This window comes from Ammospiza caudacuta, chromosome Z (assembly GCF_027887145.1).
Source record: "Ammospiza caudacuta isolate bAmmCau1 chromosome Z, bAmmCau1.pri, whole genome shotgun sequence".
Lineage (NCBI taxonomy): Eukaryota > Metazoa > Chordata > Aves > Passeriformes > Passerellidae > Ammospiza > Ammospiza caudacuta.
In genome coordinates, this window is record NC_080632.1 from 44,693,002 (window position 1) to 44,981,359 (window position 288,358).

At 40.9% G+C, this 288,358-nt stretch overlaps 7 protein-coding genes and 1 non-coding gene across 11 annotated transcripts; 6 read left to right on the plus strand and 2 right to left on the minus strand.

Moving 5' to 3' along the window:
• The first annotated feature begins 3,814 nt into the window (after window positions 1-3,814).
• Window positions 3,815-127,341, plus strand: IQGAP2 (IQ motif containing GTPase activating protein 2). Of its 3 annotated transcripts, XM_058824301.1 has the most exons (38): window positions 3,815-3,851; window positions 25,293-25,392; window positions 68,071-68,227; window positions 69,362-69,439; window positions 71,176-71,252; window positions 75,796-75,863; window positions 76,197-76,310; window positions 80,497-80,675; window positions 81,262-81,349; window positions 81,909-82,072; window positions 82,604-82,691; window positions 85,106-85,269; window positions 85,807-85,967; window positions 88,251-88,375; window positions 90,390-90,553; window positions 98,823-98,913; window positions 102,878-103,039; window positions 104,203-104,345; window positions 105,274-105,444; window positions 108,196-108,279; window positions 108,979-109,050; window positions 109,207-109,276; window positions 109,575-109,783; window positions 110,449-110,598; window positions 111,390-111,553; window positions 112,172-112,396; window positions 113,016-113,156; window positions 113,499-113,583; window positions 115,035-115,267; window positions 117,386-117,518; window positions 118,921-119,023; window positions 119,910-120,051; window positions 121,755-121,842; window positions 122,739-122,951; window positions 123,807-123,967; window positions 124,804-124,947; window positions 125,958-126,066; window positions 126,532-127,341. In XM_058824301.1, exons 2-38 carry the CDS (start codon window positions 25,328-25,330, stop codon window positions 126,643-126,645), a joined length of 4,899 nt encoding a protein of 1,632 aa, XP_058680284.1. In that variant the 5' UTR covers window positions 3,815-3,851; window positions 25,293-25,327; the 3' UTR covers window positions 126,646-127,341. The 3 variants fall into 3 exon arrangements, with proteins under 3 accessions (XP_058680284.1, XP_058680285.1, XP_058680286.1); XM_058824302.1 differs by lacking the exons at window positions 85,106-85,269; window positions 85,807-85,967; window positions 88,251-88,375 and having other exon boundaries at window positions 3,817-3,851; XM_058824303.1 differs by lacking the exons at window positions 3,815-3,851; window positions 25,293-25,392; window positions 68,071-68,227; ... (7 more) ...; window positions 85,106-85,269; window positions 85,807-85,967 and having other exon boundaries at window positions 82,576-82,691; window positions 88,283-88,375.
• F2RL2 (coagulation factor II thrombin receptor like 2) lies at window positions 92,974-96,809 on the minus strand. The gene is made up of 2 exons (XM_058824304.1): window positions 96,645-96,809; window positions 92,974-94,931 (listed from the first exon to the last, which is right to left on the minus strand). The coding sequence occupies exons 1-2, from the start codon at window positions 96,700-96,702 to the stop codon at window positions 93,844-93,846; spliced, it is 1,146 nt and encodes a 381-aa protein (XP_058680287.1). The 5' UTR covers window positions 96,703-96,809; the 3' UTR covers window positions 92,974-93,843.
• A 4,097-nt stretch (window positions 127,342-131,438) lies between the features above and the next one.
• Window positions 131,439-139,294, plus strand: F2R (coagulation factor II thrombin receptor). 2 transcript variants are annotated; one of them, XM_058824013.1, is made up of 2 exons: window positions 131,439-131,611; window positions 137,890-139,294. In XM_058824013.1, the coding sequence occupies exons 1-2, from the start codon at window positions 131,551-131,553 to the stop codon at window positions 139,092-139,094; spliced, it is 1,266 nt and encodes a 421-aa protein (XP_058679996.1). In that variant the 5' UTR covers window positions 131,439-131,550; the 3' UTR covers window positions 139,095-139,294. The 2 variants fall into 2 exon arrangements, with proteins under 2 accessions (XP_058679996.1, XP_058679997.1); XM_058824014.1 differs by lacking the exon at window positions 131,439-131,611 and adding an exon at window positions 131,915-132,111.
• Window positions 139,295-167,634: 28,340 nt separating this feature from the next.
• On the plus strand, window positions 167,635-174,454 carry F2RL1 (F2R like trypsin receptor 1). The gene is made up of 2 exons (XM_058823938.1): window positions 167,635-167,851; window positions 171,848-174,454. The coding sequence occupies exons 1-2, from the start codon at window positions 167,779-167,781 to the stop codon at window positions 172,948-172,950; spliced, it is 1,176 nt and encodes a 391-aa protein (XP_058679921.1). The 5' UTR covers window positions 167,635-167,778; the 3' UTR covers window positions 172,951-174,454.
• A 6,826-nt stretch (window positions 174,455-181,280) lies between these two features.
• S100Z (S100 calcium binding protein Z) lies at window positions 181,281-195,657 on the plus strand. The gene is made up of 4 exons (XM_058824401.1): window positions 181,281-181,484; window positions 193,291-193,393; window positions 194,191-194,348; window positions 195,499-195,657. The coding sequence occupies exons 1-4, from the start codon at window positions 181,281-181,283 to the stop codon at window positions 195,655-195,657; spliced, it is 624 nt and encodes a 207-aa protein (XP_058680384.1).
• Window positions 195,658-207,174: 11,517 nt separating this feature from the next.
• Window positions 207,175-215,968, plus strand: CRHBP (corticotropin releasing hormone binding protein). Its single transcript, XM_058824071.1, has 7 exons — window positions 207,175-207,306; window positions 207,744-207,837; window positions 208,450-208,607; window positions 210,470-210,680; window positions 212,306-212,454; window positions 213,771-213,888; window positions 215,262-215,968. The coding sequence occupies exons 1-7, from the start codon at window positions 207,226-207,228 to the stop codon at window positions 215,417-215,419; spliced, it is 969 nt and encodes a 322-aa protein (XP_058680054.1). The 5' UTR covers window positions 207,175-207,225; the 3' UTR covers window positions 215,420-215,968.
• Window positions 215,969-249,872: 33,904 nt separating this feature from the next.
• AGGF1 (angiogenic factor with G-patch and FHA domains 1) lies at window positions 249,873-274,713 on the plus strand. Its single transcript, XM_058823670.1, has 15 exons — window positions 249,873-250,071; window positions 251,061-251,157; window positions 251,605-251,778; window positions 252,097-252,108; window positions 252,429-252,604; window positions 254,851-255,039; window positions 264,521-264,872; window positions 266,408-266,519; window positions 267,738-267,789; window positions 269,770-269,871; window positions 270,222-270,387; window positions 270,632-270,714; window positions 271,719-271,846; window positions 272,701-272,800; window positions 273,619-274,713. Exons 1-15 carry the CDS (start codon window positions 249,892-249,894, stop codon window positions 273,817-273,819), a joined length of 2,124 nt encoding a protein of 707 aa, XP_058679653.1. The 5' UTR covers window positions 249,873-249,891; the 3' UTR covers window positions 273,820-274,713.
• Window positions 274,714-278,119: 3,406 nt separating this feature from the next.
• Window positions 278,120-278,248, minus strand: LOC131571734 (small nucleolar RNA SNORA47). Its single transcript, XR_009275965.1, has one exon. It is a non-coding gene; the product is annotated as a small nucleolar RNA SNORA47 (small nucleolar RNA).
• Window positions 278,249-288,358: the final 10,110 nt, after the last annotated feature.

Below are 288,358 nucleotides of genomic sequence, written 5' to 3' on the forward strand. Positions count from 1 at the left end.
TTTTTCAGCTTATTCTCCTCTGGATTTGAGCAGTCCTGAGCTGCCTCTGAACACAGATTTGTTGTATTTAAATACAGACTATTCATTCCTAGCTGGCTCTCACATTCTGTCCCTACTGGGGCACAGTGTCCCTCACAGGCAGGTGTGGAAGTTGGAGCTGGATTGTTAGTATGAATGCAGTGGAAAGCATGTTATCCACAGTACAGTGTCCTTGATAATATGGTGAGGACATTGACCTTAAGGTCCATTAAAGGACCCAGAATATGAACAGGAAATGTTCACATTCAAACATTTACTCTAGATAGCTGACTACACTGATTTCTTTAGTGCATACTCCTTTGTAACATATAGAAGTAGTGCTTGTGTATGCTCATAAAAGAGAATGTAGTGTGTCCATAGTGTTAGCTCTGGTGTAGGCTGCCTAAAATCTGTGGTTCACTTTAAATCTTCTACTGCACTTGAGTTCCCATAAGAAAGTGGGAGAATGCACAGCCTGCCTGGAAAGGTTCTTGCAGGGAACCTTTCCAGGCAGTCACAGCTGCAGTAGGGCTTTGGAAGGCCAAGAAGGAAGAGGGAGAGGAGGGAGGTGCAGAGGGGCTGCTCCCCCACCCCATGCAGAGCACCCAGCAGTTCTCAGGGGCAGGCTGCAACTTCTCTGCCTGCTCCCTGCCAGAGGTGTTTAAATCTTCATACCACAAACAGCTGATGGAATTTGTCTTTAAACTCAGAAAAGCGGGGATTAACAAACCTAATGCAGAATGTCATGAGCAGGCCTGTGTGGCTGCTGCTTGTTACTCCAATATTCTTTTACCTGTCTCAGTTCCCACTGAGAGCAGTTGGTTTCTGTCATGCCTATTGTTCTGCAAGCATTACAGAGGTACTGCTGCCAAAAAAACATTCTCACTTCTCCCTACCCTGGTGTTTCATTTCTTACCCTGGTCTGCCCCCTGCTCTAAGCTGGCACTTGCATTCAAGAGGCAACTGTGTGAAAGCAACAAACCAACTGCTGGCCTAAAAAATAACCCTACTAAGAGAAAAAAAGTTATTTTTCAATCCGGGACAACTATCTGAGTCCCCATGCAGTGACAAAAGTGCTGGTGCCAACCTAGACCAAGGACACCCATGGATGAGGGGGAGGGTGGGGACACATTGCAGGCACAGAGGCTGAGAGACAGGGAGGAACATTTTCTCAGCAAAGGTGTCAATGCATGTGTGTGTGACACCATGCCTGCACACACCCTTGTCTTTTCAGCAGGTAGGGGAATAAGAAAACTCACCAGAGACTGGCAATATCACACAGAGACCCTCTGGGGCTTTGGCAGATTGTTCCTTCAGGACAGAGATCCCTCCGTTACTGTATCACACCACATTTACACAACCTGCAGACCAGGCCAAGCATTTCTCAGAGAGAAGTGTTATCATTTGAAGCATGATGCAGTTGTGCCAAAATGAATCTTTTCAGGGGGAAAAGGTCCCTTGATTTTAGTCAGAAAATATATTTTTAAGAAAACTTTGAATTATCTTTCTTTGACTAATGGATAAAAGAGATGGAGAAAGTGTTCTACAGTACATTCTTGACTTTGGCTATGTAGCAGTGTAAAAGGCTGTAGAAATTTGTAGCACGTGCAAGATTTTCAATAAACTCTTTAAACTGCAGAAGCAAATTTATTCTTTTTCATGTCGGGTTTGTTCACCCACTTTTTTATATAAGAGAAGAAGCAAGTAAATGGGTATTTGTTTAAAACTCAGGAAAGCATTCAGAAAGCCAAGTGCGAACTCCAGCTCTACTGGTGCTTGCATCACACACCTCTGCTGCAGGTCATCCTCCCTGATCTCTGGGGACGGTGGAAAAGGTAGCAGAGGAAATCAAAAGCACCTCAAGAAAAAGAACAGTGTTTCCTCTTAGGTGTTGTTTTTTCCTGTACTCTGTCAATCTTTTCTTCCTCAACAATCCATGCGTTAAGCACTATGAGGATTGTCTTTTCCTACCCCAGTGAGCTGTGCCCAACCACAGAGGAGACTCTACAGATCCAGCAGTGTTTTATTTTGAAACACAAATGACTAAAATCTTCCAGACAACCTGCAAACACACGTAAGAGTCACCTGGTACATGTCATTAAAATACAAGCTTCAGGTTCAGGTGCATTTTGTCCCACGGGCAGGCTGTGGCTGTGCAGAGACACTACCTCATCCTGTCTTCTATAAAACTTCATGCTATGGGCACAGTGGCTTTTGAGAGGATATAGTCCTGCCCTATAATACACTGCAATTTGAGAAACCATCTTCAGGTGCATTTCATAGTGACCTGGGAGCCTGTGGCCCCAAAGCATGAATCATAGAATCGTGGACTTGCTGCTCAGCTGTCCAAAATCAAGCCCTCTCTGACAGAGACACCCTGGAGAGGAGTCTCAAATCGAGGAACATGCCTAGTTCCCTCATAAAACTCCTTGGAAAGGAGCAGCAACATGGGACAGGTCCACACAAGTACACCCAACTCCAAAAGTGCCCTGCAGGTCATGGTGATGGCTTTGTGGTTTGTCAAAAAAGCTGCTTGTGGGGAGTGAGAATTTTTTGAAACAGCAAAACTACAGGAGGGAGTCTTAGGCTTGGTTCTTCACCTCTCTTCAAAGTCCACCCTGCCAAAACACCACAGGGGAGATTCCTTGGCCTTCTACACTGTGGAATTTGGTTTATTTAAATTGTTTGGTGGTTTGGGGTGGTGTTTTTTGGTTTGTTTCCCTTTTATTCAGAGGATTTGCATGGATTGCTGATTTGGGGTTCTTTCCTGCATTTGGGAGGGAAGGGTTTCCGCTTTTTGATTTTAGGACTCTTTTTGTACTCGTTTTGTTTTATTCTGTTATATTTTTTGAGAGGGGGGTTGTTCTGCTTTTGTTGTTTGTTTTGTTTGCATTTTTTCCCCCCTTGTTTCACCGGCTCTTGGGGGGAGTGGATTTAATTTCTTTCCACTTTACTTTTTGGTTTGCTGGTTGGGTATGTTTCATTGCATTGCGTTTTTACTTGTTTTCATTTTTCTTGGTTTTTTTTTTTTTTTTTTTTTTTTTTTTTTTTTTTTTTTTTTTTTTTTTCTCTGGGCCTTGCCTTTTGGTTGTGTTTTTTCGGGGGTTTTAGTTTGTTGTGTTGTTGTTGTTTGGCGGCCTTTTGGGGTGGTTTTTTTTTGTGGTTTTGGGGGTCTTTGGTTGACTTTTTTTTTTTTCCCTTTGCTTTGGGGCTTGGGTTCTTGTTGTTTTTTAGGTTTTTGCTTGTGGGATTTTTTGGGTCTTTTTTTTTGGTTTTTTTTTTTTTTTTTTTTTTTTTTTTTGGTTTTTGGGGGGGGGGTTTTGTTTTTTTGGTTTTTGTTTTTTTGTTTTTTTTGTTTAGTTTTGTTTTGGTGTTTTTTTTTTTTTTTTTTTTTTTTTGGTTGCGTTCCGATTTATTCTCCCTTCTTTTTCTACTTTGTGACTTGGCGCTTTTCTACTTTTGTGTTGATGTTGTTGTTTATTTGGGGCTGTTTTTTGTTCTGTTCTGTTCTGTTCTTCCCCTCGCCTCTCACTTTCCTTCTCCCCTTTCCCCCGCTGTTCCGCGCCTCCCCCGCCCGCCGGGCTCGCTCTCGCTCGCTCGCTCGCTCCCTCCCTCCCTCGCTCGCTCCCTCCCTCCCGCGCTGCTGCCGCGGCCCCGCCGGCCCGCCCAGGGTGGTCCCGGCGCGGCGCGGGGCGGGCGCGGCCGGGGCGCAGCGAATCAGCGGGGCCCGGGCCGCGCATAAGAAGGGCGGGCGGGGGCCGGCGCCGTCCCTCGCCGCGGCGGCAGGATGCACCATGAGGAGCTGGCGTCCCTGCAGCGGCCCCGCTACGGCTGTGAGTGGGGTCCTGGGGGGCGTTTCGGGACCTCTTCTTGGGGCTTTTTTTTTGGGGGGGGGTTTGTTTTGTTTGGGGGGTTTTTCGGTTTGGGGCTGTTTTTATTTTATTTATTTTTTTTTTTTTAATTTTTATTTCTCACTCCCTTGCTGCTTTTTCGGTTTAAAAGAGCGAGTTGAAGGCAAAATAAAACCCGCCCTGCAGACTGTGGCAGCGCGCAGCGCTCCGGCTCCTTTTAGGTTAGCCCGCAGCCGGCTCCGGCTGGGGTTTGAACAGGTTTTCACGGGGCTGCGTTTTGTTCTGTAACTTTGTGAATGGATTATAGCTGTAATTCCGCATTGCAGCTCGGGAGTTTCAGATTAGAGGTCGAGCTTCGGGTTTTAGTGCTGTAACTTGGTGTTACAGGTATGGGTTTGGGTTTTAACTTCGTAACTTGAGTTATGATTGCCGTTTCGGCTTGTAACTTGGTAACCTTTGGATTATCGCTGCGGAATTTCGGATTATAAAATTAAACCTTTGCTTTCTAGTTTTATAACTTTGTCTTAGACCTTTGCACCTCTGAAGTACTTGGGGATGTGGGGAGAGACCGTGCAGGTACCAGGCATTTCTTTTCGGAGGGGTTGTATTTACTTCCCAAACGTGTGTTTAAGGAAAACCCTTGAAGCACCTTGCCTCCTCCTGCTGCTGGGCTCTGCTGTGCTGGGATCTTGCACCAGCCCGTGCTTTTCCTGGCTCTTGTGGGGCAGAGCAGCGCAAGCCCGTGGCTGTGCCATTCCTACAAGAAATGCCTCTGATACTTCAGGCATTGTAAAATGGGAACACACAAATGATCTGCAAAGTTCTCAACAACCCTGGCATCCTGTTGTCTAATGAGCAACTACGCAGTTCTTATCGTAGTGGCTTTGTCTAAAACCGGTTTTGAAACCTCCCTTTAGAAAGAAACACAAAACTCCTTAACGGCGTTAAGGGCCACCTAGATTCCACCTAAGACAAGCAGAAAAAGCTTGGCAGTAAGACCTTCAGCTCGCAGGATGCCACGCTCTTCTGGGCATTTCTCCTCCTTGATGACCGATTCACCCTGTTGATGCCCTCTATTGGGGCCGCTTGTGGAACCCGCCTGTAGGTTTTATTTTTCCTTTTAACCCAGTAGGTGAATTACATCCTTGGGATGGTGTGTGTTCAGGCATAGTCTGAGTGCCCGTGGTGTTGTGTTAGCAAGGGTGACTACTTTGCTTGTGAAACCAGTCCTCCCAGGTGCTTGTGCCATTGTACGTGTAGCTGGGCAGTGTCCAGGTGTGCAGCATCGTGCTCCAGCCTCAGCTTGAATACTGCCCATCTTGTAGAGATGGGGAAATGTTTGTCGTATGCCCATCAGGACTCCAGCAGCAGGGGCTTTCCTGTGTAGATTTGGCGTGGCTGGTCTCAGGATATCTGGGTCTGGACAGGTATAAGTCTGTGTGCCATGACTTCTGATAAAGGCAAATATTAGGCTTTGACTTAAAGCAAAGGGCTCATCCTTTGAGTCTTGTTCCTGCCTGGGCGCTGAAATTGACATTACCTTATTGCCAGAGCTGCTCAGAGTATTTTAAGGATTGTAGTCCTCAATTATTATGGGAAAGAATGACTGTGTTAAGGACACTAAATACAGTTTTGAAGATATGGTCTATCTTCTCAGTGCTTATGCTTTGCTAAGGTAGTTGAGAGCATTTTGTTCTAGTTACCATGGGGACATTCATGTTCTGAGTCGTAGCCAGTCTTGGTGTCAGGTCTGTCTGCCCCAGGTACAAGAATGGATGAGAGTACATTTGTCTTTTCTAATGGTGCCTCCCCTCTGACCAGTAACTTCTGCTTGCTTGGGATCGGGTAGTAATTCTGTCCTTCCCGGACTGAGAAGCTGTGGCTGCTGTGCCACGCTGCATCCACTTCTTTTTGGAGTGCAATTTTTGCTGCAGGAACCTTTGAAATTATATTCCTTTCAAGAGAGTAGGCAAAGGCTCTTGAAATGTGCCAGGCTGATGGCAATATTTAAAAAAAATACACCAAAAAACTCCATGGAGATTTCCATACTTTAAAGAGCAAGCCATAGCTTTGTCTGTAGTGACAAGTTGAGGTGCATGTTTGGGTTTTTTAGCCTGTGTTTAGAGAAATACATATGTTTTAGCTGCATTGCATTTGGCTGCCATTTTGAGACGCAAAGAGACCCAGCACCTAAAAAAAAAAACCCAAACCAAGAAAAGAAAAGGCTCCCTAACTAGAAAACTAACACTGGTGTTATGTGAGCTCTTATGAAAGCCCATCATAAGTTGCAGGTTCCCTACGTAACTAAAACTTCACTTTGGATTACTGACAAACAGTTCCCTTTGTTGAGAACACCACATGTATGCTGGATTTCCTAATAATAATAAGTTGTCGAAGTTAGGCTATCAAATTTCTAAGACTGCTTGCTTTAGTGACCTAGAACTGTTTTAAACATTTAACTTAACTTGGACTTTTGACTTTGGCTTCAAGTTCCTAGCAGAGTTTGTATATTGCTCTGAAGAATGCTAGCATTTTACTATCATAACTTTCTGCCAGGTACTATATAAACTGGTGCGTGATTATGAGTAGCGTTTCACTGGGAGACATTTCCTGAACTTGAAAGAAGTTGTACCTCACAAGCTTTGCTGATATAGTGACACAAAAAACATCTAGAAAAAGAAATCTTAGAGCTGATCATTTCCATATTTAAAGTCAGGAAATTGATGAATGAAATCAAACAAGACAGTCCCTTTCTGGGCTGGTGCTAATTCAGGATGAGCATGGTTCATGGGAGAATCAGGGCTCAGAGCAAACTCCTGGAGCCTTCCCTTGGAGTATTAGGGCAAAAGTTTTGTGGCTTCCTGGACCACTTGTTGAAAGGTGCCTCCAGCTCTGCTTGCTGCCGATAGCTTAAAAGAGATGCAGAAGTGATTTCTGTTGTTGCTTCACTGAGCCCTTCAGACAGATATCTATCTCCAGTACCAATTCAAGTGAGAATGTCAAATTACAAGGAAGCCAGCATATCCAGCTGAAACTGTGTTAACAGGCACTGCAACTGAATTTACGTAGTGGTTTCCAGTCTGGCTACAGCTGTTGCCTGGTTTATTTCTCAATCCCAGCACAATCAGAAGCAGAGGTTCACAAAACTGCAGAGAATTGCGACTTCTATTACAACTAGAGGTATGAGCCATTTTTATAACTGTGGAAGATTATGAAGATGAAAAAAGTATAAATCTCAGACGCACCTCAGACTGAACATGGGAAGACATCAAATCAGGCAATGGTGTATCTTTGAGAATACTAATTTCCTGACATTCTCCGCTCCTTTATAGCTAGTTTTCCCTGGAATCTGTGTGCAGAAACAAATGTTTAAGGTTTTGTGAACTATCTGAAAGGCTTCACTGCACTTCCAGGAATGTGGTGAAGCTACAGAGAGTGAGTGTCTGGATTTGAAAAGGATTTTAGGCATTAACATGCTCAGAGTAGCTGAATTAATATTGAATGCCCTGAGTCCCTGTCTACTGAACTAGGTGGTCCAACATCAGCAGATGCTTCTGTTGGAGGCACAAGTAAGTCTTCACCTCTGCTGCTGAGGTCAGAAAGCTAGCTTCATGGGACATGGATGATGGGTTAAAATGGGAAAACAGATTTTGGTGTCCAGTGCTGAGTGCGTTGCTTGTGCTTCTGGTGCTGGCTCCCGGAATTGCTACCGTTTGGCACTAGGAGTTTGGAGATGAGACATAACCAGCATGAAGCTTCATGAGGGAGTGCTGCTCTGCCTGTGGAGACAGGCAGGGCAAACCTGAAGTGAAACACAGCCTACGCCTCTCTATGAAACGATACCTAGCTTCTTTGCTCAGCAGGATGTGAAAGTTTGCAAACCAGTGGCTTTTTGAAAAGCTTTTAACATAAAACACTATAAATTTGTCTGCATGTCTAGTAAGTGCAGCGAAACAAATGACTCTTTTTCAGTCTAAAAAGGGGGAAAGGTCTTTTGGTAAAAGTTCCATAGGATTTTCCTAAGTGAAAACAGATGGGATTTTGTTTTTTTGAGAAGTTTTTTGAAACATAAAAAAAAAGTTTTGCTGTGTCCTATGCATATATATTCTTTTGGGTGTATGCTTTCTTGTAGTGCCTGTGACTTATGAAAACCCTTTTCTCCTTTTTTTATTGATGGGTGTTATTTGGCAACCAAATACACTGTTTATCTCTTCCACTCTTTTTGTAGGTTGCTAATAATTAAACTGCTGAATGAGAACTCAAAAAGTTTAACTGCTTTGTTTAACCAAGTGCACATAAGTCACTTGGTAGGAGTGGTTCTCTTTTAGTGTGCTTTTTGTACAAAGCAGGTTCATCTCCCCTGAAGTCTGCCGGTAAAGAAAGGACAGAGCTATGTTAGAGCATGCTTAAAGCTGCTTGAATGCTGTTGAAACAGGAAATATTAATATTGCACTGGAAACAGGATTTATAGCGCATGTGAGCGTGCTACATCAAGTCCGATACTCGAGACAGGGAGTAGGAAGCATATAGGGTTTTAGCTCACCTCTTCTGTCAAGTGGGGCTTGTTACATAATTTTTGCAGCTCAAAGTTTGCTCGATACTGTTGCTGGTTCAAGCGGACTATGTTTTACGAGGAATAACCCTACCTTAGAAAAAGAAAAAAAAGCCTGTCAGTGACAGGCAGGACTGGTGGGTCATGTTCCAGTGCAATGATAAGCAAGTGTGCTCTCCTGTGCCTGCTCCTTGCAGGAAATTATTAACCTGCTGTGTTTGCTTCACTTGTTCAGGCTGTTTCGTTGTTTTTCTGGAACAGGGATCCTTGAACTACTGCATGTTGTGGAATGAAAGTGCAGGTACTGGACAGGGGAGGAGATGTGCCCACCCTGGCCTGGGGACCATGCCTGGGGGTGCAGGGGCCAGGTGCCCCCATCCTGTGGAGGGATGCCTGCTGTACACGCCTCATTTGCTGATCCCTGATAAGAGAGGCTGATACGAGGGCTGCGTCCTGCACAGCTCATTCTTGGGCCAGCACTTCCTGCACCTTGGCACTCAGGTTCACCTTCAGAAGACAGCAATGTTCCCTTCAGAGTGGCACCAGCTGGGCTTTGAAGAGGTTTGCTGAGCATGTACTGCCTTATTTTTACTGCTGGGAGGTGAAGTGGGCTGCTGAGTATCTGACACAAGGATGGCGCTGTGCTGGAGACCAACATGTTGCCCTGGCACTACTCCAGTTGAGTTTTGCCAGTTGCTGTGACGCAGGACAAGAGTGCCCCGGCCCATGGTGGTGAGGGGCTGGTGGGGCAGGCAGTGCCTGCAATGTGCTCTCTGCTGGCCAACAGCCTTGGCAAGGTGGCAGGGGACGGAGGGAATGGGACACTAAACCAGATAGTTGTCCTACAAACTCTGTGCAGTGAAACACTTAGCTTCTAAATATGTTTTGAAATGTGTAAGCAAATAAACAGCCATTAAGAACCTGTGCTGATGGCTGATTTCAGTGCTGAAATTACAAATTACTGTTTCGCTGAAATGAATATGCGCTAGCAAGAAGTGCTTATCCAGAGGGATTATGTTAATTCTTTGTTATCACTTATTAACCAAGCTGAGGTCGTCTAGATAGAAATTTTTCAGGAATCAGATTCAAGGAGCACTTCAGAGCTCTGACTCACAGCAGCTGGCAAACTGCTGCCAACCCATAAAGACTTTCTGCCTCCAGGTGTGGTCCTGTCTGCCAGCCAGGCTCCAAAGCTGTTAGAAACTACTGTCCTCATCTCAGATGCTTATCTTGGCCTTGTGTATAAGGCTAAGCAGTCCGTGGCTTCTGCTAAAGTGAGTGATGAAGGATGTGGTCTCTGCCAGTCCTCTCTTGTGGACTCTGACCTGCTTCTTTGAAAGTGCAGTAAAAGCTTTTGTGGCATCTAGCAAGGTATTTAAAGCAACTCTTACCAGGCTCAAAGTGTGTAGAGGAACTTGTAGTCATGCATCCTATCAATCCTCTACTGTCTGTTCCTCCTGAAATGAATGATAACTTCCTGCATTTGTGCTTGATTTATAAAACTGCTCTGTAAACTGATTATATTTGTGGGATTGGACTCTCCTTTCCTGGGAGGAGAGCACAGATTAATCCAGAGGCAGCTGGAATGGGAAGTGCCCACACTCTGTACAGAAGTGTGCTTCATGAAGGCAACTGCTTTTCCACAGGGTTGTAGGATTGAACTATAGGCCAGTAAATGTTTCACTTGTGTTTTAAGGGCATTGCTTCAAAGATGTTTTGAGGAATCATAGCTGAGTACTGGGGCTACCTGTGCCTGATACTCTGGCTGAAGTATTAGAAACAAGTATTAGAAAAAAACCTTGAACTAATCAAGGACACAGATTTTTTGAGAATATTATCCTGCATCTAGGGTCAAGATCATTGATAAGGATTTGTTTTTAATTGGTGTTATTTGCACTGGATTCCCCTCGCCTGCTTTGCTGCAGCTGGTGAGCTTTCAGCAGCATGAACTTGTCTTCAGCTACTCTGTTATGCTGCTGAAGACAACTTCACCTCTTGCCAGCATGAATACCCAACCTGTCAGGAAGCTAATCTCTCCTAGCAGAGCTGATTTGCATTGCTGGATTTGCAGTCACCTCTGGTCTGTGCAGGGGGTGACAGCAGGTCTCACAGCTTCACTTGCTGGCCAAGGCAGGGGGACGTTGTGGCCAGGTGGGGCTGTGGCAGACAGAGTTCAGAGGTGTTAAAATTGCCCTGGAACCGCACCCTGAAACTGTGGTTTTGAGTGTGCTTTCAGTCAACTCTGCTGGTGGAACAAGTGACCTTGACTCCTCCTATGGAATTATTTTTGGCTGGATTAGGTCCCCAGTCTGGTTTGCAGCCTGCAAGGAGGTGTGCCAGCATGACGGAGCAGCTTGAGTAGAGATGAGCACCAGCACCTGGAAGAACGGCAGATCAAGTTCAAGTTGTGCTACTGCTGCTCCTAGAGATCTGGAAAGTGGGGCAGGAAAACGTGCAGAACTCAAAGGTGGACTGGGGCACACAGGAAGGAGTGTCACATGCACAGCCCTGGTGTCCCCAGCTGCCTCTGCTGTGGTGCTGCTGGCAGCCTTGTGTCCTGTCCACCTGATGCAGCTGGGGCTGCTTTCAGCTCTCTGTTGCCGAGGGAGTTTTGAATTGCAGAAATATTTTAAGGTAATCTTGTCTTTAGTGCTGTAATTTCACCAATTCATGTCAGTAAAGGCATGGCAGTGTTTGCCAGGCAATGCTGCAGCGTTAAGAAAATTTGAAGAAACTGAGTTCCAAACTACCCAACGAAGAAAGAAAAAGAAATGCTTTTTTTACATGAAGTGAAATTCAAGATGCTTTTTCAACCTCTTTTTTTCTTGTAGCTGATAAAATTACTCTTGACTTGCAGGGCCTCAAAACTGGGGATGAGATGTAACTTGTAGTATGCACTGCTTATTTCTGAGATTTTTATTGTTTTCAAGACTGATTTACTCAAGCTACAACTGAATGGATGGTATCTGTTCAGTGGTAAACAGTTTTAAAATTTCATCTCTTTTCAATACAGTGTAGCAGAATAAATATCAGCATGAGTAGGTTGTGGTGTAACTGAAAAGGAACAAGAGGGAGGGTAGAGCAGGGATTATGTTTAGAGAAATCTGGGGCAAAGATTTAACCAAGGAAAAATGTCAGCTGTTTTAAAATGAGGCACACAGTAAACATGATTTCACTACATCTGAGCTAAGAAGTTGTTCTGAATACTGCTTTTCACAGCAGAGCACAGATTTCTTCGCTGTGATTTAGTGGATGCTGGGAGAAGAATCAGCCTTGGCTTGGCATTCGAAGATGCATGGCAGCTGATTATTGAAGGTGGATAGATAACTAACCTTCAAGGACTGGATGTGACTGCCTGCTAATTTGTATCACCTCCGACTATGGCAGTGATGTTTAACAAATGGCTTAGAGGAGTCCAGAAAATACACAACTTTTTATCACTTGTAAAACCAGCCCCTTGTGCACTGATGTATATCTACACACAGAAAATGAGAAGTAAGACCACATGGTTTTGCTGAAGATTACACAGATATGAGCTGTCCTAGAACAAAATGAATCAACTTTCTTAGTACTGTGGTTAGTAACAGGCAAAACAAGGGCTGGCGTTTCCTATAACACTGAACCATGGCAATAACACTTAGTATTTCCTCTTTTTTGGGGGGAAGGGGGGTGAGGGAAGAGGAGTAGGGGGGAGGTCTGTTTTATTATGTTGCTGCCAAACAAAATTGAGTAGCTTCATAAATGTTTGCAGAAGTTTCTGATAAAAACAGAGGTGGATTTCTGTGATGTTCATCTGTGTTCTTTTTCCTGGAACTGTGTCAGGAAGCTGCTGATGGGTGGGCTGCTTCTGTCCAGGCTGAAAATGCTGCCCATTGACAGGCCTGGACTTCCCAAAAGGACAAAGAAACGAGCAGTTAAGAATTTTGGGTTCCTATAGAAGTAGTAGAAGTTGTCTCTGTAGCTTCTCAGGCACATTTCCGATGCAAATTTACATGTGATCAAGTTTTTTAATATAATTTCCTCAAGTTATAAAGTATAGACTTCCTTGAAAGTTGGCCATTTGTATGAAAACTGTTACAAATTAGGTAGAAGGTATTTCAGGTGTGCTCACACTTCACAGCCTTTAGTGTGGAAGCCAAGAAGAAGAGGAATACTTGTGATGAACAAGGCTTCTTGTGACAGTGGATCTATCTATACAGAAATAGTTACTATACAGAATAGGAATGGTAGAAACTCACTTGGGCAAGGTACTGCTGATGAAGCATATTTCTACACTGCTCCACTCTCTCTAGCAGAAGTAAATGCCTCATTTTATGGAAGCTGTCCATAGAGTGTGAGCTGGAAACCAGGGCAAAACTTGGAAGAACTGCTAGAAGCTGAGCAACAGTCTTGATTTTGTGAAAAAGTGCTTCAAGAAAAGAAACAAACTGCAGCTATACAAAGATTATATAATTCTGTGCCCAGCCCTTATGCATTGCACAGGGGCCCAAATTTCTTTTTTGGACAGAGACTTCAAAAATTGCAAACACATAACTTGGTTTGGTCTTAAGTTTGTGTTGCTTGTACTGCTGTTACCATAACAGCGATTGAATGCTAGTTATGCTTCCTTTATTTTGGAGGTCTTAATATTGCTGTTTCAAGCAAAATACTTGGTTTGGGTGTTTACATAATGCTTCTGATATGCTCCTGATATTTTTATGCAATTGATATTTAGCATTGTCACTGTGATACCTTCATTAGAGGAAAGCACTCAAGGTAATGAGGAGGCCTTCTTGAGGTCAGTACTTGCTCCATTAACCCCAAAATTACGTTGAGTTATAAGACAGACATAAGGAAATAACGTGAAAAATTAAGTTATTCAAGATACTGTGAACAAAGTTTCAATTTAGAGGAAATTTAGTAGAACAAACACTCACAAGTTTTTAGTATATGGTTTAGGTAAAAATTTGTCTTTTGGGTGCAGCTGTCAAAGACTTGTCCTGGAAATGGAAGTACTTGGTTTATTGATAAGTTAGGAGCAATATCTAGCTCACTCTGTATCTGATTTTGCAGTGATATATGCAATGATAGATGTGTCATTGTCACTCAGAACAGCTTAGAGTTTCAGTAAATATGTACTGGATGTACTGACTTAAAAGGTCAAGATTTGTCTGTTCTTTTCAAGTCTTGCTCAAAGGTCTGTTATTCGAGGCTCAAACACTTTGTGATTTATGTTCTCACCTATGGTTCGAACTCCTGATGATGAAGGAAAAAAATAATTCATATTACTGGTTATGTATGCAAATGAGAAATAAGGGTCAGAGTTGTCCAGAAGCTCTGTGGGCAAGTGCCCTACAAGCAATGCCTGCCTGCGCACTGTGCACCTGAAGTGACCTACCAGGGACTCCTGGGAGGAGGTTACCCTGGAGCCAGCAGTATCAGCTCGAATACTTTAGCAAACACTTGCTTATTACGCAGTGAAAGCAGCCAGGCAGGCCTCAAGTGATAGCTGAGGTCATTGCTGGCCTGGCACTGCCCCTGAGCTGAGCACCTGCACAGGCACACTGCATTTGCCTTCTTCCTGCAAGAATTTATCATTTCACCACGAAGCAGGAGCAAAGGAGGTACATCTCCATCCTCTGTGCCTTTCTGCCTCTGTGTGGACCAGCACAGTCAACAAAGCTGAGGCGTTTTGGAGCAAGATTCTAACTTGTGAGCCCGATCTTGTGCCTCCACCCTTTATTTTGTGGCTCCTGCTTGTGCTGGGTCATATCAGCTGTTGAAACAGTACTGAATGCACAGCAGTTTTGGGACTTGTTCAACAAGCAGCTCAGCTGCCTTCCCAGGGGAGTCAGGAGTGCTGGGGAGAGGACAGGAATTGCCATGGCTTTGTTCTTCTCTGCTGTGGAGAGCCCAAGGGTCCTGCTCATCACCTAAACTTACCATATCTATATATAACATATGGCATTTCTTTATGTTCTTGTGAATTTTAAGTAATTTTTGTGTTTAAACTGTTCAATCTCATTGTCTGGGTCTGTAGCTGCAAACTGAATTTTCAGTTCTATTTTCCCGAATACATAATTTTTTTTTCTCCCCGCTAAGATTAAATAAAAAAATAAAAAAAAATCATTGTGCCTTTAAGCCAAAGAATTTTGAATTACAAACTTTGAAGATATTGTGACTGTAAGAATTACTTAGGAATTAAAACCCAGCCAGGCAGAGGTAGATGGGCTCTTGTAGTTTAACCTGATGGTATATTCACATACTTATATTTGTGTCTTGAAGGAAAAATGTGCTGCAACGTTTCAGGTGTTTTCTGGAGCTCCTTTCAGAATGTGGAAAAAGTGAACAGATGGTTCATTCAGATCTTGGTAGAAGGACCCTGCAAAAGACTGGCTGTGAAAGAACCAGAAGATGATGAATTGTCAACAGAAGAATAAAGACCACATGTCAAGGCTGAGGGTTTCTACACGGCAGTCTTTTTCATGGTGATTTCCAGTTTACTCAGTGATTAAGTGGTGCTCTTGCTCTATGGCTTTTCCTAGGCAGGTGTTTCAGTCCTCTGGAGTCTCATGGCCCAGACCAAGACTCCTAAAGCTCTACAGTATGAGTTATTTAGTGACCCAGACACAGCTTTCTCTGCAGATTCTCTTTTATTCCAGAATTCCTGCCTGTCATCCTTATTTTCTGTTTTTTAAGCTACACATTACCACATTTCTTTCAGTTGGTTACTGTACTGAGAGTTTGGTGATAGGAAGTTTTTTGGTTTCAGCTGTCCAATGATGTGAATATTGAATCCATTGGGTAACTCCTTCCTCTCAAACTTCTTTCAGGAGGTATACGTTGTTCACCCCTTCCCCTCTCTTTCACTTCTCCTGTCCCTGTTCTTGTCTTCCTCTTTTCTTGCATTCAAGTGTAGCCTTTCCTAAACAGCTCCTGGGTAGAAGAGTTTTGCTACAAGTGTATTTATGAATCACTGTTCTCAAGTAGCAATCACTGGCCTCAAGTTGTAATGCAGATCAGGTTTTTTTGCATTTTCAAGATTGAAACAGAAATTGACCAAGGTCTTGACTTAGCCAGAAAACATGCAGGATTTGCAGGGCATTATCTTAATTAGCTATTGTTTAAATGGCTGTCTGTCGTTTGAATTTCTACCAAGTAGTAGCAACAGATGCAGCAAACATTTGTGTTATGCTCTTCATTTCAAGTAATTTGCATTTGGTGAAGCTTCAGTAGCTCTTGTCAAACATGCCTACCTTCCTCAGGTAGGGTCCTTCTTTGCCACAGTAAGCCTTGTGATTCTTTCTTTATTTGGCCCTGTGTGTTGGCTGAGGTGTCTTTAACAACACAATTAGGGTGATCTTACTGTTGCTAGGTCAGAGGTTTTGCTGTGCAAACAGCTAAGAGGTGTGCCACAGAGGTGTAGGTAGCCATGTGTGTGAACACACGCTGGGCAGACAAGCCTGAATTTGGACTTGCCACTGCCACCGTAGAGAGTTCTGTCTGTGCCCTACCCTTCCTACTGATGGTCTCCAGCCCCGCTTTCCTGTTCTTCTACTCCTCTTCTGCAGTGGCTTTCTGCCCTGCCACCAATGCTGATGGGTGCGGTTGTGGCCTCAGGCAGTGGTGTGATGTGATTACACACAATGAAAGCTGCCTTTGGGGCTCTGCACAAGGCTGCATGCGCAGTCACCTTTCCTGTTAACTTGTTCAGACTCTTGATTCCAACTGCTTGCATAGGGATGAATGCCTTCTGCATTAGTTGTTTTTGTTTTTTTAGTATCATCATCACAGTATTTTAGCGATCACAAGTTACTTGTCCTTTAAAGTAGGTATGTGTATACATCTGACTTACTGACATATGTGCAATTCTCTTAGGAGAAAAAATGAAATATAAACTGCCTAATACTAGAAATAAATTTGGTGGCATTTTTAGGCAAAAGACTTGCATTTGTCTTCTGTCTGAATCTAATTACAGGGTTCATACCAAGGCACATTATAGACACTAGCATTTTTCTGTCTTTCATAGTTGCATAGTGCATTTTACTACCCTGGCAAGATTAAACTGTCTTTCTCGTTATTTTGTTTACAGTCTGCTTGTGTTAAGTTGATTTGAGGTCACAGTAGGTAAAATGCAAGGAAATGGGACCTGTATGGTAAAATTTTGGCTATTTAGGATTTTTATGTATATTACTATTAAAAAGCAAACGGGTAATTCCAGTGAAATGAGAAAGCAATTCCAGTGAAATGAGAAAGCAAAAGGTGTGTCAAAATGCACAGAATTCAAGTTACAAGTTCCTTCTTTAAGAAAACAGTAAATTGCTAAAGGTGGTAAAGTAACCCTTGGCTCTTTGTTTCCTTAGGAACTAATCTCTGGAGAAGCAAAGCTTCTGAAAGCCGCCTTGAAGTTTGGCCATGCTAATGTATTTGGACTAAGCATGTGGAGATAGTATGGCCTGTGAGTGAGGGAAGTAGCTTGTAATTGGCGTTCACTGCCTCCTCAGGGTCCATCAGTGTGAGTGCTTCCTTAGACTTGTGCCTTTTTTGGTAACCTAGACTGAGGGTTTATTAGTAAATAGCGAGTATGAGTAAAGAGTGTTTAAAAAAAAAAAAAGTGAGTGAAGAGTGCTAAGGTCAATTGTCTAAGTTGACCTAAAAGTTTAAGGTCACAGAAAGGAGCTAGAGTTTTAATGGTGTTTTGTGAGCACCTCAGTCTTGGAAAAACCTGTTGTGCCTTGAACTGACCAGCTAGTAAGGTATGCAAAGATAAACAGTTACAATTTTATTAAGCAATTACATCCAGCAGTTAAATGTTGGTGGAAGTGGTTGAGCAACAAGCTGATACATTGCATTCCACATTTGTAATCGTAGATGGCAACACTTTCAGCTAAATTAAAATGGTTGGGTTTTCACCTGCTTCCTCAATTCCATTACTTTATCTCCTTGTTCTTCCAAACATACTGAACAATTATAATGAAGTTAAGAAAAAGTGAAACGTTTTATTTCTGCACAGGGTTAAATTACTGTACTAAGAAAGAGATGTCCATGCTCTAGTATCATCACACAGCAAGGTTATGTCAGAGCTACTTAGTGTCTTTTAATATTTACCTCTACTGAAGTCTCATGTGATGATACTGTAAAAAGCTCGAGGTTTAAAAGCAGAGTAGAGGATGTGATACCCGTAAGCAGAAAATTGAATGTTAAACTCTATTGCAGCATATGTAGTCACTTGCTCAATGCCAAAGCCAACTTGTGTCTGTGGTTAAATGACACTTTTTCTAAACTTTGTGGGGATTGAAGTATCTTGAGACGTGTCTGAGGAGCCCTACAGATTTTTGTCAGTGTCTGGCTGAAATGAGGTGGCTTTGACACTTGGGTTCAGGAGCATGGAATGCAGTTGCTGTTGCATCACTGTCCCCTTGTATGATAGTCCCAAGGTCCATGTATTGCAATAGCACTCAGTATCTGTAAATGGATGTGGCTGGCCTGTGGTAGCAGATACACATGATTGAAATAAGACCTTTATCAAGGAAATGGAGGAAGGAGGAGGACTTGGGAAAGTAAATGCACAGGAATGAGGCTCTCTGGGAAAGCTCAGGGGAAAGACTGGTTTAGCAAACATTTTAAATTTTATATCAGGATGTCTTTTACTGGATATCTGTGTTCAACACTCCCATGCTAATGGTGTGTGTTTGCTTTCCCTGTTTGTGCAGTCTCTGGCAGACATAGTCCAGAACAGTGGCCCTGGAGATCCTGTGTGACACATAGTTTGCAAGAGTGGATAATATCTATCTGCTGGCCAAAAGATGCATTTATATTTTTGTTTGAAAATACATGCATGCTTTCACAATGAAATAATTAGATTAGGAGAGATACAGCCATTTTTAAGGGAGAGAGTAGTTCAATGTTGGAAACATTTGACAAGTTACATATTGAAGACCCCCACTCTTTAATTTAGTGTATTAGTCTACTCTCTCATGTGAATCTGCCCTCCAAGTTCACAGCTGCCATAGGTTTTTCAGTACTTGCAGTGTCTGCCTTTGTCTACAGACCTTCCTGTGAGCAAATTTTAGGGAATGGACTGAATGCCCCTAACTGGAGACACAGAAAAATGTTCAGGCCATCTGGTCTCATTGCTGCGAGACACATGCTAGTTTCTTGCAATTGTACTTTTTGACAGAAGACGTCTATAGAAAGTTGTTTTCATCAGAGCCTTAAATTATTCATCCAAAGATAAACAACTTCCAGCATAAAATAGACCTAGACTTTTGTAGGTATGAAATACCGTAATAATGGAACATTTGTAATAGATGTTTGTAAAGCCATTTTTTCTTAGTAGCCTGTTGAATTATCTCTGTTCACATTGTTCTGGTTGACACACTTTCTTCTGCATATTTAATAAATCATTACATTGGATACCTGCAAGTTGATATGGGAGTGGAGGCTCGGAGGGAAACTCCATCTGCTTGTAGCTTTGAGAATAGTTTTTCTGATATCTGTACATGAATCCTTCCCCTGTATTTTGCAGCTTCCTAGCAGTGATCTGAGCTCCTGTCCTGCTGCAATGAGGACAGCTCAGGTAGCAGTGAGCCTGCCTCAGAGCATTGCCAGCTCAACCTGCTCCATGTATGGGGCTTGGCTGGTGCAGCACATGAACTGCCAAACTAGGAGCAGCCATGGAGTTGAACTGCCCAAGGCAGGCACTCATGGGATGCTAAGTACCTGAGAGTATGAATTTTACTAGGAATAAAAAGAAGGCACAAAAGATGAGTTTATTGGTCTCTTTCAAACTACAACAAGATAGTTATATATTCTCTCATTACATAAGGTTTTAAGTCACTATGACCATCTAAAATGCAGCTAGCTTCTTCTTAAAGCTACAGCATTGAATTGTGATGACAGATGCCTAAGGTCCTCTCACTACAGGGAGACATAAATGGGATGCTGCCTAGATCCTGTTGTACTGGGCTCAGCTATTACTGGGACTGGCTGTGGCCAGCAAACAGTCAGTCAGAAGTTTTTGTGCAAGAAAGGCTCCCTGGCTTTTGTTTTTGTTATAGAGTGGCTCCGTTGAGTACTTTTGACTGTACTAATACTGGATTGGGGGTATGAGCTTGGGACGAGGAGGCAGCAAGATGTAAGGTGGGCATATACAAAATTTGCAGAACTTCTTTCCAGTGGACTGAAACGCTGCCTTGCCTTGCTTACTGTGCGGCTGCAGACAGCTGAGACTGTGAAATGTGCTTTAGCTAATGTTTAATTCAAACACTTGTGAAAAACTTTTATCCCAGCATTTTATAGTATGTACTCCTGTATCTTTTCTCTTTTTCCCCCCCCCTCACCCCAACTCTGACTTCACAAATTCTATTCTATCACCGTAAGAGGATTTTGTTCTCTCTGTAGTCTGTTATGTCTTGTTTGTTGAGCTTCCCGGTTGTGGTGCCAAAAGAGCCCTCCTCCTTATTGCTCATGTCTTGCTTTCCATGGGAAAAAGTCTCTGGTGGCAGGAAATTGAGGGGGATTGGTCCTGGGAAATAAAAGCCTCTGTTACTTTCTTTGCCTTCAGCGTAAGAAGTCCTTTGATATGTCTGTGGCAAATGCCTTATTAAAGGGTCTGCCTGCTAGGAGCAGCCACGTGCTGTTCCTGAACTGCTGCAGATAGTCTTATGTGTGAGAGAAAATGAATGACCAGGAAGCCTTAAGTGCTGTTGTAAGTTTTGCAGGGGTTTTTTTCCAGCTTCAGTTCTTCCAGGATAACAAAACCTATTTAGTAAATGGTTAATACTTAAGGATTATGCTTCAAAAAGTGCTCCATAAATTTGTATTTAGAAATTGTAATTTAGAAATATTACTTTTCCTTGCATGCTTTTTTGTTACATTGTATTTTAAGTTTAGCACCCTTTAGAAGTACAGTCCATGGACTAATTTGGAAACTCTGTTGCAAGTTAGATCTGTGAAACATCTCTTAGTTAATGCAAATTCAAACCTAAACTACTGTGACCTGCAGGTCAGTGGAGGTGATTATAGCTGCTCCGCTCCAGCCACATAAGAGCCCATCTGGAGTTCTGCATCCAGCTGGGGGGCCCCAAGCATAGGAAGGATGCTGATCTGTAAAACAGGTCTGGAGGAGGAGGCCACAAAAATGATCAGAAGGCTGAAACATCTGTCCTGTGAGGAAAGACTGAGAAAATTGGGGTTGTTCTGCCTGGGGAAGAGAAGGTTCTGGGAGAGCTTATTGTGGCCTATAAGGAAGATGGAGAGGCCCTTTTTGTAAGGGTATGTAGTGATAGGACAATTGGGAATGGCTTCAGACTGAAAGAGGATTGATTTAGACTAGACACTAGGAAGAAACACTAGGAAGAAATTCTCTAAGGGTGGTGAGGTACTGAAACAGTGATTAGATTTCCAGTAAACTCAGTATCAATTAGATTATCTCTGTGGTCTTGGGACCCCCAAAATCCTTGTCATGGATGTAATATGAAGATGAACTTGGAACTGGATGATGTTTAGAGAGACAACACTTGTTTTTAAAATTCCTCTGTAAAGTGACCACATCTCTGTGAACCTGAAGTTTTGATTCTCTTTCTGGATTCTGCTAGTAAGGTCGTGGCTCCAGTGGCTCTTGTGCACCTGGGCTAATTGCTGGTTTCAGTAATAATATTGCATCTTCAGATGTAGTAGCTCTATTTCTGAAAACTTGCTCAAATCCAGAAATTTGAAATGTTTTCATGTTGTCTACTAACCCTGGTCTGAATTAGTAGGTCCTGCAGGCACCATGTTGACTGTAGGTCATGGAGTGCCTTGGGTTGAGTTCTCAGCTCTGTGGTCAGCAACTGGCATAGCTTCAAAAATTTGCCAACAACTGGAGTGGCTGTCTTGGATCAGGGCACATCAGAAAGTTATTGCAATTCACAATCAGACCTCAAACATTAATTAGTCCTAGATACTGTCTACACAGGGCAATTTTAGGATGAGGAGGGTGCGTATAAGTACGATGTGTCAGTTGATGGAAGATGACCAAGTCTTCAATTTAGGAAAACTCCTTGGTAAGCGCTTACTTTTGTGCTAAATATGTAGAATATGCATACATAGGAAGGTGTCAGTAGAATGTTCCTTTATTTCTGTTTAATCAGTTGTGGGAAGAATTGGAAAGTTGGTGTCCTGTACTGAGTACCAGAATAAATCTCCCATGTGTGACAATTTACTAAGTTTTAGTACTGCTCACTGTGCTATGTGTTTCATACACACTCTTTCTTTAGTGGTTTTTTTCATGAAGAAGTGTCTATGAGTGAACTTGGTGTCTTAGCACATGTTTTATGTCTACTGACTCTTGGCTAACCCAGAGTCAACATCTAAAATGAATTGAAATAGCTTTAAGGCTAGCATTTTTATTAGATCTTGTTGGTTGTCTAGATGCCCTCCTAATGTTCCCTCTTCAAGAGAATTCCTCTAAATTTGAAGTTAAGTCACATAGTTAATGAATTTAATCATAAGATGTTGTTTACATGGCTTTTCCCCTCAGTAGAACTTTCATGGAGAATGTGCCTTGTTCTATGGCATTTGGATTTTCTCAGCTGGAAGATTTTGTGTCAGGATCCTGCTTGGTAGAGATCTTCAGGTGAAGCCCAGCCCTGATTTCTCTGCCACATAACACCCTTTATTGCAGTACTCTCTTCCATTGTGAGCTGAGCATTATCAAAGTGTTACTGATATAGCAGAAATATGTTTATTCTTTCATCAATCTTTCTAGTCTTCTGACTAATACTTGCTCTGTTAAGCAGAAAGAGTGAGCTTTGTCTCCAAACCAAACTTGTTTGCCTGTTGAACTTGGTGTGGCTGGCTTGATGGATGCTCTCAGGATGTTTGAAGGAAGAGGTACACAGGACTCTAGTCAAAAGCTGAAGCCCTTGCCAAAATATATTATTATAGACTAGACTTTAGGAACCCAAGTCTTCAAAGTAATTGCCTCTGCAGCTCAGTCCTGAGGCTACCTGCAGGTTGTCATTTCTGTTTCTAAAGTTGTGTCTGCAACCACTCTTGATGTGATAGCACAGTTGCTTTGAAGCCAGTATATGCTGGAGGGTAAGTGTGTAATCAGACTTATTGGAAGTTGGTGTTGTAAGAGACTCCTCCCAGGATTAGCACTGTAGGTGTTGACATTCCCTGTGCTCTGTATTTCCAGTGCTCAGATATCCAGCCCAGAAACTTTAGCTGCTTTGGCCCTAACAGAAAAGTCTGATTTCCAGCTTGTGGGCTGCTGATACCCCCTCCAGAAGGGAGCTGGGTTTTCCACTTCCCAGAGTGCACAAATTACTTCTTTTTGAATCTTGCTCTTATTGTTGCAGTGTTTGCTAAGTAGAGCAACTATTACAATTCCACAATATCTGTTGGTGCCTTTATCCACTCTCTGAATCAATCTTTGCAAATAATTTTAATGAGGGATTTGAGTTTGGCCAGGGCTGCTTGATCTAGGATACCTTTGTTGGGTATGGGAGGCACCCAAGGACGTGCAGATCCAGAACTGAATTGCAAAACATTAGTGTTATTCAGGTTAATTCCTAGACTGATACTTATCACATGGGTCATGTTGTTTCCTTCGCCTATATTCAGACAGGCTTCCTTTTTTCTGATTTGCTTATGGCTGTGTTGAGTTGTCTTTGGAGGGCAGGAGTAAACAACAGTTTAACAAGTTACGAGGACCAGGGCATGGGAATTGTCACGGGGGGATGAAGGCTTGACATGCTATCAGCTGTCCCACTCTAGCTGACAGGACCACAGCCAAGCAGGACTGGGCCCTTCTGACAGCACTTGTCTCCACTTGTGAGCACTCATAGTTGGGAGAGCTTTTGGAAAGGGGCCTTTGATCTCAGTGTTGCAAACAATAAAATTATATATTATGTTTCAGTGCGGTGGCTCGTCAGTTTTTTTCCCTTGCTCTGGGAAGTCAGGAGCCCTCTGCAGCAGAGGAGCTCTGCTGTGGAGTCAGAGCAGCCTGTCTGGTTGTGCTGACGGTGGTGAGGGCAAGAGCAGTATTAGAGCAGCCTCCATGGCCAGTTTGCCAGGCACAGTGCTTCACCATCTGCATCCATGTTTGCCTCCAAACTAATGTTTTGGTTCATGGCAAGTGATATCCTGATTACAGTATCTGAGAGCTCATTTTAGAGTGAGTCATGCTTATTGGAGCTACCAGACTTAAAAGAAACTTCGAGCAAGACATGTATTTGTTTGATTGGTGTATGAAGCATCTGGGTAATTAGGAAGCACAATTTTAAAAGCAAAGGGAGATGAGAGATATCAACTGCCATATGGTCATTAAAACTTCAACTACAAAGCTTGAAGCAGCTATACAAGACCTTAACAAATGTATGGTAGCATCAGTCCAAAATGTGGATGTGTAGTGTAATTTCTTTTGTGTCCTCAGTAAATGCATGTGAGATAATTTCTCTGGCTCTTTTTTTTTTTTTTTTTTGAGGTGCAGGTTTCAAGGTATGCAAGTATTTGCAAAACTCGGAGGGGTCCTGCTGTTTTGAAGTGCCTTTTGTGTTGCCTGTATCCATTACCTGAAACTGTTTATCCCCCACTTGAAGCAATTGTCAGGGAAAAGCTGAAAACTTGCTTGTGCCATGCACGAGTCTGTGTGGGAATGGAACTAGCCAAGCACATCACAGTGCATTTCAGGAGGACCAGGGGCTGTGGTTTTTAACTGAGGATGTGTCATGATGTTCTCAGCTAACCACCTTGTGAGATGCCACAGAAAGCAGCTAGTCCAGCCGTGCGTTTCCGTCCCCTCCCTTGTGCCTGCACCACGCTGCCTGCAAGTACGCAGTGGCTCAGATCAGGGAGCCAACCCTCCCACAAACAGGTCTCTTTAGCAAGAGCTGCCCCTTGTTCTGGCTCACTCCAGCTATGGCGTGAGAGGTGATGTGAGCATGTGACTGAAAACATGAAAGAATGTAGGAACACATTTTTCATAGAATGATCAAGATTGGAAGATATCTTCAAGATGATCTAGTCCAACACCCAGCTTAGTACAAATAGGGTGTAATTTTGGTAACTGGTATATGAAGGCTGTTAACAAAAGTCTCACTGCTATGGCTGAAATTCATCTAGAAGTCAGCACGACAGTATGCTCCTTCAGACTCACTGCTAGAAACATTTGGAAGAATTGAAGAGCTGCTCACAGAGGACCCCTCTGTACTCTACAAGTAGAGAAAGACCACTCACTGGGTAGTAGATATAAATAATTGGAGTTATTTGCAGCTGGAAATGTGCACAGACACCTATCCTTAATAGGCTGGGAGAGTGTTTTTTATGGGAGGTGATGAGGTTGCAGCAGTAAGTAGGAGAAACCACAGATGGTTCATTTGATTACAGCTGTCGTCACCTCCATCAGTGGGAGGCAGCTCAGCGTGCTGCAGTCTCACGGGTTCCTGAAGCGGCAGCCAATTCCCATGCTGTCCCTGAGATACCTTTGCAGTGTGGCGTCTTTGTCTCTGGTGTTGAGGATCTGCTTAGCATGGGGCTGCTCCACCTGCTTCTTGCCTTGAGCTTCATCATGAGAGTCCTCAAACTCTTCTGAGGATGTGTAAGCTGAAACTCTGCTGGCTCCCAGCCTCAGACCCCTGTGTGTGAGTGATCCATCAGCCCCACCATGAGGGCTCCATCCTGCCCCCAAACCAGGCAATGGCCTCAGAGCAATACATGCTTGAAGAAGTGAAACTTGAGGAATTCTCTGTAGAAAGAACAGAATACTCTTGGTGACCTAGGCATCTTTGTGCACCCTACTATAAAAGGCCTCTTTTAAAGAGAAGTGATTCACCCAGGTTCTAAGTAAAATTGCTCTAAAAATCACCCAGACTCGTGTATAACTTGATATGGGTTTCTGTTTGCAGCTATTGTGGACGATGAAAGGCTTTCTGCAGAGGAAATGGATGAGAGGAGGCGGCAGAATATTGCTTATGAGTATCTGTGCCACTTAGAAGAAGCAAAAAGGTGAGTAAAAGAAAGCACACTTATTCTGGCCTTTAAATGTGGACATTCAGGCCTGTTGTGTTCTTGAGCATCATAATTTTTGATTCAACATCTTGAATTACTTGGATTAACTGAATGTTGGAGTATCATAGCACTCAGCATGAGAAATTAATGCCCAGTATGAAAAGTCTGATCCAAAGAAAGATTTAGAAATAATCAAGACATCATCCTGAAACTGGCTGTGGTGTCCATTTTCACTGAAAATTGGGGCTGCATACTAAAACACAAGGCTGTAGTTTTGTGAGAAGCTGAGTCAGCCTTATGTGACTCACTGGAGAAAGTATTTTTCTTCTGGCTCTGTGGCTATGCTCCCTCCTTGGTGCTATTTGTCGTGGAGTGACTCAGGTCACTAAGATGGCAGAAAATCACCTAGGCTCTTACAGGTTTAATAATTGAATCATGCTTGTGTTACAGTGGTATGTGCAGGCAGGGCAATAAGAGAAGATGGACTCTGCTCCTGCTTCAGTTCCTACTGGTCAGCAATCCTCATCTCTTAAAGCAACAGCAACAGTGATGAAACACTGATTTGAAAGTGCAGAGTTTTGATCACCTTTGTGCAAATGTACTGTGCTATGTTCACTTCATTCTCAAAACAAATATTCAACAACATTTTCATAATTAGAGAGCAGGGAAACAGGGTACAATATCCTTGTGCTTTTGAAGTAGCTTCAAGTACTGCAATTATTATATATGTAAAAGCCTATTTTGTATTCTGTCTGATCAGACTTTTTCAAAGATGCCTCTTGTACTCACATTATTGCTATTGGCACCACTGGTAGCGTCTTGCTTCTGCTATGTGTTTGTTGATGATGGTGTTTTTACTTATAAACTGTATTTGGATGACTTTCCTATGAATTTCTATTGAGAAAAGAAACTTGAACGGTGATTAGTAGTGTGAGCTGTGAAACCTTAGCGTGAAGATGAAGCTTCTTTGTAATGCTTTAAACGAATGTATTTCAGTCAGTAATCTACTATTAAATTGTGCTCTGGGCCTTGAATCCACAGTGTTTCCCTTTCAGTAGCTGCCAATGGTTTTGTCCTAGGGGTATTGTTATAAAAATCAGCCATTCTTACTTCCTCTTCACTACATTGTTCCATTTGGTGTAGCAAGCATTGCCTCCTTTGCCCTTTCTTCCTCTTTCTCCTGCAGTGGTTCCCTGTTCAGATATTTAAGATGGCAAGTGTTGTCCTGCTGCCAGGGAGAACTGGCCTGCTCCACATGCTCCTGCTGCCCCCATTGCGCAGTGGGAGAGATTGCCCTCAGTCAGATGAGTCAGCTTGCTATGCTGGCTATGTGAAGGTCTTTTGCTGAGTTAGTTTTCTGTGGTTTAGTGAGCTGACTGGTCTGACCAAGGGGTCAGAGGAGAACCTGAGCAGGCAAGAGGAAGAGGATGGGGTGCAGCTGCACACTGGAGAGAGGGAAGAGGGAGCAGGTTTCACTTGTGGAGGTGTTAGATCAGGTCCACCGTATCAGCTAACCTCAGTGAGTCAAGGTTTTATTTCACTCAAGGTTTCTCCTTGGTATGTTGCAACTTACCTATATGCTGCCTTATGGCATCTAGTCTCCAAATTCAACCTTTTCTCTTCTGCTGCTATTATGACTACTTTTTCTTCCTGGCTCTCTTCAACCTTCCCCTTTCCCAGGCTATTTGTCATTTTGAAATTGAGTCCTGTAGCTAATTTGAAGTAGCTCCCTTGATATTTCACAAGGAGATGTGAAATTATTTTTACAACTAATGACTTAAAATAGCATCTGCTGTGAGTAACCTCCTCCCCTTCCTTGTATTTATTTTCATAGAGATTCTTGCCACTAGCAGTTCTCTAGAGGAAGCATTGTTTTAGTCCATGATGGGACTTCCTATCCAGGACGATTACTTCCAGGGTTGTTAGATACCTGGAAGCTTTTCTGCATCTCTGTTTGGAAAATCAGAATCTACTAGTACTGTTCAATGGTGATTACTTTATAAGGTGGGGATGAGTTGTGCAGTGTAAGGAGCATTGTACTTCCCTTACTAAGGGATTGGGCTGTCATGGAAGGAGCTGAAGTGGCAGTATGATGCTGCTGCATGTCCTCCTCTGCCTCAGTGCGCTGGTCCCAGTGCTCATTAGGAAGGAAGGGTGACCATGCAGGGCATGGTGGTGGTCCTGGGAGTGATTTTGGGTAGACAGAGCTGCTGTGAGAAAAAAGAGAGTGAGGGGAATCTTCTCCCTTCACAGAGAACCATTGAGGTAATTTTGTTGTACCATGAGACTTTGCCTCAAGACACTCTTGCTACTGTGAAAACAACCCAGCAACAAACAGCTTCAAAAAAGTTTGTAGAAACAAGTAGAAATGCCTGAGTCTCATGGCTGTGTAGCCCCTAGCCCTGCTTTCCCAGGAGGCGACCCATGTTGTCCAGGGAAGCTGAGCTAGTGCCAGCCCCAGGCTCGGATGTCAAAGGTGCGTGACCACGCTTTTCCCAGCATCAATCTGGAGAAATGGGAAACATGAGAAAGTTTTGTATCTCTTCTCACTGCATGGTTATTCACCCTGTGAGCTTGATTAGGGGTGAAACTTGTTCATTTGCAACCCTTGTCTGTACCTGCATGGTTATAGCATTTTCGCTGTCACTATAGAGCCTGAACAAAACTGGGGACTCTGGAAAGTGAGATGGACAGCAACAGGGTCACAATTCAAATGAGACCAGCTGGGGAGGCTGGAGTGTGAGCTTCTTCCACAACACGTGGTGGGTCCTGCCCTTCAGCTGCGCTGGGAGACTGCTTTCACAGGAAACATTCCTGAGTGATGGGCATCTGCAGCTTTGGCTGCTGCTGGATGGAGGGGTCCCAGCTGGGTGCTGCCCAGCTCTGCAGCAGCACCCATGGGATGTGCAGGCCCTGTTGCCCTGCTGTGTGCTTGTGGCAGTGGGTCTGACTGAGAGCAGGCAGGCTGGTGCCTTCAGCCCCGGGTGCAGCAGCTGGCTGTGAAACCACCCGGAGCGCTGCCTGCGTGCTCACAGCAGTGCCCTCCTGGGTGAATCTGGGGAGTGGGAACTGCCTTCAGGGCATATTTAATCTTTGTCCTGAGTGCTTGGAGAGGACTTCTTAGTATTCATAACGCTGTGGATATCAATGACAATAAATAGATTGAATGAGTAAGTCAAGGTGAGTTTTTCCAGTTGGCAGCTGCTGAAATGACGGTAAATACTATTTTACATAATCAACTGTGTGCAAATACAGTGCTTTGTCCATATTGGAGAGTAATAAATACTGAAATAAACAATAAATAGCAAAAGATCAAGCAGAACATGACTGGGGCTGTGTCAGGAGGCATATTTTGCTTCTCACCATGTTTGTAATGAAAACATTACTTTGTAGCGGCTCTGCACTTTAAAATTCCAGAATTACTTAAACAGGTAAAGAATGTATGCTTTCAGCTGCTTTTCAGATCACTGTTTGCATATTTAATTATGGCAGCCCAGCTTTAATAAAAACTTGGCTGAAAGTTCAACATGAAAAAAGAATCATGTCACTGGTAGCTGATGCTTCTGCAAATACCTTATGAGCTAGGCAGAGTATCTGTTACACCTATACAACATAGGAAATTGGTTTTTAAATACAATGAGCAGGCTTGTAATATCTGCAGAGGTCAGTAAAGTTTGATAGAGTGTTATATTTGATATTGAGAAAAGAATCTTTTTTTTTTTTTTTTGTTAGATTGCTGGGCCCCTTTCTTCCTGAGATTGCACATCTGATAAAATGAGGGTTTGGTTGCTTATATGTATTTTACCTTTAAGCAAAGTCTCTTGCATATTAAACAAAAAACCAAAAGAGCAAAAAATTGATAGTATCCCATTTCCTTGAGCTTCTGAGAAGAGAAAAAATAATCAAGAATATACAATTAGGAGTAGGGATTTTTGCACTTCAAGCAATTTAGCCATGGATGCCACTAATAGAAGTTCTCCATATGTTACCCTGACATATATCCAGTATAATTTGGACAATCATACTAGTAAATAGCAAAAGTCTAAGTGGGCATAAACAGCTGTGTTACAAGCCCTCAGGTTGTCTTGTATTATGTGAATTTTAACAGGTGCATGCCCGCGTTTTTCCCAGCCCCAGTCTGGCAAAGGTAATATTGACAACAGCATCCTCCTTTCCAAAGGAAATTACCCAGCACACCAAACTCTGGCTTGGGTTTGGCTTTTGCTGTTGCTTGTCTTTGCTGATATGTAATTACTGCACTGCAAAGATAATACAGATTTGAAGGATTTAAATTGTGATTGAAGCTTTGGCATATAAAGCAAAGCAAATTTTCACTAAATGTGTTGTGGCTGGTTAGGCTTATAATCATCCACATTGAAGTAGATACTGTTTCTCTTGGTTTTTAGAAATTATACCTTCTTATCATAAGATTGAATTTGAGCCATGGAACTTCTCATTTTACTAGCCTTGACTCTCCCTGCTTGAAATGGAATATACTTTGTTTCATAAAGCATATTTTGCAATTTCATAAACAGAGCTGCCAGAACATTTTTTTTCTTGCTCAGCTGTTCAGCAAGGCAGTAACTTGTATAAAATACTGAAGTTTTAGCTTCAATATTAGGACAATAAGGACAATGTAAAAGAAATCTAGCCAGGAAACTTCTTTTTGAGAAGTTTTTTTTTTTATGTTGAATAAGTAAATTCTCATTCTTCTGCAACTTATTTTCAATAGAAAAACAAATTGTCCTGTTTTGTTTCTAAAACCTGCCTCTTTCATAATGTTGGTATTGTTAATTGGTTTGCAATGGCTAGTTGCAGTATTGGTTGATGATATGATAGTTATGACTTGCTGAACAAAAATGTACCTACAGTTTAATGTACTTATAAGGTCAAACCCTGAAGTGTTTGCTTGGCTTTTGTTAAAGCCAAAAGCTTTGCAGTACCTTAGCAAAACAGAAACCTCAAGTTGCCAGGACTGTGGGACCGTGGAGGGTGGCTAAGGGGGTCTCCCTTTCTGGGGAAGGTACCAGAGTCCTACAAAGACTTGGTGTACTATGAGTGAAGTCTGCCAGGTTTTATGTTGCTGTTTCTCCAGGAATAAAATTAGGGCAACCATTCAGCCCTGGCAGGCCATGAGTGAATTAATATTACTCAAGTACTTTCAGACTACAGGAAATATTTAAAGACCTGTGCCCTTAGTAAATATAAAATATTGTAATCCAGTTGTAAAACTACCTAATTTTAGGCAGAAAATATTAAAATATTTCTTAGTAACAAGTTTCGTAGGGGTTTGTCAGGAAATTATTTTGGTATTGATAGTCTACTACCATGTTGTAAATGATGAACTTTGTCTCCCCACCTCTGCTTGCTTTTAGCCAAACAAATTACTAGTGAATGTGGCTGGCAGCACCTCTGTAAAGGTAAAATGTTTGAAATTAGGGTGTGTCATGATGTGAAATTCCTTGAAGAAAACCTACTTAGCTGTGTTATACCTGTTGCTGAAGTGTCCTGGTCCACACAGAAGTACTGATCAACAAGTGTACTTGCTGTTTCACATCTTGGTCCTCAGCACGCTTACCTAGACTGCCAGATATTGGTAGAACAGCATCTTATTTTGGAGAGTTATACAATCGTGCTGATAAGCCAGAATTTTTGTGTGCAAGTGTGATGTCAGTGGTATCAATCAATCCAATAATTGCTTGGATAGTTATATTTGCATATGAAAAGTCTCGATGGTGAGATCTAAAGGCGAGAGAAACCTTTTGTGCTAGTTTCTGTGCAGGATGCATTGACCTGCTTGCTGGCATGTTGAGGTAACGTGTAACGGGTCATTGCTCAGTGTGTGTACTTGTGGAATAATGATGCCCAGTAATGATGGATGTGACCTTTGTTTTTTAGACTGAACCATATGGCACTTGTCCCATAGCATGCACTGGAGCTAACAGTACAGTCGCTTCAGAGCCAGTTAGTTCTCTTTCTTAAAGTCTTCCACCTTTCTTTTAGGCACTACTGTCTTGTAAAAGGAATTGTAATTTGTTGTTTTGGTTTTTTTTTAATGGAAGACTGACAAATTTGGAGCTAGTTCATGCTCTGCTGCCCATGTATTGATGTTTGTAGGCTAAGTTTCACCAAGAGAGCACACAGCATTTTCATTTCTCCTTCACTTTCTCCTCTACATCTTGGATTATCTGAGGTGCAACTAGAAAGCTTCCATGACTTTTTACCCCACTCACAAGTCTACCCAATAGCCAGGTCAAAGCAGTGGCTCCATTCTGCACCCTGGGTAGCTCCTGGTTAATATTAAGCATGACCTGAGGTGGCCTTGCCAAGGTATCAGTAGTGGCTGAGTTGTTACATTACCATGGGGAGCACAAGAAGGAGTAGGGATGCTGGGGGTGCTTGTACATCACCAACCCAAAAGTCCTCATCTGGAAGGTTGCTAAAGGAAAGCTTGGGGCTGAGATGTGTAGAGAGGAACAGAGATGTGGGGATTAGACGTACTTAGGGCTTGTACCTTGCTTAAGAGAGTCATGCTGTTGGAAGGATCTGTGACAGTAGGAAGGACATCGGGGGAAGGAAGGACATCTTTTGCTTAGTGTTGAAGGGTTTAAGTGTTGCTCTTGACCTTTGGGTAAGTCCTTCTGCACCTGTTTCATATTTACCTGAGAGCAGCCAAGGCCTTTGCTTCTCTGTTAATGACAGAATAAGTGACAGCATGTCATGGCAGCGCTTGTGTGCTTTGCCCATGCCACCCACTCTGGACTGCAGGCTGCGGTGGCTGCATGCCATGCTGCTGGAGCAGCTGACCAGAGAGTGGTGCATTCTCCCTGGCACACGTCCCCTTGGACTATATCCCTAGTGTAGCACTCACTGCTTTGTGCTTAATCTCCTCCTCTGGTCCAAGGCACGCAGTCATCATCTGCCTGTTTGCCTTGGACCAGAGGAGGAGATTACCTGGACTGAAGGAATTTGCTTCTTAACAGCCCCTTTGCAGGAGTGTACTTTTCACATGTTGAGATCCTTCTTTCTCAGCTTACTGTGTCCTGGAGAGCTGTTGATCTTTGGAAGAAGTGTTTATTCAGGCTCTGTCAGAAAGCACTGTGGGGAGGTATGAATAGCTCTTCACAGGTCAGCAGCTCTATAGCACTACTTTGTACTGACCACTGATGCTAGGGAGGTGCGCACAGGTGTGTAGGGGATCTTACTGTGTATTGGATATAAGAAATGGCTGTTCACAAGAAACATGCTGCTAGAGCAGGAGGCTTTTGCAATTACTTCATGGATGCTAGAAATCCACATCTTTGTGACTTAGCTACTGTTTTGAGACAGAAGTCCTAAAATTGGTCTAATGAATGTTCAGATTTGCAAAACAAAACAAAAAAAACCCCAACAAACCAATGTGCTGCTGTAGCCCCAGCCCTGGGTGGGAAAAGCAGCTCAAGGACTGGAGGGGTCAGTGCTCACTGAATGTGCAGGCATGGCGTTGCACCCAGCTTTTGCCCTCTAGGTACTTGAAGTGAACACTTTATAGAATAAGACAATTTCTGAGGCATGTGGTCTGGGTTCCTTTGAAAATCACTTCTGTTGCAAGTGTCCCACCTGTTCACTGTCCAGAGAAGGAGCACTCTGGCAGTTTGTATCTCATATTTAAGAATGGAGTAATGCTGGAAACTGCTTTGGCTGTGGACATTGCTGGCCACAGACCGTGTGAATCCTGTGTGAATCCTGTGTTGGTAGATAGAGCAGTTGCACGACCAGCGCTCCCCATCATGACATGGGTGGCGCTCCTCTGCAAGGGGTGTGGCTGCTTTCTAAAGCCACATGCGGTCAGATTTGCTGCTGGGCTGTTTGGGTTGTGAGGTTGTGTGGCTCAGCTATGTGCACTGCGTGGTGCTTTTGATTGCTGTTAGTCTCCAATAATTCATGTGCTTTTATAAAGATGACTTTGTATTCACCTGTATTTAAATCCAAGGGTCTCTTAAGAGGAATAGTAGTGTCCCAGAGGAGATAAGAGTCTGTATGGACTTTGTAGGAGCTTGGACATTTGTCAGAATGCACTTCTTGATGTTCTGGAATCACTGTCATTTGAGGGTGATAATTTGGCAGCCTCCCGTAATTGCTTTTGCTATTTTTGTTGCTAGATTTAGATAGGCATGTGCAGACCTCTGTGTGTGGCTATGTAAACCTCTCAAATTCTTTCCACCTCACTCAAATTACGGAGAGTTGTGAAAATGCCTCTGTTTGTGGTTTCTGTTTTCCAGCTCTCCATGTTTCTTTGAATTAATTATGCACTTTCTGTAATGCACAGGAAAACAGGTTCCAGGGTAATCTCTTCAATCCCAGATTTAACACCAAAAGGGGGAAAGATTCTTTAAGCCAAACCATCCCCTGGAAAATTTAAGTGATGTATTTGTTTTTCAGCTGAGGTATGGAACTGGCAGGCATTCTTGAATTAGTACAACTTAAAGTAATTCAGTTGAATGTTTTCTTTAAAACACAAGGAAAAAATTTCCTGACAAGATTTTTATTTTACTGTTTCAAATTGAATGAACTTGTTGGTGTCTCATGTGAAGTGGTTGGTGCTATTAGATATCAACTCACAAATAGATGAAAGACATTGTGGAGTTACCTCTTCTGTGAAAAGAGAAATGGTAGCGCAAATATTGCTGTAATCTGGTGCATGCGTTCAGAATTAGCCTTGTGTTAGGCACACAAAAGAGGAGAAGTTCTGGTTGTCTGTTTCAGCAGTGGTAGCAGGACATGGCCTTGAACATTTAATGTACTGCACTGTTTCTACTGTACATTAGCACCATTCCTGACGACTAAGGCCTGAAATTATTCTGGTAGGATGATGGCTAATGGCATGTGTAATTTCCCAGCTATCCAGAGGGCAAACAGCTTGACTGCCCTAGGATGAGAGTCCATGGTTTGCCATTGTGAAGATGTGTAATTCCTGCAAGGCAGGAGTACATTACTCACTTTGCAAGGCAGCAAACATGAGAGACTGTATTCTCACCCTGGCTTTTATTGCTCCCATATGGGCTATTGGTGATGCATTCACCTCACAAGAGAAGTGATAAAGCTAGTCTGACAACTGGAGCCCTTCTGTCAACTATAGCTTGTTAACTATTCCTAAAACTGTTTGCCGTCAAAGCAGGTAGATGCATTTTAAAGTTCGATGCCATAAGGGTGTTAAGAGGAGCTCTTCTAATGGATGAAATTGACTTAAACTCAATTCTTTTCATTACCCCTGCCATTCTGTTCTCTAAGTCTGCTTATTGTAGGTCCAAAAGCAGAATTTGTCCACTGAGCCAATTAAAAAACCACAGATTCCTGCAGGCATCCATATCCCACTGCACAGAAATTGCCCTGCTGTGTTGTAGCTATGCTCAGGTCACTCATGTGTTTTGTTTGACAGTGGATAGAATAGAAGAAGCTGTGGGAGCAAGGAAAGACAGGGGAATGGCTCACTTGAAATGTGCAGAAAACCCCAAATAGGAGGCTTAACATGGGAAGAATCTGTGGAGGGCCATTGCATGCAGGTTATGGACCCTGGCTGCTGTTCCTGGGGTGTGAGGCTGGGCGGGGTTATGGGGGATGCGGCTGCATGCCAGCCAAATTTGCCCATAGGGCAGCTTGTCACTGGCCTTGGAGAAAGGTTCAAAGCATCAATTGCATCATAAGTTGCACTCTGTGGAAGGACTGTCTTTAAAGCTTGGGTGTCAAACAGGCTGCTCTAAAATGGGTAAAAATCAAATATCTGTTTACACATTGTGCCAAACTCTTTTTCTCTGTTCAAGAAACAAAGCAGTGAAATGATGTCACATCAGTAGATGTTAAAAGCTGGAATGTATTTCTTTCCTGACAGTTTCCAAGTCGCAGATTGCATCCCCTCCCTTGCTGTGATCCAAGGAAAGCACAGTGTGCTTCATTCACATACATCTGCATTTGCCTGATGTGCAGACCCGGTCATGTGGGATTTACTTTGCAGCATGTTTGGGGGAGTGCCAGGCCTTGGTCTGGCAGTCTCTTTGCTGGAACAGAGTTCAATGGGATTCATGACTGAAATTGGTTTCTAGGGCTTCCCATTTTTCTGTTTAACATCTACAGAATAGGGAAGTGTTGACTTGTTCCACCCAGTAACTTTGGAGGCACACTATCTTCAACTGTTTTAAACAACAAAAATCAAAATTCCACTTAATGTTGAACATAAGCTATTGGGAGAGGAGAAAAAATTGTGGTTTGCTTTTTGGTTTTTCTCTATGAAGTACTGATGGCATTGAAGGAGATGTGTGTTTGCAGGTTTTTGAATTTTTAACAGCATGCTTTTACAGTATTTTCAGATCCTTTGTTCATGTTTCTTTTCCTTTTTTCTTTCCATGAGCCCTGATCTTACCTTGTGATTAGTATAATACTTAATACTGGGATGTCTGCTGTCTATTTTGGGGAGAGCTTACACTTAGTCTTGGTAAATGTGAAGTAAAGTATTGAATGGTATTGGCATTTTTTCTTTTATTTGTGTGTATAAAGCCACAGATAATTTTTAATGCTCCTGCTGCTTTCTGTCTCAAAAGAGACCTTGATCTGTCTTTCCTAAGTAAATATACTTCTGTTGTGATTCCAATTTCAACATTTTCTCCACTTCCTCAGGGTCAAAGTGATATCACATGACAGTTAGTAAGTTAGTAGCACATACTCTTTTTCTAATTGAGAAGCAATAGAAGAGAAGAGAATTTATCCCAGAAGTATTGGTATGTAGTATGGTATTTTCAATGTCAACAGCAATTATTTTGCTTCTTGGGAAATCATAGAGTATCCTGAGTTGGAAGGGACCCACAAAAAACATCAAAGTCCAACTCCTGCCCCTGCACAGGATAAGCCCAAAAATCACCATGTGCCTAAGAGTGTCATTCAAATGCTTCTTGACCTCTGTCAGGCTTGGTGTTGTGACCAATATCCTGGGGAACTTCTTCCAGTGCCCAACTACCCTGTGGGTGAAGAACCTTATAATTATTAAAATGATGATGATAACAAGAAAGTTGATAGCAATAATGACCATAATAAATAAAAAACCGCTTGTTAAACAACCTTTTCAGACCTTTGTAGAAGTCTCTAACAAATGTTTGAATTTTGCATTACACTGCAAAAAAAAGATTAGGAAAGCTGGGGTAACTGGAGGATTTAACAAGATTGACCTTTAATAACCTGAGGTGCCAAGGAAGAGGCAACAGAGTGCAGCTGCTGAATTGAGACCTCCTCTGAAATCTGCAAAGGGTTCCTTATGTACTGAATATTCACTGGGGTCAGCAAAACTGTTATTTGTATTTGTTCTGCTTTCAGCAGATAAAGTCAAAATCTGTATCTGTATTCTGCCAATCTGTAATTGGTAAGAGATTATATTCCATGCATTTTTTGTTTGGATTCATCCTTAGTGCAGAAAGAATATGTTCTGATCATCTCTGAGCACTTTCACCTTCGTGTGGCTTGTCTTTAGATTTCAAAACAAAGGGCTGAACTCTGCCATTGCTTTACAGGCTTCATAAAAGCCTTGATACCTACACTGCCGTGCAGAATTTTCAGCAATCCACTAGTTTCCAGCAAGTTCCAAGAGAAAACATGCATGCAGTGCTTCTGAATTGCATCAGTGCCACGATCCCGTGTTTCAAAAGAAGGACTGTCTCAGGGCAGAGTTCAAAAGGCTCTCTAGTTATTGTGTTCCTGTGCTGTCCGAACTGGGTGTCACCAGAGGAATTGTATCTTCTCTGAAGATCCTGCTTAGCTGGTACTTTGATAACATGATTAGATTAATGATTAATGCTGAGTGTGCTGTGTGGCTTTTCATGTGATGCAAGGTGTGAGTAAGCAGGTGATGGTAGTGAAAAACTTCCTCCAATCTACAAAAGGCTTATGGTTCATCACCAACAAACAGGGCATAATAAGAAATTTGTAGAATGTTTTGATTTTGAGTGTTTTTCTCTTGTTTACAGGAATGGCAAGCATTGGGAGTGAGAGGGAGTGTGAGGTTCATTTGGGAGTTTTCAAGAATAAGCAAATTCCTTTTAACACTTTCTCCTCTCCCCCACTCCAACCAATTGGTGAAAATAAAACTGTTATGAAAATGTTTTTCTGGCCTTTCAGAAAGACAGTGCACCAAAATGGCCCCTTTTTGAGTTTTTTCTTTTTGAGTTTTTTCTTTTTGAGTTTTTTCTTTTTGAGTTTTTTCTTTTTGAGTTTTTTCTTTTTGAGTTTTTTCTTTTTGAGTTTTTTCTTTTTGAGTTTTTTCTTTTTGAGTTTTTTCTTTTTGAGTTTTTTCTTTTTGAGTTTTTTCTTTTTGAGTTTTTTCTTTTTGAGTTTTTTCTTTTTGAGTTTTTTCTTTTTGAGTTTTTTCTTTTTGAGTTTTTTCTTTTTGAGTTTTTTCTTTTTGAGTTTTTTCTTTTTGAGTTTTTTCTTTTTGAGTTTTTTCTTTTTGAGTTTTTTCTTTTTGAGTTTTTTCTTTTTGAGTTTTTTCTTTTTGAGTTTTTTCTTTTTGAGTTTTTTCTTTTTGAGTTTTTTCTTTTTGAGTTTTTTCTTTTTGAGTTTTTTCTTTTTGAGTTTTTTCTTTTTGAGTTTTTTCTTTTTGAGTTTTTTCTTTTTGAGTTTTTTCTTTTTGAGTTTTTTCTTTTTGAGTTTTTTCTTTTTGAGTTTTTTCTTTTTGAGTTTTTTCTTTTTGAGTTTTTTCTTTTTGAGTTTTTTCTTTTTGAGTTTTTTCTTTTTGAGTTTTTTTCTTTTTGAGTTTTTTTCTTTTTGAGTTTTTTTCTTTTTGAGTTTTTTCTTTTTGAGTTTTTTTCTTTTTTCAAGAAGAGACTCACAGAATAAGGTGGAAGAAACAGTTCTTGTAAACGAAATGCTATGACAGTTTGTGCTTTTCCGTGCATGGGAAACAGTCCTTCAGTCCTTTTCTTTTTTGGGGAAAAAAAAAAAAGTGCTCTTGGCTGATGTCTGTGCTTAAGAGGTGCTGAAGGAATTACTTGCTCTTGTTGTTTTTCAGGTGTTCCACTTCTCAGATTCATATAAAGAACAAAGCCCCTTACCTTTCTCTGTGGTCACTTTCTCTTAGCCATTTTTTCCAGGTCAGATAATTGTGCTGATCCGTGCAGTGCTGGGACAGGGCAAGGAGCGATAGCCTGGGTTTGCTTGAGCATCTGTAGCTGCAGAAGCAGGAACAGAAGAATAATCTGTAGCTGGGGTTTTCCCCCTGCTACAGAAGAGAATACTAAATTTCTCATGACTGGTGGTGCAAGGATTTGGGAAGAGTGTGTGCAAATTTGTTACCTGAACTAGGTCTAAAAATATTTGATGTGAAGCATTCAGCTTTTTGAGTGTTGCTGTTAAAATAAGAATGTGTCTAGTGTAAAATGGGATATATCACCTCAAGGCAATGAATCCTTTCACATGGCTGCCTACTAGTAAAAATTCTGTCTGGCAAGCATTAGAGTGTGCAAGTAAAACAAGAAAACTGCTTTGTTTAGAAGTACAGCTTTGGTAATGCCTGATAAAGCACTTTCTAAAATAAGTTGTTAGTGCTTTTGCACAATAATGCTTTCATCAAATTTTGACATTTAAACATTGAAATACTATGGTGTTAGTGTTTGCAGAATGTTTTCATGATGACCATATTACTCCAAGAAGTCTGATCAAGGAGCCAAAAAACTGAATAACCTCAGGCATCTTTTCTCTTGCTGCATCATCTGTTGGAATGTTTCTCTCAAGGCACCCATTCAGAAATGATGATGAAGTACCTTGACATAATATGTCCTTAATGAGTTTAGAGTACAATTCTGCCTTGAATAGAGGTCATGTTTTAAAGGTCAAAAGTGCTTAATCTGGTGATAAAAATGAGCCTTTTTCATTATTCATTTCTGTTAGCTATGCTGGTTTATGGTGCTATCAGTGAACTGTACTGGATTTTCCTAGAGGTAAGACTTCTAACTACAATTTATTAATTGATGTGAACCTGTCAAGACACATCAGAGGCTTATGACTTGATCTGCAGAAGTTTCCTAACAGCTTGTTAAATAGCTTATTGTCCCATGGTAGATTTTCAAGGTTGGAGACGGGAAGAAGTGTTTTGGATTATAATGTGAGTGTAGATGGACTCTTGTATGTGATTTGAAGATGGATTCCTGCCACTTTACTGAGAAAAACAGTGTAAGAAACAGTCAGTAGGTGCTTTATAGTGATCCAGACCTTTTCTTCTTTCACTGGGAAAGTGCTGTGATACAGAGAGGAGACTCACAGCTTTGTTTCATTTGACTTGCTTCAGGTTTGACAATTTTCCATTATGTGAATAGTAAAGAACCATGCACCCAGGTTTCTAAGGAGCCTGTTAATTCCTTTTCCTCTGACTTGAAAAATGCAGTCTCTAAGATTTAACTTTTTTGTGTCAATTTCTGGGCCTGCCTCATTAAAGTCAGCAGTAGCTCTGTTCTTCTGGTGTGCAAGGATTACAGATTGCAAGTCTTCACCACTGATTGAGTGTGTTGGAGGACAAATCTGATGCTAGCTGCTGAAATCATAGAATGGTTTGGGTTAAAAGGGACATTAGAGACCACCAATTTCCAAACCCTGACTTGGGCAGGGACACCTTTCACTAGACCAGATTTTCAAAGCTCCTCTGCATCTGGTCTTGAATGGTTCCAGGGATGGGATATCCAGAGCTTCTTTGGGTGACCTGTTCTGGTGCCTCACCACCCCCACAGTAAAGAAATTTTCCCCAATATCAAATGTAAACCTGTTCTTTCAGTTTTTCCTCCCCTGTCACATCCATCTTTCCATCAAAAGTCTCTCTCCATCTTTCTTGTAGGCTCCTTACAGGTATTGGAATGCCACATTTGTGTTACCCATAAGCCTTCTCTTTTTAAGGCTGAACAAACCCAAGTCTCCCTGTAGGAGAGGTGCTCAGTTCCTCTAATCAGCTTGATGTTCCTCCTCTGGGCTTGCTCCAACAGGTCAATGTCCTTCCTGTCCTGGGGGCTGCCCAGAGCTGAATGCAGCGCTCCAGACTCTGGGATTTCACCAGAGCAGAGGGGTCCAATATCTTTTTTCTGTCACTTCTCTCCCTTCACTCCCACTAGGTCTCATTTTGGAAGTGATTTATTAGCAACTGAAGATCTACTTCTGCAGATAAGGGGATATCAAGGTTCTGACTTTGTCAAATTATTGCTCTGATTAAATCTGGATTTTTTGATAGGTAGTTGCATTGATTGAGGTCTGTGTTTGGCATGCTTTTTCAGAGTATTTGAGGAAATACTGTTTTCCAGATACTCTATGTCGGTGGTGTGTGCTACACTGAACTCTGAGTGACCCACTTGAACAGATTAAGGTTGAATACAGTGAATATCCTGTCTCGGTATATATAAAAGGCATTGCACAGCAAGTATGGCACTGCTGCAGCACATATGGCTTTCTGGTAGGCAGGCAGAGAATGAAAACTTTTGAACATGGTGCAGTGCAGATGCTTTATTACTGTCACTGAATGTGCCAAAGAATGAGGTTTGGATGAGGAAATAGCAATACTTAGAGATGTGCACTGGTAAAAAAACAGGTAAGATGATGTTCAGATGCTCCCTCTGATTATACATAACCAAATGGTTTCATCAACAGAGAAAGAGGGAAGGGAAAGATAAAAAACTATTCTGAGTGTGAGATTTGAATGGTCACTTCTGTTCCATCTGAGTGTTGGGGACAGATTTGGGGTTGCAGTTCCCTGGATACTGCTGATAAAGTCTGTTCCTGAATTTGAAGAGACTTTGTCTTGCTGCTCATCTGCTTTAGTCTCCGAGTATGTCCTGGGAAAAGCAGCTGGCAAAGTCATGAATAGTCTTTATGACAGAAATTAGACTAGGATGACATCAAAAGAATTCAAGTGTGAGCTTGAAGGAAAGGAACCAGATGAAGGGCAGAAGCAAACATGTGGTGATGGTGTGGGGGAGCAGGGGTGAGCCATGCAGGGAGAGGAGGAACAGCCACAGCCGACTCTGCAAACTTCTCCCAGGAGCCTGCCCCAGCAGGCCGCAGTCAAGCAGTGGAGGAGGAGAGGAGGAACTGAGGGGAGCTTTTCAGATGAGCGGGGAAGATTGATTCTTCAGAGGATGAAAAACTGTTCTTTGCCTCAGGCATGCAGGCAAGAGGTGGATAGACAGATGGAATTGAAAGGCAGTGAACTTGTGGAGTGGGAAGAAAGGGTTGGAGTTCAGTCAGGTTGGAGCTGTGGTGAAAGGGATGGGTGAAAATCCAGGTGGTGACATGTTGTGCAGGAAGTTGACAGCCTGCAGGACCATCAGGTAATGTAGGCTTGCCCCATGGTGGGCTTCTGATAGTTGCCAGGACATAGTTTTGTTGTAACCTCTCTTAGTTTAGCAGATACAGTGCTAATACTTCCTGTATGTGCTATGAACAGCTAAATTAGTCATGATTATGGTTTTTTTTTTTTTTATTAATTCTTTTCAATTTTTGAAATTTTGAATCAGTACAATTTAAACATTGATCTTCCCTCAGAGCAAGTGCTGAGTGTTCACTTCTGTAAGGATAAGATCTTTGTTCTGGTCCATCCAAATGTTGAACTGTAAGCTCTGTATACTCATGGGGTAAACAGTGATTTGCATCTAATAGTGAACTACAAAAGCACACTGTGTTCTTTGCTCTTTTGAGTAGCTTAGAAGTGCTATAACTTCTATAACATTTTTGCTAGCTATGTGGTGATTTTTAGATCACAGCTCTGTACTTGGTGGGGGACTCAGCTACAGGGATGGGGACAGGGTCTGCCTATCCTTGGTGGTACATTCCTTGGAGTGCCTAAGACCTGATAGTCACTGATCCCTAGATTAAACGACTTCTGATCATGTCAGATTATATGACCAAGGTATTTGACAATCAAGGGGTAATTTGCTACAGTAATTTTGACTGTTAAAAACATGTTGTTAAACACATTAAGTGTGTTACAGTGGAGTTTTTGTTTTGAAGATGGGCATTATAGTCAAGGACTGAATACCCAAAAAACTTTAAAGTAAACAGGACAAGACAAATCAAATAGTGTTTGAAAAACAGAGACCCATACTGTATATAGCAGCACAAATTAAAAAAAAATCAAACCAATGAAATAGTTTGGGAATGGGGAAAGATCACAAAACTTAAGGAACCATCCAGACTTGGTATGAGGCTAATTCTTGGGATGAATTGAGTCTTATTGGTGAATATTTTGTGTTGATCTGGTAAAATCTGTGACCTGTGAACTATCCAAAAAGAAAATTCATCCACACAACAGTTCATGAGACGTATTCTCTAGGTCAGTTTTACATGATCATTCATTGCTTCCTGATTAACTTTGAATCAGCTCCTGGTTTGCTGTTTGTCATCTGTGAGAAGTGAATGTGAAACTTAAGTTCTAATTATTGTCCTCTCTTTCTGTCCTTTCTTCTTTTGACTTTGTATGGGAAGAAAACTTCAAACATTTGGCTTACTGGACATGTATCCTGTGCAAACCTGAGCAGTGTTTCCTGAGCTAAACATAGGACCTGTAATTTGATTTATACCAGTTATTCTTAACAGAAAGAGAAATATAATCTGTGCAGGAATACTGAGCATTTCTTTATGCAGTTTATATTTTTCTATGATTTCATTTAATAAATACTAAAATCCCAGAGATTTGTTTCTTGCTTGCTGTTTACTAACTGATGCACTTTTACTCATATGTACAGTGCTGCCTGCTGTGTCCCTGCATCAAAGGCTTTCTCTTGTACTCTCACATCTGTTTCAAATGGGTGTGTGCCTGGTCTAAAGCAAGCTGAAAATCCTTGACTATTTGTGTAGCCTGAGCAATATTTTAAAAGCTGCTTGTTAGCTAATGGCAAGCATGAACATTAAAGCATGGTCAGGGAAGGATTTTTTTAAAAAGAAGGAAAGTGGCTGTGGGGATAAGATCTTGTATTTTTCAGCAGATCTTGTTGCCAACCCTAGATGAAGCCTAATTAGTGTCTTTCTATTTTTTGAAGGGGAGGAGGGGGAAACCAAAAACTACAAAAGTCCAAACCTCATTATATGTTCCACCTCTTGTTCTGCCTCCTTACTTTGGTTTAAAAAAAGTGAAGTTTACTTCTGGTTCCCTTTTTGCAATTCTGTTACAGTCAATCTGATTTCTTCCCACTACTGCATCTTCCTCTGTCTTTGCCTTTGGGATGCTTGGGAGACTTGCTTCCTGCTTATGACTGCCAAATGGGCTCCCACCATTTACTGGCATCCCCTTCTTTGCCCCAGAGAGGTGTGCATCTTTCTTTATCTTGAACATCAGAAGCAATTATTTAGAATCATCTCCCTGGTTTTGCAAAGTCAATAAATTATAATTAAAATACTGTACCAATTAATCTGCATGCTCAGCAAGTAGGTGATACTTTTATGTTACATTCACATCATAAATTTTTGCTGCAATGAGAAACCCTAACTGTGTGTTTTAATGAGATCTTAAATTCTATAGAATTTCATCCCCCCAGGTCAAACTTCTTCTTTGCAAGTGATGGAAGTTTGCCAGTATGCTGTTCTTGAAAAGAATCATTGTGTAATATTTGTCCTTTTAAACTATCCTACCCCATAACAGAATGCTATCAGCTCAAGAATGCTGCTTTTTACATAAGAACATAAGCATAATGACATGGAAAACAGATATGCATCTGTTGATTCTTATTGAATGTTCAGACTTGGGCTTAAGAGGTGCAAAATTTGTCAAAGTAAGTCACCTAAACATTTGGGTTGCTTATTAATAAGCATGTGTCTACATCTTGGTGTAGTCTTGTTTCTGGAAGGTTTCTTTTTCATGCAAATCATGATTGCTACAAACTAAGCCTCCCTGACCTTCATAGCTTTCATCCTCTTTCAGAGCAAACCCTGGCAGGTGTGATGTAACCTGCAAGAGATTTTCTCCTCTTGCCTTCAGCAACTGGGCACTGGTAGAGAAAGTGGCTGCTGTGCTGTGCTCCTTGCTGGCTGACACTTTTTTTCCTGGGAAAGACACTTGGTTTGGCTTCAGAACAGCTGTTTGTTATTATGTGCAGTGCAGATACTTTTTCTGGCAAGGATTTCTCCATTTGGTGTGCATGAAGGTAGAAATACTAGATACTTTTGGTTCAGCTAATGCTCTTCTCTGATGCTCAAAGAATGATTTGATGGTAGCCAGATGTTCATCATTGTTAATCTTCATTCCACAATTTCCAGGCATTGGAGATGATTGTCTTTTATCATTGAATTTGGAAGCCCTTGCAATTTACTTGGTATTTCATTTTAGCATTTGATGTAAGGAAGGAAAGTGACAATACAGCCAGTGTATTGGGCAGTGTAGACAAATTGTGCTGGCTGTGGCTTTTATTGCATGTAGAAATCAAATTAGCATACAGTTCTTCTAGGTTGTGGTCTCATCTCATTCTCCCCATAGGAGCACACTTGCATAAGTCAATATACCCATCACTGACTTGCTGATTAGGCATCACACAATTAAGTACAAAATGTGTACATCCAGTACTCACGGCCTGATTAGTCTTATTTGTAAGTGTTATTTATCAGAATTATAAAATATGTGGAGTTGGGGATCTGCTGGATTCCTAAAAATTTATGGAGCCTGTAGGATCCACCCAAGAATCCTCAAAGAGCTGGATGAGTTCATTACAAAACCTCTCCTGATGACTGAGTGGCCTTGGAAGTCCAGAGAGGTCCCAGCTGACTGGAAGCTGATCAAGTTGTCCCAGATCTCAGAGGAGGCAAGGAGGACAACTCTGGTAACTAGAGGTCTGTCAGTCTCAGTTCAATGCCTGGTAAATTTATGGATAAGATCATTCTGGGATGTTTTGAGAAACACCTGAAAGACAATGCAGTCACATGTCACAGCCAGCATGGTTTCATGAGAGGAAAGTATGGCTTATCAAACCCCATCTCCTTTCATGACAAGGTAACCCACCTAGCTGATCAGGGGAAGCCATTTGATGTGATCTTTTTGGATTTCAGTAAAGCTTTTGATACTGTCTCTCACAGGATCCTTCTGGACAAAATATTCGGCACACAGCTGGATAAACATTTCATGTGATGGGTGAGCAACTGACTCCTGGGTCAGGCCAAGGGGTTAGCTCAAAAAACTAAAGGGGATGTTTGGCTTTCCCTTTGCTGGGGAGCCCTGATATAGTGGACATCAGTGGAGATTACCAGTCAGTAGTGAGGCAGAGGTGATTATAACACACAGAAGAACTCTAATGAAACTATGGAAACAGCTTTCTGCTGTATGCCAATGTTGCTGTCTGGGCACTAACCACTTGTTTGAGGTTATTGCGGCTTCCGTCAAGGTACTTGTGGAGATCTGGAGAAATTCCAGCAGTTATAGTAGTAGCCTGTTCTGGGTCAGAATGAATTAGGCTTCGTTGTTTTACTTTGGTTCAAGAAGCACTCTTGGTTAGAAACAGTTGCCAAGTTCCTCTCTGTGCAAGATTTATTTCCTTTGAAATGGATATATCAAAGAAGACTTCTGTGTGAGCACTACTGACCAGATGAAAATTTTTCACGAAGATGTAATGTCAGAGCTGTTAAAGTCAGCCAAAAAGCCACCCATATTCTCCTTTTAAATCATAAATTATTTAAAAGCATCAACTTAGGGTTCTTAAAAAATAACTCTGTTGTTTTGAAATTATCTCCATCCAGAATGTAATTAAATACTACTTGGATTAAAAAAAAAAAGAGGTTTAAATAGAGATTGAGTATGAAAAGAACAATGTATTTGTTTAATGAGAGTGTTGAACCATTCTACTGGAAAGCAACCGTTGCACATCAGTGTGTTTGTCACTTAAAAGCGTAGTGATAAAGACACACAGCCCTTCTGCCCTTGCTCTCAATGCTAAAGGTGGAGAGGTCATACATACTTCTGTAGCATCTAACCTGCTGTGTCTGATGGTCAGCTTCAGACACTCTGTACATGATGCCATTTTTTTTTGTTAGTGATGCAGATATGGCCCACAAAACCTAGGCTAAGAATTCAGGCCAGAAGGCAAACTTAGCTTCAGCTGCACAATAACATAGCAGCTTTGGTGATCTCTGCCTTGGAAGCAGAGTAAAGAGTTTTTAGAAGGTAATGAGTACCACTGTCCTCAGACCCACGTCATTGCCTCAGTTTGTAGAGGAGATGCATAGACGACCATACATATAGCAAGTATTCAAATCAGGCAGAACAGACCTACACCTCATAACAAAACACACCGATCTCTCTGGCAAAGAGCAGGCATGTACATCTTTAAGATGCTGGGGTAATGACCCATAATTTAGTGACAGCCTTTGATCTCCACAAAGCTCTCATTTGTAGATTAGTAAAAAAAATTGAGCAGCAGCTTAGCTCTACTAAAGACAATTAGACTAGTCCCTCTTAGTCCTTCATACATTTCATGTAAATGCACAGAAAAATGTCTAGATTCATTACTAAAATGAGTATTAATAGGATTTCAGCCTGACATTATTCCAAGTGCTGCGTTTCGATGCCTTTTGAAGGAACCAAGTAACTTTGAGCCTTCATTCCTCGGGAATGCTGCTTTTCTTGTGCTCCATCTGCACACACCTGTGCTTTCCCACAGTGCAGCTGCTGGAATAAATGACTGTGCTCTGTAACAGCCACTTGAATAGTGCCCAGTGCTGTTTGTGTGCAAAGAAGCATGATGTCTTGTTCCTAAACTTTAGGTTTAATGGTACTCAGAACAGAAGCTCATTATGAACCTGTCACATTTCTTCCTGCTCTGCTTTTGTCCTCTGAAGTAGGTAGTACAGAGAAATTACATGTTTAAGATAATTTTTAACTTGTGAGAAACTGAGCCTCAATGAAACCTCAGAGTATTATGAGATTAATTAATAAACATATTTGTACTTAGTTGCATATGCTGGGAAGTAAAGTATGGAGCTATGATTCTCTTGTCCTGCCTGTGTAACTGTCACTCCAGTTTATGTTCTCTGGTATGTTTCTCATATTTAGGTCAACTTTTAGATGCACGACTGAAATTGTCATAAACTATTTGCTTGGAGTCTTCTGAGGGCAAGAAGAAACTTACGCTTGCTCTGTAAAGCTCAACACACTGATGATGGCAAACATTCCTCAGGGAGTGGTTTAAAAGGAGTATGACATTAAGACACTTACTCACATAAATGGATGAACCTGGTACTAAAAATAACAATTTTAGATGTAGTTGATAAAAAGTGCTTTTGTAAGTATTTGGAGAATATTTTACAAAGCAGGCAACAGATCTGGCTAGTCCAGCAGTTTGACTTGAGATATTGGCTTTTGAGAGTAAGCGTAGATAGTGCATACAAACCTGCAATATTTTATTCTGATTGATAAAACCAAAATGGTGCTGCTGACTAACTTGTTTAGAAATCCAATTTTCCCATCAGACATACTGTGCTTTTCCTTTGTGGTTTCAATTTGCTTGTGAGTGAGTATGATAGATTTGACTGATTTGACTTGAGTCACCCAGGCAAACCTTGGTTACTGCTCCTTCTCCAGACAGCCATGTCCTGGGGAAATTTGTCTTTAATCAAAGAGCTGTGCTGCATAATAAGAGCAGGAGTGATTGTTGCATCCAAATTCACTGAGCACAGGTATTAGAGGCATTCTTCCACTGCTTTGAAAGCCTTGCTCTCCCCTTGTTTTCATGGGTGCAGAGAAGACACATTTTCCCATCTTTTTTGAGATGATAAGGTCTATCTAAACTACTTTTAGCTCACCATGCAATTTTATCATATTGTGGTATAGACACAGGTATGGTCTTTTATTTTAGAAAAGCAGATAAAAAACAAATACTGATTTTCTGTCTTGAAGCATTCTGCTTTGAATAATTTGATATAGAATTCAAGAACCTGTAGGATTTCCTGGCATTAAAATCATCACTATTCAGAAATCCTCATAGACTTCTCTGCTAAAAGACAAACTGTATATTGCTAAGTCTGTTTCATTTCTGCATGAAAGTTGACCGTCATGGTTGGATGGAATATTTTTTTATAACATTTAAAAACAGAGCTTTAAAATTAGCCAAGTGCATAATAGCTTAGCTTGGAGAGCTTTCTTTGTGACTACTTTTTAATGCTAATGTAGCTTACCATATGTAGAGCAAAAAAAGGGGTAAAGCTGAGGAATTGTTTTGGTAGCTGAACTCAATACAAAACCCAAAGCATTGTGAAAATCTGTGCTTTCACTGACAGGGCAGAGCTGGCTTAACGACAGCTTTGCTCTGTGTCTTTGTACTACTGAAAATTTCTTGGCTTATGGAGGCCAACTGAAACCTGTGTCTGAAAATTCATCCAGTGCTGGGAGAAGTTAGCATCCTCCACAGCTGGAGTGCAAAGTACTTCAGGATGCTATGGTCACTGCTAGAGTTCAAAGAACATAGTGTATCATTGGCCTTTCCATGACTAGAGGTCAGAAAACTGAAGTCAAAGATGACCAAAAAAATATATATATTATACAATACTCTAACATGAGGGTGGCTTTTTAATGGTTATTGTGTTAGTTTTTTAATGTCATGAAATGCAGAAACAAATGTACTTGTTGGATATAAATCATCAAATTATGGTTACTTTTAAACTTTTAAAATTACTTTAGAGACCAGGGGTAGAAAAATCTGGAAAAAAGTCTGTTTTCAGTGTCACATGAAGGAGATGTACACATATCACAAACTCAGCCACAGCATTTTGGGTATTTTTAGCTAACACCATTATCTGGGAGGGGACAAATGGTTGTGTCTGAACCAAAGAAACATTGGTACAAACCTGTATCTTGCTCCTGTATGCACCACTGCCTTCAATGAGCAGTGCTTGTTCTCTCTTGGAGTACATATCTCTTTAAGCAATTAATTAATCTGTCATTTGGTGTGCAGACAGCCCTTCTGGTGGGCAAACACTTGAAATTAGACTCTCCAGTTGTGGTAGATGAAATGCTTCCAATACACCTTGAAAAGAGTTATTAGTGTTAGATCTTACCCAAGCTACAAAATAAAAGCTAAAATGAAAGTAGTGTATGTTAATGCGTGCCATGCTTTTGACTGTGGACAATATTTCTACTGTCTCTGTCAGCTGTAGATAGTCATTTAAGTCTTCTGGCCCTAAAGCAACCTTGTTCCCAAACTGTGACAGACTTAGAAACAAAGATTGGCTTTAGAAACAAGATCCAATTAGTGACTAAAGAGGAAACATTCTTCTTGGGGTGGATAAGTGTCTGGATTCAGTGAAAAACTGGAAACACTTCCATGATAATTAGCATTATTCCTCAAGACAGTCTGTAATGAGAAATTGTTTCCATAGTCTTCTATGTGTCTTTCCATCTATTTCCCAGATAAATTAATTGGAGGGTTGGGCAGTGTTGAGTAGAGAAGCCTTGTTGTAGTCCCGTAGCCTTGCCTTGTGAACAGGGCTAGTGAAACTGCTGCTTACAGCTGTGGAAATGTTCAGCTGGAAAAAGCAGATAAAGTAACTTGTACCTCAGTGTGTGTTTGCATACCTGCCATTAATAAAACAATCCGTGCAAGCATGTGATGGTGTAACTGTGGTGTTTGGGGCTGTGGAATTGTATTCTCCTGATCTTTCCTCTAAGGTGCTGCCTTTCATTTATAGCTGCTTTTTCTGTACTGAGCGTTGGCTGAACTTGTCTGGACCCCATGGTCCACTAGAACAATAGAAACCTTTGAATCGTGTGCTTCCCTAGCTAGGCTCTCCCCACATTTTGCAAAGTGACTCACAGGCTAGGCTTGCCAGAGTTGCCAGAAAATGATGTCATCTGGATACTGTAGTATCCCACGTACAAACCAAAGGCTATTTAGAAATTAGGCTGACAACTACAAAAAGGAAATAGCTGCATTTCAGATGCGTATCTCAGTTTTAAATCTGTATAATTGTGTGTGTGCTTATTAAATACAGGAGTCGTGCAAAAGGCAAAAAGAAAAAAGTGCAGAAGAAAAATTTCAGTGTTTCTTGAACTGTGTTTTCTGATGACTGCAGAGTGGGTAATCCTGTTCTGCTGTTTGTCTTGTGCCAGCAATAGTTGATGCAGTCGAGCTGTGTCAGATCAGGGAATTGATTTGGTCAAACACTAACATATGTATCTTGTGTTGCTGCATTAGTTCTCAGCATGATCAGTTCCCTGATTCTACTCTCCCCACTATCCCTGGGGCACTGATGTGGCCAAAATTGAAGGGAAAATGCAGACAAGAGTACAGTAGAGAATGGGAAGCAGGAGAAGCATGCTAACTTGTCCAGTGGCTATCTACCTGTACCATAAAGCAAGCTTGAAATGATATCCTTAGCCTCACTTAAACAGTTTGGCGGAATTTCAGGTGTAAACATCTTATGTATTGACATGAGATGCTTCTTTTCGTCCTCTTCACCCCCCTCTACATGGTCCAAATAAAACAGCATTTGCTGTTTGTGGTCACTGTGCTATACTGGGACCTGGAGAAGCGCTGCCCTGGGAAGCAACTTGCCATCCTCAGGAGTCCTTTGTCACAGCAACTTGGGGCACTCTGATGCTGGAACACAGTGATGGAGCTCCTGGCCAGTGGCCTGCACAGGCAGATTAAACGCGCATTAAGTAAGACTAGAGTCAAAGGCTTCTCCTTTGTCAAATGTCAAAGGCAAAAGAGACGAACAGATATGATTTTGTGGGAAAATTAATGGTCTTCTAACACTACTTTTTTGTTCTGTTCCTCTCGTGTTTCTGGCAGATGCATCAATTTGAGTTCTGCTGGTTTGGGAATGTATGTGGAATTTCACTTGCTACTAACCGTCATGTTTTGAGATGTCTGACCCTGGCCTGGAATATGGTACACAGTGTATTCCCAAGATAAATGAACTGAGCAGCATGTTTCTTATGACTTCATTTCTGTCTCTGTGTTCTGTGTTAAAACCAAAGAGTGAATGAAAGCTGGCATGTAAACTGATCCACCTGTACTAAAGCACAGCACTAAGCAAGATAAGTCTAGATGTTCAGCCTGTGCAATTCATTTCCCTATGTGATATAGTACTGGTTCTGCCCCTTGGAGCTGTGTGCTTTACTGCTTCTTCTGCTCCTGATTATTGCAGCCAGAATAGCAACAGATGTTCCTGGTAAGACCATTAAATACAGCATTTAAGTAAAATTTTTCATAATTTAAAACTCATTCAGAAAGATCTTTGCCCTTCAATTGTCCCTAACCTGTATCATATCTTGGACCTGTAACTTTAAAGGAGTTAGAAGGGCTCATTATTTGGCTGCCTTCCACTTATGGAGTGGGATTTCCCATTCAGGCATTGAGGTGACAGGTACTATCAAAAGAGATTATGTTCCCACCAGCCTATAACTGAAGAGCATTTAACATCAGATATTGTTCATCTTGGTTCAAATAATTGTTCTTCATATGTCATAAATGCTTTACCAAAGAGAAAACCATGGTATTAGGAGAGCTAAGTACAGACCTGATAATATGTATGCAAAATGAAAAGGGGTTGCAATGCATTCCTCTTGTTGTTTAAGTATTTCAAGCCCCCACCCAGACTTGGATCCACATTGCTTCAATATTTCTAGATGCTTTTGAGCATTCTGCTTTCCCTTGACATGGACATTCTGCTCTTGAAAAACTCTGACCATGCAAACTCACATGCATAAACAGAACTGAAACAATCCCAGTGCTTAGGAGGGAGTATTGTGGTGACAAGATTTATGAAATCAAAACTGAGCAACTGCAGGACTGCTGGGCAGCCTGATGCACATTCCTGTAAGCCTACATACTAATAATAAAAGTTGTTACAATAATATAAATTTACTTTTAGTCATGTTAAAGTAGAATACACTGAGTCAAGATTTTTGTAGAAAAAACAAACCAAAGCAACAAACAATCACCTCCTCTAGCATTTTGAAAAGGCAAGATGAAGGCACTGGCTATTGCTGAAAATTAGAATTAAGTTTTCTTGTGCAGGTATTTTGTCATGGAAAATTAGGTCACTTTGACAAAGGACTTGAGAGACTGAAAGTTCTTCCTCAAACAGAAGAACTACAGCTGTGTACAGGTGAATTTTTTGTTCTTACATAGAGTATTGCTATTTCATCTATATAAGAGAAATTGATATAGCACAAAGGCAGCTTTTGAGATCTTGCCACTGTTGAATGGTGGTAATTGGCAATATAAATACAGTGTTTAAATTTTTGCCCATCATCATTTTCTGGTTAAACTCCTAAAAGTAAAGGCAGAAGTGTGATTACTGCTATATAGCAAATACTCTAATGTATGGTGCTGTCTCTCAAGTAAGTAATTATCTTAATTTAAATTTTTAAAATTCCATGTAAAGTTTGTGTTTGACTTAAAACCCCAAACAATCTAAAAATTTGCATGTAGGAAAATCTAATTAACCTTAATGCCCAGCATGAGATTGGGAGTTTACCATTTGCATGTAAGCACAATCAGTAATTGAATACATGCATACTGAAATCAGTTTAAAAATGCAATGCATGAAAAAAAACCTGAAAACCTTCTGAAAAAAATCTAAGTTTACTCTCCCTCTTAATCTAGAGTTTTCTTGATTCTCTTGCTTCACACTGTTGGTGTTTCTCTATTTGGTTGTTGCAAATACTTTACCCTGAGATGTGGTATGCTGTAGTGGTAGGAGGGGCTTTTTTCCAAAGCAAACCAGAATGGAGCAGAGAGGCAGTGTTTATGGAAAGTAAGCAGTGTCAAAGGAGTGTGCTATAATTCAGGAATAACATATACATTTATAAATGTAGAATTAAGTTGCTCAGGATTTTGTTAACAAGTTGTTTGTATTTTAGAACTATATCTGCCCGAGTGATATTGAAAAGACAGCTTATCTTTCACTTACCATGTTTGTAAACCAATTGGCCAGGAGAAAAACCCTTTATTTCTGAAAAAAAATGCTTACACTCTTTCTCTGGCCAGCCATAGTGAAGACAAAGTAATTTTGCGCTGATATATAGAAGAGAATAATTTCCAGCTCTTTGTCTGAGAAAAGGGAATATCTTTCAATTAGGACTTTATGCCATCTGCATGCTGGCATATTCCACTATTTTTCATAGGAATAAGAGAAGTAAAGATTATGTACTTGCCATGATCAGTTGATGGGTAGAAGAATTAGTCTAGTGTTTCTTTCAAAGACTACACTGTCTGTTACTGTGCACGAATATAATATGTTTTTCTTGAATATTCAAAGTAACATGTAAGACGATTAGTGGAAAAGCAGTTGCTGTTAAATCTTTTTATTTCCAGTAGCTACAAAATGGGCTGATCAAACTTGCTGCTCAGGTAGGGTCTGTGCATCCCATTTGGCTCATTAGGCTGGATGTATGTTTTTTGTTTTTTTGTTTTTTAAACTTTCAAACTTTCATATGATTCCCCAGCCCACATCTTAGTGTCACCTTAATGTGCTTGCATACAGTGCCCCATAGCAATAAGGAGAGAGGTTGGTCGGATGTTGGGTCACTGGGTGGGCAACACTGGGGTTTGCTCAGCTCTTGAATGCCCTTCTGCACTTCCTTTTCCAGGCTGCCATCACCAGGTACTTTTATGCTGGCATCAAAATTCTTTAAATATCTTTATGTGCGTATCTATAAACATTCTTCCCATTTAGATACTGGATTTACAGGTTATATTATAGAATTCATTAGTACTGTGTTTGTTTTCTTCACTATAAAGGACTGTCCATCCCCTCTATGAGAAGCCTACTTCTGCCAGACACATAACAGCTGAAATGTGGTTTTGATTACTTTTACTTTCTTTTTTAAACGAAGCATTTAGCGTGCCATTGCTTAGTCTCAATCGGGCTTACCCTATGTGCAGTGTTGTGGCAGCATTGCAAGGAAGGATTGCAGGTATCTCCTGAACACAGTTTTTGAATTTTAAGGGACTGGACATTTGACACTTGGATAAACCTCCAGCCTCTTGATAAACAAATATGTTGAAAGTAGCTGAATGCTAAAGTTGCAAAGATTTGGCCTGTTTGAGAACTTGATGCTATGGAAGATGGGACAAGGTATTACTTGGCAGCTAGGTGGAATTCTGCTTTTCCGCTTTGGAGAAACTCCCTTATTGTAGTGTGGTGATGAAAACATGCTACCATTCTGGGGAACTTGGAAAAAGCTGTCTGCACAAATGCCTCCTGTTGTACTAGAAGCTGGTACTAGAAGCAGATGAAGTTCTAGAGGCTGACAATGTTATGAGTGAACAAAAAGGACAAGAGGACTGTTCTTGTTCCCTTTTTTCCCGTCTGAAGTAGATGAAAGTTGTTGAGAGGGTCTTTGGGTATTTTTGCAGCCCAGTGAGAGAAAAACAACTTGCTCTTCTGCACAGGAAATATCTGCTTTGGTGAGCATGGAACTTCTGCTGGGATTTTCACTTCATTGCAAGAACCTTTGCACTCGTGAAATCAGAGCATAACTCATGTGTTCAAAATTAAGAGCAATTCAGCTGTTAAGTTTCTTTGAATATATATATTAGTTCTCCTGAGGAAGAAGAGTATGGAGACATTTTGATGATATTGAATTTCATATGAAAAGGTGAAGCAAATATTTAGTAGCTGTTTTAGTATTTGGCTGGATTTCAAAGTAAATGTGCAGAAGTTCTGCAAGACATACTTTAAAATCTTTCGTGAAGGGGGAGATCTAGGAGCAAAGGTGCTCAGTGTCAGAACTTTGTGTTCGTTTAGTTTCAACTTGCATCTGTTGCAATATGGGCATAGTTATACTAACACTCTCTTTTGGGGTCTTCCTTCTTTTCGTAAGTTTCTCGTGAACAATTTTAGATTCACTATTTCTGACAAATCTGCTGTGTCACCAGGCAATTTTCTGCCCCCGGTTAAACATCTTTTCCAGTGCTCGTGTTCAGATGTCTGATAATTGAGTTGATGGGAGGGTGTATTCCTTAGAGTTTGGAAAGTCTTATTTTTGCATCTATTTTTTGACCTGGGCTAAGGTACAGCAACCTCCATATCCCTTTAAAACCTCAGTCATCATTGTCTATCAGGCTTTTTCTTTCCTACTGTAGATCTTTTTGTCCTGGTGTTCATCCTGTGGTTCTTCCTTATCTAGTTTCTACTGTGGCTGGCTCTTCCTGTCCCTTTCTCTTGTTGACAGGAACTGTTTGGCACGGCGACGGTTGCATTTCTCTTCCTCTCCCCTGTGGCGGTTGTTTTCCCAGCACTGGTGATAGGCTGGTGTCCTCACCCCCTGCACTGCTGCCTTGCTTGCCACAGTGGAGGCTGGCCAATGGATGCTGCAGGAGAGGCTGCCATAAGAGCCAGGAGCACCACTGCCCTCTTGCATGAGGCTTCACACTGCCCGTGATGGTCAGGCTCTGCAGGCTGCAGCTGCCAGTAGCTCAGGATACCTGAGTCCTACTGAAAACACACAAAAACATGCTCTATGAGTTGTAGGGGAAAGTGAGGATCCAGTTTTTGTGGTGGCTTCTGGATGTTACTGCAGCAGTATCTTCCTATAGTGCATGAACGCCACTGTGCAGGTGCTGTACTTGATTGGGATGAACTGTAGAGGAAAGGGCAGAGGAAGAAAGCGAGCAAATTCACAGGTCAAAATAGCAACCTAAGTCGCTTAGGTCTCAGTGGAGGGCTGAGAGTTAACAAGTTGTGATGGTTTGCTGATTAACTTGATCAAAGTAACTAGGTCATGAATAGGCTTGGCAGCAAGGTAAATTGACTTAAAATACTTTTTGGTTCAAGTTCACAGGTACAAGGGGGGTTTTTTTGCCCTTGTTAAATTGTTAGCTAACTGCAAATTAGAGGCCCTGAGATTAGTGCTGTTTATGAAGAAAAGTAGGAAAGTGCTCCTGTAAACCATTTTGATGTTTCTTCTTTCTTGTTGCCTTTTTGTGACAATTATACAGTGAGCAATACCAGCCTAAAAATTAGTTTCCTAATGAAAGAGGAAAGTGCTGATAAGGATGCCTGGGTGTCTGCCCTGTGGTTCACTTTGATTAAAAAAAAAAAAAAAGAAAAAAAGATGGTAGTTACTCCCATATTCTAATACGGAAGTTTTTAAGTTAATTTCTGTGTTGGAGGTAGTACAGGAGTATTTCCAAATAGGGCATTGTAATGGTTGAAAAAGTCTCTATTGAGCTTCTCTGCAGGAGTTTTTATTTTTCAGAAATGACTTCTACAGAAATTGATGGGTGAGCCTTTGTGTGGCTAACAATTGGCTAGAGGGTTAGAGCATGCTGAAACCTCACTGGAAACAGAGATATAGTACATAAGATCCATGAATGGTTTGAAACAGTCTCTAAAACTTGTCAGTTTTTCCTTCGGATTTTAAAATTCTTGCATTTTTATTTCCTCTTTGTGCATGAACAAGAAAACAAAGAAGAACTTTGTTTTGCATTTACCACTCTGCATAAAACACTGTGGTTCCTCATAAGTAGTCTCAAACACCCAAAATAGGGTTTAAGAAGACTTTTCTTGCATATTGCATCTTGTGATTAAACAATGTGACCAGTAATGGTGATAGCATTCTGGCTGGGGTTGTGTGGCTGCTATGTGCTCCACTTGGCTTGGGCTGCCACTGGCAAGGATTTGCCTGTCTCTTTGCTTTTCTGCTGCTGGTTGACACAGTGACACTGAATATCCAGAGGCATTCAAGGCTTGCCTGACTGGCAGCTGCAGTGGCAATGGTGTTACAGAGCCTGGGTCAGCCATGGACGTGTGGTTCTTGTGTTACTGGGTCAGCTAGCCAGGCAATGAGGGCTGCCTGGGGAGGCAAGCCACTCAGCAGTGTGGATGCTGATAGATGATTTACCCATTCAAAACACTGAAATACTTTTTTTTTTTTTCTTTTTGACAGGATAGAAAGATTGCATATTCTGGTACTTGAAGTCAAGGTGATGGTAGGGGAGGGTGTTCTCAACTGGTTCTAGATTCTACAAGACAGACTTGATACACCATTGACAGGTCTGTGGCCTTTGAACCAAGTGGTGTCCCAGTAGCCTGCTTTTGTCAGTCCTTAATACCTTGTCTGGTAACTTGAAGGCTCTTAGCTGATTAAGTATTTCTTGTACGTCTCTTACAGTCTCGAGTAACTTGAATACTAGGGCATAAATGGTAGATTCTTATCACTTGGTGAGTACTCTGATAGGGGTGTATCACTGTTTGTTCTTGGAGAAGAGATTGTCTTGTGTACACAGATGTTGGGGATGGTGAGCTCAAAACCCTTAAACTGAAGTTCTGTCACTAGACACTGGGTATTTGTTGCATGACATGATTAATTGAACTGTTTAATTTTTACCATGCTGATTACAATCAACTTTCTTTTCTTCCTAGCCTAACCTAGTCTTTGGACTACAGTTTAGCTTTCACACTGTCCTATTTCTACCTTAATACATTAATATAATTTCTTAGTACATTCCTCATTCCAAGTGACTATTTTAGAATTCTGCAGTTAAAACCTCTTGTTTTACCACTTAATTCCTCCAGTTAATTTTCTTAAAGAATGACTATATTACTGTATCTTAAATGCTATCTAGAAAGATGTGTTTGAGTTACTATTTTATGTAGCATTTGGTTATATGTTCTCAAGAAAAACTCCAACTTACACTGGGAAAATTACAGCCAGTTCTTCACCAAGAGCCAATGTCTACATATCATATAGAAATTCTGATTATGACCCTTAGTGTAAATATAAAGCCGTGCTAACTCTCTACCTCACGTGTGTGAATAAAACACTATGCAGTTCTGAAACTGGCAAAAAGATATGGTCCTGGAGGATCCAAAGCTTTGTTCAGCAGTTATTAGCCTATGTTCTGATGAAAAAAGTGAGGCTGCAGGGCACTCGTGAATATTTTTCCTGTTTTCTCCTATAGAGTGGCTGCTTTTCTTCACCAGTGTGAAGTCACACAATTCCTTTCTTCAGTTTTCATTTCTTTATGGATTATCAAATGCTATTATACTGCTGCCTGCATTTTCCTCCTCTATAGCAGACTTAATTTGTGTGCATGTGCTTTCAGAATTTTAGAGATTGTTGTTAAGTGGGTAGGGAGCCATGGAAGGTGGAGGAGAGCATTTCTTGCATTATCATGGGAAGAAGTAAACAGGAACAGGTAACTGTAGGTGTTGTGCATGTTGTGTCTCACCTAAATGCCTTGGTTTTAGCTTTGTTCCTCAATCTTGTGTTTCTTTTTGACATGGGACCAAGTTGAAACTGCTTGTTGCAGTTTTGTAGAGTTTACGTAACAGTGAATGCCTTGAACAACAGTTCAGCCTTTCACAAGCTGGCTCTTTCAGTCTTTTCACTCTTTTAACATCTTGTTCTCTCATGCATGGCTTTTAATTCTGATTTGGCTGCTGTCCTGCACCTTTCTCTAAAAGTTTCAGCTGCCTGTCTAGTGGATGTATGTCTTGGGTTGTTTTATGGCTCCTGTACCTGCAGACTTGCTGCTAGCTGCTTTCATGAAACTAACCTTTGTTAGATATTAGACAGGAAAATATAAATGTCCACATCTGAGCCAGTGGACTTCAACTGTTCAAGGAGTCAGAACAGCACTCTGTATCCTGCCAGGCTCAAGTTTGGTTTCCTCCTCTACCACAGTTCATCTGTGTGGCCTTAATGCAATATTCAGTCGGCGCCCATCTCCTTTTGGAGTTTCTGCTGATCCAGCTGCTTTAGTTGCCAAAAAGCAGGTCTGCAGGCAGAACTGTCTCCAGTTGCTGATCTGGAATCGTAGCCTTGGCTTTAACACTTGCACACTATAAAAGATTCCGTGTTGAACCTACACGGGAGGTATTTCCCTGGGTCACTTTTCTTCCCTAGAAAGGTGTGATGATTGTAGGCATGGTGGGAATGTGTATGCCTGTCCTCTCACCTGCAAATAAAGGTAATAGCACATCCCTTGGACACCTGAGGACTAATACTTGCATGGAAGGCACTTTTTAGTGGTAAGGGGCAAACACACAGAATACTAGATCTTGATGTAAGAATTACTGTATTACTTTGGTGGTGTTTTTAGATGTTCTTCCGTGTGTGGCTAGTTTGACAGCTGCTAGAAACAGCACATCTGATGATACAGTGGATTTTGGGAGGGGGTTAGCATATTTTCTAATGGACATGTTAGCATGTTTCCTAATGGACAGCTGTGATTTAGTTTCAGTAGAAGCTTCATCAAAATGACTGTTAGATCACTTAATGGAGACTGCAGCTATGTTTTCTGTGGATTTGGATAGAAATTACTGCCATGACAAGGTGTGGGCCTTCAGTAAAGACTATGATTTAAGATTAGTGGGACTACTGTGTGAAGAAAGTGTGAAGATTGTCTCCAGGACTCATTGGTTATTTTACTGCCACATTTCTGAGACTTGCCAAGGGCATCCATCTTCTGCTGAAGTGGATTGCTTGGAAGACTATGAGATTATTCCAGGCCAGAACCTTTTAAATTGGTAAGTCTAAAATACCATATGCTGTTTTAAGAGGGTGCCCTAAACTGTATTACCATAGTGTAGGTATAGAAGACACAATGGGGCAAAGCAAACTGCTGTAGCATGTAGCAAGACATTATAATGTGAAAGTCTAAACTACAATCTGCAGTGCTTTCCTAAAGCAAACATGGTGTGTTTGGGGGGAAGAACGTGTTTTGCAGCATTTCCACATATACAAATGCTATACTCTATAAGTGCTTTTATTGCTGTGTCTGCTTCTGTTTATCAAATCAGTGTCTTACAGATTTGTGAAAAACTAAGTTTAGATTAATTCACATGCCAAATTCATCTTCTTTTCAGAGAAAAGTGATGTTTTATTTGCAGGGAGACCATTTATGTTTGTATATGGGACTTGTTACAGAGCTTGTGTCTGCACTACCTAAAATTGCATTAGTGATTTGAGTCTGTCATCTGTCTGAAATTATGCTATCCAGGGGCCACTGGGCCACCACTGCCAGACTAACACAGGAAATACTTGTGTTTCTGCTGTTGTGTCTCTGCTGCCTGTTGGAAGAGAAGGCTGTTAAAACTGGTCTAGACACTGCAGCTGGGTGATGCATGTCAGTCTGAGTTGTGTTAACTTAGTTGCACAGGTTTTGCAAGATTTTTGGCACTATTCTGTTCCATCCTTTTTTCCCCATTTCATTCAAATGAAGATCCAGTTCTTCGCATAAAAAGGCTACTTCACACCATACAATCAGCAGATGCTTTCCCTCTCCTGAGACCTTTGAACACAGGCTTAATAATTCCACCTCATTTGCTCAGGTAACCTGTTGAGTGCTGTTGTTTCTGCTTAGAAGAACTAGGTGAGGTTTCTTAAGGACACATATTTGCTGTGCTTGATCAGTCTCTGCCACCATGGTGAGCTCCCTTTCTGGCACTGCTCTTTCTACTGCCTCTTCAGCTTTCTTCTCCAGACCTTGGCACCTTGGAGCTTGGCCAAGGGCAGGGGGAAAAGATGAGGCATCCCTGTGGCCATCAGCCTGGGCTTTGTTGGCCCCCCCCACTCAAGCACCATTATCTCAAATAGCAGCCCTGGAGTTTGTGGTTGATACCCAGTGCTAAATCTTAATGTCTCTGCAAACAGACAAGGCAGCAAAACAAAGCCTTGCTGTTTGCTAAGGCTGAGGACTGTCCTGAAATACAGGCACGGTGTGTTGCTGTTGTCAGCTGTGGTGTTGGTTGAGAGTCTTTATAACTTTTCTCCACCAAAGGACTACAGAGTCAACAGGACTTTGCTGCTGGGTGCAATGGCAGTGGGGCCAGGTCATGGCTCCAGATCCAGCTTCCCAAGCAGCACCTTGCCTTGTGGACTTTAATCACTGATTAACCCACATAAAGGGTGGCTGGAACAAAACAGATTAAACCAGCACATAGTATCTGTGCTGCCATCTTGTGCACCAGAATTTTATAACACCTTTAAGACTATTTTGTAAACATGGCAGTGTTGTCATGGCAGCAGAAATCTGGTGTTGAAAAATGTTGCTGATATGATTTATTGCTGGTTTAGTGTGCTGTGCAGGTCAGGCAAGGCGTCACTGCTCCTAGCTTCTGCTTAATTGAATTGAATATGAAATGCATCAGAAGGGCTTTGATCAGGGAAATGAATGTCGCAACAAACTTCAGGCTGGCATGCACGGCTCAACTAAATGCAAAAATGTGCAGCGAGATCTGTATTGTTTTAACATTTATACATTAAGAATCCACGCATGAATATTTCATAGTTTTCAGTGTAGCTTTTGCTGAAAGTCAGTGTCCTCCTTGGTGAAATCATGATTGTAGAAAGTTGAGATGCCGTTAAATCTAACACTAGCTGGAGATTCAAAAATATGCAGCTTTGAATTTGAACCCAGTCATGGAAGTATAAAAAAATTGACATCTGCGATTTTACCCAAAATCTCTTACTGAAGGTTTTGACATTTTCTTTATGCGCTGAAGTTCTGAGACCTTGTGTAGCCAAGTGCTTCATGGTGCCCTCCATGTTGCTGCTTTCACATTACTTCTTGTATGTAACATGAGAGAACCTGTGACTGGGGTGGCCTATATCACACCTTCCTTCACCCTGCTGCTGTGGGGATCCACAATCACAGTTTGATTTCTTTCAGACAAGGTAAGTTCTTAGGATGGATAAAACTTTAGGTGTTAGTTCTTAGGATAGATAAAACTTTAGACTGTCTCTGGAGTATGAATCTAGAGCCTCAAGTTTAGAAGCTGATGTTTCCAGGGTGTCTGGCTCCAGGAGTAAGTTGGCATCAGAGAACTGTAGCTCTGACTTGAGCTAAGGCTCTCATCTGCAAGAAAGGTTTGGGGCTGAATGTACTAAAACATGAAGGGGGGGAAAGGGTGTGAAGAAAGTAGTTTTTTCAGCTACTCACTCTACTCTCCACAGCCTCAAAATCAAGACTCCAAGGCTGTGCACTTTTTTATACAACTAATAGGTTTTTCTGTGATGGTATTCAAATTTGATGTATCTATTTTCCTGGAATGGCTGGAAGTTTTGCCTGCTTTTCCCCTGGAAGTAGCCTGTGGCTGTTTGTGAAATAACTTTTCCTAAGTTTTCTGGTTTAGGATATGTATCATACTAAAGCTTGCAGTATAATGAGAACAAATTCCAAAGTAAACATACAGGTTTTCATTATAAACAAATCAACAGTACTACCACCCCCCTACTCAGCCAAGGAACACACCTGGGTTGCTTTGGCTGCTGCCACCATCCTTTATAAAACAAATAATATTTAAGGGAATGTTGGCAGCTAAAAGAAATTTATATTTTTTTAAAGCAAATGGAAATTTAGGAGCTGAGATCTTTTAACAAATCTGTAGAGTCAGAAACTAGAGACATAATAGTGTGGAATTTTAAATTATGAGTTCATGTGCTTCAGATAGTTCTATAATTTTGCATATCTCCAAGTAAAACTTTTGACTTAAACCACTTCCACCACTTCACAGACATTTAAAGCTAGAGTCTAACATTTTGCTTTGGGTCTGATTGTGGTTACTATTATTTTCTAGAAAAAAGATATTTTTCTTTGGAACAAGTTGGCCGCATTGTACTCTCTAGGTCAGCAGTCTGTTTCACTTGTGCTGAACTAGGTTGAAAGGCTGTGGTTGTGAGCAATGGAGGTAATAAATGAGTCGTAACTTACATTTATCTTGTCTTCACTATACCTTTTCCACAGCAGCATGCAGCAAAGCTCTGAGCTTTGGCTCTGAAGTCCCATATTTTCTTTTTTGAAGGTTTGCTTCCCACAGGGTACAAACCTGGTGCCCTTGGATCCACATCTTGCCACAAAAATCTGAAAGGGCAGGGCAGCAAAAGTATAAATTTTACTGCGTGATTTTGTGCTGAATGTGGTGGGCTTTGGGTGGGTTGTGCAATGTATCCTCTCTTCTCTGCTGAACATTGACTCCAGCATTTCCAGTCTCTTGACCTGTGTGTCTGCTTTGCTGACCACACAGACTGTCAGTGACAACTTCATAACTGGTTAAGTTCATAGTGCAGCACTGTTGCTTCCAGTTCCCTTGACCTTGCCTTGAATGAGATTCAGCAAGGGGGTTTTGTTTTAAAATGCAGTCCGAGATAATTCTACTGCTGCTGCTTTCACACAATGGCAAAATGGTTAAAGTTGGGAGGGACCACAGTCAGTCATGGCCCAACTTCCCTGCTTGTGCAGGGTCATCCAAGAGCAGTTGCATAGTATTGAGTCCAGCCAGTGCTTGAGTCTTTTCAGTGAGGGAGACTCAACAACTTCTCTGAGCAATCTGTTCTCTTACATAGCCAAATGTGGAAACTGGATCTCCTGGTCAGTGGCATGCTCTTTGTTGTTCGTGAGTCTGGCATTGAAGTCGTCACACGTTTTCCTGCCAGAAATTCACTGCTGAACTGCTCTGCCATGGATTGTCAAGAGTTAAAACAGAACTGAACAAAGCAAATACTCACGCAATACTCATGCCTGGCTGACTCTCTACTACTATGTATTGGAACTGAAGTTTTGGAGATATATTTTCATTTATCAGATCTAGATTTGCTTTTGTCTAAGGCAAATCCTTTGTTTCTGTGTTGGCAAGTACTGCAGTATTACGAAAATCAAAGTGGGCTCTACTTATGCATTCCCAAGAATCTGTCTTTAGGAAAACACCTCCTTATGCATGTTTTATCCAGACAGTAGGACTATAACTGGCATGGGTAACTCTGTAGGCCTGTTTGAATTATTTTCAATTTTAGATAGTACTACCCTGAACTTCAGTGATGCTGTATGCTTTACTCTGCTCCCTGAAGCTGACTTTTGTCTATCCACCATGGAGTCAGGTTTGGGTTTAGCTTAAATGAGAGACCAAATAAACCATCATGTTCACCAATTTGTAAATTTTTCATGGCCTACCTCAGTCTTTAACTTGAAGCTGTTAAAAGTACAGTTATGGGATTATATTGTTTAAAAGGGATGGTAGAAATGCCTGTGCATATTTGATAGCTATAACAGCCTTATTCTACAAGCTTCATACTGAAGGAAAACATATTAAGACTGAGTTATAGACCCCTCATCATGCGTATCAACAATATTAACTACTTTTTTTGGGCAACAGTTTCTGCAACAGATTTAAAGGTGATGCTGATGCTGCAGTTCTGTGTGCTCAGGAAAACAGTAGGTGAGCCAAAAGCAATGCTGCTTCTTTAGCATTGAAGCAAAATAAATTGCTCCAAAGGTGTCTATAAATCCTTTCTGTCATGTGGATATTCTCGATTTCACTTAATGAAATGAAAGTAGAAGCATTTCTGGTTTTCTCAGTGCAGTCTGCTCCTGCTGACTCTACCATGTCATATAATAACCTTCATAAACTCACCAAACTACGTCTTAAAAAGCAGAACCTCACAAGGTTGGAAGTAATGTTCTTTGTGTTTAAAACCACAATTGCCTTTCAACTGAATCAGTGTAAAGGGAACAAAACTTCTGTTATTGCAAGAAGCTTTGGGGAGAAAAGTACTACAGATATGCTGGTTGACAGAAAGTTCACCATGCCCCAGCCACGGGTACTGCCAGCCCAGAGAGCCACACGTGTCCTGGGCTGCATCCAGAGCAGGGTGGGCAGCAGGGCAGGGAGGGGATTCTGCCCCTCTGCTCTGCTCTGCTGAGACCCCACCTGCAGGGCTGCATCAGCTCTGGGCTCCCAGCACAGGAAAGATGTGACCTAGTCCAGGAGGTCCCAGGGGAGAGTTGCAAAATTGATCAGGGGGCTGGAACACCTCCTCTGTGGGGACAGGCTGAGAGAGTCGGGGTTGTTCAGCCTGGACAAGAGAAGACTCTTCTCTTGGAATAGCACCTTATTCTTCAGAATAGTTTATAGCACCTATTCTCTTTGGAATACTTGTAGCACCTTCCAGCTGTTTGCATAACTAATTTACAAAGTTGTTTGTATGCCAGCAGGATTTAATTAAAATCCTGAGGTTTTTCCTTCCTCCGGTTAAACATGTGCAAAACACAGTAAATCCTTTCACAGTAGATCTTGTTGTAGCTGAGTTCTGCAACTTCCAGGCATTGGTAAAACATATCTTACATGTAATACAGATAGAGCTGTGTTCTCAGTCTTGGACACTGATTACCAAATGCTGTTAGTTGCCCTATTGCAGACCCCTAATTTTTTCTAGAGTAGATGTAACTTACAGATTTTTGGCCATAAATTGAAAAGAAAGTTTGCATCTTTCAAGCCTGCACCACTTAGTTCTGTCTAGTTTTTCCCCTCTTTTTTTTCCACTCAGTTACTAACATTCTCATTCTCAAAAGATATTTATTCCCTTGTATACTTATTTGGATTTGTTTGTTTGATAGTTGTATTCTGTGTTACCTTTTTTCTTCTTTCTGCTTTCTTTGCATCCTCATACTGTTTTCCTGTTTGTTCCTCAGGCTACTGCATTTATGTGTTAGACACGGTAGCCTCCCTAACTAGAACAGGAGGGTTCCAGATTAATTTTAAAGGCTTATCACTGTGCTGGAGAAAAACCCACAACAATTTTACTGTTATTGAATTACAAGAGGTTTGACAAGACGAGGAGTAGCTTTCACTTTGGATTAGCATCTCATTTAGAGCTCGGGGAACGACTCAGTTTTATATAAAAGTAGTAAATTTTTGTACTGTAAGGGAGAAAAGAAATTCCATGTGGGCACATGTGTGCATCTTCTTCAAAAACAGTTCCAGTGCAGTACCTTGTTGGTGCCCTGAACTTAAGATGTTAGAAAAACTCTTTCACAAGAAAACTGAGAATTAGAAGTGCAAAGAATCCAGTGTAAGGTACAAAATGCTGCTCTGAGCACACAGTTCATATCTCTGGAGATGGTCCATTGAGCAGCAGAGTCAGCTGTGGCTCATAGTGAATACCCGCTGTGGTTCAGCAAGCTTCTGATGCTTACCTCTACAATTCTTTTTCTAGAAGTCACATTCTAGGAAATAAATTCTACAGCAAAAGTTAACTAGTGCAGATAAAAATCATATTTGCCTAGAAGTACACCTATGTGTATTTTTCCTTGTCTTTTTTGGAGATGCCAAGTATGATGCTTTAGTATATAAATCTATTTAGTTTCTAAAATGCTGTTTTGGCATGGTTCCATAACACGCTAACATGTAGTGCAGGATAAAGCTGGGAAACTCATCAGGAATATAATTCTCCTCACTAAAGCAGCTTTTTTACTGCAGAATACAGTTCTCCTAATGACACTTGCTTAGTGCAGTTCTGTGTGATGTTGTGTTGGATTTATGGGTGTTGTTTTCCTAAAGAGCTATTTGGGTAGTCTGTGCTTCAGTGAAACAACTTTTGTATGTCCTGTAACACATCCAAAAGTGGAATGGAGTAGAACATTTTCTAGAGTTTTAGTGTAAAACAAAATGATGTAGTGAGCTTTCTTCTTCTACATGGCGGAGTGAAAACTGGCTCATTTCTAACCTGGCTCCAAGATTTCTGGTTTCTGAAGTCACCCCTATGGAGGTGACGTTAGATTTGTAATGCTGTCCCACTTACAGTGATGCTGCCTTAGTGAAAGTAGGCAAAGTGAACTAACGTCTTCAACTTAATTCTTGTCCTTCAGCTTTCTTATTTGTATTGATATTAATGTCCTAAAAGCATGAGAGTTTGACTAAGCAAATAAAAAACAACACTGTGAAGAACTAAGCATATTTAAGGCTCTTGTAATGGGATTTAGCTGCTGGAAATAAGAATAATATCACAGGGCCAAGCACTTAGACCACCAATGTAAGGAACTTCTGGTTCAGTGATTAAGAGACTAATCTTTCTTGGAAATGCTTTGGAAGCAATTTTTCTTGGCTACTCAATATAAACATGCTGGATAATATGGTTTCATGTCTGTTATTCGCCTTCTGAACTGGTTATGTATTCAATTAATACTGTTTTCTCTCTGGCTGTATGTCTATCACATCTTAAGTCTCAAACACATAACTAGTTTAGTTAAACTCAGAGTTTAGAGTTTAGTTAATCCTCCGACCTCAGAGGGTTTAGTCACTGTCACTAACAAGAAGCCATGTTTCAACCTGCTTACTACCAGGCAGACCTCAAGTGTGTAAATTACCTTGGGCTTTTCCACAGCACCCTTACTCATCCCTCCAGCACCAGTACTGCATTTCATGGGTGAGAGTTGGAGAGCTCCCGTGCAGGAGGGGGAGGATTATCTGCAGGAATGCTCTGTACTGAGCTGGGCATTGCTCGAGGTTGTGTTGCACAGCACATTGGCTGCAGGAGCCTGCCTTGCCCAGAACTCTGCTCTCTTTGACTCTGCTCTCTTTTGACTGCTCATGAGGCTCAGCACTGGCATAGAAATCACAGAGGTTTTTTGGAATGCAAATGCCATTAATACACTCCATGCTTTCTTCTAGTTTTCAGCTTTAATTACTGTTAATTCAAAAGCCTAGTACTGTTCAAAATATTTGAGTTAGACTCCCTGGGGTGTGAATACTTCAGAGCATGCTGTTTCCTTATTGATGGCTTAGAGTCACAGATAGGATCCTCTAATAATCATTTTGATATGCCATGTGAATGAATGTGAGAAATTTCTCCTTAGCCCTTGTCCTTTTCTGTTATAATAACATTGTGGTGGTGACATTTAAAGTGTGATAGCTGTAGGCAAAATCTGTAACTCATATTAAAACCCAAATAACAATGTTTCTCAAATGTCTCTGTAGATGGATGGAGGTCTGCTTGGATGAAGAGCTGCCCCCAACTACGGAACTTGAAGAAGGCTTAAGAAATGGTGTTTACCTTGCCAAGCTTGCAAAATTCTTTGCACCTAATGTGGTGTCAGACAAAAAGATCTATGATGTGGAGCAGGCACGCTACAAGGTAATAACTTTCTCAGTTCTCTCACCAGGATGACAAAACCCAGCAAAGTTTGTCTTCAAGCTCTTAAAGATTCCCAAGCAAGGCTGGTTAGCTTTCTGTATCTTTTTTTAAAGGCTGTAGGGACTAGATAGAAGATGCACAGCTGCAGGAAGCCTGCATGATAAGTTAGAAATATTCTACCCTTAGAAAAAATGTTTTGGTGTTGTTTCAAGTTTTTAAAGCTGCACAAATTACATTTCTGCCTCCATGGAAATCATGAGCTTTTCAACTGATAAAGTTATTTCTTATTAGGAATAGAAGTCAAAAGCAATTTGACAACTATTTCAAACTTTCTTCATTTTGTATGTTGAAATTCACTGCATTTGATCTCTGTGTTTGTTTTATCAACTTTAACAACACGAAGCCAAAACCAAGCCACCAGTAAGAGCTTAGCTTGTTCCCTGTGCAGGCTTTTGCTAACTCCAAGAACCCTGATAATACAAAGATACGTACATTCACGCACAGTAGTCCCACTATAGAATGCATTATCTCAATATGTAGAGGGGGCAGAAAAAATTCATTGTTAAGAATTCCAGTTACATTTAAATATGTCTCTTGAAAATCTCAAAAACCTGAGAGATTCCTTTTTCCCTTTACCCTAAAAGTTAACATTGAAAATAAAATAAAAAATACATTCCCACTGTATTCTTATGCTGCTTGTATACGCTTTAGGGAGGGTCAGGTCAGGTATTCAGGTAGAACTGAAGACTTTTAAGATTTCCTTATCTCTTCTTCATGGTAGTGCTAAGCAGTGTTACAGCTTCTGTGTTTTGGTTTCTTGTCTTTGACATCCAACCTCTACTCCCAAAGAATACTGAAGGACTGTACAAATTTCTACTTCAATCACAGTCCACCCTGATGCGTACAAATTTGGCTTATGTAACATGAAAGAATGAGCTGAACTCAGCGTGGAGCTGTTTATGTGTTAGGATGCTTCATTAGCAAAATGAAGCTGTTACACTTTGGTCTCTGGGTTCAAATAAGGGAAAATTCTGTGAACTTGGCTTCAGGATATGAAACTGGGAAACAACAGGAGGATCAATAAATAGATAATTTTATTAATGTGATTTTCATAATTTTCTATGTTTCCAATAGAGATCTGGCCTTCATTTTCGACACACTGACAACACTGTGCAGTGGTTAAGAGCAATGGAGTCCATTGGTCTGCCTAAGGTAAGCCTTTAAATTTCAGCAAGGAAATTTAAATAAAATCATTGACTCAAATCATTGGGTCACAGAGATCCTTTTTCATTTGCTTGACCATAAACAGTTCCTTATAGTAAGTCTACAGGGAAGGGGTAATTCAAAAAACAAATCTGAGGAGAAGGTAATGTGGAAAGCAGTGGGAGTGTCAGTGCTTTGTTGCTGCTGAGTGTGTGTGGGCCGAGGCAGGGACACGAGCAGTGCTTGAGCTAGCTCAAACACTTGATATCTTACTGCTAATGCAGTCTCTGGGGGGGGCCTAGAAGGAACATGGTTTAAAACAGAAAACTTAAATATTTGCTTCCTTTAGGTTACCTCTTCGCATCGTGCCTCTTGCTGCCTCCTCCTCTTACTGTACGTGCCAGTTTCTCTGCTTCTACCCTGTTTCCAGACTGTTCTTGCACCCTTCAGTGCATCTGCGTGACTGTGCTGCTGCTCTTCTTCCTCCACCTGCTTTCTTGGGTCACCTCTTATATTTACCTTCCTCCTTGTGGGTCTTCACTTGTCATCTCCCCCCTCTGCTGCTGTTTCTGGGCACCAGTGAGTCTGTTTTGGATGAAAATCCTTTAAGAAAGGGCTGTGTGCAAACACCTATGCTGCTTGTTAGTGCGTTCTGGCAGCCACACACAGGCCAAGGTGAGCAGTTCCCCACCCCAGGGTGGCCACAGCCTGAGTGCTGCCTGAGGCTCTGTGGTCAGGCACAGTGGGGATGCTCAGGCAGTTCTTTGAAGGGCTGAATGGACCAAGAGTCAGCTGCTGTAGGCAAACTTTCTGCAGGTGCCCATAACAAAAAGGGCACTCATGACTGCCGTCAGAAATGCCAGAGAGTCGGGAAGGTGTCCTGCCCTTTCCAGGTCAGGCGTTTTTTTTCCAGTTGAGTCCTTCAGCCCTCTGTTCAGCTGGCTGATTTCCACCCTGCCAACTCTCCTCTGAAAGATTGTGTTTCTGTCGCAAAGGATGATCATGGCCAAAAGCTTTCCCAATTCTCCCTCACAAAGCTGTTTGGAGCAAATGATGAAGAGGGCACTGTGCTCCTGACTTACTCAGTCTGGTCCTATTAACCATGGGACAGTGCAGCCCCGAGTGACCAGCCGGGGCTAGAAGCATGCTGCCAACTCTCACGGTTAACTAAGTCTTTTTATTATATTTCTGTGGAGAAACAGTGTTTAGTGACTGGGACCAAGGCCAGGAACAAATTAGTGGTACAACCAGAACTGGAACTTATGATGTGACTTCTTGGCTAAATTGCTTAATATTCCTCTCTCTAAATATCTTCCTTTGCAAATGATGTATTCACAAAATTAAGGGTGCTGGCATTTAGAATTATGCATTTTTAAACCATACTTGATAGGTTTGGTTTGTAATGAGTCTTTGCAAATTGTAACTGCATTCCAGATTTTGCGTGTCTGTAGAGGACAAGCACTACTGGCTGGGCTTATGCCAAAGAACATTTTCTAAAAATCTTATTGAAATGCTGCCTGCTCATCTTCCTTTTTTCCCCTCTTATTAAGTAGCTTTTATGCTTTATTTAGCTGCTCGTTATGAAAACTACTGATTAAGTTAAAATAACATCAGAAGAGATGTGACTCATGGCTGTATAAAAGTGACAGCTGAAATTCTGTAAATTTAAGGCATGGTTCTGCAGAGTAAATGTTTCTGCTCAGTCATAACTCTTCTCTTTTAAGTGTGTGCTCTTTGCTTTTTAGATCTTTTATCCAGAGACTACGGATGTCTATGATCGGAAAAACATCCCTAGGATGATATACTGCATTCACGCTCTAAGGTAACTGCTGACACCTATAAAAGTCAGAGTAACTGCCAAAGTTTGGAGTGTCAGTCTTGAAATGGTTTCAGCATAACCAGTGTATCAAAATCTGTCTGAATTTTCAAGTTCATTAGTTATAAGTTGGAGATGGAAGTTGAATTTTGTCAGGTCTATTGGACAAATAACTTTCAAAACAGAAATTAAGGACTACTGAACTTAGCACATACATCCCTCTCTCAATAGTACGCCCCCTTGCAAAATTAACATACAATTTCAAAACACATACTTCGACAGAAATCAAACAACTTAAGAGAAACTTAGCAAAACATTAGTAAAACCATGGAGCAGACAGGCTGATCAGAGTGAAAATAATGATGAACTGACGTATTTCTGTCCCACAACTGAAGCAACTAATTATTGTATTCTGTGGTAATTAATGTAAAAATGATACATTCTCAAAGACTTCAAAATTCTGAGCAACTTGACTTTTAATGTAAAATCAGAGAGGCCTTGACTACACCATTGAAAGTAGTGATTAAAGTGTTTTTGTGCTCTGCCTTAAGGATTTTCTTTATGTTTAGCACAAAAACATATGCCCTGTGCTGTCTCTGCTGTGAGGGGCAGTGTTTTTGGCAGACAGCTCCACTGTGCCTTTTCTAGTTAATTTCTTGCACATAGAGACCTTTCCCTTTAAATATTTTGGGCACTTTAATATTTCAAAGAACAGAATTAACTTGCATTCCAAACTTTTTTCTCTGTTTCTAATGTTGTTCAAAGGCGCATCTGCTGCTCCAGGGCTGTAAGGTAGAAACTATTCAATACGTGCTTTATTGAAGCTTCTTTAGCATTAATCCTTGAAATGATGTGCCCACTCTTGCAGTCTGGGATGTGCACTCATTCCCAGTAAACAGGACTTACTGTTTACTCTAATGCTCACTGTATTTGCTTAACGTGTCAGGTGTTCATACTTGACAGCCCAGTATATTTTTGCCATCTTTGACAAGAGTTGCCCCTTGAAATTATTGTACTTGGTGTACTATTAACTGGGAAATTATACCAGGACTATTTGAGAGTGTTCTTGCCTGTAACTCGGTAGTGCAGTCTGTTCTGACAGCAGGTGTCTTGTGCAAGCTTGAAGTGATTTCCTAAAGAGAATATGTGGGGCTACAACCAAGCCAGGTCAGAGCTGACTCAGGGGCTGTGTGCCCCCCTCTCCCCAGCTGTGTTATGGGCCAGCTCAAATGTTTTGCAGGAGGTGCAAGAATACATTTAATTTTAATATTTGCTCTCTCATGTATATCGGACATTATTAACTCTGGATTTGAATGCTATGTAAACAACAGCTCATCAAATATTTTCTTAATATCTGCTTTATCATTGCAATGGCAATACCTCTTATCCTGAACTGAGGTTTACAGTGGATTGACCTATGGTAAAAATTTTCCTTTCTCCATCTTGGCATGCCCCAGGATTTATGCAGTACCAGAATTAGTCTGTTTGTCTCAGCTTTCACTTCCAAGTTTGTCCTGTTTAAATTACTTTTTCTTGATGCATATCAACACAAAGCTCCAGCTCTGTATCTATGTACTTACTATGTTTTTGGGGTTTTAGTGCTATTATTTCAGAAATGGACTTTATATCAAATGTGTCATACCATACTGAAGGGGAATGGGCCTGGAATGCTTTTATTTATTATGCTTTCCCAAGAGATTGTAGGCCCCTGTGCCTGTATCCTGTGCAGGATGTAAGAACAGAAGAAGCAATGATTGAGCTTTATTTCCATACCTTAAATGGTAAAATGCGTGCCAGAAGTCCTTCACTTTAATCTTTCAAATCAAATTTCAATCTCAGTCACACAATGTCACGCAAGCTACATTGGAAGCTGTTTGGGAAAGAAGAGAATTAAGCACAGCATGCTTTGCTTGGCCATCAGTGCTCCCAGGTGAATTGGCACAGAGGAATGCTGAGCTGTATCCGAAACCTATGTTTGACATCTGAATTAATAGTATTTTGCAGGAAAAGTCATTGGCTGTTTATTGTTTTGCTGATCTTTTGCTGCTAGAAGGCCTGAAGATAGATGGGTACTCTAAGCATGATGTTTTAAATATAGTTTTAGGATATGTCCTGATTCAAGACTGAAATTAAGACCATTGCACTTAAAGCATGTGGGATGACTTGAGCTGTCAAATACAACACTGCTCTGGCCAGGAAGGAGCTAACAATTTCTTGTTATTGTCTTTCTTAGCAAACAATTTCTTATTATATTCCTGTTGAATGTAACAACCTTATGCTTTTCTCTCACTGAAATATCAATACTTGAAGTATTGACTGGGCTAAAGGCCAGGAAAAATTAGTGGTAGAACTAGAACTTCTGCTTCTGACCTGAAAAATACAAAGGCATAGATTCCATTTCTTGCACCATTTTTTTGCTGAAAGGAGACTTGTGTTTATTCGTGCACTAAATGATGTTAAGAACAGTTTAATTTAAATTAAGATGCTAAGTGATTCTTCTTCATAATTAGCAGTGCTTGGAGATATTTTTTCACCAAAAAATTTAGTTTTCAAATTATCTTTTTGAGAAGATCAGTGCTATATCTACAGAAACTATCTCTCTAGAAGCTGGACTGCTTCAAAGTATTGTTTTCCTAGGAAGCAGCAGAATAACAAGCATGCTGTAAAAGAAAAAACATGCTATTTTCATATCTATTTTTCACAGCATGTTATACATGATCTAATCATAAAACAAGTCCTGGGAACATCTGCCTGATATGAGATGCAGTTCTGTGTGGGTGATGCTTCCTATTGAAAGGAGTTTCACCTAGGAACTCCTCTTTCTCCTTTGTTTTCCCCTTGCTCCTGATGAATTCAGTTTTCTTAACCACGGGGATCCCTGCTTTTGACTTAGTGTGTTTTCTGAGGTTCAAGCTACACAACAAAAGCATTAAGCAAGCTGTTTCAAGTGAAATTATAGGTTAATTCAGGGAAGTGTCTTTGTGTTCTCTGCAAGACTTGAAGAACATTTTCAGCACCATCTGGTGGTTAATAAGTTTATCCAAACAAAGGAGTATAGGAAATACCACACATGGCTCAACATCCTTCTGGAAGTGCTGAACAGCAAAAGAAATATTCTTTAATGTTCATAGCGCTCTTTTCTTGTATCTTTTTATTGTGGTGAAAGAGTCAGCACCATCAACTGCTGATTTCCATAACTGTTTGTATGATGCCCAGCATTTCAGACAGGATTGTGTCCCTGTCTCAAACTTGGAGCAAAATCCTTCTTCACTCAGAAAGACTGGAAGGCAGACCTGGGTAACAGAGGAACCTGGTTCCTAACTATAGCCTTCTAAAGTCTGTGTGCTTTTCCTTCCCCACGAAACAGCTAATTTACATTTTTGCCAGATTTGAAATATAAGAATGGTATCAGCAATGTTTTTGAGAAGCTGCAAAGGCAGATTGACCTACCCGAGATCCTTGGTTGTGTTCATCCAGATGGGGGCAGGACAGAGGAGTAGCTGTGGCAGCATGGAAGATAAATGAGGACTCCATGTGCTCCTAAATACGTACAACAGCTACAAACTACGTGCTTTGAAATGTCATCCCATAATTTGCTAGTAGCAAAAAATCCCCTCTACAACAAAACACAGAAGGAATATATGCTTCTCTAGAAACAAAACCCCTAAAACACAAAGCACATTTGCAATGAATGATGTTGGGGTGAAGTAAGTTTCAAAAGAGGTGAAAAACAATCCTTTTGGAAGAATGTGTTATTTAAGTAACATAGATTTTTACAGCCTATCTTTTTTCATTCTTTCTTGCTTAACTCACTTGTTTATTGAATTTCACTGATAAATTATAGAAACATCGGTCCTATGTAGATAAGTACATGCCTTGTGTTTCGAAGCTACTGACAAAATATGTATGTATTCAGCTGTTTTATTTCCAATATCATCCCAGAGCTCTAGGAATGAGTGAAGATATTTTTCATGCTATATTGAATTGAAAGCATTCTTGGATAGTACATTAAATCAAGCTTCTTCATTTTCCAAGAGTAAAATAGCTAATGACACAAATATATTGAGGTGGTGTTGGGTGGACTTACAGGTCATTGTTCCTGTACCCTTAGTAAGAAGGGTATCAGTGATTTATGTCTTCTTCTGTTAGTAATTACAGGGATGTAATTAATGCAAGTTAAACTAGAACATAGATCCAAAGATAGCTGTGCTAAAATGCTTTCAGATCTTGATTTTCCCCCAGCACTAGCTTTTGTGTATCTTTACCTATCTTTCACTGAGGCTTTCTTCTTGTTTATACATCCCCTGTGATGTGAGATACACAGACAGTGCCTCTCTCTCAGAGCTGCTTCTTGGAAATAAAAGATTTCTCTTTCTGTAAGACTTAAAAAATACAGCATAAAGAAAACTAAAGTGTCAATTTATTCTGTATTGCCACATGCAAGTCAAGGGTTAAAGGACAAACTTCCATAAAAGTGCTTTTCTCTTGTACAAAAAGCAAACTTCTCAACTACATGCAGAACTTTAAAGCCTAATTTTCTTCTTTGCAGTTTATATCTCTTCAAACTAGGACTAGCTCCACAGATCCAGGACCTTCTGGGAAAAGTAGACTTCACAGGTAAAAAATTGCTTATCAAATCATATATTAAATGGCTTTTTACACTGAAAATCTGCTAACATTGTACATATTTTCTATTTTGGCCTCTCTCCTCTGACAACATTGTTATAAACACTGTTACAAATTAAACAGGCGGGAGGCTGCACAGGAGGGAGGGAGTTTTCATTGAATGCTTGTCATGTCTTAAGAGTCCTTCAAAACGGGGAGGAAAACTGCTCAGAAGCCCTGGTCAGAAGCACTTTCAGAAAAAATTTTTTAGGTATGGTTATTCACAGTGAAATTGGCATGCTTCTGTTCTGACAATATTTCCTTTTTGTTTTTTCGTCTGAATAGAGGAAGAAATCAGCAACATGCGAAAGGAGCTAGAGAAATATGGTATCCAGATGCCGTCTTTCAGTAAAATTGGTGGGATTCTGGCCAGTGAATTATCAGTGGATGAAGCTGCCTGTAAGTGTCACTCCTGTTCTCTACCAAATGCTTTGACAGAATGCTAAGGTATTTTCTGTGCTCTCATTCACTTAGTTGCCACCTCTTAAGATCTAGAAAGGAAAGCAAACAAGTTTTCACTACCACATTGCTTCATTGTTACAAGGCCTCTTCAAAATTTGCAGTCTGAGGTTTTTTGGTATCTCCATTGACCCATAGGAAGTGCTACCAAAAGCAAAGATTTCTCGCAATATTTTGATGATTTTGTTTTTTTTATGTTTCATGTTTTCTGGTAGGTAGCACTCCTTTAGAATAATGAATCGGCCTCTGTGAGTGCCTCTGCACCATATGAACATGGTGCCTTCTCTGTCCCTCCTCTTTTTATTTTTTGCCTTTTGCAGTTTTCCTACAACACCCAAGCAGGTTGCTGTGAGCACAAGTCACTGTTCCAGACAGAGAACTCTCTCACATATGGTGTTGTATGTTTGGAACTTGCCTCCCTGGGCAGCTCTCAGTCTGTCTGACCATGAGGTGTGACCCACTGCGTGGCAGAACCCTGCTGGAGGGTAGGCTCTGCTGGACAATTAGGGCTCTTTTGAGCCTATCTTGAGCAGCTTCCATTCAAAAACAGACTTTTTCCTGCTGCTCATGCCTATTCATGTGTAAGTCTTGGTGGTTTTCTCTATATCACTTTTTTTTGTGTGTGAAATGAAGTGATACATTACCAAAAAAAATTGCTTGAGTTTAAATTATATTAAATCAAGTGCATTCCCTTAAATCAACACTTGAGCTCTAGTTATTTTAAGATCCTAGTCTTTTCAGAAGAGTAAACTGAGGAACAGAAGGGTTGTCTTTGCTACTTTATTCACTCCTGCAAAGTGGCAAGCTGATTCATGATATTACTTAGTGTGCTGAAATTTTCAGAGCCTAACTTAAAACACACTTGATGTTGATTCACATTGTCTGCGTTGTATATTTTGAAACCTGCTTAATGTGTGCATGCTTCACCAAAGCTAGATATTAAAATGCTGCTTTTTAAAGTGGCAGAAGTTTTTTAGCAGTTTTTTAGGTATTTAGTGACTACCAAGCACTTTTTCAGGGAGCTCCCTCTACTGAAGATGAAAGGGCTTCCTCCCCTGAAGATGAAACATCCTTCACTGAAAGCCTTATTATATTGTAGAGGGCTTCCTTGAACTTGTGAAGTGTTTTCAATCTTAGAAAAGCAGGGTTTCCTGATGCTGGTTCAGTCCCTCTGAGCAAGGATTGTTAACATAACAATAACATGCTCTGCCCCATGACAGGAAACATCTGCTATGGGAACCCTCACACACTAGGGAGGCTGGATAATGGAGATCCTGCCAGAGGAAGGGGTCTACCATCCTTCTTCCTAAGTGGAGTATGCAAAAGGAGATAGAAAAGTGGAACAACTGCTGATGACTCCTGCTCTGCTGCCAGCAATAGTATAAATCAGCATGGGAAGAATAAGTTGAGGTGCTTTCACAGAGAGCTCATTCTGCAAGGAAACCTCTCTCTTATTCCAAGCTTCCAGCCTGCTCTTTCAAGTCCAGTCAGGCTTCTCATTGTTTCTCCTGGTAGGTGGTTCACATCTACCAACATCTGTTTGATTCTCTCCTAATCTTGAACGTATCTTTTGACTGTTTTTTGCTAGTTCCATTTAGGTTACTGATGTTTGGGTCATATATTTGTCTAAGGACAGTTTTCTTAGTCCCTGGAGTGCATTTGGATGTACACAGAATCACAGAATGCCTCAAGCAGGGAGGGACTCGTGGACAATTGAGTCCAAGTTTCTGATCTGCACAGGATTACCTGAAACTAAACCATACAGCTAAGAGCATTGTCTGGATGCTCCTTGGACTCTGTCAGGTTTGATGCCGTGACCGTTTCCCTGGAGAGCCTGTTCCAGTGATTACTGCCGCCCCGATGACAAACCTTTTCCTCCTGTTCAATGTGAACTTTGTCTTTTCACAAAGTTCAGTGACAAATGACAAAGTTGAGTGACAGTGACAAATGACAAATGAAACCAGTGTGCTTCTCTGCTTGTATCTCCTCCACCATACTAGCTGCTAAGTCAGCACTAAGAAATGGATTATCCACCAACAGCTATGCAAGTTCCAGTAGCTGCCATCTCTGAGGGTGTATAGCTTCACTTCATCCTTCATTTGCCCCTGTTGAGTGTTCAGTGATATGATCTTTTGTCTGATCATCTTCCCTAAATTTGTACAGTCTTTTTTTTCTTAAAACCTCAAATTTGAAGCATCTCTGCTTTCCTTCATAAAGTGAGAGAAATTAAAGTCTTTTGGACTCAGATATTTAGACCTACAGTTAAACTTAATCCAAATAAGCTCTTTTTATGGTATGCTTTTCTCCACTTTAGCAGCACAATGCAGAGCCAAGTAGAAAGTAAGTATTGACAAAGTAAGGAAAGACAGTCATTGTGTTTTCCCTTCACACATCTCCTTGGTGGCATGTAAGTAAATCCTATGCAAGCTGCTGTGCTGATAAATGGGGAGCTGCAATGTTCCTCCTTTGGGATATGATCTAGATACACAGTTTTCAGAAATTTTCCATTTTGTGTAGTAAAGTCTGTAAAATATTTGAGATTAATGTGCCACCAGACAGGCACTGGGGTCTCTTTATATCTGGGCCTTCATGCCACAAAGTGCAGCTCTAGTGCAAGTCCTTCATACAGACTGATCTTAGGGCCAAATGTGTTCAGGGAGTAACTGGGAGGGGTATGTTAGCTACTACTCTACATCTAATTCAGCTATAAGTGGTTTTGAATTTGTACACTCACGCAAATTTACTGTGTGAAAAACCGTGAGATTTTGTGACTCTTAAATTCTTGGAGTCAACTATTTGTTTAGTAGATGAAGTTTTTCATTTCTCAAAGGAAAGGCTTAACATTTAAGCTGATCAGTGTCTGTGATGGCACTCTTTTCCCTTTTTCCTGTGTTTTGAGGACCCTGCAAAGCCTGCTGGATGTTTTTTTGCCTCTGTTTGAGCTCTGCTGTCTTGTGGCTTTGCAAGTGACAGGAGGAGGGACCATTACATCAGAGTGTCTCATGTGCCAAGGGGGTCATGGAGATCTTGATGTGCAAAGATCCATCTCAGGGAGGCTCAAATGTGATGTGCAGGGCTGCATCCTGCCTGTGAGGGAAGGGTCTTTAATGTGTTTTTCCAGAGGATAAGTTTAACGGAGCTTCAATTTCCTTATTCTTGTGCAGCATCTCTCAGGTATACTCAGTTTAGACAGTACTCTTATATGGAGCCACACAGCTTTAAGATAAAAACTACCAAAAATATTTTCAATTCCTACATGTAATTACCTTCTAAATAAAATACGACTTGAATGATAAAATATAAATAATGTTTTATTTTCTGTCAATAAAATATTAACCATATCATGGTTTAACCTCAGCCGGCAGCCAAGCCCCACAAAGTCCCGCACTCACTCCCCAACCAAGATCAGAAGGGTAAAAGCTGGAGAACTCATGGGCTAAGAAAAAGACAGTTTGATAGGGAATGCAAAGGCCACACACACAAGCAAAACAAACCAAAGAATTAATTCAGTGCTTCCCATGAGCAGGCAAGTGTTCAACCATCTCCAGGAGAGCCGGGCCCCATCACATGTGATAGTGACTTGGGAAGACGCACTCGATTACTATGTCTTCCTCTTCCTTCTCCTCCCCACTTTATACTCTGAGCTTGGTGCCACATGGTCTGGAATATCCCTTTGGTCAGTTTGGGTCACCTGTCCTGGCTCTGTCTCCTCCCAGCCTGCCAAGCACCCCCAGTCCCTCCCAGTGTGGCTGCACCAAAAGCAGAAAAGGCCTTGGCTCTGGGCAAGCCCTGCTCAGCAATGACAAAAACATCTCTGTATTATCAACTCTGCGTTCAGCACAAATCCATAGAGCCTCATAGCAGCCACTGAGAAAAAAATTAACTCTACCCCAGCTGAAACCAGCACCCCCCTGTTTGGGGGAAGGGTGAACATGGAAAAGACAGCAATGTGCCACCTTTGAGTAAACACAAAGTTCTGCAGTCTAAAGGAAAAATGGTGTGGAATGTTCAAATCTGTGAATTATTGAACATAAATCCAACACTCCTTTCAAATAAATCAGAAGAAACAGTGACAGCTTTGACTTTTTTTGCTTCCTGAAGTTTAGGACTGTGCTTTCAATTTTAGTGCATGCAGCTGTAATAGCAATCAACGAAGCTGTGGAGAAGGGAATAGCCGAGCAAACCATCGTGACCCTGAGGAATCCAAATGCAATGTTGCTCAACGTGGATGAAGAACTGGCGCAGGACTATCAGAATGAGCTCTTTGATGCTAAAAGGAAGAAAGAATCAAATGCAAGACTCAAGGTAGTGGTGTTTTATTGGTACTCCTAGTACATGTGTTTCTTCATGTTTCTTGTCATGCTATAGCATTATTATTGCTCTAAAAATTAACTTAATTTTTAAAATTATTACAGTTGGGAAGAAACCTCCACCTTTAAGATAACTAAGAGAAATAATGGTAATGAAATAAGCTAAAAGCCAATTTTATAAGAATATGATTACTGTGAGTATGATGCAGCTTAACTTTGCCCAAAGGCTAAATATACCAGAAGACTAGATAGTGAAAAAACCTAGTTTTCTTCTGTTAATTGCTTTAGGAAAAACAAATCTACTGCTCAAAAAGTTGTAAACACAATAATACCCTTCTTTGAGTATAAAGTATAACCTCTGCCACAGATATTTAATGCGAAAATATTTGCTGTGTTCTTTTACCTGAGAGCTAATGGTCTCTATGACAAAGTGCCAATTTCCTCAGTTCACTTAGTCAACAAATTGCTTTAGAAATGCATTCAGCAAATGCTTCAGCTGATGCAGTTTTAATGACTTTGGCTAATAGCTTTTCTCTCTGCAAACTGTTTTGTGTGAACTAGCAACAATTTTGTTTTCTTAGAATGGCACAATTTCTGATGAAGAGAGAGATGTCTACGAGGAATTGCTGACACAAGCTGAGATTCAAGGCAATATCAATAAAATAAACAGTAAGCTATTCTGGATCCTCATGGAAGTGTGCACAAAATATGTCATCTCCCAGATTCCAGCGGAACGCAACTAGAGTCCACCTGAACAAACAAAATATTTCTTTGGAAACTTGTAAAATATGCACAAGTGGCTAATATCTGTCTACAACTGTTTTTGTCATGCTATTTCTTCTCTACTAATCTTTGCGGGGGGAGGGGCTAATTTCTGTTTGTGGTTTTTGCTGTCAGGATTCCTCAGTTCAGAATCAAATCATTTATTGCCTGCTCTGTTTCTTTATGTTCTTTTTGTGTGCAGTATACTGTAAATTTTGACCCCCTCTTCTATATAGACCCAAAATTAATTCATAGACTTTTGCTTAGCTGTGGTTGAACTGCTTCCACCCAGGCTCACACAGAGCCAGACTCCCTTTGTAGGACTGGACATGAAAGAGGTAATTCTCTGCTAGATAAAGATTGCCACCCTAGCTGGCTTTTACAAAAAGTGAGTTGCTGACAGCAATGGACTTCTTTTCCCTAGGAAAGCTGTATTTGCTGTTTATAGGCATTGTTTTCCTTTCAGTTCACATAGCTTTAGTCCAAGTGAATGAGGCTATTGACCGGCAAGATGAAGGGGCACTGATGGCAGGCTTGAACCGCCCTGCTCTGAGCCTACTTGAAGTTCTGCCGCAAAATTCCTCATGGTACCTATTGCAATTGTGTGATTCTAAAGAACAGAAAATGCAGGTAATCTAATTGAACAGGTACTATATGTCAGTTTGCACTTTTTTAGCTGGTTTTAATCCAGAGAGAAATTGTCTTTACTCTGCCTTTCTGCATCAGTTATGAAAAGTTTTATAAAGATTTGGGAATAATTGATGTATTAATCAACACCAAAGAGCGGCATTTGCTCTAAAGAGCATGGTATCCTTCTGAGTATTTACTAACTAGGATATAAGAAGAAAATTTAAGGCATAACATGCAGCCCTAATATTTTGTTTCCAAAGTGAGTTATAACTTGAGTACAAATAAAAGTAATATTGAATCATTAACATTAAAATAAAGCGCAAATTAGGTTTTAAGGAGAAAATCCATTAATTTAAGTAAGTAAATTAATTTAAGAAAATCACAGGAGACGATTAATGCTGTGTTTACTGAGCCTTGTATTTGATGCACAGGTGATAGTACAATCAAATTCCCGTGTACCATCACCAGACTTTATCCCTTATCTCCCATAAAACAGAAGCATAATCAAACCTTGTTTTTCTGATCTGTTAGATAGCAGGCATTCCAAATATGCTCGACAAAAGTGAAATACAGAAAGAAGTTAGTCTTGCCAATGCGGAAGCTGAGGCTCACAAGCTTAGTGAGTAACTGTTTTAATACTCTTTACCATCACCATTTAATTATGTTAAGATAATTGAGTCCACCATTTCTTGCACATAAATAAGGTTTCTCAAACTGAAACCATATGTGTTGCATTTTACACTCATAATCTTTCTTCTCAGTGTCACAATTGCCAAGTCACCAATCTTATGGATGTACTCTTATTGAGTATATATGAACTCTTATTGAGATGAGATTTTAGCTACTGGCAATCACAGCAGCAACAAACTGAAAACTTGATGGCTTGAACAAATATTTATCAGTGCAGTATTAATTCTCATTTGGGAGCAATGACCATACTTGTAGAATTAAGACGGAGGAATATTTTTCACATTGCAGTGAAAAAATTTTCTCACTTTTAGACACGTTATCTAAATCTAACCTATTCTTAGTCTGTTAAGAATGCCACACAACAGAAGCAAAAAATATATAGTTAAAGGGGATCTAAATTTGCAGTGCACGTGTTGCTGCTTTTGACTGGAAACCTCTTTGCTAGGAAGTTAACCTTTGGTTGATCTGCTGTCATTTCATACTGCATTTGGGCATGGCTGTTTTGTCTCTGGTACTGTATTCAATGCTTTGAAATCCAGGCTGATTGCTTTTGTGATGCACCTTAAAGGCTATATTGTGAGGTCAGCTTCAGACAGAAGACAAATTTGACTTTATACCTTAAATGTTAGCCTGTTTCAGATTAATTAGCCATGGTGAAGAGTACTTTTTCTGAAAGAGTTACCTCTTGATAAAGGGAAGAAGATGATGTGATGTGTGAAAAGCATTAACAGCAATCTGGAGAGTAACTTAGTTTTTCTGTTTGGCTCGAGAAGAAAAAAAATAGTGGCTTTCGTTACAGAACTGTGAGCAATGTAAAATATGTTTTGCAATTTGCATGCCGGGTTTCAAAACTAGAAGTCAGTAGCTTGGTTATTGGCTGCAGAACTAGTCTAGTCCATTTGTGGACCTCAACTCCTTACCTCTTTACTTTTTTCTTTAAAAAAGCATGAATGCATGCTGTAGCTGTGAGAGCCTTTCCTAGTTTCTAACTTTAGGAATAGCCAATAGAGACAGTCTTCAGGGACAACGTGGCCCCATATGACTATGCTTCAGAGAAAATTACATGAGAGGCGAGGGGCTTTTTTAGGTGGGCCTGGCCAGAAGGTTTTCAAAGACTTTATTTTGTATAATAAGCTCTGAGTGTTGCTGTATGCATGAACTGTGGATGGTATGCTCTGTAATCTTGTCTCAGATTTGGGCAATCAGTGCTAACTGAAAATGTTCCCTGGGTAACAGTACACAGAAAAGCCATGTGATAAGGTAGAGCAGTGGGGCTTATTGATGGAAAAGGCATTTGCATAATTGCTATTCTTCAACTAGGCACATGTGCTCTAACCTTCAAGGTTGCTTCCCTTTCTGCCAGACCAGAGTGGTGCCTTGTACAGTGTGCTCCTGGGTGTGTCCTGGCCTGGCTTTCTTCAAAGATGGCTCCTCCAGGTGTGCAATTATGCTGGCAGTGACTAAGCTGAGGGATGTTGTAATGCTTCTGCAGCTGCCCAAGTGGGGAGTGTTCTTCAGCATTTTTCTGCTGGGCTTCAAACCCCTGACAAAGTCAGTCCAGCAAACAGCAAAACAGGCAAATTGTTGAGGTACTGAAAAGGTTTACCCTCGTACCCTCACATTCCTCTATTTGCCTGTTTAAATTAAAATCTGAGCTGTAGCAAAGGGATTAATTTCTAGGTGGCAGTTTCTGTAAGGACTGATCTTCCTCTGGCAGAAAAGCAAACAGATGTTGGCATGTAGAGGAAGCTCTAGAAACCATAGCATGTGGTTTTTCATCTGTTCAGCTACTAATTTTCTGGCAGAATATCCCACCCCTCTAATATATTTGGCTGATTTCCACCAGGCCTCCTGAAATGGATACTAATAATGCTGTTGGTGCTTCAGGTACTGGCCTGTTTTAGCTAGCTCAATTAGATCCTGCCAAAGGAAGAGGTGAGAGAGGAGATGTGGTGCAGAAGGAAGGGAGCATTTGGGGTGAAGCAAAACTGAGTTGCTGGAGCTGACATACGCAGCAGTACCTGCTGCAAGCACACCCAGGAGGAGTTTGATCTTTCTCTGTACTAGGGTGGGGTCAGCTCCTTGTTTTGTGTTAGAGGTGCACTAAGTAGTCTCTTATTTCTAAAAGTCCAGAAATTTTAAAGTCCTCCAGTCCATTATTTGCTCGGTACCTTTGAACAGAGACAGTTTTTGCAATATTCAGCAGTCATATCATTTCACAAAAATGTTTTTTTCTCTTATGACAGAAAATTATATTCTTTGAAATAACGTAGTTATCTACATAGCATGAAGAGCAAACAGCATATGAAGATTAATAAGCTTTTTTTCCCTGCTATTCTTTAGAACTTATAGCGGTTGACAATATCAATACAGCAATTCGTAACTGTGATCCTAGTAAAACACTGGTTGCACTGATGAAACCTGAGGCACAGCTGCCTGTTGTTCACTCATTTGCTGCTGCTGTCTATCAGACTGAGCTGTTCAACCTCCAACAACAGAATGCTGTGGTAAGAGTGAAAAGCTTACAACCTGCTCGTTGATGTTGTGTAGCCAGACCATGAAAGAGCACAAACATAGCATGTTGTTGTGTAAAATCAGACATAATTCTCTTGCCATGGTGTTATGTATTGCATGAATCATTTTGGTTGAAAAGGCAGTATTTAATTGCATAGTTTGTTTCTTGCCACACTTCAGTCTGGCTGAGCTCTTGTGTTGCAACAAATCAACTGACTTTTTAATTGTTGCATGCTCTTAATGAGGACTAACTCTGGTTTATATATTGTGTACAAAAGTAATCCCCTGTTATGAGTAGGATCAGAAGAGATGAGATTGTGGGGCAAAAGAAGGAAAGGCAGACTGGATGGAACATAGAAACCCACTGAGCTCCACCACTGCTGTTGTGTCAGTCTGGCATGCCCGTGACCAGGACACTTTCCATGCTTCTTAGATCAAACCCATCTCCTTGATGGTATCTAGAGTGTGTAACTCAAATCTGTTACACTGCTTATTTAGCTTCCTGACTGCAGTACATTATTGTCCTACAGAACTACCTGGCACATGATGAACTGTCTATTGCAGTAGAAATGTTGTCAGCTGTTGTGTTGCTAAACCAGACCTTGGAAAATAAGGACATCCTAATGATAAAAAATCATCTCAGAAACCCATGCCTTGGCTTCAATAATCTGGAAGAGGAAAACTTGCAACGGTAAAGGTTTATTTTGTCTTGTCTGATGAGACTTGGCAACTTCTAAAAAAAAATGTAGGCTTTTTTTTGGGGTGGGCTGTCCTGTGTTGTGGCTGTGAAGTTGAAAGAGCTGCAAGATAAACATCTGTGGATTAAATTAATAAGGAAGAGTGTGACAATTGCTTTACTAGTTGAATCTAAACATAAGCAACAACAGCCTTGAAGGCTGTAGACGTGTGAGTTGTAGGGAAAATATCCCCAGAAAGCAAACATGAAGATCTTACAAGGATTTTTGCAGACACTAAAACGTGAAACAACTGTAGCTGGAAACTGTTAATCACTAACCATCCTGCAGTTCTGAAAGATGGTCTTTGGAACGAGATAGTGTTTAATGCCTCAGGGTCCAGTTGATCTCTTGAGCCATGGCCAAGCCCTTTTTTGCTTGCTGGATGAGTGAATAAAATGCTGTGGCATGCACCTATGTTCAACATTACATTATAGCCGTCACTTGGCTGCCAGCTGCTTGCCCTCCCACTTGCCTGACTTACCACAGGCGTGCTGTTACTGCAATTGCTCTCTTGACTATCAGTAAAAAATCAGGCAACACAAGAGAACTGTGCCCGCAGCATGCAAGGGAGAGCATGGAAATGTGGACCAGTTCCTGTCTCTTGGCACAGGCGGTGGAAGGCTCCGCATGCTTCTGGAAGGCATTAGCAGGCAAAAGGCCACAGAAGCTGAAGATCTTCACTAGGCTGTCTGGGGACACAAATCTGGGTGTCTCAAAGCCAGAAGGAAGGCAGTCAGATTAGGAATAAGAGGCCAGTGTTTTGGTGAGAGAGAGAGGAATGACATAAAATGGAGCAAAACTAATCTGCTACTTTGCCTCTGCTGATGTAAGGTAGTGCTTGTGAGCAAGAGAAGCGATGTTAGAAATAAACAGGAATGGCCCCAAAGTGTCCCAAGTGCAGCATTTCTGGTAATGTTACTGACCCAATCTTTACATTACACCGTCAGTGAACACAGATCAAGCAGGTAGGAATTAGCTGGACTTGACAACTAAATAAATTGTTATTATGCCATTATGTTAACCTGTGCTGTCAACCATACGTTGAATATCGCAGGAAGCTTTGACTTGCACAGTACCAGAAGAGATAGAGTAGAACTAGAAAAATTTCATTGAGGAAGATGCTGTCCAATGGCTTTCTGTCAGAAGAGATGGACTTGATTGGATTGTGTTTTCTTGAAGAGAGAATTTAGGGGAAATATGTCTCCAAAACTGTGAATGTTGTGAAGAAGGTTACTAGAATCAGATTCTAGTAGCTCTAGTTGTTTGGGGATTTTTGAGAATTTAATAATGTAAATATTGGACCTATCAAATATAAATTTTAAAAAGCTGTCATCTCACAAAACCCATAGTAGGGCTAACTCCTCAATAATTCATGAGATTTTAAAATAGAGCAGGTAAATTAACGGAATGTAGACTTGTTTGCAATTAAAGTGATACACAGACTCCAGCTCCAGAAACCCTTAAACACAGGCTACTAGATGCTGGAAAGACAAATCAGGTTAGGAAATTATGAATCTCTCCTATTTTTTATTTTCTGCCAGGCATTCATTCCTCAGGCTTCTGATGGAAATAGAAGATGCGTATTTTATCTGAGATACTGTAGTAGTTCTATGCTTGAGTTGGGAATATGAGAATTATTTAACTTATATACATGTGAATTTGCACTACTGTGAAGTAGTGGAAGTGTTGAGTACTGTGAAGCTCATCTGATTGGTGAGTTTTCTAGGAAAAGTAGACACAGGCTACAGAGTCTGTGCTTGGATGATTTTGAGCTGTGGGAAGAGGGGCATAATATTTTTTTTAGTCCCTTGCCCATGGTTCATCATCTTCCTCATGGAGATAGCAGGAGATGCTACTGCCTGATACTACTGACTGAAATTCTGGTCTTTGAATTAGTGTCAAGAAGGCAACAGTAGCTTTCTAGAGCAAGAAGCTGACTCATTTCCCCCACATTTATCTGTTGCACCACATAGCAAGTTGTATGTATTGCCATCATGCCGTAGAACCAAGAAAAGTTCTCTGAATTACAGGGCCATTTCTTCAGATCCTGAATTGCATGTGTAGAACAGGCAGCTTGCATGTCTGTATAATTTCTGCCAAGAGCTGAGTTTGTCTGAAATTGAGTCATTGGAAAAAAAATACTAGTCACTAAATGATGGATGACACATCTGACTAATTCTTTATGGCACTTTATCTTATATATGAAATACACTTATGTATTTTATATCTTCTTATAGTTATGCTGATACACTATTGTCTATTAAGTCAGAGGCTTCATCTCAAGGCCAAGATTATTTAAGCTGGAATGATATCCAGAACTGCATTGACATGGTTAATATGCAAATTCAAGAAGAAAATGAAAGTAAGTAATTCTTCCTCCACATTGCCTGCAGAGGTCATAGTCAGGTTTTTGGTATGTAAATTTATGAACTGAGTGGCCTCCTTCAGACACTCCTGAAAAGAGAAGAGCATTTAAAATTTTTGAAAACCTGATGATCTTTGACTGCCCTTGAAATATTCCTGTTTGTTTTAGACAACTGAAGGATATCACAGGGTGCCTGCCTTCTGCACTGTTAAAAATGCTGTTGTTCTGCCTGCTTGGCAGTATCTTCCAGCCCTGGATGGTCTCACTGTGGGGATTTTGCGGTTGTAAGAAAAGAGCATATTGGGAGATAGAGGAGGAAATTACAAGCGGTGTTCCATTGAAAAGTGTGTTTTAATGTGTAAATGATTCCAAGTGATTGTTATTCACAATGGAGTCAGTAAGCAGTTAGACAATGCAAATATCTGCCTTGCTCTCCTTTTGGGTAACTTGATTTCCTGTCAGACAAGTAGATTCTTATGCCCATGTGTTCTCAAGTGAATGGATTTAGAGTTTATTTTTGAAGTTGAAGGTAACTGTTTTGCCATAAGAGGGTGGTGTTATATTAAATGTGATAGCTGGTCATTTGGACCTCAAAAAAGCTAAAGTACCGAATTCTTCCACTGTATGTAGAAATTTGAGGCTATCAAGTTATGCCAAATTTGCTGGAGCAGGAAGAGGCAGCTTTCAGACTGCCTGCCCATTTTGGAAGCAGTCTCAGTGCACTTTGAGAGCCTTTGTCAGACACAGGCTGCTCCTGCCCTTCCTGGACGGCCATTAGTGTCCTGCATGCTGCTGCTTCATACTGGTAAGGGAAATTTTATATTGCAGAATTTCTAAAACTGGCTGGATAATTGCTTCCTAAATCTAGTCCAGTGGCTGCCATGGATCCTCACAGCTTACTTGCCCTGTGTACCCTCTGACAAGGTGGGGTGCTGGGCAATTTGACTGGCAGAGTCGCTTTTTTGTCTGAACCTCTGCACTTGTTAGGAGTTGAAACAGACCTTGCAGCAGCAGTGAAAGTCTTCAGTACCAAAATAGCTGCTCTTGCTCTCAGTGACACTGACCTCTGCCTGGGAATGTTTAGAGAGGGCAGATGGGCAGAGAGAAGAGGAAAAAGAGAAGCCTCTTGTTTCTTTAAGCAAGTCCCATATCTGCACAGTCCCTCTTTTGGACCACCTTGGAAAAATTGCTCATTCCCCAAGCCTTACAATGACCTGGATCTGTGACCTCACCAGGTGGGTCTGGTGGGTCTAGAGACACTTGCTGAGGGACGATCCCCTGGGAGCAGGGATGTCATCCCTCACAGGTGATGGTGAAAACCTTGACTGATGCCTTTCTGTGGTTCCCTTTAGGGAATACAAGCAGTGCATTTCAGTACTGTTTAGGGGCAGGAGGAAATGGATTTGAAACTGCTGGGCCCAGTCTGAAGAAAATGAGTTAAGGTTTTACTAAATATATTTGGCCTTACTTCCTGACTGAAGCACTGAGTGCCACTGGTCAGTATTGTTAGATTGGTTATTTCCAGAGAAATTACAAGAAATGAGGTTAAGTTGCTATGTAATGCTGTAGCTGGAAGTGCAGTATATATGTATTTGTCCAAATCAGGATTTCAACTAATGTAGTCTGAAATCACTTGAAAATAAAACTTACATCACTGTGAGCCAATATGTTAAACATACAAATATGTGACACCTAATTTTTTCTTAAACTTCATGTAGGTGCTTCTTCCCAGAAAATAGAAATATCTGTTTTCCCTTTTTAGCCAAGGATAATTTTGATTTTTAGGAAGAGTTTTATCCAAGTAAATCAATAACTGTGATAGGAAGGAAAGTTGTATAGCATCAAATTAATATAAGAAAAAAAATAATTTAAAATCAGCTGCTGTTGCTGCCTCTGCTTCTTGTTTTGTGATTTTTCTGTTCTTCATGTTACTGCTTTGTTTGTATGTGATATTCGAAAAGTTGCAACTTTCTTTGGTAAGTGCATCTTAAATAACTTTTCTGTTTCACAGGAATCATTGCAATCGGACACATTAATGAAGCAGTTGACCAAGGAAATCCTGAGAAAACTCTAGAAGCCCTGCTATTGCCCACAGCCAAGCTGCAAGATGTGAGACCAGTAAATGCAAGGCATTATCAGGATGTTTTGCACCATGCCAAAGCACAAAAATGCAAGGTTAGAATTTTTACTGTTGTTCTCTGTGAGAAGTGAAATATCAATTCCTTTCACTTGCTTGTGTGTCCCTGTGCTGGTCCCCTGATGTTTGCATTGTCTTTGCCCAGTGAGATTGTAAATAAGCCAGTGACAGCAAACTGGCACTAAGTAATTTTGCACTATAACTTATTCTTACTGGCAAAATGGTTTAATTCTTAATGTATTAAAATTAAGGCATTTTCTGCATATGTCTTGTTATTGCTGTAATCTCATTTTAATTCTACTAGGTTGCTGCAGCTATTACAAAATACGAGCAGCAGCAATTCTCAGTTAGGAATTTGTACAAGGATACAGTTACAGGACAGTATCAGGCAGTATGGATGGAAAGTGAGGTTTTGCCGAAACAAAAGTCACAACTGTGGTGTTGTTTATCAAATCTTTTGAAGTATTTTGAGGAGTCTCCTTTGCTTATGTTGTTTTATTATAGTGGAGTTTTGTACATGTTTCATTTGCAGCTTTATCGTGCAATAACAAGCTGCTGGTTTTGCACATGCCTTCAGTTTAAACTTATTTCAGCTGGATGCTGCTATCTGCTCCCCCAAAAGCAGTGGCCTGGTTAGCATTACGGCATTACAGCTCAGGGAAGCATAAACAAAGATCAGCCTAGCAGCTTGCAGGATGTGACTGAAGGTTAGCTAAAGCTACTAGCACAGCACTTAAAATGCCCAGTGTCTGGAAATTAAAATTCACAATTAAAATTCACACAGTGTGTCCCTGAGGTAACATGGTCAGCTAGGGAAAGTCTGCAAACTTTGGCTTGTAACCTGTCTGCCAGCATTTGTGTCACCCCACCCGGGGAACCTGCTGTGAAACCATACTGTCAGAACTTTTGAAAGGTGTTTGCACAAATCAAATTCTCACCAGGGTTCCCAGGTAAGGGCTGGTTTCACTGAGCCCTCAGTGCTGAAAAGCCTTCTCTGTCACCACGTGTGCTGAGGAGGGTTTTGTGCATTCTGACCTCACGTGTCCGGGATGGGCTGGGGTCAGTGTTTGTGCACAGTGCTGACCCAGGACATGACATGTGTATGCACAGGGAGCCAGGATGTTCCCAAGGCACAGACCTGCAGGACACAGCAGTCCTACCCTGGCTCGCTCTTGCCAGATGCCCCAGTGCTCCCCAGATGCAAACCTGATGCCTACTCCTGTCGTGGTGCGAATGTGCTCGTAGGAAACAAATGAGCATTTACAAATTCTCGCACAAAAATTGTACAGTCTCTTTGAAGTTTTCTCATTATAAGATTTTTGATGTTCCTAGAGACTTCTGCTGGCTTTTCTCTTCTGAGCTATTTTGGTTTTGCAGTCTTTTGGCAACTACTTAGAGCACCTTCTCTGTGGACAGGAGTGCTGCTCCTGTTTCAGAAGAGAATAAGGCACAGTGCCCCCAAAAGAAACACTTAGATGCATACTTACTCTTAACAGGGATCAATCATACATATGGCCATTCTTTAGGTAAAAATACAATTTAGACTGACATTTCCTTAAAAAAAAATCCAAACGCAATTGTAAAGGGAGTGCAATTTCTGAAGTCTATTTTCCACTTTTTCTGATCCCTGTTTATAAAGCAGATCTCAGAATTTGTGTTTAGCATGTTTTAAGAGTGAGCTGTGGTAAGAGGAAGTATTTGATTTACAAGGATCAGATAGGTCTCCCTATAAACTTCCTGCCCCAACATCTGGAAAAACATACGTGTCAAACCTACTCCCTTATTCTAAGCAGCTTGCTATCACTTCCCCATAGCTGTGGTGATTTGGGGAAGTCTGCACCCAAATCTGCCAGAACACATTGTCCTTATAATCTGAGGTTCTCATCTCAGATATGACCTATTTGTTCCTTGCTTGAAACCGAAAACACAAACCTGGAACTCATTTTGTCCTGTAAGTCTTAAACCACAGCTTTTAACAGTTCCGAAAGCCTTTTCAAAGCAAATGTATTCGGGTCCCAGTGAAGAGAGAAACTCTGTCTTAAGGGAGCATATTGTGGATAGCTGGAAAGCTAAACAGATGGACCAAATTACTATGTTTGGTTGTAGTGTTTTTTGTGTGATAGGTACAGAGGTTTTAGTTGGGTTCACCTCATTTATATTTTCAACAGTTGTGTAATATTTGAATTATTTTAGAGTTATCTTTAGAATTTGTTCTTGTGCATGTTGAAGGAATGGCAGGATTAAAACTAACTTAAATTAAGAACCAGAAGAAATAGAAAAAGGGGAGCCTCACCAGGCTGCAAATTCCCTTGAGGCATTTTCCAGTACAACTCAGTTTATTTAAGTAAAGGTTTTTTACAATACTATTATCAAAACAACATAAAACATTTTTATCCCCACTTACATGCTGCAGTTACAAATTCAAATGACAACCACTGAGGTAATTTTCTAGGAACTTAGTATATAAGTAGGTTTTGAGTTTCTGTAAAGGTAAAAATTGACCCATTGTTTTACTAATAGTCAATGGTAGCGAGCTGCAGTGTTTGTAACACTGTAGGTATTTCCTGTGAGGATGTGGAAATAGAGAAGACTACAAAATAGCTTCTCTGTTTTGCTTACCAAGCAAGAGTAATATATGCCTGGATTCACACTGATAAGGGTTAGCTCCCAGCAATCCCTGTGGCTTAGGGAAGTGCAGGCGCTGACAAAGTGGAAGAACAAGTCTCCAGTGCAGAGCTGGTTAAGCAGCTTCATGGGAGAGGTAGCCTTGGAAGAGTCAGGTTCTGCACCAACTGCTGTAGACTTACTGTTTTGTGAACCTATGGGGACTCTGTATTTCCAACATCCTGGGCACTACTTGCTCTTGACTTCTCCCTGGCATGTGCAAAGTGCTTATTCCCATTTCCACTAGGCCAAAAACTTGTTTTTGTAACACTGTTCCTGCAGTGATTGTTGGCTGAGAGCTAATTTCAAGTGTCATGAATTGCCCTAGAATTGCTCTTTGAAGGCTGACTCCTCTTCTGGTATTTAGAAGCTGGGGTGCCTGATAATCTGGCAGCTTCTCCATGGCCAGAAAGCGATCTCAGAAGGAAATGGAGGTGCAGAGCTGCTTCCCTGAATCTAGGTACACAGGTGTTGCAACACATGTAATAAAGTTATAGAGCTGGAGAGTGACTTTTTGGAGATATTCCTTGTGTGGAAGGAAGTAAATTTAACTGAAATTGTGTTTTCTGTCCCATTTTACTTGAAATATAAATGTCGCACCTGAGATTTGTTGCTGTCTGTGCTAGTACTGTACAAAGCCATAATTCCAGTAATAGAAATAAATTCATTTTTCCCTGGATATTTTAACCATTGTCAGATAAATATTGGATTGACTTCTAATTTTTGACATCAGAAAATAAAGGAAAGGATCAAGACAGCTGTTTAGGCTGCTAAGACATAAAGCAATTAGATAAAAAGAATACAGCCTATCTGTGTTGTAATAGTAATAGTTGATGTGATGGATAATAAGGATAATATTGCTTGGCACAAAGCAAATAGCAAAGATGGTAAGAATCAAAAGACTGACTTTGACATACCAGAACCATTCGTGAGTCTTGAGTGTTCGTATAATCGAGACATAGCAGAACACGATAGTTGCGAGCGGTATTAAAAACCCAAATACAGCCAAGGACCCGTAGTAGTAGAACTGGAAGGAGGACACAGTTTCGCAGGCGCTGTGCACGTCGTGGCAGGTATAAATGTCCAGCTGCTTCACGTAATAGCTTTGCTGCATGATGGCGAGCGGGAGCATGTAGAGGAAGACGGCGGCCCAGACGGCGGCGCAGGCTGCGATGGCGTAGGCGCGCTTCGGGAGGCTCTTGTAGGTGAAGGGGTGGACGATGGCCAGATAGCGGGTGACGCTGATGCACGTGAGCAGCAGAATGGAGCAGTACATGTTGCCGTAAAACACCGCCGTGGCCGCCCGACACATGGTCTCCCCAAACACCCAGTTGTTCCCGTTGATGTGGTAGGCTATTTTGAAGGGCAGTACGATGCAGAAGAGCAGGTCTGAGACAGCCAGGTTTGTGTAGAGGACGGCGGTGCACACGGAGCGGATCCTGAAGAGTAGCATCCACAGAATGATGGCATTAGAAGGCACACCCAGTAACAGAGCACTGAGGTAGACGGCAGGTATTAGCTGGGTGCTCAGAGAGCTGGTGAGGTACTCCAGCGTGGTGTTGCTCACTTCTGCTAATGTGGAGTCGTTTGACTTTTTTGAAGTGCATTTGTTTTCTCTGATATGGATGGTTGTTGTTTCCCCCTCTATAGCATAAGGGGGGATGTAATCATAGTCTCTCGCTGAAATTCCCCGAAAAGTTTTGATAAGAGACACTGTTTTAATTGCAGAGCCATTCCATGAAAATTCTGAAGCTTAAAAATAAAACAAAGTGAAAATTGTTAAAAAGGACAAACTACTGTATTAACCATGTAACTCAGGAGCAGAGAAAGATAACCATCTCTACATGAAAAGCAATAGAAGTTTAAAATATTTGGGGATATTCTCCTCTGCTTTTGGTGTTCAAATGTACAGACATCAGTCTTCATTTATCATTTCACACCAAATCTTGAAAATTCATCATTAATGTAGTGTAAGCTCATCTTTCTCATTTTGAGTGTTTTCAGTAATCTTTGGTGAAAAACATGAGAGACTTCTGTAATGCTTATGACCAGTGGAGGGTTTTTCCCAGTAGTAGGAATGTTGGTCATTCATCATATAAGCAGTCTTTGTTTGGGCTTGATCAAACACCATTACTATCCTTGTCACTTCTTGTACGAAATTAATGATTGCAAAAGTTGCAAAAAGCACTCTCTAGCCTAAGACAAACTGAAACTTTCAAATTAGAAAACTGAAATTACCCTTGGTTTTTTTGGTCTCACATGTGAAATTGTTTTTCTTCAGCTTCTGACTAGTGCACACCAGATCTTCTCAGGTTCTCATACCTGAGCAAGGACAATGTTTTAAGAATTGAAAACAAATGGTTGGGCAAGTATTAGGTGTCATTTATGGGGGAGTGAATAAAACTTTTCAAGCAGCAGGAAAATGATCTCTGAGTAAATATTGTCAGCATGTGGGCAAAAGCAGTAATACTAATTTATTAACACGTGTTCCTTGGTCATTAGTTGAGAAATTTGTAGAGACATCGACATCTTCACATGAAGCACAAATGTGTTCAAAATGCTTTTTAAAGCCATGTGTTGTAAAATAGGTTTTGCGCAGTAAACAACTGTGCAAGTATTTGTGTCACTTAAGTTTTCTTAGCTGCATTTAATGCAAAAATACTTATTGTAAAATCTTCAGCATGCACCATGAAACTGGAATTCAGAAGTAAACTGAAATATGGGTGAAAATCTTTCAACCTTTTTTTATCTTTCCATATTTGAATAAAATAAAGAGAATAGTTTTATTAATGTTCACTGTCAGATTTACAGTAGAATGTTTTAAAATAATAATTAGCAGGCTACATAATTTTTAGTAGTTTTTTTTTTTTTTATGGTTACTCCAGAGAACTGGTTTTAATGACTCATTAAATGTCATACATGTGCCTGCATTGTCTGGTGTGTGTGTAGATGGATAGATGTAGGTATAAATACATATATATATGTATATTATATATGTGTGTCTATACATATTTATGTATACCAGCTTTTCAAAATGAGCTTGGTTTGAAAACACTTTTAATTCTAGGAAGGTTTATTATTTGATCATTTCCTTTAGTTATTTTTATCACAATAGTCATCTGAGCATTTCCTTCTAATAACACCATCTGTAAAGTTGTAAAACAAGACACTGCAGGTTTAAAATTATTGTATCGTTACAAAAATATTAGATAAAAGATGTGTCTTCAGTAAGTGCAGAAAGTCCCCTTAAAAAAATTCTTTCTAGGAAATGACTGGCAGAGGTAAGGTGTCACTGAAGTGAAAGAATAAAAATTTGCTTTAAAGGAGACATCCTGGAACAGTTTTTCATAATTCGTACATGCATGTACAACTCATTTCATGTTCACAGCTGGTAGAGCAACAGCATTATCAAAAAGTCCGTGTTATTGACTAAAAGATGGAATAGATACAGAAAGGAGGACTCACCTGTAGTGCAAAGACTGGAGGTAAAAGAGAGCAGTCCAGTGAAAAACAGTGTCTTCATTGTAGTGTGTGAAATCCAGCCAGCTGAACAATGGTGCTGCGCTAGTTCATCTCAAGAGACGTTTTGTGGGGGCTTTTTCCCCCTCTGTAAGGGACTAAAGAATTATTGATCTGTCCTCCAGAAGCATCCTGTAAGCATGAGGTTTATGGTAAGGAACTAATTTGTTCTTTGTCTACTACAGCAAGAGGGTGTGACGTATCCAAATATGCACACATGACTCAGTTTCAGCCTCAGCCCAACACAGAGATAAAATTGCTTTACAGCAGCATTTTAACTCCTCATTTACCACAAGCCTGAAGCTGATATGCAGGGTTCTAGTGACACTTGTGCATACAGATATTTGGAGTAAAAAGGTGTTTTCTGGAAAAATCTGTGTTTAGTAAATCCTCAAGGGTCTCATTCAGATACCAAAATGTCACGTGGCTGAACTCTGTACTCTTCTCCAGAGAAAAGCTAGGCTTGCAGAAGAGTGTGATGATCTCAGTTTAGCAAAAGGCAAAGACGGAAAGAAGCCACATGTACAAAAATGCCTTAGGAAAACTGCCTTCTGCTTTGCCTTTTGCCTCCCTGCCCACTGTTAGCTGTCTGGCTCCTCCAATCCACCTACTTCCTCTCTTCAGACGATTTCCACCCCTCCACAGACTGCAGCCTCTAAAACCTTTCCCCTATTTTCATTTGCTGCTTTGTTCATCCCTTCCTTTTACTCTGCCTCCCCCCCCCCCCCCCTTTTTTTCCCCTTCAATGCCAAATAGCAACAGCTTGTTTCAGCAAGCAAAATTAGCCCAAGCCTTGGTCTAGCTTCCAGGCTAGTTGTGAGGCTCAGTATAAGTTGTGCTTGTCTCCGGAGCAGTATTTGTTTCTGTTCTTGTATTTAAAGTGTAAAAGCTGGATACTAGATTAGGAACTCTCAATGCTTTTCTCTAAATTCAGTGGCAGTTAGGGAATTTATTAAACATTCTCTCAAGTGCTAACTCTCACTTGGTACTAAAATAAGCAGTAGGTGTCCACTGTCCTGTGATTGTCTGACACCACTTCATGTTATTCATGTATTCTGCTACCTTGTTTACATATATGATGCAAGCTGAAGAGCATGTCTTCAGTGGTTTTTTGCCCTGTTTTCTCTTTGTAGTTTCTGTCAATATCAGATTTATTAGATCTTTGGCCTGAGGTTCAGCACTAACCAGGGATACTTGTTGCAAAGCTGCTTCTTTGTCCACATTGTTTTAGTTTGTACGTGTTTCTAGCTGGGTTTCTTTCCTGAAATATTTGTATGTATGTATATTTTCCTATATTTATCTTAATTGATACATTCCAACTTCTCCCATTGTTAGTCTGTTGTAGGCCTAACACTCCTATTTCCTCTTTAGCATGAATTTACCACCCACCCTACTGGATTCGATTTTAAATATCACTTTAACTCTGTTTTATCTGCTGAAGTGCTGGTATCACCAGTGAACCTGGGCAGTAGGGCTGGTTAGTACGGATGTTGATCCCACTCTACTACACCTTCTATTTTACATTGGGCTTAATGTCATGCACTTTAGGCCTGAAAGAAGAGGGGTACCTATTCTGCTGCTTAATTATAGAAATTTTTGCATGAGCTAAGTCATCATTACTAAAGCTGAGCTGTCTTTCTATGAGAGTATTCACTGTTATTTTCTAATATAACATGTATTTAAATATACACAAGGATTCTTTCCAAATAAGGGATTTTGAAAGAATGCCAACTTCCTGCAGCCTTCTGCTATTCTCTCCTACTATCACAGTGCTTCCTGGTAATGTGTGATTTTATGTGACTCAGACCACTTTGCCCACATATTGTGGAAATAAAAATGTTTCAATTTTTATTGATCTGTAGTAGAATGAATTCTATGCCAGCAGTATCAGCAAATTCTTTTCTTCTAGACATCAAAACTTTCAGAGATTTGTATCTGAACAGGATCTTTTTCCAGTCAGTAAATAGAATATGAATGTGTTTCACTGATGACTTTAAATAGTCAAATAATTTTTTGTGTTCTAGAACTTTGCAAAGCAGAGATTGTATATTGCAGCTCTATCACAGTATTGAGAGAACTCTTATTATTCAGTTTTGTCAAGGCTTTTTACTGTCCTTTTCCCAGGAATCTCAAGATGAATCAGCACTTCTGTGGCTGGATGAAATACAAAGAGGAATCAATGACAGCAATAACAACATAAAAGAAGCAGCAGCCTGTAAGCATTAAACCTGCATTTCCACTGCTCTTGTTTTTCTTGGTCTTGGGAATATGAAATTGGTAATTTATATTTTCCACTTCAGGGAAGGTGCAAGCCTTTAAATACATGAAAAGAAATTAGTGTGTGCTCTTTGTCATACTAAAACTGAGATGACTTAAAACTACAGGAGTGGTGTTAGTCCTATCTAAAGTGGTAATCTTTAAGGTGTGGCTAATAATTCAACAGGTTTGGTTATACAGGTTTACATCGTGACCAATCTATCTAATGTCACTGTATCTACATGAAACTCCTGAAATATATGAATGAGAAGATGAGTTGTTTTGCCATATTTAAAGTTAAAATCTTTATGCATATTTTAAGGGAAAATTTTTATGTTTACAACTTTGCTTATTCATATTTCTTTCTATTGTCTTTTCTGGATTGCTGACAAACAAAAACCAGGAACATATTAACTTTTAAAGCAGTGTACAAGGAATGCTAGCTCTTTTTGAAAAGTATATGCTCTGCCAATCTGTAAGGAAGAGGAAATCTGTAGGAAAAATGCTGAGGCTTAATCTGTCAGAGTGGTGTGTACTGAATGCACTGAACACCTTCTGTCAAAGCTTTGAGTGACTATAATAATTATAGAAAAAATATTCATGGTACATAATAAACTTTGGCAAGCAAAGTAGAAGCAAGCACCAGTGGGTTTATGGGGCAGGTTGGCGAGCACGGCGATGTGCCTGCCAGTTCCAGGCCGGGCCAGCACAGCACAGACAAGGCAGGGGGTGTTGGTCAGCCTTCTGCTCCCCTTGGCTGTGGTGAGTCAGTGCTGCTTTCTGTTGCACCTCTGGAGCTTGTGAATGCGAGTGCAGCAGTCGGTGCATTCCTGCAGTGCTGTGCTCAGCCGTGCCCTGTGCCGTGAGCACGCAGGCACGTCAGGAGTTACTGCTTGGGAAGGGCTGGGTGGAAGAGAACACAGATGGACACCACAAATAGCTATCCCTGCTACAGGAACGTTGCATTTTGTGTTACTGTAACTTTGGAAATTATTTAAACAACTAATATCTTCACATAGCAAGGCAGATGCACTGAAGATAGGTGAAGTATTTTTGTAGGTCACACATACATAGAAAGCACTGGGCTTGTGTTTTCTGAGACAGGGTCAGATACACACACATTGTCTCAAGCAAGCTTGTTGTACTGAGGGAGTGCTGATACCTTCTTTTGTGGAAAAACCTGCTTCCCATGAATGCCACTCAGAGCCATGAGGAAACATGAGCACATAGAAGGGAAGGAAACACGTAGCTTATAAACAGATTTGAGTTAAACCTAATGAGCAACTTAAAAATTCCCTCATTAGTGTTCACTGGAGTAAAATCATTAAGAATATGTAACATAAGCACCCTGCAGAAATTAGGACAGCATATTTCATACAGCAATACCATACAATGTTGCTAATGGTAAATCACTGGTCCATCCACTACCTAGTTGTTGTACTAAAATTTTTTCTTATAATCTGTGTTGGTAGTAAATGCACAGCTTTTCACGATCAAGGATGCTCAGTGGAACTGTTTTAACATTTCACTTTTAGGAAAAAAACCTAATTTTGTGTACTCTGCCCGGTGAGTTGGAAAGAAGCACTGTCAGCACAGGGCATTCATTCTTAAAGAGCTCTAAAGTTTTGCAACTAAAACCTGAGATTTAACATTTCCCCACGGCACAGAACCTGATGCTTCCTATAACCAACACATCCTGTCTCAGGAAGTTTGCATGTTGTGTTCACGTAGTCTAAACTTAAAGTTCAGCTTGATCACCACTTAGAAAGGAACTTTTTTTTGATCTATCACACAGGCACTATTTTTGAAAGGAAAACAACTCCAAAACTTTCACAAGGTAGTCAAAGATGTATTTTTCAGTTTAAAAAGTGGTTTTGAGATTCTGGCAGTAATGGCAATAAAATAAGCAGTAAAATAAGAGAAGATACTGGCAGTGGTACTGAAACAGTCTTGATCACTTCCAAACTAACTTCTATGCCTTATATAAATACTAAATGGTACATTACTAAAATTTTGAAAGGCTTTTACAGTCATCTGTGTCAGTAAAGGACTTCTACCTTTATTTAGGAAGAAATGTTCAGTAAGTGCTGGTGCACTTCCTAACTTCTTGTGGTGCTTGCTCTGTGTTTTGCATCACCTTGCTTCCCTTCTTTAATGAGTTCAACCATTGTACTTCTTATCTAAGTGGTGGACAAAAAGAGATCAGCCAAATATCAGTTGTATAGCCTTCAGGAGTAGATTTGAACACTGACTTCGGTCTTGCACAGGAAGAGTCTGTCAAAGCAGGAAGTCTGTGTGTCCTGAGAGAGTCCAAGTTATAGGAAAAAGCTGATCTTTGGCCTTGTTGAGAGTTCAGGCTTATCACGCCAGACAACTGTGGCTTTGTATATCACAGCTGTTTAAAAGGGAGGATGGGTGTGGAAAAAAGCCCTTTGCAGTGCTGGTCTGGTACTGGCATCCTAACTGCTAGAGAAGCAGACTGGAGCTGACAGTTTTCTGGCAGTTGGGGATGCCTAACTCCCAGTAATCTTATGATTTTTCAGGGTCCAAATGGCCTTGCTCTAGAGCAACAGCCACAGTATTAATTGCTAGCACTTGAAACAAAAGGAATAATTTCTGCTGAGTTGAGTTTTTTTCCCTGATAAATACTTTTCTTACCTTTTCCTTCAAAAATACAAACATAATTAATTAAAGGATGGGGAAAAGCCAGATGGCAGTGGACCTACACAAATGCATCTTAGCTTAAGTTGTGTTTTCTTTTGTCTTTGTAAAAATAACTTCCAGCACTGTTACTACATGATGAAAAGGAGGAAGGAAGGCATTCAAATACTGCTGAACAGAGTTGATGAGGCATATGGGACTGTGTATGAGCCTGGGGTTAGCAGCAGCCAGCTGTAATGTGTGGCTTCCCAGTTTTTTCTGCTTCCTTGCTGCTGAGGCCTGATGCCTGGCTATCACAGTGCCACAGCAATGGTAGAAAGGCATTTCCAGTACGTGTGTGTGCTGGGCAGAGGTCTGTTCCAAAGCACAGAATGGATGTTCTAGTTCTATTCACTTGTTTCTCTGTGTATGGATCCTGAATTTAGATGTGAAGGAACACCTTTAAAGACCAGAGCAGTTATTTCTAAAGCAGCCCAAACATCTAGTGGATAAGGTACTTTTGAAGTGGTGTGTTCTTCCACATGTATGCTGCCAGGTGTTGGGGAATCTCTTCCCTCAGGGATGGTGGGATCTGAGCAAGGAAGCCCTGAATTAGAGTACGGGTAATGCCATATAACATCAAAGTCTGCACATCCTTCAAAGCATCACCTCTCAGGGTGCTTTTATATGCCCTGAAAGCAAAAGCTGCATCTCTGGCAAATTCAAGGCCGTGAATTAGCTTTAAACAAGTTCCTGAGGAGGCGAGGTCAAGAAAGGGTTGCTTCACGATGCTGAGGAGGCTGCTGCAAGAATTTACTCAAGGCAATCAGTTTTAATTCCCATTTTGTACAATAGAAGTGAATGTTAACATTTACAGCCTGTAACCAAATTACTTCATGTACCTCTAGAAGGCTACCAGGTGATCAGCAGATGATGGCCTGTCTCTTAGGGCAGGCTGAGTGTGTGGGCACCTGCCATCCTCAAGCCCTGCCCTGCTGTCACCTGGCATGTCCCGTGATGGGGAGCAGCTATGCCCTCAGACAGCTCTCAGTTGTGCTGTGGCCGCATCCAAGCCTGGGTGGAGCAGGCACTTTCTGCCTAACACACTTGTCCTTACAAGCGTGAAGGAAGATGTAAATGAGTAAAGCACTGAATTGCTGTGTATGCCATGTTGTCTGCGTGTGCCAGTGTTAGAAGCCCATTTTCAAAGTTTCTGGAGGCTAGAGTTATGGGTACATAGAGTATACGACGCTTAATTTTTCTCTGTTATTATTTGACCCTAGTGGCTGTTGGAATATCAGTGATTAACAAGAGCTTGGAGAAAGGTGATTCACAGCCAATCCTGATGATACTACAGTCAAGGTTTGGACTACGAGTCATTCCTGAATGTGCTGAAGCCTACTTCAGGAAGCTCTCTGAAGCCAAGAACATGAAAACTACAGAAGGTAAAAAACTTCCTAAACAGGACAGTTCCACATTTTCATATCACTGAGGCAACCAGAAACCTAGAACAGGAGGTATCTGTAAATTGAGGGAGACAGCGGCTGCTTTAAAGTCTTTTGATAAATGCTATACTTTTCCAAGTGCATTTTACATGACATTGTGCTGTTGTGCACGTAATGCAGACCACAGTACCTGCTGAGAAGTAAGTCTAGTGACTTCTAGAGTCTAGCAGAGGCTTCCTAGAATCTCAAACCTGCCTCTGAGTCTATTTAGGGCAGCTCCTCTGTGACTGTCAATAGATTAGTCCATTCTCTCAGAAAACTCTATTGCTCGCTGACAATTTTTTTCATTATAGCAGATGCAGAGATGCATGCATCAGTCTTATGGATTGCTGTCAAAGATCAAGCCAGTATCTGACAGTGTTCACAGTGCAATTATGGTCCCTGTGCATTGCCAGAGCAGCAGTTACCAGCAAAAGCTGGGGCTAGAATCTGTTCTTAGCAGATGATGGGATGTTTTGTCAGAGCTAACAGCAGCCAAGGTTAGCTAATGGTTACAAAAACAATTACTGTCAGTGTAGCACCCGTTCTTACAGTAGATAGGCATGTTTCACTTTGGAACATGAATATTTTTAAGGCCTTACTAGTTTTATCTTGGGGCCTTTTGTCCATGAGGAAATGAGGTTTTTCCTGCCTGTCAGGATGCAAACTAGTTTACCAAAGCAATAAGCAAGAAAATGATGTGGATATAGGAAATGTCGTGTATGAGGTAAGAGTCAGTAAGTCCAGAATTTGGGCAGAAGACAAGAAAAATATTTTTTATAAACACAGTCTGTTTCACTTATGAGGGATTATGTAAGACAGAGGACACACTGTTTCAGGAGCACTAACTTGACACGTTAGGGTTTGGAGAGGGTAGCAGAGGATCTGTACCAACCTTGTAGATGTTTTATTAACCTTATCACCAGTTTGCTCTAGAGGAATGACTCTCATCCACCTAGCAGGGTATTTTGAAAATCCTTACTACAAAAAGGCCCAAGATATAGAGAGATTTTGCATGTCAAAGGGCTTCACAGCAAGTACAGGGAGGGGAAATGAGTAGGAGAGTTGTAATTTATCAGTGAAACAGGACACAAATGTATACTAACTGTATGAACTGCTTTTAGATTCCAGTGAAAGTCCATGGATTAAACTTGTAATGAAAGCCATGTATGATTACTATTACAATGTGGAAACTGAAGAGGGTACCTGTGTTGCCCCCAAAGGAGTTGTACCAAAAACTTCATGGTTAACTGGTGAAGAAATCCAGGTAGGCGGCTAAAACGTTGGTTTTTATTGCAAAAGCAACATAAACCTTTGAGAGAGCGTGAGACATGAAATTATCAAGAGGCTGTGGTGGGTCAAACTGAAGGTCACTTTATCAGTATCTGCTTCTGAAAAGAGCAGCAACTTAAGTCTAAGCAGACAGTGATAGGCAGCACAGTCTCCTGTCTAGTGTCTGACAATGATTTAGGGATTTCCTTACTGGAAGTTACAGCATTTCTTTTAAAGACCATCAGCATACAACAATGGAGTAAAGTCTGATTGCTTCCATATCCTTTTATAGGACTTTCCATTGACCTATAACAAATAATTTTATGATGTATTTGTGAGAAGGTGGAACCACCATTTTCTGTTTAAATCTAATCCTCTGACAGCATTCATGTATCTCCAGATTCAAGAGGATGAGTGTGCTGTTTTACCTCCCTTTCTGTAGAGGTTTTGCATGAGTGTGAAGTAGAACAAAGCAGATCACACAAGCCTCAGAGTAATTTGTTCTTCTATATTCTGATGCAGCTCACCTAAGTTACAGGCTTACTCCTCTACACAAAGAGCTCGAGTCAGTGTAAGTCCTTCTGAAACAGAGAGCCTGTTGCTTCAGTTAGTACTTCTAGACATCTGAGTTGTACAAGACACTTGTAAGTGTTAGGAAAGCAGAACTCTGCTAATGTATAAAAGAATACCCTCTTAAAATCGCATACTCACTTGAGTAACTGAAGCTTGAAAGCTGTTCAGTTACCTGTCATGTAGGGGTCAGCAGTAACACCACAGCTCTTTCTTCTTACTGATTCAAATGTAGGGGTAGATCAGAGGGATTTGGATAGTATGAACATGAACTGTGGAGGTAGAGAGAACATAGTACAAATTCCAGGACAGTTTTGTCTTTTAAATGACCTTTTTCCATCATCTCTTAACAGAACATTGCTGGGCAAGTTACAGCAGATTACAATCGAGAGCAGCTGTGGCTTGCTAATGAAAATCTGATTGTTGGGCTGCAAGCCCGAGCAAGGGGATTCTTAGTCAGAAAAAACTTTCAGGAGAGAAAAGCCTATCTTCAAAACCAGGAACCATCTGCCATCAAAATACAGGTACTGTTCTAGAACAAGAAGGTAATGTGGCTTGGGCTGCTTTTCGCATGTAACAGGTGACATGACTGGTTACTGCCGCTGATAAAATTCTCAAACAGATCTGTCTCCCTGTTTCCAGCAGCAGCGATTTAAACTTCTACATCTACAAATTTTTGTGCTTTCATGTAGCAAATATCCAATTTTAAACTAATCTATTGTATCCACCTCCAGTGAAAGTTACTTGGGAAAAGTTCATTAATGCACAGCCCTGGCTTTGTTCTGGCATGCTTAGATTTTTTTGTGGTGTGCCTAACTATGCAGAGTACAAGACCAGAAGGTATTTGTTAAGTATCGAAGCAAAAATTCCTTGGCAAAGCATGACTTAAGAAATACATTCCTTAGTAGACTATCCCTAGTTGGAAGTGGTTTGTTTCTGCTCCATGAAGTCATAGCTGGACAGGGAGTGGCAGCTGCCCTGGTGTTCTTTGGCAGTATTTCTTGGATGTTTCCGGTTTGCTGAACTCTAAAAGGAAATGTTCTGCTGAGGGTGCAAACAGTGACAGAGGCATGCACACTGGTTTTAGATGGTGAAATATCCAGCTTCCCTTAGGAGCAATTTGTTCTACCACCCACCCACAAAAAAAAAAAAAAAAAAAAAAATATATATATATATATATATACAAGAGAATTTTTTAAATCTACAGTAGCTATGTTTAACAATTGACAAATATATTTACTTCCAGTGGTTGTTATTGGGATTGACTTTTCATTTTCCAGCATGGTGTCTGAGCCCAGTAAAGAATTGTACTTTGAGAAATTCAAAGTCTGTGCAAATAAGTTCAAAATATGGAGACATGTAGGTAAATAAAGTTGTTCTCTGTTTTCTTTCTATTTGCATTAAAGTAAAAAAGACTTGTGGAAAGACAACTAATAGAGAACAAGGCTGGTGTCACTGGCTGATAGAGATGATAGGCAAAAGCAGCAGTAAAAGTATCTGATATCCCTGTCATTGGATTCCTTGACAAGTGTTTGTTTCTGAGCTAGCAAACAGAGTCAGCTGAAGGAATAAACATGGAAAAGAGACCAGGGCAAGAGCAATGTGGGTCCAGATAGGTAAGGGACAATTTCTGGATGCAACAGAGTGACAAAATGGGTAGGGCTGGTAGAGACCACAGCAGGTCATCTGGTCCTTTTCACTAACTCACTTTTCAAGCAGGGTTATCCCAGAGCACATGGCACAGGCTTTTACCCACATGCTTCTGGAATATCCCCAAAGGCTCCGCAACTTCTCTGGTCGATCTGTTGCAGTACATGGTCACCTGTACAGTAAAGAAGTTCTTCCCCCATACTCAGATGGAACTTATTGTGCATCAGTGTCTGCCCATTGCCTCCTGTCCTTTTTGCTCAGCACTACTGAGAAGGGCCTGATCCACCCTCTTGATACCCTCCCTTCAGATAATTACAGACGTTGATGAGGTGCCCTCTCAGTCATCTCTTCTTAAGGCTAAACAGGCCCAGCTCCCTCTGCCTTTCCTTGTAAGGGAGATGCCCTAGACCCCACATCATCTTTTTGGATTCCACTGAACCCACTCCAGCAGCTCCATGTCTCTGTTGTCCTGAGGAGCCCAGAACTGGACACACTCCTGGTGAGGCCTCAGCAGGGCTGAGTAGAGGGGCAGGATCACCTCCCAACACCTGCTGGCAATGCTCTTCCCAATGCCCCCAGGATACCGTTGTCCTTCTTGGCCACCAGGACACACTGTTGGCTCATGGACAGCTTCTTCTCCACCAGGACCCCCAGGTCCTTCTCCACAGAGCTGCTCCCCAGCAGGGCAGCCCCAGCCTGTGCTGGTGCCTGGGGTTGTTCCTCCCCAGCTGCAGGATCCTGCACTTGCCCTTGCTGAACTTCAGATGGTTCTTTGTCCATTTCTCCAACCTGCTGAGGTCCTTCTGAAGGGCTGCACAGCACTCCAGGGTATCAGCCACTCTGCCCAGCTCTGTGTTCTCAGTGAATTTGCTGAGGAGGCATCTGCCCCTTCATCCAAGTCATGGATGAATAAGTTAAACAGTACAGCATTGAATACCACTAGGGGTGACACTAGAGGGACACCACTAGGGACAGGCCTCCAATGTGACACTGATTGTAACCCTCTGGGATCTGTTGTTCAGCCAGTCCTTGATCCACCTCACTGTCCACTCATCCAGCCTGCACTCCTGAGTTTGTCTATGAGGATATCGTTAGGAGACAGTCTTGAAATCCCCACTTCTGTCAAGTAGACAATATCCACTGCTCTCCCCTTACCCTTACACGCTTACTTTACAAACCCATGGTGGCTATTCCTGATCATCATCTTTTATCCACATGGACAGAGATGGTCCCCAGATTTAGGCACTCCATTGCTGTTCCAGGGATGGGAGATGAGGCTAAGTAATGGCAAGAGCTGGAAGTGACTTGTGGGATGAAGTCAGTGACTGGGATGCTAAGGATGTGGATGTACTGGTAATAAGAGTAAGGATGAATTCAGGATGGTGAAGGAAATAGCACTGGACAATAAAGTGTGCTGAGATTGGTCAAAATTAACATGTCATGTATTGAGGGCACCTTAAAAAATAGAGGCAGAGGCAAGCTTACTTATACCTTAGTTATCTCTTTATCACAATGGCAGACTTTTTCCTAAAAAAATCACTGTTAATTATTTTAGTATGTTACATAGATTTAATAAACATGAGTGTGTTACTAGGGATAATAGTCTTCTGCCTTCTCTATAATAGGCTTTCTGGAAAGGATTCAAACAAAGGAAAAGCTATGTTGACAGGTTAAAGGTGCTTCAAGGCAATGTTGCTGCTATTGTTAAGGTAAGAACACCCAATGTGTTTTGGGGACCAAGTATGCTTTATTCCTTAACATAGTCCATCACTACCTGGGAATCAGAGACTGGGAGCACGGGGTGGACGTTTTCCAGAAATTTGCATGGCATTCAAAGTTGTTTAGCTGATAGGTTAAGCAAATTGCTTCTTGAAAGCTCTGCATTTGACTTTCAACAGGCTTTGCTGAACTTAAGGGGCTGTTCAAAGAGATTTCCTTACATGTCTATTCCTAGCACTAAACTAGAAAACATTTGGGATGACAGTGTATTATTTCCTTAAAAGCTCTCAAATCTCTCTCTCTGCAAAGTGCTCGCTTTTCGATGCTAATGGGACCATTACATCATGATTGGATTGTAGATCACAGATGGAATATTGTGACAGAATCTCTTATTTTTGAGGGGAACTGGTTTAGAATTGAAGTCTGAGACCTGAAGGTATAAATTATTTCCAAAGATAATGTTACACACAGGTGGTAGAAACCTGAACTCTGCTTGATATAGTGCCCTAGTAGGAACCCCTTTCTCTGGTCACTGGCCATTAGGAGCCTGCTGGTACACTCATCTGTGGCCCTGAGCACACAAGAACAGCTTGGCTGCCAAAGCAGACATTCAAAAGTAAACTTAAACACACACACAAAAGTTTGTGCAGTGTCCCTTAACTTTTAAAATTTATTTATTTAATTTTCAGATTCAGTCGTGGGTCAAAATGTGGCTAGCAAGGAGAGCTTACAGGAACCGCCTACAATACTTCAAGGATCATGTAAGTAATTTTTTATCCATTTTGAACATGAAGTATTAAAGTGTGGTGGTACGTTTGCAGGAGCAGTTTTGGGAAACAGGGTGCAAGGTTTACAGTATGCTTCTGAGCAGAAGTGTGTCACAGCTAATTATTTTGCCTAATCTTGACTCTTTTCAGAATGACCAAATTGTGAAAATACAAGCATTTCTTAGAGCAAACAAGGCCAGGGAGGACTACAGAACACTAAGTAAGTAGCAACATTTGGGTGTTGTATGTTTGGGGGCAAGTATGTTGCTGTGCTCTAAGGTTTTTTTATAAGTTTCACATGAGATTTCAGTCTCTTATTTAACTGCAAAAGCAGGTCCAAGTGTTTGTAACACAATTGTTCTACAGCGGAAACTATTTTGCATAGCTTACTTTTAAAGTATGACAAAAATATTGCATAACTGGCATAAACTTCACATTTTCTGCATAGTGATCAGCTTCCTGAGGGCTTTAGGGATGTTCAGTATTGCATCAACTAACAGTATTTTCTTCAACTGCAGTTGGTGCTGAAAATCCACCCTTGACTGTTCTGCGCAAATTTGCCTACCTCTTGGACCAAAGTGACTTAGACTTCCAAGAAGAACTGGAAGTAATGAGGTTAAGGGAAGAAGTGGTTACAAAAATTCGATCCAATCAACAGCTGGAGAAGGATTTGAACTTAATGGACATAAAGATTGGATTGCTGGTGAAAAACAGAATCACTCTTCAGGTCAGCAGGCTCTGTTCAGGTTCCCTTGGTAGCATGCACTGAGCACTTCCCCATATGGAAGGAACTCAGGGTTACACAATCACAGCTGAGGCTGGAAGGGATCCCTGGAGGTCATCTGGTCCAAACCCACTACACAAGCAGGGACACCCGGAACAGGTTGCCCAGGACCATGTCCAGATGGCTGACTATCGCCCACAATCTGAGCAGCCTGTACTAGTGCTCAGTCAAAGTACTCCTGGTAAATTAAGCACTATCTTTGCTTGTTTCTGCCTTGTGCTTGATGTTGTTCTGTTGTCCTGAGTTGTACATCGCTGTATTTTGCCAGTTGTGGACAATAGAAATTACTTGGCAGATTTAAAATCTTTTACATCTTTTCTGTGTTAGAGTAGACTTCTGATCATATTCAACAGCTTGTTCAATGCTAATTAATCATGAATTAGTCTGTGTAGGAGATCAGACTTCACACAATCATTGTTAGTAAGCCATACTGTTGAAAGATGAAAATGTTAAAAAACTGGGTAGTGAGTAGCACAGCAAAATTTACAAATTTGCTAATTAAGGCACTTAGAGTAATACCGCATTTAACATGGTTGGGAAAATGTTCATTTTTCCAATCTGCCTGTTTTGTGAATATATAATCCAGAGTTTTGATCATCTTTCTGCAGGATGTGGTACTGCACAGTAAGAAACTTAACAAAAAGAGCAAAAGTCAACTGGAAGAGATGGTTATGGTTGACAAACAGGGCATCAAAGGTTTGAGTAAGGAGAGAAGAAAAAAATTGGAGGCTTATCAACACTTATTCTACCTTCTGCAGGTAAATTTTGATGCAAAAATTAACATGGCAGCAATTTTTTTAAAGAAAAAATAGAAATATATTGTAATATTTATTTTTTAATTATTGTATTAGTGATTATGAAAATATTTCCTAATAACATGCAGACTGCAGCAGACACTATGGTAAATTTCTAATACTTCCTGTAATTGAGAAAATCCTTGTTGTTTTTAAAGTGTGCAGCAAATATGGCTGGTTTTTGCTTGAGCATACTTCAGTCTGTACAGAACATTCTGTCTGAAGAGAAATGTTTACCTCCATGTAGTCCACGTAAATTACTGTCACTAGTGGCGTACATTTTATGTGGTGCTAGGGAAGTGGTCTGCAATGCAGTTCACAGGACATGATGTATCTGTTCTTGTGCTTTTTTTATCTGACCTCACCAACATTTTTCTAGAAGAATTTTAGATTCTGCCAGGACAGACTCCCTCCAAAGCAGACATGTAGTATGCCAAGTTTTATTGGTAGATAGCTATTGTCATATGGTAAATTCTAATTGTCAACAAATACATAGACTAGATGCAGAGACTCTCTATTTGCTATTCAGAGACTGCAAATAAAATCCTTAATGGAGTTTCTCATTGACTGTGCAGTATTCCATGTTTCTTATGTACTAGGATTTGGAGAAAAGTAAAGCACGTATGGAAAATTGACATATATTTGAGTCAACATAACTGCTTTAAGTGTGAACAAATGTAGAGAGCTGCCCTCCAAGCAGGGGGGGGAGTTTGTCCTGGACAACCATATGCAAGTAATTTTCTTTTGCTTTGTAGACTAATCCTACGTATCTGGCAAAGCTGATTTTCCAGATGCCGCAAAACAAATCAACGAAGTTTATGGATACAGTCATCTTCACTCTATACAACTATGCCTCCAATCAACGGGAAGAATATCTGCTTCTTAAACTCTTCAAAACTGCTCTAGAAGAGGAGATAAAGTATGTGCAATCACAGAAAGTGTTCAGCTAGTTTGTGTTTTAGACAGTTCAATGAATGCTTCATGCTTAAAGGGAGCTGGTGGTTAATCTTTAAACTACCATAAAATTACATACATAATTTTATTATAAGACAGCTTTGTTTTCTGTGTGTCACTCTTAAACTCAAGTGATCCCTGATTCAAGAAAAAAATAATCTTTCTATGGTAGACTGTATTCCTCTATGAAAAAATGGCTTGTAAAAAGAGGCTAGGGCTTCTTGGTTTGTGCTTGAGTATGTAAGGGTAAAGTATTATCTTTCTTCATATAATCTTATGTTCTGTAAATCCTGAAATAATGAAATGTTATTTTATGGCCTTAATGGATACTGGCTGAACAGGTATTTGGGTCTGAAACAGGTATAAATTAGCTGCCATGGACTATGCTATGTTCCAGGAGATTACTATAATACATGCAGAATTCAGACGGTAGTCTCTATATACCACTTCTTTTTATATAAAAGCCTTAAGAAGTAGGATATAAAGAGGTTTCAACATAGAAATCGAGTAGTTTTGAAAGTGTGGGATTCAAAAATACGGATTACTGCACACATAAGGGAGAACTCTTCTGTTCCTGATACAGCTCTAAGGTAGACCAGATCCAGGATATCGTGACTGGGAACCCCACTGTCATTAAGATGGTTGTGAGCTTCAATCGAGGCGCTCGTGGGCAGAACACCCTGCGCCAGCTCCTGGCCCCCGTGGTGAAGGAAATCATGGAGGACAAGTCTCTCATAATCAACACTAGTCCTGTGGATGTTTACAAGGCATGGGTAAACCAGCTAGAAATGCAGACTGGTGAGGCCAGGTGAGTGAGGAAGATGGACATATTGTACCATACACATGAGGAACCCCTCAGTTCTGCTCTCCTATTCTTTCTCTGTCAAACTGTTCTGTACTTGTGCCCATGGACCCCTTCTCAATCTTCCTTCAGCAGAGAGATTTTGGGGAGAGATGCTTGACAAACAGGTGCTTTAACTTACTTGTTCTGAAAAATGAAAGGATCACTTTTATTGTCATGACCTTCTAAAGTATATTACGTAATCTTTGTAAATGTAATAGATTATGCCATGGAACAACTTAGTCTTTTTCTCAAGTTTTTTACTAACAGCATGTTAGTAGTGTCCAAGGCTTTTGATGAGCTATGCTGGGATAAGGATGTGGAGATGCACGCTTTATATTTGTTTTCTGCTTTTGTTATTAAGGGAAGGTGCGTGATAACCTGTGCACTCCCAACTAAGCAAATTAGTTACCTCCAAAAAAAGGAAGCCAAAGCATCTAAAACAACAAAAAAATTTTAGTAACGAAATCCAGCTTCAGTTGTATTTGTCAGGCTTTTGTTCACTGATGGCCCTTATGAAGAAAAAAAAAACATGTTATTCTCAAATGTATATAACCTGGTTTCATGTTTATTTTTTGCTTTGCAGCAAACTGCCATATGATGTGACCACAGAACAAGCACTGACACACGCAGAAGTGGTCAATAAACTGGAATCATCTATTCAGAGTCTGCGGGCCGTCACTGACAAAGTTCTCACATCCATATTCTCTTCCCTCAATATGATGCCGTAAGTGCTCTGTTAGGACTCTCCAAGAGGCAGTTCGTGTGCAGTTCACTTGAACCTCTGTGATGGAGAGCCTTTCAAATCCTTCTCATGCTTTCAAAGCCTTGTGATACTTCCTCTGGGATGGGCTGCCCAGTAGAGGGAGTGGTTTCTCTGCCTGGCTTTAGCAGCCTGGCAAACCTCTCCCTGTACTCGAAACGTTTTGTGTTTTCCATTATCAACTCATTCTAGTGTTTCATGGGCAAGTGGGCAAGAAGCCAGTAATTTACGCTGACTAGAATGATTGCTTTCTGTTTCGTCTAAGTCTTTTCCACTATTTTGCCTTTTCATCTGTTCTACATGTAGTTATGGAATGAGATACATAGCCAAAGTTCTGAAGAGCTCACTCCATGAGAAATTCCCGGATGCAACTGAAGATGAACTCTTAAAGGTAGACTTCCTAGGGCACACTGCCAGCAGCTTGTTGTTTTACTGACAAAGTAGATTTTTATTACCACTAAATATTCTAAGGAACTGGGAAACCAGCATTTATTGAAGGAATTTGGCACTTCTTATTGAGTTGCAAAGAGGCTGAGGAAGGGGGGAACAGGGAATTCTGTTGCCACCATCTAAGTATGTGAATACTCTTATGGAAGAGGGTGCTCAACCTGTTTTGGACAGTAACTGTACTGACAAGGCTGGAGTTTATCTGAATCATCCTGGGGCTTGGAATGGTAATGATCACCAGTGATGACCAGTGATCATTGTGATCACTAGTCCTTTGATTGGAGAACACTGTAGTCCTCTTCTTTTTTTCTCCCCTATCTAAAGTTTAAAATGTTAAGAAATTGTAATTTAAATCCAATGAGGAAGGTTTCTAAAAGAAAAGTTTGAGTAGATTATACTACACTTGGATCGCATTACACTTAAGATGCTTGTAAAAGTTGTAGAAATAGCATTTGTGCAGACTGAAAAATAAGGTGTGAGTGTAAGTATGGTGCTGGCCAAGTGGCTGTTGTTACCCTGCCACAGCCATGGTGTCTCTTTAGAGAACTTAGGGGCATTGCTCCATAAGCCTTCTAAACAGCTTCTAAAATTGACAACCTTCTAAAATTGACAACCCTGTCAAATTAGGACTAAATTGTACTTCAATAAAGACCCTTTTATCAGTGTTTAATTACATGGTTCTAAAAGTACAAGGTTTTCATTTTACCTGAACTTGCCCGTTCTTCACTGTCCATCACTCCAGCAATACTGATTACAACTGCTCAACACATTTAAAAACTTAGGTAACAAATGGAGTACCCACTTGAAAGCCTTTAAATGTGTAAGCTGGAAGTTCTGCAGGGGCATGCATATAAGCTAAAGCAAATTGCAGAAAGCAAAGTCCTGCCTGTTTCTGAGACCAGGAATTCTTTGAAGTTGCCATCTTCAGAAGATGCTGCAGCATTGTTACAGAAACTGCAGTTTGGGAAATCTGGTCTCTAGATTTCTAGGGCTACATTGCAGTCCAGTCCCTTGAAGAATTAATGGGTCCCGTTATCAACAAGTGCATTAAATGCTGCCAGTATCTGCAGCCTTGGGAGCAGAATCTTGCAAAATTTAGAAGAGTTGTGTTTGTGTTTAACTCCATGCTTTGCATTAGCTGAACTACAGCCAGTATCAAATTGAAATGTGGTTGTGAAAGTCCATAACTGATGTTCACAGAGGTGTTGTAGGAGGAGTATCATGTAAGATGTTCTTCCAGTTAGCCTCCTAGATAATGTGTGTCTTAAGGATTCTTGTAGCACCAGTTCCTATAGTCTAATTTAGAAGTAGAAATGATTGGTCATGTTTTGTAAGGTGTCATTCCTGTATGCAAAGGAAAGATTTCTTAACTTCTTTCTCTAACTGTTTCTTTAGATTGTTGGCAACCTTCTGTACTATCGCTACATGAACCCGGCCATAGTTGCTCCTGATGGCTTTGATATAATTGATATAACAGCTGGGGGTCAGATACACCCTGACCAGAGGAGGAACCTAGGCTGTGTGGCAAAAGTCCTCCAGCATGCTGCTTCTAACAAACTCTTTGAAGGAGAAAGTGAACATCTGTCATCTATGAACACTTACCTCTCACAGACCTACCAGAAGTTCAGGTATGCACAGCCCTCACAAGTACCTACAGAGTAAGAGCTTTCCTCTAGGATGAGTAAGGGAGGTGGACTCCTTGTTGATAGGAATTTCCTGTTCAAAATATTAAAAATGTTGAGTGATGTGGCAAAGAGAAATGCTCACTGACAAGGAAGCTAGAGCAGGATTAACAGGTTGTATTTTAGCTTGTGCATTAATTTGAGATCACCTCTGCTGTCTTGCTTGCAGTTCCTTACAGCAAAACAGACTTAGAACAGACTGTGGTAACTCATTATCCAGACAAATCAATGTCTCCTTTGATTTGGGAGGACATCTGGACATTTTGTCTGAGGAAGACAAAAATACTTGTCAGGACAAAGTTGTAGGGTTTGTTTTTATTCTCTCATCTTTGCTGATGGATTCTACACAGATATCATTCTTTTATCTTGCAATTGTAGGAAGCTGCATGTTTTCCTACATTCTGGGACACAAGTTCTTTCGGGTTATTGCCCATTCATTGCTATTACTTTGTGGTATTGTTGAGTTTTGCAATAAACTTGCACTCAGAGTTTCTGTCTTTAGTGTCTGCCCTTTGTGAAAGCAAATGCACTGTTCATATAATGCGTTTCCTTGAAAGACGTCAATCATGGACACAGAGATAATTCAATTAATAAAAAGTATGATAAATAATTAGTAATTTTAACAATAATGAGATAATTAGTAATTTTAATGAAGTATTTAGGCGCACGACATAAACATGAAGAAGCTATAAAGTAGAAAGTGTTACAGCTAGAATAACAAATGCTAATAAAAGAGCGCTGCTTTAGTCAGCCCTTGATTGCTACAAAAGGAAGAATCCCTCTCCTAATTAAGCTAACTTAAATATCTGTATGCCTATGCTCTGTACTTTAACTAAGCCCTTCTTAGACAGCAACACTGGCTGCCCTTAGCTGCCTGTTCCCCTTTGGAACAATATTAGCAATGTTAGCTATGCTCAAAGCTTTTACGCCTGCCTGGATCTTTTACTTTTGTGCAGAAACTTGTCCACACCCTTCCTAAGCCTTTGAGATCATCTGCCTTCACAACTCCTCCTGTAGCAATATTTAGAAGTTTGCTACCTGTTAGTTAAAATTAAAATTTTCCTGCAGTTTCATTGCATACCCTACTGGCCATTAGTTTTTGGACTGATTAATGAATTCTGAACACATCTCATGCAATACCACTGTGATGTTTTATAACTTGATGTGTAGTCCCCAGCTTTTCCTCTCCAAAGTGAAGAATCTCAGCCCATTTTCCTTTTTCTTTTTAATTATTCTTTTCCAATACTTTAAAGGTGCTGTGAACCTGAAACACATATCCTGTTCAACACCATAGGGCTGGCACAATATGACTCCTGCAGGAAACCCATAGGCATCATCCAAAACCCTGTTTTTCCCAGCTGCTGCACTTCAGGTCTTTTCACTTCAGAAAACAAAGTGGTTCTCTACAAGAGGACCCTGCTGGTTCTTGGTTATCTGTGCTCATCCCTGAAGAAGTCAGTAGCTTGGAGAGACACCAGTTGTCGTTTTGGGAAGCAGGTCTCAGTACTCCATGTGCATGCTAGTCATACTGAAGTAACACTTCAACCACACTCTGCATTTTTTCCTCTCAAGATTCTTCTATTTATAAACAATCTACATGTTCTCTCATTTTGAGCACCTCATTTTTGGCCTAACAGCAATATAAATATTTATGGGACAAATGGGAATTTTGTGCATGTATTTCAATCCATTCCTTCTCAGCACACCTCATACTGCGAATTGCCTTCATAAAATAACAGGGAAATCCTTTCATAATTTTAAGGACTTAGAGAAATATCTATTTAATGGCTATTAAATAGATATTTCTCTAAGTCCTTAAAATTTACCTTGTTTACTAAGTAGGGGGAAAAACCCAGCCCCTTGAAAACAGTCTTCTACCAGCTACCCAGGAAAGAGAAGATTTACTTGTATTGACATATTGCCTCCTTGAAACATTGAGGGTAGATTGCAGGCTATAAAAGAAACATAATGCATGTCAAAGACTTGACTATGGCTTTTTTATACAGGCTAAATAAAGTGAATTTATAAGGGACAATTATTGAAGTCTTTCTCATTTTCTCTTAGGAATTTTTTTCAAGCAGCATGTGATGTTCCTGAACCAGAGGAGAAATTCAATATTGATGAATACTCTGATATGGTGACCCTTAGCAAGCCTGTCATATATATTTCCATTGAAGAAATTATCAATACCCATTCAGTAAGTCAATCAAAATAGACTAGTCAATGGACTATAGTATACAGATTATCAAATATTTGCACTCTCTGGGGAAAGCGTAGTTTTCATTCTTATTTTTGAAGTAATTTCTTCACTTCATCTCTGAAATGTTCTGAAGCTGAATATTAGATTTTATTTTTTTCCTAGGAAAAATCTAAATGCTGCTTTCATGCAAAAGCATCATCTTGAATAATAGTTAGTATGTAACACTTTCTGATGAGGGGAAAGAACAATTATGTTCCAGTCTCATGTGACATTTCCAACTTTAAAACAATCTTCTGTCTTGGGTAAGAAAGTGATAGCTTGAGGGAAAATCTTTGGGAATAGAAACTTGCAGCTCTGGCATTCTGTCATGTGACTTCTTGGAAACTGAGTAAAACATCAGATTTAGAAAAAATGCTGCTGTGGTATCACTCCTGTTCTTACTGTGGGTAAAGAGCAGAATAACTGCAGTCTGAAGCATGACTTAATAGCGTGTAAGTTAAATCTTTACCACTTGTTCCTCCTAAAACTTGGATGCTACTATCTGTTTCCTGGCTGGCAATATGTCCCCCGTGTGTTGTCCCACCCAAGTCAAAAAAATACCCCACAGTAACCTTTCCCCATAAAAAAAAAAAAAAAAAAGGCCACAAACACCACAAAGAATCTCAAATACTGCCAGATACACTATGGAAAAGGCAGAATGCCACACTCACAGTAAGCCACTCTATAAGTTAGTTTCATTCAAGTGAAAACTAATAACCTAATCTGCTAAAAAAAATTTCTGGTTTGTCTTTTTGCCTGTTCTTTTAATTTTTGAAGCAGCAGACCTCTGCCTGCAGGTAATGACCAGAAGTTGTATGTGAACCTTAGTCCTTCCAGTGAGTCTAGTGACTGGCATAACATGTCTATTAGGTGGTGCAGTGGGTGCTGCAGAGCTCGTTCCTCACTTAGAAAATATAGTCCTTTCTGAAAGGTACCACTGACACTGTTGTAAGCTACTGGAATGGATATACATAAAATAGGTGTCTTTCTGTGGATCACCAATACTTTATTCCTTTGGGTGTTAAGGATGCAGCACCAAAATGCTCTACTTGCGATTACCATCCTTTATTCTGTGACAATTAGGACTTTGTTAGTCCTAATTGCAAACCTTCTGCTCAGCTGTGATATTGAGCACTCCAGAGACAATAGCTGGAGAAGCAAGACAAGCTGTTTTACAGCAAGGGCAGTTCCAAACTCTAGCCCAGAATCCAGGGTGCTTCCTGATCTTGGGAAGGTCCTCCATAATCCTGATCATGATAGGTCTGTGTTTTTCAATATTTAGTTTCCAGACTTAGTTTCAAGTATAAAGATTCCAGGAAAGCTTTTTCTGGATGATGACTTCATTTACATTTGTTTATAGCTGCTTTTGGAACACCAGGATGCCATTGCTACTGAAACTAATGACCTGCTGAATGAATTGCTGGAAGGTCTGGGACCTGTTCCTGATATAGAATCTTTCCTTGGTATGTTGTTTTTTGTCTTTATGGGTAACTTCATTTTAGGGGCCGAATTAAACAGAAACTTGACTTAAATACTCTTGTGTCTCTCAGACCAGTAGCTTCTGCTTCTCTGTTTACTACAGAATTATTTTCCAAACACTTATTGTAACATTGAACCTCATATTTGAATGTTTTTCTTAACTACAATACTCACTCTAAAAATTAATGTGTGTTTCAAAATCCAAACATTACTATTATTTTGAGTGATCCAGTTGTGCAGATAGGAAACAAGTGATTTTTTTTTAACAAGCTGATCTTAAGATTTGCTAGTGTTAGGTAGAAACTTAAACAAAGTATAAAGAAAATTCTAAAACCAGCCATTTTTTTCTTTTGATACTTAATTATCCAAATAAAAATTACTTTGTTAAAATTAGCAAATTTCTTAGAAAGTAATGCATTTGAGTGGTATTTAATTTACATGTATTAGAAAACTGTTTAGAAAGTAGCTAGGAGTCATGAATAACAGCAACATTCAAGTGAGTAGCCTGTTAACATAGCTGCTATTCTTCTGTTTCTTCATTATCACTGCACGTTAGGATAAAGGATGTTACATTGCTTGTATTATACTTTAAGGAGACAACATGAAAGTCTTCTGCACATAAGGAGCCTGAAAAGCAAGGATTGGTTTACTTTCCAAAACCTTGTAGCTGGGCTTATAAATAGCTAAGTTGTTGTTTTGATTGTTCAATGCCCAAAAAAAGCCTGCTTCTAAGTGGAAGGAGCTGGAGGCGCTATATAATAAGTTTAATATTTCTGATTGTTTACAGTGATTAATCTAGGTACTTGTTTGCTTCATGTGCTGAATCGTGGGAAAATTGGAAAACTTGGAGTAAAATATGTTTCCTTTTAGGGGAAGGAGCTGTTGATCCCAATGACCCCAACAGGGAAAGCACACTGAATCAACTTGCAAAAACAGAGATTTCACTGTCTCTAACAAGCAAATATGAGTTACGAGAAGGTGAAGATCAGGATCTCAAAAGTTTGATGATAAAGTAAGTTTTGTTCAAACATGTATATTCTGGCAATGCTTATCGTTTGTTTGTTTGCTTCTAACTATTGCTTTTTAAATATTTACCCTGCCTAAGTACATTTCTGAGGTGCTGAGTGCATTCAGTTTTCAAAAGACAGTTTGTGTTCAGTGCTACTCAAACTTTTACAAAACTCAGAATAACTGTCAGTTTTTCCAGAAAAAAGAAATATATTGCCATCTGTGTTTTGGAGCATGACTGTATCATTATCTAGGAAATGTTTTTTCATGAAGCTGTAAAAGCACTCTACTTTAAAATGCCACAGCCTTGGGAAAACAGAGATGAAAAGCAGTCTACACTTATAAGGGTCAGACAGTATTACCATGTCCTTTCCTCCCCCTCAAAAATAAACACTTTCCAGATATACTGTCATCAGCCTTTTTTAAAGAATCTAACTGTTACTTCAGCAGGAATAGCACATGCTTCATGCTTTTATCCAGGAAAAAGAAAATTGTGTTTATTTTGTCTTGGAAACAAATTTAAAAATGGCTGCAGGGATACACTGGAATGCAGGCTACTTTATAGTAAAAATTAATTATATAACAGCACTTCTTTTACATTATTGACACCCATCTTTTGATGTTATTTCAAGCTATCCAGAAAAGGGATTGGCCTACTTCAGATCCTAGTACAATCTGAGAAAGGGGGAGAACAGGATGTTGCTGTCTTCTATTACTGTGCTTATATGGACCCCATGTGTGTGAAGGCAAAAATTCACATTAAAATGGAAAGACAGCGCACCAATAACTAGAAGGGCAGACATGGGCTGTAATTAAAATCTGATCCATTAAGCTGTTTGGGTTTTTTTAAATCAGAAATAGGTATTCTGGATTTGTTCAATGGAGTGATGTTTTACTTCTGTACTTAGGTAGACTATCACTTTAAACTATTAGGCTTTATCATAGAAATTTTTACAATACTTAGACATTTTTCTTGGAAACTTAAGCTACATCCTTAATTTTCTGTTAATTGTTAAGTATAATGAACTATTTCGGTAACCTGTCCTCTAAATTAATAGAATTCTGTAGCAGGATGTTCTTGGAAGTATTATGAACAAATAGGCAGCAGGAATGAGATAAATTCTTACCAAGAAAAGAACTGGTTAACATATCAGGGTGTAGCAGCTTCCCTTTTTTTAGCAAGGAAATGCTTCTTGTCTCTTGTCGCTAGAGAAATATGTGTCCTTAAGTGGTTTGTGTAAATGCGCTACATCAAATGAAAAATTCCTTCAAAGTTCAGCAGTTCTGAGTGCATTTCCACTGTATTCAGTAAATATGACCCTTAATGGAATGATGAGTAGTTCAGGCTTTTCAAACATTACATTTCTGTCTGCTGTTTTGTCACGATCACAATTAAAATCCACATTAATACAAAATTAATAAAATTGCTTGTATTTTATTAACAGTAATGGTTTTACTGCACTAGTGGGTTGTCTGTTTTCTAAAATAAATGGGGGGAAGCTTACATGCATTTCTCTATTCAGACTGTGTAGAAATCAGATCCTCAATGTTGTTAAAGGAAGCTGTGAAACATAAAAAGCTAGAAAGCAAATTTTACCAATAATCCATAATAAACGGGGAGTTTACTACTTTTATGGTCGAAGAAATTACATGTACAAGTGATACAGTGATAACTGTGTTGTAATATCTACATATCCTTTTCAAAAGGACCAAAAGACTCATTGTGGATGTGATACGAACCCAACCAGGGGATACACTCTTAGAAATATTAGAAACACCAGCCACTGCACAACAGGTAAGTCTTATACTGTGCCTGAACAGGGAAGGAAGTAATTTATTATAGCTATTTGAAGACCTTTACAGATCTCTGATAGCTTTCTCCATCTCATTATAACAATGAAATTGTTTGTTGATGGTTTTAGACTATTCAGAGTTAGAGTCTTTAAACTATGAGACTTGTATAGTTGGGTTTTTTTACTGTATAATTGGAAACAACTTCAGATGGAAACAAAATATAAATCTTGGTGTGAGCTAGACTAGACTAGAATATTTTTTCTTACTATACTGGAGTCACTAGAATGTGACTAGAATATTTTTTTCTTTACTTTTTTTTGTAAAGATGGTCTTTTCTCTCCTGTATTATAATACAAGAAATAGCTGAGGTGAATCTTTCTACTCTATCTTTGTTCCCACCCATTAAATTCAGTATTGTAACTCAGCTTGCCTGACCCTTTAGTTTATTTGCTTAATCTATACAAGCAAATCTCAGGGAACTACTGCTATCCTTAGTATGGGAATCGAGTGGGAAGAGCCCACAGCTGCAGTCTCTCCCATAGACAGTGACACACAAAACTGCATTCTAATAATGTGCAGATTTTAGCTCACCTCAGTGTGTGCATATGTGAGATCTGGACAGTCTTCCCACAACTTGGTGAAGTTATTGAGCCTGGCTGAATTAGACACTTTGATTAATTCAAATATGTGTCTCGGTGTTGTCACTACGTACCTAAAGTATGTCCAAAGGCATAGTAAATGGGGTACTTTTAGACCAAGTGGTAAAAGGACATAAAGATTGCACCCTGATTCTTGAAAATCTCCTGTTCAATGTACTTGAGAATTCAATGTACTTGAACTCTTAACTGTTATTAAAATCTGGAAAATAACTGTTCTGGATTTTTTCCCCCCTGCCAGGAATCTGAGAATTTGAAGCTTGTAGAAAAACGTGCCATCTTAGATTCCAAAACTCCAGAGAAAATGAAGCACAGTCAGTCTATTTTTGAAGATGGGCAGCTACCAATAGAACAAAAGAAAAGGAAAATTCAGAGAAATCTCCGGACATTGGAACAAGCAGGACTAGTGTCTTCAGCAACTAAGTACCAAGAAATTATAAATGAGATTGCTAAGGTAAACTGAGTGTTTCCCTGTATATCAATGTTGTTTAACATCTAGCCTAAATGCATTCCAATTAGAGACGTAAAACACATATTTTTCAGGGAATGCTACCCTAAACTACTGAAGTATCCACATACAAAGCAAATTGTTTTCGTTCCCTGACAAAATAAGTGAGAGACAGTACACTCCTGAATAACTGTCAGAAATGAATGACATAAAACTGCAACCTTTGTTATCCAAATCTGATATTGAATTTGATGCTGATGATGATTTAACTCTCCTCTATAATGTTTCAATATAACCTTGTATACTTCAACAATTCCAGTTTAATTGGAATTTCTTGGTGCTGTTTCAATTAAGAATGGCTGTGGTCTTGATAAGGTTTCAAAAGCCTTAAACCCCTATGAAAGATAATCTGATTGTTATCAACACTGATCTGCTGTGGTTAGGCAGGACACAAGAATAGTGGGCCAATGTGGTGCCCATCCTGATGCTGATAAAGCGCAGGGACTGTTCTCAACAAATCCTATTCCACATCCACAACCCATAGTGGCCATAAGAACCTTAGAATATTCAACTATCTTCGGCACAACAATGACATTTTTCTTTTGAGTTCTGGGTCTGTTAGGCCCTGTAGAGCACAGAAAAATTCAACACCAATTCTATATATCAGCAGCAATGTGACTGCCATGTGAACAAACCATAGTACTTCCTACAAGTACTGTTCTTGTAAGAACTAACAGGATAATTTTGTGCTTTCTCTCAGTAATGAACTCAGATTTTGTAATTACAAATTGGAATGGTAATGAACTGAGGCTTTTTAAAATTTCAAATTAATAAAACAATAAAATTAATAAATTTATTTAGGATATCCGGAATCAAAGAAGATACAGACATCATCGAAAAGCTGAACTGGTGAAACTCCAGCAGACTTTGAATGCACTTAACTCCAAGACAGCATTTTATGAGGAACAAATTAATTATTACAACACCTATATAAAAACTTGCTTAGACAACTTAACAAGGAGGTGAGTTGAGTCTTTCTTTTAATGTGTCTTTTAGTTTCATCAAGAGGGAGAGCAGGTGTTCATCTGTAGTTTAAAGTATTGATTCCAACAGATTGACAGTCTGCAAAAGGTCCATGAGAGTTGTTAACTGTGTCAGCATCTGGATATTAAAGTCTTGCATTTATTAATGACTGCCTGGAGAAAGAAAAGTCTATGTCTATGTAAAGAGATGTGTAGAAGTTTTCAATATATTTAATTGGTGTTACTTTGCAGATCCACTTGCAAGGTTGGAGGTCATGAAGCTTTGGGAAGTAATTATTGGTTTCTTCCTTTTTTATAAAGTTTGGGGTTTATTTTTAGAATGGAAAAGGGGGAAATAAATACCTAAATATTTACCTTTCAGATATAATGGAGTTACTTGAAAGCAATCCCCCCACCAATGCCACCAAAGTGTTAAAATGAAAACATTTTACTGACATGAATAGGAATTTTCCTAGTATATGCTTCATTGATCCAAAAATTAACTCTAAATTACACAGTATTTACCATTTATGTCACCTTAAGTTTACAAATTGCTATTTTAAACTGAAAATTGAGGACTTTTGAGGATCAGAGTTGCATTTCACGATAGAATTGAAAGAAGTGCCAAAAGATGATTCAAAATCATTGGCAAGATATTTAGATGATTCACTGCATGCTAAAAATTCCTCTAACTCTCAGATTTTTTGGGATGTTAATTTGGTTTTTTTAGAGAAGTTCAAGAAAGAGTGAAAGAAAGTTAAATATGGCTGAAGAGTAACAGAAGTATTAAGGATCTGATAAACACACCAAAAGCCATTTTCTTGTTCTCTTTCTAGAAATTCACGGAGGTCAATTAAATTTGATGGAAAAGAGGAGGTGAAGGGAAGCAAAAAGCTGAAACAGACCCCACTAAAGTACACAGCTGCAAGACTTCATGAAAAAGGTGTCATCTTAGAAATTGAAGATCTTCAAACCAATCAGTAAGTGCAATTCCAAGTATTTTCTAATCAGCAATTTCTGAAGGGGCCTGGCTTTTGATAAAAGAAATCTTAACAATTTCCTGTGCACAGCTAAAATTGCCTCAGACTTCTGCATTCAGAAGGATGCTACAGTCTAATTATTATAATTTTTTTAACTTTGTACCTTGCTGTATTATTACTTTGGGAAAATATTTTAACGAGCCAGCCCTAGCACTGTCTTACATGGACAAGTGCAAGTTTAGCAGCAGACTCACTATTAATGACCACGTTTTTATGCAGTTGTAGCAATCTTTTTTGATATATTGACCAGTTACTTTCAAGTAACTTAGTAACGCTCAGGTTTTCCGCTCTTCCTCACTCTACAGCAGGGTGAACGGATGTGGTGGTTTAACATCCCTTTTGTATTCTTCCATTTTGAGGCTGTGGTAGTGAAAGTCTTCCATTCTTTGCACCTTACCGTTCACCTGCTGCATGGAAAAGTTTTTTCCATTTTTTTTTTCTTTTTTTTTTTTTTTTTTTCCCCCCACGGGGATTTATCAGGTAGGGGAAGCCACATGAGGCAAATATGTACCTGCAAGGAGATGCTTGGGCACAGGAGAAGGAAAATCTGCTTGTCCTGTTTCTACCACTGGGTGTTGGATCCAATTTGTTCACTAAACCTTCTAAAGACTTTTTTTTCTTTTTTGGTCTCTTGTTTTGTTGTTGGTTTGGTTTTAGTTGGTAGGTTGTTTTATTTGGTTGGGGTTTTTTGGGCTGGGTTTTTTTGGGGGGTTGTTTCTCCAGTACAAAAGACTTTAGAATTCTGTATTTCATATTACCAATACTACCAGACCGTCTCTAAGAAAACACTGTATGGAATGCAGTGCAGGGAGGGATGGAGTGATTCTTTTGACACCAACAACACTGCTTGTGGTCAAAGTTCTATGTTCTGCAGGCTTTTTCCCCAAAGCTGTCTCTGGATTATACAAAACTGCACAGCCTATGTATTCAATTATCTTTCTTGTTTCAAGGTTTAAGAACGTGATGTTTGATATCACACCTGGAGAAGAAGTGGGTGACTTTGAAATCAAAGCAAAATTTTTAGGAGTTGAGATGGAAAAAGTGCAGCTCCATTTCCAGGTTTGAATTTTGCTACTTTGCTGTATAGCTGCTGTTGCACTTCGTGTAACTGCAAACCTTTTCAATATTTTTTCACATGTATCCATGAACCAGTCAATTAGTACAGAGCAGCAGCTAATGTGGAGAACAACTATGTAACTTCTGCAGGATGCTGGGCATTGGCATTGAATTAATGTTTATCTTGGGGCAACTGTATGAAATCAACCTCAACATTAGTTCAGGCAGCAAGCAGGAAATACTAAAAAAAAAAGAGGAAATACACAGAAAACAGTATTTCTTCTGATTTGCTGTTACTGACCATCTGTAGCTTAAGATCTAGAGGACATGTAATGTTTTCTGCATGTATCCAATACTTGCTTGCAATTGTTTAAGTTACGAAGGACCTGCAGTTGGTGATGTTTATCACATCTTGTTACTGTAAGGTATGGATTTGGACAGACACTAATGATCTTTTTCTCATTTCAGGATTTGCTTCAGATGCAGTATGAAGGTGTGGCTGTAATGAAAATGTTTGATAAAGCTAAAGTGAATGTGAATTTGCTCATATTCTTGCTGAATAAGAAGTTCTATGGAAAATGAGTACTTTCAGATATCATGGACTTCATCAATCAGCGGGAAGTCTATTCAGTATTTTTTTGCTTATAAACATTTGAAGTTGTCATTGGATGCTTGTTAAATTTTAAAAACACACCCTAAAACACCAAAAGTTCAGAAGAATGTACACAGTGCCTTTTCAGCATTGATAAAAAAACAGAAAACCGAGAAATCTATTCATTTAAACAGCTCAAGATTTCATTGGTGTTGGTACTTTCAAATGAAAATATTCTTTATGATACACACCTTTTGTGTAGATTTCAAGGTAGGCAGAAATTGCATTTAGTTAAATATATAAACCTCTTCCTATTGAAACATTTTTAAAATTACCTCAGATATATAATATAGCTGATACTAGACTTTAAGTATTTACCAAAAGAAAACCTAATTTGTTTCTAAGGGATAGTTTGAGCAGGTACTTAGTTACATACTAGACCTATTTTGTGGCAGTTGTAATTGCAAAGCAAACTTATTGTGCAATTCAAAAAATTTTATAGGTAATTATAAAGCGACAATAACGACTTGCTTCACAAAAATATATTTTGCGATTCATTCCTACTAAATGCACTACTGCCTCGTGCAAAATGACGTTTTCTACTTTCACAGCCTTTGGAGTGGTATTGGGGAAATCTGAATAGCGAACAGTTGTTCAGTTTGAAGTATTTGAATACCTAAATTGTGCCTGTCTTTTTTTTTTTTTTTTTTTTTTTTGTAAGAAAATAAATGCAATAAAATCAGTATTTAGATTGGGTTTTTTAAATATTCTTTGGAGATTGTTCTATGTAAAATAAACATTACCTAATTAAACTGGCTTGATCCCTACATTTCATTTCAAGGAATTATTAAAGCTGCAATCTAGATGGTAATTGAATGAACTTCTTTCAGTGCATTTATAAAATTGCATGCAACTAAGCCTGACAGTCCCCAGTACACTTGAGAAAAGCTGCTCAGCAGTGAAGACTTCATGGCCTTTATGCTATTGAATGTGATGATGATTTTGCTTTGGAACTACCACTTATACCTACAAAGTTTGTGCCACAGGTAATGTGACCAATAAAAAATACTTCCTTCTCTCACTTTTCTTATAACAAACACTTCAGAAGATGGAGAGTGAGACATTCTGGAATGAATTATAAAAGCAAATATTAAATAAGTATTAAATCTGGTAAGGGAATAGAACAGTGTCAAGTCACTGGCAGATACATGGATTACAAACTCAGCTGATATACTAACTGATCTGTGGTGCTACACAAGCTGAAAAATTATTACATTTGCCAGAGGTATTAATTTATGCATGACATTAAGTTTGAATACATGACTACTTTAAACCAGATAATATCCCTAATTAAAGGATTAAAAAACTATGACGTGATTCCATTTTTCTTCCAGCTGGTTATGTATAAACCATTTTAATATTGCATAAGTGCTGTAGTATTGATACCCAGCTTCACTTAAAATAGCTGGATAGAAAAGTGAAAACAGTGCATCACTTTTCCTTCCAAAGAAGAGAACTGAATTTTACTTGAATATTAAATTCCCAATCTTTTTTCCCCCTTTTTATTTGCAACAGACTTGACTAATGGCTATATTTTTAACAAACTCTAGCTGAGCATTAAATCTGCCACAGGTGTGATGTTGCTTCTAAGAAGAGACTCTTGAGGTATCGTGTCAAAAGCCTGGAGTTGTGCTGGTGAGACATGCCAGAGACCCACAGTCTTTATGGGAGTAACTCACTCCTTGAAATGCAATTTTGTGTGATACACTTGACACATCTAGTACCTGCCTGGTTCTAATGCAAATAGCACATTCCTCAGTTATTTCCTGGAGTGGGCAAACTTAGAAAAGCTTCTTTGGTTCCCACATAATGACAAGTATGAATGGTACACCCTGTGTACCAGCCCAGCCATTTCCTGGGCTTCCTGTTCTTCCTAGTGCACATCAAAGAGTAATTTCCATTTAATTTCTTTGAACTCCTTTATAAGCTTTTTTCCTCAATTAGGTAGTTCCATTTAGGACCTTTCCACTGACCAATAATATGAACAGGACTGCTGAACAGGACTGACCACAATGTTTTCTACCCCCACATAAGATTGATGGTAGTGTGTAGCACCACACAAATGAGCAAAGTGATTCTGTTATCACCCACTGCTGCTGACAGCTACTAACTACAACAGAAAAGAGGCTTTTTAGAGGCTATTGTAAGATACAATGTGGGGACTTCAACATTAGATAGGACTTGTGAAACCAGCTTCAGTCATGAAATGGTGGTGTGGAAAGACTTGCATTGCTGATTCAAAACCCGAGGAAAAAAAAGCCAGTACAACTGAATTGGGCCTATGCATCAGTTGTTGCTACAGGAGAAAATGCATCTTTCTTTGCACAACCTGCCTATCTCTCAACTTTGTCCTCCTTAACTGGCGGTAGTGAAAAGAAATTATAATAGGCAATAGTCTTAGCCTGTTAACCCCAAGGCTTGCATTTTTCTATCACGTGTCTTCAGAGTTGACTAAGAGTGCTTGGCAGCTGACTTAGTTTATTTTGGAACTTTTCCATTCTCAAGGGCCTCTGAAGATACAAAACTACCCACAGAATTGCAGAACAACATCCTTCTGCTTAGGCCAGGCAGACAGGAACACCAACACAAGCACTAGATTTTTCTGTTTCTCTTTGCACTGGTCTGTGGACCTCCTTTAGCTGTCCAACTTTCTTTTAAAGAATACAGGAATGAAACAAAAACTTTCATTCCCAGAAAATCCAAACACTGACAGTCACGTGTGATTTTGAAAAGTTTGTAACTAGATAGACAACTGATTTCCCTGCTTTTGAGGCATGTTTCTATGCTCATCTTTCAGCAGTAACTACCCACCTCTGACATGCTACAGGGTAATCTGCATTGGCAGCAAGAACGATCTCCTTCCACAAACAGTGATGAGGTAGCAGTCTCACTAGGGAGATGCAGTCTTTTTTGGTAAACTTAGCGTGTCTAACAGGAGGAATGAAGTTTTGTTCTGTAACATACCTCTACTAAAAAAAAAAAAAATAACAAAACCAAAATTCTGAAAAAGATGCAAGAAGTAGAATTAAAAACTAAAGTTTTATAAGTCATGAACTCTTCACCTCTGTTACAATAAGTTATCTTGAGAGGAAGAAGCAAGTTGATTCACAAAACCAAAGGAAACAAAATTTAAATTTGGTTTTTGTATGCAGACATAAAATTTCAAAAGCATGAGTTTTATTCACTTGCTGTATTTATAATAACTAGGTTACAAAGATGAAATGGAATAGCACTATGACTGTTTCTAATGTCTGTGACTAAAATACTTCCTGGAGGTTCAATGTTTCTCTTCATATGTTTCACAAACTCTGTAATCTAATGTATTCCTCAAGCATTGACCCACTGGTTAAGGCTTCTTGAAATGTAAGAAAAATACTGGCAATATATGGGTTTTTTTGAGAACCTGAGTAATGTTTACAATGACCTGGTTTTGTTCAGTTCTCTTTTGGGTTTAGATAGTTAGAAGAGCAATCTTTGTGTGTGTTTATACAACTGTGAGACTACAGAAATGACCAAGAATAACTTCACTTCCTCTTACCAGATGAAATAATCACCTCTTATCATGGTATTTTCTAAACAGATGAACAGCTCAATTAAGTATACGGCATTTTTTCTAGGTTTCCTAGAGCATGTGGGATGCTAGAACTGTAGGAAGGCTGGCCAGCTGTAAAACTTGCATTTATTTCTTGCTCTATGCAAACAGAGTCAGCTTAAGCATGCCATATAACTAGTGCTAGCACTGTAAGAAAAGCACCATAGGGACACAGAGCTTGCTGAGAATCAGTACTTATGATGAGGGAAATTTGTTTTCCAGGGTCTTCATTCTCCACTAAAAACAAAGGTCGGTGCTTCTGCAGTAATAAAGGCACTTCATACATATAAGCAAGTTCAAATCAGCCTTCCCCTCCTTCCCATTTTTGTCTGTACAGCTGTAAACAGTACAGTTGAGGCATGGATAGCACTCCCTAGCAAGACAGTGTCCACTTTAGAGCTTCTGACCGTCTTACGGGCTTAGTAAACACAAAGCACTCAAACATCAGTGGGATGTTTTTAGGGCAAAGCTTCTAAGTAATAGCTGCAAAATTTCCAAAATATTTTCTTGTACAGCTTTCAGGTAGGTTTTGCTTCAACCCCTCTTGATTCATGAGCATCTCTAAAGGAATGCAATAGTTTTCCGAGGTTTGTCCATGGCACTGCCACCGGACTGGGGAGCAGCACCGCTTTCTCGGGGATTTTGTACAGCAGACAGGGCGGCAGAGCCGGGCAATGAATCACTTTTGGGTTGCCCTGTGTTTGCAGAGCAGTTTACTGAACACATGCAATAAAAGCAAGCTTGGACGTCATCTCCTTTATACGAAGTAGATCAACTGTAAGGGGCTTTTCTGAACCAGCGTGATCTTTCAGCTGTGAGTAATGCAGGCATTTCATGTGGCCTTGGAACTGCTCCCGTGAGGCATTCGGACGGCAAATTTGGCAAACTTAGCTTAAAATAATTCCTTGAACATAACCCTTTGTTCCGGCGCTCCCGACCTCTCACCCCGGCCAAGCCCGCCACCGCTTCCCGTGTCCCAGCCGGGCGCGGGGGCTGCCGCGGGGCTCTGTGTCCCGTGGGGCCGCTGTCCCTGCGCCTTCTCCTCCCCTTCCTTCCCTCTCTCCCTCCCTTCCCCTCCCCTCCCGCGCCGCCGCGCCCGCGGAGCGCAGCCCCCTCCCTGCGGCAGCAGCGAGTCCCGGTGCGGCTCCTCGACAGCCCCAGCCTGCTGAGGTTCGCCCGCACGGACGGACGGACGGACGGACGGACGGACAGACGGAGGGAGTGCGGGAAGGAAGGCGCGGCCATGGGGCCCCGGGCGCTGCTGTGCGCCCTGGCGCTGCTGTGCTGCCCGCCGGCCCGGCCAGGTGGGTGCGCGGGGCGGGGCCGGGCCCGGGGCTGGCGGCGGGGCCCGCGGAGTGCCTTCAGCGCGGGCCGTGACCGGAACGGGCCCGGGCGCACGGCACCGTGTGCCCGCACCGGCCGGGCCGTGCGGCTCCCGCCTGGAGCTCTAGTGCGAGTTCGGGCCGAGTTGTCCTCGGCTCTTTGTGCTCATAGCAGCGGCGAGGAGAGGCTGTTCGGGGTGGTGAGGGATGGCTGTGGGTGACGCCGTAGCTGAGGGCGGCAGGAGGCAGCAGCAGGTGGTGGTGGAACGGACCTGGTCGGCGAGACTTGCTGCTGGGCAGTGCAAACTTCGGATGATCTGCCAGCACAAAACAGTTCAGAATATGCACCCCAAGTAGACAGATGACTTCCATGGTTATTTCAGGGTTATTCACTAACAGCAACATCAGTACCCTAACTGGTGAGCCCATGGCTCCATCCCGCTCAGAGCTTGTTAGACGATGGAGATGCTGAGGAAAGGAAGGTGAGAGAAGACGTACATGCATGTAAGCTCTCACTTTATGGCAGAGGTACAGCCCTACAAAGGATTGTACATTTACAGATTAGCACAGGGTTTTTTTTGCTATTATTGTTTTGCTTGATTCAGTTTAAGATTTCTTTCAGTCAGCTAGTGGTGATAGTGCTGCAGTAGAAATAACTTAGTCCCACGAGACGGCATGCAGTAAAGCCTGAGGTCCTACATACGTGAAAGGGCTGATTGGATGAGCAGCTAAGAGGAAATTTCAGAGCATAACATACTTTTACTACTGAGCTAAACTGAAAGGGAATAGACCTAGTGTTTGTAATTGTGCTGGGAGGGAAGCATCAGAGAAGGTAAATAATTTTTGCTAGACAACTTTTTGGCACAAGAACAAGTGGGAAGGAAGCTGTCAAAGTCATGTTCAAAGGGGAAGTCTAAAAAAAAATATCTGTTTAAGAAAAGGAGGTGCTGGTGTAAAAAACAAACTGTACATGTTAATGCTAGACAAAACTTTCACTGTTGGTGGTGTTCTTCTAGTTACTTCATGCACAACAGAACAAACAAAACCCGATCCCCTGAATATGTCTTCTGCTCTTCTTCTGCTCATCGCCATTGCAATAATGTAGTTTCCCCATTGTCCTAGATAACCTGTTTTTACCACAATGTACTTCACAATGTTCTTGTTGCCTGTGCACTGCTGTATCCCGAGATCTGCTCTGGCCTTGACCTGCAGCTTCTCTCCTGCTTTTCCCCTGTCCTTCACTGTGCACAGTTACCACATTACTGACCTGTGCTGTTCCTTTGGGCAGGTGAAAAAGCACTAGCTTGGCAGTAGGTTGGTGTAAAGTGCCTACAAACTATCTGACCAGTGCTGTTAAGGTGACTAAGGTCTGAACTCACCTGGACTTCCCTGCCTTGGGACACTGCTGGCAAAATAGAGTGATTATATTGGTTGAAGCCAGCATATGAGGTTAAAGAGATGAGATAGGAAAGCAAAACGGAGCAGACACCCAGTTGCAAGAAAACAACAGTTCAAGTAAATGTGTTCAGATTGCTACTACATCAGTTGTGTAATCTAATAATGAATTCTGTATAAATGGAGATGTGAACGCATACACAATTCAGTTTTATTTTTATAAAAACAAATAACTATCATCACTCCTACAAGATTGTGTCTTATTTTGTCATTAACGTGTCTGGCATGCGCTTCACAGTCTGCCTTCATATGCCTAATTTATGGGCTATTGAGTAATTTAGATTCTAGATGCTTATCACTTGGGGTTATACAAAGAGGAGATAAAATAAATCTATTTGTTATAAGCTAGTATGCAGCTGTCACCAGCAATGCCCATAAATCAGTATTATTTGTTGTCCAGCAGCACACAGGGAACATTTTTAATTGGCTTGTGTAGGAGCCTATTCTCTAGTCTCTCACATCACAAAGATATCCCTTGGGATGTGAAGTCTGCTGGTTTATAACATCCTGTCCATGGGCCTACAGAAATACTTTCCAAGTTTCTTCTGGAGCTTAAGATTGGTCAAAGCTGTTGTATTTTCTTTCACAAATGGGATGCAGAGTAGTCCTTTGCAAATAAAAATAGACATGAAAAGAAATTACAACATATGTCTGTATTTAAAAAAAATGTCAGGGTAAACAAAATATGTGTGTACTGATTGTGAGATGAACAATATGTAATAATTGATAGAAAATAGCACATTGTGGAGTGTTAAAATTAAACAATGACAAACTTGCTGAGCTTTCTACATAATTCCTCTTTGTCCTTGTTGGAGAACTGATGAAAAAACCACAGGGAATAAGAGAAGACTTTGGCAACTTGAGTGTCATACTGATTCTATGTAATTTTTGCCTTTTGAAGTACTTGTTGGAGGCAAAGAAAAGACTCTGCTTATTATTCAGTGTCCTGAGTACACACACCTCAAGGATAAAACCTCAGTGCTTTATCCTGCTGTCTATTTGTTCACAGTTTAACCGTCTATTTGTTAAACAGTTCATACCTGTTTAAATTTTATAGACATTTTGATAAAGGGTTATTCTCATTGCTGATATGACAGAGTTCCTATTTGTTATAAAAACAGAAATCAACCAAGCTTGAGTTCTTCCAAAAGGACTGGATGGCAGGCTAGAAAATAAGATGACCTTCTGAACATTTGTAATCACTACACAAGCTGTACTTGTGTTTTTCTAACAAAATTTTTTTAATTATTAAAAAATAATTAGGCTGCAGTGAAATACATTTTAGACAAATGATATCTATAGCTTGGAAACAGCTAGAAAGAATAATTTCACAGATTCTGTTGTAGTTGTAGCTATCAGTAGTTTCAAAAGATTTTCTGTAGAGCTACTGTATATTGGCAGTCTTGTACTAACCCAGTTTAAAGGTAATGCCTCTTTCCTGTTCTGGCCTTTCTGTTTGCTATGAAGGTTCATTACAATCTTTTGAAATAATATTACATTATTTCATCCTGTTCCCTTCTGTGAATAAATCTCTATCTTCACCTTTTCACATAAACACTGCCACAGAAGGAATACAAAACCTCAGGGCAGTATTTGTCTGCCTTTCTGTTTCAGAGTATGCAGTGCTTACTGTTTTTTCTAGAATTACACTGTGTCCTACAAGCAGCTTGGTAAAGGATAAGAACTGATACGTGGCTGTCAAGCTTTCAAATTAAATTTAGTTCAATCAAGAAAGTTTAAGTCACCATTCTTTATATTATCAAGTGGCACTGAAATAGCAAGTGTGATGCCTCATTACATTTTTCCACAAAGCTGGCTTGCAAGCAGTACCTCTTGTCATCTAAGTTCAGAATGGGGACATGGATTGAGAATAGGAGTCAGCATGGAGGTGATGTTGACAGAATGAAGATTGAGTTCAACTCTGAACTTAGAAAGCCTCTGCTTATAACAAGAACACATAGTTTTCACCAAAATATTCCAGATAGTTTTAAATAAACTTGAATTATTTACACATGTTTTTGTTCTGATTTATTGTAATAGGATTCTACTTTTAGAAAATTTCTGTAATGGAGTAAAAGTGACTCTAAATCCCTTAATCTAATAAACTTGTAAATAAGATGTCGCCAAGAATTTAGGATATAATTCAAATTATTAGCAATGTACAGTTAACTATAAGCAATAGCTAATACGCTGGCTGGTAGTCAGTGAAAGGTACTTGTCGCGGTCATAGCATTTTTTTCTTGTAGCATATTTTTGTACTGTTCTCAGTTAGGGGTTAGTAACGAGAAGTGGGTCAGGTTATCACCCAGAGCATCAACACCAAGAGACTTAACCTCAGTCATGAAGGGTCAGTGACTGATGAAGTTGGTTTGCTGGTTCTCCAAAGTGTGAAACTGCAGCACAGCTCAGGTCCTTCAAAGCTGAGGGATACTGGGATGAGAGAGGTGCTGGTGTCTCAGTGACCATATCACGCAGTGGTAGTCTTGGCAACACAGTTCCTAACTCCAGGCCTCCAGGCTTTACTCTCTCAAGTCTATTTATATTTGTGTTCCCAAAAACATGCATTCCTCACATGGAACCATGTCAGCTCTTTGTTTGGTTCTCCACACTGTTCTACAATGGTGGAGAAAGCAAGATGGACATGTCAACCTTTGGGGGACTAAAATTATCATTGTCTTTTCTTTCAATAGTTTTCTGGTTTGAAAATAAATACTCGTAGAATTAAAAGTCTTAAATTCATAAAACTTGTGTGTACTGGAGATACAGTAGGTACAGTTGACAGATTTTTCCTCGCTTTTACTGGTGTCTTTACCATGGAGACAAGCTTCCAGCTGTAAGAAATATGGGGAGAGGAGGTTGTTCATTCAAGTATAGTTATAATGCTCCCCAAAAGAGATGAAGACCAGTGCTGTCATTTGTGACATACTTCTATTGCAAAGATCATTAAATACAGTCAATCTCCTAACTCTCTGATGTCAGCCACAGGCTAAAGTTAGAGGTGTCATACAAAAGGACTTGTGCTGCAGCTTGGCTGCAAAGCCTAGGAGCTGATTCTTTGAGCCATCCAGCTGCTTGAACTAAATTTATAATGTGTTAAAGATTAAGGCTCTATAGTTCTGCTTGTTGTTCATGTTCTCTTAAAAAAGACAGAATAGACCCTAGTATAAATGCGTTTAGTGCCCTTCTGTGCAATCACCAAATCTCACGTACTTCTATCATTTCTGTTTCTAACTACATCATTCCCACTACAGTTTCTGTAACAAGCTCCCAGCATCTTTTTTTTCTGACCGGCAGAGGTTGCAATCTAGTCACTTTGCATATGAAAACTGTTCTCTCCAACACTTCCCTTTTGTCTCTGGCCCCTAGAATGCTGCTGTGACAGAGCATGGTACATAAAGCACAGCCGCTCTAAATAAAATCACCAAATTGCCTTACCAGTCCTCTGATCTCCCCCCCACATTCAAGTTTGAATTTCACAAAAATCCCTGCCGGGTGGGGTCCTTCTGCCACTGCCTGTGCACAAAGGGAGGTAACTGCCTGCTTAAAGATGCAGCCATTTTTCTCTTTGCCATCTGCTTCCTTCAGAGATTTTGCTAAAAAATTTGGTTTCAATTACTATGGAACAAATAATTGCTTCTAACAAGCATGATCTTACACAGGTGAATCATGTACTTTCAGCTCACAGATGTGAGCTAAGACACCCTCATTTTTGTTTTAATTATCAAAGATCCAACAAAGGATCAATTGCACAGGTAAACAGGTGACTGTTTACTTGAGTAGTTGTAATTTTCTCACTTCTGTCTACCCACAGTACACTTGAATTATTCTATGCCAAAGCAGATTAAGCCAAAACCAAAAATTACAGTCTCAGAAAATATTTCTCCATACAAACAACTTTGCTGAAATAATGCCTAAATAGTTATTTTGATTGATTGGTTGTTTTTGTTTTTGTTTTTTTTTTACATAAATAACTCCCTGCCAGACATTTAATGCTTCATGACACTGATTTCCTGGCTTGTTACATTCAAAAAGAAGAGATGGCCTGTCATGACTTAGCTATGGAAGCATGCTGCAGGAGACTTTGCTGTAGAGGGAACTGCAGGTTTCAGAGGTGCCCTGGGGGTATGGCAGACACATGCTGTCCTGCACACTGTGGGTTACGATAAGTAGAACTCGGGAAGTGTTTCAGTGCAATCTGTGGCTACCCATCTGTTGCAAGCAAAAGGTTGATCCACATCTACCTTGGGAACTGCTCTGCCATCTCTCTTAATGGGGGCCTTCGAGTTGAGTAAGATGTTTCCAGAGCACACAGAAATATTTCAAAACCATGATGCTTTAGTTGCACTTTTACTTTTTGTGATTTTGATGATGAGTACTTCTAGTACTTCTAGTGGCAATTTTGTGCATGGGCACTTATGCCAGCATCTCATTTCTTACAAAATGTGTGAGGGGTCTGGCCAAGACAGTTCAAGGCTGGCAGATTGCCTGTTGTGTTAGTGTTAAAGTTGCCCAAGGAGAGCATAGATTAGATTGGATCCTTGAGCATAGCTAGAATCACTACTAATGAAAGCTTTCAGGCTAAGAGATGGGAGACAAAGAAGGACATCTTACCTAAATTTGTAGCAGGAGGAGCTAAAATAAAATGGTGACCTGTGGGCAACCTGATAAAATGCTTTGAATCAGAAATTAACCCTTATTTTTTTGTTTACCTAATGTAATCTTAACTTTCCTTCTTGAAAGATGTTTTCACTTCCCCATACCATCTAAATATTGACTTATTAATCTTAATACTTTTTACTTTTCAGGCTTTCCAAATAACAGCAGCATACCACACATCATCAGAAGCTTTTCCATCCGTCTTTCTTCCGATCCAGTGGCTGATCTTATTCCTGTTGATGGTGATACAGAAAATGACTTGGAAGTTGGATCGGGAGCCACCAATCAGACTGCATCATTCCTACCTGAACGACGAATGATATCAGTTCAAACGGCAAGATACCTCACCAGTCCATGGCTGACTCGTTTTGTTCCTTCAGTTTACACCGTAGTGCTTGTGCTGAGTCTCCCTCTGAACATTACAGCGATACTCGTGTTTCTGAAAAAGATGAAAATCGAAAAGCCAGCTGTAATATACATGCTGAATTTGGCCCTTGCAGATGTTCTCTTTGTAAGTGTACTTCCATTTAAGATTGTTTATCACTTTTCTGGAAATGACTGGGTTTTTGGGCCTCAGATGTGCCGTTTCATCACTGCTGCCTTCTTCTGCAACATGTACTGCTCAATAATGCTTATGACGAGCATAAGCGTTGATCGCTTCCTAGCCGTGGTGTACCCCATGCAGTCCCTGGGGTGGCGTACACTACCTCGTGCCTCACTGGTTTGTTTCATCATATGGCTTGTAGCAATAACCGGGGTTATTCCTTTTCTCCTGCGAGAGCAAACAATGGAAATACCCAGGTTAAATATAACGACGTGCCACGATGTGCTGAGAGAATCCGAACTTCACGGCTATTACGTCCACTTCTTCTCTATCTTCTCTTCTGTGTTTTTCATAGTGCCATTTATAATTTCTACTGTCTGTTATGTGTGTATCATTCGCTGTCTTAGTTCTTCCACCATTGTTGCAAAGCAAAATAAGAAGACACGTGCCTTGCTCTTGTGTGTGGCTGTTTTTTCTGTTTTCGTTATTTGCTTTGGACCAACAAATGTTCTCCTCTTAATTCATTACATCCATTTTTCGTATGACAACAGCTTAGAGTATCTGTACTTTGCCTATCTACTCTGTGTTTCTATCAGCAGCATTAGCTGCTGCATTGACCCCTTTATTTACTACTATGCTTCTTCTCAGTATCAGAGACAATTTTTCAGTCTCTTCAATTGTAAAAAGACTTTTGATCCTAACATTAGTAACAGCAGTGGCCAGTTGATGTCTACCACTAGTACTAGAAGGGCTACATTGACTACTAATGTGAATAACAGTGTCTACAGGAAATTACTAGCAATGCATTGAGATAATGTGTCTTCAAATTGTTTAATTTTACACAGTTACAAACAAAAAGAAGACTGTTATATCCAAGAAGTGCAAACCCTTACACCAAGTTGTTGTATGATACATAGCTTTATGGATCCAATATAGTAATACACAATTCAAATTAAAACTCTGTATGTGTGTGTGCATATATATATATATATATATATATATATATATATATATATATAGATGTATAGTATATGTAAATATGTTAATGTAGAGAGGAAAAATAATTTCTTAATAATAGTTGTTGAGTGTTTTTCAAATAAACCTTTTTTTTCAGACAAATCCTTTGCATTGTTCAGTTTATTGTAGAAATCTCAGTTTAGTATTTTGAACTATACCTATCAGGTTGAATAAATTATTATATATGGAATCATTCTATCCATCCAGTTGTTCCTGAAAAGAGTGAAAATAACTTTGCAGGCTTTTTTTCTTCTTGTATATGTCATTTCTAGAATTATCTATTAACTTACTTTCTTAGCATTATTTTATACTTTTTATCTATTAACTTACTTTCTTAGCATTATTCTGGACACTGAAATTGTTTATTTTATGTTTTTACATATTCCACTTCAAAACAGTCTGTATGGTTTTCAGAATGTGAGGAACCAAAACCCAGCTATTGCTTGGTGCAGTGTGTGACATGGGAGATAATTTCCAGCAGCTGGAGCTAGCTTGTTTTTGTTTTTGCTACCATTAGTTTTTTTAGTTTTGCTACCATTTGCTAGCCATTTCAGTTAGGAATGTGGTATTTTTGAGAATTAGTTTCAGAAAAATTTGTGAGATTTTGTTTCAAATTAAGTAAATGGTTCTCCTAAAAATACATTGGAATATCTCTATTTATCATCTTGTTATGCTGTTTCCAAATGGGCTTTCTTGCACGTGGTTAATCATCAAACATATATTTAGGACTTGAAAATATCTTTTATCCCTTTTAGCATGGACATTTTTCACATTTTACTCTGTGTCCATATCTACTGAAATGGCTGTGGTATTTAGCTAACCAATAGCTAACTTCATTCTGTGGAGCAGTCTTTTGCTACAAAGAACAGTAAAGCAAAAATAACAGAAATTCAGTTTTAGAAACAAGCATGTAGGTGATACGACTCTACATGAAAATGGAAATCCAATTAAGTAGGAATTTGTTTATAGGATTTGCCACAAAAATCTGCCAAGAAGTACAGCAGTGGAAAAAAAGTGTCTTTAGTCCAGCAAAAGTGATACAAGACCTAATCGTTCTGCATACGGTGTGACAGTGAGAGACTTTCTAACTATGATCTCTTGTTGGTTTGTGTCTATTCCTTAATGGATTTAAGCATAGATTTTTGTTCTCAAGGTTTTGCCATTTTTAAGTACATGAGTGAGATTGATACATCTGTGTGGTCTGCAAGCCTAAGACCCCACAAATGGACATAGTCAAGTTACATTCTCATTTCATTTAATATCACATTAGGGATGGTCTTGTTTTTCAGCAAAATCCAAATCCATCTTGAAACCATCAAGACACGTTTGCTCTTCCCTGTCTGAAAAGAATTACCTCTGTGCTTCCTGCAGTTACAGCCTGGGGGACTGCTTTTTAGCCCATGTTGAGAGGAGGACTGTGAAGATGATCAGAGGAATGGAACACCTCTCCTGTGAGGATAGGCAAAGAGAGCTGGGGTTGTTCAGCCTGGAGAGGACTCGGGGTGACCTTACTTCAGCCTTTCAGTACCTGAAGGAAGTTGATAAGAAAGAGAGGGAGACTTACCAGGACCTTCAGGGATGGGATATGGCATAATGGCTTTAAACCAAAGGAGAGTAGATTTAGTTGCCCAGAGTAGTTCTGGATGCTCCATCCTTGGAAGTATTCAAGCCAAGGTTGGATGGGGCTCTGAGCAACCTGGTCTAGTGGAAGGAATATCTGCCCACAGCAAGGGGTTGGAACTGGGTGATCTGTAAGGTCCTTTCCAATCCAAGTCATTCTATGAATTGAAGATTCTATGAACGGCTGAGCATGGCCATGCAGCAAAGCAGAATGGGGTAGCTTTTTGAAGAAACTGAACCAGGAAAGTACTGCAATTTAGACTGACGTGTTTAAATTAACAGGAAAACCTAACCATATCATGCTTACTGCACCTTGCACTGCTAGCTGTTTCAGGGGGAAGAGGAAGAAGTAAACATCTGACCAAGAGAAGTGAAACCATTTATGTATATGCTGTTTTACCCGTACCTTCTGCTCTTGAGTCTTTCCTTCATTTTTCTTCCATAATGTTGGATATAAAATGCATAATTTTTTATACGGAGCAAGCTATAGAACCAGCTTGTGCTATATAACATTTGGAGACAAGGATGTGTCAGGCACTAAACACGCATAAGGAAGCTTGCTAATCTTCCAGTTATGCCAGCTGCATGTTGCAGCAATATTGATGGAGGAAGATTTGCAATCAACATGGTTTCTCTTGGTAGAATACCTCACATACCAACAGTCACTGGTATAACTAATTTCACATGGGAGGATTTGCTTAATTTAGCAAGGCAAGGATTCTGCAGGGATTGGCATGTTCCTGCCAATTGTATCAGGTAATGCTGAGCATGCACCTGCATTCCAGCCTGCCACCTGCATGCAGCCTGACTCAGACAAAATATGGTCTGCTGGCTCTAAGTTCTACGTACCTATTTAGGTGAACCCTAGCCAGAAATGTGAGCATGGCTGCAAAGTTTGTTAACAATGTTTTGCAACAGGCAAACTGTGTCAGGTCATTGGATCTCTCCCCATTTTAGACAGGATCCAGAAGTGGAAAGAAAGTACGAGCCTGCCAGTAGATCGTCAGTTACAGCTTTGCACTGGAGGTGTCCAAGAGCTGAGGGAAGAATGAGAAGGGTCTAATATGCTCAGAGCAATATTTAAATAAATTCCTGAATAAGGCCTTTTTACAATCATTTTCATCTTTTTTGATCTAACCACAGTATAATCTTAAAAGATGCTGAGCAAATTTTTAAAAAAGAAATTAATGTAACCTCTAACATTATAATGTACAATGTCGTTAAAATAATGACCCAAATAAATGCTTTTTCATTATAATTTGCAAGTGCTGTTAGTCATTGCTAATACAGCTGCAGAGGATGAACAAATAACATGCTATAATCCAAGTCAACACTAGAGAGCATTAAAATAACTAGATATGGCTGTTGTAATTTGATTTGTTGGGGAGGAGACCACTAGAAACCAGATCTGAGTATGCAGAACTATAAAATACTGATTAACCCTCTCAACCACTATGTGTACTTGAAAAGGTGAAAAAATACAGGAATTTTGTTGGAAAAGTAAGTGGCTTTATTTTAAACAGAACTTGTAAAAAGATTCAGCAAAGTTTTGGGAAATATTTTTTTTTTTTATCTTTGTGCTATCAGCCTTACAGTAGTGGTGCCTGTAACCTCTAAATAAGCATCTCTCCTCAAAAGCAGGGTCTAACATTTAAAACATGTCACTAAATGCATTGCACACAACATAATCCCGTCAAGGGCAGAGCTGATAGCGTCAACCTACAATAAAAACCTGTCCTGCTGTTCCCTCACTAAAATAAAAATGAATGAAATTGAGTCAAATTCTTCTTTGTTCCTTTGTGGACCTGGGAGAGTCACTGTTCTTGCCTTTGGATCATTTCAGTTTTGTGTTAGGAACTTCGTGTCTTCACTATTTTTTTGTGTCACACTATTATGTACCATAGCCAGCAATTCTTGGGAAGCTCCTATATATATATTCTCATCCTCAGGGTTGGGGCAGCATGTGCCCAGGGCAGCAGTGAAGGTGGTGCCACAGCACTTGGGCTCAGGGCTCCCAGTTCATGCTCCCATGGAGCTCACAGCCCACTGTCGCTGGCCTGCCATGTCTCTCACTTTGACTCCTGTACAGAGGGCAGGCTTCTTTTACAGACGCTTTCCTCAGAAGGGAACATAGAAATGGAAAATAATTGAATATGCTTTTAGAGTCAGATTACCTCTAAAAATTTTAATCACTTTTGGCTCCTTATAATGCTCTTTTCCCCCCCCCTCTTTAGATATGTGTTTCAATAATGCAATTTTTTGGCTTACCAACTGGAAAGAGCATTCACTATCAACAGTACAGGAAGCAGGCTATGTTCCTAAGACCAAAGCTTTCAAATTTCACCCAGGCACCCAGGTCCATCCACTCCAGAGGGTGGGGAGCGCTTAGACCCTGTGTATCTGCTAGAAGGTGATATGGTGGACACAAGCCAGCAGTAACACTGATGGGAAATAATGATGCTGCCGAACACTTTCTTTCTCATAGAATGGCACTTAATTGAAAACAGGCATCCAGCTCTGGAAGTGTGCATTCCATTACTGCCACCTCCTACTATGTCCTGTTTACCAAAACCTCCTGACACACTGAGTGCTTCTTGTCCAAGACAATATCCCACACAGTTCCCATCATCATTTACACAGCAAGATGTCTTGGAGATCTACTTTCAAAGCACACAGGGTTTGCTGTCACCTAGTTAGTCATTACTCAACAACTTAACTCAGAGATTCAAGTATTTATTTTCTGATATGGTCACTCCTTTGATTTTCCTCTCATCTTTTCTCTTTTAAAAGAAACAATCCTTACTGCCTATTCAATGTTCTATTGCTCATCAATATTGTTGCAAACAGAAGAATCACAGAATATTCTGTGTTGGTAGGGATCTGCAAAGACCATTAAGTCCAACCCTTAAGTGAGGGATCAAAAAACGGATCCAACACATGACCCTTGCGTTATTAACACTATGCTCTAACCCAGAAGATTTCTCCCTGCCTGCAGCAAACCTGTGGATTTGTAAAGTGATACCATTCACATCTGACATTTTTTGTAGGAACTATATAATGCAAAAAAATTCAGCTCCAAAACTGGATCAGCTAGCATAGCTGGAGTAGTTGTATAACCTGAATGTGGATAAACCTTTACAGCGTGCCTAAAGCATGTGTACTGAGAATTCAGTTCTAGATGGGGAAGAACAGGAGGAGGGAGAAAATGCTGCTAGCCTAACTTCTACATTGCTTTATCTCTCTGTTCAAGTGTTAATATTTCTTCCTCTTTCTGAATAACTTCAAGGACATTTTTATTGAATGCTTTTCCTATAGGTCACTGTTGTGGTCTGGCCAAACACCAGACATCCACAAAAACTGTTTGCTCACTCTTTCTTGCTACAGAAAGTTGGGCAGAGGACAGGGGGGAAAAAATTAACCAGGGGCTTATAAGTCAATATAAGAACTGGGAAAAAAATACTCTCAGAGCAAAACGTAGAGCCACTCTGGAGTGTGTGCACAATGGGAACGCACCCTGACAGCCCCCTGACCTGTATTAGTCATTTATCAGAGTTTTATTTTAATTGATTGCTGTCACTGCAACACTGCAGCAACAGCAATCTCAAGCAGGCATTTCCTGTTTTTCTTTCTCACATAGAGAAGCAGATGTTTTCTGAGCCATAAAACCAGAGTCAATCACTGCTCATAATGACACTGATAACAACATCCAGCCCCACAGCCTAATCCCCGGACTTCTCTAGCAAACCAGTCTGCAGCAATGAGACTACACACAACAAAAGCATGACATTTTCAAAGATGATCTTTCAGTATAGTTCAACAGGAATAAATTCTACGTAGAAAAGCATTTGGACCTCATTTTATAAACAAAGCTGAAATACCATGAGCAAGTCCTTGCAGGATGTGGTAGCTCCTTAAACTCATGGAACAAATATTTTGGGACAAAGGTAGGGACAAATAGATAGCATTGCTGTCCTTTCTGTAAGAGGTTGCTTGGAGAGCTTTTGACTCTTGCTTGTTGTATTGGACAAGAACCTACTATAATTGCAACATATTTTGATTGAAGCATAGCAAGGGCAGCTTCATTTGTGTAATGCCCAGTACAGCTTGCTATCACAGCCCTAGTTTTATAACCAACTTTCAGCATATAGTACATTTTCTGCTTATTCTAAAATTCTATTGAGTGTTGCAAGCAGTTCACCGTGATGGTGAAGAAAGACGAACAGATCTTCATGTGTGTCCTTCCCCACCACACCACTGTCCGTCTAGCAATCAATATGGTTTGTCCTAATATAAAACACCAGGCAGATATTGCAGGAGGAACTGTCTGGATGATGGCATAATTAATGAATTCCAGAGATGGGGGAGCTGAGAGGTTTTTGATTGACTTTGGTACACATCAGCCTGCATAAGGATAAAGTGTTGATGGAGGCTAGGTCAACTGGGCAAACTATTCTCCTGATGTTGCAGGCAGATTCAGGGTGGACCCCTTCGCTGGCAGGGATGTCTGCAAGGAACACTCACTTTTGGAGAGTGAGTAAAAAGCGCTACCATACAGACATGAAATCCTGAAGTACCAACATAGGTGCTTTCCTGCTTTGCAATTGGAACTTCTGTAAGGCCAAAGACTCTAAACCTAAACATTTCTAGCCAAACCTGCTTATATTGTAGCATTTTGGAGATCAACTGTTGACCAGTCTTGGACTAAGTAAACCTAGCTGCACCTAGACTTCCCTGAGAAATTTAGAAAGCAATTGTGGTCTCACTGAACTTTACAACTCAACAGGAGGGACATGACCTGACTATACTATAATCTATTGCAGTAGATGACAAAGTGATTATTTATTTATACTTCCCTTGCAATATTATTGTATCAGCAATAAATCTAATCATAATCATCCATGCAATCGCTGTGCTCTCCTTCTCATACATAGCTAAGAGCTTTCTCTCAACAACTCTTTCATAGGTACAAATTATGTAGCTGGATGTTTACTCTAGCAGTTCTATTCACTGCACTACAAATTTTAATTGCACAAAGAATGAAGATAGTAGATGAAGAGTAGCAGGCCTCTTTCTTTCTGCTAATATCTTCCTTTGTTGTGTAGTCAGAGCTCTATCCAGAAAGGTTTTTTAGGTTTTGTTGCTGCAGTTTCTGCTGGAGTCACTGCCAATATATTTTGCACATGTCTTGGTTTGGTATCATGGGCTTGTGTGTAGGGTATAGCAGCCAGTTCTATCAAGTGTAACTGCTTCTTTAATTAAAGGCAAGTTATTGCACTGTGACATTTCAGTGACATTCAGCACAATGAATTGCCAAAGCTGTCGGCAACACTCACTTTGTAATAGCTACGGTAAAATTCAGTGCCAGGTAGGAAGCCATTTTGCAGATTACTTCCTTCCACATGCTATTCTTGCTGCGCATTTTGTCACTGTGTTATGATTCCATTAATAAGCAGGGCTGGGAAAAGCTGACAGTATAGAAATACTCTCTACCAGTTCATTAAAAAAATTATCTTTTTATCTAAATTGAGGATACGGCAATCATTAATAACCATGAGTTTTTCAGCCTTTCATTAGCTTTCACTATGTATTCAAGGGATTTTCCATTCTTTTCCCCTTCTTTTCAGTCAAGGGCAGGACTGAAGAGCCTTTCATCTACTGAAGGTTTGCTTTTAACCATATGTGAAAGTGCAGCTTTTTCAGGTTACTCATCACTAATTGACTCAGTTAGCATCACTAACTGACTCCTACTATTTAAACGCACATAAATCTTGATCTTGCACTGCCTGTCCCCAAGTCAGAGCTCAGCTTAGTATATCAAAAATGTGTGATGGAAATTATCCATTATGATCTATTGGAACCTTACACTCATTATGACAAAAACAGTGAGATAATAAACCATTCTGAAGAGGAACACTAATTAGAAAATATTGTTCTTTTAAATTTGAACAGTTTAGTTCTATTTACAAATAGAACTAAAATAACTGCCAATCATCACAGAATCATTTCACTGAGAAATTACCCTTAAGATCATTGTGTCCAAGTGTTAACCTAACATTGCCAAGTTCACCACTAAACCATGTCCCAAAGTGCCACATCCACATGTGAGCACTTCCAGGGATGATGATTCCGCAACTTCCCTGGGCAGCCCGTCCCAATGTTTGACAACCCTTTTCTTGAATAACCATTTTCAAATGTCTAATCTCTCCTGATGCTACTTGAACCCATTGCTTCTGATGCTGTCACTTATTACTTGGAAGAACAGACTGACCAGGCTGCATTATCAGGTATTTGTAAAGAGCAATGCCCCTCCTCCAGACTACATACCCCCCACTCCCTCAGCTGCTCCTCACAGGATTTGTGCTCCAGACCCTTCACCAGCTCGTTTGCTCTTCTCTGGACATGCTCCAGCACTTCAATGTACTTCCTTTTGTGAGGGTCCCAAAAATGAAAGCACAAAATTTGAGGTGTGGCCTCACCAGTGCCCAGCACAGGGGGACAGTCCCTGCCCTGCTCCTGCTGGCCACAGCACTGCTGGCACAGGCCAGGATGCCATTGGCCTTCTTGGCCACCTGGGCACAGCCTGGCTCATGTTCAGCTCCTGCCACCAGCACCCCCAGGTCCTTTCCAGCCACTCTGCCCCAGCCTGTGGAGCTGTCTGGGGTTGCTGTGACCCAAGGGCAGGACCCAGCACTGGGCCTTGTTGAACCTCTCACTGTTGGCCTCAGCCGTGATCCAGCCTGCCCAGATCCCTCTGCAGAGCCTCCCTGCCCTCCAGCAGATCAGCACTCCCATCCAGCTTGGTGTCATCTCTGAACTTACTGAGGGGGCACTCAATGCCCTCATCCAGATCATCAGTGAAGGTACTAAATATGACTTGCCCCAGTGCTGAGCCCTGGGGAACAGCACTGGTGACCGGCCACCAGCTGGATATAATTCCATTCACTGCCACTCTCTGGTCTTTACTATCGAGCCAATTTTCTACCCAGAAAACAGTGCACCTGTGCAAGCCCTGAGCAGCTGGTTTCTCTGGAATAATGCTGTGGGAAATGGCCAAAGGCTTTTAAAATATATATGCAGAAAAAATACAGAGCCTTTCCTTTGTCCACTAAGTGTATCACCTCGTCATAGAAGAAGATCGAGTTGGTCAAGCAGGACCTGCCTTTCACAAATCCATGTTGGATGGGTGATGACACTCAGGCTGACCTGCTCTGCGACCTTCCCTGGCACCAAGGTCTGACTGACCACAGCCAGTGGATCCTGTGGATCCTCCTTCCAGCCCTTCTTGTGCCAGCTGGGACCTCCCCAGTTTGCCAGGACTGCTGATACGTGGCGCAAAGAAGCTTGGTGAGCACTTGCAGCAGCTCCCTCAGTACCCTTAGGTAGATCCCATGTGGCCACATAGGCTTGTGTATAAGTGGTATAGCAAATTACTGACTATTTCTCCTTGGATTATGGGAGCTTCATTCTGCTCTTTATATTTGCTTCATTCTGAAGAACAGAAGGCACTTAAGTACCTCAGCCTTTTTCTCTTCCTTTGTCACTGTTTGGCCCCACATCCAATAAAGGATGGAGATTCTCCTTACACCATCTTTTGGAGTCAATGTATTTATAAAAACATTTTGTATTGTATTTTATGGCAGTACTTTGACTGTTACAGTTTTCTCTTTGCATATCCTCATGGAATCTTTACGGTCCTCTTCAGTTTCCTGCTCCTCATCCCAAGGTTTTTAATTTTTTTTCCCTGAGTTCACCAAAGCTGGTCTTCTTTTCCAGAAGCCCATCTTTCTGCTCATACCATGTTGTATTTGACTGCTGAAAACCACAGGATGATGCAGATAGTGTCCTCGGGCACAGGCTCACTAGATGAACTGAGACATCAAGTCCTTTATTTTGGCACTGTCCAGCGGGGAGGGGATCCTCTGTCCTGTGGCAGGCCAGATATGGCATAGTTTTATCTGACTCATTTTATTGTAAGACTTACTCATGGGTGGGGAACAGAAAACACAAAAGAATAAGGCAGCAATGAATATCCTCATTGCTCTCCATGCACAGTGAGCCTCTGTGTCAAGAGCTCAGTGTTGGCATCAGCACACGCTGGCATCACTCCAGGCTACCTCCTCATTTCATCACTTCAGGATGGGTTTTTCCTTAAAAGTTAGTAAGTTGAATGTATATTTTGATAGCACCTAGAAAAAGCAAGCACAAACAGTGCAAAGTGTACCTACTGAGTAAGCCACTATGCAATCCTTGCCCTGAAGAGCTGATAATTACTACCCAAGAGGCTTTACTATGAGGATTATAATTACTGTATTTTCTTAAATTTTAAATGCTGAACTTAGTTACAATGAGAATCCAGCTTTTGTGTAAAATTTTAAAAAAAGTCCTGACTATCCCAGAACTAAAAAACCTTTAAAAATGCAACTTGCATATATTCTAATGGCTAAAGGTACAGAAAATAAATGAATGAAAAACTATGCTTATTATTTGCAAAATAGTATCAACCTGGGAAGTGACTGTCAACAACTTCTTTTTAACTCAACTATAGACATGCTGTTACCACTGTCTAATTTTCAACAGATCTGTGTTTTTTTCCAATTGCCTGGTAAGTGGTAGTGTTTTGGGAACTAAAGAGAGAGGTCTAAAGAAAGGGAAAATATATACTAGTTAAAATGAATGAATATATAATAGTTAAAATTGTTTTACAGCTCCCTGAACAAGCGCTCTAAAAAAGACTGGTACTGTCTGGCAATAGGATGTTTGCCATTATGTTACATAGTCAGTAATAACATAGGGGAATTCACTGCTGTCAGGAATGAACCTGATAATTTTGTAAAGTTTTGGCGCATGTTTAAATTGTTCACTTCATTAGATATTGAGAATGTGGAAAGCAATGTAGGGAATGACCCTTCATATTTTTATTTCACATTTTTGAAGATTTTGTGGTATTAGGTCATATCCTGCCAGGTCACTTTTAATAAATAGAAAGCAAAATGTCCAAATACTGCAGTTCGTTTTTAACTTGGTGATAGAAGCGCTGCTTAGTATGAAGAGCGACCTAAGCTACCTTTACACATCTCAGTCCTCAAGGTAATGGGTAAAAAAGGGCAGTGTTCCTCTTCCCTCTGTTTCTCTGCAGACTTTCTTTTGGGGAGGAGAAGGTTGAGAACAAAGAAGAATTTTTTTTTGCCACATCCAGTGGTAAAGCAGAATCAGGATCTTCTGCGTTAGAGATCTGATATCTCTCAGGCATGGAGCAGGCAGCACTTTTACTTTCAGCAGCCAGCCCCTAAGCCCTTAGGCATGGAGGGCCCTAACTGCAGGAAGGACATACTGCTGGTTTTGGGGCAGTTTTTTGTCTTTGCAGTCAGGGTGTCTGCTTTTACAGAGGAGAAAGTGTCATGCTTTTACAGAGCAGAAACAGCCAGACCTGTTCTCTCCCAGCTCCGCTCAGACAAATCTTCCAAAAGAGAGTATCTGTAACTCCCATTAAGGCCAAAGGAAGCTAGTTTGTTCCAGCAGGGACAGCCTTGCCTGCAGTTCATCCAGAGGTCCAAGCTCACTGGGGCAGCCTCTTGTTGCTCCGCCCAACGTGGGAGGCTGGCAGGAACAAGGCTACTTTCTTTGCAGGGAGTTGGAGGCCAAATACCAAGAGTTTTATCTCTTTGGATCAGGTTTTTACCTGAATCACCTAATTACTTTTCATAAATCCTTCAGATCTTCATACAATACTTCATTGTATTCTCCTATGACCAGTACTGAATATTTAATTACATATTCATTATATTTTTAATGTAATTTTTTCTGTATAAGTAGAGGTAGATTAATCATATTTAAATCATTTTTATGTGTACACCACAATATGCATGCTATAAAAAACCTATCTTTCATCAGGTCAGGAAAGGTAATACGGTTATGACTCCATCCTAGAAAAACCAGATCAACCAGCTTTTCTGCTAAAGTCTCAACAAGCCTAAATACACTGGGCAAAATAAAATCCAACATTTTCTTTATTTCAAATCCCTGGAACCACAGATTGGTAGGTAGGTAGAAAAGTACTGGGCTTCATTTTGCAGAAAATGCTCAGCAATAAGGCTAGTGTTGAAGTTACCAACATCAATTGATATGTTGAATTAAATATTCAGAATTAACCTTTGGAACCCTAAGACTATACCTTTCAATAAGCAAACCTTTGTGAAACATTTAGACTTTCTTAATTCCCACACCCATACTCCTAGTTAATTTGCTGTCAAAGCCAGAGACATTAGCTAACATACTGAGTAGCTACTGCAGGTAACAACCATGCAGAACTTGTAGGGACCTAAAATCCAAGTACTGCTGCTCCTACACTTTAGTCTCTTACACTGTTTTGCAAAATGACAATTCTTAACCACTAAAAGAGTATACAGAGGTAAGATCATATTGTTTCAATGTAAAATTTTTAAACATAGTGTAAAAAGGTTTTTACTTTGATTTAACAAAGAAAGCTGCTGGGTGTGAGTTTATCAGGGACCTTCCCCCAGCAGTGAGTGAAACTGGCAGGAGATCTCTGACCTCACCCTGCTGCATCAACACTTGGCTGGGAGAGAGGAAGGAAAAGGGGAAAATAGCTCCTCACTCATCAAGAGCCAGAACTGTGAGTTTAGTTGCGTTAAGCACAGCAGAAATAGTGCCAGGCAATAAGGCAGGAAGCCATGGGTAGAAATTTATGTACTGGAAGTTCCACCTGAACATGAAGAACTTCTTTACTGTGCAGGTGACCAGACACTGGAACAGATTGACCAGAGAGTTGTGGAGAATTTCACTGGAGATATTCAGGAACCATCTGGACACAATCCTGTGCCATGTGCTCTGGGATGACCCTGCTGGAGCAGAGAGGCTGGACAACATGACCCACAGGGGTCCCTTCCAACCTGACCCATTCTGTGATTCTGTGAGAAAGAGGGTCTCAGAAGCAACTGTGCCTGCAGAAGCCAAGCCCAGACTTGCAGTGGCTACTGAACTAGAACCTTGGCAGAAGCAGGTATGGGAAGCCTCCATAACAGACCCTGGCTTGTGCCAAGTACACCACTACCTGAGAACTGGAAACAACAGGCCATCAAAAAACCAAGAATATCCCTCACGAGAAGCTGGTGAACACAGGCTCTTGCCGAATGCTCTTATGCCTGCATCTTGGGATGAAGCATCTCACTTCACACAGTCACCTAGCAACCAAAGGAGTGAAAATTGCCTGGGACTAGTACAATCCAGTGCAACTGGAATAAATACAACTGTCAGAAGAAACTATTTCACCTTTCCTGAAGGAATTAACTGCTTGCTCCTTGCACTGGGGGCTGATTAGCAATCCAAGTCCTGCTTCCTCCCTGTGCATCCCCCAAAAACATTTAACAATTTTAGACAGAAAAAGGAGAAAATGAAAATATTTCCTGATTTTGTGCCTTGCAGCAATAGCCTCACATTTGAGGTGGGTACCAGTACTGCTGTGCTGTGCTCAGGTGATCTAGGTAGGGTTGCTGGTGTATAGTATTGCTTGTGTTCACTTCTCCCTGCCACTCCAAAGGACATCAAGGCAGAAGCAGGGACAATGTGGCATCCAGAGGTATGACATTCCAACATGGCCCTCCTGCAGCAAGGCAGATGGAAGTGTTCTGTCCTTCTCTAACAGTCCTTCTCTTCAGTGGTGAAAGTGACTGCTCTGCACATGCAGCAAATAACCTGCAAATCCTAACAGCTCTTTGCTTCTTTAGAAGCAATTTGCTTCTAAATATGAATTGATTAAGCATTTTCATAATTAATGTCTAGAACATGTTACGGCTAGGACATACACATTATGTATCTTCAGTTTAAAAACTAGAAAAATTTCAGCTGAATAGAATTTTTTTTTCTAAGTATGAATGATAATAATTATTATGTGTCTCATTAAAATTATAAAGAAGTTATACCATTCGTAATAAAATTATTTTTGGTCATAACACTAGCTTTTTTTAATACTGTGGCAGGCTCCAATTTTGGGCCAATCAATGGTATTGAATATGATAAAGTGTTTGTGGTTTTTCCCTGATGGTGCAGAGAGTGGGAGGTGGGTTGAGACACTGGGAGGGGACAAGGATGTATCCTGTTGCACTGAATAAACACTGTGAGAACAGACAGGATGCTGTGCTGTGTGACTCAGCACAGCTGCATGGATCTCCTCCTCACATGCCTCTTAATACTGGGAATTTCCAAATAATTTTCAGGCATCCTGGTCAACTGACACACTTTTTCCATTAAACTAATTTCTTTGTGGACATTGGGCTCTGCTTCTAGATAGACCACAAGCCACTGATAAAATAATTAGAAATAGTTCAAATCTCTGCATGTTTTATTAAACGATCCCTAAGAAGGAAAAAAAGCAGTGCCTTTTCACCTTAATGACTATGATAGCAAGAATTCTCAAAAAAGTTATCTGCAAACCACTTGAATTATGGTGAAACAGCATTTACTGGAATTAGTGGGATGACATCAAATCTATGAAAAGACCATATGTGCTCAAACCAAGCAGACACATCTTCTCCATGTTAGAGAACTGGGAGATACATGGGTTCAAACAAAGATTTCTTTTCTCCTTCAGCCTTTCTAATTTGCCCATCCCTAAGCAACAACTAACAACATCTGTTTGCAAGGAAGGTATATCACAAGGCAGCATGTATAGAGACCTACCCTGTCCTTTCACAGGTAACATTTGATGCAGGAAATTCTGCAAAGTTACAAAGTGCCAGCATCTCCCCCAAATGGTGATCTTTATTGCAGTCCACTGCTGTGAATGCTGGCCCAGCCAAACCTGCAGATCCTGCCAATGCATGACACAGTTGTTCTCCCTGGAGAGCACAGAATGGCTCCAGGAGTCCTCTCCATCAGCAAATTGTGGCTGTGCTGGCATGAAGAAGGAAACACAGAGAAGCAATGGAGGACATCAGAGTGTAACCTGAATAACATCCATAATGATACATGGCCCTACTAAAGTTCAACATACACCTCAGAAGACCCTGAAAACTATGGCAAATGACCACACTATTCAAAGGAAGATCCACTGGCCTGGATACCAGCCACAACAGTTACCATAAGCAGATGCACAGAAAAGAAAAAGAGGACAAATACTAATGGTATTTCCCCGATTACTCTTTCATTCAAATAATACATTCTGCTCAAGGAAATTCACCAGTTAGTTATGGTTTGCCTCTTTAGTATTCCACAAGAATTGCACCATGCTCATGAGAATTTGTGGAAACCTCTTGCATGCCCAGCATCGTTTGTCAAGAAACTTCACAAGTCTCCTACCTTCTGGATGTCCTTTGTGCCATGATTTTTATATCTGGACCTGGTTCAGTGTTTGGGTGGTTGACCCCAGCCCCTAGTTGTGTAGAACAGGTTGTGAATAGACTGAAGTGTTCCCAGGTGCCTAAGTCAGGTCTTATACAAATGTGATTCAATATTTTCTATCATCTTTCTATCACTTCTATCATGTGCCATAAATATTGTTGGACTCCTGTCAAAGCCTAAATTATTAATGTGACCATTTTGTATGTTATGCCAAGCTGTAGAAGTTAACTTTAATCCTGTTCAATGTAGCTTGCAAGTCATTGGTATGTCTATTGGTTAATTTCCTTGATATTAATCTATTGGCACAAAACTAAAATAGTCAAGATATTAGTCCCTGCCAAAACAGACAATGCCAAAACAATAATTTCTTCTACTTGCCTTTTTTGAACTCTAACATCATGCTTCCTTTAAATATCATAAACCAGGACTGTTACCTCATGAACTGCCTGACCCACTCATTACCCTTCGACTTTTTAAGCACGTATCTGAAACACTCTCCCTTTTACATCAACACAGGCATGACAACAACTAGACTGGAGAACTGATCCTGTTAAAATTCTGCCTCTCTTTGGATAAGTATGCCATGATTCTTATGCAGTTGCCCCTGCCTATGGGCCAACCCACACGGATGGTATGGAATAGTACAAGTCAACGTACATTGTGAAGAAAAAGAAAATCTATGGCCTTTCAAGTATTTTCTTTTCCCCCATCCTTCTACCAGATGCCAGTTGCAAAATTTCACTATCATGATGACTAGAAAAATTACAATTGTTCATATCTTATTTAGATCACTGATAAATTGGGAACATATGTATATAATATGGATACACTCACATACCAGGTAAATACACAGGTTAAATTCATGGTCAGAAGTTAATAAATTTATGATTCTGTTAAGATTTTCACAACTGGTTAGGAGATGAGGACAAAATGTTGTATTTCATACATGCAACTTAAAGGGCAATTCAGACTAGCAGCTATCATAAACTTCCAAAGGTTACAGAATAAAAATGGGGAAATAATCAGGTACAGTATAAACCTTAGACTCATCCCAATTTAGAACATGATACTGTGATTCAATAAATCATATATTCCTAAAAGTTATTACTTTTAATTTATTACAAGTATCAATTTTCAAGGATGAGTAAGAGACAGTCCTAAAAATAGAAAGTTGATGAAGCAACTACATAGAGAAAAACTGTTTAGAGTAGGACAGTTTTCAGATTTAGGAATTCTGCCCTTAAACCCTCCTTATTTAACAATGTTCATACTGTTCATATATTTTTTACATTGGTCAGCCCTGTAATGAATGAATGTTCATGTTCATCTCTCCAACTGAACTAAAATCTTTGCACAGAGATCTTCCATGAAGCTCTCAGAATTAATTTCTGTTTTGTTCTTTGAAAATATCATTTGGAATCTAAAAAGATTATCTGATTAACAGATCCCAGCATTAGCAAGTGCTTAATTGTTGTGCACAAGATTTCATTGTTGCCATTAAATGCATGCTGACTGTTGGCACTCATTCGCCAAGAGAATAGCATAACTGCTTGGGCAAACTCTAAGTTCAAGGAACCATCAACAATTCTCAGAGTTCATCAATCCCTACAGCTGTATCAGGACTTATGTACATTGTGATAATTACATATTCTCAACAAAACTGAGGCAATCAAAACCAACACCATCTGAAACTGATACATGCAGAATGCACCGACCAAATCACAGCTCCCATTGTATCAGCTGTTCACTTCAGCAGTAAAGCACCACCTGCTTTTACTGACTACAGCTTAGGTTAAAGCAAGTTTACAGTTTTAACTTGGCATATATTTCAGGAGCCTCCTCTGAGGAAGACTGTTCTTCCTTTCACACAGCTTCTCCTCAGCCCATCCCTGCTTCTCCACGTGCATTTTTCTCATCTGTGGATTAGCAGGAGATTTACTTAAATGTTGCACAGTATGTTGTAGTTCTGGTAAGCAGAAAAAGGGATCTTGAGAGGGAAAGAAAAAAAGTATCACCAAGTCATTACTCATAAGTCACTGCTTTTTCCCTTGATTTGTGAATTTCTTTTCATAGGCACCCCCTACACGAGCGAGAAGGAGTCAAAAATTCTGAGAACTGTGATGTGAGGCATAGTAACAGTAGGGTAGCACAACATCACTCAAAAATATACTTCTAGTAAACTGAGAAGCATGAAATGGCTGGTGGAAGTAGATGCATGAGGTACTGCTCTTTGAAGGGGACCAGGTGTGTGGTTCAATGTCACTCTCCTCATGCTCTTTATCGCAAACTCAAAAAGCAGTTATTCCCACTGTTCACCAAACTTTGTCGCTTGTGACTGGCATTTCTCCACACCTGCAGTTTAGCTCTTCAAAATGGGTACAAATCCCATGGGCATCCTCAGTGGTCTACTGCTACTCTGAAACCTAGTTGGTGGTGGTTTTCTTCAGTGTTCCACCTGGTGCTTCTCCCTCTGAGCTACTGGTCCTTCACTTGGTTGGGAAAACTGTTGTCATCTGTGTGGTGGGGAAGCAAGAATGCAGGGGTGCTGAACAAGTTTCTCTCTCAAAAGGTAAAGATTCCTCCTTGTTGCCTGACTCACAATTGCTCAGTAATGTCGAGCACGACCTAAAGATCTGGTGTTCCTAGTGAGAATCAGATTAGACAGGGTCTTGAAAGCATTTCAATACCTTTTTTTTGTTTTATTTTTTAACAGAAGTGCAGCTCTGTGAAACCATTGAGGATGAATCACAAAGTAGAACACTACATCAAATCTTATTGTATTCAGATTCTAAATAAAAGTAACACCACTGAGGTCAGTGCAATAAAGGTCTGGGATTTGATTCAGCTAGAAACATTGCTGTAGAGTCACTAACTGCTGTGCTGGAGGCATTGCTTCTGTGCTCAAGGCATCACCTAATTCTCCTGCCAGGATGAACTACACATGCCTACATCATTCTCGTTTGTCTCAACTTTAAAAGTGACAGTGATGGATGTCCTACAGATTCTCTAGAAAATGAGTGCTCAACAAAACTGGTGCTGATTGTTAAAACATTTTTCCTAATATGTAGCTTTGCCCACACTTTAGCCAACTCAGTGAATATGGAAAATGTGCTGCAGCCCTGGACATATTTTAGGTACATCATCAGGTCTCTCCAACTGTTCTTTAGACTCAACAAGTCTTTAGAATACAAAGGTTCTTCAGGTATTCCAGTTGTTTACATCGTCTCTGGACTTTGTCCAATTCTCTTTAGGGAAGATTTGGATGGAGTAAAGAATATCCAACAAATCATATATTGGTGCTCAATGGAACAGCAAACAAACTACACCGAAGTATGTACAGACAACAGACAACAACCTTCTTTGATGCAAGACAACACTGTGGGCACACAGTATGTGTGTGATTCACGATGTAATGATTCAGATTACCTGAAGAGGAATTGTTATTTTATACACTCCTCCCTATATTCCTTCCAGCATAGAGGTACAAACAAGACAAGAATTGTAATAAATCCATACTGAAAATAAATGTCAATTCTCCTCAAGATAACTTTACAAACTCAGCTGTAGTATCCCACCTGGATGAAGGAGAGGCTGAGATGCCTTGGGAGGATAGCATGGTTTAGGTTAGGGTGACTCCTTGGAGCATTTTCCCACAATTCTCTGGGTTTTATGTTAATAGTACTTGTAACATCACCTTCAATCCCCACCCCAGTTCTGGAAATTTCATTGTTCTCTACCCTCCCATTGGTCCACATTTTTGTCACTCCTCCCCTGTTCCCTCATTGGTTGTCGTCCCCTGATCCCACTTCTGTACCTCCCCTTGTCCTTTCACCCACTGGCCTTCAGGTTGTTATACACCTCCTACTCCGGGTTGGTTAAAAACCCTGGACTCTCCCTTGGTCGGGCCTCTTTGCTATCCCGGTACCCCTTCAATGCTCCTGTCAATAAACAGTCACTGGAATACAAGAGCCACTCCTGCTTCCTTCTGTTGGTTTAACCTCAACAACTGGCCGTATGAGCGTCTGATGCTTAACTAGGCTATCTATCTTCTTGGGGAATATGGTCTTGAGAAGGTGGCCATCCCAGCAACATCTGTCATGCAGCTGCAGCTGGCGCCCAAACAGGGACCTCTTCAGGAGGATCCCTGAGAGCGTCTCCAGCGTGCTTCTGCTCCATGAGTCCTTGTGCCTGGACACCAGTCACCTCAGAACTCCAGCTCCGTAAGATCATCTTGATTGTCTGAGACATCCTTCAACTGGCCGGTCACCAATCCTCTTGGAGCATGTCCTGCGGAGTCTGACATCTCCAGAGGATCACCTGGAACCAACAGACCCCCACGAGACCCTTTCTTTTGGCTCGTGTTCTGCTTGGTAAATGCTGCAGCTAGGGTGCTGCTGGGTGCTGGGAGAGGTACCCACACAAGCTCTTCTTTTCTGTTCTACTTTTATCTCATGGGAAGGCAACCTTGGGAATTAAACTGTCCATCGTGCAGTAGGAAATCTATATCCAAGTTAAGATAACCCTGGTGTTGGGAGATGTTTCTTTTTTGAAAAAAGATTTAAAGTTTTTTCTTCACTTTCTGTTTAAACACTTGCCAGGAATTACCCAGGAGGATGTCCATTCTGTTAGGTTCTGGGGAAAGGTTGGGAAATGTTCATACAGGGAACAGGGCAGCGGGAATCTTAAGGTCGGGAGAGTATATCCTCTGTTTGATGCTATTGTTAAGTTAGTAAAGGAAAAGGGAGAAAGTTGGGGCCCCAGTTCTCCCCAATTGCCCCCTCCTCCCTCTCCAACCCTAATTCCTCTTCCCCAAAGGATGGGCCAGGATGTAGAACCTGCCCCGAGGCACAGGAGAGCCACCTGCCTCCTGCTACCTCATGTCCCCTTCTGTCCCTTTCTTGGGCTGGCACTGGCCACACCAGTCCAAGCCCTAACCTCCACCTTGATCCAACACCACCTCACCCTACTTCTTCTCTGTGTTCATTGAACATAATGGTGTTGGCCACATGGCAGTGACCCCCATCTTAAGTCCCAAGGCATAAAGTGGTGGTTTCCCCTCATACTCAGTCCTTCCCACCATTCCACCTCTCCATCCCCGGTCACTGCATTCCACCCTTGTGTCGGGTCCCTCCCTGCCCGTGACGGCGATGGTGTGTGCGTTGGGACCCACCCCTTCCCCTGAAAAGCCAATTGTGGCCCCACCCCTGATGTAGACCGCTCCCCTTCAATGCTTGCCAGTTCCAGTTCCTGTGCCACAGGAACTGGAAGTGGGCCTGGCCAGAAGGTGGCCATTTTGGCCTTCACAGGTCCACGCCACTGAATTCTACCGGTCAACAGGAGACTTCATACCCCAGCCTGTCCTTCCCCATCTCCTTGGAAGACGAGGACAGTGACACCTCAGGCCACAACATCTGGCCGGGAGGGAGCTGGGCATAGATTAGGAAAGAGGCCTTGAAGGATGGGAATCTAGATTTAGCACAAGACTTAGACCGCTTTGTTGCACCAGTTATTTTAAGGAGGGGAAGGAAGCCCATGTAGGAACAGCTACCATACACTGAAGTGAAAGAACTGAGAAAGGCAACAAAAGCCTACAGAAGGAACTCACCCTCTTTCAAAAATGTGCTTGAAATTACTTTTTTGGGACATACATTGGTACAACATAACATTCGGTATTTAATGACGATCCTGTTGTCTCCCACTGGATTTATGTTATGGGAGACACAAAGGAAAAAATTGCTAAAACCAATAATTGCAAAGCATGAGGTGGGAGACGGAGATGCAAAAGATGCCATGGACACTTTGTCCGGGGAGAATGAATTTGATAATTCATTCAGGCCAATCTACCCTTTCCTGTTTTACATGACATCAAAAATGCCACTTGCTCAGCATTACTCAAAATACCAGATGGCAACGCCCCCCAATGGAACTTTTCTGCCATCCAACAGGGCATTGATGAATCTTTTATCAAGTTCATTGACAGGTTAAAGGATGCTATAGACAAGCAAATAGATAACAGAGGGGCTGGGGAGGAACTCCTGAGAAAAATGGCAGCCAATAATGCCAACTCCAAATGTAAAAAGGTATTAAGAACACTACCTCAGGATCTGGAATCAATGATTCATCAGATGGTAGAAGGCTGCTCAAAGGTAACTTCCCTTGAACACACTGTTGCCTTACCACTCAGTAAAGGGGTGGGGGAAGTAGTGGCAACACAGAACAATATCAGGCGTTTTAACTGCGGGCAGATGGGGCACATCTGAGCACACTGTCCTCACCCTGTGTTTAAGTCATCCAGAGATTATTGTCCACAGTACCAGCCGGGAAACAGACTGCAGAGCACGACACGACCCCACCCCATGACAAGAAGTGGAAGGTTGTATCACCCCATTTTCCCCACCATAAAGGAGACCCAATTCCTGGACAGTACATTTCAGAGGAAAGACATCACTCAGAGGAACTCCGATTTTTCTGGCGAAGCAACCAATAAAATCAATCAACAAGTCATGTTTTATACAGCTCTCTGTACACGATGCTCAACAACGAAAATGTTGTAAGGGTACCTGTAGGATACCTCGACCCTAGCCTAGGTGAGAGTCCCACCCAAGTACTGCTAATGGGAGATATTATTCATACACCCACCAATATTACATCATCCCAGAAATCGTCTCAGGTGATCCTGGTCAAGAGGTGACTGTTTCAATCATCTGTACTAACCCACCTTTCACTTTAACCAAGATCACACCCTTTGCCCAAATGTTATGTATTAAATGGGCAAGATTACTTAGATCATTATGACACTTACCTTTCTCATGTCCTCGGCAGGGAAAAGCCAAAGGTTTGCATTGCCATGTCTTATAGAGGAAAGACTCTTTCTATCACAGGAATGGCTGACACTGGGGCTGATGTCACCCTCATACCACAATGCAAATGGCCAGATGACTGGAAGTTGGTGTCCCCCAGTGGCACAATTTCTGGGATCAGAGGATCTGTCACTTCCCTGAGGAGCAAAAATCTTATCAATGCGGAAAGACCAGAGGGACAAATTGCGACAGTGAGATCTTTTATAGTACCAAGCAACATCACATTATTGGGCAGACATGTTTTGTCCCAGTGGGGGCGAGGCTAGAAATCCCACAACCAACCTGGGATTTCTAGTTGGGGCCACTGTGGAGTATGCCATTCCACCACTGGTCTGGAAGACCAACAAACCAGTGTGGGTGGATCAGTGGCCCCTCACAAAAGACAAACTTGAGGGACTCCAATTACTAGCTGACAAGCAATTATCCAAAGGGCACATTATACCATCCACTAGTACTTGGAACACCCCTGTTTTTGTTATAAAGAAACCAGGTAAAAACAAGTGGAGACTCCTCCAGGACTTCTGCAAGATCAATGAATCCTGGAAGATATGGGTCCTTTACAGCCAGGTCTCCCCTCACCCTCCATGCTCCCCAGGGACTGGCAACTCACAGTCCTGGATATCAAGGACTGTTTCTTTACTATTCCGCTCCACCCCAGGGATGTTCCCAGATTTGCCTTTTCAGTCCCATCAGTCAACCATCAAGCCCCCTTTAAAAGATATCAATAGCGTACTTTACATAGGGAATGAAAAATTCCCGTGTTGTGCCAAATGTTCATTACCAGAATCTTATCACTGATAAGAAAAGTCTTCCCAGAAGCTGTTGTCCTTCTTTACATGGATGACATCTTAATCTATTCAAAGATTCATTTCAATTCCATAATTAAAACGACTGTCACAGCCATTGAGGAAGTTGGTTTCAAGATTGCTCCAGAAAAAATCCAACACACTTGTCCATGGGAATACCTCAGCTTTTTAACTGGTGAACAGACCATCGTCTCTCAAAACACTGCCATCAAAGATGACCCCCAAATGCTGAGAGATCTACAACAATTGTGTGGTTTCATCAATTGGATCCAATCCCTGTTAGGATTGACTACTGAAGAACTAGCATATCTTTTTGACCTGTTGCGAGAAGACAATAACCTGGACTCACAACACATCATCACCCCCGAAGCCCGTAACACCCTCCAGAAAGTAGCGCATGCAATCTCAACTCATCAAGCTCATTGCATGGATCCAATTTTACCCTTCCAGTTTGCAGTCCTTGGTAAGTCCCCCCAGTTCCATGGTCTTCTTTTTCAATGGGACTCTTCCTCTGTAGCCCAATTATTAATTATTGAGTGGTTGTTTTTACCCCACCAACCAAAGAAAACCGTAACTACTCCTCAAGAGCTAATGACCCAACTTATTATTAAGGCCAGAACCTGTGTCCAGACCCTTGCTGGGTGTGACCTCGCATGCATTTATTTACCACTGAAATGTAATGAATTAGAAACTCTACTCCAGACAAACGAATATCTCCAATTCCTCTTGACAGTTATCCCAGCCAAATTTCAACTCATTATCCAAAACACAAATTACTCAAATAAATGTTTCATCTGGTCCCAAATTCTTTAAAAAGTAAGACACCACTCAAGGCTCTGTTTTCACTGATGTTCTGGGAGGTCACACAAATCTGTGATGACCTGGAGAAATCCAAACACTCAGAAGTGGGAGTGTGATGTTCAAGCAGTTGAAGGGATTCCTCAAATCACTGAATTAGCAACCGCCATTAGGGCCTTTGAGAAATTCAAACAACTATTTAATTTAGTCACGGATTCAGTGTATGCAGCCAGGATAGCTGAGAGAGCAGAACATTCTTTATTGAAGGAAATGTCAAACCAAAAATTGTTTAACTTGCTCTCGAAATGAATTCATCTCATCTCCCACTGAGAGCAACCTTATCACATAATGCATGTGAGGTCACACACAGACCTCCCCAGCCCAGTGGCAGAGGGCAGTCGGAGGGCAGACATATTAGCTCTGGCAGTCAGTTCTACAAATACATTACCAAACATATTTAACCAAGCTAAACTGAGCCATCAGTTTTATCACCAGAATATATCTGCACTGGTGTGGATGTTCAAAATTACTAGGCACCAAGCAAGAACCATTGTAGCATGATTCTACATTCCTGAGAACTGAGTACATTAGGTACTCCCCTAAGTTTCCAAGAAGACAGGTGGCTAGCCTGAGGGCAGGCTAAAGCACTGAGAGATAATGCATCAGCTCTTCTGAATCCAAAATTACATTAGTTTTTAAAATTAAATTCTTGACATTGTTTCATTTGACCCAACCTTTACTCTCCCTCCAAGAACACTTGCACTGGCCACATTCTTTGAAGGATAGTTTAAGTGCTGTGTGAGCCCTACAAGACATACTGATTTTTAAAGTTAGGGCATTTTTATTTCTTCTCCCTTCCAAAACCAAATTCTTCTTGCTCCTTAAAAAAAAAATCCATATATTTGTGTCAGATACAAGGCACAAACAACTATCCCTTATCTTCTCCCCCAACAGACATACCATATAATTAAAATAAACCACACACTAAAAACATATTTGCCATCTGAATTCAGAAACTCCCATGGAGCAAAAAAGTACACACAACAAACCCTACATAATAAAAATGCTCCCACACATTTATTCTAGCACACACTTCACGAGTACTGACAAGTGCCTTGCAATAACACCACATTCATTTCTCAATTACTAAAGGGGTAACAATTATCTTTGACAGTAATATATCTTCATGTTTACATGACATCACCATGCTGCTAAAATTACTCAAGTCCCAAGGAGTATATCACAGAGGGTCCTCTTTGGAGCCCATGTGCTCAGCTGCGTTAAAACAACACTCACTAGCTACTCAAAGTGCAAGGGAGGGTACATTTCAGTAATGGCCTTTGTCCCAAGGTGCATGAGACTCTCATGACAACATGCTCCAAACAAACATTGACAGAGCAGGGAATTACGAGCTGCTGTTCACTTACCTTTTGTCAGCTTTGGGTATGCTTTAATAAGCAATAACGTGCAAGGTCAAACCTCCCTTCAAGCCACTGTATTAAAGATGATTTTTCCAAATTCATTATAATATGACATAGGAGTATATGTGTATTTTTATATTTATATATGCATATATATGTATTTTATATATATGTGTGTGTGTACACAAACACAGATATAAACAAATATGTAACAGAAAAAGCAAATTACATAGAAAACCCAAGAAAATTTGGAACACAGTTTGTGACAGAGAACAAAGGTTTCATAAGCCTCTACAGTCACGTACTTACTTTTCCTGTGGCACTTGAACTTATCTCAATTATAAACAAGTGTGAACAAGAACACAGTTGCTTTGTGTTTATTTACAAATGGTTAATTTTCTTTCCAAACTGTTTGATAAATGACACACTAGGACTGCAAATAGGTTTGACAAATCAGCTGTCTTCAACAAAAACATCTAAAATAAACAAGTTTTGACATTGCTCTGTTGAGAAGTGATTTGAGCAGGAGTAAGACAACTTCTAGTTTCTCTTAAATATTTTTTAAGTCTCGAGGAAGAACTGATTTGTAGACTGTATGTGGGGAATCTTCGTAACAAATATTATGCCTTCTGAAAGTGCAAACTAGGAACTCTAATTTCTCAATAAATTGAGTGGAACGAAATCAGAACAAAAGCCTGGCTGGCACTGCACAGACTGCAGGAACTGCTTACAAGTGCCAAAGACCACTAGTTTGCTATAGAATCATAGAGTAATTGGTGTTGGAAGAGATCTTTTATGATCATCTAGTACAATGCCATTCCATGGGCAGAGACACCTTTTATAAGACCAGGTTGCTCAAAGCCCCATTCAACCTGGCCTTGAACTTTTCCAGAAATGCCCCATCCACAATGTCTCTTGGCTGCTGTCCCACCACTCTCACAGTAAAGAATCTCTTTCCTTATCTCTTATATAAATCTACCTTCTTTTTAGCTAAACATGTTAGCCATTGTCCTATCACTACAGGTAAAATGTTTCTCCCCACCTTTCTCAAAAACCCCTTCTACATAAGGCAGCAATAAGGTCTCTCTTATAAGAAAGGTTGATAGCGTTCTCTGATATTAAAGTCTCCTGACATTCCCTTTTATAAGCTCCATTTTTAATTGTTTGAGAATCTAATGATTTTATACTAATAGAAAAATTTGAAGGAAGTTATCTTCCCATCAATTACACGTTTCTGAGACCTCTACAAGAAACTAGACAAATTACAAACCTATGCTGGTATCGTTTCCTTACACTCACCTGGAGCAAAGTCCAGAACTACATTTCCAGAAGATGCACTTGCAGTGACACGTGCTTCTACACACAGCCACAGGGCTTCTCCTGTCATGGTCTGTCATGGGACAGCTGGGAACAGATTTTACTTAGCAACAGCAATAAATACTTTTCTCACGTGTGCTTAGTTCCTTCCACTGTTGCTTGATCCAAGAGAGGGAGAGAAAGAGCTGTCTGCTCTGAATGTAAAGGGGACAAAAAATGGACTGGATGGAATAAATCAAGAGAGTACTAAGAATGAAAATTGTAACAGGGCACTGGCAGGAGAGCACCAGCTATAGCTGGTGGATGAGAGAGAGAAAGACTTAGTAATAGAGATCTGAGAGGAAAATCTCTGGAGACTAGTAAAGGGAGGCTAAATAAAAAGCCAAATGAGAAGACTACAGCTCACTGTACAAGGTGATTAAAAGCAGGATTAAATGCCTATGAAGTGGTTTATAATAGTAAAGTAAATAAAATGGCACTGAAAGTGAGACAGGGAGGTAGGCTGGAGGGATGGGCTATGACTTTCCCAGTGTTTAGCTAGAAGGCTGGGACTTAGATGAGAAATCCATAAACTGTGTGGGTGACAAACAGGAACTTGTGTAGAAGACAAACAGGAAGTGTGCTTTAAGCATGCAGTAATTTATAACAAAGACTCAAAATCAAGAGGCCCTTAATATCAATTTTGACACCCAAAACTTCCCAGTGCCATGTACTCCCAGACATCTACTCCCAATTGTATCTCATGACCACCACAGAAAGACAAAACCAAAAATATTTATTCTCTTTCAGAACCACGTAAAACCCGAACCACAGAGTATATGCATATAAATATAATGCTCATTCAAAAAAGGGGAAAAGAAGGCAATTTTATCACTGCTTGCACACAGAGCATTTTGCAGAATAAGGCAGAGAGAGCATTTTTGACTGTAGGTGTGAACCAACCAGGGTTGAACACATGCTTTTAATTCTGGAATTTGGTAAGCAGTGTGCTTGATTTGATGACAATGAAAATGTTCAAAATTCATATCTGTGCAGATAAACAGAAAACACTGATGACATTACTTTGTGTTTAATTTTGTTCCTGAAATCCCTATTTGCAAAACCAAAGAGAAGTTGGTGTATTCTAAGCTTAAGTGAAGCTGCCAAGTGAAAACATCTTACTTAACCTTTCTTACTGGTTCATGACAGCATAGTACCACAAGATGCTTGGGGGCTAAGCAGCAATTAGACTTTTTCCTGCCTGTCATATGACACATGTAACACATATATGACATATCTGGGCCCAGTGCTGTTTGACGTGCTTATCCATGACTTTGACGAAGGGCCAGATGCCTCCTCAGAGAACTTGCTGACAACACAATGCTCATCAATGTTTTTAATGATCTGAAGGGAGGCTGTCAAGAAGATGGACCATGCTTTTCACAGTTGTGTCAAGCAACAGAAGAAATGTAACAGGCAAAAACTGATGCACAGGACGTTCCACATGAACATGAGCAAGAACTTCTCTACTGTGAGGGTGACAGAGCACTGAAGAGATTGACCAGAGAAGGTGTGACGTCTTCTTCTTCAGAAGTATTCAAAAGCTCACTGGACAGGACAAAATCCTGAGTAATGCACTCCCAGAGGATCCTGCTTGGGCAGGGAGACTAGATGAGATGCCTTTCTATGGCCTCTTCCAACCTGCCCTGTTCAGTGATTCCACGATTCTGTGATGTTATAGCACGGAAGAAACTTGGAAGGCACAACACAGTGTGTTACGAGGCAGCCGAAGTAACACACCCCCACTAAACGCGGCTGGGCCCTGCCGGTGTGACCCAGAACAATCCTGCCCGGCTCCAGCAGCAGCCTGGCACGGACCGCTCCTGCAGCGCGCCGCTCAGCTGTCCTGGGCAGTCAGGGGCCGTTAACAGCGCAGCCCCCGCGGGCAGGGCCCACCGGCGGCCTCGGGGACGGGCGACCGCGGGCGCAGCGTGAGCAGGGTAAGAGCCGGGACCTCCGGAGCTGCTCCGCCCCTCAGCGGCCGAGCGGTTGCCAGGCGCGGCCTGACGGTGACCAACAGCCTGCGGGGGCTGCGGCGCACCCGCCATTTCGCGCTGGGCTAACCGGACCCAGCGGCGAACGACTCCCACCATTTCGGCGACAGCGCCGCCACCCTCCGCCGAGAGGGAAGGGCCCAGGCTGGCCCCGCCCGCCACGGGGCTGGTCCGGGGCCCGGCCGCGCCCTCCGTCCCGCCCCGCTCAGGTATCAGGCGAAACTGGCCGGGAGTGCGGGCGGAGTGGCGGCGGCCGGAGCGGGGAGATGGCTGCACGCTGTGGGTTGTGCCTGGTGCTGCTGTTCTGTGTGCTGCTGCGAGCTGCCGCCACTGCTGGAGGTGAGCGGAGCGGCGTGAGCTGCCAGCTCGGCTGGCATCGGCGGGGCGGTCAGCGCGGCACCCCCGGCGGGCTCGGCCGCCCCTCAGCCGCGGGCGGGGGCGCGGCGCGGCGCTCGGCGGGGCAGGTGTCTGGCCTGTCTGGGGTTCGAGGAGCCCGGAGCGGAGAGGGTCGGAAAGCTCGTGCGGGTGGCAGTGTGGCCGCCGGGACCCGCGGGCAGGGCTCCCCGGCCGTCAGGGAGAGCGCTTCACGGGCGAGCAGCCGGACGCGGCGAGCAGCCCTCTCAGGGCTTGTGGGACGCGTGGGGCTTGGCTTCACTCGCCTTGTAGAGAATCGTGGAACGGGCTGGCTTAAAAGGGAGCGAAAAGCTCCCATCTAGTTCTAACCCCTTCCCCTCTGTCCCGGGCAGGGACAGCTTCCACTAGACCAGGTTGCTTAGAGCCCCGTCTAGCCTGGCCTTGAACACTGGCGCGCACGGGACATCCATAACTTCTCTGGACAACCTGTTCCAGCCCCTCACCACCCTCACATAAAGAATTTCTCCCTACCTTGTAGTCTAAATGTGCTCTCTTTCCATTTAAAACCATTTCGTCTGGTCCTGTCACTTAGTGGCCTTGTAAAATGCCCCTGTCCAACCTTCTTATTGTCCGCTTCCTGCCTCCCCTTGCGATAAACATGAAAAATCTTTAAAGACCATGTTCTTGGGTTTTTTTTTTCCCTGATCTAAGAAGCTAGGATTCTTTAAAATTTTTTAGTCTGTGCTATTGCTTGTTGAACATAAGTGCAGTTTGAGGAAAAAAGCGTAAACTATATTAATATTTCACTACTTAAAGTTAACTTTTCGCCACGTTTTATAATAAACCCCATTGCCATATCTGTGCATACCTTTTCACTGTGTCCTTCCATATTTCATTTACCGGGCTTATTTACCTAACAAAATCATATGCGTAAAGATTGTGCAAATATTGAAACCAAGCATAGGATATACGTTGTATACGTATTGAAGCCAAGCATACGTCATATTTTCTCAAGGGATTGATAACAGGTAACTGCAAATTGTGTTCTTCAGAGCGGAGTTCCTGAATCAAGTTGCCATTTAATAGCCTAATTGTCTGACCTGGGCGGAGTAAGGAATTTGGAATTCTCGGAGAAGAGGGAGAGAGGTTAAAGATCCAAAACCCAGAATAATCTTAAATTTAGTCCTGTTTGGAGTATTACTACCACGAGTAAACTAGTTAATTTTTGGATACTCTATGCTGCTGTCACTTTTGTGTCTGCAGGGTAGGCATAATCCTGTGTTTGGTATGTAGTGGGTTATATCTTCTGGACAAATGGCAAAGCTGTTGAAACAGTCTTTTGTGGGAGGAGAGAGTAACGCTTTTCCCGTGGGCAGATTAGCAAGTCAACTGCATTCTCTGTACGTGAGTCAAGCAGGGTGAAACTCTTCTGGAAAAGAGCTCGATTGTTATGGAAAACGGCAAGTGGTGAATGAGTAAGGAAAGGATGTAGAAATGCACATACCTAACAAAGGATTGGTTGCTCAGTGAGGGAGTGTTAACTGCAGGGTAACAGGACACTGTCTCCTTATATGTATAGGTTGCTAGTTGGACTGAAAAAAGTATGTTTTGAGACTCGAATTAAAGTCAGCATAAAAACAAGACTTGGTCTGTGAAATCACTCTGTCTTACAAAGTAGAATAAAACAAACCTTTGTCTTTATGCTGACGCTCTTGCAGTACAAAGTCCTGTCTGTGGTTCAGGTATCTGTGCATCCACTTTAGTATACCTCTTACTGTACTGTCTCACACTAACACTTCAGGACTTTTTGACGAGGCTTTTTTTTTCCTACCTAACCTCTGAACTTCAATTGCAAAGCATTGTTTTATATCTGATCACAAAACTTTAGTAATAACAAAGTGGTAGTATTTACTCTTCTAGTTCTCTACAATAATTTGAGTCTTTGGAATAGAATAAAAATAGCATGACTGGAATTCGATGGTATCGACCACTTTCTGATGGACAGGTACTTAACATGGCACTGTATGGTGCATTTTATTACTGTGTCCTGATCGCTGCTGTCAACTCAGTCTGTAAGGTCTGCTTCCAAGCATCTCCTAGGATCTTTCTCAGCTAAGCTGTGAGCCTAAGAAAATCAGCATTGCTTAGCTCATTATCACTTCAATATCTGGTATCTGTAAGCTATGTCCTTTAGGGTGGTTTTATGGGTTCTCCCATTCATAGCTCAGCATAGGGAACTAGGATTGCTGCATTATAATTAACTTTTGCAGTACAGTGAACAGTATTGCTGATGTGATCGTGAGGCTTGAATGTCTGAATAGAGAATTTTTATAATTCTGCTTTGTTTGTTGTAATTACACCACATATAGACCCTAATGACTATTTGGCATTTGAATTAATTTTCTTTAGGATGGTAGTTTTCTTAGTATAATTTAAGCATCTGTCTTCATGCAGTCTACTGCAAAGATTTGTCCGTGTCATTGTACAGGCAAAAAGTTACCTTGCTTCTCAGTTTTCCAGAGAAGGCTGCCTAGGTCTGGAGATCTTCAAGTGCTCAAGTGAATTAAAGTTAACTTAATTCAAAATTCTGAAGAGTGTCAATATTTTTGTATGCATTATCAGAAGGTTGCAGAGTCTAGACAGGAATCAAATGCAGGAATCAAATCAGACTTTTGCAGTTATAATTTGAAAGGAACAGCTATCTAAAGTGGACTGCAGAATCTATACTGAGAAACACACACTTGTGTATTTACATATTGTGTAAGAATTCTTTAAAATGTAAGGTGGAAGCATTTTTTCATTTGGAACTGTATTAATTATTTTTTAACAAAGGGGCAGGCTGTGCTTCAGCATTGTTCATGGCTGCTCACTGTTCAGGCACTCAAAAAGACTCTTTTTATATTACAGTTGGGGGGCTTTGGCTAAACAAGTCCACAAATATTGATAGAAAGTTTAGAAATAATCCTCCATAAACCAGTCAGCTTCCATGCCCATACAGTTTAGCGGTGTGGAATGGGTGTCAATAGGTGAATGTCTGACTATTCAGAATGGTGTGGATTCCAGGATATTGCTTGTGCAGTTTAGCCTGTTAGCAGAGGAGGACTGTGCTGTGTGTGCAGGGGTTCTGAACCGGGCTGTTCAAAGTCTGTCCTACAGGACTTGAGACAGGAGCACCTGTCTCACCCATATGGTTTGTAAGCTCCCACAGCATTCGAAAAGGGGCAGAGCAAAGCTTGTAGTGACAGCAGTTTGTGTATGAAGCAATCTTAGGTGTCAGCTCTACCACCTGAAACTGTAAAAATCGAGTAAAAATCACAGGGAGCGACTCTCCTGAAGGAGATCCCACATGAGAACTGTGTTGCAACTTCATGCACAGAGATAGTGTGTTCAAATTTCTGTCTGGATACACTGTAATGTGTGGCATGCCCTAGAGACTATTTGTGCATGGCTTTGGACATGGCATTCTGTATTTCAGTTTTAGCTTGTCTGAAGGTAGTATGTTCTTTTTAACTGCATACCTGATTTTTGGGCCATCTAAACTGGCAAAGCTTCTGCTGCAGTTAAATTAGACTGGTGTGACCCAGCACTCAGGTGATCTGGCACTTCTGTCTGAAAAGCTAATGGTGCCCTGGGGTAGTTGAAGCAGTTTCAACTGTAACTGTTTAGGTGGTAGGAGCCTTTTAACACGGCACTTTTAACAAGGCATTTTTAATATCACTGGTGACATGGAGAAATGTTTTGGTTTCTGGTAGAATCCTTGAATTCTTGAAGGGATAAAGGTGGTCCTTTGGTTAATAAATTTAAAAGAAAGGGAAGATAAATCATCAAGTGTTTGAATATCAGTCTTAATTTTTCTGCTGATGAGACTGTCTGTAAATGTTCAGATCAGATCGCTGTATCTAGTTTATTTTTTTAAAGGGCTAAAAGTCTGTACTTCAACACCAATAACAACTTTTTCTTTTTTTTTTTTTTTAATTTTAGAGAATGATGGCTCCAGCAAACCAAAAGGAAGAAGTTTCATTGGCTATAAGGTTCCAAATGCAAATAATTCTGAAGAGTTATACGAGGTGGATGAATTTGTAGCAGAAGTCCTCACAGGAAAGCTGACTACAGTTTTTATTCCCATTGTTTATATACTTGTCTTTATAATTGGCTTGCCAAGCAATGCCATAGCCCTCTGGGTCTTTTTTTTCCGAACAAAGAAGAAACATCCAGCTGTGATTTACATGATTAACTTGGCATTGGCAGACCTTCTTTTTGTTGTCTGGTTCCCACTGAAGATTTCATACCATCTAAATGGCAATAACTGGCTATTTGGTGAAGGTCTCTGCAAAGTATTTGTTGGGTTTTTCTATGGAAATATGTACTGTTCCATCCTTTTCATGACATGTCTCAGTGTACAACGGTATTGGGTTGTAGTGAACCCCATAGTGAATTCAAAAAAGAAGTCAGAAATTGCTTTGGGCATCTCCATTGCTATCTGGATACTGATTTTGTTGGGCAACATACCATTGTATCTTGTTAATCAGACAGCATATATTTCAAATCTTAACATCACAACCTGCCATGATGTGTTGCCTGAAAATGTTTCGGCTCATGATATGTTCAGTTATTTCCTCTCACTTGCAATTGGACTCTTCTTAATCCCAGCTATCATCACTGCTGTTGCATACATTCTAATGATTAAGACCCTGAGCGCTTCCATCATAGATGTAAGCACTGGGAAGAAACGAAAAAGAGCAATCAAACTCATTGTTGTTGTCCTGTCCATGTATCTCATCTGTTTTACACCTAGCAATGTGCTGATTATTGTGCACTATTCACTCCTCAAAGCCTACAGCCAGAGCCATCTGTATGTGTGGTACATAACTGCGCTGTGTCTTTCCGCTTTGAATAGTGGTATTGATCCATTCATCTACTATTATATTTCAAAAGACTTCAGAGACAACCTTAAATATGCTCTTCTTTGCCGAAGTGTGCGAACTACACAGAGGATGCAAGTGTCTCTCTCATCAAGCAAGTACCTCAAGAAATCAAATTCTTACTCTTCAAACTCAAGTAGGACCAATAAATCTACCTACTGAGTTTAATCTTAGAAAAGTGAACTTTTGTTATTACTAATGAAAGGGTGTGAGTGACAATAGACTTTGTACAAGAAAGTCTGATGAAACACCTCTGCATTTTAATTACATTGAAGTGTGGAATTTGGAACTGACAGTTGCTTATTTTATGTAGAAATCATAAGCAGATAAATCTTCCTGGGAAACTGGGGAAAAAAAAAGAAGACATTTCAGATGCTGTGCAAAAATGCTGCTGACCTAGAAGTGAGGCTGAAGACATTCTTGTTGAATATAAAAGTTGCTAAAAAGCAAAATGTCTCTGGAATATTATACAGTATTGTTAGTATTTTTAATTGCCAGAAAAATCTGTTTTGTGTTACTGTAACTGTAATCTATTATGCATCTGAACAGATTGTCTGTATAGGACCTTGCTCTGTCTACCTGCTTACACTGAACATCATTTGAAGCTGTAGAAAGAAGTAGAAGAGAATCCACTTCACCATCTTGGATCAGATTGCTTATTATCTTTGGTATATTATAATTTATATATTGTTCTCCAAGTTACTGTGCTGTAAATACTAACATAGCAAAAACCTATAAAGTTATCCTATTTGAGTTGACAGCTGATCTTATCAGCTAGAACTGGGAAAAAATGTTATTTGAGATTATCCACTGTTACTTAACATTTGCCAGTACATGATCTTATATGGGGATATACAACAAAGTTTTGATGGATAGATATTTGATTTTATAAAATGCGCTTTGTATTTTTTAAGACATCTAAATAAGATTTTTTTTTTGTAACACATTTGAGTTGAGTGCTCTCTTTTGTTCTTTTACATGCAATTCAATAGTAGTTCAACTTGACTAGTTCAGCTTGCCTGGCTTCATATAACAAAGATGATATTCCTAACAATTGTTACAAGCATGACAGCTGTAGCTGTAATGTCTAAATGGGTAAAGTAAGATTTACCTAATGACACGTTTGTTTGGGGAGCAATGAAAGTAGGATGTTTTGTGATAGTATTTCAGAGGGCCTAGCTAAAATAGCAATGTATATTAAAATATGTCTCATTAAGAAGTGGAGAGTTACTCCAGCTCTAGATGACTTGGAACACAAATGCTTCTCAGCCATAAACAATTTTCTCCTCCTGTTTCCTGACAAGTGCAGGGAAATAATTGCATATTTATTACTGAACTGAAGGTGTTAGCACCCTTACTGGAAAATGAATGTACCTAACAGGCCACAGTTCACTGGAAGAATTTGAAATTAAGAGAGTTACACTGTCTTCACAAAAGGCTGTCTCTGAACTCCTACCGTAGTCTGTTCCTTGTATCATGTTAAGCAGTATGCTTCCTGCTCTATATGCAGTAGTCAGTAATATGAAGAAAGGGCATCCAGTTCATGTACTTACAGACCTACCTGTGCTCTATCAGGAGTACAAAGGTTATAGGTTATATGTTGTAAAGATGATAGATTGGCAGTGTGTAATACCACAAAGAGACTGCTCATGATTCACAGATGACTGTTAAATGTCTAAAATATGACATGCTTAATATAGCCTGTCTTTTGGGGAACAAAATTTATTTCTTGCATTATTTAATCAGAAGTGCACTAAGCACTGTTTGTTTATCTGTACTCTCTTTGTTTCTTTCCTGTCATTCCTGTCAAATAATTAGACAACTCTATTGCAGCTCCTGTGAAGGAAAGTGCTGATCCTCTTGACCATCTCTCCCTTCTAGCCTTCACCTGCAGGTTGGCAAAGCAGGCTGCAATGAAGGATCTTTCTTGCCTGTGGCAACAGTGGAGGTCTGCCAATGGTACAAGTAAGAATTAGATGGTACTGCAGTATGTTGAAAGTTTCTTGAGAAAGAAGTTCTAATAAATAGAATGATTTCTTTTTAAAATGGGGCTCTGTGATGTGTGACAGATTTTGGAGAATACTATTCAAAGAGCTCACAGTCATTTGAGTGAAGCTTTCCTTCTGTGTAGCTATATTGCAAATCCTTATCCTGAATTTAGCATGAATTAGTTTGCTTCATTTAACAAAGCAGTTAGACTAGGCTGGTTGTTCATTTATTCAGTTCCTGGAATTGGCAATTATGTGCCTGTGCAGCCAGGTAGTGGTGGGGTAAGAACATACAGCCTGTGAGGGTGGAGATGGTTGCTTAAACGTTTTTGGGGGTGGGGGGAGTGGAGAAGGGGAGGCTGTACTCTTGGGCAGGGTTGGTTGGTATAAATGTGGTTGTTTTCAGCTTAAAATTAATATATTCCTGAACAGTGCCAACTTTGTAATTCAAACACTAAGAGAACCTAAAAATTCTTCCTAGCTATTGCTGATTAAAGGTTTAGATGCTAAAAAAATCATCAGTGCAACATTCATGAAAGCATCAGGGAGTTGAAAATCAGGTGTATTTTATGTGCACTATGTCAAGCTCTCACAAGCAGCTCAAGGTTATGCCACACCTGAGAAATAGATTAGCCTTTCTCTTAACCCAGCATTATGTGATCATGCTGTTTCCTTATACTGTCACAAGCAAGTGTGACCTTGGGGTGGACTGGATCAGTTCTGGGTTAAAGTTAAACTAGGAGGATGGTGAAAAGTTTACTTTTGGCTTGGAACAGTATTTTGTTGTTTTGCTGGATGAGCTCTGTGTCCAGAACAGGAGAGAGGCTCAGACTGTCTCCCCACCAACATGCTTCCACTGTGCAACTGCAAGGCAAGTCAAAGCACAGTAGCTGCCAAACCTTCCAAGCAGCAGGGAGCAAGCCTCCACCCATGACCATAGGAATGGCTCTGCTCACTCTGGCTCAGGGTAGATCCAGCTCTGCTAGAGTAATCTTCCCATCTTCTACTCTGGAGGTCATCAAGACAGCAAGGCATCAAGGGACATATCAAGAAAACAGCAGGACTGCTGCTGCACAAGGCACCTGGCCAGCATACCAGATACACAGAAGATGTGGCCAGCACCACTTGTGTGATGCACTTTGGAGCATAGTTGAAATGTGCTCTGAAGTTCAGAAAGAAAAAGGAGACAAAGACTGGGGCAGCTAAAGTCCTTGCCAGCTGTGAGGAAAGCTGCTGCTGAGCAGGTTTATCTGACTAGAGAATGTGTAACAGCAACAGAAAGAAGTTAGAGGCAGACACTCAGGTAGGAGTAAAACCAGCACAGCCAAGAATCACATCCCCCATCGCAGTGTCTCAAAATCCTGCTACCTTCAACATTAGAATTTTTGGCTGGCCTCATTTGAGTGTCATGTTGTCAACCTCTTTATTCACTTTGAATCAGGACCCACAGTCTTCATTGGATGGCCCCTCATTCCTAAAGGAGAAGATAATGTGAGTTAGTCCCTTACTGTCTTGTCCATCCACTTGAAATTTTGTAAGCCAGTATCATATTCCCTCTTAGGTACTTTGCACATTGAGGTGTCATAGCCAGTTCCTTCCCAGTCAGCCACTCAGCAACAGTCTTGTTTCCTTTCTCTCAGACCTTCCCATTTCCATACACTGTCTCCAAATGACACATAATAGTCAAGCAGTGGATGGTACAGTGATGACTTCTATTTTGCACTGTGTTGCTTACCCAATAGCCCTGATTATCCATTGTTGGTTTTATTTTTTTTTTGCTCCTGCTCGTTAACAATGAGCTGGTATTTTCATGCAGCTGTCTAATTACATCTCTCTCCTGACTGGTTACAGTCTTTTCACAAGCCATAGTTCTGTAAGCCAAGTTAGAATGTTAGCTGCAAACTTTTGTTCCTCGGTGCTTTACCCTCTTCAGACCATTTACAAACATACAGAACAGTACAAGTCTGGCACCACACTGGTAAGTTACTGGCATAGTGATGACTGACTTTTTCTGCTACTGTGTATTTCTTTCTTTGCAATCACTTATTCTAAAACAACCTTCCCTCTTATTCCATGGCTGAATTCTACTTTATTTGAAAATCTTTGATCAGAAATTTTGCCAAAAAAATCTTTTGGAAATTCAAGTAGACTGGATATGCGGGATCACCCTTATCTCCACTTGTGCTTGGCCTCTTCCAAGAACTCCATAAAGTTTTTAGGTCCAGAATTCTCTTAACAACAACAGTGGTGACTTTTACCGGAAAGGTCAAGAAGTTCCATAGTGATGACCCTTCTTAGACTCTTCACTGTCTGCTCAGTACTTGTACTGAGCTCATGGAACTATTTCCCTTGACATGTCAGAACCTTTTATTGATTACAGCATTGGCTCCCAGTAGTCAGGTATAATTCTGGCAAGAGATTATACTTCAGTTAGTAATTCAGCTATTTTGTCTAAGTTTTTTCATAACTCCTCAATGAATACCACCTGTGCCCACCAAATTTAGCATTCATTTTGTCTGACTGTGGTATGACAACTGAAGATATTTAGCACATTATGTTGTAAGTGCCCTGGGAATCAAGCAGTATAATGCCTACCTACAATAACAGCCGTTTGGGACCTAAGTTTCATTACGGATGTATTTGATCTGTCATAGGCTCTTTGAACATGATTAATAAATAGCATCACTCTTAAATATGGCATAAACACAGTAGTCATCATCATTTTGATTCAACAACAGCCAGGAGGGTATATATTACCAACATGTTTTGTCTCAGGAGTGATAACCTTCTTTGGGTTTGCACGTAAACATTCTCCAGGCACTGTTTGCTAGCAGGACCAGTACAACAGGCTGGCTACATAGTCAGCTCTCTGTCATCCAGGCCAAGGGAGGTGGAGATGCTTCAGATAATGGAAAAAAGACTAGAGATTGTGAGGGATGCATGGAATGCTGTGCAGAGATGCTGTGATCACTTCTCTCAATCCATGAGGACTCAGTGATCCAATGCTAGATTTTGTGACATGGATTTTTATGTCATTGAAGTGTGTCCACAACCAGCTTCCCTGATGGTCTGGCCAGCTCTTGGAGGCCAGGAAAAGGGGAAAAAGGTCTATTTGCGTGAACGTGGAGACAAGGAGGTTCATAGCTACCCTGGAGTTCATAAAGAACCTGGGATTGCATCTGTGGTACAGAGTCAGCTCAGTAGTACCAAGGACCACCTGGTATTTGTGATTAAATCCTGCCAATCTCCAGTGTCTGTGCCTCAGTATAGAAACAGCATTCCAAGTGCAGAGATAGCTAGCATATCCACTCCCATGTCTCTGGGTACCCTGCTTCCCTGCCACATGGCTTTTGAATGCTATGTGCAACTTGTATCAGTGTGGTGCTCACCTGGATATTGCTTTTTGCCAGAGCATAGAAGTGTCCACAGGAGAGAATGAGTGTAATCTCTAACCACCTGACCCATAGCTAGAGCCCTAATGTAGCTGTAACCTAGAGACTGTGCCTTCATGGTAGAATTTGCTACACCTGGTCTCCATGGGATGATTATGCATGTTGTAAAGCAGAGTCCTGCTGCTAAAGTTAGGTCTGTGTTCGGAGTTCTGCATGTCAACAAGGTCTGCAGGTAGCACACACATGGACTAAGCCTCAATCCTTTGTTTCAAAAGTGTTAGTAATATGCAGTAAAGAGCATGAATGAGCACTTGTATAGTGAAGCAAGGCAACAAAATGTGGGAGGAGAAGAAAAGCCTAAATTTGACCAGTCTACGTATGGAACTTGAGAAATGCCCCGATAACAACTCTCAGCTCTATCAGTAGGTCACCTCCAGGTATTACAGCTCCCATAACCAGTCAGTTGGTGTAGAGATCTTTGGTGAAACAACGGGCAGGAGAGATGTCTGTGTTTTAAAATACTTCTAAAAATCAATGTATAGTAATTCTTAAGAGTGGCAGGATTTTAATTGTCAAGCATGCATCAAATGGTGAGTGCATCTGAGAGCAAACATGAGTGGCATGAGTGAATATCTCTGTTGCAGTTATCAACTACATTTGGTTCAGCAACGGCACTCCAGCTTTGTGCCTCACCTTCAAGAAGCAAACTGCTAGGGACAGAGTTCAGTGTGTTGAGTCCAAAGTGCTGTTCATTTAATAATACCCTTTCCCCTCCCTTCCCCAATTTATAGCATTTACCAGGCTTTTAATGGCCATGTGATATCTTGGAGAGGAGATACTCTTCCATAGTTCATGGTATGAATACAGTTCCTGTTGCTTAGTAAGGGCTTAGTTCAGGGAAGTGTTGAACATTTGGGCTAATCTGCCTTTAATTATATGGCAGTGTAGCAGTACAGAACACTATCAGTATTCATGCTTTCTCCACAGAGTCTGAGTTCAGGACAGTATGTACTCATGGTGTTGTGGTTTAGCAGCTGAGTCCATGCTTCCCCAGCGGAATGACTGCAGTGGGGACTGCTCTATCACATAATCCTGTGGACTGCAGCAAGTGGAGAGGTAGAGCTCATTTGGATGGAGCCTGTGTCTGTGTATGTAAGCACTTGGGAAAAAGGAGTAATTTGGGTGGGTAAAACAAGGGGGGATATGCTGCTTTTTTGGAGAGGGTAACCCATAAATAAATAAATGCAATAATTAACTTGAAGAACATACATTAAAAGATAAAATGTGATGGGTAGGAGTTTCCTTAATGTGCTGAAGAGTGTCCTGTGTCATGCATTTTCAAAAGCCAGGGGGACATAAAGAAAACACAAGAAGCAGTCGACGAGCCAAAATGACTGCATTGTCTCGGGAGGGAGCGCCACACTGTGGTGTTCCCTGTATTTAGCTGGCGGTGACTCAAGACTAGCACATACTTTCAGATGGACACAACACGACCCTTGACATTTCATCTTCAAATCCCAGTCTGGCAAACCTGTCTGGCTTTCTGTGAGTGGATGAGCTGAACAACATGGTTCAAAGTGTAAAAGTATCTCGGACAAGCCCCTAGCACTAATCCAGGACATGTTGGAGGCAAGTGGTGCTGTAACCCATTCAAATGAAGTTGCCTGCTTTGGTTTGAAGTCACTAATGTGTCTCCAGTAATTTCAGGAGTACAGCTTGAAGTGCTCGGGATGGCTGTATTGTAATGATATTTTATGTGAGCTGGGGTGAAGTATACTATTGCTATGAAGAGTGATTTTATGGTGAAACGAAATGAAAGAAGTTATGGAACTGCTCTGTCATAATTTATAAAGACTGTTGTGTGTATTAGGCTGGTTGCCTGGAAGCTCTCTGTGTCACTATGACTAAATAGGCAGAGTCATGAACACTACAACAATAGCCAGTAAGATTATCCTCAGTAAATGTCTGAGTGACTGCCAGACCCTGGGTGAGCTGACAAGGCTGAGGAGCCTTGCAGCACTCTCAGCAAGCATGGCATTTTGGTTAGCAGGGTCAGCAATGGAGATGACGACGAAAATCTCTAAAGGTGATGGTTGGTGAACTGCTTGTCAAGGGTCTGTTTGGTCTGATGTTTCTGAAGAATGCAGGTGTCTTTTTTCAGGTTTGCTATTGAAGGATGTAGGACTGGCTCCAGCATCAGCAGAAGTCAGGCCACAGTGAGGTCTGTGTAATCAAATTCTGCAGCTTGAGCCAAGAGGGTGCTGAGGAAGAGATGGCAAGAGTGAGAGGAGAGAGAGAGTCCACTACCAGCTACCTTCACTTTGGTAACTGCTATAGCAGGGCATGAGCAGATGAATAACAAAGGTTCTGTCTCTAGGACATGGGACAGCACAGTGGAGATACCTCTGCCAGGCATGGGGAAATGGCACTGCCTGACATTGCTGCTAAGGTCATGGTTTCCACTGCTTACCCCTGAAATCAAGATAGCAGGTCTTTAGAAAGCAGCCTTCTTGTTTCAACAATCTTTGTTCTTCCATGTGTGGTTTAAGTTTAAACAGTGTTTGGCATGAACACCAACCCTAGAGTCTGGTTGTAGCACTCAAAGACACTGAACCAGATCTGTCAGATGTGATTGGGAAGAACAAGGGCTCCACAGGGCACTGTGGCTTGAGGACCGTTCGTGTTCCAGTTCAGGTAGTGGTGTCACTCAAGTGTGCACATGGCACACATCTTATGCCAGCTGATGCACAGTTTCCCTTAGCATGAACTCATGGTGCCTCTTTGCTGAGCAATTAATTCTTTTTTCAAAGAGAGAGTTCTTCACAGTTTGTGAGGAAGTGAGCTCAAGACACACATCTCTACTTTGGTATCCAAGTATCCTAAATGAGTAGGCAGACACCTGCAGAAGGTGGTTCATCTTGCCTGGCAGCCGCTTTCCTCCCTCCCAGAGCACCCACCGTCCCCATGAGGAGCCGAAGCCATTGCACTAAAGTCAGAGATGCAAGGTCTTCGGCTCTTGGTGTTTCCGTGGAGTAGACAGCCCTCCACTGAGATCACACCCACACTGTTGCATAGCAGCCTCCTAGCTTCAGGAGGCTCACAGTGCTGGGAAATGGCGCCGTCTGGGCAGACAAAAGGGACAGGGCAAGGTGCAGGACCACAGCTTCTCAGCGAAGGTGGAGAGCTACGTGTCACACGCCAGCCAAGCTGTCAGTCCAAGCCCAAGGAGGTCGGTGATGTTCAGGAACTAGCTGACGACTCCGTCGATCATCGGGGGAAAGAATGTTACATACGGGATCATGCTTTAACTTTCCGAGTATCGGCAAACAGAGCTGATACTGTGATTAACTGCTCCCTCTTCTGTTTCCAACTGTTATTGCACACTCTTTAACAAACCAGCATGAAAGAATCCGGTTTCCGTGTGCTGTGCTTTATTTTGTAATTCCGCATTTCAAAATACACATACATTTCTGATGTAAGAGAAGAAGAAGGCCTTAACAAGTGATATTAAATATCCCTGCTAGGTTTGGGATCAGGGAAGCAGATTGCTGGGGAGATATAGGGCTCCTGGAGTGTAACTTTCAAAGCAGAATATTCTCACAATATCTTTCAATCTCCTTTGTTTTTTCTTTGATTTGAAACACTGCTAAAACCAAATCTTCAAAGCATAAGCTTATCTGAGCAAGAAGAGGTGTTCCTGTCTAAGTCTTTTAATCTCCAGATTTCTGGAATAGTATGACAAGCCAAAGTTTATTGTCAGTGATAGTTGATTTCTGTCTTTATTTCCAGATCATCTGAGCCCATGTGAAGCTTTCCATTGAGGAAATGTTGCTTCACCTGCAACTTCTGCTTTTGACTTAATGCATATTTACTATGGCCATTGTAGTTACAAATAACTTCGTGTTGCTGAGAGTGGTGGCTGAGGCTGCTTCACAAGAGTGGACTCAAGAAAAAAATGTACTTCTAAAGTAAGAAATCAATCTTTGAGCAAAAGCAGAGCTTGATATGCACCTAATTTTTGCCATCTATCCAATATAGGTTGGATATTAGGAAAAAGGTTTTTATGGAAAGGGTGATAAAGTACTGGAATGGTGGTGGAGTCACCGTCCCTGGATTTGTTTAAAAAAAGATGTGGCACTTGCTGCCATGGTTTAGTTGAGGTGTTAGGGCATGGGTTGTACTCAATGATCTTAAGAGACTGTTCCAACCTAGTGATTCTGTGATTCCTCACTGAGGAATTGTAGTACTCTTGCAAGATGCTGCAAGTCCTTGTCTGTTTGATATCACAGGCAGAAAGTGGGCTGGAATGCATTTCTTGAGCTGCAGCATATTGTGCCAGGTGAGTCAGGTACAACTGAGAGTGCTGGACCTGTCCCACTAGTGGGATTGCATCATTAGAGGAAATCAGAGCATCTGCCTTTCATTTTACTGCAGACTTTTCTTGACAGTAGCATGAAAAATGGGGAATGCCTGGGCTCAGTTGCCTGACGAAAAACATAATTTGTTATATCATTTAGGAACTTTCCACAGATCAGCAACATCTGTCATTTGTTTGAAAGTTCCATGAGTGGCATAATTTTGCATGGATAATCCCTACAATAAAAGACATCAGTGCCTCTTATTTTTCAATGACTACTGGAAGTTACAGCATGTGCAATTAATGAAGGTACCATAATTAGAGGGCTGTACAATTAAGGCAGCAGTCACTAATGATATAATACTAGTTTCTGACATACTTCTGTCAGAGTATGCCTCCAAGGAAGGAGTCTTAACAGCCTCCATTATTTGATATTGCTTCTTTTTATCTGAAAATAAGGATACTTTCACTTTTGTACCAAAAGGAAGATATTTAAATATCCAACTCAACACAATAGAAAGAGGACAGTAGCATAAACTTGCTCCTGCAAACCCACCAGCCTCTTATATTTGCCAATTACCAGAAGAAACCAGAATATTCTAGAACAAGAGAACCAGTAGGGATGGTGATATCATCAAGCTTTTTAATTCACTAATGGTGGTGCTTTGTGTCATCAAAAGTACACCTAAAACCTCATTTAACAACAGTCGCTGCATATGTGTCAGTGTATTGTCCTGCTTTCACTGGAAATAACAGAGTGACAATGAACTTTAAAAAAACCTTTAAATGAAGGCAAAAGAGTTAGTTTAGAAAAGATTTTCCATACAGGTAAAATCTAATGTCACACTAAAATCACTGCAAAAAAAAAAAAAAAAAAAAAAAAAAAAAAGGCAAAAAAATACTTGCAGGGAAAGTAAAAGTAAAAACTTTAAAATGTTGCGCATCATATTAGTCACTGACATTCTCCTTTTCATAGCTCAGGGACTCTTATATTTTCAAATGTCTGAAAAGCAAATAACAGAAATTCATATGAATCTGATTATGAAGGAATTTCTGTTCAGAGTGATATATGCTTCTTAGAAGGTACAATATTAATATTATTAAACTCTCAGGTATAACAGATATAGAAAACTTACTGCAATCACAGAGTTTGAATGCAACCTGTACAATGTCCTGTGATTCCGAAAGAGTTTAAACAGTGTTATGTCACTCTTTGAAGTAAAGAGAAGACATTTTGATAAAAGGTGTAATACTGTTCAGCATGGCAGGGAGGAGATGAGGAGGAGGCTGTGAATGTAACTTAAGCTTTTTTAAGGCTTTGTTATAGAAGTACTTGGGAAATAGAACAAGAGCAATAAAACATAACATCCTTTTAGAAGGCAATAGAGCAAAGGATTTGTGGATGACTGCTCTGTTTCCTACAGCAGACATGATGTCTTATTTTAATGGGACACAGGCAATGCACATTTCAGTGTAATTGCTTTGTAGGCATTCATCCTTCAAAACTCTTACTCACCCATTTTAACTCACTTTGGTGATTTTATTTCCCTCTTTTTCCAAATTTTGATTATATATTTCAACCATGATGTGTATTGATTGCGTAATAGTTCCGCAATCACCTGTGTTTGCTTTGTCGCTTCCAACATCTGTGTCTTTGGTTTTATGCACTGAAGGTGTTTGCTGAACCATTAATTTTTTTTTCCATTCATGCTAATTTTCTGCATCTAATGTAGCAGACTTGAATGTGAGCTAACTGATCACCTACAGAAAAGAGGCTTCCTGTAGCAGGATGATGGGAAATGATGCACAACCTTGTAAGAAACTCATGCTGCAGACTGAGATGCGATGAAGGCCACTAGAGCCAGGGGAGCCCTTTGCAAATGCAGGGGCTGAAATGCTTCAAGTATTATTCATGGGAGGTGCAGAAGCAAGGATAAAAACAGCAAAGAGAAGTGACAGAGGAATCAGAACAACAGTACCCAGCAAGTGCTGGCAAGGCTTGAGAATATGTTTGTGTGGTTTCCAGAGACACACAAGTGCAAGTGCATTCTGTGTCACCATGCTGGGCTTATACATAGCCTCTTGGCACCAGACATGCCAGGTGGCACAGGGCTGTGGTATGAGATTGGCAGTGTGTGGCCAGGGTGTGAGCCAGGAGACCAACAGGAAGCCCCGGGACCATCACATTGTTTGGCATGAAGGAGTTCCCTGACTGGCCAGGTACAGCTTGCATGAGGTATGGCTAGCATGTGGTACCTCCCAGGCTTTGGGAGCCAGGAGCTCCTGCTACTGTCCTGCAAAGGGAGGGATGGAGGCACAACAGAAGGGGTGGTGCATCTTGCTGGTACATTGGAGAGTATCTACACACTGTAGTGTATTATCAATTTCTCCTCCAAATGGAGAGAAAACATGCAGCCCCACATTCAAAGGTGTGACGAGGAAATTATGCCTGTTGACTTTCTCCGTTACTTCCACCATCTCAGCTGTTCTTGATTTTCACACGCATGCAAAATATCAATATTTATGGTGCTCATTAAACCAGGAACAACCAACTAATTTCCTTGTCTTTTAAAGACAATTAAATCAATTGTACATTAACTACCTCTGCCTCCAAATTTACATCAGCCTCTAATGCTCAAGCTGGCTTCTGCTGATACACGCATTGCACCTGTAGGGTTGGTCCAGCTTCTTTCCTAGTACTATCAGAAATTCACTTTTCTGGAGTAGATCCCTCAGAGCAACTGCAGCTCTAATAGCTGTAATAACATCCAGGGAGTACTGTAAGCACAATGAATAATTACTTCTTACCTTCTCTGTGCCGCTGTTCAATACACATAATTCTTGGACATTCCCAGTTACATACTTCTGCAGGCTGAGATGTCTTGCATATTTAGCTCTTTCTAACATAGAAGCTGTTTCTTTGCTGTTCTTATAATTCTGCTGTACTGTGAGGAAGATGAAGATGGGAAGACTGCCATGATGTTGAATAAATGGCCTTCCCTTGAGCTCAGTGGCATAAAAACACTTCTGTGATTTTGTGTTGCATTTCTTTCCTAGCCCTGTTTGTTTTCAGGTTCTTACTGAACCAACAAGTTCACTTGCAGTAACCTCAAGATCTCTCTCATTAATTCTTATAGCCAAATAAGAGCTTAAAAGGTACCCATGACACTTTGTGTTTAATATGTGTTGAATTTATCTGACATTATAACGCTTCATTTCATGAGGTTCTCTTGCATCCTTCACAGCAGAACTTTAGCTTGTATCAACAAAAAAAGTATCCATTCATTCTCCTTCCCCTTCTGAAATGATCAATGACCATATTGATTAGCACTGCCGCCAGAACATGTGCCTGTGAGACCCCATTGCTTGTTCTGCTCCCAATAATTTATTATTACCTATCTTCCAGTTAGACATCTCCTGTGTGATTCTTTTCATTGTATCCCATGGCAGCCTTAAGAGTGAGAAATGCTTTCTGGGAAAAATGTGGGCAGTAATCAGGGAGGTCAGTCATCACAAACTCCTTCAGGGAGTGCCAGCAGATTTGCATTGTGACTGTTCTTTACTTTTCCCTGGTGTACTGTGTTTAGTCGTGTTCCCACCCTTCTGGTTTTCAGGTGGGTCTCTACCTCTTTGTTCAACATGACAGCAGACCTGATGTTCACTGGCTCTCTGGGTAGCACTTGGCATAGCACCAGTCAGTTTTCCTTGCTGTGTTCCTGAGCCAGAGGCTCCCATTGTTCATCTGCCTCAAGTTCTAGAAGTCTAGGCTGGATTCCATCCTGTCCTGGCTTGTTACCTGTCTTGTTGAGGATCTGTCCTATCACATCTTCTACCTTCACTTCAACTGGGACAGATGCTTCAACATATCTCTTTCTCTATCCTCTGGGAACCTCTTCAAGCTCCACCACAGTGAAAACACGTGCAAAATATTTAGACTTTCAGCCAGGTCCTTACCTTTTTTTAAAGCCTTTTTTTTTTTAATATCCTCACCATCTACTGATTCTCGATGCCCTCTTGAGGTTTCTTGATCCCATTGCACTTGGACAAGAGTCTGTGGCTGTTTGCAGAATGCTCCGGTAAAGTTTCTGGTCAACATTACACTACTCTAGACTTTTCCTGCATTTACTCTTCAAAGAGGAGCATTAACCTTAAGTGCTTCTGAACTTTCTTTTTCCCTCTGCAGCTGATAAATTTGGGATGAGTTGTTAAGGGCCAATAGTGGAGTACAAAGCCTGACTTCAGCAAAGCATGAGCTTAAATTCCATTATTTAAACACTGACCTGTATTAAGTACTTAAATTCTCTGCAGAGTTTATAGCTTTACTAACAGGGCTGTGAGCAATGGTTATTTCTTTCCTCCATAATTTTTAATGATATTGCTTCTTGACTGGTGTGCTGTTGACAATGCTGACCCCTGTACTGGGCTTAAAGCAGTAGTGAAACATCTGTGTGTACCTTGGAGCAGACAGGAGGGGATTCCTCTTCCTTGGTTGCCACAGCTTTGGCATTTGTTGCTAGCTTGAGATCTGGAAGAAGCAGTTCTTCAGCAGGACACTAAGGGGCAGCTCCAGACCAAAGGAATATTCCTACTTTTTATATACACACAAATTAAGAGAACACTATATTTTCCTCATTTTTCTATATTGATTTAACATTAGTAGTGCCCAGAAAAACTGAATGATGTTGATCTGGAATGCTTTTTCTCCTGTTGCATTTTTACTACTTAGTTTGGCACTGGTGATGAAGAAGGTGTGAATTTATTTGCCAGTCATCTGTAAATGGGCCCACTTGAGCTCACAGGGTGGGTAGAGAAGATGGAAAAATGCAGTGATCTCTGCATCTGGAGTTATGATGGCCAGCCCACACACTATGGCATGGTCAAGCACGTGTAGCATTGCATGATTACATGGGGCAGGAGCCCTCACTGCTCAGAGATGCTCCTTGGCAACAGAAAGGTGCTCACACAAGACCCTGGAGTCCCATTCCCAAAGCAGCAGCTGCTGTATGAATTCTTGGAAACCAGGAAGGAGGAACTGAGACAGGAACGATTCAACAACCCACCTAAGACTATAGAAAATCTGTGTAAGATTTTGTTACCACTACAACTTACTAGGTGCCTTGCTCACCATCCTGGGACACAGGACCACTGCCTGCAAGGAGAGATCCCAATAATTATGAAACATAACCTGGACCTAGCTGCAAAACCGTTGCGGAAGGAACCAGACATTGGAGTGAATCAGACTGAAGACTGCTGCATGTTGGTATGGATTAGAAAAAACATGAGCCAGTCAGAGCCACCATATCTCCAAGGGATGGGTTTGCCCTACTGATCAGCAGATCTAATGCGAGGAGAAAGAGTATCCTGGCTTTGTTCAGATGGTGATGTATTGCCAAGCTGTAATGTGAGCTGCAACAGCCAGCTGGCACTGGGTGTGTGGTCTCTGATTACCAGGCTGCTCTGTAACAGGACCCTTTGCCACTACCTGGGCACAACTGGCTCAGATTCTCCATCTACACCAAGATATTTTACACTATTTTGGCATCCTTCCTGGGCGTAGATAGACGTTAAATTCATAAATTTCTTGGCTGATACACAGCTGGACAGATCTCTCTACTTCAGAGGCATAAGAGAAAGAATTGTAGCCAGAAATACTTCTAAACTCCAATTTAGGGTTAATGAAAGTTTTCTACATATTTTACATATTCATATACAGCACAGTGCATTCATATACAGTAGATGTTGCCTTCACAGGCTAATAATGGATGGTTGCTCACAGGGGTAGGAAATGGTGAACAATTTTCTATGAGGAGGAGAAGAATGCAGTATGTGGTAACTGAAGTCAGTACCTCAAATACTGACAATACCACAATTTCTGTGCTAAGTGGATATCACAAGAGGAATGACAACTATGGGAACAAGCAGGATTCAATGATCTTGACAGTTCAGTGAAAAAGTCACTTATGTATTTGGAAAAGAGGTGTGTAACTTGTTCAAAACAGGATTCAACCGAGAATATACGGACACACTTCAGTTAGGCAGCCCTTGAAGTGTAACCCATTAAAAAAGATACCTAGAGTAAATCACCAAATCTAGGTGGTAAAAGCTACTAGCAAGACATTTAACTGTTGTTTGCTGTTCTGTTGCCTATGGGATCACAGCAGTTTAAACAACTTTGAAGAGGTCAGCTGGAACCTACAGGGGAGGGAGACATTTCTTATGTAAATTAATAGATCAATAAGCCACCCAGATATGGCAACAAACCACCAATGAAGATGCTAACCCTCCTAAAATGCAAAAATGCTCGTTATAATTTAACAAGAACTTCTGACTCAAATGTAAGTCTCATAAACTCCTTAATCTATTTAATACACTCTAGTCTAATCTAGGCTCTAATCCAATATAGGATTTTTGTTGTGTAGTATAAATGTCCTTATGAACCTTGCAGTTTTGCCTCCCATTTCACCCTTTTCCCACTTTGGGACTACAACACTGATTCAAAATATGTGCATACCAAGAGCTGTGTGAGTTTGAGAAAAATAAATAATGACAGTATATGGGTGGGAGGCTGACTTGCCTTTCCCAGTGCAATAATTACTTTTGAGAAAATGTTCCCCACACACATTCTGGCAAATGTTGAAAGCCAAATGCCCTAAGCACAAGATTCTCACTCTTAAGCTGAGTAGTATTTTACTATGGCTTAGAGTGGCACTTTATCAACTGCTCTGGCTTAAAGGCAGCTTGTGTCATGTTGTCTAAAGATCAAGGAGAAATCCTGGTGAATAAGCCAAAGCTCGTTCCCAGTTGTGGAGGAAGAAGACTGCTGACCTATGTCAAAGACTGACTATTTTCAAACAAGTCAGAGCTCTGCTCATTTTTTGAGGAGCAGAGACCTCAAAAAGAGTAATAAGATTTTCTGCCTGTGATCTGACTGTCCCATCTCCAAGTGGGAGAGGAGGAACAGTACCATAGACCCTCCTAGCTGGGTGCGTGTTTATATTACCCTAACTAAAATAAGGGGAATCAGTCCTGCATGTTGGGTCCTTTTTCAGATTTACAGGGCAAGGAACAACCTTCCTTTCTCTCAACAGCCTCCAGTGAAATCATAAAATCACAGAAAACTTTGGTTTGGAAGGATCACCTTAAGGATCACCTGGTTCCAGCTAATCTGCAGTGTCCAGGGGCACCTTCCACTAGACCAGGTTTCCCAGAGCTCCATCCAGCCTGGCCTTGAAGACTCCCCGGCATGGGGCATCCACAACTTCCTTGGGCAACCTGTGCCAGTGCCTCACCACCCTCTCAGAAAAGAATGTGCTCCTTTTATCAAATGTAAACCAACTCTCTGTCCATTTGCTGCCATTACCTCTTGTCCTGTCACTACATGCTCTTTTACAAGCCCTTCTCCAGCCTTCTTATCAGCTCCCTTTGGCTACTGGAAGGCCACAATTAGATCACCCCAGTGCTTTCTCTTCTCCAGGCTGAATAACCTCAGGTCACTGAGCTTGTCCTCACATGACAGGTACCCCATCCCTCTGATGATCTTCTGGAAGTCACAGTGACTGACTCATTGAATAAGCCTAGGTCTATCACTTGCTTGAGAAAACATGGCATACACAATTCAGCCTTGTAGACTACTTGTGCTAGGCCAGGTGGAGACTCTGCCTCTTTGCCTTCTGACACTCACAAGCACTTCCACAGGGCGCTCTTTAATGTTGAAACACTCATTGGGAGAGTAGGTAAGGGTCAAGGACGTAACCTGAAAGGGACAGTGAAATATGGAAATAGATTGGGTGAGTCAGGGTAGACTGCTAGATAGATAGACTGCTTCCAAATTTATTTTTGAGTTTAAGTGAAGAGTCAAGACTATTTGAAGGTCATTTATAAGGTCAAAGTATTTGTGGTAGTGGTAGGTAGGTGCAAAAAGGGCCAGTGTTCACCACTGTACTTTGGGATGCTCAGACTGGATGTTAGGGCAGTCATCTTTCACAGGGAGATAGTGCAACACCTAAGCAGGTTACCCAAGAACTTGTGAAATCCTCATCCTTGGAGGTTTTTAATATTTACCTAACAAAACTGTGTCTGTCTAGTCTAATGCTGAAGATTATCCAGCTTTGAGCAGGCGGTGGAACTAAGCATCTCCAGTGGTTCTTTCCCACCAACACATTTGGCAGGCTCTGATGGACAAAGTTAAGGCATGAATGAGGAAGACACCATCCTTCACCATGTCTACAGGCAGTCCTACGTTCTCTGTCAGCCACATCTGATGCTGCTCCTGTGCTTAACCTGCTGGAAACCAGAGTTCAGGGTGAGAACTGATGGGAGAGTGGTGTTTGCTGACACAGTCAGGTCTTGGCCTGATGCTGAATTGCTTTACAGGCTGTGCTGAATTTAGTTATCTTCAGTGCCAACTGGTTATCATACTAAACCAGATTGTTCTGGGATGTTGGATGAGGAGTATGAAACAGTTTTGATTGATTGATTGATTGATTGATTGATTGATTATAATGAATTTTGAGTATACAGTGCTGGGATTTGCCTTCACCGAAGTTGTGAGACATCTGCTGTCACTGGAGCCACTGGCAGGATTTTGCTAGCCAGGGAGGAAAGGACTTGGTCACAGCAAACTGTGTGGACTCCTTGAAAAGCAAGCTCACTGCGGCTGCTCCCTGTGTATGTCACCCACTAATGGGTGGAAAAGAAGGTTCCTTGCACAATTAGCTGGAGTGAAAGTACCTGTAGAAAGAATCTGCGCATATTATATCACTGTATAAATTATTGAGCTGATGTTCTGGAGATAATAAAGGAAACCCTTTCTTTCTTCTGTCCTAAGGATGGCAACTCTGAAAGTTTACACCTGCTTCCTGGAAGTTGTACCTCCTGTAGGCTCTGCTTAGATAATTAATTTGCAATATTCATTAGCCAGAGGATCAGTGTAATAATGTATAGACAAACAGAGGGATTTCATGCTTATATATTGAGTCAGCTGTGGTTTTTCTTCTGGGCGTGGGTGAAGTTGCTGTTGAATAAATGGCAAAAACCCACATAAACCCAACAACAAAAAACAACCAAGTATTTTGATGTTTATCTGTATAATATTTCTGAGCAATAGTTATAATCATTAGTGAATCACAGGCAAGAGAGAACCATGTGGCTGTAGCTACATTAGGAGCTCCGTGCTTTTTCTTCTCATCTGCAGACACAGAGGATTCCCAGAACTGAGTGGGAGAGATATGCTGTGCCTGATATCACTCATCTTCTTCTCTCATATGCTCTATATGATCCAGCTAGATTGCAGTGTTTATAGGAGGACAGAAGCACAAGGACAACTCCTGCACAAAATCGCACCCATGAGCTTTCCCCAAATACAGAAGAGGTACGGAGAGCAGCTGTCCTCCTTCACTTTCCTCTGACTGCAGGAGAGATATGTTCCTCTTGTTCCTCTGGTTTCTACCTTAACCTTTTATAACATTTCCCTGTGTGCTGGCTTGCCCTTCCCCAGTGAGTACTCCTGGCCACAGGGATGGCAGTTGCAGGTGTATGCCCTGCACACAGGAGCCCCTAGCCAGAGGGGCCTGTGTATTTTGGAAATGAAACTTCACACATGGTCACTTCCCTTATCACTGGGATCCAGTATTTCTATGTGTTCCACCCCCTCTTCTTCCCTCCCTTTTCCCCCAGAGGCCCACACAAGACCCCCAGGTTGTGGAGTCTTGTCACAACAGCACAGGCAGAAGAAACACGTCTGAAGGCACAGGAGGCAGGCAGGGGTGTGGGCTGAGATATATAGTAGTAGTCAAAATTAGGAGTGCTTGGAGGATTTCAGAGCTAAAAACAATGCCCACCTAATTCTCTTTCCCTCTGGCTGGAATGAAAAAAAGAAGGAGCTGTAGCTCCACTGTTTGTCTGCACAGTTGTGCTTGCTGGACAAGTGTGTGCAGCTGGTACAAGGCTCTATTAAGGGAAACTAAACCCTCAAGCAAACTCACAAGCAGTTTTCTGTTTCGTGTGTCTGTTATAAAAACCCTGGTCATTTGTTATTTGGGGTGGTGCACCCTACCATGGTGAAGCTGTTTCCTGTATCCCTCAGCCATCCACAAGTTCCTGAAGTTTGGGCAGAAGACACTTATTGCCCTTCTGCGGCCAGGTCATTTATTCAGAGAAAGAATACTAGGCTGCAGTTTTTGTGCAGGACTGTAAAAATGAAGCCAGACTGTTGTTCAATGTACACTGCAATTCCAGGCACACTTTCCACTGATACTGGTTCCCTGATTTCCTCCTGGGGACTACAGCAAGAATTTCATTCATCAAGAGATAATATTTTAGATGTACGGAGATATCTGACAATTAAAGCAGATATCTCAAGGGATATGTGGCAATCTCACAGGCACAACTACCTCCAGGTACCCAGGCACCTTTGCACTCTGGCTGCCAGCTGAGGCAGTTCTACTGTAGAAATGCTGAGAGAGAGATTAGAAAATGTTCTTTTTAAAATGGTGGAAAGTTGTTTTATATCAACTTGGTGATTGTTAACATTTTGTAATTTTGACCTTCACGGCCCTGAATGGGCATATTTGTAAAAGGTCAATGATAAAAAGTATCCCATGTGTTCCAAATGCAGCCTTTACTCTGCCTGGTGAATATTTTAGTGACCTAGTTAGAGCAAGAGGGTTTTATTGAACAGAGTAGGCAAATGCAGAGGGAAACAGAAGACCTGTCATCCCTGTGACAATTATACGTCTGTCTCTATTTGTGTAATCCACCCTCTCAGCCTGATAACAAGAGCCTGTGCATGGGTTTTGAAAGGAAGGTGACCATCACCTTCTGTGATCTGGGTATTTTCTTGCGTACACCTCCGCTAGCCTGTAAAGCAGGTAAGTCTTAACCTCTGCATTATGGTATTGTTTAGGACTCCAGTCCTACTCTGAAGTGCATTCTGGCTTTTTAATCTTTCTCTGGGGCTCATTCAACATGTTTCACTTATTCTTGATTTCTACTTTCAGTTACTTTTGGAATCCACTACTTTGCAAGTAATTGCATTTCCATCTGGTTTTTTTATGTTGCTTCCCTGTGTATCTTCTTACTGCATGCTCAATGAAGCAAACCTTGGGGATGATCAGCTCACATCTGTTTACTGCAGGCAATTTATAGGAAAAAGGCTCAGCCCAAGCAAATATGACTGAATAAATTGACAGATGGTACTTATTACAAGTGATCTTCCTCTGACCACCTTTAAACTGGTGTGGAGCTTTCTGCGTAAATGCACTTTTACTTTCCCAGATGGAACTTTTTGAAGACATTTTCTTGAGAAAATTTTTAAATTATCAGGAAAGAAAGTATGCCTTCATTTTTCCTGTATTTTCAGGCATAGGCGCAAAAGTTTTCCTTTTACAGCAGCTTTATAAAATGGATACACAGTAGCTTGTTTTCTTAAATAAAAATCCTTTCTTTCCATTTACCTTTTTGAATCAATTGCTTATGAGTTCAGGACCATGGGGGTTTTTTTATTGCAGTCCATCCTTGCTCACACACAGCCAACAGGATAGATCAGCTGAAAGCCTGACTCTTAGCCTAACAATCTCTGTCTTCATCTGGCCCTCCTTCCCTTCCCAGAGACTGGCCTTTGGTTTGACTCCTGGGCAATGTCAGTGACCATATCTTTGCCCCACAGCTCTCCTGCTCGCTGCTATGACCACTCCACTGGAAGATGCAATGGACACCTTGATCAGGATTTTCCATCACTACTCGGGCAAAGAAGGAGACAGGAACAAGCTCAGTAAAGGAGAACTCAAGGAGCTCCTCACCAGTGAGCTCACTGACTTCCTTTCAGTAAGATGCAGCTTTTGAACCTCCTGGGTGTCATGAGTGGGTTAAGCAGCTATCCAAGTGCTTGGATAGGGATAGCACCTCCTTGTGCAAGGCCCATCCTGTCACAGTCTCTCAGATAACAGTTCTTTGTGGAGCTGTACAGAAGAATATGATGTCAAATGTCCCATTTGAGAAATACGTTTTCAGAGGGTGGTCAGTATCCTCCATGTACCACTGGCAGCAGAGAAGGGTACTGGTGCTCTGCAAACTCCACAGTGCTTTTGAGTGGGAGGGCTAGGCCTGCCTAGGAGCAGTAGCAAGATCAATGCTAAATAATGGTCAATTTGTTTGTTTGTTTGTTTGTTTGTTTGTTTTTAATAATAAGGCATAAATAAATCCATTGAAGACATAAATGCAGCAACCAGTTGTCATGAGACAGGAAAGTAGCTTGTGCACACTGGCCACACAGTACTGATCTTGTGTGTCCTGCAGAGAGGTGCTAAGGAAATCCTTTCAATGATAAGCTGCTGATAAGAATATCTCTTTGCATGTTTGTTGTGTTCTACATTACACAGCATAGATGCTTTTATGGAATCAAAGCTTTAAAAATAATGGTTTTATGTGTCCCCTTAATTATAAAAATTATTGTGAACCTTATCCCAGAAGGAGTTTCTTTACATTGCATTCATTTCCTTGAATTGGATTTTCTTTTAATCTTGGCTATTGATTTATTATTATGAGATTCAATGTTCTTGCTCCCACTGAATAGGATGGTTTTTTGCTGACCAGAGTTCTTCTGAATTTAGTGAATGGATATATAACCTGACAATTTATGAGTATTCTGTTGGAAATCTAAGTACTGTTTGTCAAGGGATGATACAAAGAAATGCACTTTACAGATCCACCTTGGCAAAAGAGATCCATGTTTAGTATCTCCTAAAATCTGTTTGACTCATTTCAGTCCTTATTAAGAACCTGTATACCTTTTTAAGGGCTGCACTCTCTTTAGTTTCTGATGTTGCAGTGACTAGAGATGTATTACTGTTCAGGTGCATATTTAATGCAGCCTTTTATTTAATAACACTAGCCTTGTAACATAGCAGTGGTGCCAGGCGTGTCAGAATTGCGCTTTCAAGACCTGCACAGCTAAGTCACTTTTCTTTCTCTCTAGGGCCAAAAGGACCCCCTCCTGGTCGATAAAATTATGAATGACCTGGACTCCAATAAGGACAATGAAGTGGATTTTAATGAATTTGTCATTCTGGTTGCTGCTTTGACAGTGGCATGTAATGATTTCTTTGAAGAACAGCTAAAGAAAGAGGAATTTTAAAAATCCTCAATGTAATCAATTTCCTGTCTGTAAATGCAAGCAAAGCACGCCTAGTTAGGTAACCCTCATTGGTGTTTAGTAAATGCAAACCATAATTCCTCCAACTGTTACTGCTCTAAGACATTTATGGAGTTAATCAGCAGCTGGTGTAAGCTGGACCACAGCCAGCTTACACTACTTGAGATGTGCAGTATTTCCAGTCTTTGCACTCCATGCATCTGTAACATGCCTTTATCAGTTGGCCAGGTCAAGGGCTTGGGGTGACAGATCATTTTGGCACGAGTTGAGACTTCCATTTCTTCAATGTCAGTGGAAAGTAAAAGGCATGGGAATGTTACTTATGTACTTTTTGCATGGAAAAATTTTGGAATGAGACACAACACCTGCAATTTAGTTTTCAGTCATATTATAATAATCTTATTTTGCAGCTCAAAACCAGCAGATTCTTTTTAGCTCAGTTCTGCTTATTCTAAAACCTTTGTTAGCTGCTGCTCCCCACACTCATATTTCAGATGTGGTCACAGCTGTCTCTTGCTGCTGGAGCATACAATACTGCTTGCCATTTTTATGGGTTCATTTCCTCCTGTCTCCAGCTTCAATTTTGTTCTGTTGGCATTGCTTCATCCCAGTAGTCAACCTCTTCACTTGGCATAAATGAATTTATTCATATCATAAATTATTCAAGTACATAGAAGATTTAGTCACCAAATTGCTTGGAGGGCTGATGGAAGGACTGGGTCTTTGGGGGAGATGTGTAAATGCCTTCTGCTTTGACTACTTTGGCATAGTTAAAAGGATGCCTTTTAGGACCACTTGTGGAAGATTTAATGATGAAATTCCAGGGTACAGCTTTGTAATGTGAGTCATCTTATGGAAAAATTATTATTTCATCTTACACTGATCCCCACCCTGTATGGAAGTAGGAGTTCCCTGAGCCCCACGGCCAGGCAAAGAGAGTAGGCAAACCCCTTCCAGTGTTAGCTTGCTCTTGGGTTGAGTTAAGAGTATTTACACACTCCTGTTTGAATTAAGCATACTTAAGCATCCTCAGTGGCAGGATATTGTGGCTTTTTTTCCTGCATGGAGAGCTCTTATATGCTTGTTATTTTGCTGGTAACCTCAAACTATAATAAAGGGCATCTGAATTAAATGAAGAATTTCTGTTTGTGTAAAACATTATTAAAAAACCACTCCCCAATAAAGATGTGCCCTGCTAGGCAATATTTGTGGAATTAGTTCACTTGTCTCTCCTTCCCAGGCATCCAAATATAATTTAGCAAAGTGTACCTTTGTATGAAATTACATATGATTAAGAATATGTAATTTCTTACTAGCAGGGGATTTTGCAGGGTGTAATAAATGTAACAGGGGGCAGACATCATCCTAAGAACAGGGCCACCACCAAATGGTGTTATCTTGGAAGAAAAGCAAACTTTGCAATGGTGACAGTGCCACAGCATGCTTTAACCCTTCAATGAAAAAGTTATGAAGGATTCACAAAATATCTTCTAGGCCAACAAGACAGAAAGTACAAAAGTAAAACTGGCAACAACTGGACAACTTTTTGATCCCTTTTATGTCATGCACTTCAATATCATTGCAAGTGTTGGACCAGGATGGCAAAAGTATCAGCCAGAAAATATAAGACCACTTTTATGGTTTCTCAGGGGCCCCAGAGAGTTGCTAGCCACTATGCCTTTCCCTGTTGTCCAAGGGTAAGTGAAAGAAGACCTGTTTAAATCTTCAACTCCAAGCTGAAAGAAGTACAGTTATCCCAGTAAAAACCACTTCCTTCTCTAAAAATATTGAACAAGAATCTTTCTGGAAAGAAGCTCCAGAAAGAAGCCCAACCCTGATGAACCCTTGTACATGTAGCAGCCCACGTGCATAGCAGCATTATGCTGGGTCACAGCTAGCAGCAGCAATTTGCCCTGGAGTCAGGCAGCAAGAGTCACTGCTGCAGTGCAGAGGGCCAGAGGAGCCATCTCATCAGCTGGACTTGCTAGGGATTGTGTGCATCCTAACTGCTCTGTGGAAGGGGCTGACTTGCAGATGAGCTGTGGGAGAGTCAGAGGAGAATGACTCAAATGATCTTTTTTCCAACAAATTTTCATAAAACCTCATAAATCACTGGTTTTAGCTTGTCTTGTTAGGTGTTTCTTTGTTGCTGTTTTAACTACAAGGACAAATGTTAAACTTTGTCTTTTCTGTCAGAAGAAACCTTTTTGTACAAAGATGGGAAACCAAGCAGAAAAGTAAGAAAATGCACAAAACACATTCAAAAGCTCAAACCCACAAAGCCTTCACACAATACGGGGCCCTGGGGTAAGACTAGCCATCCTATTCCTGGGCTACCTGTGGGCTGACCCACGGCACCCATGGCCCTCTCTCACTCCTCTCACACAGGAGCCAACTAACGTTCCATTAGAACATTAGTTGCTCCAGTAGACATCGCTTTTAAGAAAGATATATGAGGATCACCTGAAAGTTTTCAATTGCCTCTGAGCCAGAAAAAAACCTGTGAGCAATCCTCTATTCTGTAAGCACTCTTAAAGAAGGAAAACAGCATTGAAACCACTGCCACTGGCTATGCAAGAGGGTGCATACAAGGCCAACCTCACTATAAGCATGATGTCCTGCAGATGTGAACATTTTTGGGTCTTCACACTCTCTTTCAAACCTGAAGGCAGGATTTTTTTCTCATTGTTTACTGACATTTTCCTGCTGACTTCAAGTCTTTCTGTAGTTCATGGATCTAGGGAGTACTTCGAAGTTTTACATGCAGATCGAGCTTGCTGTGTGGCTTTCTCCAGAGTGCCGCAGCATTAGGAATGATGTCTAACTACAGACATTTTTTCCATTTGTTATATCAGGCTGTCTTAAAAACCTATAGAAAATTGAACACCAAAACATGGCCTAATATTTTTAAGTTACATCAAAACCCAATAAAAATAGAACGGTGCCAGACAAGATCTTTTCTCTATATTGTGAAATTGCTTTGCTTGACATCTAAAGAGCAGATTTGCAGAAGACAAATTCCATTATCTTGAAAGCCTCAGCCTCTGCCATTTGCTTTTATTTCAGTTCAAAAGAGATTTGAAGTGCCTGTGCAACTGGCAACACAAAGCTTGATGCATTACCTGCTGGTAAATTTATAACTTCTTCAGATTTGTTATCCAGCTCCCAATCCCAAAGAGCTGCACATGACACCACCATGAAGACAAGGAGTTTGTAATGGAGCTGTGCCTCCAAGCTGTGATTACCAGCTAGGTCCAGTAGGAGGGCACCACCTTTCAAAGGAAGGTGTGGAAGTGCAGTAGGAGAATAATCCCAAGGATCATGGAAGTCGTCAAATGCAATGAGATAACAGTCTTCCACAACACTTTTCTCCCTGTGAAGATGAGATACAAAGTTGCCTGGCATTGTGAGAAGGGAAAAAGAAGTGACCCCAGGAGACCCCAGCAGAACAGATGATGTTTCCAGTAGCTAGCAATGTTATTAATTGCTGTCCACCAATGTAGCAGTGCAGGTCCACCACAGGTTCCTCAGCCACCCAAAGCAGACCCCTTTGCAGGCTCCATGCTAGAGCATAAAGCAGGCAGGGCCAGGAGAAAAAACTCTCAGGGACATCCTAGAGTCCATCATATGACCTCAACAGCACACATAACAGATCCAGTTCCTCTCTGATCACAGCCTTGAAAATGTTGGGTAAAAGGTCGCACACAAAACTTGTATCTGAAATCAGATTAATCTATATAAAGGTTTTTGACTGGCAGGAAGATTTAGATTTAGATTAAGATTTATACTGTGGCGTGACATCATGTGCATGTCTAATAAGGGCTTTGATTGACAGGCCATCAATTATTGCATGTGCCTTTAGGGATAATTACATCTGTTGAATAGCACTGTATTATTTGAAGAAAAAAGGGGTAATATTTTTGATTTGATCTTTCTTCTGCCACATGATATGGCATGAGAGAGAATGTTTAATTTATGATCTGGAAATCCATTTTCTAAATTAATTGTGTCCACATCCTTTCCTTTGAGTTGGAGGATGGTGGGCTATAGAGCGGGCAGCCATCAAAGAGAGCACATGAACGAACTTCAGCAAAAGTATTTTAAAAAAAAGAAACACCAAAAAACTTGTCATTTTTAAATACCAGCTCTCAGCCACCTGCTATCAGTTGTATATAAGGGGCAACTCCCAAGGAAGAGAACTGCAGCTGCATCCACTTATTTTGCCCTTGCAAGCAGATTCTCAGCTGATGTAAAATGACAGAGCCTATTGCACTCAGTGGCATAATTTTGCAGCAGCTGAGAACATGTGCTTGAGACTCTAAATTAGCCTTCAATGGAAAGTTGTGTTTCTGTAAGCTGGTTGGCTAAATAAGGACATGTCTATAAAACTGCAAATATTGCAACAAGACAGCAAAGAGGAGGACAGAAGAAGTAGCTGCTCAGAACCCAAGTCTTTGGGGGAAAATCAGTGGAAAATGTTCCTGTCACACATTTGCTTTAAATCCCAAGCTGCCCTCTCAAGTCCCTTTTGACTGCATGGGGTGCAGAGCAATCATTACAGTATAGCTTTCAAATATCTGTCAATGGACTCTGCCTTAAAACTCCACATATGGCTTTGATTTTACATTCTCAGTAGTTGCATGAACTCAGAAAAGCGCTACAAAATAAAGCACTACAGGAAAAAGATCTGTGTGTAGAACAAGTTATAAAGGGCAGAAAAGCAACTGAACCACCTGGAACCCTACTCCAGATTGTTTTCTTGGAGTAGAAAAATGGCGAGAAGTTGAGATTTCTGCAGAAAAATGTAAATTCCTCAGCTCTGGCTGGGGACATCAAGGGGCAGTAGCAAACAGATCCCCATGGGTGAGTGATGTGTCTGGATGAGACACAGGGCTGGAGAGTTCCATCCCATTGCACTATTGATGCCTTCAGTAGATGAAAGCAAAACTGGTTTGCCCTTGCACTAATGACTGAATGCTGCAGTTTTAGGAAAAAACTATCTCTCAGAGGAGGAGGTTTTTTGGTCATTTTTGGTGCCCTAGGAGTAGTATTGCACGAAGGAGAATAGTTAATATTTGAAATGGAAAAGCCCATTCCTGCTCTTGAGCTAAAGATGCTCTGTAACATTGCCAGCAAAGGTGAAGTTGCCTTTAGACATCAGGAGGTGGAAAAATGCTGACCAGGTGAGCCAAGGTCCTTCAACATATGTGATTTCTATACTAACACAAGATATTCCTGTACTTTCACCTAAAAGCATTTGGAGCCTAACTGATCAAATTGGCACTGCCAACTGCACAGTACTGGGGATGACTGGTAAGGAATCACATACATGAAAAACAAAGGACTGCGCAGAGGGAGCAGTTGAAAGGATAAATATACTATTATGTTTGGTATGCTGACTTCTCTTATCTGACTCATACTGACTGCCTGAATTGTGTAACAGTTCACAGTGTTTCTGAAGTTGGGTCCATTACTGTGATGTCTAACACTACCAGAATTGTGTTGAATTACAGTTTTTTCTGGATGAGAATTATCCTCCTCAGGGAGAGTCGCTTCAGCTAAGAAATTCTTGTCCTTGGATAAAAAACCCAAAGCATCTTAAAATATCACTTAGGAAAGTAGTGCTTTTTCAAAGGTATTTCAGAGATTAAACAAATTTTGAAACACGATATGTGAAAATACAGGGATTTCTCAACATATCTGAGATAATATTCTGTGTAATAAACTGGCTCAGCATTGAAAACAAAGTGATAAATGTTCTAGTAGCCCCAAGCTGAACAGAAAATTTGGGAGAGAAGGAACAGGGTCTGTTGCTTTGGGGAGGATCACTGGGAGAAAGTTGCAGCTGTGGGAAAGGAGATCTAGAACAGGATGTGACCTGGGCCGTGAGGGTTACACTTCCAAACAAAGTCTAGATGCAGTAACTGTGCCATGTTTTGGAAAGCAGACTGTTCTTCTGCAGGGGCACTGGGACTGATGAGAGTAGCTGCTGCAGCTGGCAAAGGCAAATATGATGGGCTCAGAGAGGCTGCCTAGGGGCCATGCTGACACCTGTGTGCAGTTCTGGTGGTGAGGCCTTCTTGCAGCAACCCTTGAGGGCAGAGATTTTGTTTAAAGGATCCACAGAGGAGGAAAGTCCACGCTAAAATTGAACAGCTCAAGAAACATCCAGTAATGGCACCAGAGCAATGGCATGTGCATTTTCCAGTCACCCATTCTCATATCTCTTCTCTTCTTCCTGAGAAAAAACTTTTCTCCCACTTCTTGGCCCTGGCTGTTTTGTGTAGATGCTGGTTGACTCACAGGCAGAGCTGGTAGTGATAACCGCCCTCAGGGCAATCTGTGTCTGAATATAATGTTTGCATGATTATTTGTAACCCGCTAAATTACAAGTTTCACAGTCTTTGCTTTTAGCCAATGCCATAAATGGAGTTAATGCAACACTTATCATCAAGCCTGCTTGATGCTGATAGACTTTCAGTTCATAAATCACATGCGTTTGTCGTCCCTCTGAGCCACTTAATGTGACAAATCACACCATCTCTTGTGTCAAACTGCCCAAAGTTAACAAGCCACTCTTCCTTCACCTTATGGAAAGTTCAACTCTATTTAAAGCAAATTTAGACACACAGAGAGAAGTAATAGAAGTGATCTTACAGAGAGATGTGTGGTGAGATTTGGAAGAGGCTTGGCATACCCATCACAAAGCTGAGGCAGACAGGTAGTGAGAGAAATCAGTGATTTCTGATTTATGGAGGTGTGGACTGATTACAGAGGGAGGAGTCCTGGGCTGAGGCTGGATCATGGACTGAGGTTGGAACACCTGCTTGATATTGAAACAAAGACAAGACTAAAGGATTGAAGCACAAAATGTGATCCCAGACTTTGTGTTCCTGCTGCTGGAAATGTTCTCCTTCAGCTGTCATTGCAAATCTGATTGGGTTCTTGCAAATAGGACATATCTTCAAACCATTGACAGGGTCAATTTACTTTAGCCATGCTGAATTCTATCTTTCCTATTGTATGTCCATAGTCCTCTGAGCCAGGAACAGGAACTTCTTGCACATTTGTCTTTGTCTCAGACAGAGTTTGAAGTGAAATCTTGTACATGTCTGTATCAAAGTTGTGGTTTCCTAATGGCTTTCAGGACTGTGAATTGCTGTACAGTCTTCCCCTCATTTTCTTTTCTGTGGTGTTATTTCAAAGCAGTGACTAATTGGGATTTAGCAAATATGGGACAAAAAATTTAGCCTTCACTGTAGCAGTTGTGACACTATAGAGACACTAGGTTTCTTTCTCACTTTAATCTGGGCTAACTGATCCCGTTGTACAGAAACAATATACTGAAGGATTCACAAACAGTTGAACATGTGTAATAAACTAGAAGTGATGTGCAGCAGTCTCCTGCTCTTCAAAGACACCGATATTGATATGAGACCTGCAGCCACATGATAACAAGTCAGGAATGACTAGTACTACATCTCACAGACACCATGAGGGAAATGAAAAGCTAACCCCTGAATGAGTTCTCAATTAGAGTGGAAAAAAGCATAAGGGAAATAAGTGTAGCTCAGCACAATGTTTAGCAGCTGACAGACACGATATGAAGTTTATAGCCCTGTCAGATGTCTCACACTGTGCATGACCCCACATGGCATCTCTTCAGCCTGTGCTGAGCAGTAGAGAGAAATCAGCATGAACAGCTGAGGACAGAGTGCCTGAGGCAGGACTGATCCTCTTTCCTGGAGCAGTTGTACTGCAGTCTCACTGCTGCTCCTCTCAGTTCAAGGAATCACCAGTCACAGAGAAGCAGAGGAGCCCCCATGGGACATGCAGCAGCCAGGCTGATCCCTGTGGGGTGAAGCTTGCCTGGAACTGTGTCTAGACAGAAAATATTGACTCATGTTTAAGACCCTGATGCTAGTGAGGGGTTTGGTCTGCTCGAGCTGCTTGTGCATGAAGTCAGGTTGCAGCTGAGGTGTAAGAAGAGATGGGCACCCAAGGGACCCTTTTGAGAGCCAAAAGGGTTCACAACACCTGGCCCCTCTTTGCTACAGGGAAGTATCCCTAAGGATTGTCTGTAGCTCAAGAACTTCTCACTAAGAAATCTCACTACTGAGCACTTCATGTGTATTCTTCCTGTCACTTTCTATGAGAAGATTCTGCATTTACCATCTCTATTGTAGGACAAAGCATGATTTGATTACTGTGGGAGAGGGTAAATGGAGTTTGTTTCACTACTGTCTTTATTCAGCTTTATTTTCTCCACTTCTTACTATAGCTGGGATTTCATTTTTCTATAATATCTGACAAGACACCGACAAACTTTGAGCACAAGTGGGGAAGGCAGGTCCTCCAAAGCATGTTCCTGAAAAGCCCATCCATGAGCCCTGCTTTAACAGCCCGAGGCTCTGCAAAGGCTGGGGTGCCTAAACAATACCATCTCGAGCTGCAGCAGAGCAGAGTGAGCGATGCCCTGCACTCAGCCCAGGCTCTAACCAGCACCATGGCTTTCCGTCATTTCTGCCGGGGAAAAGGGCTGCTCCCAGGATAACCCACAGCTGTTAGCAGACCAAGGTGCTAATCAACTGGATTGTTTAGCCTGTGACAGGGTGTCGCTTTAAAGGCATTTTACTGTGCTAAACAATTTGATATTAACAAAAAAATTTGTCCTTCAGAGTGTTATCATGACTCAACTCCATGAAAGAAAAATGACACTCTCCTCATTCACCAAGGGTTTCTATCACATTGAAGGTGCTTTTCCCTTCTGAAATGCTGCAGGGGTGTTTTGAACCCAATTCAAAGAGATTTTTCTTTGCTTTGTTAGTCACATTCTCATCTCCTGAAAATCTCAGCTTCTGCAAGTGACTTTTAACAAAAGCAGTGCTGCAGGACACAAAGGGAGGGTAGAGGGGACTTGTGATACAGTGAGGAGGCAGCACAGTTGAGTGAGAAGATGGCCTCACATCCTCTCTCACCTTCTGGCAGCTGGGATACAGGGCTAGGAGATGAACCCCCTCTTTCCCCCTTGAGTGGTTCCTTTTGGGGATCTGTTTGAGCTCCACCTGAGGCAGCAGAGCCCCAGGCAGCAGCAGCAGCTGCATCTCTTTGAGTGTGGTTCCCTACTCCGTCCCAAACACTTGCTTTCCCCAAGCATTAGGTCTGCACAAAAGAAGGCATATGAGACTGAGGGCTGAGGACAGCCCTGTCTTTGAAGACACAGAGAGTTACTCCAGGCACTGGGGGGCTTTGTGATGAGGCTGGTCAGGATGTCATTGTGCTTCAACAGCTCCTGCTGAGCCCAGAGCTGAAAAGTGGGGGGAAAAAAAAATCTTGGCACTTTTGTTAAAATTAAGTTCCACATCAACAGCAAAGGGTACCTGAGTTCAGCTTTTGCACAGAATATCTGTGTATTCATAACAGGCTCTAAGGTGTTGCATAGGAATTTCAAAGTCACCTTAAGCCCTGTGTGAGCAATAAATTACAGTAGATATGGAGATGGCACCTATTGTCCCTCCCACCACCTTGTTTATTGGAGAAGGACAGTACCCTCACTTCATCTGCCAGGGTGTCCTACTGTGGAGCTTCCTGCTGTACTTCCACCGGTGAATGTTGTGCTAAGCCCAAATTTTAGCTGTTCATAGGCAAACGTTTAAACTATGGTGACATCACTGCTGTATGTTTCATTCTGAGCAGATTACCTCATATCTGGCTTAACAGAGTCATAATATTTTAGCTGCAGCACCATGTGTCCTTCACTAATTTTTGGAGTTGAATTCTGAAATCTGAAATCTGAAATCTGAAATCTTCAGTAACAAATTGACACACAATCAAACACGCTGTCCTTCACTGACAATCTTCAAGGACTCACAGCAAGATAATGTCCCAGTCTGACCATTCAGGAGGCACTCAGGCAGTCACACCCACCATGAGAGCCTTTAACTGCTGGGATCCAAGCTCCTTCATACCAGGCAGCTCCAGGGAGTGGATGGGTCCCCACTCAACTCCCTACACATCCCACATGCAGGCAGGCTATCTTTCCTCACCAGTTCAAACCCAGGTTTCCCACAGCAGACCCTCAGACCTCTGTCTCTTTTAGGTAATTTTATAATGGTGCAGCAGCAGAATAGAAACCTTGAGCTGGTGCCTCCAGAGAGGGACCCTGAACAAAGGACTGCCTGGGCTTTTGCACCCTCACAGTCTATGGATGTGAAGGTCCGTGGTCTTCCAGCTGAGTCTTCAACTCTTGCTGTAGTGTCTGGTCACCTGGCTGGCACCACAGGTCCCTAGGCCTTCTGGAATTCAAAAGGTTGGCAGTTCGCAGCCTCTTACTTTGGGCTCAGACTCCTGCCCCCCAGACCTCCATCTGCAGCTCTCACTGCAGCTGCACACTCAGCTCCCTGCACTGAATATTCCTCAACACTCAGTGTCTGAGGTATAGGTTGTGGACTGGCAGGGCAAACTGGGACACTGCAGCCAGAATTTGGAATTAGAGGGGTCAAGCTATAATTTTAACCATACCAATCTCTTTAGAGAGTGAGCAAAAAAAAAAAAAAGAAAGTAAGGCTGGGGTCCTCTGCAGCCCCTTCTGGTCCTCATGGTCTCCAAGGCACCTCTCACCATCCTGATTAATGTTCCAGCCATCCTCTAACACAGACTGGGACTAAACCCTTCATTTTTCCAAAAAAACTTGTAATTCCCAAGGAACTTAAATAGGTTTCAGATATATACCCTACATCTAATACCTCTGCTGAGTTCCAGATTTTTAGTATTCTGCAGAGTTACGAATTTTCACTCACAGGCTCAACTTTTAAATGTCTTCTCAGGTTTCACTTGCGGATCCAGGCTGAAGCGGTATCAGGAGTTTTGTAATGAATATGCCCTTGGGAAGCCCAAGTTTTCATAATTTCTGTATGAGAGCTGTTTTCAGTGGCAAGAGCTGTCTGGTTTTGTCTGTGTGCCTGCTGTAGAGCCCTGGAGGGATGCAGGCACAGGCTGCAAACCTGCCTGGGACACAGGGGTGCCCACCCAGGCCTGGCCAGCAGGAAGCACCTGGCACAGGCAGAGGCACTGCAGAGAGCTGCATGTCACAGAGCAGCACAAGGTAGGCAGAAAGCCCTCCAGGTCTGAAATACCCCGGGACTGCCCCAGGAGGAGGCAGGGATGCTCCTCATTGCTTGCTTTGGAATAACTGGAAACAAACACAGTGTATGAGTGCCCTGTATATATGCACAGGGATGGCCTCTCTCCCCCAGAGGTTTTCAGCTATTCCACCAGATAGATTAGGAGGAAAGACATCTGCCAGAGAGGGGAATTCAACCGTCTTGAAAATTTGTGGCTGTAATTTGGACCCTTGTCATGCCCACGTACTGTGTCACTGCGAGAGGAATTCAGTTACCATGGGTTACCCTATCAGTACGGGGACCAAGTGCCTCCCCTCCCAACAGCTCTATAAAAAGAGTCGCTCCAAGACACCCCAGCGGCTTCTGCATACCGGCACAGACCCGGAGAAACCTGGCCAGGGGGACAGCCGCCAGAGGAGGTGTCAGCATGCCGTCTGCTTTCCAGTTTCAATGCCACCTCGTTCTCATCTTCCTGGCAGCTTCCAAAGGAGAAACCAGATACCTGGAGGTGAGCAATAGGGCTGGTGATTAAACATCTCACTGTGCTTTTAGCTGCTCTCTTCTAACTTGTGCTCTCACCTTTCAAGCATTGTGCTTTATTCCCTCTCCCTCTCCTATTCCTACTTCTCCTGCATTAAGCTTACGCCTGGGTAACATTAATGCAACAGTCCCATGTATTCTCTACTACCCCTCTATTAATTTATGCTCAGCAATTTTGCTGAGGATTTAAGAAACTCTCAATGCACTTAGCTGCTGGGCTCAGCTCTTAGATCCCAAGTTTATTTCCCCTCTACTGCAGGTTGGCAGCTTTCAGCCTGACCTCTTCTGGAGCTGCACTGTTTCTTGAGGGGGGACATAACATGCTGTGCCTGTTCTTGAGAGGTGCAGGGAGACAGCTGCATTTCACTTTGCCCCAGACTCTTTTTGCCCTCCATGTTTAACCAGGTGAGGGATGCTGGTGAAGATGACCCCTTCCTACTACTCAGTGAGGATCTGAAGCGAGAGCTGTCAGCAGGACAGATCTACCGGCGGTCGCTCCGTGAGTTTCTTTGGTGCTCTGGTAGGGACTACTGACAGGTAGAGAATCCTGTGGGTACCTCAGGGAAGGAAAGGGGCTAATTGGGAGTAACAGAGCTGCAGGAGCTTTGTGCAAGACTAGGGAGAAGAAGGACAGAGCATTAAACATGCAGAAACCTGTGGTTTAAGGCGGAGGGTTGGGATTCGTAGTTAATGGTCCCAAATAACTGGAGTCAGATGGGGATTTCCTACCCGTGTCCCTAGGCAGGATCACATTGCCAAGGGGTGGGGCAGGTGTAGCAGCTGTGACTGGAGAGAAATCTGAAAGAATAGAGTGTTTGTACACTTGTGCACATGTACACACAGAGTTTTCTGCTCAGAGATGCACTGACACACCATCCCCCCTCATTCCCCCCGCCACACGTTTGTGCTCACACCTGCCAGTTACTATTCATCCTCTGATGCTCAGCAGGCTCCTAATTGCTTCAGCTGGCTCTCCCTGTCCTCACTGCCAGCCGGATCCCAGTGCGGGGGGGTCTCTCCTGTCCCCCTCCTTCCCTGCACAGTGGGAGCTGGCACGGAGTCTTCCTCCAGAGCAGGCAGAGGCAGCAGCCTTTTGTCCCTTCTTCTCCAGGGTGCATTGACATGCTGAGTATAGAGGGGCAGTTCACCTTCACCGCAGACCAGCCACAGCTGCACTGCGCAACCTTCTTCATCGGGGAGCCCGAGGAGCTCATCACAATTCACTACGACTTTGTAAACATCGACTGCCAAGGCGGGGACTTCCTGAAGGTAAGTAGCTGCAAGTCTCTGCTCTGCTCTGGCTTGTGAGGTGTTTGCTGTGTGTGCAAGGGGCAGGCGAGCGCATGTTCACATCTATGTCTTGTGTGTGTTTGTGTGTAAAAAACAGGCAAAGCAACCTCCCCTGGGATGGCTCTTTCCCCTCCCTGAGGCACTCTGTGTCCCCCCCATCACCACCACTCTAAAGCAAAGCCAGAAGCAGAATGAGGATCCCTCTCCAGCCTACAGTACTGGCTCTTCTGAACTTTTCCAGAAGTGCCTCTATGGTGTGTCCATACCCAGGTGGACAGCTGAAACTTGGGCAGTAGGATTTACTCATTGCACTGTGAATCAGATGAGCCCAGCAGATAATGATACAGATCTCTGGATCGTTGTTACTGCTCTGGGACCTCTGCTCTCAGGTCACTTAGCATCAGATTAATAGTGAGTGGATCATTGCAGGTTTTCTTTAAAAATTCCCTGCTAGAACTTTTCAGGATATCGGCTCAGAACAGAAAGAGGTTCATGACTCAGAACCATTTATATTCCAGAGTTAAAAAACTTTACCAGCACATTTCTCTGGCAGGCAGGAGCTTTCACCAAGATCTGAACTCTGTCAAGGGCAGAAGGGGAGACTCGATGGTCCCTGGCTCCCTTCGCCTTGCACTTTTCCCTTTGTGCTGAACTGGCAAGGCACAGAACAGACCGCAACCCATCTAGTGGCAAGCTGAGGTCCAGGAACAGGGTGAAGGAGGAAAGCTGCCCTTCAGCCCTTTCCTTGTCTCCTGCTCAGAATTCTGTCCTTCCATTCCATATCGTGGCTGAGATCCCTCCCCACGTGTCTGCAGGGAGGCTGATTTCAGTCTCTTGTGGGGCTAAGGCTTTTGTACCTGCACTCATGGTCACTCATGGAGGCTAGAAAAATGCCAAGATGTCTTTTATGTTTTATTGAGCTTTCCTTTCTTTGGTAATGGTGTCCCAAACTTCTCTATTATATTGCTCTCTCTCTATATATATTGAGGCAGCTTTTCTCTCATGTAATTTGAGCATCTGCATCCCATTACTCCAGAAACGTACAGTTCTGGCAAATCCAGAGACAGATCCTGATGTTTTTTCATCAGGAAGTCTCACATCAGAATTACTGACTGAAGTGACAGCTGAACCTGGTCCTTGAATTTTGGGAATATTGACTGAAGTGTTCAAGGAATTGCCATGTGAGAGCAGCTAGGAGGGAATTGAGCAGCAAGGCAGGCAGCTGCTTATCTATGCTAGAACTAATACGTATTTCTGCTTCTGATCTGAAGATGGTGAGGGAAAATTGTTGCTTTTTTGTTATGAAGGAAAGATTTGTAGAAGTTGATGCTTAAGGTTCAAACAAATAATGCAGGATTTGTTTTGTTTTCTAGTGGTTAGGATGAGGTAAAATAGCTGACACAAGTGAGAGCAATACCTCTGACAATAATTCCTCCCTAAAGGTTTCTGTATTCCAATATCTCTGCATGACCACTGGGACTATTAATGACAAGCTGTAAAGCATCTAAATCAAGCTGGTCAAAAACTCCCCATAGTAACAATGCAATTGCAAAGAAAAAAAAAGAATGTGAAAAAAAAAAGAAGTAGGTAACAAAAGTTTTCACCTGAGGGAGATAAAAAAAAAAGTTACACGTATCCCTTTCCTAAACATCCATTGAAGCATGAATAATTAGTCAAATATTAGGAAATCAATAAATACAGCCAATTTTTGTTTGCAGTTTGTGGCTTTGAACAGGTTATTTGGTGTCAAAAGAAAAGAGCATCTGTTATACTTCACGTTTCTGCTCTCTGCTAACGGAGTATTAAACAAAACCTAGTTTTATATTATTGGACCTCTGTAGGTGTTTGATGGATGGATACTCAAGGGAGAGAAATTTCCCAGTTCCTTGGACCATCCTCTCACCACTTCTCAAAGATACGTAGACTTCTGTGAAAGTGGGAATATTCAGAGGACCATCAGATCATCACAGAATGTGGCAATGATCTTCTTCAGGATTCAGCTACCAGGCAATGGATTTACTGTTACAGTCAAGAAAAGCAGCAACCTCTTCCGTAAGTCTGTATTTCATTCCGCCAAGGGCGCTTGAATTTGGGGCAGGAAGCCAAGAGAATGTGTTGCTTTGCCCTGAGTTTTCTCACTGTGGTTATCCGCACTGACATGGCTGTGGTGGAGCCATGTGCACCTGCATGCCTGCTCAGCCTCAGTGTGTGTCCCAAGAAAACAAAGGACCTTAAGAGGTCACACAGGCTTCAATATGCAAGACCATAAGGTTCTTTCTTTCAAATAAGATCCCTCCCAATCTAATATTGGCATGTTCCAACATATTTAGCTAGAACAAATAGTATTAATTGAGTAACTTCAATCTCAGCATTTTCTAGATCTGGATGAACAATGAGGAAAAAATATTTGAGACAGGTCAACAGTAAAATCAGTGTATTGAATGGTTATATGGTAGTTATGAGAGATATATGATCACAGAGATCTACCTGCAAGTTCTTTGCCTAAGCCTCTGAGCTGGCAAGGCACAAATTGTCACAGAATCATAGAATAGCTTGGGTTGAAAGAGATCATAAAGATCATCTTGTTTCAACCCCCCTCACCATGGCCAGGAATGCCACATGCTAGACCAGGTTATCCAGGGCCTCATCCAACCTGGTTGTGAACTTTTCCAGCAGTGGGGCACCCACAACTTGTCTGGGTAACCTGTTCCTCACTTGAATTATGTTTTCCAAAGAGGACAGGACATTTAACAATTATTGTTCAGGCCAGTCTGATTTATCTCCTAATTACTCGAAGTGACCAAACAAAACAAAAGCAAAACAAACAAAAACCAAAAATCAAACAAACAAAAAAACCCCACCCAAACAACAAACGAACTCCCCAAAAACAAGAAAAGGGGGAAAAAAACCCAAATAAAAACACAAAAAAAGAAAAAAAAAGCCTCCCCCCAAACCGAAAAGCAGTGACAGTATGTCTGCTACATCTTCACTCCAAATTATTCAGACTTGGGCCCGCAAGCTAGATCCCCACTCTGGTGTGGCTTCATGCCCACAGATGTGATTATTGTATTCAGCTGCTGGAGGTGGCTGGTGTCACTGTCCTGCTGCAGCAATTGCAGGACTCCAGAGCTATGCCAAGGATCCCTCGGGTTGCTCACGTAGAAATTACTCCTTTACATGAACTCTTAAGTTTGAACTTAAAGACAAAATCATGCTCCCATTTCAATGAGATATTTTGCAGCCTAAGGAACTCCAGTTCAGAGGAGCAGAACAGGATTTAGGGAGTCACTGGCAATATCAGGCAATAAGCTGTCAAAACTAAATACAATTCCTTCCTCCATCCATGTTTAGCCTCCTTGAAACTGACAAACTGTATGAGCCCTTGACAGCATGAGCCCCTGATGTACAGATTTCAGGTGTGAGCTCTTCTAATGACTGCTTCACCCTCAGGTTCTGTCAGACCTCATGCTATATAGTAAAAAAAGGGGGACAGAATTTTTAAGGAACAAATGCTATGCAAGAACCTCAGAAAATACCACAAATTTTTTTTTCAGCCTTTGGTTGTAACTCACAGAAATTAAACTATATCTCTGCTTTTTTGGTAGTGTAATGATGTAGTTTTGCTACATGCAATGATGACCGGACAAGTAACTCTTGTACCTTTTCCCATGTCCCAGCTTGCAATGTCATCTCTCAGACCCCCTCGGGAAGGTTTACCATGGTCATTCCTCACCAGCACAGAAACTGCAGCTTCTCCATAATCTACCCAGTGGTGATAAAAATATCTGATCTTATCCTGGGACATTTAAATGGTCTCTTTTTAAAGGTGAGAACTTTATTTCCTAAGAAAATATTAGCATGTGCAATTTTTGTGGGCACAGAAGCAGGAAGGGGTGAAGCAGGGATAGGCTGTGATGCTGGCTGCTAAGGCATGGGTGTTCTGGACCTCTTGTGTGCACGATGAGGGCTCTGGTTTCTCCCAGAGAGGAGAGCTGGGGCTGTCTCTGTCACTATTGTCTCTGTAATGTTGCAATGGCACCCAGATCATGCAAAGCACCATTAATGAATGTAACGATTGTTTGCCATAGCAAAGGATAAGGATTTTATTATAAGGAAAGGAGCACTCTCTCTGAGAGCTGTCTGTCTGTATTTAAATTAATGAAAGCAGAAAATGCTCTGAAGAGAGAATGGAGCCACTAGATAGCAAGGTATTATCACAAAGTACAAATGTGCTCACAAATGATTGCCTGCTCCATATGCTGAGCATTCTCTGGTCTGATCTGGGGTATTTGGTGTTTGATGACAAACCAACAGAAGAAGACGGGAGCTATTGGTGATACCTGTGTCTGGATGCTGTAAGAAGGTGTCAATTACAATATATTCAGAAGAATAGAGCAAGGAAATTTTTTTTCTCCTGGCAGTGAGTCTGACAGCCTGAGCTCTTCAAGGAGATTGCCAGTGTCTGAACAAGCTAGGTTTTGAGAGATGAGCAAGTGAATTAGTTGACTTATTCAGTGGTGAGCAGAAAAGGACAACAGCAAAGGAAGGTAAAGAAACCAGGCACTTAAATAGCAGCATAGGGGTGACAGCCCAAAGGTACTCAAGGTGTCTATGCAAAAGATTTTTGGCAAACAGCATTAATTTCAGGAAAATTGTGGGTTTAATATATAGTAAGCCATTGCTCTCAGAAAAAATACTCTTTTTGTTAATTTCTACCTTAATTGAACTTTGCCACAATGGTGCATTTTAGCATTTTTTTAGGAGTGAGTATGGTATAGTGGAACTGAAGTTCCTGCCTGCCAGCTGAATATAGGTATACATACAGCCCATGCCTGCATTAATTTGATTATGTGTTTAAGCACCCAGAACCAGATTGCCTATCTGCATTAAAAGCAGTTGAATCAACATGTTTTCTACTTGTCAGTAATTTTCAGAGTCTACTTAGGTCTTTCTTTGGAATGCCTTAAGAAAATCAACTTACTAATATAAAATCAAGGTAGTACTGCTCAGGATGAGAAACTGATTTCACACAGCTTTAAGCACAGGAGATTCTAAAACCTATTGTTAGTTCCAATAGTATCTGCAGAACTGCTACATTTTGAAGATGAATGGTAAATAACTTTTGGCCTCTGCCTTTTTAAGAAACCATCTGCAAGCTGTGCAGGAGTGGGAGATTTTGTAGAGCTTCTTGGAGGAGCTGGCTTAGACCCATCCAAGATGTTTCCACTAGCTGACCTCTGCCATTCCTTTCATGGGTCTGGTAAGAACTTCTTCCAATTACCTCCACATAATAAAATAATTAACCATAATAAGACATGCAGAGATCCCCCCACACATCTGGACTTCCTGCTAGAGGGTGAATTTCACATTTAGCAGAACATGAGAGCTGAAGCCTGTGGTTTGGCTATGTGTTACAGCACACCCATGACCACCTTCATTTGCCCCTTTAGTAACCATTATGACAAGGCTGAATTAGACATATTTTAAAAATTCTTGTCCTATGACAAAAATAAATATTAGAATGTCAGCACATAAAAAGGTCTGGAAATTCACAACATTTTACATTTGTTGTAAACAAATTGTTACATTTTCAGTTAAGAGCTTTTCTGCTGCTGGTGTAACACATACCCCAAAAGCCTCAGAGCTCCCATTCTATATTTTGAACTTGCTGGAGCTCTGAACCTGTTTCATTATCATGCTGGTCCAGTGCCTTCTTTCTCCCCATAAAAATAAGAACTTCCAGTTTCCCCAATATTCAATAGCAGACTGCAAAGTGTGGCAGTGGTATGACAGACTAACCGCTGAGGCACACCGGCCATATCTCAGCAGTACCGACAGGGCACTGGAGAAGCAGCATTTCCACAGAGCTGCAGGGCAGGAATGTGCCTGGCCCTTGTGGTCTCCCTTGCCTTTCATCATACTACAACTGAACAGTCCAGGCACTTTTCAAAGATTTAACTGGTAAGCACTGCTGTTGAATGATAATCCTGAGCACTGGAATGAGATTAAAATGTGTTTTCCTGGTGGTGTGAAGGAAGTGGAAATCCATCTCAGCAGCTCCTGATCTGAAGTGAGGAAGTTCCCCCAAGCTCCCCAAACAAAAAGGCTTTGCCAAGCCTCCACTCAAATGGCTTGCCTAAAGCAGCAGTTAGTGACACTCAATTTCCCTCAGAGTGGAAGGACCACGTGCTGGGCACTACCATTTGAGTTTGTCTTGATGGGACTCTCAAATGCCCTTCTTCCTGTGAAGAATGTCCTTACACACAAATCCACTCATCCTTCTAATGGGAAACATTTTGATGTTGCTAATTTTGGCTAACTCCAGGACAGAGTGCCATTACCCTTACCCATCACTCATGGTATCTAACAGCAGCCCACAGATATGGAATAGCCTTTGGAGGAGGGGAGGATACTTGATTAAATAACCAAGCATTGTAAAGCAAAACTCACAAACACAAAAGTTAATCAGCAATACCATCACCAGCAAGTCATCATGACACATGAATTTGCTTTATTTCCAAAACTGCATGTATTGGTGCTTCATAATTCCCATCATTATATATCTCTTTTCCCTCACTTTCTCTCATATAAATGCGTCTTTATAGCCCCTTTATATCTCTTTTCCCTAAACAGCCCAGATGAAGATTGGCTGTGACAACACTGTGCTGCGGATGGTCTCCAGTGGCAAACACATCAACCGTGTGACATTTGAGTATCATCAGCTGGATCTGCAGGAAACCGAAACAAGAAAGGAGAACAGCATTGAGGAATTCTGCTTTCCTAGTATCTGAGAAACCAGGACATGCATCTTCACATAGCTAATGAAAATAAAGTTCTATAATGATGTATTTTTTTTCCTTTAAGTAGCTGGTGGTGTCAAGCCTTTCTGTAAGCATAATTATTTTCTCATACAAATCAGTCATTCCCATCAGCAAGCAGGAGAAAGCAACAAATGTATTAATCTTTGTTATTATCATTATGTTCTTTCTGCAATGTTTAAGCTCATTTACCATATCGAAAATCAATAGCAAGAATAGAGGGATATTTTTCCTGTATCAATATTATTAGGAAAATAGACAAAAAAACTAGTATGGGGATATATTAAACCCACAATAAATATAAACTTCATGCAGCAGCTTTATCCTTTTATATCAAGTATAAACAAATAAACAAAAAAGTGTGGTGAAATACAATTCCTGTTTTGTAAGAGGAAGCCAAACATTCGTGTGCATAAAAACTACTGTTTTACTTATGACTATAAATGTACTATTTATTTCTAATGACATGTTTTTAATGAAAATTTATAGCATGAGTCTTCCTTACACAAATCCAAACATAAATAAATACATTCAAAGAGTTGGCAAAGAGTTCTTATATTGTATTTTTTCTGAAGAGGTCTTTTAACATACTGATTAAACTTCCTAAGTCTTGTGCAGTTTTCTGGAAATGAAAATTTTGAATACATGTTGGTGAAAAACCATGAACTATTATGAGCAAAAATTTGGTTTCTCTAGGTTGGTTTTCCCTCCACACAGAATCGGTTTCAGAAGTACACTTACTGGTACCTTCCCTCTTTCAGATTTTTGGTCAGGTGTCCTGCTGACCCATGAAGGCAAGGATACAAAAATATTGATTTATTTTTTCCAGGCATTTCCAGGAAAGGACTGTCAGCCTTTCCTGAAGAACTCCAGGAAGCACAAGTACAGTAGAGGACCAGCTTTGAGAGCAAGGTCTGATTGGTATGTTTTCTGGGAGTGGCACCTGCCAGTAACAAGAGTAAACTGTTCCTCCTCCAGCGCTCAATTAATGATGAAACCTAATTGATCCAGCTACATTCCTGAAATCTTTCACTCTAAATTGTGGCTCTTAATCTCACAGTCATGCATCCAAAGTCAAGTGTCTTGATTATTCAGCATCTCTGCAGTTAACTTCCGTGGCTGAAGGGCGTGAATACCAGAGCATGCCTCGGAATCTCCCTCTTTTCATTTTGGAAGCCCTGTTTTTGTGACTGACTCATGAACAGATGGATGTCTTTGGCAGACTGGTCAGACTCAGGTGAGTGTATCCACCCCTGCAGGGCTGTGTTTATGGAAAAGTGGGGATTGTGGGAATGCTTCACTTAATTCCAAGGAAAACAGACAGAAATACTGATGGCTACTCCACGACATGAAGCAACCCTGACTCAGGTCTCTGACTGGGGGGTTCTTGGTCACTACATCTCTGCTCCAGCCTCATGCAAACCCCTGTGGGCTTCCCAAGCTGTGCTGAAGTGCTGGCAGTGTTGGTATCACCATCCAATGTCAGAAACATCACATCCCATAATCCTAAAATCATAGAATGGCCTGAGTTTGAAGGGACCTTAAATGTCATGTAGTTCCATCCCTTCTACTGTAGGCAGGAATACCTTTCACTAGACCAAGCTGCCCAGAGCTCCATCCAGCCTGGCCTTGAACACTTCTGGGGATGGGGCATGCACAACTTCCTTGGGCAACCTGTTTTGGTGTCTCACCACCCTCACAGTAAAGATTTCCTTCCTAATACCTAACCTAAACCTACTCTCAGTTTGAATCCATGTCCCTTATTCTGCCATTGCATGCTCTTGTAAAAAATCTCTCTCCATCTTTCTTGTAGGCTCCCTTCAGGTACTGGAAGGCCAAAATTAGATCACCCCTAAGACTTCCCCTTTCCAGGCTGAAGAAGTCCAGTAGTCTCAGCCTTTCGTGAGAGGAGAGGTGCTCTATCCCTCTGATCTCTCTGTGGCCTCCTCTGGACTCCCTCCAGCAGGTCCCTGTCCTTGCTGTGCTGGGAGCCCAGAGCTGATGCAGCCCTGCAGGTGGGGTCTCAGCAGAGCAGAGCAGAGGGGCAGAATCCCCTCCCTGCCCTGCTGCCCACCCTGCTCTGGATGCAGCCCAGGACACGTGTGGCTCTCTGGGCTGGCAGTGCCCGTGGCTGGGGCATGTCCAGCCTCTCAGCCACCAGCACCCCCAATTCCTTCTGGGCAGGGCTGCTGGGATCTGTTCATGCCCAGCCTGTGCTGGTACCAGGGCTGCTCTGACCCACGGGCAGCACCTTGCACATGACCTTGTTAAACCTCATGGGATTCCCACGGGCCCTCCCTTAGGGCTTGTCCATGTGCCTCTGGATGGCATCAGGTACATTCAGCTTGGTGCACTTGGTCCCCTCATCTGTGACATTAATGAAGATATTAAATCACACTGGTCCCAGTACAGGCCCCTGAGGGACATCACCTGTCACTGATGTACACTGGGACTCTGAGCCATTGACTCTACAGTCCGGATGCAACTATCAAGCCAATCTCATCCACCTAACAATCCACCCATAAAATCCTTCTCTCCAATTTAGAGAGAAGTATATTGTGAGGGACTGTGTCAAAGGCTTTATAGAAGACCAGATAAATAACATCTGTAACCCTTCCCTTGTCCACTGATATAGTCACTCCATTATAGAAGGCCACTGATTTGGTCAGTCGTGTAGAGAAAAACAGGGGTCAATGAAAAAGCTTTTTTTCTGAGAAAGCTTGAAGTGACAGAGCATGTCTGTCTCCTAACATCTTGCCCAGTTAATCCTTTCTGGGTTCCTGTACCTGTCATGGTGGCCCTAGCTGTGTGTAGTCCCACCAGCCTTTTCTGAGCACCCTTCAGTGAACCAGAGCAGTTTCTGCACTGCGCCATTTAGGAATAAGCTCTTATGTCAAACTGTTCCCATTCATATGCCTCCCTTCAAAGTGGGGAGAGGTAGAGGTCTTTAAAACATTATACCTTGGTCACTAGGAAACAGAGGAGTTGAAACTGCAACAACATATTTCAGATCCAATAGCTGAGGACTGTCACCAGTGAAGGTAAACTCAGAGGCTTTTGCTTCATGCAGTTTCATGGTGGGATTTTCCACCTTTCAGTTTCTTGTGGTGCCTCTTTTTCAATGCTAACACGGCTCAAATACCTCTGAAACACCAAGGCCTTGTAGAAAAGATTCTTAATGCTAAGAGATTTGAGATTTTACCTTCCATGTGGTGCAGAAGTTGACTTTATTAGTAAGAAAACTCATTGTTATGGATAAAGGAAAATGAAGAAGACAGTATATGATGGGCTGCACCTCCTGTTGATCCTGTTTCATGTGAAGTACTCCAGTACATATTGGTTTTCTTAGAACTGGCTGTCTTCTAATCAACATAAATTTAGGCAGCACCATCAATAGTATCACTCCTCCCTGATGGCTCTCTTTGACAAACCTGGATCCCAGACAACCAGGCATTCTCTGGTCTGTGCTGTAACACCTACCTCATGAAGAAAATCAAGTCACTTCAATCTGTGTATGCGTATTTATGGAGGCCCTCATCATTTCAGGAGTTGCAGAACTTCAGTCACAAGAACTCAGCTCTCAGATGTCAAATGGCATGAATCCTCAAGGGTTTAGTACTGGAGAAATAAGGAAATAAATATCCTCATAAGTGAAAAAAAAATTAAAAAGACAATAAAAGCACTGCAAGAAGAAACATAAAAAATAAGGAAACTGGAAATTTTGCAGATGAGTAAAAAAAAAAGGATTAGAAATAGGTGAATAACTTGAACATCTGTTGAAAGAAACAAGGAAAGCACTTATCAATTAACAAGGTTGTAGCCCAGGGGATGACAAAAAATGGAAAGCCTCTTAAGAATAAAGAAAGAAATCAAGTCCCTAACAACAAAAATGTAATAAAAGTCTTTGATGAGGAAGTGTTTTGAAATGTTGGCTCTGATAACAAACTGTATGTCCAGTATTTAGACACCCTGTCATCCATCACTGCAGGCAAAATCATCAAATCTCACAATTAATGCTAAAACCCAAAAAATCCTGGGGGAAAAGTGTGACAGTGTTAGTGCAGACTCTGATGTCTGAGAATTGATTGGTTTTCTTCATCTTTTTTTACTTGGTGTCACCACTGAAGTTTTTTAGGTAAGTGATATAAAAGGGGTCATGATACCACAACAGCACATGGCACAAGAGCACTGTGCTAGGCTTGGAAAGAAAACAACAAGCCTTGAACTCATAGGTGAGCCAACAATAAGCAGTGACTGAAAAACTCTTCAGCACCACAAAAACTACTAAAGAGACTACTGTTAAGAATTGTTGAATGCAGGGAAAGTAAATAATCAACAATTCCAACTTAAAAAAAATCTCTTCAAAGACAGAGGGATACAGGACATGAAACAGCATTAAATCCGGGGTGGCTGTTCAGAAAAAATGATGTAGTGCCCAGAGGGAAGTTAAATTTCCCACCTTAAAAATCTCAAATTCACTGAGATTTGACAATGAAAACTTTTTTACTTAAAACCATGCAATTCTTTAGCTGAATTGTTGGGGTTTTTCTTTCAATCTATACCAGGTTATAACTGAAATATGTGAATTGTAATGCAGAGATTTAATAGAGAGTGTAGAGTCTTTGTTGTCAAAATTATTCAGAAGAGAAGATGGAAATATTCCGGAGGTACTGGGAAAAAAATCTGTCCCTAGAGAAGTGACTCTAGGCATTTGAAAGAACCAGTCAACTGAAAAAGGTTTGTCATGAGTTTTTTGGCAATGGAAAGGGGAACGTTGTAACCAGACCCACCAACACAGAGCAATCGCAGATCACAGAATATTCTGAGTTGAAAGGGACTCACAAGGATCATGAAGTCCAACTCTTTACTGAATGGTCTCCATACTGGGATCAAACCCACAATCCTGGTGTTATTTGCACTGTGCTCTAACAAACTGAGAGAATCGCAGCCAAGAGCCTTATAAAATAGGACTTGATACAAGAACAGATAGAGATTTGTTCAAGCTGTTTGGGATTCTTAAAGGAAAAATAACACTTAGAAATTAAGGGTTATTTTCAATAAGGTGGATTAGAAATCTTTTATCAAAGTTGTCCTGATCACACTAAATTGGGATGAGCTGTCTCCCTTGAAGGCAGAGAGGCCCCACAGAGAGACCCCAACAAATGAGAGAGATGGACAATCACCAACCACATGAAGTTTAAAAATGGCAAGTAACAGATTCTGCCCTGGGATGGACAGAATGGGAAATGAGATGCTGGGAAGCAGCAACATGAAAAGGGACCAGTGGGTCCTGGCTGATGGCAAGTTGACCATGGTCAGCAGTGCCCTGGCAGCCAGGAGGGCCACCCGTGTCCTGGGGACATCAGGCACAGCATGGCCAGCCAGGCAAGGGAGGGGATTGTCCTGCTCTGCTCTGCACTGGGGCAGCCTCACCTCGAGTGCTGGGGGCAGCTCTGGGTGCCACAACAGCCTCATGCAAGGCTAGAGAGTGTCCAAAGGAGCGCCATGACGATGCTGAAGGGCCTTGAGGGGAAGCCCTGTGAGGAGCAGCTGAGATCACCTGGTCTGCTCAGCCTGGAGGACACTGAGGGGAGACCTCATTGCAGCCTACATCTTCTTCTGGTGAGAGGAAGAGGATGGACAGGCACTGATCTCTTCTCTGTGGTGACCAGTGACAGACCAAGAGGATGGCCTAAATTTGTAACAGGGAAGGTTTAAGTTGGATGTCAGAAAAAGGATCTTTACCCTTTTGGGTGGTTGGGCACTGGAACAGGCTCTCCAGCACCAAGCCAAACAGAGCTCAAGAATTATTTGGACAATGCTCTCAGGCACATAGTGGGATTCACAGTGATGTCCTGTACAGGGCCAGGACACGCACTTTGACTCTCATGCCTCCCTTCCAACTCAGGATATTTAATGATTCTTCAATTCCATTGATTTCTGTCTTCAGAGGTCAAAATTCAGAAAAACAATTGTAACTTAGAATGACCAGCAATAGTGAGAAATTACAACAATTTTTTCTTTGTGAAGTGACCGTATGTTCTCAGAATTAGATTCTTTCTTCATAAGGCAGCAACATAAAAAAATTATAGATTTATTGGCAGTAATGTGCTACTCCCTATAACAATGGGAGTAGCACATTACTGCTTTTTAAAGTTGAAGTTTTGCTGCTAAAATTATGTTGATTTTTATCTTTCACAACTGACAATGAAAATAAGCACTCAGAGCAAGACATGTCTGGTCCTTCTGAACGGCAGTCTAAGCAACTTCTAAAACATCTCCTAAATATCTGCTCTGACGCTGAGTTTGTGAAATCATGTCCTGCTTTCTCTGTGGTGAAGTTTCAATCAACAGTCAGGAAGGAGTTTCACGAAAGCTGAAAAGTAAGGAAAGTAGATTTGCAGAACTTAATAACTGCTTGACTGTATAACCTCCTTCCCACCCAAAGTCTGCTCCTGCAAATTTAAAATAGATTTTTTGTGCCATCACACTGCACTGGCCTCACATGCCAATTAGATTTTATGTATCTGCAGGGACTACATTATTTCTTTCACATAGGGTTCAAAAAGCTCTAGATTCCATTATCCTTCACTGGAGTATTTGTAGTACCAATTATATTACAGAGATCAAGCTAATTTTTAATGGCTCTAAGAAATTTCACTTGCCTTCATGAAATGCACACTTCTTAGGACCTCAAAGCTGTACTTACTCAGTTCTAAACACAGCTAAATTATACTTCAAGGAAGTGATTCATTATAGTCATTTTTATTCAGAGACTCATTACTTATGGTATCTGAATAATTTTCTTGTAGATAAATTGACACAGTTTTCAATTTTTTCCCCCCACTTTGCTTCTTATCTTTAAAGATCAGCAACAACTAATCATAGCAACTATGGATTTTGTACGCACATCATTTCCTATTAAAGGAAATGCAGTGTATTACACGTGAGTCACTACAAAATGAAAAGTTTTCATTATCTGTTCTTTTGAATAAAATTGATATTCATGGTACCATGCTGCTGCAAATTACCATCAAACCATCAATTACAATGTTGACTAATAGTTTTTTTTTTATAACTTTGCCCCTCAACAGGAAAGCAAGCAGATTTATTACCAAAATTTACCTTCCATCTATATACTGGTGCTCAGTATCCCTCATCAGGACTCACACAGCATTTTGAAGAGCCCCTGGCATGTCCTTCAAGCCAAGCACATGATGCTTGTTTCACGAAGGGCACATTTCTCATGGGTGTCCCACCACTTGGCATTCACTGTGCCCTGGCAGCCAGGAGGGCCACCCGTGTCCTGGGGACATCAGGGACAGCATGGCCAGCCAGGCAAGGGAGGGGATTGTCCTGCTCTGCTCTGAGCTGGGACAGCCTCACCTCGAGTGCTGGGGGCAGCTCTGGGGCCACAGTGTAAGACAAATATAAAGCTATTAGAGAGCATCCAGAGGAGGGCTTGAAGAAGGGAAAGCACCTAGAGGAGAAGCCGTATGAGGAATGCCTTATTGCTTCTGCCAGGATCTCACACGCCCCAAAGCTGGAGGAGAAACATCTTCTGAATTTTAAGGTCACAGGCACAGCACACCAGCTCTTCTCCTTTGCCCTGTGCCATGCCTGGCTCTCACTTGTTGATTGAGGATAATCTTGGCTCTTCTCCCACGGGATTTCTCCTGTCCTGGGATGCTTCCCACTGCTGGTGGTGAGAAGGTGCTTGGGGAAGGATCATTTTTGTGGAGGAGAGCAGCAGAAGCTACTCTATCACTCAGTGTGATCATCATCAGGGCCCACTGACCACTGCACATACCTTGGACATGTGCAGATAAAGGCAGGCACTGACATGCATTTAAATAAAACATTATATAAAGCTCAGTTATTGAAATAGTGAGAGGCAATAGTAGAGGGTATGACTGAGTACTTGTCACACAACAAAATAATTACAGAATTATCATAACAGCAGATGATAAAAAATCATAATAATTTGCCTGAAGAACAATCACTGTCTTTGGAAAACTCAGCTTTAGTTAACTGACAGCAGGTATGTACAGCACAGTAGAACTCAAAATACCTGGATGGTGATGACTTCTTCTGTTCAGATGTCAGCAGTTCAATTATGGTGATGGGGGTCCTTGCTGAGAGTCTCAGCTGATCCTATCTCGCTTTGCCAGACCAAAACTCCTTGTGGTGGTGAGGAGTCACACGAGGCGAGTGGCTCAGCAGGAGCTGGACACATGCAGCTTCACAACCTACACCTGCCACCTACTGCAAACCAAGCCAGGCACCTCTTGATATCAGAGCCCTCTGCATGTGGATGTTGCGGGTCCCTAAAAGCCCTTCAGTGTGGAACTAGGTGTATAGGGGTACAGTCAAAACCTAACCTCTCTGGAAAGATTTCATGACCTCTTGAATTAAGAAGTCTATATTTACAAAGGAAAAATTCACTTCTGATGAATTCTTTGGGCCCAAGAACTGCACCAATCAGACACAACAACAAGCAGGCTCAAAGCACTTTGTTGTCTCTTCTGTGAGGATACAAGACATGACAAAATCAACAATATATCTAAGTAGTTGTTGGACTCATTCCTGCTCAATTTCAGATACTGTAGTAAACTGAGCATTGAAATGGGCACCTTTTGAAGGAAGTTAAAACACAAACCTAGGTTTTTGGTTTCTCTTGAAAATACTTCAGTTTGGAAATCTGGCCAGTTTGCAAGGCAAATGAGATTGATAAGGCATGTTTCTTACACTACCATAATTGAGTTTGAGTTATAGTAAACCCTCCTTAAGTTCTGCCAAATACAACAATCAATTGGAAGCCTAAAATGAAGTATCCCAAATGAAGTGGTAACCAAACAGGTTCTCTGAGTGTTTAATCAGTCAAGCTCCAACCTCACCTTTGGGAATGTGTAGGCAGTTTGTTATTGTACTAAAAATCCTTTGTCTTCATGCTGCTCTGGGGCTGACCTGAAGCTTTGGGAAGAACAAATATTACTAGTGTAACTGGCAAAAAAAGACTCCTTCAAGTACCCTGAGTTCCTTTAAGGGAGGAGATGATAAAAATAATAAAAAAAAACTTGCTTAGAAGCAGGAAGAAATGGATCCTCAAAATAAAAGGCAGAAAATAAGTAAGTCTGGAAAGCTTCACAAAGCCATCCCTGCATAATGAAGTCCATTCTTAATGCAGCTGACACCCACATTTATAATCTAATCACATCCAAATATGTAGCTATTTTTGGAAGGAGATTGGTTTTGGCTGATCCATTTGCCACTACAGCTATATCAGCCCTACCTGTCCAAATTCATTATTTTTCATGTTAGAAACAGATTCTTCACATGGGAACATGGAAATTGCTCTGTGTGTACTATCACAATCTTGTTAAATTGAACACAGATAACGGTGATCACAAAAATAAGAAACCTGCTCATTCTCAGTCTATCTGAGCTGTCAATCTCTACAGGCAGTGAATGGAACGATTTTGTGGGGAGGTGAGGATACAGTGGCAATGGTGTTCAGAAGATCTAATCTAAAATAAAGAATGAACTAATCTGAATCCTGGGGGATTTGTCTCAGTGGTTGTGGCTTGCTCTTATCCAAAAGCAGCCTAATTGGGGAGCATGATCCATCAGAGTGTATTTCCATCTCTTGGCTGATTTGGACAGTTGCTCTTACCATCTTATTAAGGAAAAGTGGAGCTGGAGGGGAAAGCTCTGACAAGCATGTATTTGCATACTTTACAGAGGGCACATCAAAGTCAAGTAGGTTTTGGAGCCTGTATTGCATCAAATGCAAAAAGGAAAATAATTTGGAAAAGACCAAGCTGGTTCATTGTAACCCAGGGGTACAGTTAGGAGACGCCATCATTGAAAAGCCATCAGTTCTGCCCGCAACTTCAAAACAACTGTCACAAAAACTGGAGCACAGCTTAATTCTGAATAATAAGATCACATAAATAGATCCCACCCATGCTCATGTTTCCTGTAGAATTGATTAATTGCCATGTATAATTAGTTATTGATTACTAGTGGGTTAACTACTAATTCCCGTACAGCTTACTATCACTACTAATTACTGCTGTTTTTCATATTGGGATATGATTTCTTTGATTATTCTAACTTACAGAGGTGTAGTATAGTATGCAGTGAGTCTGCAAAACTCAAAAGAGCAGTAAAACTGTGTTCAAATGCCAGTGAGCCATGTGCCCACTGCAGTGCCCAGCCCTCAGACATGCTCTGTCTGGATGGGACTCAGCGGATATCGGGGTGCTTGCTCCATAGTCACACCAAGATGCTCAGGGCCTTAGTCACTGAAGGGTGGAGTTCTCCATGGACAGAGAGGCCATAACCTGGCTCCTCAGCATTATATGGCCTCTCCAATTGTATTCCAGGTCCAAAACACCCTCTCCATCACATGGGACTTGCGAGAGCAGTGAATAAGGTGGGCACCCTGTCCAGCACCATCAGTCCCACTAAACAGCTGCTGTTCTGTCATAAGCCTGCCATCACCAACTCCCAGAGCTGGTGATGGCAGGCTTATGACAGAGCCTGCCATCACCAACTCCCAGAGCTGGTGGGCAGGAATGGTGTCCTTAGGGAGGCACCTTGCCCAGATTCACTGCAAAGGGAGATGCAGCAGGCCAGAGGGGTTGGAGGGGGCTTTGGAGCAAACCTAATGGCCATTTCAGCGGTGTCTCAACACTGGCATTCTGATGCAGGATGGAAACTGGATACTGACAGCAACACCGTCATACTGTGTGCTGAGTAGAGGCTGTGGGACCCCATCCATAGGAATCGCTGGAGTAATAATGGGGTTGGAAGGTATGCTCTGAGCCAAGACCCTCTGAATAATTGGAGTCATCCACAGTGTCAGGGTCCTCTCGCTGGTCATCAGTGAGAAATAGTGCCTGGGAGCAGCAGGCATCCAAAATGGATCAGGCAACTGGCACCAAAACCCTGTTTGTTTGGCTCTGCTGATCGGGGGGCCAGGATTGTCACCTGAGTTACAGGCGTCCCAGCTTCTCCATACGCTCTGGACACAATACTTGATTAAGCCAGAGATGCTTCAAACTCATGCAGCAGCTAATAAACAAATCTCTGCACAGTTATATATGAGGATTTATTTGTAACTTCTACTATACAAACAGTAATTTTCACTGCTTTAGGGAAAATTATTTGATTGAGATTTTTTGGAACATACTGTCTGGATACCCTATATGTGAGTATTGAAATCTTCAAAAAAGGGAGGGGAAATGCTGCCCAACCTGTGACTGTTATATCATCTACAGGAATGGAGAGTTAATACATTTTTCTGAAAAGAGGAACTTAAAGCAAGGGCATTGCTCATATGTAGAACAAGAGAACTTACGTAAATTCAAAGTGATGTTCTATTTTTGCCACTGTTAATTAAATGTTATCTTGCATGCTTCATGCTTACAAATCACTCCAGCTATTGTCAGATCTCAAGTAGCTTCCCTTCATTTCTTCTTCTTCAATGAAACCAATTTGAAAGTCTCTTTCAGTGATTTGCTTTTAATTGGAAAGCACTCCCAAATGCAAGACTGAACAATACGGTCACTGATGTGCATTGATACTGAACACAAGCCTGTGTTTAGAAGTGAACATCTGACTGAAATCTGTAGTGTGGTTTATTTTCACCCTTTTGCTTTATCAAGACTAGATAAGCCTCAAGAGCCATGAAGATAAGCGAGCAACATAATTCTGCCAGGGAGCACACAGACCCCAAGGGGAGGTGCTAGGAGCCTACACAGACACACCAGCAAATGAAGACAACAGGTAAGTTGTGTTCATATAACAGGTAAGTTGTGTTCATATCATCATCATCATCATCCTTCATGATGGTGGAGACAGGGAGAAGGGAAGGTCTAAAGCTGTTTACTTCTTTAAAAATAAAAGAAGCCAGGAAAAGAGTAGGTTTTGTCTGCTCTGCTGAGATGTCAGAGGATGCTAGTGACTGAGGCTGGAGTCACACCACTCATGTTCTCCTCTTCCTTCCTTCTGGCTTCTCCAGTGTGTGTGACTTTCCTCTGTGCCACTCCCATGGAGAACCTGTGTGATGGAGAACATCACTCCCTGCCAAGCCAGTGAGACAGTGCAGCTTAGCAAAGGACTCAGTGGCCCACTCTGATTCAGGGCCAGGTGTGAGTAACTGAGGCTGGGAGAGGGTGGAAACACAATCTCCCCTTTCTGGCAGTGACAGGTTGCTGGAACAGCCTGAGACTTCCCAGTTCGTTGAGACAACAGCTAACTAAGGATCTGATACTGCTTTGGAACACACCTTTGCTTTCCAGGGACAACCCATTAGACAGAAGTTTGCAAATGGATATGTTGAAGGAGACGATTTCCCTTTGCAATCTTCCAAGCACACTCTGGGGCCTAGCCACCCACCTGTTTTGTTTTCTTCAGTATTAATACTTAGGGAAAAGACTCAGAATCAACATCTCTCTCATCCTCTATTTATGCAAGCTGCAAATACCATAAGGCAAATGGCTCCCCTGAGAAATGGCATACTAAATTCTGTCCTGATGTTGCACACTTTTAACAAGAGCTATAAAGTGGCACGATCTTAGCTTAGCATTGGAAATACATCTCTTGTTCTAGATCATGCTGTTCCTGGCTTAATAGCACTCTTGAAAAGGTTATCTGGCCTTTTTAAAGAAATGCATAGTAATGATTCTTTTTTGGGTTTTTTTGCAGTACTAACATGGAGCATTTTTACCTCCAGTAATGAATCACTCAGTGGTAATTCTCATTTCACAGATAGTAAAAAGCCACTTGTTCCAGTTTCACTACAAATTCAAGAAATTCAGTTGTCTCCAAATTGTTGTGGTGCTCACATAAGTCCTGTCTTGCTTGTAGTGACCACTGTCACAGGAATAGAAATGCTCAGCTCCTCATGGACACACTCAGCACCCAGCGAAATCTTGCTCTCTCTGACTCAGCTGTGATTACTCACCCCTCTCTGTTAGGGGATTAGTCTCACCTTTGGTTGACCACAGAGTTTCCCCACTGCTACTTACATAAACCATTTTTATCCCACTGATATTTGTGTTTTCAACATTGTCTATTAAACAATGAAGAACAAATCAGCCTTTAATAGGGATCCTGGCAAGGGTCCAAAATCCCCCAGCCTTCTTCCCTCTATGCAGGCCTACAGAGAATGATTGCAGGGAGATATACTGATATCATGTTTTAGCTGTAGTGATATTAGGTTTTTCCATCCATTAACTTTTACTGATACTTGAATAAAGTAGAAGGAGATAGTACTTTGTGTGTAGGAACTGGAAGTGGTACAGGACTTCAATAGCAAAGATGCTTCAAGTAGATAATCTAGAATTATTCTAAGTTGCAACATGAGCTTGCATGCATCAAATAAGGTAATTGCAAGTTGAGAAAATTTATGTGTCAAAACTATATGCTGAAATACAGCTGTTTCGGGGAGATCAAAACACAGAGAAGTAATTTCCCCCTTTTTTTGTCAGCTCAGTTCATAAAGCAGGAGGATATGTTAATGAAATAGCATAGATTTGTTATCCTGAATGTTGATTCTTGAGATTCACTGAAAATATTTGTACCATTTAACCACAGGGTGCCAGGAACCAAAAAGGGCTGATGAACCATCAGTCTGGGCAAGTGTTGACCTGCTGGCAGCCTCTGTTCTGTACCAGATCTCTTCAGTACAAAATCTGGGCATGTTTCCAAGAGCAGTTTCTTCCAGGCAGCATAGATCGGCCTGCATGTGACTAGCTTACTCCGCCAGAAATCAGACACCAGTAGGACACAAGGGACAAGAGTTGTAAAACCACGTTATGACTGTGGGTCAAACTAACATTTCCCATACTAAAATAGACAACAAACATGTGGCTGGAAGATGTCATCCAACTTAGGTCAACAAAGGGTGCTACCTCCATGCTGCCCCACCTCTGCTGCTCCCTTTACACCAGCCTTGCTGAGAATGCTGCAGAAGCTGATGTCAATGCTGGGGCACACATTCAAATGTGCTGGGCAGTATCAGGTATGCTCTGGGGAGGTCACTGAGCCCCAAGACCTAGAGGCCCAGATGGCCTGGGTGTTTCCAGACTGGGGTGGCCTCAGTGACCATATGAGACTATTCAGAACTGGCCACTGCGTTCAACAAGATGCTGCCAGCTCCTATGCAGACAGCTGTGTCCCCAAAGGGGTGGGAGATCTGAGATTCATCTCAGATCCTTTATCTTTATTGCATTAGTTGACTTTCTTGTTGTTCTGAGCATGCCCTAGTCTGTATCTTTTGCCAGTGAGCTGAGCTTTTGACACAGAAATGCACAAGATGGGTGACCTTAAAAGTACCATATGACCCTGTGATACCAGAGAAAGTCAGAAAAACAGGTTTGTTTTACACCTGAATTTTGCTTGCAATGAAGCTAAGAATAGGAGATGCCAGAAATGGAACTGGGGTCTCTGTCTTTGCTGTTGTTCCCTCTCATGGTCTCTGCATGTTTGTTTTGTCTAAGGCTCCACAGTTAAAAGGATGCATCAGCTTCCCCCCTCATCTTTCCTCTAGAGATGATTTCTTAATAAATCCCTCAACTGATGAATAAACATTAACATTGATTAAATGAAAACCATTCTTGACATTTCAGATGCCTTTTACTTCATTGGTAGTATAGGAATGGGAATGAAAAGTGGTTTATGTGTTCTGTAAGAAAGCTGTACTTTAATAGCAATTGTTTTCAAATTACAAAGCTAGTAAAGATCTCCATTCCATCCCCTAAATCTTATTTACTTTCAAAGGAGGAGAGCAGGCTATTTATCTTACTGAAAAACTTGATTATGTCTTATCCATTACATGGCAAAGACCAAGACCAGGGTACAAGAACAGAAAGAGCCAACAGCAGCACCAACATTTTGAGCTCCTGAATGCAATTACTACTAGTCCTTTATGACTAGAGCTAACCAAAATGGTTTTTTATTGGCTGTGAATATCTTTTTACTCCAAGGAGCAAGAAAATCTCAGATTAGTATCTAAACACTCCATTATTTTTTTTCTGAGTGTTTGTGAGTCACGGAAATAACTGTTGTTTGTTTTCTCATTTGGGGTAAATGAGCTCCAAGACTGTATAATGGGGAGGATAAACAATTAAGAACATTTAAAAATCATGTTTACTTCTAACCACTGCTCAGTGCATTTCTTAACAAATGTGATTAAAAGGCACATTCATGACATTTTGATGTTTAAAAGAAACAAAGACTTTTTGTGCACAGGAGAAGGAAGGGGGTTGGTATTCAGTGCATCTGAGCTGTTACTTCAAATTTCTGAAAGCTGTCATGTTCAATTAGCTTTAATTTTTTTCAATTTAAGATACTTTACTTCAAATCTGGCTGTTCAAGATATTTCAGTGCCCATTTAATATATTAATTATTTGAGTCAGAGGTGAAGTTAAAATGCCAACATGATTCAGGTTTCAACTAAAACATTTTCCATTAGATATTAGCATAACATCATTGTAAAAGTCCCATTTTAAAGCCACTTAGTCACTAATAAAGTAATAGAAATCACCTTTATAATAGTTCTAGAGTAGACAAAGAGAAGAAACTGAAGACTAGAAAGCCATATTTGTGGAAAAGGAAATGTTTGCCATGACCTTGACATTAGTGAAGGGAAAAGCCATTTTGTCCTCTTTCTGACCGACACCTCACCTTCCTGAGCTGCAAACCAAACTTTGCATGTTGCAAGAAGCCCATGGTGATGGAGAGGTTTTTTGGCTCCAGAATCACGTGTCTCCAGGTGAGACAACTTCTGGGACCTGCTGCCTTCTGCACAGGAAACAGATCTTAATATTAGCTACACTTTAAGGCTAGATTAAATTGGCTTAATAAACAGACAGTAAAGGCTGAAGAAGTTAGCGGTGGTATATGGAACCAGCTCCTGAGAGCTGAGAATAACTGCACTTCCCAGGTTCTTCCCAGCCTCCCCAGGTCCATGGGAGTTTTCTGGCTACCCTTGGCAAGCAAGGCAGGCCCTTGGCTCCAGTCTCATCACAAGCAGCATGGCCTCCCAAACTGAGAGCCACTGCACCTGCCCCTACCTTCTACTTGCCTATGGCTATAAACACAAGTCCTCTCCTGGGGGGCATTGGCATGTGCTGGGACTTCTTGCAACCCTTGGCTCTGGTAACTGGTCCAGACACCTATCTAACTGCCTGGCTGCATCACAGCAGAAGCAGCTGTGATGCAGCAAAAACATTTTGAAACCCATCTTTTCTGCTGGGGAAGGGCTTGACTGAGTGTGTCACCTGGGACGGGGTACTGGAGATCTCACCTGGTTACTTCCCACCACCCAGTGACACAGGGGCAACACTGTACAGCAGAACAGGAAAATGAAGCAGAATTATTTTATTTTTTTTATTTCCTAGCTATTGTCAGAAAATGTTGGACAGACTCAAACAGGAGGCTCACAGTGTTATGGTAAAATGTGGCTGCATGCTGAAGGTGGAAATGCTTGTTGGCGTTGCAGAAGAGGTGCCTTTGGAGGTTATGACCCAACCAGAAAGTCCTTCCAAATTTCAAATTAATCACTTAGCTGTAGGTGTGACAAAGCCCACAGATCCAAGCTGATGTCTTTGGATTCTCTGAAGAATCAAGGACAGATGAGGACTGAAATTAAATAAAACCCTGAAAGTATCATATAAGCCCATTTCTCCAATGTTGTCTCTTGAATTAGCTCAAATGCTCATGAAACTAAATGTTTATGAGTTCATAGTGTTTGGGTTTTTATATATCTGCTGTTTTTCTCAGGTGTTAAGACAAAAACCCTAAATCAGATGAGTATTTCCTGATATTCATGTATTACCAGTCATGAAGGTATCCTTGAAATTGGTCTATTCAGTTTTGGTTCCCTAAAGAGCTGAACACAAGCAATTGTGTAGAGGCAGCACATGTAGCTGTGAACCTTTCCCCATGGGAAATCATGGGAAGTGTTTTGGTAAGATACATGTAAGTTTTCCTTGAAAAGATGATTCAAAAGAACAATTCATATTCCAAATAGTCATTGTTCTCCTGATGAACATCTCCTGAAGCATTTCTTATTAGGTAACTAAAGAAAAAACAAACATCCTTAGTTCCATGAAAAAATCCAGAGGAAAAGCTCTAAAAAATGTATTTTTGTCAACTAATTAGCTAAGGCTGTAACTTCACACAATTAAATATATCACAACAGTTATACAGTGGAAGACAATATTTTTGCCTTTTGAATACTTCAGGTTTAACAATTTGTACCTTAAGGAGAAAAATCATGTAGGAAGCATGAAACTTTATCAGTCAGAATCCTAATAAAAAGGCCCAGAGCTCACAACAGGAATGCAGAGCTTTTCCTTCATTTCCCCTTTTTGGCCCTCACACCAGCTTTTCCCAAGAGCTACCAAATATGTCTTCCAGTATTGCTCTTTTATGCCAGAGTCTTACCATTCCACAAAACAAATTGGAAAAACGCTACATACATTCATCAGCTAGTCTAGAAATCAAGCCTGTTTATTTGAGGTTTAGATAGAATCTTGCAGAGAAACTTTTAACTTTCACATTTTAGGAAAATATCCCATATTTCTTAGGATGTAGCTGTCACTTTAATATGAATATCCCAAAAGAAATATATTTTTATGTAGCATAATGACATTTTTTCAAAGTATCTGCTTCCCAATTCCTTGCACATATTTTCTGCAGTGCTACCTTCTCTGCTTGCTGGGTGATAGCTTTGTGATGGCATTGGTGAAGCAGATAAGGGGAGGAGGGGGAAATGAGTCTCTACAATTTACAGGTTTTAAAAATGATTAGTTTATTTCTCTTATCGTACATTTTATGTATGGGGCTTCTTCTGGAAACAAGTATCTGAGTCACCAGAATGAAATTTCAGCGTGAATCCCCTGTGATTTATATTTCTTTTTTTAGCCCACTGTATGGAATAATACAGATTGTTTTAACTTTGAATTGTTATTTAGAACCATAGAATAATAGAATTGTTTAGGTTGAAAAAGACCCTTAAGATCCTGAAATTCAACCATTGGCCCAGCACAGCCAAGTCTACCATTAAACCACATACCAAGTGCCACATCTACATGTCTTTTAAATACTTCCAGAGATGGTGTCTCCACCATTTCCCTGGAAGGCCTGTTTCTATATTTTACAACTCTTTGCGAGCAAAAAAAAATTCTAATATCCAGTTAAACTTCTCCTGGTGCAACTTGAGGCCATTTTCTCTGGTCCTATTGCCTCTTGGGAGAAAGCCACCACCCACCTGGCTACAATCTTCTTTCAGATAATTGAAGGGAGTGATAAAGTGTCTCATGAGCCTCTTCTTCTCCAGGCTAAACAACTTTTTATATTTCTACACTTAGAAGCTGGATTTTATGCGAAGATTTCTATTATGACTACTTGCTCTCTCAGGTATTCATAAAAATGTGTATTTTTTATTTATCACTAAACTAAAGACAAAAACCTCTTCTTTGACTCCTATTAGAGGAGAACTATCCCTTCATTACTCTGTTTTTGAATGCAATTCCTCCAGAGTAATTGTTTCAGGAATTGTTCCCTTTTTCCTGGATGTTGTTTCTACATTCCCTGCCTTTCTTTAGGCAATGATGACAAATACCATCTTCTTTTGCACTGTGACAAACCTACAATACTTCTTTTGCACTGTGACAAACCTACAATACTTCTCCATACGACGCAGCAAAGTTATGCAAAAGCCACCAACACAGATCAGCTCAGCCTTGGTTGTCCAAAATGGATTTTTGGGGCCTGTAGACAGATACTGAAAGTAATGGGACCATTTACAGTCATTCATAAGCACAGGGACAAAAAGTTTGCCTGTTAACATTACTGTGCAAAAGGATGGCAACAGCTCTGAATGTTTGTGGCCTGCAGAGTGCTAATTGTTTCACAGAAGTTATCTTGCTATCACTTCATTTTTTCTGTGCTAAGTTATTCAACATACGTTTTTGTCTTGTCCAGACCATATTTTAATTAGTCCCAAGCAGATGGATAAGAACTGGAGTTTTGTCTCTGAAAAACTTTGAGAGCTCCCTGACATCTGGTGGAGGATAATGATTAAGACTCATGAGCTTCTTGAAACACTTTTTCACACAGGTCTGAGTCATGCTTTCAGCCCAAGATGAGAGCTTGCTTGGTAAATAGAATCTGAAGAATAGGCAAAAGAAGTTGTGTCACTGCTTTCTCCTAACTTCCAGCATTGGTAACTTCCAGCATTAACACTACTTATTCACAAGCATCTGGCAGCCAAGTCCTTGAAGGCATCTTTGCAGCAGAAGGGGAGAGCACCCAAGCTGCTTCAGTCTGGAGCTCAATCTCCATTTTGGTCAAAGATCAACTCCTGCACAGACAGAAAGGAGTGATGATGATTTGGAAATATTTCTGCTGGTATTTCATTAATATATCATTATTAATATATAATTTCATTATTATATCATTCACAGAATAATAAATGGACGTATCTCTCCAAAGTGCCTAAAAGAGTAAGATCGTCTGTTTAAGATCTTTCCAAGGAAAATTAATGGTGTATTGAAATAGGGTAGAAAATTCATACAACCTTGTAATCAACTGACAAGCTGGGCTGTAGTATCAACAACAGACATCTTTTATCACACATCAAAGAAAGGAAGTCTGTATTTGTGAACATGAAAAAGATATATGTGAAAGAATTGGCAAGCCAATTGAAACAGACCTGTGACTAGTGTGCAACTCAGAAATATAATTCTGCTGTATGTAAAAAAAATATTTTTCTGAGACATTCCTATTATAGTGACAGCTACGTGACAAAAATATGGCACATTTTTGTAAATGTTTTTAATGCAGAAATTGAATGTTACTCTGTGAGAGCCTGATAATGCTGAAGAAAGATGGTCACTCAAGAGTCAAAACTAAGGATGAACTAAACCAACTTAATAAGGTGTAAATAAAACTAAGGATGAACTGAACCAACTTAATAAGGTGTAAATAAGAGCAGAGGCATTTTGGGTTCCATTTCCCAGTATTTTTCTAATATATTGTAGCAGGACTTCTACCATGGAAGAGCTTATCTGTTTTGTCTATCAGCTGGTGTAATAACTCAGGGCATTTTCCCCCTCACATGAATCTGCTAACTGGTGAGATAACCCAGGCTGGACAGCTCTTCAGTTGTGAGTTATCTCTTGCCTTGAGAGCAAATTGAAGGGAGGTAAGCCTTGTGTTTCTGACTGACCAACACTTCACTTTACAAAATACAAAAGCTACCCAAAACTTCCTCAAAGCAAAAGTCTTCTGCACATTCCCTGGAAATGTGTGGGCACGCCTCTCCTCAAAATGAGGACACCTGCCTTGAGTGACTTTCCTGGGAACTGAGTGAAAGGAAAGTCGTGTGTTCTGTCATCAGTTCAGTGGTAAGTTGCACTGGTTTCCTAAGTCTGTGCTGTTTCTTCACTACCTGTAATATAGGTACCTTCATCACGCACTGTTCATGTATGTACTAGCCGTTCTTTTGTTTATCCTGTGGTGTAAATACTCTGTTAAAATCTTTTGTTTGTCAATCTTGTGTACATAATTCATTTCATAATAGACCTAAATGGCCATCCTTAAGAACTTGTGAATGAGAGCAATTTGGTGTGCATGCAGGTCGCCTCAAATAAGGCTACTGCTAGAAATCTGAACCTAAGGTAGGAGGTCTCACTCCATTCCTAACACATATATATATATATATATATATATATATATATATATATATATATAAAACATACATTCACATAATTTGGTGCAAACTTGGGAGACTCTCATGGCATCATTAAGGTTAGGAAAGACTTCCAAGATCATCAAGTCCAACCACCTTTCTGTGTGTGATCCTCAGATAGTGCAGGAGGAAAGAAGGTAAGGGCAAAGACCAATGGACACTGAAGTAATGTGACAATCCTGTATAATCTGGTTTGGCCTCATTGCTGACTATGTTCTGGGCATGAATTTGCTCTAAGGATTTCTGAAAGTCCCTTATGATTTGAATTATCCTTCAATCCCATAATCAGACACCGACTCTATGGACATTATTGCTGAAAAGTGGAGATCACTACATTTTCCTGAAATCAGTCACCACAACTCATGCAATTTTAAAAATTCACTTCATTTTGATCTCAAAATTTAGTGTGTACCTCCAGTTCTGAATAAGAGGGATGACTCCAGAGATGGCTATCTCAAAACACAGCATCTCTTAAGTGTTAGGGTTGGAGTCAGATTTGCATTCAGATGGAGCATAGCCCATTGGTACCTGTCATGGCTTGACAGAAAAGTTTTACCACATCACAGAGCTCTAGGCATGTGACTGCATTTTAAAGATTATTTTAAGAAAGCAAGACACCTACATCTGGAACCATACAATATCTAATATTGTATACAATATCCTAATTTACAATATCCTAATTTAACTTTCACTTAAATTATGCAGCTGGGGATTTAACTGGAGTAATTATAAGCTACAGTGGTGGCCTACCTGTCACCCACAGCCTTGAACTCACTTGTGACGGGAAGAAATCTGATCTTTGATTCAAACAGACACAGCACAAATAATTTCCTTTGGTCTTCCTAAGAGAAGGCAGTTCCCAGCCTGAGCAGCTGGGGTTGGATTTAAGCCCAAAAAAGGCTGAATGGATGGATTTAGGGACAGAGTCATAAAATGACTAATCGAAACAGCAGTGCCTAGCCCTCTCAATAGTCACATGCTGTACTGACATTTTCAGGCAGGTCAGCTCCAGGCGGCCCAGTTACTCAGTGGCATTCAAATAAAATCTTACAATGTGGCCCTATTAGGTCCAATCATTAATACCCATTTTTTCCAATGCTAAAACACTTAGACGAGGCTCCAGGTGACTCTGCAAGATCTCCAGATGAGAACCAGTAATGAATGTACAACCTGCTGAGTAATGAGGCCATTTCTAGCTAGAGTTGAATGTTTACTTGGGAGCAATCTTATGGTTCACTTCACCTGAAAACCTTCTGGATTGAAAAATGCAGATGCGGCCTTAGTGGATTTCAAAGGGAAACATCACTTAAAACACTCTGCAAGGCTCTAAATTTTAAAAATTTTTATTTCAAAGGATTTCATAGAGCAATCACTGCAGGGAAAGACATTTACTTGATTAGATTTTCCAGGAAGAAGCATCTTATTAGTATAGTTACTTTTTGGTTATAGGGAAACCAAGTAACTTGTGGGATATTACCATGACCCTTCACCAGGGTGACTGAAAAGATGAGTTACAGGCACTGATAACATCTGCTTGGAGTACTGGATGTTAAAGTTTTGCAACTTCTTATAGCTAAGATGGATTTCAAGCTGCCCTACCATTTTATTTGGGATAAAAACCTAAACAGTCTGGAGCTGAAATCTTACATAACAGAGACAAATGCTTTCAGTAACCTGGGTACATAGAGAACTGTGTGCACTGGCTTGTGCGGGCTTGTAGGAAGTCTGCAATGACTGCTCATGCCCTACACGTGTACAGCATGCCTACTCTCAGCTAGAGACACCTTCACCCAGGACTGATATGTCCTTACACACCTTGTTGTGTTGGGTTCTGTCAGTCTTCTGCATCTGTGGGGCATTTCAGGGGAACTGTTCCTTCTCATTTCTTGTGACCCAGAAGATCTTTGTGGACCAAAGGCCTCTGATCATACAAACAGGAACTTCTTTGTCCCTCCAAATCCAGGCTCATCTTTTCCTCTTTCAGTCAGTGACTGGCAGATTTTCTGGCTATGATAGAAAGTACAAGCCTGACTATCAAATGACTCACCCTGTTGTGAGCCCATTTAGAACTGCAACTCCATTTGTGCTCACAGGCCAGGGGCTGGGACTCACCCAGAGGGGCAAAATAAAGCTCATATCACCTTGGAAAAGCCATGCTGTCCATGGCATGTGCTTGCACTGCAGTCAACCAGCACCTAATAGGATCAAAAGGTTTTTCTGAACAGAATAGAACAACCATATTTTCAACCACTGTAGTCAGGTATCTGTGAAGTATCTTAAGAACCACCATATGCTTACATACAAAAGAAGCTTCTATTTTATTTACAGAACAACTCTGAATGTCAATCCTTTGTGAATATCACCACATTTATATACCAATTCTGTGTAGGGGTAACTTAAGGAAACAAGATCCATATATGTAACTTCATGCTTCATTTGCTGTTTTGAAGAGAAGTATGCAAAACTTTTCACAATGCACTTAAGCTAGTAAGCAAAGCAGAAGGCAGACACAGTTTGTCACGTGTCTTCAATACTTTAGCGTTGGCTTTCTAATCTGGTTAGGAAAGCAACTGAAGGGATATCACAGCTGTTCCTTGTGTGTGCTGGATGCTTTATTAGATGTGCCTCTGAAGCTTTATCTGTGCCCTACAGTGTGTCTTGCATTAGCGATTTACAGAGTGGTTGCTAGCAAGTAGGTTTATTTACAAAGCACAGTGATACACCTGGAGGTGTTTGTTACCAGTTCTGGGAGTGGCTCAGCTGTGCTACTGTGATACCTGCCCAAGTTAAATTACTTTTCCGTGCATGGACCAGATCCAAGTACATTAAAGGCATCAGCACAAGCTAGCTCTACCTTAAATCTGTCACTAAAGAATTTGAATTCCACCTACAAGTAATGTGTTGAGTTTTCCTTGACTGAAGACATAGAATGAATGCATACAAGCATATGCTAATTATCTAAAGCAAGTTAGTTTCTGGTTTGTCTGCAGTGTTTTGAGGTTAAAAAGTTCGATACATCTACTGTTCCATACGTGAAATTTGTGGTTAGTCACAGACGATGGAGGAAGAAGAGTGACATATCTTTCCTGAGTCCAAACACAAAACCATGCTGTGTTCAGGTCTGAGCTGCGCTTCTTCATGGCCACCAAATCCTGCATGTCACCCTAATGATAAGATCATGCAGCTGTAAGGAGCAACACACTTTTCTCTGAGAGACAGAACATCTCAGCAGCCCATGTGAGTACTCAAATATTCCCCCCCCTACAAATTTTGCTATAAATCCCTGAAAAAAATTTCATTAATCTCAAATTCTGACCACAACATCTCAAGAAAACTCGTCTCAAGAGGGGAGAGTCACAAGAGTCTTGCAGAATCCTCTCACACACATTCAGTATTTGCATACAACTATGTGAGGGCAGGGAAGCACTAGGCATGCTTGTGTAATCCAGAAGTTGAGGAGAACCTTGTGGGGCTGAACAGTGATACACCACAGCTGCATTGCCACTAACAAATTCAAGCACCTACAGGGACAATCCTGAGCACAATTCCCCAGGCCAGCACACTTGTACCCCCCGCTGGCCGTAACTGTGGCCCCCTGCTCCTGCACAGGAAGGGAGGACCCTACTGGCCACCCTTGCCCTGAGGTGGTGGGCAGCTGGCAGAGGAGCCAGTGCCTCTTGGCTCTGGCTATGACCAAGGTGAGAGCATGATGAGCCCAGAACCACAAACGATGTGCTGTTCCCTTCCCCATTCAATTTCTGCACGTGCCAGAGGCACTCACAGAACTGTGTGGCTGGGGCCGTGTAGGATGCAGCCACTGCTGCAGCTGTGGCCTTTGCCCGCTCTGTCAGCTCTCTGCTCCTGAGAGAGGGACTGACTGACCTTCCTTTTTGTTCAGCAAATCCGGGTTTGAGGGCCCAGTGGCTGCTGATAGCTTTTGAACAAGTGAGCCGCTTGCCCCAGGTACGAGATCTGAGCCTTGCAGAAAAGATCTTTTCCATTAGCTGTAACAACCTGCACTCAGGCCTGGCAGTCCAGCTCCCTAGCTCCTTCACATAACCTCACAGGGTATCAGAAAGACTGGGGAGAGAGAAAGGATCAAAGTGATCAGGGGGAAACTTCACCATCCCATGGAACAAAGTGGTCTGAGATGCTTGATTATAAGGAATAACGTTTGTGTTGTGAAATTTTCCAGTTTTCTCTGAAGAGCTGTTGGACAAGGGTGCACGAATCAAAGTCACAGACCTTTGTCACTGACAGCCATCAGGCCCCTTCAAGACTTTTAATGGCTTGAGAATATATTTATTTCTCAGTACATCATAGCTGTTGAAATAAGCTCCTAATTCTTGTCCAGTTTCACATCAAAATCACCCATTGTTTTTATCTCTCTGTCCTCATCACTACTTTAGCAAAAGATAAATTATTTGCTATTAAAGTATCCTGACAAATCTAGCTAGCACAGAGCAGATTTTTTCCCCTCTCATCTGAAAAGCTATTAGTATGCTTCTCAGGGTAGAGGTGATTAGTTTATACTGGCAATGTAGTAACAAAATTCTCTCCTCAACCCTTCCATTATGCAGAGGAAAAACATAGATGATTGCACTAGAGTTATGATGCTGGGACTGATTACTGACCAAGAAGTCATTTGAACAGAGGCACAACAGTGAGTAGCATTGCAGTTTAATACTACAGTATTAAATGAGTAGCTGCATTCTGAACATCATTGTGGTTATGAACATCACTATGAGCAGAGACTTCTAGAAGTGTTTGTGCTCCATCTGCAGTGAAAAAGAGGACTGCTAAATGATTTGGCAGAGGCAAAACTAGCAGCAAGGAAGAGGAGAGAAAGAGAAAGGGGGAAAGCTAGCAGCCTCAGGTATAGGTTAGACGTTAATTCAGTTTTGCTACTATTTCAAAATTGGCTTGCCATCACCAACTCAGTAGCTGGATCAGGTATTAAAAAGTGTAGTAACAGCGACAAGTTTTGCTTTCTGTTGGTCTCACCTGTAGCCAGTCTCATACTCTTTGAAAATTGGGCAGGCAAACTGGCACTCTGCAGTAAGAAGTCCAAATAGTCAGTTTTGGTGTGATTAATAACAAGAGGCAGCTGTTAAGCCTTGCAGCTGATGGAGATCTAGATAAATTTGTGGTGATTTGTGTATTTGCACATGTAAATCTCAACAGAAATTTAAGGGAATAGTACAGTGGCAAACAAACAGTACAGGCTAGTCAGTATCAAGGAAATTCTAGCAAAGGAATTTAGTGTATTTGTGCTAGCAAAGAGAAAAAAGTAGCCACTGCCCCCTGAGCAACGACATTCTCCTACATGTCTCTTCACACACTTGCCCTGAGGTGCCAGTTAAAAAGAAGGGCCTGGTAAACCCAAAGGTTTCAAAGCAGCTGATTTCTAAGAAGAATCTCTATGTGGAAAGAAATCATTGTAATAGCTTCCGGGGAAAACAAAAAGCCATGCAAATTGAGGACTGCTTTGAGACCATGGTCGTGGTGGAATTTTCATGGTTCACCTTCCTGTTTTCAAAACACAAATGCATTCCTGCTTACTTGTTGCACTTTTCTAACACACAGCAGGAAAACAACTTTTTCAGAGCTCATACTAAAAAACACCAATTTTTGTGATTTACTGATGTTTGGGAAGCCAACTAAACAGAGTGGTGCGATAAGAAAGACACCACAACTTTCACCATCATGCAGAGGGAACCCTCTGAAGCACATCCACATCTCCCCACTTTGGCTTGTCAGCAGTGTTTTTGGAGTTGAGCTGAACCTCAGCTATCGACCCACAGTACAGCATGTCCCTTCAAGAGCACAACCCTCCTAGTCATGCCCTGTGTTTTCTTCACAGTAAACACTATTCCTGATCTGGTTTAGGACTTAATGGAATATATTTGGAAAATTATAAGAAAATTTCTGATAAGGACTATGTGAGGGGAATAAGGTATGCCCCTTTAAACCACTCTATTTGACTGACTCAAAAAACCCTGTGTTTTTCATTATAAAATCTCTAGTGTGTATGTGTGTGTGTGTGTGTGTGTGTGTATGTGAGTTATGTGAAAGTACACGTTAATTGCAGATACAAAATCTGACAGTATATTCACAAATACCTGTTTAAAGTTTGTACTGAAAGACCTGTTTCACATGGCAAACTGAAAATACTACAGCCTGAGTGTTCTCTTTCAGGACAAATGGGCCCCCAGAAGGAGCAACCACAGGAAAATCATAGGGGTATAATTGGGAACAGGATATCATGTTGAACATTGCTTATCTGACACAACTTTTGTTCCATTCCATAGGGATGGAAGCTGTTCTGGATGTGAGGAATGAATCAGACTCAAGAGGCTGCCAAGAATGAAAAAAGCTAAAACTCCACAATCCTCAATGTTAGTTTATCATAGAATAGAAAAGATGGTAATTTTTGCAGAAAAAACTCCAATATACTAGATAAAAATCTGATATATTGCCCATGTCAACCCAAAGACATGTAAAAATTAAAAATTTGTCTTCATATCAAAACTGTGGATAATCTGGACATTGAGTTGCATTTGGTTCTCATTTAATTATCTAATAATTAATATAATTTTTTGTTGTTTTAATGAGATTAAATTCAATTTGGCTCCAATTCAGACAATAAAGCTATTAAAATAATTTTAACTCATCAGGCTTCCAGCAGAATGTCAGGTAATTCCTGTGGTACATGTATTAAAACATGTCATACCTGATTTGTTCTTAATTAGAGCCCCTACATAATAACATTGGAATATGAATAGTTACATGCATCTGTCTATGACTATAAATGTCTAAAGCAGTTTTGGGGGGGAGGGTAATCACTACTCCAGCTACTTTTTAATAGATAATACACCTATACACGAATTTTACATGAAATATGAGTCAGCTGAAGAAACCTGACAGTTTAATTAACCTGGTGATGAGTTTGCTTCCTTTGCTTCTGACTTTCCCTCACAAAACTATCTCTTCTGCTTTTTTTTTCATTTTCCCCACAGTTACCCAGATGGAAACATTCTGCATTTCAAAGAAAAATTCCTGTAAAGAGAGCTTTTTAATTGTCAGCAATTTGTTTAAGTGTTTCAAATTCATACCTGCACATCATCCAGTCTTTCTGTGTTCCTTTTGATTCTTTACAAAAACTAGAACTTGAATATTATGCAACCTGTACTGTTGTATGATGAGAGAAAGTGGGAATACTGCAACTTCCACAAACACATGTAATAATTAATACTATAAGTATTATAGTATTATTAGTACCAATTACTAATGTTTAACAGTTGCTGATCAAACAGGCATAAAATTTGTATGCTCTTATTGTGCGATGGGCCATGGAGAGGTGGGCACACTTTCTGCCCTGCTATCACATGATAAAAAAACCCACACAGGCAGTTTTCTTGGTCTTGGCCATCTGCTTTTAATTGACCTGTGTGATTGTTTCTCTTCCTGTAACAAGCACTGTCATCTTTGATTCTGGGGCATGGTACAGGCAAACCACACACTTCGTTGTCATTGCATGGCCATTGTTAGCCTACAATTTGGCAGAGGCCAGGGTGAAGAGCAAGAGGAATGTCAGCACAGCTGGTGCAGAAGTGCAGATGGAGCGGATGAAGTGGGTTTGCACATGAGTACTTGGACAGAGCACAGTTGGAAGGCATGCTCCTTGGGTGTGAGCATATGAAGGCACTGGACACCACAGCACCACACCCCAAAGAAAAGATCTCACCTGCTGCTGCACTGACAAAGGGGCATGCATGACACAAGCTAACAAATCCACCATGATTGTCATGCCAGTGGGATCCTTCTGTGATGGGGATGTAGCATTGCAGAGAGGGCTACCTGCAACTATTTTGGCATCTTTAGCATCAAATTTTGTTTTGTTCTGGGATCTTCAGCCTGATATTGAACTCTGCTGTCTTCAGAGACCAGCCTTCATTTACCACTTTGACTCTTTCCTGCATTAATCTATTTTTGTCTTTGCAACTCAGCAAAGTTGTCAAAGTTTATTCACTATCACTAAGCTAAGATTTCAGATATTTGGAAGCTTTTTGCTACTGAAAAATGTATTTAATAGCCTTTATAAAACATGTAAGCAAAGTTAGCATCAAAGCCAAAGAGCTTAGGTTGATGCTGGGTGGTGAGCCACACATGCTCTGAATCTGCATGTACTGTTTGAAACAAGCTCCTCAGGGGGCAATGATAAAATGCATACAGTGTTATCTCTTGTACAGCAAGAAAGGCACATTCGTATTTACTCCTCTGCACTAATAGCAAGTTCAAAAAAGAACATTCCAACTTTGGAGCAGCTCAGGTGTCCATGCTAACATATCTGTTCACTCTACAGCACTAAGGATACAGGTATCTCCCAGCAGCAGACATTCCAAAGGAGAAGGGTAGAAAGAAGCTGTCCCTTAGAAGCAGGTGATTCACTCTCTCTAGGGTACCAAATCCCATCGATGCAATAGGCGAGTCTTGCTCCTTTAATCTGCTGGCAGCCCTTAGATCATCACAAGGAACAGCCACAAGCCAATTTCAGTGACAGTCTCCAGCAGCTGGAGGGAGGGAGAAAATCAGGTTAGCAATCCATTTGGCCTAGTTAGGCAATTTTCAATACTGTATTTCACAGCATTAAATTAAAAAAAATTAAAAATAGGGAAAAAATGAAAAAAAAGGAAGAAAAACCAAACAAAAACCACAAAACCCACCAAACCAAATCCTTAAATGCCACCTAGTGGTAAAAGCTATTTTAACATCCCTGCTTTACAGGGAGACACCAGCGGAAAAGGACCACTGCATGGAGTCATGGTTAGACCTTTTCAGATTTTCTGAGTTCACCTGCATGTCTGAAGGTCAGAAGTTCTATGAGTATTGGAAATATGCTCATAGAACTCAAGCTCTGCAGTCTGTGTGCTGTGATGTCTCATTTTCAAATGCCTCAAAATGGGAGCAGTATTCCCAGCTGCAAACTGGGGAGTCTGTCCTTGCAGTAGGACAATGGGTAGGTCTACAACATGCAGTTGGTGTCTGGGTGAACCCAGAAGCCTTAGGATGCTGTCATGGGAGACAGCCACCCACGATGCAGGCACAAAAGGAATCTCACGTGCAGAAATTTTAAATCCTTATTAATACTGGTGTCTTAAAACTGGTTCAAAGTTGCCACAGCAAGATTGTAGCAAGTAGTTCACTGATTCTATTTGAAATCTCTGAGCGTTGCAAAGCAAGCTAACACTGGCTGAAAAGGTTTATATAGCAAGAATTCCAGCGCAAATTACCGACTTTTTGCTGGTACCTGCAGCCTTTCACAAGCACTTCCTGGTCCTGCTTGACAAAACCCCTGTGCCATATCCTTAGTACCTATCAGAACAGAGGTCACTGACCAGCTGTCATCTGTTTGGATACATAATGTTCTGGGGTTGCTTTTCGGCAGAAATACTCCTCATGTCTCTGAGAAGATGCTGCTGGGACCCCTGATCAGCAATCAGCTGGGACCCCAGACCAGAGCAAAGCCAAGCCAGAGATCTGCCCAAGCTCTGAGGAACTGCATGCAGTTCTCTGGCATGACACATTCTGCTCTCCTGCAGTATTGACTCCACATCATGGCAAAGGATCCCTTAATCGACTCACAGGCAATCAATCTGCCTTCTTCAAAGCAGCACCATGGCAAGAGGTAGACCATGTGACTCCAGGGGATGTACTAAAGAACTTGTTCTCTGAGAAGTGCCACTCTAGACAATGTTCTCGGCTTTAAAAAAAGCTTAGGAGCACACCAGAGAGCTTTAATCAAGCTTGGAAGCATCCATTTTTCAAATAATGTATATCCATAAGGAAAGGAGAGTGCTGACAGGGAAGAAAATCTCTGAAAAGATCTGCAGCTTGATCTACTTCAACTGGTTTTCTCTTTCCTTTTCTGTAGCTGATTTCTCTTTAAGATCTATGTGTAGGTTGTGATGTGTGCAGTAGTGCTACTATTAGTTTAAATAGGGCATTGTCATTTGTCATTGCCTCATCAAATGTGATATGCTGATGAAGGAACCTTTAAGTTCCAGGAAGATTTTTGAAGATTTTGCTGTGAAAATCCGTATCTCAAGATATGATATCACCACCTGAAGAACTTTTTCAGACTCTCCATGCTGTTGCAAGGCTAAAAACATGTATCTGCCAAACCCATGATCACCACTTCCTAAGAAACTTCAAACCAGAAAAGAACAGCCAGAGATTTACCCCAAAACCTGAAGTGTAGTGGGGCTAGCACCAACTTGGAGGAAGAGAAGACAAGACAAGAATACAGAACTATGAGCACCAAGGATACAAATGACAAGGAATTTTGAATCACTGCATTTAAGCTCATTTTTGCAACAGAAAACACATACAATCATATTAATAGAAGCTTTTACCGTCTCAGAGGTGGGGCAATGCCTTGAAGATGAGATAGCAATGATGGCTTCAAGCACTCATCCACCGCTTTGTACTCCCTTGTCCTGGTTTAGGACAAATTAGGGGAAATCTCCAAAAGGGAGCCCCCCAAAACAAAACAAACCTCCAACCACCCCTCCCCCAATACCGGGTTCGGGAAGGAATTTCTCGGAGGAGCAAAGTGGAAAACAAAACCTATTTATTTACAAGTAACAAAAGAACACTCCCCAACACAATAAAAGAAAAGAAAACAAAAAAACAGACTGTGTTGAGAGGGCGCCACTCTTCTTTGCAAGCTTCGGGTGTCCTGGAGCTCTCAGGTCAGGTCTGGAGCCGGTCCAGTATCTTCAGGGGAGGGTAAGAAAGAGGGAACAAGAGAAAAGAAAAAAACAGCACAAAAAAGCAGAAAGCAAGCAAGCAAAGCGGCTAGCCAAGCCAAGCAGCAAAAGCAAAAAGCCAAAGAGGCCTGGTCAAACCCTCCCTCCTCTCTTCCCCGCCCCGCCGCGGCAAGACGGCCGGGGGGGGGGGGAAGAGAGAAAAGGCACAGCTGCCAGACACAACACACGATATTGGGATAAAGGCTGTCAACCCACGACATCCCTTTAGAAGGAGAAACCTGCAAAAAGGAATAGATGAGGACCACACCCTCCACTGGGGTAGGGGAATGAGGAAACAGAGAGAGCAATCCTGGAGCCATACAAGCTGGGCTGGCGAATGTTCTGCAACTCTTGGTTGTTTCTGCATAGTATCAGTATAAGGAAAGAACAGCCAGGAACAGAGCTCTGTGTCTTCACCTTTCCTTCACCTCCAGGCCCTGACAGAGTTGGGCTCCTGAATTTTGCTTGTGCAGGCAGCATGCACTGTGGCATTTTCTTTCATGCAGGTCTGGGCTCGTGATAGCTTTTTGGTGAGGAACGGTCTTCTGGAGATAATGCCCTTGGCCAGACAGTTTGTGTTTCAGCAGCCTTGCTGTCCCTGCTTCCTACAAGCTACTTCATCTTTATTCCACAGTTCTTTGGTGGCAAATGCCCCTGTGACCAAAGCTCTCACCTCCTTTTAATACATGAGGTGCAGGAGCTAAGCATCTGTTTCCTGTCTAGCTGGATTGAGATGCCACCTATACTTCCAAGCACAACTACTCAATCCCAGAGGATGAAGGAGGAGTATGGACAGGGTGGTGGCAACAGCAGTTCATCAGTGCATGTCAAGGGCACACTAAGAGCACGGGTAGGAACATAGCATGTGGAGAGACACTGACAGATTGGTGGCAGGGATGCACGTCATGTCTACCCTCTCCATTTCTGTCTGCTGCCTTTAGGAATAGCCACTGTTTGGAGAGCTGGAATCACTCTTCATCTTCTTTTCACTGCCTAAACTGTAACATCCATTGTTTTTACAATTGAATATTTAACGTACAGATCAAAGGCCAGTCTTTTAGAAGAAGATAGTGCCATTCCCTAAACTTCGCACAATTTAACCCAGGGCAGTGAATGAAATCTGATCTTTCAGGAAGTATCTCCCTCCAGCTCAGGTCTGTTTACTTATACACATTAAGTGAAACCATCCTGATGCAAACAAAAGCCATTATCTAAATTAAAACAATTTTGATAGAGACAATACACTAATTCTCAACTAATGAGACATACCTTTCCAATGAGGTATATTGAGGTCTGAAACTCTGTTAGTTATTTTAGTATCTCTCAGGACCTCCAGTCCACAGCTGAGCTTTGCATCTTTTCACAAAATGTTTTAAAGACAAAATATATGTATTATTTTTCCTATTTCCTGTGAATTAGGATATGGACAGAAGTAGATTTGCTTCTTGCCTGCTTATGTAGCCCACCTTATAGAGATTAGGCATTAGATTGTGGTGGTTTTCAGTCAGAGCAGTACTTGATGAGTGGCGCATGACTGCATGTCTTCACAGAGAACAGCAGCATTCTTGTTAAATTAGCACCACCAGGTACCATACTTTTCAAACTCAGGTGTCTTTGGACTGTATTTTTGGAAATGTAATATGTTAAAAACATATGCATGCAAATGAAATTAATATATTACTTAAAGTGTACTTGAAGTGTAAAGGCAGTGCATCATTCAGGATATATCTGAAAGCAGATGTAGATGTCCATTTATGCAGCACACTCACTGTTGTCAGATCTGAAAGCTATTGATATACTTCTCGTTTCTGCAGCAAGGCACAAAAGCAACAGAGTGTATCACAACAGTTCATTGAAAACTGAGAAGCACCGTGGCCATCCGAGACAAATCACACTTAACATAAGAAGCCTGCGAGGTTAAGTTTGGAAAATTATGGTATCGAGATGGGGCTCAGGGGAAAATCCCGAGAACCTCTTCAACTGCTTCTAGAAATCTCAGGAACAGAAATTTATCCAGGGCTGCAGTACTGCAGCTCTCAGCACTGACTCTGAATGATGTGTAAATGGCTCCAACTGCAACAACCTCCAGACGCGGCACTTTCTAGCCAGGAGATGGTGTGGTTTGCCACACTGTTGACTGAGAAATCTAAAGAGGCATCCCCCTCCCCACTCTAAAACTAACAAACGCACTCAAAAAAACCCTCAAACAAAAATGCGCCCTACTTTTGCATGAAAGCACACGCTAGAATTACTTTTCATTTTTTTATGTGATGCAGCTGGAACCCTGGGGCCCACCACCAGCAGCAAGCTCTGCCTGACACGACCAAGCCTAGGTGATGTAGGAGCTCGGTAACAGACTTCGAGCACGTCCGGCGCCGAGACCGCCCCGCCTTTGGGTGTCGCTGCTCATCCCTCATCTTGTTCCCGACGCTGCCGCCGTCCACGGGCAGCACCGCCCGCCCCAGCTCCCGGTGTCAGCCCAGTCTCCGGGAGCTCCCGCTCCGCCCGTCCCGTCCCGCCGCGACTCCGGCTCCGGCCCCGCCTCCGGCCCGCCCTCGCCCCGCCCCCGGTCCCGGCCCCGCCCCGGCCCCTTCCCGCGCGCACGCGCACTGCCGCGCGCGCCGCTTCCGGCTGCTCCCCGCGTTTCCGCGCCCCGCGCCGCGTTCCCGCCCCCGCCCCGCGGACGGACCCTCGCGCGCCGCACGGGACAGATCTCGGTGCGGCGGCGGCGCGCGCCCCGCGCCGCTTCCTGCCCTCGCGCCCGGCGGGCGCCATGGCCGGGGCCGGCGGGCGGGGCCGCGCGGGCGCTGCGGGGCGGGCGGAGGGCGGGCGCTGAGCTGCGGCGCAGGGGAGGGCGGGCGGCCATGGCCTCCCCGCCGGGCGCCGAGAGCCGAGCGGACCCGGGCGAGCAGGAGGCGGCGGCGGCGTTGCAGGCGGAACTGGGCGCGTGCCGTGAGCAGCTGGAGCGGGCACGGCGGCGGCTGCGGCGCGCCCAACGTCTGTACCGGCGGGAGCGGGAGAGCGGCGAGGCGCTCAGGAGGCAGGTAGGGCCCCTTGCTCTGGACACCGCGGCCTCCGACCCTTCCGCCCCCCCGGCCGGGAGCCGCTCGGCCCGCGCTCCGCTTGTCCCTCCTCCCGATGTGCCCGTTCCACACGGTCCCGCAGCTCGCCGGGCTCTCCTGGCCTGCTCGGGGCCAGAGCAGGTTTGAGGTCTCGAGTCAGAGCTTGGTGGTGAGAACGGTAACACCTTCTCTACCGCAGGGTTAGATTTGCAGTCAGAAGGAAAAATTACATGTGTCAGAGGGAAAGAAGTTTATTGAACTAAGTGTGAGGTAAAGGAAGAGTGGCAAGACGTCTCTGTGAATGCTTATGGCAAAAGAGGGAAGTTTAGGGGAGCCCTCATTGCGGTGTACAGCTTCTTTGTGAGGGGAGGCAGGCAGTGATATCCTGTCTGGCAGAACCCGAGGGAACGGCCTCAAGTTGTGTCAGGGGCATTTTAGATTGGATATAAGAAAAAGGTTCTTCACACAGGGGATGCTTGGGCAATGGAAGAGGTCCAGCAGAGAAGCAGTCACAGCACTAAGCCTGCCAGAGCTCAAGGAGCATTTGGACAATGCTCTCAGGCAAATGGTGTGACTCTTGGGGTGTCCTGTGCAGGGCCGAGAGTTGGACTTGATGGTCCTCGTGGGTTCCTTCTACTCAGAGCATTCTGTGCTTTGTAAATGCCACAGTCATCACTACAGGACAGTGATCGTTGCTTGAAATCCAAGTTTATGGGGTGGGCATTTGGGAATAATCTCGGTTAAGTTTCTGTGCTCCTTTGTCAGCAGAAATTGTGTTTCTTCATGCCAGCCATTCAAGTACAAAATTGTCTCCTGACAACCAAAATCACTTGAAATCACATCACACCTGTGATGCCATTATGTTTTGTTTGAATTACGGAATGCAAAATAGGCTGATTCTCTTTTCTGAGATCGCAGACCACTAAAATTGATGGCAGTATTTTGTTTTTAACATGCAGTTTTTCTTTCAGGTAGAAGAACTCACTAAAGAAATCCATAATAGAAAGGAGAAAGATACGTCTAGTGTAGAAGTACAGACAGAGGACTGTGCTGCATGGTCACAAGCAGGTACAGAGGGTGGTGACTGTTTAAATAGGGATATAGAACAGTATCTTAGTTTGAAAATGTTGTAATATAGAATACATTTCAGGTCTAGATCCTTTGCTGAATTAAATTCCTTAACCTGACCTTATCTTTCAGACCTTTTGGTATTCATTCAAGGCATTAATTCAGGATAAAATGTAGTGTGGACTAGCAGAATCCATGCTATTGTAATTGGTTACATAGTAATCTCATGTTGCAAACATACACACTTTACTAAGTTTTGAAGTATATGAAAACAAGAGGTAGGATTGGAATAAATTCAGAGTAGAGGCACTACCTAATATTTGATTTTCATTAGACTACTTAACTGTATAAATTTCCAGTTTAAGATTTAGCATCCTTAAACTGCATTAGTAAAATACTGCCTTGCTAATTTATGCAACTTCAACTTTTCTTTCTCTTCCCTGGCAGATTATTACTACTATGAAAATTATTACAATCACACTGATACTCAAGATTGTGCATCTGAGCTACCAGTGCAGCACAGTCATGAGAGTGAAGGCACTGAGCATAACTCCGCAGAGGAATCAGAGGCAGGTGTTAATATTCCACTGAGGAAGGATAGCACCAGAGCTTTTGAAATCAGTATTCTGTTAATATTCCATCTAAAAGATGTGCTTGCGGTCCTGAGAGCTTTATACAAAATGATTTTTTTGTGATGGTCTCGTGCTGATAATACCCTTGTACTTCAGAACTAGTTCTTTTTGTAGTATGTTCCAAGTGGAGCACCCTCTTAGATTTGTGTCTTGGAGTTTGAGAGATCTTGTAAAAAGGCATATATGTCTTGCATAGCCTGGAAGCAAGATTTTTTTTCAGCATAGTATGTCCAATATGTCCATGCTGATTTTCTTAAATAGTGCTTTTTATTTTTTCTTCCATTGACATAAGGAAGCAAGATATAAGGAGAAGAACATTGTTGGTGGGGTTTCTTTGCTTATTTTGTGGTGGGTTGGTTTTCTTCCCTGATCTTCAGCCTTCTCTCAGGTCACTCAGTTTACTGAGTTTGTGCCTCTAGCATCTGAAATGGAACAGAGGGCAGAAGTCTGTCTTAGAGATGCTCTAAGACAAGAAACAAGATGTTTCTTGTGTGTATATTTGGTGTGAGTCACTTTTGAGTAAAGCTGGAGAAAAATGAAAGACACAGGCTGAAGTTTTGGTCCTGTTGAAATAAGTAGGAGTTTTCCAGTAAACCACAGCCAGATTTTTGTCTACTGAAACAGTCCAGGTTCACAGAGCACTTACCTTTCTTGCTTTCTGTTATCAGGAGACAGAAGAAACTTCAGTACCAGAAGGTTCTTTGGCAGAGAGCTTGAGAGCTGCTGCAGAGGCTGCTGTTTCACAAACTGGATTTATATATGATGAAAATACAGGATTGTATTATGACCATAGCACTGGATTCTACTACAATTCAGTAAGGATAATGTCCTAAATTCTTGGAATTTTTTGTCTATCACAAAAATTTTGTTAGTAAAAGTTGATATGAGTGAAGAACTTAGATCCAAGCTGATCTTATGTTTTGAAAAACAGGTTACTGAAAATGAATAGTTAAAAATTTGTTAATTAGTTTATTAATTATTTCAGTCAAATTAAAGATAGCAGGCGAGGATAGGATACAAGTTTAGATTTTAATTCTGTTTTTTGATGTCTCATAGGTCTCCAAGTTACTTGGAGTTGTACAGATTATATACTATAAAGCTGATCTGTAACTCTTTCAAACCTAAAAGCTTGAGTTTAAAGATGTCTTGTTTAGAAAAAAAACCCTATTTCTGAAGTCAGTTGCTTCTCCACAGTGAAAAGAGTCTTGGGAGGAAATACACAAAATGTTTGTGCTTTTACTTGAGTACTGTTACCAACTAGTTTGATTCTACAGGGAAATAACACACTTCTTTTAGAAGTGTTAGAAGATTAGATGATGGGTTAGAAATTCTTAATGGTTACTTTTTGATGTTTGTTTTTATATAGTTTTTGCAAAGGTTTTCTTTTTGTCCTCTGAGGTGTGTTTGTATATGTATACAGATCTCTGGATAGATATGTATACACTGTACTGCACTGAGAACAGAGAGTTTGGTTGCAGTGTTATATTCAGCTCGACTGTAGAAAATGAATGAGGTATGCAACTCTGTTCAGGATGCTTCTGGACTTAGTTTTTAAGGTCTCAAAGGATACCATTGGTTTTGACACCGTTTGTGGATATAGTTGTACATAAATGTTTGGGGCTATAGATTGCAGTTTATGGTACTTATTATCCAAATATCCAAATTAGAATTATCCAAAAGAATATCTTTCCTTGGTATTTTAGAGTTCTGAATTACAGGAAGTGTTCCTGCATTGGGTTTGCTGGCAAAGTTCTGATGATGGGGCCAGGGTGCGGAGGTAGCCTCTCTGAGAGAAGGCCAGGGGCTGCCTGGACATGGCTGGTCCCACTGCAGGGCACAGCCATCAGAGAAGCTGGTGGTGCCTCTCTGAAACCAGTGTAAGAAGGGGCATAACTGTGCACAGTGGAGTCTGTGGCGGGGGGTGAGTGAGAAAAATAACCCTGTGAACACCAGGGGCAAAGAAGAAGGAGCAGGAGGAGGTTCTCCCAGCACCACAGCAGACCATGCAGAAACTACTCATACTATAGTCCATGGAGGATCCCACACAGACGCTGCTCCTTATGATGCCTTCTTTGGCTACCTAAACACAGAGACCAGACAAAATCAAGGGAATAAGCAGTTAAATTTATTGAAGGGCCTTTAGGTACATTTAGGGCAGCCAAAACCCCCCTAGAGGCTACACCCAAAAAATGGACAACAGGTCACGAGTTTTTATATTTATGGGTTTGGTCCATTTGCATTTTGGGAGGTAATCTTCTATTTACAGTTCAGGTAATGAAGTCATTTACCCCTAGTTTGTTTCCAACCCACAGCTCGCTTTTGTTTACATTTCTTGATTCCCAGACCGGGAGGGGAATTGTTTTGTCTGGCCAAAATGGGAAAGCAGCAGCTAACACTCTATAAGGAGTTTGGAGTTAAACAATAATAAACTGCAGGATTACAAATACATGAAAAATATAAAAGCTGAAATCCCAAGGCATCACTTAGGGGACTGGAGAGCCCATGCCAGAGCTCAGAACACATCTCCCTGGAAGGAGCTTTGCTGGTAGGAGGTGTGGCCTGTGGAGGACCCATGCTTGAGCAGTTCTTGAAGATCCCATGCTGGGCAGGGGAGAAGCAGCAGCAGAGAGGGACTTCTCATTAACTGATCTCAGCCCCTCTACTCCTCATTTCCCTGTACCACTCGGGTGGGGGAAGACAGGGAGAGGAACTGGGAATGAAGTAGTACCATTGAGCTTGTGAAAAAAAAGTGGAAGAGATGTTTTGAGTTTAATCCTTCTCACCCAGCTGTATTTTAGCTATTTCCAAGTCAAATCTGGCTTGCCCATGATAGTGACTTTCATCTCTTGACCTATGAGCTTTCCATCTTATTTTCTTTACCAGTCTTGTTGAGGAAGAGAGTCGACAGAGTGGTTGGATGGGCATGTGGTAGCCATCCAGGATCAAGCCACCACAGTTCTTTCATTTTATCAAAATTAAAATGTAGTTCTTTATTAATCAGATGCTTCTTTGAACAGTATTTTTATTGATGTGATAACATTGTTCTTCATTTCTTATAAAGGAAAACCAACTGTATTATGACCCAGCAACTGGAATTTATTACTATTGTGATGTGGAAAGTGGCCGATACCAGTTTCATTCACGAGTGGATCTGCAGTCTTACCAGGCCTCTGGTACTAAGCACACCAAAGATAAAAAGGGGAAAAAGAAGAGAAAAGAACCAGAGTGGATTGCTGCAGATGAGTATAAGGTACCCTCAGAACTGATAGACAGAAAATGCAAAATCTCTTGGGTTTTTGTCTGTGATGCAATTTACAGGCTTTGGGGCTTGGTTTTATGCAGAAAATGTATACCCTACTTTTTAAACTATTTAAACATATTAAAACTATATACAGCAGGTTGCTAACTTGTAGTTAGTGTTCAAATAACTTTCCCATTGAGTGATTAAGAATTAAACTTTTAACTTTGATCCCCTCACTTTTTCAAGTTTTTTGAAATACTACCCAACTGTAAAGGAGTATAAAATTGAGTGTCAGTGAAGTTTTTTAAATAGCAGGCACACTAGAATGAATTCAGTGTTTTGTGGGCTGGATTTACATCAGAAATTCAGTGGCGATGTCTTGGGTTTGGGATTCTGTCTTACGATTTGGTGTTGGTTTTTATGTTTGGTTGGGTTTTTTCAGATTCATATTATGAACCAAAAAAATGTAAATTTTGAAAATACACTCATACACAATCCTTTCTCTGTGACTGCCTTCCAGAGCGTAGTCCATTGCCATTTTACTGTATCTCTGCTATCATTTGGGATTTGGTGGTTGTTTCTTTGCATAGTATGTTCTCCTATTGATACTTGCTCACTTACTTGATATTTTCATTGTCATTAGTGTGTGGATAAGCTGTACATCTTAATAAATGCCCATTGTAATTAATATGTATTTTAAATTACACAATTTTTCTGAGTGCTAAGAAAGCATACCATTTCTTGAGAAACATTACTGACTCCTAAACACCAAGTACTAACACAGCTATTAAATCTCAGGGAGCATTTCTGTTATGAACACTCTTACTGATGTTAAATTATATTCTTTCAATTTGTTTTATTACTTTAAGATAAAATTGAATATGTTGATTTCTCTAGTTTGAATTCTCTTTGGTTTGCATTCTTCAAAGCTATTGCTTTAACCATTACATAGCTTCATTATATAGGCCTCAGACATGCAGATTGGTTAAAATGTGAAATAATTACATTACTGTCCAGATACCCATACGTAATAGTCATATAACATCAGTGCACATCTTGATTAAAAATTTTAATCAAGAGTGAGGTTATCTGAAAGACTTGAAAATAGAAACTATTTACATTAAGAAAAAGTGTAATTAGGTTAAATGGATAGTGATTGTTGACTGATTACACATTTTATAAACAAATTGTGGCTAATGCAGGAATTTCTGCTCCTTGAGGAAACCTCAAGTGAACCTTTCCATTTGGAAAGCTTGATCTGGGTACTTACAAACACTAAGCATAATGATTCTTTAGACTGAAGAGAACAGGGCTATTGCAGTGAAAGTGCAGTTTTACCAGCACCCAGGTTCAGGGCCTGCTCTGTGCAAATGCTGAATTAGCATTCTGCCACTCTCAAAAGGCATTGGTCAATACAGAACTTTATCCATTGAGTGTCAGGAAAGAATCACAAAAAGCTCATAGGAATAAATCTTTATCATAAACTGATCAATAGGTCCCTTAAATTTAGTTCTGTGATGAACTGTTACCTAAACCAACAAGAGTGTTTATAAAAATTTTAAGCCATGTATAGCTCTGACCTATCAAATAATGTTGACTACTTTTTAGACTCCCATCATAGTCTGCTTCTGTAATCTGATTATATTAGAAATAGAGGTTTGTCTTAAGCTTACTTTATACCAATATTTTTGTTTAGATAGTCTTGTTAGCAGATCTTTTCTGTGAGACTTCCACAGTCACAAGGTAGGAGGTAAACATCCATTTTTTTCTAGTCTGTTTTATTCATGGCGAACTGAGTACTTTGCTTTATTTGTGAATTAATTTGTTTCACCAAAAAGGTAACAGGGAAAACATTTAAAGTATACTGTAGTGCACAGATCTTTTCTTCTGTGTTCAGTGAGTGAAGGTCTATGTCAAAGAAGTAATTGTGGTCTTTTTAATTTTTTAAACAAAAACAGGGAGAATACAAAGTGAAACATAGGACACTCTCAATTTTAAACTTCAAAAATAAAAGAATGCCTTTTTATTAGTGCACTTCTTCATAAATGCACTGCTGGATGTAGAAGAAAAACTTACAGATACAGCTTACATTTGTGTTAAAACATTTCATTCTTGTACTGTGGTTATTAATCACTTAATAATTCCATGTTACATTAATATAAAAGATTAAGATTTTCTAGAATAAAAGTAATTTTCTGTTATAAAATTGGAAATTTAATTTATAGGCTGCACGGTCAAATGCATAGATGCATGGTATTTTTTGGCAATATTATTGTTGTCCAGTTTAGTCTTGTATTGGCAAAGGCACTAATTAGTTCATGGTAGAATAAAACTAAAAACATCTGGTTTTAAACAGGACTTTGTAGTTGAAGCATTGTATATTGAAATGCTTTTGTCCAAACATACTGCCCAACCTTCTCCCTTTTCTTTCCCTGAATGCTGTTTAAATTATTCAGGTTATAACAATGCTTTTGAAGACTAGTGCATCATTACTTCTTTTCCCAATTCATTATTAAATTGTGCTGCTAGCCTGAAAAATGGTCCCAACATTGCTTCATTTCTTTGACCAAAGTAGGTTTTACTTGCCTTTCTACAGGTAGGAGAAGGGTTTAGTTTAATGCCTGGGCTGTGGACCACTAGTGTTAAGAAAACAAGGTGTCCTTCTGTAACATGTCATTCAGCCCATGAACTTTATAATTCTTGGGTGAAGCTGAGGTGGTTGATAAAAATATCCATGTAAAGCAGGGGAAGACAGCAGTACTTACAGAATCATATCCATTTTTTTTCTCTTTTTCAGTTAAAGGAATAAATGTAAACAAATATTTATAGATATTTCTAATTACTTAAAAATTGTATTAGGAAATGTTCCTAATTCATACAAGAACTTTCCTTAAAGACATCCTTGCTTTTCAGTCACAAACTGAAACAGTATTACAAATAGTTTTCTTTTGACTTGTGAAACAAAGTATGCTGTCTCTACTTGCTTGTTTTTAACTGGCGATCAGGATTTTTTTGCCAGGATGAAGTGCTAGCCTCTGTGCAGTTCATATAAAAGCATTGGTAGAATACCTTGAAACTTTTAGACGTGCAGTTAAGTTCTAGTATCTTTTTGAAGGGGTAGGTCAGAAAAAAGGTGGGACAAGAAACATGGTATTTTCTTCTGTACAAGAAAAACCTTTAAATAAGTAAATTTGGAAAAGTTCAAAAATTTTTTAAAAGGTGACATAAGTGATAATAGGATCCCTGGCCCAGTATCAAGATCCAGGGCTTCCATATAGTTTGGAGAATAGACTGTGTGCAGTAGTGATCCTGCAGTTCTACTTGCTGCATTGGGGCTGTTAGAAATACATAGCAAAATTTAGAAGGAAGTTCTGACACATGCCATTTTTTCCATAAATTGTTTATTTAATTTTATTTTTTTTTTTCATTTTCAAGCTACCACCTACTAAATTTTATTTCAGTGTGGTACTCAAAATTAACTTCTACCATGTTCTTTTCCATTATAGATTCATCATAGCTACATCTGTAGGAAAGGCAAGGTGGTTTTAGCAGTGTTTCCCATACAACTCTGGAAGCAGTGACTTTTTACTTTTTTTATCACATGTAGTTTACTTTTTGCTGATATTCATCCCATCTTTAGGTACGTCAGTTGACAGAAACCATGGCTAATCTGAAGATTTCTTCTTTTGGATTGGCAGCTTCTGGTAAAGGTAGAGTTGAGACGACAAAACACACATTAGTCCATGGATGTTTACCTTTAACCTTGATATTTTTGTTGAAGAAAAAAGAATATCTAGTAATTGATGTTTGGATATATTTTTTTCCTAAAGGAGTTAATAAATCTTTTAAAGCTATTTAGTCAAAATTCATTCACCTGCAAAGTAGCTTTCAAATAGATTTTAAATACTTTGTAAGTAACATCTGAAGAAAACTTTGATGGCATTCTAGAATATTTGGGAAGAGAAGTATTTAGCATCGCTGTATAACATAAATAGACTGGACTAAAGAAACTACTCATTCTTTAGGTACAGTTATTTAATTCAGAGCTGTCCACCACCAGTGTATAAAATGGCTCCTATATGCTATATGTAGGAAGAGGGTTTTTTTCTGGCATTTAATTAGATTTTTTGCACTGGAAAATTGAGTATTATGTAGGGTGGATAAGAGTAACTAAAGTACCTGTGGAATGATTTTAGCACATGAAACCTTAGTCATTTGAGTGGAAGAGCTGTTTTGAAGTGTTTGAAACTATTTCTTTAGTAAAATACTGTATTTCAGATTAATTTCATATTGAGGGTGTCAATGCTAAAGGTGTACTATTCAGTCCTGTAGAAGAGTGCTGAGAACAAATGAATCTGCTAAATAACCTAATGAACTTCTAGCAGACCAAAACACAGGCTACATGTTTGAGAAAAGTTGTATCTGTCTATATTTCTCTGCTTTGTATAAAATAAATTCAGAGAAAAAATAATTTAAACAGTGCAGTTCTTAGAATTGAGCCAATTATGCTCACAATAATAAGTTCCCATGTATGAGGATGCTGAAGAATTGCATGAACATGCGTGGTGGTCAGCCATAGTACAGAAAAACTGAAGTTTTGAAAGACAAAATGTCTTGCTCTGTAACAGTAAAGCAAAAAGTATAGTTAAATGCTTAAAATACTTTGAAATTTTCATTAAAAACAGTTAAATGACAATGATAATATATATTTTCTGAGTAGGACAGTCTGCGTTTCAACAGGTCATTGTAAAAGTTTGTGCATATTCTCTATAAAGTTTGTGGCATATTCGCTATAAAGTAAAACAATCAGTTCCAGTCTGTCATGGTTTGGGCTTGGCACAGAGCCAATGCCCCCATGAGAATACCCTCTCCCTGGTGTCTGCTGTGAGATGTGACTAGGAATAAGCAAAGCAGGCTCTAGCTTAGAAATAAAGAAAACTTTATTACCTAAACTACAAGAAAAGAAGGAAAAAAACTATAAGGGAAAAAATTGAAAACTTTACAAAAAGCACTTTCTTCCTCTCCACCACTAAAATTTTTCAATCTGATACATTCCTTCAAATCACTAACTGCTTAGTCTGGCACTGCCCTTTAGAATACTCAAACTTCAGTCTGTGAAGAGGAGAGGAGTCCTTCTTGCACCACAGGCTTCCCCTGGAAACACGTAGAAACCTCGTGTGCTTCCATGTCACTCAGCACCGCCCAGAAAGTCCTTTTGCCATTTTGTGACATCTTCCTTCCATGCCCAGGGCTCTCGCCACTGTGCATGGACCAGAGCTGCTTTTAGGGTTGTCTTTTAAGGATGCCTTGTCTCACTCCAAAAAAGGCACAGTCTGTCCCCCCCATTTTTTCCCACCCCCTGGGGCCGAGGGGTCCCCACAATGAACCCTCCCGGTTCTGAGGCACTGCCTCCCCCTAAATGCAGTCTCTGTGTCACAGGAATAAAACTGGTTCAGTCTATAGCTAACAAAAATCTAGCTAAAAGGCCACTCCAATCATCTCTCTCCCCACTCAACCAGTCTTCTCCACTTCTCTTGAACCAAGTCTTTGTTATCTCATCTCTTATCTCTCTCCTTATTCAGCTCTGAAGAAGATCAGCATTTTTGCGAGGTCTCAATCATGAAAGAAAAGGGTTAAAAATTTCAGTCTCTGCCTGTCCCAGAGCTCCAACACTCCCACACTTGCTGCTGCTCCAGCCAAGCACCTTCTCGCTGCACTTCCCCCCCTTCTCTTCCTTAGCTAGCTGCTATCACATTCCGTCCTTGCCGGCTCTCCCTCTCTCTCTCTCCTGAGAGAGCTGGGTGGGAGGGGAGTAGCTGCTCGATGCTTCTTGAGGCTCCTCCACCCTTCCATCCTCAAGGGCCTCCTCACTCCCATCTCTGTCCAGGCCCAGGCCTACCACATGGCTGCCCCTCCCCCGCCCAGCAGCAGCAGCTGGACGAGGGAGGGCGATCCGACCTCTTTCCCTCGAAGTCCCAAGAGAGCCTCCCAAAGCCGAAGCTCTGGTTTTCAACTCCTGTGTGTTCTCAGAGGTGTGGCCAAACCCCACTGGCCACACCAAGTGCCAGTATCAAAATCTGAGCACCCATTAGTTTGACTACAACATCTCAGAATTCCCACTTCTTCCTAGTAAAACCACCACACAGTCACAGAAGCATGATTTGTTATTCTTATAAGATCAGTCCTCATGGGATACATAATGTCCTGATTTCAAAGTACTTTTGGCTGACTTTGTCAGGGATGCAGAAATATGAACCAATTCAACTCTGTAGTTAAAAAATAGTTCATTATCTGTCAGATTGATCGCACCTCTCAGCTTCAGTTTAGTAAGAAAAATCCCAGAGATCATGTGATAATACCCAGAAGATATAAAGTTTTTCAAGCCTGGATCACATTGAGTCTATCCATGTCTAACTCATGACTGTTCTTGTCAGTCTAGATGTATTGGGCAAGGTGACAATGAGAAAATGTATGTGTATGAGAAAATATCATGGTGTAAAAAATGCTTATAATCACCATCTGCTTGCATACTTTGTGTCTTGTGGCATGAGTTTGGGATGAAGAGTTAGGTAGTCATTGAGAAATTAAGTACATTGCTAGAATTTACTGCATTTTTCAGGGTACACTAGTACCCTGAAATACTACACTAGTATTTACCAAATTTTGTGCTTACTGCCAGTTCCTGGTTTTTAAGTGATGACTCTAAAGAGGCAAGGTGCTGTTTGCCTAGTTAGACTTTATTACATGCTACACATGTTCTATGTTAGTACGGGTAGTCAGCCATGGTTACTCCAGTCAGCAGCTGAGCCCCAGACAGCTGCCCACTCACTCCACCAGCAGCAGGATTGGGAAGAGCATTGGAAGGACAGGAGTAAGAAAACCTGTGGATTGAGATATAGCCACATGTGCAAACAAAAGAAAAAGCAAGAAATTAATTCACTGCTTCCCTGCCTGGGCAGGTATCCCCAGGAATGCAGGGCTCCAGCACAGGTAATAGTAACAAAGGCCAAAGTCTCAACATCCTTCCTGCTTCCTTGTCCCTCCCCCAGCATTTATTGGTAAGCATGATGCCATGTGGTATGGGATACCCTGTGGACAGCTGGCATCAGCTATATAGCTTGTGTCTCGCTTCCATCTCCTTGTGCACTCCCAGCCTCCTTGCTGGTGGAGTGGTGCAAGAAGAGGCCTTGGTTTGTATAAGCGCTGCTTAGCAATAAACTAGAAACAAATCTCTGCATTATCAGCCACATTTTCAACACAAATCCAAAGCACAGCCCTGCACTAGGCATGGTGAATAAAATTAGCTTTACCCCAGCCAAAACCAGTACATAGTCACACACAATGGAAAAGGATTTCTGCAACACAAGATTGTGTCAAATGCTATAAGGTTCATTCAGTATCTGTATGCTTAATGTTTATACACTTTGCCCAGATGTGCATTTTAACACAGATCCATGAAATGATGAAGTGCTCAAAATCCATATTCAATTTTAAAATTCTTTATTTCATACAAGGTTTTCAAATGTAAAGACTGCATTTTTATCAGTACTTAACTATTTAGTTTATTTGCTTCTTAACAGTTGAATGCAGCAATTATGAAAAAATAGAGAAGCTGCTGAGAAGAGGCTTGAAGGTTATATTGGCAAAATCATAGAATGAATGTATGTGTGGAATCCTTGGTCTGTTTATAAGACTGTTTTTAAAAATTCCTGGTTTGAGCACAGAACCAAGAGTCTTCTCTTTAGTAGCCAGGCTTTAAAACAGCACCTTTTTACTTTCTAGTTTAAAATATCTGAAATTATGCCAAAAATCACAGAATGTCACAGGGTTCACTGTGGAGTTGAGTGGTTAGAGCCTTGTACTTGGGCATCAGTGCATCACAGTCATGTCTTGTTTCACCTTGCTTGTGATTTGAGCAGATGGTGTAGCTTCTTTGTTTTCAGATTAGGTTCGTACCCTGAACTACTTTGTTAGATTACTCTGTAATAGAAGTAATATGTTTTAGGGTGCAGAACACCTTGTTATGTTTGGTATCAATATAAGACCCATACCAAACGTAAATATAGACAAACACACTGAAAAATATAACTCAAAATGAAAAATCAGATTTTCCAAAAATATTTCTAATGGAATTAATGTGTTTGACATGTCTAAACTGTGTAGGCTTATTTATGGCAAGACTACTACTTTTTTGTTTAAAATAAACAACATTACACAGTGACCTTCCTATCTTGTTCCTTTCTATTCAAGAACTTAGGGAGTTTAGGGAGGAGGGCTAGTGCATTATAGAGAAATGAGAAACCCTGAACAAACCAATAGTCTTTCAGTTAAAGCATAAAAGCATTGGTTTTACCTAAGAACCTGCTGTCTTACTGAAGGTGTTTCAAATGTACACTCTCCTAACCAACAGCTGAGAGGAATTCCTGTGTTTGCAATAGTCTGTAGCACTGATGCATTTTAACAATTCTGAAAGTGCTTTAATTTCCATTATATTAATATTCACATTATTTCACTTATCTTGAGATGGAAACACATGGAAGGTCATCAAGGATGTATTTTTTTACCTGTTGTATTGCAATATTTGATACAATTCAAGGCAATTGAATGCCTTCACTTTGAACTCAAAGTGGCACATAATTTAATCTAAGGTTTTATTTGTCTTTTAAAGATACTTCTGTTCTTCTTTCTCTATTGTTTATTTTTTTTCCTTTTATTTTTTTTAACATAGTTGTCAAGCTGCTAGATTGAGAATTATGTTTTTAAGGTACTCTGGCAAAATTAATATGAAACTTGAGGTTTCTCCATTAAAAAATGTTGTTGGGATTTTTTTTTCCTGATGATGAAATAAGTGGAAGTGGAAGAACCTGTAATGATCCAATCTGTCTGATATTCAGTAGAGAAATTGAGAAACTTTTGGCAGTAGAAAAAGGATTTTTAGTATAACTATTTCGCATAGCGTAAGTTAAGCTTGTACTGGTCTATAGTTAAAGCATGAGTGAGCATTCCAGATATGCTGGACTCTGGTAATAAAAAAGAAGACAAAAACAGCAGGAGGATACAATGAAGATCAGTTAAAGACCTTCTAAGCACGTTGCAAGAATTGAATAAGAGAGGGACAGAAGTGTCATAAAAGCAAAATAGGAAAATATTCAGAGTGATGTTGTACAAGTTTGAAAATGAGAACAAGATTCTGAAGTTTCTAAACACTTTTGAAGTGTGAGAAAAGAGTAACGTTTAGAAGAGGAGTAAGTGAAGTTTAGAAGAGGAGGGCAGTCACACTTTCCCAAATAGAAGATGGTCTCAGTCACATCTAACAGGATGTGAAAATATTTTCACTGAAATGTAAAAGTTCTCCTGACTGCATATGTGAAATAAACTATTTCTTAATAGTTCTAAAAATAATTCTTCCTAAGTGAAGAATTTACTTCCAGGCTATTCTGTAAAAAAATGCAATCTGTAAAGACTGTAACATTGTATAACTCCCCTCCAGGATTTGGACACAGAAGAGCAGAAATCATCTAACAGTCTGAATTGCTTTTCCACCGCCGAGCAAGTAAGTTCTACGGAAGAAGATGAGTCTCCAAATATAAGAAAGAAGACTAAAATGGACACAAAACCACTAAACAGTCTAACAGCCAAAGAATCCATTTCTACAGATGGTATAAATTCACATTCGCACAAAAGTACGCCAGATGCTGCAGCATGTACAGATGACAGTAGAACAGTAGACACAGAGAGTGAACCAGAAGAAGGTGAAATTACAGATTCTGACTGTGAAACCTACAGTGAGGAGGAATTAACAAGTGAAGAAACTGGTGATTCAGAATACTCAGAAAATGAAGGTGAATTATTGTGGATTATATATGGTATTACTGTATTTTTCCAGAAGCCTGTTAAAAAAAACCAGTTTGTATAATTTAAAAAAATATCTAAAAGCATGTGACTTGAGGTGCTTTGAAAATGTGCTATATGTTACCAGCATTTCTTTCCCTCTCTTCACTTGTACAAAAAAAAGTAGTAGTTTCTATGAAAGCTGTTACTGATGTAACATCTGTGCTTCTGTAGAAACCTCAGGGATCCCAAAAATTTTGTTTGATTGGGAAAGTGAAAGGAGAAAATAAACTCTAAACCGTGCTAAAATAGGGGTTCTAGACCAGTAATTCACAGTAATTCTATGTATTGACTCTCTTAAATTAATATACAGTATTTTTTATACTGTTTGTAAACCATCATGTGCAACTGAATGCAAGATCAGTCTACTGTGGTGAAAAGCAGTGTGGAGTAGTCAGTACTAGTTGAAATCCTATTTTGTGTATATTCCAGTGGCAAATTGTGAGAAATGGATATAGACAGGAAAACTGTATACTGTTTTATACCAAAGTGTTCTACTAGGTCCTTAAAATACCAAAAAAACAATGAAGGTGACCTGTGAAAGGCTTGTTGCAGCCAGTCAGAACTATGTATGTGCAAAGGATATTCCAAATTAAAGAATTAAATACAAGCCATAGAAAACTGTATTGTAGCCTGTGCCCTGCTCATAGTTTATTGTCAGTTTCTTATGTTTTCATTACTTTACTTAACTACTCAGATTGTGGGTGATTAATGCTAGCCAAAATGTGCTTGCTACCATCAGGCTTTCAGACTAAATTGTCTTTTCTTAATATCCAATTTGGCAGTAATGCTGAAGTAATAAAAACTGGGGACAGAATCTCTTCCCCTAGTACCTTTTAAGGTAGTTTCTTCTCATCTATGTCTAGTCCTAGCTGAGATCATTGGAGATTGTTTTATAAATGTACATCCAAGTACATGCAGCTGTCAGAATATAATATCTTAATATAATCTTCAGGCAAAAAAGCATATGCATCTGTAGGTTCTAGCTATTATTTTTTCTTATCCATGTTGATGAATAGCACTCCTAAGAGAAAACAAAACAGTAAAAATGTATTTGACATAGAAATTGTCAGATGCAAAGTTTGATATGCAGTAGGTCTGTGATATGGTGAACAAAAAGGTGCTGCCTTTTCTCAAAGTAAAATTGTTTTCTAATCTGTAACAATTAATGATCCATAAATTTATAGTATACTAGTAAATTTTGTAAATGTATATATATTTTACTGCTGTAACTAAAGAGTTGTCCACTGGAATTAAGAAAATATTTGTAATACTTTGGTGTGCACTCAGCCTTTGAAACTACAATCTCATCAAAGTTTTCTCTCAGATGTTGTTACATATTTCTTTTAATGAAAGTTGTATATTATTCAGCCAGCTAAAGGCTGAATGGTTTTCAGTTTTTTGAAAACTTGACTATAAAGTTAAAACTGAAATGTGTTGGTAGTAATGGTGGTGGTGATTTTTTTTTTTTCCTATATAATTATAGATGAAGAAAAGATCTGGCCTCCTTGTATCAGAGTAATTGTAATAAGATCACCAGTTCTACAGACTGGATCACTTTATATTATCACTGCTGTGAAACCTGCTACAATTGGAAGGTAAGACTGAACGAAATTTTTTACATGTATATCTCTAACGACCTCTCTTTAAAAGCTGTGAAAAGCACTTAGGATTGCTTGTCTCTGCTCCTCATGCTTGTCTCCCTAGCCTGCAGCAGCTGTGAGGAACTCTGAGTTTGGTTAGTCCACAGCAGGAAATGGAAATCAGGTCACATAACATGTCATCATGATAATGTAACAGCATACACACTTGCAGCTCAGCGCACCTGAATCGTTAGTGATAACTTGATGTTGTGACTGAGTTCTAGTGGCAGTACAGCTGCGAGCCCTTCTTTGAAAACTTGTTTCCTTGAAAGTAAGCAAAAGTTGTCCCAGGCCACTGAAGCTTTTTTTTTCAGAAACGGAACAGTGCCCTTCAGAAATCCAGGATCACTAGACTTCTTACACCTTCAAATTTCAGTAGGGTTTGTTCATTGGCTTTAGATGATAAGCTGTTTGTGCTACACTGTATGCATTCTTATAGTTCTAAACCTGGTTTGCTCATTATGGATGATGAATTTAATGATGATGTAAAGCTTTCTTCCATGCTTACTTGAAAACCTTCCCCTGGAAAAGCTGTTTCTGTCTAATGCTGATAGACATGTTTTGATTTGCTCTTCAAAGGTTGAGTCATGTATATGAAGATCAACAGACAATTCTACTTTGAATTTGGATAGAGGTCTTTTACTAGCTGCATTACTTCTTAATCCCTTAGTATAAGAATGTAATACACAAATCCTTCTTCCTACTACTGCACTGTTTTGATAACAAAAAATGGAAACAAACCAAAACTCACCCTGTTGTAGAGATTACTCTTTGTTTACATGTATTACCTGCCTAATGCGACCAAGAGTTCAGCTTCACGATAGAACACAGGCACCAAGATGCACTAAAGAGCCTAAAGGATACAGAGTTCAGACTGTTAAAGGCATTGCATGACAGTTCAGATAGAAATATCAGGTTTATAAATAAGAATTTATTGGTACTCTTTGATCTTTTATAATCATCTGCTTTGTATCATTTATACAAATTGCAGAAGGGACCTGAAGCAAGTCTTTACATTGTGCATACAGCAACACGTTTTCTATCTGTAAAAAATTCCTAATAGCTTTGAAGAGAAATATGATACTACAGTTCAACTGAAATATACCTTTCATGAGCCACTTAAAAGATTTACTTATAATTTGTTGTGATTTGTATATCAACTTGCCTTTCCAGAGAAAAAGATGTTGGACACACACTTCAGATTCCTGAAGTTGGAGTCAGTAAGGTAACTCTTGTTCATGTCTGCTGAAAGGTAGATCAGAAGACATAAATATATGAATGAACATTTAGATTTTATGGCTTTAAATTTGGAACATCGTGTTAATTTTTTGAAAGAACTTTCAGAATGAGATATGGGTTTAGCCAGACTTGAATTTGGAAAAAATGAAAACATACGGTATTTTACTGAATGGGAACTTAACACAAACAACAGTGTGTTTTCAAAAGCTTTGAGTCTTTATTTTGTAGTTATTGAACTTGATAACAAACCCTGTTAAGTACTAATGATATATAAAGTTTTGATGCCAGATAGTAAGAATTTCTTTACCAAGTAATGCAGTCCTTGCAGTTACACTCAGAGCAAAGGGGTTTCTTTTATTTTCTTTCAAGCAACTGTGGAAATTATGTAGAGGGAGTTTGAAAAATTAACAGAATTCCTTTCAATGGTAGATTGAATGGAAATTTCTGTTATAAATTCTGTGCTCTGTTTTGCTAAATACTTCAACACAGACCTTAAATACAGCATTCCTAATAAAATAAAACTGTAGATTGACAAAGTTGTGTCATCCAAGCAAAAAGTTTGTTAAAAAAAATCTATAAATGCAGGTATCTCATGAAACACACTTTACTGTGTCTATTTTAAATTATAGTTCTCATTAATCACCTGCTATATTTCATACAGAAAAATTTCCGGAGTAAATATTTCCCTGCTATTAATAACTTTCAGGCTTGTGTTTGAAACTGGGCAAATAAAGAAGTCAAAAGACTTTTATTTTTCTGTAATGTTACCATTTTAGTACTTTACAGGTACTGTCAGTTTATATAAGAAGTTACTTCACTTTTTAGATAAGGAGTCAAAGGTGAAAAGATAAATTACATATCTGCAGAAATAAAAAGTTATGTACTAGTTGTTTTCCTCACTGTTCTTACTTTTTAGCTGTGGTCAGCTTTGGTGTTTGCTTTTCTTGAGTGGAAAGGGAGATTTTAAAAAATGCTACCCCTTGCAGATTTGACCTCTTTAGAAGTTTTAGTTCTATTCAGTAAAGCAGAAGTAGAAAATAAAATGTCTATTGAATAAGCTAGTCAGTCTGCATCATTATGGGAGTGTTCCATGTAGTAAGAAATGCTAGCCAATCTTCAATTGTTGTTTATTCTTAACTGAAAACAGCAACTACAATTGCTCTAAATTGTCAGTTTTGAAACTGTCACTTTTCAACAGCCACTTCTCTAGACTTACTGCTTTTACTGGAGGTTCTAGTAGGTTGGAGAAGTTGATACTTCAGTTTGTTCAGTGGTCTTTTTTGGAGGTAGTACATCTCTTTATGAATTTGGCTAAGAGTTGCACTTTCTCTGGTCTGTGGAAGCAATACCTATACAGAACTGCAACAAGACAAAAAAAACCAAAAACCAAAACAAAACACAAAACAAAAAAACCCACCACATTACTAGTCTCAGTATCAGAAAGGAGATAAAAGAAACAGCAAAAGATTGGCACTGATTATGTCCTAAGTATTAAGATGCAGGAGAAGGTGAGTTATGTGAAAGTTATAAAAGCATGGTATTTAGGGAGTTATTTCAGATATGAAAGACCAAGTAAATGGAAGCAGAAGGAGATTTATTTTTAAATGACAGTGCCATAAAATACCTTAAGAACAAAAAGCCTGTTATTTAGAAGAACAGTTAAGAAGGCTATATTACTGAATCTCGCAGTTCTTTAAGTAAAGCATACTTGCCACATTGGAAGAATACAGTTGTCCAGTAATGAATCAGCTTATGAACAAAGTCATTACACTAACTGTATACATTAGTTCATACTGTTGTGGCCCATTCATTTACATTTCATAAGAATGAAATCATAAAATGTGAAAAATTATTAACTTGGAGCACCAGAGCCACTCATATATTCTGAAATCTTACTGTAAAATAACATTTAAATTGTTAAGTATTCACTTAACAAGAACGTTTAACTTAGGTTTCTATTTGTCAGTTTCATGCAGAAGTGTATTTTGACCACGATTTGCAAAATTATGTTCTTGTGGATCAAGGCAGCCAGAATGGAACAGTTGTTAATGGAAATCAGATTCTCCAGGTGAGTATCTACTGTTTTAATGCTCTTTATATTGCAGAAAACTAATCTTGTGGTCATTTTAAATGTTTTATGGCAAATCACTTACAATGCCATTGTATGTCTTCTTTCATACATTACTGTCTGTCTTGGTTCCCTTCTGATTTTAGCCACTTGGAGTACTTAATGTTTGGTTATGCTAGGAAAAATGAACTATGGTTACAGTTGCTAGAGTGAAATACCCACTATAATTAACAGTTGCCTACATTTGTGAGACCAAACTGAACTGCTGAGTTGTAAGTAGTGTGCATGAAATAGAGTTTGCGTCCTTCATGAGTTTTAAACTTGCCTGCTAAAACTTTTGTTTGCTGTAGCCTAAAACAAAGTGTGATCCCTACATCCTGGAGCATGGAGATGAGGTGAAGATTGGCGAAACTGTGCTTTCTTTTCATATTCACCCCGGCAGTGATACTTGTGATGGATGTGAACCAGGACAAGTTAGAGCACATCTTCGCCTGGACAAGAAAAAAGAGTCTTCTGGTTAGTAATATTATCACAGGATACATTTTTTTATTATGGCTGTTTACTTTATAAAAATAAATTAGTTCAGTTTTCATATAGTTTTCTTGTTAGCTTGTAATAGTTGTACATAATGATATATTTTCTTCTTGGTATATGTCTCTATGTATAATAATGTCAGAACAAAAATTCTCTCCTTTGTCTTATGATTCAAAACATTGTTACCTTAGTAATTACAAATTCAATCCTATGTTCTTCCTTTTAGTTTGTTCAGCACTTAGCAAAGAAGAGAGAGAGCTAGTCAGAAGAAAAGCATTAAAACAAATACGGGTAAAATACGGTTTACAGGTGAGTTTACAGTAGAAGTTGATTAAGTTTTTGTCATCTTGTGGTTCTTTTAAGTACTTTGTGATTCCTGTTTAAGCCATAGACTTTGTTGAATAAGGGAGGTTTTCAAATGCCCTTAAACTTATCCTCATTTGTCTTTTGTACCCTGAATAAGTATTCTTTACAAACCTCTACAAAGAAAGATGATGATAAGAGGACAGGAAAGTTCCATTGAAAATTGAAGATCCTTTCAAAGTGTACAAGATTCCTAATCCTTTGGAAGTTAAGATTTTGCAAGATACTTTGTTTTTATGTCTGTAGACTAAGTTTTCACTGAGTTGCAGTCCTGTCTTTCATTTGGAAAGAAAACATAATGAGCAACTGAAAAATTATGGAAAGGAATGGGAATTTTTTCAGGTTTTTAAGTCCAGAGAAGAATAGAAACATGAACATACAGGCAATATAATATTATGTATTCAAATTACTTCTGTTGTAGAGATAATTTTAACATGCCGTTGCTTCCAGCATTTGTACTAAGTATTCATGTAGAAAACAAAATGCCATAATTTCTATGAAATTCTTCAGGTACCAAAATAATACTGATACAGAATCTGTAAACATGCTTAATTCTGTCATTTGTTCTGAAAAAAAAGTAGTTGCTGAGGAACAGGATAAATTGTTATATAAAAAGCCAGTGGTGATGTGCACATAATTTTCTGCTTAATATGGAGAGATTGACTCTTCGTACCAAGAGAAGAGTCAAAAGAATCTGTTATTTTATTTACAGCTTCTGAGAAATTACTGAATTTGGCATATTACATGATGATGGCAGTAATATGGTTTACAAGGTATGCTTGTAAGCTAAGAAAATACTGAGTGAGGACTGCAGATTTTGTTGCAAGATTTAGTATTACTAAAAAAGGGTGAATCTCCCATAGTTTTGGAGGGAAAAAGGAAAGTTAACAAAAACACAGAATTTAAACCCCACTGTCTTTGTCTTGATGCGATTAAATCTGCTTGGAAAGAACACAGAATATGAAGACAACAAGGCAGTGAAAAATCCAAAGTACAAAGACAGAGCAGGAAAACGTAGAGAGACCGTTGGAAGTGAAGGAACCTTCCAGAGAGATGATAGTTCAGCTTCTGTTCATATGTAAGTTGGGGTTGGGGGAAAGTATCCCCCATGTTTTTCTTTTGTGAATCTTTAAAAAAATGATAAGTATCAATTTGTTACTAGCATGCAGTTTGTTAAATTACAAATAACCTGTATATATTGTGTTAGGAGAGCTAGAAAATTTTAAGTTTTTCGCACTTCCTATTTCACGTGCTTTTATTTATTAACTTGTCACCTTCCATGTAAAACTATATGGAATGTGAGGGCTTAAGGATGGCAGTAAGGACACTTATATCACTTCCTTACCAACTCAAAAATGTAAAGAACTCCCCAGCTGCATTAGTGACATCTTCAATAGTGTCTGTTTTTCAAGTGGTTCAGTCTTTATTTTTTCTATTCAGTTCCAGTAATAGTGCATATGCAGATTTTTCACCTGCAGCTTCTCTCACTGTCAATATCCAGCCACTCACAGGACATGTATTTACATACCTCTCAAATGACACTTGATGTTCCTTCAGTTGTTACATTGCCTCTGTAAGCTGTAGTTGGGTTTTTTTTTTAAGAAGCATGAACTTGTAGGTGCGTGAGAATTAATAAAAGGACATGTGAGATGATGAAATAGGTGCAGGAGGATGATTTGGCAGCGATACCACTTTTTCCATATTGTAATCCATACCCTCCTGCCTGTGATGTATCTTTTAACTCCTAAAGCAAACAAGTAGTTCAGGAGGTTTAAGAAAGCTGATAGTGACCTGAGGCTTGTTCTTCTGTATAGCTCTTGAAGGACTGATTCCTGATTTCCGTATGTATGCACATTTCTGTTTTTCAGTATTTGAAAGCACACTCTTTTATATTAACTCTTGCTTATCAGTTATCTTAAACTTTCCTCAAAGTGAAATCAGCCACAGCAACAAAGGACATAAAATGTTGGAGAAGATGGGATGGAAGAAGGGGGAAGGTCTGGGAAAGGATGGTGGTGGCATGAAGGATCCGGTAGGTCTTCCTGGTTTTCACTCGAGACAAAAATAATAGGAATGTATTTGTAGTGAAAAGTATCTAATTGTATGCCACTATTCTCTTGAAATTTATAAAAAGCCTGGTCAAGAAAGAATAATTCCAGTAGGACTAAGCTCAAATTCTTTTTTCTTTGACTAATGGTGTATTTTGAAATTTTTCAGTAGTATTGTCCCTTCCTACACTGTGTTCATTAGGAAAGTAAGCAAAGGAAGACAGACAGCTTCTAACTATTGAATTAATAATCTCATATTTGTATACAAAGTCTGGAGGAAAATTGGAATAATTTATGTGATGCAATTTGAAGATTGGTTTAGGGTGGAATTCTTTCTCAGAGGCTGCCATAGCACAAAAATCAAGCTAGATGATGGGCATTGAGAGAGGAAAAGCTGGCAGAAGTCACTGTAGCCAGCAAGTTGTGGGCCTCTGTGGCAACCATGTTAGCCCCATTTTTGTCACCAGAGATGTGTTGTCTTTTGGCAGTAGTGCTGCTCAGAGCCACAGCATACCCTGTGTTGTCAAACTAGCCAGCACAGGGATCATATGCTGCTCACTCAGTGAGATGTATAATAGTTATTTGGCATTTTGGGACATTATTCAGGACTCTAAATCATAGTTCCAGAAGTGGTGATGTGACACATCATTTTCATGGTACTGTTCGTGTATGATCTAGGTGTTTTAGAACATAAAAGAGAAGTGCTTGGGGAGAGGGGGTGGCATGTGTATTACAAAACCAGAATTTGTAGCATTTAGAATACCTAACTTGCAATTACAACAATATTTCACGTATTTGACAGATCCAACTGGAGTTACATCAGAAGCATGCAGGTTTAGGTATGAGGAGACCAGCCTCAATTGAAGATGTTCAGCTTGTTCAGAGCAAGAATAAAAAGAACTGGGATAAAGCAAGAGAGAGGTTTGCTGAAAACTTCCAAGATGCTAAATCACAAAGGGATACAGCTAAGAGTACACTTTGGGTTAGAGGGACTGTAGACTGAACTATCTAGTCCCAGAGCAAGGTAATTCCTGAGTATAAATAGTTGGGAGAGATTTTATTTTTATTCTTTTTGCTTTTGCTAAAGCAGGAGTTTGGTTATATGTAAAATACAGTTGTGGAAAACCTTATTCAAGATTAACTCTGTTAATTGGTTTTCTGTAGTCTTCATGCTTTTATACACATTTTTAATACGATATGAATGGAGTTTAGAGGGATATTCAAATTTAAGTACTTGAAAATTATTTTCCTCAGAAACAGGAATCTTCCATTGTTTTTACACTTCACAGAAAGTTACGCAAAACATCTGTTACACTTAAATGTGATACCTTTAACACTTGAACAGTGGTTTAAAATCAAGATGAAAAAATAAATTCCTCAGATCCCTTGTAAAAAAAGTACCATATTGCTGTTTCCTCATGTTTGCCATGACATGCTCAACAAGAGGCACACCACTCTTAAATTCACACAGTTCAGTATTAGCTACATGTCTCAGCATACATCTGGCAAAGCAAAAGGGGGAAAAGGCTTGTTTTTAAATGATTCATCATTACTGTTCAAAAATACCATAATCCATGAAATAAACTACCAGCATTAGTGAAGGAAACAATGTTTAGAGACAGCTTGTAGCAAAATTTTCTTCTGTGAAGAACTTGTTTGATATTTGTTTAGTAAATCTGTATCATGCCTTTAAAAGAGGAGGTATGTTTAGAAAACTGCTGTCTGTTTGTATTTATTAACTTCTTTTCTGATACATCCATTGCTGGCAATGGGGTTTATGCCAGAAAAAACAACACAAATAACTGATTTTTGATGGGGAAGGATTTCCAAACTGAAGCTAAAAGATTGGTGTTTTGTTTATTGGATGTTCCTAAACACAATAAATCATTGTCAATTTAAGCAGTGTGCTTCTTCAAACTGTCTTGTCCATATGTTGGATGGGAATGCTCTTCTAAAATGAGTAAAACTTATCCCAGCTTGTTCAAGTTGAAGTTCTGATACTTGTCCAAGGAAAATGTGGTAGTCTCACCATCCTACCAGATCATGCACACAACTGTGAAGCACTGTGGAGTAAAAGCAGAACAAGTTACCAGCCATTTGTCTTAATCTAGACACATACAGTATAAAGCAAAAGGTCCAATCTATTATTTAAATCGTGAAACTTGCCCAAGTTTACAACATGAAGCACACCTTACTTTTGCAGACAGACTTGAAGATAAAATTATCCGTATTCAGTGCCTGAAGCAGCATAACTAAAATGAGTTTGCTGTTTGCTTTGTAAGCAGTTAGTTTTCTACTGATTTAGTGACAGACATGTATTACTGCTTTTGCAATAATACACAAGTATTGCTGTATTATGTACTTTACTGCTGCATTCCTTTTTCTTTATTATGCATTCCTTTTTATTAAATATTCCTTTTTATTTTATTTATTCCTTTTTACTTCATATTTTCAGAGGCTTTTTCTAGCTGTGAAAAAGAATGTTCTGTAAGTTCTGGTCTGTAGTTTTTAAGTTTTAGATCACCATTTATCTAAAAGCCTCTTCCTGCTAGCAGAAGGAAAAAGCTCCTGTATGCTAAAAGAATGTTTTTGCCTTATTTTCTTTTTAGTTCTGTAGTCTTCAAAGTAAATCAAACTATAAACCTTAATGTGGTGTGAGTAGGAACCATAACTTTCCCTCTCCCCAGTTATTCAAGTGTAACAGCTCTAAGAACAGTAAATCAACAAGTTTGCATTTCATGAAGCTTTTGAAGTAAGACATCATTTGCCTTCTGTGAGAGGCATGGTCTCACGCAGTCAAGACTGACTGCTTTCAGTATGAGACAGAGTAGAGATCCATTCTGAATTAGGTGAAGTGTCTAAAAGAGGTGAAAAGTCTGTGAGGCCAAAGCTGAAAGAAAAACTCGCATGCCAAGACAGCAAGGAGACAGAGAAAGAAAAACAGAAAAGACCACGAAGTCAATTTGCCCCCAACCCAAGAATTCCTTTGATAAAGAAGAACTGGCGCTAAATGTCACACAGATGTACGAACCTATTGTGAAACTGTATACATATGCATTTAGAAGAGAGATAAAAGGAGACCTGAAGTCTTCAGGGGCACACATGCCTTTTGAAGAGAATTTTCTCTGCATGCGTCCGTCCAGCGCCGTAAATAAACATACTGAGCTTTACAACTTTTATAAAGTTGTGAAGTTTCTTCTTTTCTCCGCAAAACATTTTGGCGAGCCAGGCAGGAGTTCTCTGCCCCAGCAGGGGCAGGGGGGGATAGACGGACCTCCAAGGCGTGCCCTAAGATTTTTTTCCTGGTGGGGCTCTGCTCGTCTCAACTTGCCACCTGCGAGGACAGAAAACGACCTGCTAGCTGCAGAAGAAGATACGGTATGTACTGAAAAGCCCCCGAGTGAGAGAAAAGAGAGCTAGAGAGTAAACCACCCAGAGATGTCTAAGTATAGCTGATAGAACAGCTGTATTAGAGACAGAGTTCATCATTCTGATAGAGCAGACCACTAGTGACCCTAAGAGTAAGTCAAGTGAACCCATATATGTGAACCCATATATGAGTTCATTGTTCTGATAGAGCAGAACTGCTGAGCCCGCGTGTGTTTTGTTTGTTTGTTTGTGTGTGTGTGTGATGTCCAGGCACTGTGTTGCTGTATAATTAATGCAGTGCAGAGAAGTGAGTACTACCCGTGTTTGAAGCAACCGAGTGAGACCTGAAGCACCGGCTGCAGCAAGCTGCAGGAGCAGAGAGAGAAATGCCCTGCAGAGAAGCGAGTAGAAGAATGTCAGTGATAGTATTTATTGTGTTTAAATGTAGTGATTTGTGTAGATTTAGTATATTTTAACCGTGAGTATGAGCTCTCAGATTGTATAGTAGTGTTTGTAGAAATTTTAAGATTTTGTTGCAACAAGAGTAGCATTTTACACAAGAGAACTATAGTACAGTGATTTATGCTTAACTACAATAAAGCAAGTTAAAAGAATTCCAAAAATTCTCCCCCTCACAGCAATTCAAGCCTTAGCTCTAGTGAATTTGAGATGAAAGGTAGAGGGAGTGCGTGTATCTGTGTCTGTAAGCATATCAGAGTTTCAGCTGTGACTAGCACAGCCTTTTTGCAAAGCAGTAAAACAAGTGTAAGTAGACACAGTGCTTAATTAGATTGTGCAAGAAGAGAACTAAAAAAGACTGATATTTTGTAAAACAGATTTTATATAGAAGAGATGAATGAGATGAATTAGTTAATGAAACTTATGAGATTTATGAGACTTCAGCTAGTACTACAGTAAGTCTAGACTAGAAACAATCTGCTGTAGAGATTTAAAGTTCTCTGTAACAAACAGAATAGCCTGCCTTTGTGAACAATTTCGGAGAGCCTTTAGTGCATCAAGAAGTTAGCATGCTGTGTGAAGTGACAGTGGCTGTCCTCTGGCTGCCCTGTCTCCCCAAGGAACACGACAATAGCCTGTAAGCAAAAGCTAGATGTGCAAGTATTATTGCAGTGCAGTGTTTATGATAAACACTAGTATTGCTGGTTTGCTGTTCTAATAAGTGTCAGAGCACATGCCTCGAGTGTAAATTAGAGGTTTCTAGTCAAGCAAATTCAGAACCTAAAGTCTTAGAACTTGTGTGTAAGAATCACATCTGAACCTGCCACCTAGAGCTGTGTGTATAAGAAGAAAACTGAGAAACTACTGTAGAAGTCTGTAAAAAAGTTTGAGTAGAAGCGAGATAGAGCAAAGAGAAATAAATAATGAGAACTGACCAGAGCAAACAAGTTCCTAAATTAGCCCCTTTTAAGAGGGGCTCACTGAGAAGAAGTTGCCGGTAAGAGCAGCTCAGAAAATAAAAAGATTGATAATACTTCATTGCTGGTAGTACTGTTTTATAATAAGAAGATAAATGGAGTTTTTTGTATGCTGAAACATCTTTTTGTTTTAAGAAATCACCCAGAATAGCAAAGAGACTGTGAGATCAGACCGCCCTCTAATCTTCGCCCTTAAAAAAGAAAACAGCTTCCTCTTTCAGCAGTTCCATATAAAGGGCTGAAGCTTAGTCTTGGTTCAGTGTTGGTGCGACAAATCCTATTCTCTCTTGATGCTGCCTAGGGAAGTGGAAAAAGCAGTACCATTAATACACAGATTGTTAAAAAAACAACTGGAGGTAAGTTTGAGTAATTGTCATCAAGCAGTTGTGTGCCTTTATTGAGTAGAAAGACTTGTATTGTGCTAAATAGGAGTTTTCATCCTTTAGCGACCTCTTACAAATGAGGTGAAAACCACCAGTTGTGTGCAAGCCTTATGTGCAAATGCAGTACTGCTTTCCCTCATGTCAGAAGGGGAACATGAGTTGCTATTGCACTATTATAATTTTGGAGGCTATAACCAGTAAGATACAGCATAAAGGTTAACTGTCTTACCTTCTCAGTCCTCCAACCATCCTGTTGCCTTTCCCAGCTTATGACACTTCAAGCTGCTTTTTTATACAGCTAAAGTCAAGTTTTAGCAGTTTGCTTTATATATAAATACTGTTAGTGAATACCTATAATCCTAAAGTTCTTAAGGATAAAATTAATCAGTTTATATAAACAGTTTTTGTAGTCCTCACAGTGAATTTTGTCAACTTAGCAAACATATTTCTGAAATATAAAGAGAAGTAGGTACATTATTATCTTAAGAGCGGAACCATCCATCTGGCACAGAAAAACATGGAGTGTGATCAGTGTTGTGTGCAAGGCCCTGAACTATTTGCACATGAACTGCTTTTACAAAACATAATGTAGGATGAAACTGGAGTGTTTGTTCCAGCAAAGCTGCTGCAGCTGGTTATGTGAAAGTTGTGTTTAGTGAAAGACTGGGTCTTTCTGCCAGCAGATGAATCCACGGCAGCAGGAAGAGAGGTCAAAACCAGCATCTTAGTTACCAAGAAGATGTACTGAAAAGTGCATTCCAGTGGATTTTTCTCTGTGTGATCTTTTTCCATGTGCTCTGATCTCTAAATGTGGGAATTTTTTTCTCAGCGAGTTTCTGATTTCTAAACGGGTTTCATCTACACCTTATTTTAATCCAGCACTGCCTCTCTGCTGATGAACATACCTGCATAAGGCTTTACAGTAGCAGCGATCCTAGTTCAGCCCTTCAGCGCACCGGGGCACTATCCGCTCTCCTCCGTCTGTGCCCAAGCATCCTGGTGGCATTTCAGCGCTGCAAACAGGACACATGCTGCCTCTTCTGCCGTTTCTGCAGCTCCTCGCTAATAGGGCAGGGGAAGAAACGGGGTTGACGGCCTGGTTTCCCGCGCTGTGCCCGGGAAGCCGCCCAGCAGCCGCGCCCAGCAGTGCCTCCCGCCGCAGGGGCCGCCCCGCGCCGCCCGCCCGCCTCCGCCCCGCCGCCATCTTGTGTGCCCTCAGGGCGCGGGGCCGGAGCGGAGCGGGGCCTGGCACGGCCTCGGCCCGCACCGCGCCGCCCGCGGCTTCCTCCGCCGGGCAGGGCACAGGCACGACGCCGGCATGGGCCCGAGCTGTCCGCTGGTGTGCTGCTCTGCAGCTCAGGAGCAGCGAAGGGAGTAGGGAATGCATCACATTACCAGAGGACAGGTAGACAAACGAAAACGGTAGCTGTAGATAGTAGTTTAAAAGTACACTTACATTACTTTTTTAACATTTCGACTTAAAAATTATCCTAAGAATGAATGAGTGTCTCAGGAGTGATCTTGAGAAAGATGACAGGAAGAGCTAGCGTGGCCCACCAAGGGAGTCAGCAGAGCGCCTCATTCACACAGAGCTGACTCTTAAATTGAATCTACCATGCCCTGCCTGTGTGTTGTAAAAAGCCTTACAGCCCCTCCGTTCATCTTCCTTCCCTTTTCTGTCCGAGGACAATGGTGTTGCCTTGATAGTCTTCAGACAAGCCTGGTTCCTGCTGCAGGTGGTGTGCTTTGGCCAAACCTCAACTGCTGGACTTCGTGGGACTGGAAAATTCACAGGTTGTCGAGCTAGAATGTGTAGCAATCTGAGTCCTGCACAATAACCTGTTCACCTCCAGCATTTTTCTCCTTCAGTCCTTTATTTCTTCCTTTGTTGCTTCCTCTGGCTTATTTTTTTTCTCTAGATCATCAGATTTCTTGATTTAGCTGCTTTCTACGCATAAAAAACAATATTCTGAATAAGTAAAACTGTGATATTTGAGTTACCACCATCAGATTGCTCACTGGGCTTGTTTTTTCAGCATGTTATCCTCTTTACTCAGCCTGTACCACCACCAGGCAGGAATAGTCTAAAGTGCCCAGTGATGTTGAGTAAGGCTTATTGTGAATCAAAATTATAGTTTCTTTCCGTAAGTTCCTTGGCAAATCTCTAATAATGATTCTTCAACTATGCACTAGAAATAAGACTATTTTTTCCCTTTGTAGAGGTATTCAAAAAGCAACCAGTTCTATGTGGCCCTGCTTGAGCAGGGAGCTGGAAAAGAAAACCACCGGATGTTCTTTCCATCAACTACTTTGCAACTCTCTGATGACCACAGAAGGTACAGTCAAGAACTGATTGGCATTTGGATATAGCTGGGGTAGAGGCTGTAGGCAGGTTAGGCAAGCAGAAGGAAGTATTGAACTCACATTAGTAAGAAAACCAGCAAAGAACCTAAGGAGAATGGGCAGTTGAAGTCCTTCCAGCAAGGAAAAATCTGCTGATCACTCTGCCTTTCACCAGCTGTCTTTGAAGCTGGGATTCATGATTCTACAGAGGTTAAGTTGCAAGAACAATAAGCATGTGATGAGTGTGAATGGTAAAGATTAAACCAGAGTTTTGGAGATGGCTTGGCAGGCTGGCAAGTCCAGCATTCTTCTACTGAGCGTAGCAAAGAAGCATAGGTTAAAAGAAGAGAAGGTGATACAGTCAGTAAGTGGCACAGTAGTTGACCATTTCAGTTTTTTTAATGCTGTCACAAAGTTTTTAAAGAGGCATTCTCTGTTGTGCAAATTTATGGTGATCCCAAAGATTTGCTTAGAGGCAGGTCTGCATACAATGTGTTAGTGGATGGTTGCACAGTGTAATGCAGGAGCGCTCATCCTCCATGAAGACAGTGGCAGGAAAAAACCTCACTGAGGCATATCTGAGGTGTGTTTTCTGTTTGGAAGTCTTTCTGAGAGACTTTCTGACCTTTGTTGACCAAGAGGTTTGGGGTTTTTTGTTTGTGATTGACACAAGAGAGCAGAGCTTCTGTCTGGATGTGTTACTTGACCATGAGCAGTTGTTATCTACTACAGAGTCAATGTGATGTGAACATGGTTACCAGGGGCCACTAGAAGTGGGCTTCTTTGTTCAGGTTGGGCACAACATAACTGGATGGACAAGTCCCCTATCCAACAGTTCAGAGCTTTTTAAAGCACTTGATGAGAAGTAGGGTATAACTGGGTTGTTCTTGGAAAGAATACTTTTTTAATGCAGTTGTTCCATTTTTAATTTTATCATATAAATGCTTCATTTGAGACTTCTACCTTTACATAATAAAGATTTGACTTGGAAATTGCTCACAGTACAAAAGTTCCCTAAAATAGCTTTATCCACTGTTTGTCTTTAGTGTGTTTAAAGAAGGATATATCTTCTGATGAATTTGCAATATGTGGGGCTTCATTACAAACTGAGATAGTTTTTGTCTGCTTTGACTGATTGGGAAATATGAAAGATGGCTGTGCCTTTCAGCTTTACCTGTTTTCCCTCATGTCTGTACGAGTGGCACCCTGCCGACATCCTGCCATTAGGGTGATGATTGAAGTCTGCACCTTGCTTGCTCATATGGCCATTTACATTGAATTTTGCCAGAGCCAGATTTGAGTGAAAACTGAATGTGCTTTTAATGCATGTAACCTTTCACACTTTGGAATTGTGAACAAGCTGCTACATTCCTTCTTCCTCAGGTCTTCTGCAAAATCCATGTCTGTTTATTTGGCGTTATTTGAGCGATGGTGAAGCATTACAAAAATGTTTAAAGAACTCTCTACAATATTGACATGATGCTCACTTCTTTCCTCACTGTCCTGTGACTTGCATTAAGTATTTTCTTTCCCCTAGACACTGCTGATACCTGGCTACAGTAATATGCCAATTCCCAGTATCCACCATTAAAACTAACGAACTGTTGAAGCTTAGATAAATCACTTCAGTTATTACAAATAAAGATTAAAAAAGCTTAACTGAGTGTAAAGCTCATGTTTAAAATGCTGCAGTAGATGTGTTATCAGGAGACCTTTAAGTGGGGATCTCAGTATACTTCAAAGGCTTCCTGTAACAGCTGGCAGGATTATTAATAGCTGCCACTGCTGATTTACATAAAGAGTATGTTTTCTTGGAGGATTTTAACTAATGAGTCATGTCATTTTGTTCGCCATAGTTTTTATTTGTTTTGCTTTGAAAGAAACAAGTTTCTATTCACTAGACAGTGTGCCTGGGTTTGACAGCTCAAAAGAGAAACCAGATTCTGGAATGTAAAGATAGGAGCCTCAACTGGGATTTCACCCTGACTTCAGTGAGTGCACCCTGGTTGCCATCACCTAATGATCTGACTGCTGAAGCTCATAGGCCAGGGTTACTAAATAGATAAGGGCTTGGATGCTGGTACAGAACTCTACACACACGTACACCTGCCCCAGCTCTTCAAGCTGCAGGAGAAATCAAAATGGTTGTGTCAGATTTTGCAGGAACAAGGTAGTGGTTGGATGCTGGCTTGATGCCAAGCAGTCACCAAAGCCACACTCTCACTCCCTTCTGCCAGTGTGCAGGAGAGAGAAAATGCAACAAAGCGTTCATGGATTGAGATAAGGAGAAGTCGCTCACCAAATACCATTGCCAGCAGAACAGACTGAACTTCAGGATCTTACTTGAATTGATTACTAAAAAAATCAGAACAGGATAATGAGGAGTAAGATAAAATCTTAAAAACTCCTTCGTCACATCCCTTCCTCTTTTCCAAGCTCTACTTCCTACCTGTGCAGGGAGACAGGAAATAAGGGTTACAGCCAGTTCATCACAAGTTGTTCCTGCACAAGGAGAGGGGTCCTTCCTCTGCCCCAGTGTGGGGTCCCTCCCACAGGAGACAGTCCTCCACAAACTTCTCCAATGTACATCCAGACTGCAGGCAGTGGTTCTCCATTAACTGCTCCAACACGGGTCCCTTTTCACAGGGTGCAGTCTTTCACCCACAGTCTGCTCCAGTGTGGGTCCTCCACAGGGACACAAGTCCTACCAGGAAACCTGCTTCAGCTTGACCATCCTTCTCTGAGTTCACAGGTCCCTGCCAGGACTGTGCTCCAAAAAGTTTTCACAGGCTCCTTTCAGGTGTTCACCTGCTCTGATGAGGTTCTCCTCCTGGGGCTGCAGTGGAAGCTTCTGGCAGTTTCTTACAGCAGCCGCCTCTGTTAGCTCCCCTGCTACCAAAATCTGTCCATGCAAACTGAACTTAGTGTTGGTATAGAAGTCTTCACGCATATACATATAGGCCCCGCTCTTCAAGCTGGAGGAGAAATTTCACAGAATCACAGAATATTCTGAGTTGGAAGGGACCCAAGGATTATCAAGTCCAGCTCTTAAGTGAATGGTCTGTACGGGGATCAAACTCACAACTTGGGCATTATTAGCGTCATGCTCTAATGAACTGAGCTAATCTCATTTTGTGATTTAAAATGGTTATGTCAGACTTTGCAGGAACATGATCCCAAACTGAGAAAATGTGTTCTCATTTTGCAGCACCATCCTCCTGCCAAACTATGTGTGTTACACTACTGCAGTTAGCCAAGGAAGATCTTTCTGTTGTCATTGATTTAGATCCCCTATGTTTGCTTACCTAAATAAAGCATTTACTGGTTGTTTGTATTCGGCATTTTGTTGAATTGCCAACTATTAGTGCAGTGACAGCTGCACTAATAGTTGGTGTTACCACAGTGCCAGCCAAATTGCAGTAATGTTACAGGTGTCAGGATACTTGCTTATTTTGAAAACACTGCACTTTTCAGATGGTGTAACTTTCTTTTGAATGATTACATGTTTTATATTCTGTATTATATATACTGTTAAAAATAGTCTAGAGCCTTGAAATACCTAACTCTTGACAGTTGCGCTGGCATGATTTTTTTCTACTGGCTTCAGTTGGAGTGACTCAATTGACAATTAGCAATGGCTTTACAAAGTGTATTTTGGAATCCATAAGGCTCATTTGGAGTAAAAAATCCTTGTATGCAAAGTAAAGATAACAGTCTTCACTTTAGGCTTTCAGAATGGTATTTTTTCACCATGCTTGCCACTTGTAAGTTTCTGTTGATTACATAAGAATGTGATGTTATTTCATTGATGGTTGCATCTCTTTGTTTATTGGGGTTTTTTTGATGATGACACCTCTTTGAGTTCAGTTCAGTTACTTGGAATTTAAGTTAGAGTTAATAAGAACAGAAATACATTCCTAGCCCTAGATCCTCAGAATGCGAGATAGTAACCAAACTCAAAATATGGCTGAGCTCATTGATACATCACAAAGAAAATCAACATGAAGAGAACGTTGTTATCCTTGCAGTAAGGCCCTCAAGTGCTGCAGAAGTGCTAGAACTATACTTTCCAGTTGTTTACTGCTTTAACTCCACTGTCATCTCAATGAAGTTTTTTTTGCTTTATGATTTAATGTATTATTATATTCTTGTGCCCTCTTTACTCTCAGAGTCCCTAGCTTTTACTGCACAGAACAGAATGTATTTAGCAAGCAAGCAACTGGACCCCATTTTTTTGCCTTCGGTCCGTTTCCGTTTCAGCCATGTCTCCTATTCATATCTTCTGGCCTACAGCAAAAATCTCATGCCATCCCTTGGATGCACACATTTCATCACTGGGATTCCCATGTTGTCTGGTCTGCACTCTACATCAGCACGCTTACAACCAGTGCATGAACATGAGGCTGAAGAAGCTGCAATAAGTGGTGTCAGCAATTGAATTAATGATTTTTAGAATTTAAAATATAGGCACATCTGCTACCTACTGTTTTCAGGTGATAGAATCATAGGTTCATAAAATAGTTTGGGTTGAAAAGGACCTTAAAGATCTCCTAGTTTCACACCCTGCCATAGACAAGGAAACCTTCCACTAGACCAGGTTGCTCAAAGCCCCACCCAACCTGGCCTTGAATACTTCCAGGAATGTGGCATCTAAGCTTCACTGAGCAACTTCTTCCAGTGCTTCAAGGCACTCACAATAAATAATTATTCCTAATATCTAATATAAGCTATCCTCTTTCATTCACCCTTATCCTATAATTACACTGATAAGAAACACGTCTCCATCTTTCCTGGTCCTCCTTAGGTACTGGGAGGTCTCCCCATTACCTTCTTTTCTGCAAACTGAACGACCCCAACTCTCTCATCCTTTTCACATAAGAGAGGTGCTACAGCTCTCTGGTCAGTTCCGTGGCCCTTCTCTGGATCTGCTCCTGCAGGTTCATGTCTTATGCTGGAGGCCCCTCCGGAGGTGCTGTGGCCCCTCAGGCAGTTGTGACATCGCAAAGCTGGCTGTCATCAGTCAGCCTGATGCAGGTGCACCTGGTCCCACTGGCTGTGTCCCTGACAGGGGTGTGAGTGATCCTGGCCCCAGTGCAGAGCCCCAAGGAGCACCACCCGGCACTCCTCTCCACCCAGACTCCTGGCCATTGGCCATAACTCTTGAAGCAGCAGCGTTCGGGCAATTCCTTACCCACTGGGTGGTCCATCCAGGGCTCTCCGCTGTAGAGTCAAGGGCATGCACAGAAGCATCAAATGCTTTGCACAGGTCCACTTAGATGACATTCCCTTATCCACCCAGGGTAGGAGGCCACCAAATATGTCAGGCATGATTTGCTCTTAGTGAAGCCATGTTGGTTACTCACATATGTAAAGTCAATGAACAAGCTTTAGTGCTTTGATGCACAAAACCAATCTTTGAAGGCTCTTATCAATACATGGTCAGTGTCTTACTGTGCTGCAGTCTTCCAGAAGAGGTGAAAGTCCAAGATCTTCTTTGGGCTGTTAAAGTTTCTGTAAGGCATTCAGCACACATGGAAGAATTTGACCAAATTTCAACCTTGAGGACTGCAATTCCCATTGGATAAATTTCCTGTGCCAAATTTTCCATAAGTTTTTTCTTATTGTTTCATGTCAAAAGTGGTCGTGCTGTAGCTATGCACTGGCATACAATTGCCTTGCTCCAGTGTGAGAACAATGGCTCCTTGCGCTGACATTATCACCAGGGCTGCAACAGCTGGAGACCGCTTTATTTCCAGTATGGCCACATAAGTAGGGATTATGATCAGAGTAATGTCACAGAGGAGCACACCCACACAACATCTCCCAAGAGCAGAAAGTATTTCTGCCTGGCCTGACATGGCCTGTCAAAGGTTGCTGAGGTAGAGGTGCCCTGAAGGTATGCAGAGAGTCTATAATCACAAGTCTAGTGGTTTCAACACTCTTTATAATTGTGGTCACAATTGAAAATTCAGCTGCCTGTTTGGCTGATGGGACATGAGACCTGGGTTTTCCCAGGTTGGAAAAGTGACTTATGCACCTCTGTCCTCATGCTTCTGCAGAATGAAAGCCTTGGTCTGCATGTAGGAGAAGTGCTAGAAATTTTTGAAAGACTGATTTCACCAAGAGAGTGGCAGTGGGTTTTGTGATTATTTACAGCTTCATCTAAGTAATCTAAGCATTTCTTTGGCATTCAGAAATCTCTTTTTCCGTGCATACCCTCCTCTCAGCTCCTACTGTGCCAGAAGTTGGAAGTAGTCTGGAGGACTATAGCAAGAATGACTTGAGGACCTGAAAACATGGTTGGGATGACAAGCTAAATAATTTGGTTTATCAATTCTTAAAAAACAAAAAAGAGTGCATAGACAAAGAGTTTGCAGGCATGGTGTTGAAGAGGATAATAACCAGTTGTCTACCAAATTTATGAGGGAAGAAACTAGTATGAATGAGTCTAGTGTGCAGCACAAGATGACTGGATTTGGAAATTTTTCCCCTTTCATGGGTGTCATGGAATCTCTAGGCAGAATGCACATTTATTGTAGTAAGTTGCACAGCTGTCCCTGTTCAATGAGTTCTTCTTTTGTACAAGGTCTTGCTTCCAAGAGGGCAGCCAGGGTAGATGTCCAGGAGCTTCTTCCAGCCCTATTCTAACTGCTGTTGTGTGCTGCAGGGAGCATGTACAGGAGGAACTTTGTAATGTTGTTGGGTCACTTAAGTAGGGAGTCAGTCAGGTCACCAGCAGATCATTTCACCTCTTGAAGTGCCCTTTGCCTGCAAACCTAAGTTGTAGAACACTTGTGTGTGGGTATGCTTTTTTTACCATGCACCTCATCCTATTACCAGTACATCTTTCAAATTCAGGCATTTGCAAAAGCAACAGAAACCTTTACTTTTCTGAACTTATTTTTTTGAACACTTTTTCAGAGTTAAATGAATTCACATGGTGCCACTGACCTCCATACTGTGCAACCTTTACATCTTGATGGAGTTGGACTCCCTGTTTTGCATTTTATTTCAGGGTATTCTGTGAGACTAAGTGGAACTTACTAGGAAATTGATTTTTTCCTAAATTATTTTTCTAATTTATGTCTCTTGTTCAGGTTTTCCATTTCATCTCTGATTTCATAGATCTCTGTGTTCTTGGTCTCAATTTTTCCTGCTGAGAAGTGCTGACTGCTGTGTAGCATACGCTTTTCTTGCAGCTATAATAGTAAAAAAAGAAAAAAGAAAATTACTGTCTTCATATTAATCAGGAAAGAACGTGTCCCTGGCAGCTTCTGTTCAATCTGAGCCCAACATGGAGGATGATATAACAACTTGCAGTACTGATTTATGTGCCACATCTGTTTCTGAGGAGTAAAAACCTGATAAGCGAGCTTTTGTCAAGACCTATTTACACATCTAAAAACTTAAAGGCATTTTTAATGTATAAGTGTAGATTTAGATATAAATCAGCATAGATCCAGCCATGCAGTTTTACATCACCTATTGTGTTTTTGCATGAAACACTGTCCTTCATATTGGGAATCTTACCTCTAGCTATGTAGGACTATAATTCGTGCATGTGTGGATTGGCACATGTGAATGGGGGCTAAGCAATCCTCAGCAGGTCAAAAGCTCTGGAGCATGGTTTTCTTTAAGGTTGGCCTCATTCTCCAGATCTACATTGCTCAGTTTTGATGAATTAGCTTCCCAAGATTATTCAGTGTGAACAAATGCACATTCTAATAAAGCTACCAGGACTCATGTTGCTGAAGTCCTCCATGAATCTAATACCTCTTCAGATTGCTTTCAGAAAATTTGGAGAAGTGAATTCCAAACAATTGATTAGCACCTGTTGTGGCCTGATGTCTGTCACACCTACAACTCTTGGGAGCAGGTGCTGTCTTCACATAACTGATGTGGGCTAATTAGAGTGCTGTAGGCCTAAATGCAAACTTTGCTTTGGGCTGAATGGCTTATTTCAGCATAAGCCTGTGCTCTCTGACCCAAAACTGATGAAAATACTGGGTTT

Excerpts from the sequence above, each read along its gene's own strand:
- F2R (XM_058824013.1), top strand. The coding sequence starts at position 131,551 with ATGGGGCCCCGGGCGCTGCTGTGCGCCCTGGCGCTGCTGTGCTGCCCG. Across the intron at positions 131,612-137,889 it reads CTGCCCGCCGGCCCGGCCAG|GCTTTCCAAATAACAGCAGC; the intron begins GTGGGTGCGCGG and ends TTTACTTTTCAG.
- AGGF1 (XM_058823670.1), top strand. The coding sequence starts at position 249,892 with ATGGCCTCCCCGCCGGGCGCCGAGAGCCGAGCGGACCCGGGCGAGCAG. Across the intron at positions 251,158-251,604 it reads TGCTGCATGGTCACAAGCAG|ATTATTACTACTATGAAAAT; the intron begins GTACAGAGGGTG and ends CTTCCCTGGCAG. Across the intron at positions 269,872-270,221 it reads ATGGAAATCAGATTCTCCAG|CCTAAAACAAAGTGTGATCC; the intron begins GTGAGTATCTAC and ends TGTTTGCTGTAG.
- IQGAP2 (XM_058824301.1), top strand. The coding sequence starts at position 25,328 with ATGGATGAGAGGAGGCGGCAGAATATTGCTTATGAGTATCTGTGCCAC. Across the intron at positions 81,350-81,908 it reads CAATATCAATAAAATAAACA|TTCACATAGCTTTAGTCCAA; the intron begins GTAAGCTATTCT and ends TTTTCCTTTCAG. Across the intron at positions 115,268-117,385 it reads CAGACCTACCAGAAGTTCAG|GAATTTTTTTCAAGCAGCAT; the intron begins GTATGCACAGCC and ends ATTTTCTCTTAG.
- CRHBP (XM_058824071.1), top strand. The coding sequence starts at position 207,226 with ATGCCGTCTGCTTTCCAGTTTCAATGCCACCTCGTTCTCATCTTCCTG. Across the intron at positions 210,681-212,305 it reads GAAAAGCAGCAACCTCTTCC|CTTGCAATGTCATCTCTCAG; the intron begins GTAAGTCTGTAT and ends CCCATGTCCCAG. Across the intron at positions 213,889-215,261 it reads CCATTCCTTTCATGGGTCTG|CCCAGATGAAGATTGGCTGT; the intron begins GTAAGAACTTCT and ends TTCCCTAAACAG.
- S100Z (XM_058824401.1), top strand. The coding sequence starts at position 181,281 with ATGGCGCCGTCTGGGCAGACAAAAGGGACAGGGCAAGGTGCAGGACCA. Across the intron at positions 193,394-194,190 it reads TCCGCTAGCCTGTAAAGCAG|CTCTCCTGCTCGCTGCTATG; the intron begins GTAAGTCTTAAC and ends TTTGCCCCACAG. Across the intron at positions 194,349-195,498 it reads AGCTCACTGACTTCCTTTCA|GGCCAAAAGGACCCCCTCCT; the intron begins GTAAGATGCAGC and ends CTTTCTCTCTAG.
- F2RL1 (XM_058823938.1), top strand. The coding sequence starts at position 167,779 with ATGGCTGCACGCTGTGGGTTGTGCCTGGTGCTGCTGTTCTGTGTGCTG. Across the intron at positions 167,852-171,847 it reads AGCTGCCGCCACTGCTGGAG|AGAATGATGGCTCCAGCAAA; the intron begins GTGAGCGGAGCG and ends TTTTAATTTTAG.
- F2RL2 (XM_058824304.1), bottom strand. The coding sequence starts at position 96,702 with ATGAAGACACTGTTTTTCACTGGACTGCTCTCTTTTACCTCCAGTCTT. Across the intron at positions 94,932-96,644 it reads CTCCAGTCTTTGCACTACAG|CTTCAGAATTTTCATGGAAT; the intron begins GTGAGTCCTCCT and ends TTTATTTTTAAG.